Genomic DNA, 288,358 nt, shown 5'->3' with positions numbered 1-288,358 from the left:
TCTACGCTGCACCCCCTCCAAGGCAAGTACATCCTTCCTTAAATGAGGAGACCAAAACTGCACACAGTATTCCAGGTGTGGTCTCACCAGGGCCCTATACAGTTGCAGCAAGACTTCCCTACTCTTATACTCTAATCCTTTCATAATGAATGCTAACATACCGTTCGCCTTCCTAATTGCTGCTGCACCTGCAGACTAACTTTCTGTGATTGGTGTACAAGGACACCCAAGTCCCTCTGGACGCTAACACATTCCAATCTCTCTCCTTCTAAAAAATAACCCGCTCTACTGTTTTTGCTACCTAGGTGGATGACTTCGCACTTCCCTACATTATACTTCATCTGCCACCTACCTGCCCAATCACCTAACCTATCTATGTCTCGCTGCATTTTTTTAATGTCGTCCTCTGTGTTGACACTTCCTCCTAGTTTTGTGTCATCCGCGAATTTAGATATATTAACTTTGATGTCCTCATCTAGATCGTTGATGTAGATGGTAAATAGCTGAGGCCCAAGGACTGATCCTTGTGGCACTCCACTAGTCACATCCCGCCAATCTGAAAAGGACCCGTTTATCCCTATTCTTTATTTCCTACCCGTTAACCATTCCCCAATCCACGTTAATATGCTCCCCCCAATTCCATGGGCCCTTATCTTTTGGACTAACCTTTTATGCGGCACCTTATCGAATGCCTTCTGGAAGTCCAAATAGACCACATCCACTGATTCACCCTTATCTAGTTTACTCGAAATATCCTCAAAAAACTCTATGAGATTTGTCAAACATGACTTCCCTTTTGTAAAGCCATGTTGACTTGGCCTAATTATATTGTGCTCCCCTGAATACTGCACTACCATATCCTTAGTCAACGATTCTAAAATTTTTCCTATCACTGATGTGAGACTAACTGGCCTTTAATTCCCCATCTTTTCCTTTCCACCTTTTTTAAATAGTGGTGTGACATTTGCGATCTTCCAATCCATGGGGACTGTTCCAGAATCCAAGGAATTTTGGAAGATCAGACATAAGGCCTCCACTATCTCATAAGTTACCTCTTTTAAAACCCTGGGATGCAAGCCATCCGGACCAGGGGATTTGTCACTTTTTAGTGCTAACAGTTTCCCTAGCACCAATTCTCTACTAATGAAAATTTCCCTAAGTTGCTCCCTATCCTTATCCCTTTGGTGCATCTCTATTGTTGGCAGACTTGTTGTGTCTTCTAGGGTGAAGACAGATGCAAAGTACCCATTTAGGTACTCTGCCATGTCCTTATCCCCCATTACAACTTCTCCCGTCTCTGACTGAAGACTCTGACTGGTATATAACCAGTAATTAAAGTATCAGATGATCCATCAGAATAAATTTACCTGCATCTGTCAGCCAGCCACACTGTGTGTTGAGCGGCTCAGCGAACTCTGACATTGAGCGGCCTGGGACTCTGGGAAAAGGTTGCCCTCACCCTCAACCAGCCGTGAGGTAGCTGTTCTGACTCGTGACAAGATCTCTGTGAGTAGAAATGTTCAACCTTACATTCCCTTGTGAGGTTCACCCTGATTGTTAAATCAGTTTGTCAAAGTCTGAGTGATGGAGATTGTTAAAATGAACAAAATGAACAAAATGTTTTTTATAGACACATATGCCGAAACATAAAACTTCTGCTTTATACTGTTCTTAATATAAATGAGTTTTAACAAATAAACTGACAGTTGTGGGGGTTGTGGCCGCTTTGTTACATTGACAGCTGCTTGCTCTGCACAGGTGTGTTGGTGTATCTTTTTTGAAAAATACATTTATTTATAAATATATTTGATACAAAAAAATATTATGTTGTTATTGTACATTCCTTCTCCGCACATAGGTTGTGCACACATTTTCTGGGATGCTCCCTCTAACACAGTCGGGAGTAACTCCTGTGTACACCGCATTCATGTGCCCGCCCGCACAAACCCCGATAAGGTGTGTTGGTGTATATCATCCTGGGCACAGCACCCCTGGTGGCTCTGGAGGACTTATGCTTACATAGGACGCTGGATATAGAGTGACTGAGCTCTTTCCCCTTAGAGTAAGGAATATGTCAGTTTAATGTAATAATATTGGATCTTTCATGCCCATCTGAAAAGCAGAAGGTTAGACCTCAGTTTAACATTGTCTGAAACATGCACCTTATGAGGATGCAGCATTCTCACAACACTGCACTGGAGCTTCCACCTGACATATTCCTAATGTGAGACAGGAACCCACAACCTTCAGGTTAGAGATCAGATTCTAACTACCAACTCAGACAGATTGACAAATATGGGTAGTTGAAAGCCTTTTAAATTTATTACTAACATTTAAACATCCAGTCTGTTTCAATTGAGTGTTTAGAAGCATTTTTATTAGTATCTAAATAGTGAATGCTGACGGCATTGGAGAATTGGTTTGGAGGATTTACAGATCCCACAGAGACATGAATTAGCGTAGACAGGGGAAGATGAAGCGTGATGGCTTAATGGTTGTACCCGCTGATGTTAATTCAGCTCAGACTGAATCATTCCTCTAAGATTGCTATACTCAGTAACAGAAGTCAAAATTTGTGTTTAAAGAAAGATACAGAAATAAAACAAAAGAATGTTAATTATAATCATTTAAGGCCGATTGTTAAAAGGGGATTGATGCTGACATTTGCTCTTTCAGATCCAGTATTACAGAAAGAGCAGTACACACATTAACTCATCACAATGTTGGCAGAATAGATGAATTCATGATTTTTAGTGGCATCTATAACCATGGTGACACACTACACATCTAAAATATCACTAACCCAGTGATATTTTATTTAGCAACCATCTAACAATAACACTCACCAGTGAACAAATATTAATTTGCTATTCCAAATGAGTTTCCCACAATCTTTGTATCAAAGGACAAGCATTGTAACAAGGTAATAGGACAAAAACATCTATTTTTTAGATGAGTTCTTGAAGAACAAAAACATTTTGTTGTAAAAGAACTCTCCTGATTGATATGCTCATGTCCCTGACCATTAGGGAAACTGTGTTTCAGCTCCTTAACAGGAGCAAATACTTCACTGTCACGTTCATTTTAATTATAACAGCATTAATTCTATTTTTGGTAAAGTTATAGAAAGATCTTTAAAACAATGAGCCACTTGCAGCCCATTCTGAAGTGAAATATAAATTGGCACAGTGATTGAGGCACATGCAGCTCCTTAGATTGATCAAAACGTCAATTTTCTCTGCTTTCTCCTCAGCAACACACTGCAAATAGCATGCACCATGGCAAACACAAGAATGCAGAGGGCAGAATATGGTGTTTTATGTGAGCAGCACTAACAATGTTATAAAAGTGAAATGCTGTCCATATACAATATAACAAGCAGTTTGAAGCACTGGAATGGAACTGTTAACTGTTGAGTGACGTGCTTGAATCTCCCTTTAGCACCTTTAGCTTGGGGAAAAAAATATAGAAGGGTATGGAAGACAGCAGGCAGAAGAATGGGATTAGATTTTGTTTGGTAAATCAGGTGTCTGCCATGCATGGAAGCCCATCATCATTTTCAAGAACATCCAGACCAAATCACTGAGAGTTCTACATCTGCATTGGAAATTTCCATTTGTTTGGTATTGATTAGATTAGGAGGTGGAGTCATGATGGCCTGTTTCTCTGTAGTTACATTCTATGATTCTATATGAACAAAGTCAGCTGAGACTGTGTGAATAAGCATTTACAGGTCTCCTAAAGCTTGAGTTACTGGTCCAACATATTACATGCCATCCTAGTTCCATGTGTGGTGGAATTATTCCTACAGACTGCAGGCTCCAGATTGGCCAGCAGGTGGCACAAACAATCTGTCAGGAGGGATAACCAAGTAGATTTATTCAAGTGTTCGAAACTTTATAGCCTTTTTCTGCAATTCTCTGGCTGGCAATACCTGAAACCTCTGGTAAAACATCATAATCCCAAATGATACATTCTAGATGGCCTCATTCTGGGGACACGTTAGGAAAGGGATACAAGCAATGATAAAATGGAATCAAAATTATTTATTTTACAGAGATCAAAGAATTCAAACAAAAAGAACTGACATCTTCACAATGATGAAGCAGACCAAAGAAAAGTACAAGCCCATAAATCAAGTGAATATTAAAGTGTCTGTGGGACAGAACACAGTTGAAATAAATTAAATTAATTAGAAAAAAGTAATCAGCAGCTGCACAGAAGTGACACGTCCAAAATCCAACATAAGAGAAATTAAACTAACAATAACATTTAACATTGGGAGAGAATAATAACAAACGGATGTTGATTACACTTTAGTGATGATCTGGGGCTCTGGGATGCTACCCTGTGTGAGGGGCACTATATAAATGCAACTTGTTATGGTTGACCTCTCTGCTGCCTTTGACACTGTCAACCATTCTATCCTCCTACACTTCCTCTCTCAGCTCAATCTTCGCGGACCTGCCCTTGTCTGGTTCGAATCCTACCTCACCCATTGTCTCCACTTGGTTGCCGCTAACAGCTTCTCTTCCAGCCTCCACACCATCATGTTTGTTCCTCAGAGCTCTGTCTTGGTCCTCTCCTTTTCAATATCTATATGCTCCCTCGTCATCCCTCATCATCCGCAGACATGGGGTCAACTTCCACATCCGGATGACACCCAACTCTATCTCTCTGCCTCCATGCTCGATTCCAGGATCACTGCTGCCCTCACAGACTGGCTGTCGGACATCAAGTCCTGGATGAGAGCTAGCTTGCTGCAGTTTAATGTCAACAAGACAGAGGCCCTCCTGCTTGGCTCCTGTCAGTATCTCCCTCCGTGGATGTACTCTACATTTCACGGAGCCAATACAGAACCTCAGGGTCCTGTTCGACCCTCAACTGTTCTTCATATTCCACCTCAGTGTCATGACCTGCTCCATCAGCCAATCTGCCCCCACCCTCTGGAACTCCATCCCGCTGTTCCTCCGCCTCACCCCTCCCTTGCCTGCTTCAAGACCCAACTCAAGACCTTCCTCTTCGACCGTGCTATTGGTCACAATGCTTCCTCCCCTGCCCCCAACCTCCCCAACCCGACCCCCATCTCAGGTCCGAAGCACTGATTGTACAGCACCTTGTGACATCCTCCCAATGTGAAAGGCACTATACAAATTTTGTTGTTGTTGATGATGATGATACAAAGCAAATGTGTACTATGAACTCAATGATTTAAACACCAGACATCGAGTTCAACCCAGATCTTCACTATAGTGAGTGAAATGACAACCATAATCCCACCTGGTCTTAGCCTGGAGGATCATTTTGTTTCATTTGATATGGCGCCTTATCACATCTTCGAGTTATCTCAAAGTGCTTCACAGAATATATTCTAAAGTGAATTGAAGTATACTTTTTGGGTGAAACAGGGCAGCCAATTGTGCACAGCAGTGTCCCACAAACAGTCATGGATTGAATGACCAAGTTGTTATTTTTTTGAAGGGATCATTACCCCCAGAAAAGCGATCTTCCAACCGAGTAACAACTGGGTTCCTACTTACTGCTAGGTGAACAGAGGTGTGTGGAGTAAGGAAACTTGCCCAACGTTTTGCCCTGCCTAGGAATCGAACCCAGGTCCTATCGTTTGTAAGGTGCATGCTCTAACCACTGAGCTACAGCACTCCAGATCTCTAATTAGAGACTATTTTGCATTTCGGGCCGCAATTCTTTCAGCAGGGTCTTCCTAAGTTTGAAAAGCCTGGCAAAGTGAGCATGCAATCAAAAGATCACCTGGAGTTGTAAACATGTCCACAAACCAAAGCCCTAAAGCAAAGGGCGCTCCTTTCCAGAAAAGTACCATACTGCACAGTTACCCATTAACCAAAATCATTCTGCTGCTTTAGAAGAGACAAATGGAGATGAAAAATAAAGTGTTTGAATTGATGATTGACTGTAATTTGTACAATACAAGAGATAGAAGATTGTGAGTAAAAAGGGAAATAGAATGAAATGCTATGACTGTAAATGCAGTAAGGTTGGTCACTAACCGAACACACACAATGCCCCAAAATGATAACTGTGACAACTTGCATTTACTGTATATGTGGCAGCCTGTCTCAGTTGGTAGCAACATCAACATCAAAATTACATTTGTAAAGCGCCTTTCAATTCGAGAGGATGTCCCAAGGCCTGGAACAGTCAGGAATCAGGACCCAAGAGTGTGTGTGTGGGGGGGGGGGGGGGGCAGGGTTGAGATGAGGGAGGGCAGAGGAGGTAGGAGGGTGGCTGAAAAGAAGGGTCTTGAGTCGAGCCTTGAAGGAGGCAAGAGAGGGAGCAAGGCGAAGGGATTATGGGATGGAGTTCTAAAAGGTGGGAGCAGAGAGGCTGAAAGCTCAGCCGGTGATAGTAGGGCAGGTCAGATGGTAAACCTGGAGCAGGCCACAGCCACAGGAGGGAGTGGACAGGTTGATAGGGGGTCAGCAGGTTAGAGATGTAGACAGGGGCAAGGCCATGGAGGGCCTTGAAAATGAGGACAGGAATTTGGAATTCTATCCTCTGAGGGATGGGGAGCCAGTAGAGGTGGGTGAGGGTGGGGGTGATGGGGTCATGGAGCCCGGTGCAGGAGAGGACACGAGCTGCAGAGTTTGTGTCCTCTTCTGCAGCTTATGGAGGGACGAGTTGGGGAGGCCGACAAGAGGGAGTTTCTGTAGTTGATCCTTAAGATGAAGAATGTGTGTATGAGGGTTTCGGGGCCTGAGCGGTGAGGCAGTGGCAGAGTTGGGCAATGGTGCAGAGGTGGGGGGAGGCAGAGCGGGTCATGGCATGAATATGGGGGAGAAAGGACAGTTGAGGGTCGAACAAGGTTCCTGACTGGCTTGGTGAGTGGAATGGGCAACTGTGGATGCTGATGCTGCCAGTGCCTGAGGTGCTGACGCAAGTCAATCAGGAGGGCCTCAGTCTTGTTGACATTCAGCTGTAGAAAATTGTAAATTGGTTGCTGTGTTCCTACAAAATCAAAAGTCACTGCAGTTACACTGTGAGATGTTTTTGAGACATCCTTCTGATGTGAAAAGCACTGTATCAAATGTAAGGATCATCATTATTTGACATCTCCCTCATCTACGATAATATCTCAGAACACTTTACAGTGACTGGTTCGGATACTGAGCAGGAGAGAGGGGGAGAGGGGGAGGTTTTAAGGCACGATTTGAAGATAGATATAGAGATGGTAAGATAAAGGACTCGAGGGAGAGAGTTTCAGAGATTAGGGGCATAGAATCTGAAAGTTTGGCCATTGATTGTTGGCAGGGCACAATCAACAAGCCTTAGTTAGCCAAGTGGAGGAGCAAGCAGATGAATGGGATAAGAGGAGATCAGAAAGATAGGGTGGTGATAGGGTATGAATAAATAATAAATTACATAACAACATTATATAGAACAATATTTACTCCCTTACACACCAGAAGCCTACCTTGAAGATATGTCTCATTTTTAAAAATGCAAGCAGTGCAGTTTATTCATGTAAATAAGAATTCAAATGATTGATCAATGCAGATATATGATGGACATATATCATTCATCTGTACTATAGATGATATTATTATTATAGGATTATATAACTTATAGGATTGTGTAACAATCAAAAGCATTATCCCTTTTATGAATAATCACTACAGTTGATTAATTAGAGACCCGGGAATGTTACAAACACCAATTTAACTGAGAGATACAAATGATGAAATTAATTACAAACTGACTCTCAAGCAGATTATGACCATTGATTGATTCCCAAAAGTGTTTACACTCCTGAACGAGTGTTGTTCATTTTAAATATTGAAATGAAAATGAATACCTATGATGCGAAAATCAATATATCATTAAAAATGATACCATCAAAAGCTAAAAAGATTGACTAGCCTGCAGGTTTCCATCCTTCCCAACTCTGTCACAATGTTTGAGTTCAGAGCCACCCACTAAACTGTTGATTTATGGATCACAGCATTGGACTGCCAGTTAGGGGATATCAGCTGGTGTAACTTTGAATTTTCTTTAAATTAAGCCAATTTACCACTAACTGGCAATCCATTAATGTTGTAGTCTATAAACAGGCTTCAGACCAAACCATTGCACCAAAATCACCCTACAAACTAGTCAATGTCTTTTTCATCATTAGATGTTAAATGAATGCTTAATGATGTGTCAATTCACACATTACAAAGAGAGGGGGCAAGGGGTTGGTATGAATGAAAAGAGAATTTCTTAAAATTATTTGACAAACCAAATTTTTTGAGAGGTAGACAAGATAGAAGATTCACGCTTTTTTTCCCATTTTAAGTAGGGAACAAACAGTTACTTATCATTCACTAACAAAGGGTTAACAAAAGACCCCAGTGAGATGGTGACAAGTAATAATGAGGTTTTCATGCGTTACATCACATTGTGGATGAAACAAAGAAAGGTTTACCAAAAAGTATTCCACAAAGATTGGATCCCTTTACAATAATGTGTAAAGCAAAGTACTGCAGATCTTCCACTTACAGAAGAAAGTTAGTTAAAGAACACATTAAGTTCAACTGAGCTTAACCATCACAGGAAATGATGGATATCAGTGGAAAGCAATTAGATTTCTGAAGGTCAATATCTACTGTAAAGTAATACATTTTAGATTTTTTTATGAAACATTGGTATGTCAACAAGCTTTTTTCAGTGATGTAGTGTTTGAAGTCCTCTTATTGTTACGTTATCACATTACACTGATTTGGCTAAAGGCTGAGTGATAATTCTACCATCTGATAACTGGCAAAAGGCACTTTTTGCAACTTGTTGTTCTCATGGGCACTTGTGGCATTACTTTAAACATTACATCCTGCCACATCCACTCCACATTTCTCATTGCTACAGGAAGTATTTAACAGAATCTGTAATTGAATCATTGCTTCCCCTCCCTACCACCCGAGTCTGGCATTGTGCCACATCAGAGATTTTTATTATGGGAACTGAACTCAGCTCACTGTGATAACTTACTCCCTCTCTCAGCGCGACTTAAGTCCCTAGCAATTTGTTGTTAATCAGCTTTGCTAATGTTGAAGAGTACCTGCATACAACAGCAATTTGCACTTACATAGCAGCCTTCATGCAGGAGAATGTCTTACAAAGAGTGCGAGTCCAATCACGGTCCAACAGAGGGCTTTGGAAAGGGTTGGCCATAGAAAGGGCTGTACACCAGCCAGTTCCTATGTGCTCTCACTGCGAACTCCAGTATATAGAGGCTCCATCTCGCTTTGCAAGCGAGAGGACCTGGGAGATCAGGACAATACCTTAGGCAAGTTTCCTTACTCCACACACATGCCTCTGTTTACCCAGCAGTAAGTGAGGACCTGTTTGTTAAGTCGATTGTCGGATCGCTTTTCCGGGGGTAATAATCCCTCTGAATAAATAATAATTTGGTCACTAAATGCACAACTGTTTGTGGGGCACTTCTGTGTGCAATTGGCTGTTTCTGTGAAGTGTTTTGAGACGTCTCAATGACACGATAAGGTGCTATATCAAATCAAGTATTATTATTATTATGTCTATTTGCCTAGGCCACTCACATGAGTTGGATTGAACAGCTAGTGCTGAGTAAGCCCGTTACAAGCATTAGACTTAGACCTACCTCGAGAACATCAAGGTGGCTGGCACAAGCTGTCCTGTAAGGGTCCACCCACCACACTGAAGGCAGATATCTGTCAGATAGCTGATGAGAAATCTGAGACTTGGGGCAACAGCTGCTGGAAGGTATTATCTGGAGTCTGAGTTTGTGAACATGTATTCATACATTATGCATCCAGAATTAGGTAAGCAAGGAAAGAGTCCCATCCCTAGGGGCAGAATATGCACTCCAGCAGGAAATTTCCATGTAGAGGTGGCATACATACATGGAAATCTCAGTCTGGTCTGGATATTCTTAAGCATGATGATGAGTTTCAGCTTGTGTTAGACACCTGGTTCACAAACAAACAAATTTATTCTTTTCACAAGATCATACATAACAGAGATGAAGAATAAAGAAACCATTTGATCTCATCTTTACAGCATACCAAACTATTTTCCCTTCACAGCATCAAACTGCTTTTAAAAGGGTCCATTGTTTTGGCTTGATTGAATATTTCTGGTAACCTCTTTCACTTGTAAATTACCTTCTGAATGCATACATACATACATACATACATACATACATACATACATACATACATACATACATACATACATACATACATACATACATACATACATACATACATACATACATACATACATACATACATACATACATACATACATACATACATACATACATACATACATACATACATACATACATACATACATACCTACCCACCTACAAACATACAAACAAACTATCCTGAAATTGTCTTTGACAACTCTAAAACTGTTCTTGTTCTGCTGCCTTGGGAAATATGATAGTAAACCACAATGATTTGATTATCTAGTTGTTTTGACAGGTTGCTGTTTGGCAGTTTACAGCATTTTTCACAACAGTTTTGTCTTAATACATATTGTCCCTTCTGAGGCTTAACATGATTAACTGTGGTACAGAAACTGCTCTGCAGGGGCAGAGGCCTATTCCAGTGGGGAGAGATTAGAAAATAATTGGACACTAAATTTATTTTTAGCTAATTAGATTGGACAGAAAATTTGAATATTCTTCAGTTGTCTTTTTTCTAGAAACTGAAGTGGAGGAGTCCTGTAACTCAGCAGTTAGAGCACTCGCGTCGCAAGCGAGCGATTTGGGTTCAGTTCCCGGCAGCGTGAAACCTTGGGCAAGTTTCCTTACTCCACACGCCTGATAATAATCCCTCAAGGAAAAAAACAACAATAAAATTGGTCACTTCAATCCACAACTGTTTGTGGGACACTGCTGTGCACAATTGGCAGCCACGTTTTGCCCACAAATATAGTCATTTCACATTACAGTATATTCTGTGAAGCGCATTGAAACGTCTAGATATGAAAGTACTAAATCAAATGCAAGGATTATTAGATATAATTTATTATATATTAACTTTTAAAGCTAAAACGACACATTTTTGTTGGACATTGCAGATTTTTGCTGCAAGTAACCATTTTGTTAAAATTCAACCTTTCCTGTTGTCTGCACTTGTACAAACTTGCAAAATGAATGACTGGCACAGTTGTGTGTACTTGGACAATTTGCCCTCTGTAACCTTGATATTTTCCCCTATGTAATTTCAAAGGTGCTTCTGCAGTTGTTATATAATGATAGTTTGGGACCCATAGATGATATAGCAATAGGTGGCATAACACAGTGAATAGCCGGGGCCAAACTGCAACAATGACCGGTGAGGAATGAAATGTTCGCTTAAGCAATTGCAAACAGTTGCCATTTGGCTCTGGTGCGTGGGAAGAGATGCAGAACTTTGGAACTTGCTCCTGCTTGTGGAGAGAGAGGTGAATTTTGAACTCATGTTTCTGTGGATATTGTTGCTACAACAATGTAAATGAAAGTATCTTTCATCAGGAGTGGGATGAAAAAAAAGGTTGAAAGGAGTACTGAGTCTCAACAGTCCCACACACACACACAACACACAGACTAAATGCCGTAGTAATATTCCTTGCCGTTTTCTTATTGGATCCTAAGTTAATCTTCGGACCATGTTGACAGATACATGAAGATCTTAATGGGTGGAAATCGGGTTTATCAAGGAGACCAACTCTTTTGTAAGCACTTTATTGTGCTAATCAATCATAGTTAATCGGAAGTAATATCAATGAGTCACAGTACCAGTATGAAATTAATCCTGCAAGCGTCTGTTCAGGTTTCTGAGTCAGAGGTGGTATGAGCTGTCATAAAAATTGACTACAACTGATTTATAATGCACTTTATCGTTTGGGTACCAACAGAATTCAACTTTTTCCTTCCCACATGGATGTCAGATTTCACGAAGCATTCAAACTTCAGTCACATCTCGCTTTAAGACGTCTCGAAGACGTGATAAGGCACTATATCAAATGCAAGGATTATTATTGTTATTATCATCTCTTCCTCTGTCTAATAAAGGCCCCTCACAAGAATCTGTGAAGCATATGTTGGAATAAGCTCCATTTGGAATAGAACAAAATGGGCACGGCCCGAGGATAGATACTGGCCAATCAGCAGCTGCATTCTTTTATAAAGCGGTTTATGATTGGTTAGGAGCTCCTCGGGGCTACCTGTCATCTTTGCTTATTGGCCAATGCTGCTCAGCCAACCCAATCAATGTCTAATTAAGGGCTGTGTCAGCCTGACTCAATACCGCTGAACAACAACAGAGCTTGCATTTATATAGGGCCTTTCACGTCGGGAGGAAGTCTCTGAGTCAGAAAGTTGTGGGTTCAAGCCTCATGTTGTGTCTTTGAACTTATACAGTTGAAGCTGATACTCCAGAGCAGTGCTGGTGGTGTGCTGTATTATTGGAGATGCTGTCCTTTGAAAGAGCATTAAAACCAAGGCATTGTCTGCCTGTTCAGGTGGATGTTTAAGATCCCATTGCGCTATTCGAAAAGAGAAGGGAGTTTGTCCGAGTGTTCTGGCCAACAATTCCCCAAATAAAAATTAGTTCATTCACTTCATGGTTGTTTGTGGGAGATTGCTATGTGCAAATTGACTGCAGTGTTTGTCTACAAATACACAGAAACGACCCTCATATTATAAATCCTGTGAAGCCCTTTGAGATGTTTTGACAATGTGATAAGGCTCTATATCAAATGGAAGAATTATTATTATGATAGTGTGCTTATCAAAGTCATTTGTAAGGAGTTTTTCTAAGGAGCTTGTTTAAGAACTGTATGGTTAAAGTTGCAGAGGATGTGTTGCCAGAAACAAAAGATTTAGACCGTCTCGTAACACTGTGCCTGTTTGAATTGATGACCTACTGAAAATTTACAGGACAGCTAATGGTACAGCCCAGCAGTTTGTTGCTTACTCACTTACTATTGACAAAATACAAATTTGAAAGCTATCTCACAACTAGCTATATTTTTGGGAGGATGTGATGAGGATTTCTGAATCACAGAACAGCTGTTTGAAATTGCTAATGAACAGCACAACTGGAGCAAATGTCTTTTTGGAATTGGTTGAGTGAATAGATAGGACTGATCTGATATGGAGCAGATTAGCATATTTGGCTGCAAAACAAGCACCAGCAATGCTTGGCAAGAAGCAGTTACCATAGTGAAAGTTGATCTACACACTGAAAACTCACCAGTGGCATCCACGTCTTGCCACTGCATTTATCCACCAACAAAAAAAATCTTTGTTGGGAAAATAGCGAAGCTGGAATCTGTGATGGATGTCATCGTTCACACAGTACACTTCATCCGTGCTTGGAGATTCAAGCACTGTGTCAGTTTATCAGGCTTCTGGAAGAACTGGACAGTCGGTATGCTGAACTACTTTACCATTCAGAAGTTTACTGGTTGAGCTGTGGTGCAGTTTTGAAACGTTTCTACACACGGAAGGCAGAGATATATAAATTTATATGTCTATTCTACACATCATGATATATCCAAATTATCAAAAGAAAATTGGTTATACAGCCTAATATTTCTGATGTTGAATGACTGATCACTTGAATACCTGAACATGTATCTTTAAAGGCACAATCAACCTATCACACAGCTGAATGACCATATGCGTACATTGAATTGGTTTCACCTATGGGTGAGACAGCCACAAGAAAGCAGTTTATCCACTTTTCAATATTCACTACTTTCATCAATTAATTTCTTCTTCTGGATGGACTCTTCATTCATTCAGTGGAAACCAACCGGCCTGTGCTGATTTCTTCAGGCACTTACAATACAATTTACATTTATATAGTGCCTTTCACGTCAGGAGGATGTTTCAAAGAATTTAATAATGCTAGATCGGAAAAGACTGCTTTGCTCAATATTGCAAGATTTTAAAGCACAGAAAATAAAATTTGATTTGTTTGCTTCTCTCTTTACCATGGGTGCATTTGCCCACAAAATACACCGTTGCACCATTTTACATTATATCCTGTGAATCACTTTGAGATCAACGTTGTAATAAGTCACTATATCAAATGCAAGGATTATAAGATTATAAAGTGGACATTGCACCTGCTCACTTTTAAATGGAGTTCATAGAACTACAGTGCATTAAAAAACTAAAACTAAAAAACACATTCCCTGCCATACTATATCTCCATGTATGTTTCGCATACATGCACCAGAATACAGCATGAGTGGCATCCGTGTTTGGGAGCATGTACTTGTGTAAGGAATTGTTCTCTGTTATGAAATTTACAAAGTCTTCCTTCCAATCTGCAATGAAACAGAAGTAACCAAACTCAGAGCGTGTAATCAAACCTGAAATCAACTGCTCTTGTGGATTCAAAGAGATGTCAGATTCCTGGGCTTCAACTTCTAAATAAGTTGTTTCATCAATGGTAATTGTATTTTGAACTACACAGCAATATTTAATTTATTTATTAGTAAACACTGTTGTAAATTGAATGCTTGGTTAAGTTAACTGCACAATTGATGCAGCTGTTAGTGGAAATTTAAACCAGCCTACCCAGTTCATGCTTATCTGCCGAATGAGTTTGATACTTCTGGTCTAAGAGTCCACTTCTGCCTCTTAACCTGGGCCTCCTCCACTTCCTGTGACCTCTCAAAATATCCACAGTCAGGAAACAGAGACTATTTATTGCTGAAAGATTGCTTCACCCAAATCCCCATCACAAAGTTACCCGCAGCCAAACATACTAATCCCACTTTAGAACTCACAAAGTATCATTGAAGCGTACCATTTTCTTTAATTTTCTCAAATACATGGAGAGCCTAGCATAGTTGGACATTTCATTGAACTCAGCCTGGTTAGTTTTGGCTAAATATTTTTTATTGTTCAGCCTGGTGTCTGACACATGCTTTCACCAAGCTTAAGTTATGGGTTTCCACATGTGTCAGACACCCGGCTGACCAACAAGAATATGTATGTTGGCTAACACTAAATACCAAGTGTTAATCCAAAGTAATTAGATTGGATTGAAACTGTAACTCTGCCATGCCAAAGTGTGGTGTTGGGGTAAAATCTGCGGTATTTCTTTTGGCTTATCCTAAGTTATCTAAAAGTACTCTCCAGAACCCAAGCAGGTAGAACCACTCTCTAGGTAAGTAATCTGTTCCTCTCATTTTGTCTCCCTGAGGCGAGAACGACTTTATTTTGCAAATGTCCCTACATCATGCTACAGGTTTTTTTTTGTTTAAAATTGTTTTCCTACTACCTTCTAGTAGGGCTCAAATTTCATCTCTCATAGGCTGATATGCGGTTGGGCAGCTAGGCATGAAGCCTCCAGGACTGTTGATAAAAGGTAGTTTTTTGGCCTAGGAGAGCTGAATTGCAGCCTCTTCCCCCCAAACAGTACTAAATTAAAATGAACTAGAGACCAATATAGGACCTAACATTTACAAGATAAATTGCTCTCACCTACGAGTCACAAATATACGAACCCTGAGAGGAAAAAACCTGGAGAAGAGAACCACCTGCTAAGCAACGTTTTAATGACTTCCACAATTCTGCCTCATATGTCTGGATACAAATGCACTGTGCAGTATCAAACTTATCAGATCCTTCTGTTTGAGACTTTAAGCCAAAGTCTGGCTTTGGTCAAAGATCCCATTATTTGAAAAGACGAGGGAGTTTCTCCAGGTGTCCTGGCCAACAATCCCCTAAATTAAATTAATTCCACAGCTGTTTGTGGGATATTGCTGTGCATTAATTGGTTGCCGCCATCCATAAAATCATCCATAAAATACATAGACTTTACAGTATATCCTGTGAAGTGCTTTGAGATGTCTCAATTACATGATAAGGTGCTATAAGAAATGCAAGGATTATTATTATTGTACTGGATGAGAGGCAATTCTCCCTGGTTGGTGAATTTACTGTCTTTGGTTGGCAGTGTGAACTTATAATGAGAAAATCCCATGTGAGTTTTTAACCTTCTGACCTGTGTAACTTAGTGTATACTTGGTAATGCCTCGATAAACAAGTCCAGTGCTGGCCAAATTGTGGCCTGCATGGCCATCAAGAAGCACCCGCCCACCCCACCCAAAACAATCGCACTAGTCTAGGTAAGTCCATGTTCAGTTAGGAGTGTGTTACTAGGTTTTCTTGTTGGAATTTATGGCATAAATCAAGAATTATTCAATTTAGAAAATATCTTTTGTTAACTGCCGAAAAAGATTGGCCATCACTGCATTAGGCCATTAAAAAACCTAACAAATACAGTATATTGAGAAAAACTGAATCAAAGGTGGAAAGAAATCATGCATGATAACGTATCTTCTTTTTTGGAGCCCTGAGACATCAACACATTATGAATTGTGCTCCTTGTATTAAGTGAGTTATTTTCATCTCTTTCAAAAGAGTTACAAGAAAAAGCTGCAATTTTGGGGATACATTGAAAAAAATATGTTTAGGAATTTAAAACCACATTTATGAAAGGGTAGAAAGACTTAGCAGTGAACCAGTGGAGAGCAGTAAATCAGGACGGGGGATGGGTATCATATTCTCATCAACAACATTATAGAAGGACAGAACTGAGTGAAGCCCACAGTGTGTAGCCATGGAGAGTAGAAGTTACTACCTACATGTAGACACGTAGTATGTGCTATTATTGTACAAATACGCCAGTGTGGTCAGGAATAGAAATAGCTAACTGCATATACAATGTAAAAATCCAATTACAATGATTCATTTTGAAATATCAGTAAGTGAAAGTGTGAAAATGTGGCTCAGATTTAGGCTTCAATCATTGAGTGTGTGAAATTGAATTGTGAAACTGTATTTATATATACAAACCCATACTTTAGTTTTGATAAATAATTGCTTGTGCATGTTTCCAATACTGCACTGTCCATGTAAATTCCTCAAGTGTATAAAAGCAAATCACATTAAGAAAGCATTTCTCTTATTTAGATAATTCTAATGACTTTGATGTTTGATTTGCTGAACATTTTTCTCCTTTACCATTTCCAGTTGCTTGGACACATCCTATAAAACCTGAAAGGAAAGCTTACCATGACAACAGCAAACACATGCTGATAGAAACTGTGGAGATTCACAAATAAGATGCCATACTTTTAGCAAGCTGGTGAAGAATCATAAGAACATAAGAAAGCATGGAACAAGAAAAGATTATTCAGCCCAACATGCTTGCCTTCCACAAATTATATTAAATCTAGCATCTCCTGTATGCCACTCAGCTGGCTATCCTGTCACAGAAAGCTCTGTACAGCCAATATCCAAACATAAGCAAGTAAAGCATAAGGACACACCTCATCTCTAGAACTCTGTGCTTCTATCCCTTTGCCTTATCCTCTCTTTGTCTATCTCAAAAACCTACCAGAAAACATACCTTATCCTATATAATAATAATAATCCTTGCATTTGATATAGCACCTTATCACATCTTTGAGATGTCTCAAAGCTCTTCAAAGAATATACTGTAACGTGAATTGACTGTATGTTTTGTGGGCGAAATGCGACACCAATTGCGCGCAGCAGTGTCCCACAAACAGTCATGGATTGAGTGACCAAATTATTAGTTATTTTAAACAAAATTGAAGGGCTTATTACTCCCGGAAAAGCGATCCACAAATCAACTAACAACTTGGTTCCTACTTACTGCTAGATAAACAGAGGCGTGTGGAGTAAGGAATTGTGCCTAACATTTCGTGCTGCCCAGGAATCGAATCCAGGTCCTCTCATTTGCAAGGCAAGTGCTCTAACCACTAACCACAAGATTTCACTCTATGAATCGAGCATTATAAAGGCAAATTGTTGTAAAATATCCAAAAAAATTCATTCATCTCCAATATTCAACACTGATGGCCTATAGAGTATTAGTTGAATTCAGTCTGCACCCACCTCTCTATTCTTCAAGCAGATGTTTATCCAGTTCTCTTTTGGAGTAAACTTGTTCCACACTCTCTGAATCTTCTCCATTCTTTAATGTACTCTTGAAATAGGGTGCTCGAAAACATACAAACTATTATAAAATCTGGCATCACCATGATCTTCATGGCTTTCCCAATGCAATAACAACCTCTTTTGAGGCTACACCCAGAAAGAGTGAGCCTAATATAAGCATTTCTTTGCGCTCCCCCATCATTATTCACCCACAAAATATACAGTATATTCTGTGAAACACTTTGAGATGTCTTGAAGACATGATAAGGTGCTATATTAAATGCGAGGATTATTATTATTGCTATTGAAAGTAAGAGCTGCTACTGAGCACAGCATAAATACAGGTTTAACAGAATCTGAAATATTTATAAAGATTTAAAGATAGTTATGAGAATAAATCACAGCACATTTACATCACTACCTGCAGGAGCTGCTCACAATTTAGTCTCTTTGAATATAATTTATTTGGCTACTTTTCCTTTTGATTCATATAATGTCATAAATGTGCTCATCTTCAGTGTAGGCTAAATACTGATCAAATTCTGATGATCCAGTTTGCAATTCTGTGAGGAAGGCAGAGAACAAGCACCTTGGAAGAATTTTTTTAAAAAATTTTGTATAGGGACTAGACAAAATCTGAAAGCGCTGCATTTTTTTAGAGTCTAGTAGGATACTGTACATACAGTGTGAAATTAGACATAATTGGAAGATCATTTCCAAATTAATTCATTACAAAAATATAATAAAACACAGATAATTTAAAAAGAAAATATGGTTTCTTTCTTTGCATAGTATCTTTAATTTTTTTTATGATATTGCTCCCAGCATCTCAGTTGAGGGATAAAAGCACGACCTGATCTCATATTTCCTGGTTTGAAACTATAGAGATTTACAGCACAGAAGAAGGCCATTCACCCCAACATGTCTGTATTGGTTCTTTGAAAGAGCAATACATCCAGTCCCATTTACTTGCCTCTTTCCCATACCCCTGTAAACAAGTAAATTACCATTTTAGATATTTATCTACTTCCCTCTGAAAGATAATTGGATTACGTCTCGACCCCCTACCCAGAAGGGCAGTCCACATCCTAACATTTCTCAATGTAAAAAAAATCCTCCAAATCTTCCCTTTGCAACCTTGCTAATTATTTAACTTTAGGCCCTCTAGCAACTGACTCATTGACCAAGGAAAATAATTTGTCCCTATCTAATCTATCAAAATCTACCATAATTTTAAAGTACTTTACATTGATCTGTGCTGATTTAGCTGATATTAACTTGGGTAGCGGTAAAAGTGCTACAATTGGCTTCAGAGATCTCAGCTTTGATAGGGAAAAGATCAGTCAGGATTTATCCTTATAATAATAACAATGATTTTTGGGGGAATCTGATGTAGCTTCTTTCACATCAAGAGGATATCTCAAAGCTCTTCGCAGGACATACTGCAAGTGATTATATGTTTTATGGGCGAGTATTAGATTGTAGTGGAACATAATTTTTCAAGAGAATTAATTTTTTTTTAATAATAATCATGAGCTTTGTAATTTGGTATGCAGCTTTCGTATCAGGAAGATGTCTCAAAGCATGTCACAGAATTTACTGGAAAGTGAACTGTATTTCCTACACAAAAGCAGTAGCAAATTTGCACATAGCAATGTCCCACAAACAACCATTAAGTGAAAATCATTTTTTATCTGGAGGCTTGTAGGCCAATACGCCAGGAGAAACTCTTTTCGAAGAGTAGCAAAGGAACCTTAACAGATAGCAAAGACTTTGCTTTAACATCTCATCTGAAGGATAGCAACAATGCAGCAAACCCAGCACTGCATTGGAGTGTAAGTGTAGACTATGTGAACCTTGAAGCCATAATCTTCTGACTCTAAGATGCTACCAACTGAGCCAGGCTGACACCTAAGATTTAGATGTATTAAAATGTGTGAAATCATAAATCTATTAAACAATGTTGTGGGGGGGGTAACCTTGCCTATTCCCCCAAACCCCACTGTGAAACACTTTGAGACATTCTACTGACATGAAAGGCGTTATACCAAACGCAAGGATTATTATATCTCTGAACACTGACAAGTAAACATAAGAAAATGTCTTGAAAAGGCATGTCAGCTGATTCTTTCTCATCCACTGTTGAAACATTTTATTCTTTACCAAAATTTTGAATAACTTTCACTATTTATTCACCACATGAACTCAATTGGTTGGAAATTTTATATCATATATTATGATTGCTTAATTGATTAAATGTTCAAGAGAAAACACCCTTAAAATATACAGTCAATTCACTTTACAGTATGAAGTGCTTTGAGATGTCTCAAAGATGTGATAAGGCGCTGTATCAAATGCAAGGATTATTATAAAAGACAAAATTGCTCTTCATACAGAGCTGGGTGTCATGGATCCTTCGTTGCCACAAACATTCTATAGGTTATGAGTTTTTGGTTACAATAAATTGCTGTCAATTTGCCTCCTGCACAACAAAAGCTTTTCTAAAAAAAATCTACCTAATCTTCAATGAATGTGCTGACTAGTAGCACATAAACTCTGATCAACAATAAAAAAAAATCAGGTAATGGAAAGACACATGCAGCTTACCAAATTGTTTCACTGTTTTTACACCACTTTTAATACTTGCCGAGCTAAAAGCTGAGAGTAGACTTGTGTAATCATGTCTAATTGAGTAACCAGTTGAAATGGAGATTCTCGGACTCCCAAGTCCCGGAAGGGTTACTTTGTGCAGCATTTTTCAAAGTAGATGCTTTCCTTAAACATTACCAATTGACATTTTCAAGAAGGTTCAACATTGTTGAATAAGGGTTGCTTGAAGGAAGTAGAATCTTGGTGTCCATGTCATTTTGCAATTTGTTTTATTGAGTTTTCAAAGTAGGTTTAGTTCAAATGAAACATATCTTCTTAGTGATAAGGCCCTATATCAAATACAAGGATTATTATTATTTATTATTACTGTTCATGTATGAGTTATATTGCTTCAGTATAGAGCAGGGGTGGACAATTATTTTGGCTGGCGGGCCACTTCACGAGTTTTGGTAAGCTTCGCGGGCCACACACTTAATATAGATGCAAATGCTTAATAATAGCTCAAAATCAAGCCTTACACTTGTACATGTATACAATCTAGTCTGTATAACTGACATTCAATAAAATTAGGTTAAATAAAAACAACTGATTGAGCAGATATTTATTCAATATTTATTCATTTATTCACATATCGATGAGAATGTGAGAAGCTCACTCAATGGAAAGAATGAAAGTGCTGATGTGCGTTAACCAGACAATTGAAGTCAGGCATCGTCTCCGTTGTTGCAATGCGGAGTACTGCTGCAATGTGGTCATCAGTCATCATAGATCTATGTTCACAGAAAATGTCTCCTCGCAGATACATGTTAATCCAAACAACACAAGCATCCTCTGGGCATGAGCATTTAGTTTTGGAAAGGTATATTCATTAAGAGAGGTGTAAAAACTGGGAAGCGGCACTGATTTGAATTGCTCCGCAAGCAATGGATCAAATTGCAGGTCAATAACCTCGAGTTGGAGGTCAAGTGGGGCTTTGTCAACATCAAATGAGAATGGTGAAGAGACCAAAGACAATCAAATTGAAATTCTGGAATCGGCAAGAAAATTCAGCATGTAAGTCAAGTAGTGACGAAGTATACTTTTTAAGGCTTTGATCGCAAACAGTAATCTGCTGCAAAGTTGGAAAGTGGGCGAATAGCCTGTTTCCTATCCAACGCGATAAAATAAATAATTTGGTCATAAATGACTTGACACTGCAATACAAAGGCCGCCTTCCGTTGCAGTTTTGAATTCAGTTCATTCATGTACAATATAATTCATAATATCAATGACACATGTGAAATCAGAGAGCCAATTCACATCATTCAGGTGTGGGAAATCATGCCCAAAAATAAACCAATCTCTGTTCTCAGTTCCCACACTCTTTTCAAGACCTTTCCTAAACTAAGCCATCTTACATTCATGTGATACAGAATATCTGTGTGCTCAGATTCCAATTCCTCAAGCAAAGTTACAAATTGCCTGTGGTTTAATCCTTTTGCTCGAATATAGTTGACCACTTTCGTAATTGTGTCCACGATATTGCTTCGTTTTAGAACACTCTTACAGAGGACCTCTGGGTGGATAATGCTTTGTAGAAAAACAATATTCTGTTCTGGATTTGTTTCTTTGACCTGAACTTGAATTCTTTTCAGTAACCCATCATTTTTGCTAGTCAGATTTGGGCTTCCATCGGTGGTCACATTCACCAATTTTTTTCACTCCACTCCTAATTTTAAGATACACTTATTTACTGCCTCCAAAAAGTCTTCTCCAGCTGTCGTATCTTTCATTCACTGCATTGATGCCAATTCTTCTGTGAGCTCAAAATGTTTGGTGATACCTCAAATAAAAATTATCAACTGGTCTGTATATTTGACATCACAACTCTCATCAAGTACCAGTGAAAAACATGCAAAGTTGCTTACTTTATTTTGTAACTGCAGATATAGGTTCTCAGAGATATCTTCGACACATCTCACAATAATTCGCCTTGACAAGCTAATGTTCTCGAACTGTTTTTTCTTGTCTGGGCATAAAATCGAGGCAGAGTCACCATACATTCCTTTATAAATTCTCCTTCAGAAAACGGTTTGCTGTTCTTGGCGATTTTGTGTGCAATCACATAACTCACTCTTGTAATCTCATCCTGGGACGCAAATTGCTTTGTGAAAATGCTTTGCTCTTTTGCATTCGAACAACCATCTCATTAGCTTTCTTTTCTTTTTCTTCAGCAGGAACATTCTTATATTTGCATGCATGTTTACTCTCAAAATGGCAATTCAAGTTGTAGTCTTTGAGCACTGCCCACTTTCTTTGCAAATTAAGTACACAGCTTTTCCACCCACACTGGTAAAAAAAAATGTAGAAGTCCATTCTTTGTTGAATATTTGGTCTTCAGCGTCCACAATCTGCTTCTTTGATAAACTCATTTCGAATTAACATCCTCTTCATTGAAAACTATTGCCACGGTTGCTGCACGCGTGTTTGAAAATTTGCCATTCCATACATTTCTGGAGTCAGCCTGATTCAATACTTAAGGGAGCATGCGCACAACTAAGCAGTGTGATTGGCTGATGTTCCCGGTCTGATTCAAATGCGAAATTTGTGCGATTTTCTGGGACTGAACAAACTAGAATTTTTTCTATTGCTGGACACAATGACAGGCTGGATAGAATCATTTGGCGGGCCGGATATGGCCCGAGGACCATATTTTGCCCACCTCTGGTATAGAGTGATGCACCATAGTACAAGACTATCATAATCAGACAAAGACTGTGTTAAATGATGTATTGTGTTACTTACTTGAGCCTATTGATTTCTTGTTTTCATCTGCAAAATAAATAAAAAAAGCACCCTGATGCTCAGTGGGTAGATACTCTGGATGGATAAGATCAAATGGGCTGAAGGGACTTCCTCATTCAACACAATTTTGTGATCTTGTGACATGGGTTATTGGTTTTGAACCAGTTCCCTTGTGGGTAGCCCAGCATGTATAGTTTGAATGTGTTTTCTTTTTTGTAGTTTGCTAGCCTACCTCTCATCTGGTTGGCGTGCCCTTCCTGTCCTGTCCTGTGCGGCCCTTCTATTTTCCATTTTTTTTAAGGTGTCGATCTTAGTATGAACCTCGCTTAATGGATAGCACTGTTGTCTCTGGATTAGAATGTTGTGGGTTCAAGCTCCAAGTAAGGACTTCAGCTTATTGACTACAAACAGTCCATGCAACCCACACAGTTCATCATAATGATAAAGACACACCCTCAAGCACAATGAAAGTGGCAATACCTGCCAATGAATCCCATGTGCGTCATGTCAATTCATGCAAACTCAGATCTGAGCAGCTTGCAATATGCACCCTCCAGTAATTTCAGTTCCCCTTCCAGTAGTCTGCTGCAGGGGGAGATCCAGCTTATATTGATCTATTGCGCTATAGTTAGTTCCTCTTCTAAGCCTTTCTCCTAACTTTCCTGTATTGATGATATGAGGTCAGTGTTCCTTATTCTGAAATGGCTGAGGAAATGGGGAACTTGAGGCTCTTCTAACAAAATATTTTTTACCAAATGGATCACTTTGGTTGTACTTGGGGTGATGTTTTTTGTTATGATAAACTCTGTGAATAAGGTAGTGCATAACTTTCAGGCTTTCTGAGTCACCATATCTATTTTATGTTGGAGTATGAGGTTTGTCTGTTGTTCCATGAGGCTAGGGAGTCACCCAATTGTGGCGAGTGGGAATATTTTGTCCTTTTATTGCTTTTTGCTAACTGGGTTTGCTGTGAACTTTGCAAGAGGAAGTAACCATAACTTACATCAGAGGTGGGGGAGGGACTCCTCATGCTTGTTTCTGTAACTCTCCTCTTTTTTTTGGTCAGCCGGGTATCTGACTCATGTGGAAACCCATCTACATGCTTCAACATGTGCAGACCAGACTAAGAGTTCTACAATAAGAACATAAGAAATAGGAGCAGAAGTAGGTCATTCGGCCCCTCGAGCCTGCCCAGCCATTTAATAAGATCATGGCTGATCTTCTAACCTAATTCCAATTATCTGCCCTATACCCATATCCCTTAATCCCTTTAGTTTTTAAAAATCTATTGATCTCAGTCTTGAATATGTTCAATGACTGAGCATCCACAGCCTTCTGAGGTAGAGAATTCCACAAATTCACTACCCTCTGAGTGAAGAAATGTTTTCTCAACCCAGTTCTAAAGGACTGACCTTTAATCCAGAGACTATGACCCCTAGTTTTAGATTCTCCAACCAGGGGAAACAGTCTCACACTATCTACCCTGTCAAAACCCTTAAGAATCTTATAGGTTTCTATAAGATCACCTCTAATTCTTCTATATTCTAGAGAATATACGTTGAGTCTACTCAACCTTTCCTCATAGGTCAATCCCCTCATCCCAGGAACCAACCTAGTGAACCTTTGTTGCACCCCCTCTAAGGCGAGTATATCCTTTCTTAGATAAGGAGACCAAAACTGCACACAATATTCCAGGTGCAGTTTCACCAAGGCCCTATACAATTGCAGTAAGACTTCCCTACGCTTGTACTCTAACCCCTTTGCAATAAACGCTAACATGCTATTAGCCTTCCTAGTTGCTTGCTGTACCTACATACTAACTTTCTGTGATTGGTGTACAAGGACATCTAAATCCCTCTGAGTATTAACACTATTTAGTCTCTCCCCCTCTAGAAAATAATCTGCTTTTCTATTTTTTCTATCTAGGTGAATAACTTCACACTTCCCCACATTATACTCCATATGCCACCTTCTTGCCCACTCACTTATCCCTTTGCATCCTCCTTGTGTCATCCTCACAGCTTACTTTCCTACCTAGCTTTGTATCGTCTGTAAATTTAGATTCATTAAGCTCTATTTCCTCATCTAAGTCATTGACGTAGACTGTAAACAGTTGAGGCCCAAGCACTGATCCTTGTGGCATTCCACTAGTCACAACCTGCCAATCTTCGAAGGACCCGTTTATCCCTACTCTCTGTTTTCTGCCTGTTAACCACTCTTCGATCCATGCTAATATATTACCCTTAATTCCATGAGCCCTAATCTTATGTAACAACTTTTATGTGGCACCTTGTCGAATGCCTTCTGAAAATCCAGTGGATATCCTATATCCACTGGTTTCCCCCCATCTAACCTGCTAGTTATATCTTCAAAGACTCTGTTTAAAAAAAACTTTGTTAAACACGATTTCTCTTTCATAAAACCGTATTGACTCTGCCTAATCATATTATGACTTTCTAAGTGCCCCACAATGATATCCCTCGTTATAGACTCCAGAATTTTCCCTCCCACCGATGTCAGGCTAATTCCCCATAGTTCCCCATTTTTTTTCTCTCCCACCCTTCTTAAATAGCAGTGTTTCACATGTATGCCACCTATATAATTTTGCCTATGCCTGGAATGGAATGTCCCTGGAGGGACACACCTTGTCTACCTACTGCTAGAAAGTATCAGGCGCAGGTTGGCAAGAGCCAAAGACTGGGGACCCCAGAGTGTGCGTTGGATTATTGCTTGAGTCTAACCAGCTAAAACCGCATAGCTTGCCATTGAGAGCACTGCCTGGCAACCCTCTTACTGCTTGCCCATATAGGACCACCCTACCCATTAGGGCTTTAGCTTGCAGGCTTAACAGGAGCTGAGTGGGAAGAATCCCTGCTCCCAGTAACTGATCTGCATCTCCAAGTCCTGGAGATGCCAGGCTGGCTGTGCTATCATCAACAGTGGCTTGTGGAATTGTAGACCCCTCCTGTCTCAGGACCGGACAAGCCTACCACAGAGGTTTGGCTCAATTGATTGAATGCCACAAAGGATGTTCTCCACGCACACCCACCACCCCCCCACACACAGGATTGAACACAAACCAATTATATTTAGATTCATCTTAATACCACCCACCTGCCTTCCCATATATCCCTCAGTTTCCCTTGTGTAAAAATGTTCCACATGATTTCTCAACCAAACCACATGACTTCTTATTTCTATCTCCTAACTCCTGGTATTTTAGTCGTTGTATATAGGAATCAATTTGTTTGCTTATCACAGACATCGTCAACATCACAGACATCGTCAACATCACAGACATCGTCAACCTGTCCCTCTCCTCTGGCTCTATTCCCATTCCCTTAAAAACTGCCACCATCATTCCCACATCGCAGCTATCAAGCTACCGGCCCATCTCCAACCTCCCCTTCCTATCCAAGGTCCTGGAACGAGTTGTCGCCTCCCAGCTGCGCTCTTTCCTCTCCAACCATTCACTATTCGAACCCCTTCAATCGGGTTTCTGTGCTGCCCATAGCACAGAAACTGCCCTGGTCAAGGTCACCAATGCCATCCTGACCATCTGTGACCAGGGCTCCCTCTGCCTCCTCGTCCTCCTCGACCTATCGGCAGCATTCGATACGGTCGACCACGCTATCCTCCTCCACCGCCTGTCCTCCCACCTAAACCTTCAAGGAACTGTCCTTGAGTGGTTTAGGTCGTACCTCTCCCACCGTCTTCACTTTGTCTCCACAAATGGTTTTTCCTCCGGCCCCCGCACTGTCTTGTGCGGTGTCCCTCAGGGATCTGTCCTCGGTCCCCTCCTCTTCACCCTCTATATGCTCCCCCTTGGTGACGTCATCCGCAGACATGGGGTTAACTTTCACAGGTATGCGGATGACACCCAACTCTACATTTCCTCCTCTACCCTCAACTCCACGACCACCGATGTCCTGACAGCTGCCTGTCTGACATTGAGTCCTGGACGAGAGATAACTTTCTCCAGCTCAACGTGCGCAAAACTGAGGCCCTCCTGATTGGCTCACGTCAGCGCCTCCGCACCTCAGGCGCTGACAGCATCAGCATCCAAGGCTGCACTCTCCACCTCTCAAAGCCAATCAGGAACCTTGGTGTTCTGTTCGACCCTGAGCTGTCTTTTCACCCTCATATCCGCGCCACAACTGGCACCGCCTTCCATCACCTCCGGAATATCACCAGACTATGGCACTACCTCACCCCTCACGCTGCTGAAACTCTGGTCCACGCCTTTATCACCTCAAGGCTGGACTATGGTAACCCTCTCCTCGCCGGCCTTCCCGGCACCTCCCTCCACAAGCTGCAGGTCATTCAGAACTCTGCAGCTCGTGTACTGTCCCGCACCAGGCTTCGGGACCACATCACTCCCACCCTCGCTCGCCTCCACTGGCTCCCCATCCCCCAGAGGATCGAATTCAAGATCCTCATCCTCACCTACAAGGCCATTCACGGCCTTGCTCCCTCCTACCTCTCCGACCTACTATCCCCCTACCTACCTGCCCGTACCCTCCGTTCCTCTGGCTCCGGTCTGCTCCACATCCCCCGCCCCAACCGCCCTACCATCGGTGGCCGGGCCTTCAGCCTCTCAGCCCCTGGGCTCTGGAACTCTATCCCCCAGTGCCTTCTCCTTGCTTCCTCCCTTTCCTCCTTCAAGGCCGGTCTCAAGACCTTTCTCTTTGACCGTGCCTTCACCTCCCCTCTCGACTCTCTACCCCCTCCTCACTCCCTCCCTTCCCTCCCCTGACCATTTCCCTCCTGCTCGGGTCCTGACCCAACTGTACAGCGCCTTGGGACGTCCTCCCGATGTGAAAGGCGCTCAATAAATGGAATCTTGTTGTTGTTGTTGTGCATCAATCTCCTTCAGAATCGTGGAAACTTCAATTAAGTCACCTTGAAGTCCGCTGTTTCTAAAGGGAACAATATTAGCTGTCTTAAAGGAGATACTAAGTTTAAAGAGAATATTTTATTCCAGTTATTGAAAACTTGTAAAACAGTTAATAAAAGATTGTAAATTTTTCTTATAGCAGCAGGCAGTTCTGGTGATGTCTGTTACAAGAGGAGATGAAGCAGCTCCACTCACTATAGCAGGCAGGCAGGGAGCTTTGGTTTGGCCTGGTTGTCAATGCATTGATCATGGAGGACAACAACAACAACTTGCACTTACATAGCGCCCTCCACGTAGGGTAGCATCTCAGAGCACTTAACAGTGGCGGAGCCTGACTCCGAGCTGGGGGAATGGGGGAGGTGACCGTAAGCACGATCGAAGAGGAAAATTTTCAGGCAGAATTTGAAAGAGAGGAGAGAGGGAGTAAGGCGGAGGGATTGAGGGAGAGTGTTCCAGAGTTTTGGAGCATAGTGGCTGAAAGCGCAACCTCCGATGGTGGGGCGGAGGTTGCAAGGGGTAAGTAGGAGCCCGGTGACAGTCGAGCATAGGTGCCAGGTGGTGGATTGGGGAGTGAGGAGGTCGGAGAGGTAGGGAGGTGCCAGGGAGTGAATGGATTTGAACACGAGAGTGAGGATCTTGAAGTCGATCCGTTCGATGACAGGGTACCAGTGGAGCCTGGCCAGAACTGGGGAGCCAGTGGAGCCTAGCCAGAAGAGATGTTTATTACCAGCAGATATAGAGCAATATCTAGACAGGGATTATTATGTGTGGGGGGATGGGGGGTGGGGGAAAGAGGTTAAATCCTGTGGGTGATCCAAATACAACATTCTTAACGGAGCCGCAGATAGTGACTTCAAAGTCCCGCAATCCCACTTTGTGATTTGAGTTGGAGTCTTCTAGCTCAGTGGTTAGAGCACTCGCCTTGCAAACGAGATACCTGGGTTCAATTCCAGGCAGGACGAAACCTTGGGCAAGTTTCCTTACTCCACATGCCTAATAATAATCCCTCCAAAACCAAAAACAATAATAAATTGGTCATTTTCAATCCACAACTGTTTGTGGGACACTGCTGTGCGCAAGTGGCTGCTGCGTTTCGCCCACAAATATATGGTCAATTCACTTTACAGTCTATTCTGTGAAGCACTTTGAGACATCGAGAAGACGTGAAAAGCACTATATCAAATGCAAGGATTATTATTATTATTCGTGTCTGGCTATTAGCTTCCAGGCCAGTCCAAAGCACTCAATAATAACCCCAGGTTGCACACTGCTCATCCCAAGAACAGGAAGAAGAAAGTTTCAGGTAATTTATTAAAGAAAAGATTCCTTACTACAGTCAAAATCCTGTATCAGGTCAGTCTGTGTTTGTATGTGTGGAGGGGTAGGGGGGGAAAGAGGTTAAATTCTGTGGGTGATCCAAATACAACATTCTTAACGGAGCCGCAGACAGTGACTTCAAAGTCCCACAATCTCACTTTGTGATTTGAGGTAACAGTCTGGGCTGATAGTCCAATGCAGTGTTGCATTGTTGTCGATGTCTTTTCTTGGATGAGACGTTCCTGTATAGGTGGTTGTTAAAGATTCCATAGCACTATTGATGGGCCATCACTGAGTGCCATGTGCTGGATGTAAATTGACTGTCACTGATCTATGTACCTTCCCAAGTACAATAATAACCTTTCTATGATTAGACAACTATAACTAAAACTCTGACGAACAGCAATATCATTAGCTCTTTTGATTTTTAGTTTAATTTTTTGGCTACTGATAAACCTAGTAGTTTATCAGAATGATGGTTTTGTAAGCTTACCTCTTAGTTTGTGTACACTATGACTGCTTTATTTATATATATTTAATTTTTACTCTTAAACTTCATTTTACATTGAACTTGCCATTTGCTGGCCCAGTTTCTCAGACATTCCTTCTGGATCTGGTTGCATTGAAACTCATTGTCTACTCTATCTTTCTTCTGGTACAAACCGCAAACTTATTCATATTAAATCAGTTAAATTGATTTGGTTTGGTTGAGTTTAGTTTAAAAAAAAATTTATTGTTTTGCTTAAAACTTCCACTAGCATTTATATTTACATAAGAATATAAAAAAGCATGGAAGCAGAATCAAGCTCGCTCGTTCCATACACCATGCATAATCTACTGTACCATATACTTTACTGCACCCATTTAATGTCCTTGGAGAAACTTCTGCATCAATACCCCGATTCCCAAAGGTAATCAAGCTAACCTCCATAATATTCATCCATCTTCACAACAACAACAACAAAATTACATTTGTATAGCACCTTTCACATCGGGAGGACGTCCCAAGGCACTGGACAGACAGAATTTCGGACCCGAGCTGCGGGTTAGGATCAGGGAGGGTGGAGGGCAGAGGAGGAAGCAGGGAGATCGAAAGCATGGTCGAAGTGGAGGATCTTGAGATGGCTCTTGAAGGAAGCAAGGGAGGGGGTGAGGCGGTGGGACTGCAAGATGGAGTTCCAGAGGGTGGGGGCAGAATGGCAGAAGGCCTGCCCGCCAATAGTGTGGCGAGCAAGGTGGGGGGCATGAAGCAGGCCGGGGCCCACTGAGCAGAGAGAGCAAACAAGATGGTAGGGGGTTAGGAGGTTGCAGAGGTAAGACCTGTGGAACAACCTTACCTTGTCCTTCCAAAGAAAACATTTGCCACAATTTTTCAGTCATCATCAAGATGAATACATTTGATTCTGGCAGGACTATCAATGACTGCTGGAATCAAAATTCATATGATCTGGGTCAAATTAATGACAGATTAATATAGCGTCCTTCCCCCAGCCACCCAACTCAATGTCATTCTCAATGGTGGCGCATATGAAACTAAGCTTTTTAGAAAACAAAAAGCTCAAAAAGCCAGAATTCTGCTAACCAGAAGTCAAAGGTTCTGATCCGTGAGCAGGAGTTTCCTTGTCATCGGCTTAGCTTCATTAATGTCACCATTGAGAATGCCAATGATCTTTTGAGGTAACTCCCACCAGGTAGGCAGTAACCCAATTAGTTACTACTTCAATTGGATTTCTTAACTGAATCAAAGCATTATGTTGCTGGCATTAAGCCATAACTACTAAGGAGCATGAGTGGCAGTGGGTGAAGTAGAAGGAAAACATCTACAATTAGTGACTTCAGACCCAGTGCGGATGCTTCCTGTTGGTTTAACATTGCAATGCTTGAAGCAAACAACCAAATGTAGTATGCAATAAAGTGAACAGTGGTGCTAATCAAGCTTGTTGATTTATTTAGCTGCCAAGGCAAAAGTCAAATTTGTTTTTTGCCCATAGATCCAGACCTTTGACCTGATATGTGACCTGTATTAGCTTGGTTTAGTTGGTAGCATTCATTCTCTGAGTCTAAGTTTGTGGGTTCAAGTCCCATGTTGGGATTTATACTCATAATCTAAGCAGACAATCCAGTGCAGAACTACAGATTGTTGCGTTGTTAGAAATGCCGTCCTTCAGATGAGTTATTAAACCATGTTTCTGTCTGCTATTTATTCAGGTGAATATTAATGATCCCATAAGTTCTCGACAAATTGATAAGATGGTATATCAAATTCAAGCATTATTTCGCTACCTGAAGTTCTCAGGGTGTTCTGGGAAACACTCCTTCAGATTAATTGGTCATTCACTTCACAGCTGATTTGTGTGACATTTCTGTGAAAAAAATGTCTGCTGTATTTACCTACAAAATCACTCACAACTCTTAACACTAATTACTGTAAAGCACTTTGGATGTTCTGAAGTGATAAACCACTTACGTATAAAAATGCAAGTTCATTCTTTCTTCACTTTATCGATAATTGTGGCTCCTGGATTTACAATTCTGCCTTTTTGAGATTAATGTGAGCGGATGTGAGTCAAAAGCTCCTCTTAAAATTTTGAGTTGAATTGATCAATTGCCATGGCTACTGACCCATCCATCCCACACATGCCTAAGTGCTCACAATGATTATATTTTCCAAATTCTGTATATTTAGAGACCATCTACTTGTTCAAAATAGCTGAACCTCTTTTTCAGGATTGCACTTGAATTCCTTAGATCCAAGCTTTCTGAAAATGTTACGATATAAAATGAGAAAGCCTATTTTTACATGTATACTCTGAAATTTCTGTTTTTTTAAATTGCTAAACTGTTCTTTAAAAAAACACAACCAATTGCTATATTTGATATAATCTATTATTTTCCTAAGAATTTGTCCAACTTTAAAATATATGTTCTTACAGATAATTGCAGATCTTTTGTCAGTTTGTTAGATTTGTACGATATCATGTAAAACATTTCTAATTGCTCTGGAATTTTACTTGAATGTTATATTCTTGAATGTTCAATGTTCTGAACTCAACTACCTTTCTGGTATTCTATTCCAGCTGATATTACACTCTGTATAACTTCTTATATCTATCCCAAAGTCATCCTTCAGAGTACTGAGCCTGTAGCCTTTTGTTTCATGCAATGGAGTATCTAAAAGTGTTTACCTGGATTTAATTTTCCAACCCAATTCATCTTATTAATTCTTAACCTTCTTGCACCAGAGATCAGCATCATCTTCTGTCCTCTGCAATACCTCTATCATAGTGACCAGAAGTGTTTGAGGCAATCCAATCCTCCTTGGAGGAGGAAGATAAACGGGGTCTCCTTGGACCTGAACTGGCTCCAAGGCAATATGTTTGGCAACAGAATGTCAAAATCGAGCCAACCCTCTGTGGGGGTCTCTGTAGTCTGGTTCCTGAGCCAGACAGATCCACAGTACTCCAGGGCGCTGCTGATAACAGCACAGTCAACCTTACTCATCGGCAAGACTTGGAAGAGCAGACCAGTCACTGGGGCCAGGCAATCCCCCCACTTAGCTCCCGTTAACCCCTGCAAGCAAAAGCCCTAATGGGTAGGATGGTCCTAGCTTGACAAGAGGCAGGAAAGATTGCCAGACAGCTCTGTTTTTAAAACAATATCCCCTTGTTTCAGATTCCTCCATGAGAGAAAAGCCATCCCTTATCAAATTTCATTGTTTTAAATATCTCAATCACATCACCCCATTACCTTTTCACCTCTAGGGAATATAACTCGAGTTTGCTGAGCCTCTCATCATAAGTAAACCTCTTGCTCACAGCTATTTACCTGGTAAATTATCACTGAACTTTGAGAAATATGAGGCCGCAAGCTTTCAACTTGGCCATACTCGGATATAATTCTCCAATATCATTATTTAGTGATGATGATGATAGTGATAATAATAATCATTGAGTTTCATGGGTGTTTTATCATGTCAAAACATATCATAGTGCTTCACAGGATGTTATTGCAGAATACATTGATTATGTATTTGTAGGCAAACATGCACAGTTGCAATGTCCCACAAACATCTGTGAAGTGAATGACCAATTTAATTTGGGAGATTGTTGGCCAGGGCACCAAAACTTACTCCCTTATCTTTTCTAATATTGATCTTTAATGTCCACATGAATAGGCAGATGGGACCCCATCTGTTTCTGTCCCATCATTTAATGTCTCACCCAAATGACAGAATCTCCAACAACAATGCAGCACAACCCCTCCTCCTGCCCACCCACCAGTTGAAACATTTTTCAAGACAACATTTGTTTCCATTGTGGCTGGCAAAATTTGTCCTTGCTCGTTTAAGGCCCGATACTCAAATTCATTTCTGCATTGATTCCTAAAAAGTTCAGGCTCGCTTGTTAGATCAGCATTATCTTTGATGCTTTCCAAGTTCGTCTCAAATATCCCACAACAGGTACATTTTAAAATAAGTCTATTACTTATTTTGCCCACAAAACATCAAGTAAACGCATTTTACAGATGTGCATGTGAAGCACTTTGGGACATCATCCCGATGAAAGATTATAGCAAGTGTAAAGATTATTGAATCGTCAGCAGGTAAGCATGTGGCAGGTTTTTGATAATGAACTGAGTATCAATATAATGTGCACACTTAATACAGTACATTTGAAAGTAATTGGAAATAATGCAGTCAGGTTTCTAACTGGATCATATGTGATTGGATTTATGTACTAATTCAATTTTTAGTAACTGGCTGATATCTTGTTCACAGAACACATACTATAGTATTCAAGGCACTGTGACACATGACTAGTCCTACAGGATGTAGTGAGGGGGAAGCAGGAAATACTGACTCAATGTTTCATTCTATCTAGTTGGGTTTACAGTGACATTATCTTGAGATTCATCTCAGAAAACAGGACACACAATGTTTCAGTCACAGATTGGTGAACAGGGCCACTGCCACATAACCACTTAGTTCTTGATATTTTTCTATAAAAGGGATTTGTATTCATTTATTTATTAACTTCTCTGCAGCACTTCTGTGTTTTATTAATTTAATGGCATTCCAGTTACTCTAAAACCCTACATAATTGCAGCACCATTCTCGTCACCATCCCACAGCATTGGGGGAATACAGCGTAGATTTACCAGAATGGTACAGCTACTAAGAAAGATTAGTTAGGCTAGAGCTTTTTTCTCTGGAGATCAGCCAATTGAGAAGAGACCCTGTTAGAGTGTTTAAGATTATGAAAAGCTTTGATAAAATGGATGTTAATAGGTTGTTTCCATTTCTTGGTGAATCCAAATTAAGAGGGCATAAATATAAAATAGTCAGTGGCCAATAGCAGATATAAAAGGGAGATTTGGAGGATAGTGAGAATGCAAACTGACTGGCGGAAGCTATGGTTGGTTGAAGCAAAACATCAACATGTTTAAGAGGAGCCTTAATTCATACATGAGGAAGAAGGAAATAAAGGAGCATGTGAGAGGGGAATTGGCTTGGAGTCTCATGTGGTGTATTAAAAAACAATTGGGACTGATTGGAATGAATGCCTATTTCTTTGCCATAACGACTTATGTAAATTAGTTTGTCGCATTTTCCTGCTTTTTCCCACATGCCCTTTTATATTTCTCCATTTCAAACATTTATCTTATTCCCTCTTTAAAAGCTGGTATGGATTCTGTCTCAAACACAGTTCCAGGTCGAACATTCCATGTCCTAACAACCCTGTGAGATGAAAAGTGTGATGTTGCGCATTCTGGCACTGAGGCAGTAAGAAAGATTGTGCCAAATGTTTTTCAATAAGCAACATGACAAGTTCAAAGGGCCAAAAAGTTTAAAAGACACAGCAGCAGCCTGTGTAGTGCAGATGATGACGCCCTGGCACTTTACACAGAAAACATTTCGGGTTAGTCTGGCTCAGTTGGTGAACGACCTTGTGCATCAGACAGTTTGAGCCCACATCAATACTTGAGCTCATAATCATTCTCGGCCGTTCCTTTAGTGCAGTATTTAGAGTGCAACATTGTTGCTGAGGGTTAAATGGTTTGTTAGACTGTGGTTTCTCTGTGATAACAACAACAACAAGATTCCATTTATTGAGCGCCTTTCACGTCGGGAGGACGTCCCAAGGCGCTGTACAGTTGGGTCAGGACCCGAGCAGGGGGGAAATGGTCAGGGTGAGGGGAGGGAAGGGAGGGAGCGAGGAGGGGGTAGAGAGTCGAGAGGGGAGCTGAAGGCACGGTCAAAGAGAAAGGTCTTGAGACCGGCCTTGAAGGAGGAAAGGGAGGAGGTGGCGAAGGCACTGGGGGATGGAGTTCCAGAGCCTCGGGGCTGAGAGGCTGAAGGCCCGGCCACCGATGATAGGGCGGTTGGGGCGGGGGATGTGGAGCAGACCGGAGCCGGAGGAACGGAGGGTACGGGCAGGTAGGTAGGGGGATAGTAGGTTGGAGAGGTAGGAGGGAGCAAGGCCGTGGATGGCCTTGTAGGTGAGGATGAGGATCTTGAATTCGATCCTCTGGGGGATGGGGAGCCAGTGGAGGGGAGCGAGGGTGGGAGTGATGTGGTCCTCGTGCGGGACAGTACAGGAGCTGCAGAGTTCTGAATGACCTGCAGCTTGTGGAGGGAGGTGCCGGGAAGGCCGGCGAGGAGAGGGTTCCCATAGTCCAGCCTTGAGGTGATAAAGGTGTGGACCGGTGTTTCAGCAGCGTGAGGGGTGTGGTAGTGCCGTAGTCTGGCGATATTCCGGAGGTGATGGAAGGCGGTGCCAGTTGTGGCGCGGATATGAGGGAGAAAGGACAGCTCAGGGTCGAACAGAACTGTGCTGTATCAAATTCAAATATTATTATTTAAACAATATAGTAAATACAAGTATTAGATAATTATATTATGGATAAGTATGCTCTGTTACTCTCCTTGATTGAAGCGGTTCCTTATTTAGAATGTGTTACCTGCTTAATTTATGTGCCAGGAGGCAGTAATCTTATAAAGTTCTCTTATGATCTTGAAAGATGGTCTGATTTCTTTAAATATTTTAACTACTGCATCAAGGTAATTATTATGTAAGGGTCAAATAATAATAAATCTTGCATTTTATGTAACATCTTATCACGTCTTCGAGATGTCTAAAAGCTCTTCACAGAATATTCTGTAAAGTGGATTGACTGTATATTTTGTGGACGTAACATGGCTGCCAAATGCTGCCAATTGAAGAGATTTGACCTCCTGAACCTTTTAACATATCAATATGTGGTGTGTATCTATTGTTGCTTATATCCTGTTAGATGTGGAATATTGTTCACCAGAATTTCTGTTTGGGGAGTGGGAATTGACCACTACTGATGTGTTTGGTTTTCTGGACATGCCAGATATTCACCTCACTAAGTTTGGGAAATCCCATAATTGGTGACAATAGATACTGTATTCTTGCAGCTGTTATGTAATTTATTTTCAGGCTACATGAGACTTAAACAATGTTTCTTTCGGTGTGGCTGGCGCTCTCTATATTTGTTATAGTACAAACACAAAGATATTGAAGAGAAACATCTAACTTCCTTTGATACATAAACCTGAATATTCTTCCAGTGAAAGAGTTTTGGCATAAGTGTTTTTTGTTGAAGTGGTTACGTGAGTCACTTATGAATATGAAAGATCATGTAGCCTTACCTGAAGGGAAGTAGCAGATTGTGAAAATAGATTTGTTTTCCTCGAGTTGTACTAGGAGCATACAAACATTTTAATGAGAAGGATTAATTAGCGCCCAGAGAATTGTTGTATTTCAAGCCAATATTGAATTGTGCTCCTTAAAATTATGTTTGTGGTATTTGCTGCACTTGTATTTTTCATTGCAGTTGTAACTTACCTATTGTTGTATTTCTCATTTTCTTGTAAATAAAATGGTAGTAGCTGTTTTTAGTCTGAAAGGCTGCTGGACATTGTAGTAATATTCGCCTCTTCAGAACAACAACAATAAAATTAAGTTTGTATAGCGCCTTTCACGTTGTGAGGACGTCCCAAGGTGCTGGACAGACAGAGTTACGGACCCGAGCTGAGGGGCAGGGTGGGGGAGGGCGGCGGGGGGAAGCAGGGAGATTGAAAGCATGGTTGAAGAGGAGGGTCTTGAGGTGGGTCTTGAAGGTGGCAAGGGAGGGGTGAGATGGAGGGTCTGCGGGATGGAATTCCAGAGGGTGGGTGCAGAATGGTGGAATACCTGCCCGCCGATAGTGGAGCGAGCAAGGCGGGGGACGTGAAGCAGGCCGGAGCCCGCTGAGCGGAGGGAGCGAACAGGGTGGTGAGAGTTAGGAGGTCGGAGAGGTAGGGGGGAGCAAGACCATGGAGGGCTTTGAAGGTGAGGACCAGGATCTTGAACTGTATCCTCTGTATGATGGGAAGCCAGTGGAGTTGGGCGAGGATGGGGGTGATAGGGTCACGGAACCTGGTGCGGGAGAGAACATTGACTGAAGAGTTCTGGATGATCTGGAGCCTATGGAGGGAGGAGTTGTGGAGGTCGACAAGCAGTGAATTTGCATAGTTGGGCCTTGATGTAATGAAGGCGTGTATGAGGGTTTCGGTGGCCTGCGGTGTGAGGCAGTGTCGGAGCCGGGTGACAATGCGGAGGTGGGGGAAGGCAGAGCAGGTCATGGTGCAGATGTGGGGTAAAAAGTATAGTTGAGGGTCAAACAAGACCCCAAGGTTCCGGACTGGCTTAGCAAGGTGGAGTGTGCAACCATGGATGGTGATGCTGTCAGTGCCTGAGGTGAGGAGGTGCTGACGGGAGTCAATCAGGAGAGCCTCGGTCTTGTTGATATTCAACTGAAGAAAGTTAGCTCTCATCCAGAACTTGATGTCTGACAGACATTCTGTCAGGACAGCAGTGATCCTGGAGTCAAGGATGGAGGCAGAGAGGTAGAGTTGGGTGTGATCCGCATACATGTGGAAGTTGACCCCATGTCTGCGGATGATGTCACCAAGAGGGAGCATATAGATGTTGAAGAGGAGGGGACCAAGGACAGAGCCCTGAGGATCGCCGCACGAGATGGTCTGGGGCTAGAGAACAAGCCCTTTGAGGAGGTGAAGTGCAGGCAGTGAGAAGTACAATCTAAACCAATCAAGGACAGTGCCGTTGAGGTGCGATGCGGAGGTTGAGATAATAGGAGAGCTGGTGGATGAGGATAGAGTGGTCGACGTGTTGAAAGCAGCAGAGAGGTCAAGGAGGATGAGGAGGCAAAGGGAGCCCTGGTCGCAGATGGACAGAATGTCATTTGTCACTTTCACAAGGGCGGTTTCTGTGCTGTGGGTGGCAAGGAAGCCCGATTGGAGGGGTTTGAGAAGGGAGTGGCGGAAGAGGAAGGAGCGAAGTTGAGAAGCAACAACTCATTCCAGGGCCTTGGAGAGGAAGAGGAGGTTGGAGATGGGGTGGTAGTTAGGGAGTAGAGAAGGATCCAGGGAGGGTTTTTTCAGGATAGGAATGATGACAGCGGTTTTTAAAGGGGTGGGAACAGTACCAGAGGACAGGGAGAGGTTTACAATGTCAATAAGTAGAAGGGCAAGGAGGTGGAGTTTGGAGAGGAGCCTGGGGTTGTCCTTGGCCTCCAAGATTGTTTTGGCATAGAACAACGATTTAGCGGAGTCGAGGGCGGAGGATTTGACATGGTCTAGCCAAATCTCCGGTGGACAGTTAGGTTTGATTTAAGCCAAGTCCGCTCAGTGGAACGCGTCTGGGCTTTAAGGGAGCGGAGCTGGCTGGTGTACCAGCAGCAGTGTAACACAAGTGTGGAGATCCAGTGCCAGGATAATTGTTAGTCCACAGGTACGCAATGTAAGTGCATGTTGCTTTTAGAGTCCTATTTTGTAGAAGGAAAAGAGACCAAGAGATTTCCTCACAAGAACAGGTGTAATCATTAGCAAAAGCTCAAAAATATAAACTTGACACTGCAGTATAAATCTATATAAATGTAACAAAGAGTTACTGTGAGGAGCTGTACTTTAATAATATTGAACAAAATACCATGGGATACCGTCAAAGTTTGTCATCAGCTTATCGCCAGCAGCGACAGCATAATGCATAGTGAAGCATATCTTCTGCCAGCAGACCCCTTCACTTGCTCACTCACTGTTAGAGCAGTTGGTGAGCAAGCAATGGCAAACATCTTTGAAAATTAAGGTAATCACCATAAATGTTCCTTGTAATCCCTAAATATTATGGAATAAACTATCATGATATCTTTGAGACAGTTGTGACCCATAGAATTAAAGTCTTATTTCATGGTGCTAGTCAAGGTGGCTTTACACTGTTCAGATTGTTTAGTGACTATGCTCCTTGTGGTGAAGGTAACCAAGGTCTCCTTGGAGCTGAACTGGCTCCAAGGTGATATGTTTGGCAACAACAGAATGTCGGAATTGAGCCAAGTCTCTGTGGGGGTCTCGGTTATTTGGTTCCTGAGGCCAGGCGGGTCCGCCGTATTCCAGGGCACTGCTGATGAAAGCACAGCCAGCTTGGATCATCATCAGGACTTGGAAGGGCAGACCAGTCACTGGGGCCAGGAAATCGTACCACTCAGCTCCTGTTAACCCTTGCAAGCCAAAGCCCTAGCTTGCCCGCTAAGCCCTAGCTGCATAAGCAGTGGGAAAGCTTGCTGACAGTGTTATCAATGGCAAGCTATGCAGTTTTAGCTGGTTAGACTCCAACAGTATCCCAACCAACGCACCCTGTGGGGTCCCCCATGCCTTGACTCTTGCCAACCTGAGCCTAATATTTTCCAGAATTAGGTAAGCAGGAAGCATATTTCCAGGGAGAGAGTGCACATTCCATTCCAAAAAAATATCCCTGGAATTTCCATGTGTGAGTGGGATGCATGGAATTCTCAGTTTGGTTTGGATACTGTTTAGAATGGTGATGGGTTTCTGTGTGGTAGACGCCCGGCTGACCAAAAAAAAACATTGTTTGGCATTTATCTAAAAAATGGTCATTCACGCCATGGCTGTTTGTGGGACATTGATATATTCAAATTGGCTGCCATTTTCACCTACAAAATGCTATCATTGCACTTTGCAGTGTATCCTGTGAAGTACTTTGAAACATCCCCCTGATGTAAAATGTGCTAGTATATCAAATTAGAAAATAATTATTTATAATTAATTAATTATTTCAAGCTTTAACAAGAAAACAGGTTAAGGAACACATCAGAAGCAATATATATCTGCCATATAGCTTCTGATAATAGTAATAATAATGTATGTTATGTAAGCCAATATGCAGATATATGAGAGACAGACACTCGGTAAGTAAGAGATGTGGAAAATAAAGTAAGGAAAAAAAGTGGGAAAATTAATTAAATTAATTAAATATTTAATAATAATAATAAATAATAATCCTTGCATTTGATATAGCGCTTTTCACATCTTCTAGATATTTGAAAGCGCTTCACAGAATATGCTGTAAAGTGAATTGACTGTATATTTGTGGGCAAAACGCGGCAGCCAATTGCGCACAGCAGTGTCCCACAAACAGTCGTGGATGAAAATGACCAATTTATTATTGTTTTTTGTTTTGGAGGGATTATTATTAGGCATGTGGAGTAAGGAAACTTGCCCAAGGTTTCGCCCTGCCTGGAATAGTGAAACAGACTCAATGAATTGGAAGGTCCACTTTTTCAATATCCCTAAAATTCTGAATAAAAGCATTACTAGCCCAGGCCTGACATGAGTAGAACAAGATCTCAATGAAATATAAGAGGCTATAAAGGACAGCAAAATATTCTATGTTTAGTTGCATTTACATTTGGTTGGAATTTTGAGATGGTGGCAAGCAGTTATATGCTACAGAATTGAATAGTTCAATTAGTCTCCCAAAAGGCAGATTAATAGTAGATTATTTCATTCAATTGATTGAAACTCACATAACTGTTTTAGGGATGAAAATATTTTGTTGTGCTGTAACCAGCATTGTTTTTTGTTATTGCAAACTACCTGTAGTGTTACATATGTGTGGAATGAGAAATAAAATATTTGTGTCCATCAATCCTATTCCCTTCACAGAATGTGCACTATTTGCCTTATCTAAAGCTTTATCCAACCTGCTTAACCTCTCAAAGTAGGTACACAAACATAAGTAGGTAAAGATCACAGAATATAAAGCTCTGTGACATTTCTCTTCATCTCCAGTGGTAACTGAACACATCTCTGCAATAATTATCTATATAACTCACACTACTCAGAACACTGCACATTCTACAGAACACTGCACATATTGTTCATGGTTGTAGCAACAGAGGAAGCATTGCTTTCCATAGCAATTGGACAATTGCAAATTTGACAGTGTTGTAATTTTCAGTCCTGATCTTAAACAAAATTTTATCCAGATTTTTTCAAAAGACATTCTGCTGTGTGTGTGTCCAAACAAATTTTATCCTATTTTGTATTTGTGTCCTCCATTTATCACTGTATTTAATTTAAATCTGAATTTGCTTTAAAAACTACTTAATACTCAGCAAGAGAACTGTGGATCCTCAAATAATAGAGGATTACATTCTGAAATTCTTAGTTTGTTTCTGTGGGGTTTCACAGTAGCTAATCCAGTTATAAGGCTGAAAGCTGATCTGTTTCGGCTTTGGGACTTGATCTCACTCTTGCCCTCCCCACCTACTTCATTTGTCAACTTTCTGTGCTCCTATTTAGTTTCTCTATGTCTTCATTTCACTTCTGCTTTCCCAGTTTGAATGTTTTCTGCTGAAGCATTATAATTATCAAATACCAGGATTGTTTATATTGTTCACCAAAACTCATTTGAAAAATTATAGAAAAATCAGATTTTTTTTGCTGTAACTATGTGTTTCATTCATAAACACTGCTAATCGTTGATCTTTGATGCACTTAGTGCTGCCAGTTCCTTGCAAGATCTTATGAAACTTTTAAACAAGGAGAGAAAACGTTTTCACTTCTGCAGTGTTAACACCTTTCAGAAGAGTTATATATACAGTGCAGTATTGAGGCACAAATGAGAGAGAATATAAAAAAGTAAAGGGCAGCCACAGAATCACTTTGGGTAGAATTAATAGATGGGAACATGGCTAAACTATTATTGGGGGTTTACTATAGACCCCCAGGCCAGGGTGATAGCCTTGTTCTGGAACTGATGTAGATTATTCGAATTAAAATTTATACAATTTGATGAAAATGTCTCACTCTTTCTCTCTGCAAGCTGTAGAGGTCCTAAATCAAATGTGTACAGGGTAAGTACCAAGTAGACATAACATAATATAAATGGCTCACAAACTATTATTGAGGGATAGCATGTGGTTTAAATTTAGAAATTCGTAAGGTGGTAATTATGGATGAATTTGAATGTTCCAGAGCTGGGAATCCCACGCCTCAACACTGTTCTTAATGCAAGGTTCCTGCTAACCAACAGGCTGAATGCGCAAACCAGGTTCACAGACTTCAGTATCAGTGGATCTGCCTCCAAGATATTTGGGTAATTTCTAATCATATAGTAAATCCCTATTATAACACGGTAGTTGGGGGTTCATAAAATCCCAAATGGCTCTGGAACCATAAGGCCATAAGACAATAAGACGTAGGAGCAGGAGTAGGCCATTTGACCCCTCGAGCCTGCCCCCCCATTTAATCAGATCATGGCTGATCTTCTACCCTAATTCCATTTACCCGTCCTATCCCTATATCCCTTAATCCCTCTATCCTTTAGAAATCTATTAACCTCAGTCTTGAATATGTTCAAGGACTGAGCATCCACAGCCTTCCACAAGTATACAGTCAATTCATTTTACAGTATATTCTGTGAAGCGCTTTGGGACGTCTAGAAGACGTGAAAAGCGCTATATCAAATGCAAGGATTATTATTATTATGGGGTAGAGAATTCCACAAATTCACTACCCTCTGAATGAAGAAATGTTTCCTCAACTCAGTTCGAAAAGGCTGACCCTTAATCTTGAGACTATGATCCCTAGTTTTAGATTCTCCAACCAGGGGAAACAGTCTCACGGCATCTACCCTGTCAAGACCCTTAAGAATCTTATAGATTATCTAAATATTTAAGTATTTAAGTGCTCTGAGACGCTGCCCTGAGTGGAGGGTGCTATATAAGTGCAAGTTGTTGCTGTTAAACTGCTAGTCACCTTTTCCACATTCCACATGTACACACAGAAACAAACAAAATACCAGCCAGCACACATGAAGGCAAAGTGATGTCGGAGGCTACCTGAAGACGTGGAAGTTGGCTATGTTTTAGCACAGGAGATGCCAAATTATTAACTTCCGTATCACCAGGTCATCGATAATGACACTTGCTGTGTGTTGCATGAAGCACTGATGAAGTGCCAGCACATGCATTATAGGGTCCACACCCTAACTGTGCTATAAGTGAACCTGTGTTATAATGAAGCGCTGTATAATGGAGTTCTGCTGTATTATGTAAAGTTCCGAGCCGTTACCCCGTGTGAAGCATACTATATGATTGCAAGTTGTTGTTAATTGGCCTTAAATTGTCAGTCTTACTCAGAGAAGTCAAAACAATAATTGGTGTGAGAAGTAGAAAAACGTGGTAGAGTGGGAGGTACCCTTGTGAACTTGGAATCAATGTACATTCCTGAGGCAGCATGGAAGGAGCTTTATTTTGTAACAAGCCCATGTTATACTTGACCTGGGAGTGTTTGATGCTGATATTCCTCATATTCATGAAAAGAACAAAATAAACAATAATATACATTTGTAATCTGTTCACAACATAAATAATTGGAATTTTTGCTAGAGACAATTTAGGAACATTTTATCTATCACTAGAAACTAATACAAAATAATTATGTCTCAGTGTTGCTATAGAAACAGAATACTGTCTTTGTGTGTATATATCTACCAGTAATTGCTTATCCCTTTGAGAATATGTATAATAGTGCTCCTAATTAATTAGGAGTTTGTTGATTATGTATGACGATACACTGCATTCTTGTTGCATTTAGGTATGAGAAGGAATAAAACATGCTTTCGTTTTATCTTTATATGATAAAAAAACGTTATGTTTGCTCATATTCACTTCAGAATAAATTGGGACTGGGTAAAAAATAATAATTCTTGCATTTGATATAACACTTTATCACATTGTGAAAACCTCTCAAAGACCTTCACAGGATTCACCTTAAAATGTGGTAACTATATATTTTGTAGCTGATGTGGCAGCCAATTTGCACACAAAAATATACTACAAGCCACCATTTTGTGAAAGAGATCTTTAACATCCACCTGAACAGGAAGAGTAGACCTCGGTTTAATTTTCATCTGAAGGGTGGCACTTCCACCAATTCAACTTTCCCCCAGGACCACATTGGAGATTCAGCCAAGACTGTGAGCTCAAAATCACAAAATTGGCTTGGACGGCAGGGGGCTTGAAACCCACAATCTCTGACTCAGAGCTGAAGTGCTGCCAGCTGAGCCAGGTGGACACGCAGATCCTAATATATAGAGCTTTGGTAGTTCTGAGTTGGAATTCCAACCCAAATTGATAATGATTATATGCTCAGTGTTAATGGGTAAACTGATGCCAGTATTTAGCTGGCTTACATAGAAGAAAGTACTTGCCTTTTCGCATCAACACTTCTCAAAGTGCAGTATAGGTATTGAGAGGTGCAGTGACTGTTTCCTGTCACAGATTATAAGGTTTATGATCTAGAAATATTGTGCAGGAAGATGTGTGCAAGAAAACTCATCATTGAGATATCAGAAAGCGGTGCTCAAACTGTCCCCTACACAAGTAGCTGAAGAAGGAAATGTATGACAGGAATACCATATTTGGACCAGTGAGAGTGCAGAGGAAAGACAACCATTATTTTCCTTTGTATGTTTGTGATCATTTTGGATCATAGTTATATATCTGTGTATTTGACAATGTACACACTTTGTAAGTGTCATGGATATTGAGGTACATTGGTATTAATGGCATTATTTACTCTTTATTTTTAATTAGCTGTTTGATTGAACATTCATGTCATCATCAGTACCCTTTTGAAAACAAATTATAATGAATTACAAATAACATTAATATGCTCTTTAAACATATTTGTGTACAAAGAATGAATGCTGATCACATTATTGGGGATTGCCTGGGATTCTGAACTACCACTAGGGCCGGTCGTTAACTTGAAGCACTTGATTTTAGTTGCATAATGTTCTCAAGTTCAGTGTCTCCTGAGGGACGTAATTGTACTGAGTTGTTTCAATAAAAATATTCCTAAAAAGGAATACAATTAAGTTAACGGTAATTCTTTGTTATAGAAGCTCTTTCACGTTAGTTACCTTTTATTGTGGTAATATAATTGCTCACAGTCTGCCACCTAAATCAGTTTAAGACACAGACAACAGATGATTTATTTTGAATAAATGATGCTGACCTGAAGTTGACAGTGTGATCATGGAAAAGGGATACTGCAAAAAGGATACTCATGTCCATTTGTGACATGAGATTGAGAAGGGGGGCAACTGATTAAACAAAATGACATTCTTCCTTGCTCAGATATTTTGATTCCTTTCTCATGTGTTTTTTAACATTCATGTCAGCATCAATGCCTAGTGAAAACACTTTATGTTGTTTCTTTATGGGGACAAGAAAAATGGGGGATCAGTATTAAAGTAGATAGGTCCAGTAGAGGAGTTTTTGCACCAGCATAGAAACAATAGGTTGAATGGTTTCCATCTGCACTATAATTTAAATGATCCTATATTACAATGGCAAAAACTCCATAACAATGCTCTATGATTCTATAAATGGGATTAGAATAGATAGCAGGTTAGCCTGACACAGGCACAGGGAGCTGAATGGTTTCCTTTTGTGCTGCAAATTTTCTATTTTTTAATTGTGAAGTTTCTTCCAGGGAAGAGGGTAAAACAAATTGAATTCATATCTATCATACAGTATTCCCAAACTGATGCAGTAACAGTGGTACAGTTCCCATAAGCTTACTGTAATTCACTGAAACAAAATTAGCAAGGTATTAACACTTTAGCAACTTTCCCCATACGTTTCCTTTTTGTTGGTCAACATAATGTGATGGATTTAAAAACCTGATATTACAATCTGTCTATCAAAAACAAATTGGATTTGTGCCACTCCTTGGAGACACGTCAGTTGCTTCCATTTATTTTTGGTCTCTTTTTCTATGACTTTTTAATAACTAGAAAACCTACTCTAAAAATCTGTGCGTTTACCTTTGTTTTCTTTTATTTAATATATCTGTTTATCTTTCTCTTCTATGAATTTCTCTTCTCATCCCTTCTTATTTTATTATACTGACTCACTTTCTTACGTTTTATCATTGGAATTTGTACCTGCCTGGACAACCAGATGACATATTACCCCCAGGAAAGTGATCTGTCAATCAACTAACAACCGGATTCCTACTTACTGCTAGGTAAACAAAGGCATGTGGAATAAGAAAACTTGCCCAATGGTTCACCCAGCCGGGAATTGAGCCCAGGTCCTCTCACTTGCAAGGTAAGCCCTCTAACCACTAACCTACAGGACTTCATTTAATTATGTAATTAACAATGAAATACTGTACAGATTAGTTGGGCCGAATGGCACGTGTCTGGGCTGCATCATTCTATGTAATTCTATGTAATATAGAATCAGCTGTATTCTTTTTCATTAGTTGTAAACTATATAATTAACGGCTCCTGTAACTCACTTTGTAACCTGAAGTTGACAGTGTGATCATGGAAAAGGGATACTGCAAAAAGGATACTCATGTCCATTTGTGACATGAGATTGAGAAGGGGGGCAACTGATTAAACAAAATGACATTCTTCCTTGCTCAGATATTTTGATTCCTTTCTCATGTGTTTTTTAACATTCATGTCAGCATCAATGCCTAGTGAAAACACTTTATGTTGTTTCTTTATGGGGACAAGAAAAATGGGGGATCAGTATTAAAGTAGATAGGTCCAGTAGAGGAGTTCTTGCACCAGCATAGAAACAATAGGTTGAATGGTTTCCATCTGCACTATAATTTCAATGATCCTATATTACAATGGCAAAAACTCCATAACAATGCTCTATGATTCTACATTTATACATGGTCTTTCTAACCAGTACATGTTGTAGTACAATGGGGTCTAATTTGTGGGTTGTTAACCCATCCTCAAATTAGACCCCATTGTTTCCCGATTATGGTTCTTATTTTGTCTTCATCTTTCACTAGCTGCTAACCTGTTCTTTTTCACCTGCCTCTTTCTGGAGGATTCTTGATTTGATCATCTCTATTTTAAGCTTTAACATGGTAACCAATAGCTTTTTGGATTAATGCAGCACATTAAGCAGATTTATATGCACTGTTGCCACCATTTTGATATTAAAGCATCAACTTCAGCTCTCACTGTTATTCCTATGCAATTTTACATATATTTTTAGAAATCCTTTATAGATTTACCACAGTGTAAGTACATTGGATTGGATAAGTAATCACATTTTACTGCTTAATATCTTTTGACCATTTCAAGCTATTTTAAATTGGGTCTTATTTCTTCATATGCCCTTGCATCCATACCTCATTTTGGAGCTCTGAAGATTAGAAAGCAATCGGTTGACAGATTTCTGTCAATGCTGCGCAGCAATTAGAATTCCCCTTAATGTGAGTTCCCAGTTTTAGCCAATCCATGTAGGGGAAATAATGAGACTGAGAGCGGAAGCTTTCCTAAAATATATTCTGATGGATGTGGTTTGTTTTCAATGTCTCTAGTGGGACAAATAAAAACTGGTTGAAATTACCACCCAAATACTATTTACCGAGTTCCACTCAGAAAACAAAGCAATGCTTTTTTTCCATTTAATCTACAAAAAAGGATTATCAGTATTTTGTATTTGTAATCTGAGGAGAGCTCTAAAAATGAATGACTCATTTAACAGATGTACCAGCGGTAACTTCAAACCAATCACTTTAAGTCTCAATGGGATCTTTCTTAATAAATATATTTGCAGGATTTTGCATATACTGTGCACTCCCCATAATGACTTGATGTAAACTGGGTATATCCAAGGTATTGTATTCAGTCAGTCTTCACCAGATTGTCCATGGAATGCAAAGAAAACACTCAGATTCCAGCTAGACTTTCGCATGTTTGAAATTGATACTAAGTGCCAAAAATAAGAGTGAATTTATTCCTACCACAAAGTATAGCAAAGAATGTGCTGGATTGCTATCAAAAATGGAATAGCTACCAGTGTCCTGTTTTAGCACTATTTCAAATTAGGACATACTGAATGAATTGTCCTGCATGTTCTTGGCCAGAATGCTTATTGAGCATGTTTCCCAAGGACAAATAGAATTACAATACAATGTACTGTATATTAATATAGTGACTCTCACATTGGGAGGATGTCCTAAAGCGCTGAAAAATGGTACAATCACTGATTGGATAGGTCAGGCAGCATCTATGGAGAGAGGAAAGTGAGTTAATGTTGCAGGTTGATGACCTTTTGTCAGTTTTACCGAAAAGTCATCGACCTGAAACGTTAACTCACTTTCCTCTCTCCATAGATGTTGCCTAACTTGTTGAGGGTTCCCAGCGATGCTGGACCAAGAGTTGTTTTTAATTGTTTTCAAAGGCTCTCCAATAGTCTAGTGGTTAAGGCATCACCCAGTGTAATAATAAATCATAAAGATGGGAATGTTGCAGGTTAGATTGCTAATCTGTGCTGAATTGATTAGCTAATCTCAGATGGGATACCAGATGGAGTGCGAGGATCATCAGTGGCTCGGGGAAGGGGAAACTCAGCCAGATTGCTTGCTGAGTGACAAAAGTCCAGACATGTCAGTGGTGACCCTATGATTGAAGAACCTGTTAAAACTTAAAAATAACAAGTGAAGAAAATGGACTTCAGGGCAGATATGGGTTAATGGTGCCCATGAGAATACCCCAGAAGAGACAGTACCTACAGGGCACTCCCATGTTTCTCTCTGCTCTGTATAGTGTTGCACTGTAGGATATTCTCTGCAGTACTATATTCATTTATCTTTCCTGTATTTTGTTGTACCATCTTGTACCATGTTGCACTGTGTTATATTATAGTAGGTGATGCTGTCTTGTGGTGTGCTGTATACTATTCTGTGTTGTACTGCATTACATTTTCTTTTTGTAGAAATATGTAATCTAACTGTATATTGTATTGTGCTTTATTGTGCTATGCAGAGGAATTTGTGCCACATAAGTTGAATTGTATACTGTTCCATACTATATTGTCTTCCACTGGACAGTGGACTGTACTTTATGGTTTTACTTTGTTCTGTGCTACCAACATCTCCTCTCTTCCAGGTCTAACCTCCTGAACCTCCCTGACCTCTCTCTCAAACCCCACTCCGAAACGATGTGCAACCTAGTCAAACTTTGATCCCCAGCTTTCCTTTTTTCCTCACATCCAGTCCCTCATCAAGTCCACCTTCCTTCACAACCTCCTTCCTTCACAACTACCTTCATTAACCTTCCCTTGCTCATGTCCAACCTTGTCCCTGTGAAGCACTTTAGGACTTTACCCTAAGTGCAAGGTGCTATATAAATGCAAGTTGTTGTGTACTGTGAGGTACTGTATTGCATAGCACGGTACTGTATCATGCTTTATGCTACATTGCATTATATTTCTTCATGCTCTTTATGGTTCTATATTGACTTGCTTCCCTACAAAATTGTGATGACACTTTACAGAAAAACTCTGAAGTACTTTGAGATAATTAGACGTGATAAGGCACTATATCAAATGCAAAGATTATTATCATTATTGCATTGGTGTCTTGGGTTGTGTTATGTATTGCGATGTCCTACTTGGCATTGCGCCATTCTGTTCTGTACTGTGCTCAGCACTGCAAAATGTTGTATGTGCCCTGTACTGAGTTGCATTATACTGTATTATTTTGTTGCACTATTCTGTATTGGTGTATTGTAATATTATATGCTCTGTATCGGATTTTTTTGTGTTACTCTATGTTCTGAACTGAATTTTGTATTGGGTTTTTGTATTGTTCTTTGTCATGTTTTTAGTATTGCCATGTGCTGTATTATTGTGTTTGTTTGTACTTTATTTTACTGCACTGTATTGTCCTACCATGGGGTTTATTATATTGCTATCCACTGTATTAATCTGTTCTGTTACTATATGATGTGTCCTGTGATGTACTACTGTATTATGATTGATCTATGCATTATTGCACTGTGCATTGTTATTGTTGCTGCTCTGTTCCACCCTGTACTGCGTTATAACAAAATGTTAATGCTCTTTGCTTTATTAACGCATCCTGTATTATTATAGCAAATTGTGACTCTGGGCTGTATTAACCTATACTGCATTGTTAAAGCATGTTATTAATTTCTATTGCATTAATGCAAAACATGTTATTGAAGCTTGTTGTTACTCTTTCTATATAATCTACACTGTGCTGCATTAATGTGTGGGACACTTCTGTGCACAATTGGCTGTGGCGGTTCGTCCACAACAAAGTCAATCCAATTTACAATATATTCTGTGAAGCACTTTGAGACACCTGAATGACGAGATAAGGTACTAACAAATGTAAGGATTATTATTGAGTTGCTGTGTAATGCAATTATCTGTTCTGCGCTGAATTAACTTGTCATGTGCAACAGTGGGATTGTTGTATGATTTTTCAAATTGTACTTTGCACTAGCAGCGTTGCTGTGTGGTGTATCAATCCTGTATTGTATTACCCGTGTACAGTGCTGTAGTGGCGGTTCTGATTTCTACAAGGCTACAGAGACATCCCTGCATGCTGTTTTGAACCTGTGCAATGCTGCAGTGGTGTTGCTATGTGACACTGAGGCATGCTGCAGCAGTGTTGCTATGTGACACTGAGGCATGCTGCAGTGGTGTCGCTATGTGACACTGAGGCATGCTGCAGTGGTGTCGCTATGTGACACTGAGGCATGCTGCAGCGGTGTTGCTATGTGATGCTGAGGCATGCTGCAGCAGTGTTGCTATGTGACACTGAGGCATGCTGCAGTGGTGTTGCTATGTGACACTGAGGCATGCTGCAGCAGTGTTGCTATGTGATGCTGAGGCATGCTGCAGCAGTGTTGCTATGTGATGTTGAGGCATGCTGCAGTGGTGTTGCTATGTGATACTGTGGAATGCTGCAGCAGTGTTGCTATGTGATACTGTGGAATGCTGCAGCAGTGTTGCTATGTGACACTGAGGCATGCTGCAGTGGTGTTGCTATGTGACACTGAGGCATGCTGCAGCAGTGTTGCTATGTGATGCTGAGGCATGCTGCAGCAGTGTTGCTATGTGATGCTGAGGCATGCTGCAGCAGTGTTGCTATGTGATGCTGAGGCATGCTGCAGCAGTGTTGCTATGTGATGCTGAGGCATGCTGCAGCAGTGTTGCTATGTGATGCTGAGGCATGCTGCAGCAGTGTTGCTATGTGATGCTGAGGCATGCTGCAGCAGTGTTGCTATGTGATACTGAGGCATGCTGCAGCAGTGTTGCTATGTGACGCTGAGGCATGCTGCAGTGGTGTTGCTATGTGACGCTGAGGCATGCTGCAGTGGTGTTGCTGTGTGATACTGAGGCATGCTGCAGTGGTGTTGCTGTGTGATGCTGAGGCATGCTGCAGTGGTGTTGCTGTGTGATGCTGAGGCATGCTGCAGCAGTGTTGCTATGTGACACTGAGGCATGCTGCAGTGGTGTTGCTGTGTGATGCTGAGGCATGCTGCAGTGGTGTTGCTATGTGACACTGAGGCATGCTGCAGCAGTGTTGCTATGTGACACTGAGGCATGCTGCAGTGGTGTTGCTGTGTGATACTGAGGCATGCTGCAGTGGTGTTGCTCTGTGATACTGAGGCATGCTGCAGTGGTGTTGCTATGTGACGCTGAGGCATGCTGCAGTGGTGTTGCTGTGTGATGCTGAGGCATGCTGCAGCAGTGTTGCTATGTGATGCTGAGGCTGCAGTGGTGTTGCTATGTGACACTGAGGCTGCAGTGATGCCGCTGTGTGGGACCCGCTCCCGCTCTAAGCCCCGCCCTCTCGGAGGACGCGGTGACGTCAGCGTGTGCGGGCGGACGGGTGGGCGGGGCCGCGGGGCTGTGCGCTTGTCAGTCATTCCGGGGCTGTGAGCGCGAGCGGTGCTGGTGGTGGAGTAACGGCTGTGGCGCGAGAGTGGAGCGCGAGAGCCTGTGTGTCCCCCCCCCCCCCCCCCCTCAGTGCAGAGCCGCCCTCGCCATGGTATCGCCGAGTCGTGGAGGCCGCTGCGCTTCGCCCTCAGCGGCACCTGGACCCCAGTCCGCCCCACCCCCCGGCCTCAGGGCGCCAACGGCCGTTTGAGCGGCCACTGAGGTCCCCCCCACCACCCCCCTCCCCTCCAGTCCCTTTCCCGACATTTAATTATATTTAATCTCCGTTCATAGCGGGAGTGGGAGAGCCCCTCTCCCCCACACCCCCACACACACCCACTGCGCTCCCTCTCCTCCTCCCCCCCACACCCCCACCGCCCGAGTGTGTCCCTTCCTGTGCGCCGCCGCCGCCGCCGCTGCAGGTAAACATGATGAAGACCGAGGCTTCTTCAGGCGAGAGATCGACCCTCCGGAGCGCCTCTCCGCACCGCAACGCTTACAGGACCGAGTTTCAGGCTCTGAAGAGCACCTTCGACAAACCCACCGCCTCCTGCTCGGGCAGCGGTGCCGGCAGCTGCGGGGCAGGCCCGGACTGCAGGGGCAAAGGAGGGTCCGAGAAAGCGCCTCAGGAGCAGCAGCAGCAGCAGCAGCAACAGCAACAACAGACCCGGGGCAGGAAATATGGCTCCAATGTCAACCGAATCAAAAACATGCTCTTTATGCAGATGGGGATGGGGCCCGGCGATAACAACGGGGTCGCTCCGAAAACCAAAGCCCGAGGGGCTGCCGTCTCCCCGCAGAGGAGAGTCCGCTCCCGCGACTCTCTCGATGCTGCAGCAGCAGCAGCAGCAGCTCCGGTGAAGCCAGACTGCACCGTGACCGAACGGGTCGTCGCCCGCTTGGACTCGCCCGTCCAGGAGGGACAGTCCTACTCCAAATTTTCCGAGACTCGCAAAATGTTCGAGCAGAGCATCCGCGAGCCGCTGCCCCTGTCACACCAGCTTTCGCCCAGGAAGGAGAGGAAAGCGTCCCAGGAGCAGCTGCTGGAAGAGCTGAAGGGGATCGAGAGCTCCGGTTGCAGCAGAGGCAGCACCGAGTCCTTGGACAGCACCAGCCCCAGGACGGAGACCGTTTCTCCTACAGTCAGTCAGCTCAGCGCCGTGTTTGAAAACACCGAGCAGCAGAATCTGCTCATTGAAAAGGTTGGAGAGACTGAACAGTATTTTGTAACCGGTAATTTCCCCGTTACCCCGACCGTTTCACCTACCGCTGACCAAGAGCAGCAGCCCGACTCCAAAACCTCCTCTGTCCAAGATCGCTGCGGGATTTATTTTGAACAGCAGGAAGCGGCTTTTCTCGGGCTAAGTGACACCCAGCAAATAGTTGCAAATGACACGGCGGCAGTTCCTTCAGGAACCTTAGAGACATGTGTTCCTTCTACGTTAAACAGTCCTGTGGAGATCAGGCACATTAAGCCCATTGTCCACGAAGGGGCAGACGATCGAGACCAGACCGAACAAGGAGGGAGGAGGGAAGGAGGGACTGCAGAGGATCCGTGTGATACTGAACCTGCTGCATATGGCCAACCACCCGATACAGTTTCACATCATTCAAAAGGCAGTACTGCTTTAGCTGAAGTACTGTCCGGTAAGCGAGATTCAACAGCAAGTGAAAACTCCTCAGAGGAAAGCACCCCCGAGTATTCAGGGACTCCAGCGACAAATCTATCAGCTGCGAAAGACAACGAAAAGGAACCCAATAAGGAATATACAAAAACTGAAGCTAAAATTCTGAACGAGGATAATGAGGGCTACAGTGTTGAATCCGGGGTTGATGCTGGTTGGGAACAGACTTACGAGGACTCAGAAGAACAAGACGATAGCGATGATAATTTTTATGAACCAGTTGTGGAGTGTACAGAAGTAACAGGCTTGTCCGATGAAGAAAACATTCCTGTTAACAGGAAGATTAAATTCAGCACAGCCCCCATAAAAGTAAGTGAATCTTTAATTAATGCACTGGATGTGTTTACATGAAAATGTGGACATATAAGGTACAATTTACAACAGACAACATAAATTCATTTTCAGTAAATAGCTATACTGTATTTCCAAATAAACGCGCATCGCGAAGCCAAATAATATTATAGAAATGTGTCTTTGTAGCAGTAAAGCAACTGAACCTATTCTGGCCAGTATGGAAACGTTGGATTGAATCGACTGTAAAGAAAGATCCAGTTTGCCTGTTATTCAGTAGCAAAATTAACTCTGTTTCACAAGTGGCATGAGTGACAGTTTGTGCAACTTGCTCAATAGGTGTAAAAGGAAGTTACAATTGTTGCTGCCCTTTTTTAAAAAAAGGGCAACTTACTGTGTTTCTTGAAATGTAGCCACTGTTATCCATTTTATCACTGTTTTCCAATATTTGTGATTAAGACATTGTGATTTGTGATCAAAGCCTTTCCTTAGAGAATGCATCAAATTGTAAATTTTTTGGAAGGGTAAAGGAGGTAACATTTATTTTGTTACCTTTATATTCACAAATGTTTAGAATTTTTAAATAATTTTAACATCATTAAGGAACATTGAGGTAATAGTGATTTTGTTATGCGCCTGGAAAGATGACAATCATTACTATGTTTTTTTAGGAATCACAGAGACATGGTTAAAACAGAATGATGGAAGTGAATACAACTTGCAAGGTATTAGGTACAGGTTAATTAGGAAAGATAGGAAGGATGAGAAAGGTGAAAGAGTAGCTAGCTATATGTGATTGACAAATGGAAGGGTAAGGTAACATGATTAATAATGGAATGAAATCTCTGGGAACATGTACTGAATAAGAAAGGGATCAGACTGACATTTGGGATTTGCTTAAGACTGCTAGGCCAAAGTAGAGAGAATGACTTGCCGTTTTATAACATTAAGTTTACTTGAGCAGAACAGATGGGAACAACAACAAAATTACATTTATGGAACGCTCTTCACCTCGGGAGGACGACCCAAGGCGCTGTATTGAATATTGAATAAATTGGGAATACTCAATTGGGAAGGACTCTGACCTTGTGACTAGAGTGCATGACAACTGCCTGACTCAGTGTGTGTCAGGGAGCCCACAGGGACAGGTCTCTCCTTGGCTTAGTTCTCGTCAGTGATCCAGACGCTATTGAGGAAGTGACCACTGATTAATATTCAAGTTGACTTGGGAAATAGAAAAGCACACATCAAATTCTAGTATTCAACTTTAGACAGGCAAACCAGACGAATGAGGGTTGAGCTAAGTGACGTGGGCTGAATAAGCAATATTGAAGAACAAATAGGTTGAAGATAAATAGACATCCTCAAAAATTATTCTGCACAGCATGCCGGTCGACTACATAACCAAATCCAGCAGGAGCAAATTGAACAAAACCACACCAAAATAGATTAGTAGGAAATAAATAGATTAATACAAAAAGGAAGATTTACAAAGCTTGTAGAGTGAATGGCAAGGGCTGAATACAAGAATGTACAGAAAGTATTTTTTTTAAAAAAAGGAGTTAATAGCGAACTGGAAAGGGAATAGTAGTAAATGCAAAGTACAGTACCATTATTTCCAATATTGTAAGTGTTGAGACTCGAAGAGGGTTGGGAAAGAGAATGAACAAGAGAATAGAGAACATAATGAAGTACTTCCTGGAGTTCTTTTTTNAACCAAGCAGGAGATTTGTGTAGCACTGATGGATGTTATGAGAGAGTCATTTGCCAGTGGTGAAATTCCAACAGACTGGAAGAAAGCAAATATTGTTCACATATTCAAGAAAAGTGACAGAACCAAAGCTGTCAAATATAGACCAATTAACCTGACCTCATCAATTGGAAAAATGTTGCAGTAAATCATCAGAAAGTAAAAACAATCTAATAAAGCCTAGATAAATATAATAATCCTTGCATTTGATATAGCGCTTTTCACGTCTTCTAGATGTCTCAAAGCGCTTCACAGAATATACTGTAAAGGGAATTGACTGTATATTTGTGGGCGAAACGCGACAGCCATTTGTGCACAGCAATGTCCCACAAACAGTCGTGAATTGAAGCGACCGATTTATTATTGTTTTTTTNCTTGAGGGATTATCAGGCGTGTGGAGTAAGGAAACTTGCCCAAGGTTTCGACCTGCCGGGAATCAAATCCAGGTCTTGCGCTTGTGAGACGAGTGCTTTAACCACTGAGCTACAGGATTCCTGTATGGATTCAGAAGTGATCTTGATTAACCAAGCTCATAAATTTTTTTGAGGTGGTGACGGCCCAAATTAACTCTGGGAAGCCAGATGATTTATATTATCTAAACTTCTAAAACATGTTTGAAAAGTGAAAAGAACCATGAAAGACTTTCACAAACTCAAATCTCTGGGTACTAAGGGCAAGGAATAGACATGGATTCAAAATTGGCTGATGGAAATTGCTTTTAAGGTTGCTATACAATACATTTTACATTTATAAAGTGCTGGCAGCGCCTCCTCACCTCAGCTGCTGACATTATCACCATTCATGGCTACACTCTTCACCTCACCGAGACAATCCAAAACCTCAGTGTCCTTTTCGACCCTCAGCTGTCTTTCAAACCCCACATTCGTGCCATGACCCATTCTGGCTTTCCACACCTCCGCAGCATTGCCCACCTCAGCCACTGCCTCTCATCGCAGGCCGCTGAGACACTGATCCACGTTTTCATTATGTCCCGGTTTGACTACACCAACTATCTGCTCACTGGACTTCCCAACTCTTCCCACTACAAGCTGCAAATTATTCAGAACTCTGCAGTTTGTGTCCTATCCCGCACTAGGAACCTAATACCCCCATTTTCACCCGGGTTCACTGGCTCCCCATTCCTCAGGGAACATATATAAGAAATAGGAGCAGAAGTAGGCTATTCGGCTCCTCGAGCCTGCCCTGCCATTTGATAAGATCATTGCTGATATTCTAACCTAATTCCATTACCCGCCCTATCTCCATATCCCTTAATCCCTTTAGTTTTTAAAAATCTATTGATCTCAGTCTTGAATATGTTCAATGACTGAGTGTCCACAGTCTTCTGAGGTAGAGAATTCCATAACTTCACTACCCTCTGAGTGAAGAAACGTTTTCTCAACCCAGTTCTAAAGGGCTGACCTTTAATCTTGAGACTGACCCCTAGTTTTAGATTCTCCAACCAGGGGAAACAGTCTCACACTATCTACCCTGTCAAGATCCTTAAGAATCTTATAGGTTTCTATAAGATCATCTCTAATTCTTCTATATTCTAGAGAATATAGGCCTAGTCTACTCAACCTCTTCTCATAGGTCAACCCCCTCATCCCAGGAACCAACCTAGTGAACCTACGTTGCACCCCGTCTAAGGCGAGTATATCCTTTCTTAGATTAGGAGACCAAAACTACACACAATATTCCAGGTGCAGTTTCACCAAGGCCCTATACAATTGCAGTAAGACTTCCCTATGCTTGTACTCTAACCCCTTTGCAATAAACGCTAACATGCTATTAGCCTTCCTAGTTGCTTGCTATACCTATGTACTAACTTTCTGTGATTGATGTACAAGGACACCTAAATCCCTCTGAGTATTAACACTATTTAGTCTCTCCCCCTCTGGAAAATAATCTGCTTTTCTATTTTTTCTACCTAGGTGAGTAACTTCACGCTTGCCCACATTATACTCCATCTGCCATCTTCTTGCCCACTCACTTAACCTGTCTATATCCCTTTGCATCCTCCTTGTGTCCTCCTCACAGCTTTCTTTCCCACCTAGCTTTGTATCGTCCGTGAATTTAGATACATTAAGCTCCATTTCCTCATCTAAATCATTGATGTAGACTGTAAACAGTTGAGGCCCAAGCGCTGATCCTTGCGGCACTCCACTGGTCATAATCTGACTCTGCCTAATCATATTATGACTTTAAGTGCCTCATGACGTCGTCCCTAATTATAACCTCTGGAAATTTCCCTACTACCGATGTCAGGTTAACTGGTCTACAGTTCTCCATTTTTTTCTCTCCCATCCTTCTTAAATAGCGGTATTACATTTGCAATCTTCCAATCAAGAATCTTCAAGGCCCTCCACGGTCTTGTACCCTTCAACCTCATAACCCCATATCAGCCTGTCCACTCCCTCTGCTTGTTGGACACCGGCCTGCTTCAGGTCCCTTGCAATTCCCGCCCCACCACTGGCAGTCAGGCATTCAGCTTCTCTGCCCCCACTCTCTGGAACTATCCTGCAATCCCTTAGCCTCACCCCCCTCTCTTGCCTCCTTCAAGTCCCATCTGAAGACCTTTCTCTTCGACGATTCCTGTTCAGCTGGAGGTCAAAAATCCCATGACACTATTTGAAAAAAGAAGGGTGTTTGTTCTGTTATCCAATAGACAAAATTGGTCATTCACTTCATGGCTGTTTATGGGATATTACTGTGCCAAATTGAATGCTGTGGTTTGCCTAAAAAGTAGTCACTATACTTTACAGTGAATCCTGTGAAGTGCTTTGAAATGTACTCCTGATGAGAATGTTGCTATATCAAATGCAATTTTTTTTATTATTGCTTTCTTTAAATTAGATCAGCTATAAATAGACCGTATAAAACACACCAAAATACTGTACTTCACTGGATTGTGAAGAAACCATTAAGTTCAATTAAAGGAGTGGAAGATAATGTTGACAATCTTCATAAGGAGAATAGAAAATTACTGTTACACATACACTTTGGTTGTTTATCTTGAACTGTATTTTGAAAATGAACAGCACAAATCAGCATAAAATGTGTCATAAAAATTAGTGGATATTGCAATGGTGGCAGTGCATTGTTGGATTTATTCCATGAAGGATTCCTGCTGTTTGATGGGAAACAACAAGAAGATTCCATTTATAGAGCGCCTTTCACGTCAGGAGGATGTCCCAAGGCGCTGTACAGTTGGGTCAGGACCCGAGCAGGGGGGAAATGGTCAGGGTGAGGGGAGGGAAGGGAGGGAGCGAGGAGGGGGTAGAGAGTCGAGAGGGGAGCTGAAGGCACGGTCAAAGAGAAAGGTCTTGAGACCGGCCTTGAAGGAGGAAAGGGAGGAGGCGAAGGCACTGGGGGATAGAGTTCCAGAGCCTCGGGGCTGAGAGGCTGAAGGCTCGGCCACCGATGGTAGGGCGGTTGGGGCGGGGGATGTGGAGCAGACCGGAGCCAGAGGAACGGAGGGTACGGGCAGGTAGTAGGGGGATAGTAGGTCAGAGAGGTAGGAGGGAGCGAGGCCGTGAATGGCCTTGTAGGTGAGGATGAGGATCTTGAAATCGATCCTCTGGGGGATGGGGAGCCAGTGGAGGTGAGCGAGGGTGGGAGTGATGTGGCCCCGAAGCCTGGTGCGGGACAGTACACGAGCTGCAGAGTTCTGAATGACCTGCAGCTTGTGGAGGGAGGTGCCGGGAAGGCCGGCGAGGAGAGAGTTCCCATAGTCCAGCCTTGAGGTGATAAAGGCGTGGACCAGAGTTTCAGCAGCGTGAGGGGTGAGGTAGTGCCATAGTCTGGCGATGTTTCGGAGGTGATGGAAGGCGGTGCCAGTTGTGGCGCGGATATGAGGAGAAAGGACAGCTCAGGGTCGAACAAAACGCCGAGGTTCCTGACTGGCTTTGAGAGGTGGAGAGTGCAGCCTTGGATGCTGATGGTGTCAGCGCCTGAGGTGCGGAGGCGCTGACGTGAGCCAATCAGGAGGGCCTCAGTTTTGCGTACGTTGAGCTGAAGAAAGTTGTCTCTCGTCCAGGACTCGATGTCGGACAGGCAGCTGTCAGGACATCGGTGGTCGTGGAGTTGAGGGTAGAGGAGGAAAGGTAGAGTTGGGTGTCATCCACATACATGTGGAAGTTAACCCCATGTCTGCGGATGATGTCACCAAGGGGGAGCATATAGAGGGTGAGAGGCGGAAAGAAACAAGATATATAAAATATATATATATACACACACACAAACATATACAAACACGCATATATATATATACAAACAAACATATATACACACACGCACTCTTTGTGAAATAGCTCAACAACATTTTTATAGTACTATTCTCATTGGAAGGCCATCTCAAACGGTATTACACAGCTGACTGGGCACCTGAGTTGGGGAGGATCCACAATTTGCACTACTATAGCACCTTTTATGTGGAGTGATCTTTCAAAGTGCTATTTTAGAGATGATGTGGATTACTGAGCGTGTCAAAGGGATTATGAAGATGTTGACAGAAATCATACGGATAGTTTCTAAAAATTATGAAATAGTTTGTTGGAAGATATGCTGCACTCCAATGAGTGCGTTACTTATATTTGTTGCCCCCATTTCGGCTGTACGTTATAAATGAAGGAAATATGAATCATTTCTATACTCTAGACCGGAGTAGACCAACCTTTTGACTGCTTAGTGCCGGATGCCCTATTGGAGAAACATCCACAGGGCGGACAAGCAATGTTTTTATGTATCCCTTCCAGAAACATAACATTACATTTTCAGGTTATGGAGGGAGCAAGTGGGCCAGATGAAATAGAAGGAGGGGGGCAGATGAAATTGGCTCGCGGCCGACCGCCCTACTCTAGATGGCGCCAAGTATTTTTTATCATGTTTTTTACTATGTATGTGTATAATATATATGGTATTTTTATACAAGATTGAATGCTTGAAAATAGTTGCATGGTTCATTCGTCCTACAGTTCTAACTAAAGGGGGAAATGAAGTATAATCTGACATGAGAAACATTAATATGATTCTTAACCTTGGATTCATTAGAAATGTTTTTCATTTGTAAGCATCAGAAGACTACAGCACAGCAGCTGGAGTATCTGTACAACAACAGATTTTTGTTTGGCTGCAAAAGTTATGTCTGATATCAACATATTTTGTCAGCAGTTGGATTTTCAAGATAATTCCTCAACCCACATAGCTGTCACGTTTTCTCCAAATATCTCTGCTTTAATCAGTCTTGTGGCAATTCGGCCCACATTTAGATCTCTAGGATGGGCAAATTAATAGCTTCTTACATTGCTTACTCCAGAACTTAAGAGGAAACCTAATTCTTCTGCATTTATATCATAATTAGTCTGGAACTACATATGTAAAGAAGATCGTTGCTGGTGTGTTGATTGGTCCTTGAGCGAGCAAACCACTTGGCATGACGTAGACTATTGTCTTCAATAGCCCTGGTCCACAGTAGCAATGGTAGAACAGAGAAGAGAACATAGAGAGGGAAGAGTAACTGAAGCTCACTACAGTATCTGAACAAATTCAAGTATGATGGTGGTGCCTGTTTTAAGATTAGTATTTTGCCAGTTTGCTAAATAGTTATTTAGAACTAGAAAATGTATAGCGTAGAAGAAGACTAATCAGCCCATTGTGTCTGGTGGTTCTTTCAGAGCAATTCTTTCAGTTCCATTTACCCACCTTTTCCCCATACCCTTGTTGTTTACCTTTAAGTATCTTACCGAGTTCCCTTTTGCAAGCTAGTATAGATTTTGCCTCAACCACTACTCCTGGCAGGGTGTTTCATATCCTAACGACTGTCTGTGTGGAAAAAAAATCACCTGATCTCCCCATTTGCTCGTTTGCTTGCTACCTAAAATTTATGCAAACAAATCACTGACTCACCGACCAGTGGAAATAATTTCTCCATATTGATCAAAATCCATCACGATTTTAAAAAGCTCTGTCAGGTTTCTCTCACTTAAGTCCTTGCCATCAGCCAAATTCAACATGGATAACAGTAAAAGAACAAATGGGTCTGATGTAAAGTGTGGTTCGTAGGCAGCCACAACTGAAAGTTTGTTTTCATTAATGCAGGTGGACACTCCATTGAATGTAGATTTAAAATAAATGACTTGCTTCTAAATTTCAAATTTGGCATAGGCTTATCTAGAATAAAATACTGTTTTTTGAGGTAGTGAAAAGGCAACTAAACTAAACTCCTGTATTTTTGCAGTAATGAAAAAGGATGGATGTGCATTAGCCTTTTTATTCCATTTAAGTGTGAATAAACGACGAGGATACAATTTAAATATGAACTCTGTTTAGAACATTTAGAGGGTTAAATTTGCCATATGTTTTGTCGTCAGTGCATAATTGCTCCAATTCAAATCTGTAGTAGTTATCCGTTGTGCTTGGGCTTAACTCTCTTGATATTCTTGGGCTCTCATTTGATCCTAAAAGCCTTTATTGTAAGGTTTATAATATATAGAACACTTCAACCAATCTAATTCCTATCATAGTTTCCAATTGGTTGGAGCATTTTTCTGCAGCAATTGTAGTACTTATTATTTGTAGGAAGAAAACTAAGTGAGAACAATCCTAATAGGTATCAATCACTTCAAAATAAGGTTTACAAAATTAATTATCAGCCATTCATTTACTGGCAATAATTAATGTGGGTGGATTATTCTCTATTCTCTATCCTTGATCACTGGACATTTTAATGCTATGAGTCACGTAAGGTTTCTCGCCAAATTCTTCAGGACTCCAGTAGTGAGCACTTGCTGATAAAAAGATCAAAACTGTTCACACATTTGTATGTATGTTATATGACTCAAGTTAAGAATTACACCATATAATGGGGTTGGGCATGGCAGGAGGCCTGTGCATGTTTTGTGCTATTAAGAGCCAGATTTAAATGAAGCCCGATTACCATGGTACAGTATGTGTTGTTTATTTCAAATTATTACTCATATTTTGATTGTCACTTATGCTCGGCAGCAATTTTTTTCTTATTGTATTGACATTGGATTCTGTATGGATTTTTTAAAATTCCTTTTCCCCTAGTGCTCATTTTTGCTGATAGCAATTTCACAGAGAGTGGGTAATGGTAACAGTTCAATATTGTACCCAAGTTGCTTTTCTTCATCAAAAACAGTAGTTGCTGGGAACACTCAGCAGGTCAGGCAGCATCTATGGAGAAAGGAAAGTGAGTCAACATTTCGGGAAACATCCACTTGGCTGCATCATCCTCCCCCCATCCCCCCCATGTCCCTTTCCACCCCGCCCAGACCATCCACACCGCTTTTCCCTCGGCCACAGCTCCTGCCACTCCCCCCTAATTACACTCCTTTGGCCCCATTTCTCCCTCTTCCCTCTCAACCACAATAACCCGGATGAAGTTCATCACCTGTTCTATTGACCCCCACCCAGCTGCTGGCCACTCAACTCCCTCTCCTTTCCCCCCTGCTGGCCAACAGGGTCAACCAGTCTCTCTCCTCAGGTTCAGTTCCTCTCCCCCTGTAAACCGCTGGTATCAGACCTCTCCCCAAAAAATCTACCCTCGATCCCTCTAATCTCTCACACTACTGTCCCAATTCTAACCTACCCTTCCTTGCCAAAGTCCTGGAACGCATTGTTGCAGGTCAACTTGGGTTTCACCTCTCCCTCCATTTCCTCCTTGAGCTCCTCCCCTGCAGTCTGTTTTTTGTCCTGACCACAGCACAGAGACAGCGCTTGTCAAAGTTACAAAAGACGCCCTCTCTATCTGTGACCAGGGCTCCCTCTGCCTCCTTGTCCTCCTGGATCTCTCTGCTGCGTTCGACACAGTCGACCACTCATCTCGGCAAATGGTTTCTCCTCCTGCCCCTGCCTGGTCACCTGCAGCGTACCCCAGGGCTCCATTCTTGGCCCTCTTCTTTTCCTTATTTTTATGCTCCCTCTGGGTGATGTCATCCGCAGACACGGGGTAAACTTCCACATGTATACAGATGACGCACAAATCTACTTTACCTCCTCCAGTACCAACTCCAGATCTGCCAATGTTCTATCAGCTTGTCTGGCAGACATCAGGGCCTGGATGAATGCAGACTTCCTGCAGCTGAATGTTCCTTGGCTCCCGTCAACGTCTTCACTCTTGCGGATCTGAACTCCTCAACCTCCACTGGGCTCTCCCTTACACTCACCGAATCAGTGCGCCATCTACCCCCAGCAGTCCTTCGTCTCCCACATCTGGTCTCTGACCAGGACTGCCTTCTTTTACCTCTGCCACATTTCCGTCTCCGACCGTATCTTACCCCAAATGCAGCTGAAACCCTTGTGCATGTGTTTGTCATCTCCCGCCTGGCTTACTCAAACACACTCCTTGCTGATCTCCCCAGCTCCACTATTTAGAAGATCCAGCTCATTCAGAATTTTGCTGCCTGCATATTTACCAGGATCAAACTCTACCCACACCTCACCAATTCTGGCCATCTGTCCACTGGCTCCCATCACCGAACGGATCGACTTCAAGATCGACTCCTCACACTCCTTCAATGCCTCTGCCTTGCCCTCTCTCTCCCCCTTTTCAAGTCCCACCTAAAAACCTTCCTCTTCAACTGTGCTTACTGCCATCTTACCCCCCCCCCTTCCCCCCCAGCTTGGTGTCAGGCTCCAAGACTGTTAAGCACTCTGAGACACTGCCCTGCATGGAGGGCATTATATAACTGCAAGTTGTTGAATGTTTCAACATTGGTAAGTGAGTAGAAATTTGGTTAACGTTTAGAGCAAGGGGGGATTGCGAGGGCATGGGTCTGTAAGGGGTGGGCACCGATCAAAAGCCCACCCTTTCATGGTGAGAGCACTAATCAAAAGCCTGCATCCTTCCACGGTGATTGTGTTGCTGTTATAGGTTCCCCCACCTCCGAAATTAAACCTGTGTTGTAGTTGAGAGTCTCTGTATCTGCCTGTATCTGGGGGGGGTATGGTGTCCTTGCTACAGTATGAGCCTTAAACAACCATGAAGTGAATGACCAATTTTACTTGGGGCTATTGATCAGGACACTGAGAGAAACTCCTTTTTTTTTAAGTAATGCAGTGGGATCTTTGTTGTTCACCTGAACAGGCATATGGAACCTTAGTTTAACGTCTCACCTGAAGGATAGCACCTCCAAAAATGCAGCACTACCCCAGCACTGCATTGGCATGTCAGACTCACTTCAGTTTCCTTGCTTTCAATTTAGCCACCTGAGTAGGATCTATTTGTAAAAGTACAATCCAACCTGGCACAGTGGTAGCACTCTTGCCTCTTAGACAGGAGGTTATGCATCATGTTGGGACTTGAAATTACATCGTCTTAAGATGCAGTGTTTGATCTCTCTATCACCTTCGACACTGTTAACCATTCTATGCTCCTCATCCGCCTCTCCTCTCAGCTCAATCTTCATGATCCTGACCTAACCTGGTTCAAATCTATCTTTCCCACCATCTCCATGAACGGCTTTTCCTCCAGCCCCTGTATCGTCACTTTCGGTGTTCCTCAGGGCCCGGTCCTTGGTTCTCTTCAATGTCTACCTGCTGCCTTTTGGGCATCATCCACAGACATGGGGTCAACCTCCACATATATGTGGATGATACCCAACTCTATAATAATAATAATAATAATCTTTGCATTTGATATAGCGCTTTTTACGTCGGGAGGACGTCCCAAAGCGCTTCACAGAACACACTGTAAAGTGAATTGACTGTATATTTGTGGGCGAAAGTGGCAGCCATTGCGCACAGCAATGTCCCACAAACAGTCGTAGATAGAAAATGACCAATTTATTATTGTTTTTTTTTTTGGTTTTGGAGGGATTATTATTAGGCGTGTGGAGTAAGGAAACTTGCCCAAGATTTCGCCCTGACCTGCCTGGGATTGAACTCAGGTCTCTCGCTTGCAAAGCGAGTGCTCTAACCACTGAGCTACAGGACTCCACTCTATCTCTCTGCCTCCACCCTTGACTCCAGAACCACTGCTGTCCTGACAGATTGTCTGTCAGACATCAAATCCTGGATGAAAGCTAACTTTCTCTATTTGAATATCAACAAGACTGAGGCCCTCTTGATTGGCTCACATCAGTGCCTCCACACTTCAGGCGCTGGCGGCATCACCATCCGTGGATGCACTCTACACCTCACTGAGCCAGTCCAGAATCTTGGCATTTTGTTTGACACTCAACTGTTCTTTTTACCCCATGTCCGTGCCATGACCTGTTCTGCGTTCCTCCACTTCCACAGCATCATCCAGATCTGCCACTGCCTCACCCCTCAGGCTACCGAAACTCTCATCCATGCATTCATCACATCCAGGCTTGACTACGCCAACTCCCTGTTTGTTGGTCTTCTCAACTCTTCCCTCCATACGCTGCAGATCATTCAGAATTCTTCAGCTCATGTCCTCTCCTGCACCAAGTTCTGTGACCCTATTACCCCCATCCTCGCCCAGCTCCACTGGCTCCGCATCCCTCAGAGGATAGAGTTCAAAGTCCTTGTCTTCAAAGCTCTCCACAGCTTTGCTCCTCCCTACCTCTGTGACCTGCTAACTCCATATAGACTTGGCCGCTCCCTCTGCTCAGCAGACTCCGGCCTGCTCCACGTCCCCTAACCTGCCCACCCTACCATTGGCAGTTGGACCTTCAGCCTCTTTATCCCCACCCTTTGGAATACCATCCCACTGTCTCTTTGCCTTGCGCTCTCTCTTGCCTGCTTCAAGACCTATCCCTTCAACCGTCCCTTCCGTCACCCTCCTACCCCTACCCTCCCTGCCCTCCACCCTTCCTGATCCTAAATCCCAGCTCGGGTCCAAATCCTTGACTGTCCAGCGCCTTGGGACAACCTCCTGATGTGATAGGCACTATACAAATGTAATTTGTGGTTTGTTATTGTTACTGGGAGTGTATTGCATTGTCAGAGGTACCGTCCTTTGGAGGAGATGTTAAACTTGTTAGTTGGACGTTAAAAGATCCTATGACATTATTTGAAAAGAGAAGGAAGTTCTCCCGGAGTCCTAGCCAACAATTCTCCAAATAAAATTGATCACTCACTCCATGGCTGTTTGTGGGACATGGCTGCTGCGTTTCGCTCATAAATTACTAGTCAATCCACTTTACAATACATCCTGTGAACCGCTTTTATATTCCATGAGTCTCCACGGACTCCTTACTCCGTTCCATATCCTGTTCCATATTCCATGCTCCCTTGTTTATATCTAGCTTCCTTTCAATGCATCTATATTATTTGATTCTACCAATGCTTTGGGCGAGAGATCCACATTCTCATTGTCCTTGACTTTAAAGTAGTGCCTCCTAAATTTTCTTTTAGATCTCCTAGTCACTATCTTATACTTGCGTCTCTTGGTTAGACTGTACAACAAGCCTAACCTTATTGAACCCTTTCACAATATTAAAATTAGATTCCCCTCTTAAACATCTTATATACAGATGCAAAAATAAATGCACTTTTTGTCAAAATATTGGAAGGGCTGGAAAGAAGTATTTGATAAAGCAATTCTGCATGCCACCTGACATCATTAATGTTTGACGTTCTAGATATTGCCTTGTTAGTGGTGCTTACTGTCTATCAGATAAATAACTTAACGCTGTTTTAAAACCACTGCTCCAGCAGTTTGTTGATTTGGCTGAGCAATTATTAGCATCAGGGTTGTGCACTAGCACTAGTAATACTTACGTTTGATATGGTGCTTTATCATATATTCAAGATATCTTAAAGTATTTCACAAGGTTCCACCATGAAGTTTAACAATACTACTAATAATAATCCTTGTATTTGATATAACCCCTTGTCTCGTCATTGAGATGTCTCAAAACGCTTCACAGAATATATTGTAAAGTCGATTGACTGTAATTTGTGGGTGAAATGCAGCTGCCAATTGCACACAGCAGTGTCCCACAAACAGTCATGGATTGAGTGACCAGCAGCGGGAGGGATTATTACCCCTGGAAAGCAATCTGTCAATTGACTAACAACCAGGTTCCTACTTGCTGCTAGATAAACAGAGGCATAAGGAAACCTGACTAAGGTTTCGTCCCACTCAGGAATCAAATCTGGTTCTCTCACCTGCAAGGCGAGCGCACCAAGTACTATGCAATGGGACTCCACGTAGTTTAGTGACTGTATTCGTTGGCAAGAGGCAGCTGATTTTTGCACAGCAATGTCTCACAAACATGGCATGAGAAGAATGAACAATTTTATTTGGGAGGATTGTTGGCCAGGCGCTGGGAGAAATCCCTTGGCTTTTTGAAATAAACTGGCAAGTAGTAAACATGAATTCTGCATTTGTGTGAAAAAAANTTTAACCTATGTTTTCTCAGGCAAGCTCACTGTTTTGAAATTTGGCTGGTGTGGCTGTGCATTTCACTCTCTTCTGATTTTATGATGCTTGACCTAATTTTTCTGTTATGTATTGTGCTGAAATTTTACACCATCTAATCAAGCACAATTTGGAAGCTTTTTGAGAGTCTGTTACCCTAAGCCTTAGGGGATAAGGTACAGTTTTCTTTCTTTGTATAAAAATGATTTTGCCTTGTCCCAGTTTCCAGATGACCTAGTACCAGGTCAGTGCCACCCTGGAGCTAACTGGTAGGTGATGCTTGAATGGCTGGCTTAGCAATTGTTCCTTTGTCCAACTGGGGAAAAAAATCCAAGCTTTGCTTGGTGTAACTATATTCATTTTATAAAGCAAAACTGATCTGGAATGCATTAAATGAATCACCCGCAGACAGGTTGATAAAGTTTAGTTACTTCCAAATGTTAAAACAAAGATTTCTGTATATCCAAGTGTTTACATTATGACAAGTATTCAATCAGGTTAATTTGTGCAAAGATGAAATTTGGTCTTTGTTTTAAATGGTAACCCTTTAGTGATAACCAGTGGTATAATCTATTGGATAAAATGGCAAAATCTTGGGCAAGAATTATGAAAGTGCACCAACCCTCTTGTTTAAGTAATAATAATAATTGTGGAGTCGCCTCAGAAGCGAGAAGACCCGAGTTTGATTCCCAAGCAGGGCAAAACCTTGGACTAGTTTCCTTATTCCACCTGACTCTGCAGTAAGTAGGAACCCAGTTGTTAGTCGATTGGCGGATTGCTTTCTGGGGCAATTGTACCCCCGCCCCCCAAGCAAATGATCACTCATTTCATGGCTGTATGTGCTACACTGCTGTGTGCAACTGGCTGGCGTAATTCACCAACAACATAGACAGTCAATCCACTTTACAATATATTTTGTGAAGCACTTTGGGACCTTATAAGGTGCTATATCAAATGCAAGGATTATTATTATTATAAAATGGCAAAACCTTATGAATGTGCACCAACCCATTTGTTAACATGTTAATTATATTGCTCTCAGAGCACTGAAGTGATAAGTGTCGAGTCTAGAATTTAAATTAATACCAAAATGGAGCTCGACTGTGGTATATCATGTGTAAATATGTTATTTTACTGCATGGTTCCACTGTAAGTAAAGGTGTATTTTAGTTCCACTTGCCTCTCAAGGATATTCCGTTTATGATTTCCAGGAAATTATGAATCCTTTGCGCTGGCCTTTATTTAAAACTTTTCAGTTCATACTTGTCATAATTCAGAATTGTCAAATACACTATTGCAGTGATAATACCATTGAGAGTTCTGGAATACTTATCACTATGAAATTTTTTAAATCTGTAATTGTATGTTAAGAAAATAATTTTATAGGCTTACGTTTTCTTCCATAATCTCTTATTTCTTCATTTTGTTTGACCTGATTGTGTCACTAGTTTTATAGGTCAACCTTTTGATTCAAGAGGTTAGAGTGTTACCAACTGAACTAGATTAAAACCTCAAACATTGTACGCAAGAGAATTTTCTGCAATCTGAAAAGTTATGCTAGTTGGAAAACATCGAGGGTACATAATAATGTTGAAAATAATGTACATGTTTCATTTTGAATAATTAACGGTAAGAGCCTTTCAAGATCACAGCTCTGTCTGTAAATTAAAACAGAATAATGCCATGGATATGTTGACCTGTTTCTTAGATTCAGTCAATGCTAACTACAATCATTTACGCAGAAATCACTGACTTGCCACACAAGTGTGACACCATTTTAGCCAATTTTAGTAGAAAACTGCTTACATACACGACACAGGAAAATGAACTTCACCTGCATGTTTACATATATATTTACTTAACAAACATCTAATTAAAAAATCATTAGCACCATTCAGTGCAAACCTTTGCAGTCTTTTTCTTTCACGAGACGCGCCAGACCTGCTTCTGCTCTCCAACCAAAATGCGGTGGGACGCTGCTTGCCCTTTGCCATGCTGTGCCATGTTGGAGCTGCCCTTTATTGGCTGGACTTGCTTCCTTCTGCTTGCCTTGAGTGGTTATTCCATTTGGTTGAGCTGACCATGATTGACAGCTCCTCTCTCCAATCATTATTGCTTGTATTTCGATGGTACTGAAATCCGGTGTTTGTACCCATGTTACACACCATTTTAGCAGATAACCAATAAGCAGTAACCAAGGAAGTAAAGCACACACAACGATCAAAAATACTCTGCTTTTAATCATTTTAACAACAAATGGCCACAAAAAGGTCAAAGTACACAGGCATATGCCATGAGAATATGGGTATTGAGATCAAATGCCCACCAACAGTGTATATTCCTCATTTTCTATTTGTTAATCAAAAATGCAATTTAGCCACATCTGGACTGTCAATTTGCCTCTTGCGGCTAGTGACTAATGTATTGGACAACCCTGATCTATACTAGCTTTTAGATTTATTGGCTTATATCATCCGATATACTCCTACGGCGATGCTTGTGGAAAGATTCACACAACAAACCACGCAGCAAAAGCTTTTACAATTCAGCCTTTAAATGCAATGATGTACATACCAATGATTGTTCACTGAATAGTTGTTCAAATTTGATTTTTTTAAAAACAATGTGAATTTAAAAAATGATGATAATTTGGTATTTTGAATTGTTGCATGCCGTATTACTAGATGCCAGGAATACCATTTATTAACTTTATGTAAATCTCAAGGCTCAACAATATTCTCTTTCAAAAGGCCCAGCTGTATGCAAACAAAATGAACAGCAAACTATTTAAAAGATTCATAATGATGACCTGTATCAATTTTAATGTGCTAGACCTTCTGCCTACATTACAGCCCACAGATGGGGAAATGCTACTTGGGATTTAGTCCAACATTCTGGCCACATCCCCAGAGAATACCATAATCCGGACATCATTGTTTCTGCAAACATCACATGTTCGGGGACCTAATTTCTTTCATTGCATTTCATTTGAGCAGTCCATAAAATATATTAACAAAAACCAATTGAAGACTTTTAGATATTTAGTACTATAATAAATTATATTTAAAAAAAAATTGTAATCTGTAGAACAACTATATAGTAATTGGTGCTGAAATTATTCACAATTGGTATACTGTGCATGAACATCGTCTGGTGATTTACTGCATATCAAAGGAGATCATTAATTCTCATTTGACAGAACCACAATTAAGATTTTTCACTTAAATATTCAAAGAATCTTGCCATACCAGTCGTTGCTTTTAAAATTGGCTACAATAAACCTTTCCTCTAATAATTTACTAGAATAACCAACAAACTTCTTTAAAATTAAATTTTCTTTAAAATTAAATTTGCAAATTCTTCCAGTTTTATATGATTGCCTAGGTATTGACATTATGTGATGTTACAATAAGAAATGTTGTCTTGCATTTGACATCACCACCGTGCAATATTTATCACATTTTAAGGAAACATCAAAATGAAAAGCTGATGTCACTGTGAACAATTGTTCAAATCACAACCACCACTCTGTGATCCATACTGAAACATAATTTTCATTCAAACTATTTCTGTACTTTTTCTATTTTAAACTTCTCGTCTCTAAACATTGCTGAAAGAAAATCCAGCTCCAGTCCAAGTAAATGATTGTATTGAAGGCAAGTTCGGGTCAAGCACATCTCACTTCCTCAACTGTAAGGAGAAAAGAGAGGGTGACAGCATAAATACAAGACTGTACAGAAAAGTTTTAAAAAATACAGAAACTAAAAGAGAACAGGAAAGGGACATAACAACAAATGCAAAACATAATGCCAAAAAATCTTTCAATATTATAACTGTAAGAGGATGGACATGGAAAAAGTTAACCTGCATAAAGGACCCAAAGGGTGCTAAACAAGAAATTTATTTTTAGGCAGTTGGATGTCTGATACATTTGGAAATCCATGAGATTGGTCTTAAGGCAGAATTTGAAGACAGGAAAGGAAGAGGAACTCTGGGATGGAGAGCATAGTTGGATCCAATGAGGTGTTTGGGGGGGGTGAGAGTGATGATGGTGGGTTTGAAAGAGTAGCTATTATGCCACAGGAGTGGGAGAGGTTGATGATATCAATTTATTATTTTTAAAACAATCAATTATGGGGGGATTGTGAGAGAAATTGCATCAAGATTGATGATGCTGACAACTATTGATGTATCCTGTTAATTTTAATCTGCTAGCCATTTCAAATTCAATTTTATTTATTAAATTTAAAAATCTAGTCTATTTCAAGAATAAAATCGAACATTTACTGTAAAATTCTCAATTTCTGATGGGAATAAAATGATAATGGGGAGGGAAGATAATAATTTGTGGGTGTTTTAATAATTTCCTGAACATGTTGATAAAATAATTGGTTATCTGAACTCTCAAAAAAACAGACTACTGTAGCCTTTAGATATCATTTGTTATATTCTATATATTAAAATTGCTTATAATAAAACTGATAAAGAAAAACAATCACAAAGTAATATTTTAAATATAGTATAAAACATTTCCCCAAGGCCCAAACTAAGAGTTTGAGCGAGTATTGACTGTTAAAAGGGTGAGCAAGATTCAATGCTCATCCAGCATGCCAGAACACGTTATCCTTTTCACCTGAGGCAAGTTGTCATCTTATACAGTATGTGTCATTCTGACTTGGCACTGCATGACTGAATGAAGTTAAAATTCCAATAACTGCATGCATTCTGCTTAGGTGCATACGTGCAAATAAAATGATCGCATATGTGTAGTGTTTTATTTAAAAATGCCTTTCAGCTTTGTTCAAGAGAGTTTTAGATCGCTTCAACCAGTCGCAAACAAATGTCAAGATGTGGGAAAACAGGAGTAAATTGCTGTGGGGGCATGGGAGGGAAGAAATAGACTTAGAATGTAGAACTGAGCTACATATGTTTTTTTTGTAGCCAATTGACATGAGAGTTTTGAAATTCAAAAACAATTTGGATATCTAGATTAAGTAAGACTTTTATTTTTCGTTAGCAATTTTAGGTTTGTGTCTGAACATGCAGCATTGATTATAGTGTACAACATATATTATACGTGGAACAACTTAGCACATGGTATACATTTGCGAGTGACGTGGAGATTACTCTGGCAATTTATGTTAGTATTTATGTTTTGCTTTGTAGGGAAAAGAGAAGAGAAAATTTTAACAAGCATCCTTATGTAGTTTGCTTGGTCTTTTTGCCACATCTCTGTACCTGTCTTCTTCCGGGGTGGCTTACAATACATCCTTTTGCTTTGTGTGTTACTCATGTAGTGAGTGTTGCTGTCATAATCATCAGTCATCAGAATAAGCCCAGACTACATTCTGAACAGCATATTTTGGTTCAGCTTTATTGAGTACCTGAGTCTTTTCCAGAAAAGGCTGCTTTAAGAACACCCCAAACATTTCCAGATAAGGGCTGTTTCCATAATGTTCCAAACATTTCTGAGAAGAATTAACAGTGCAGTACACTGGAGGGTTGCGGAACAGAGTAGGCCCAAAAAGTTTACCTTTATTAATAATAATAATCCTTGCATTTGATATAGCGCTTTTCACGTCGGGAGGACATCCCAAAGCGCTTCACAGAACACACTGTAAAGTGAATTGACTGTATATTTGTGGGCGAACGCGGCAGCCAATTGCGCACAGCAATGTCCCACAAACAGTCGTAGATTGAAAATGAACAATTTATTATTGTTTTTGGTTTTGGAGGGATTATTATTAGGTGTGTGGAGTAAGGAAACTTGCCCAAGGTTTCGCCCTGTCTGGAATTGAACTCAGGTCTCTCGCTTGCAAAGCGAGTGCTCTAACCACTGAGCTACAGGACTCTATTGCGGTTTAGCATGATCATTGTGGACCTGCAAATGGTGTGTTGGATAAGTGAGTGGCATAATTCTTTGTTGGCATATTATTCCAGGAGTGTTGAATGATTTGGCGTGCTGAGAGGATGCGTAAGGTAATACAGTCTTCACTACAGCCTCTCCAACACTCTCTTGCCACTCCAGTGTTTCAAGAGGGAATGTGGTAACTAGAGTGATTTATCTAATGTATTTATAGTGCACATTTCACCTTACGTCACTACTATTATTTCTGACAAGAAACTCCTGATTTCAGGTATGGACTTGTGTGATTTATTTAGGAGCTCAACTCCAGAGGAAGTTATTTCAGAAGCAGAAACATTTCCGTTTGCACCCCGGTTCAGTGAATGCACAAGAACTTTCAAGAGTCTTTTTAAAAATATATATATTTTTTATTTAATAAAAATAAAGAACTAGTGTTTTTGTAATTTCTCATATGTGCTACCATTGCAATATTCTGGTTATGGCAAATAAGCGATGCCATTGAGCCCAATAGATTGTGAAAATTGGACATGTTTTCATGTTGCACAGACTGGCCCACATAGTTTTACATTAAGGATATTTTGTTGGTTGAAATATAGGTTAGATATGCAATTTGGATTAATAGGTAGCTGACTTATTCCAGCTTTTGGCATGAGTGATTTATGTGTGGCAATGACCCAAATCACTTCTATTTGGATTTGTTCCATTCAATACCAGTGGCAGCTTGGGAGGTTGAGGCTTGCTTTTTTCTTGTAGTTTTAACTTTTGAAGCTATTTCTTGGTCTTTTGTCATTTGTGGACCAATCTGATGATCTGTTCATCTTCCATTGAAAAGGTTTCCCAAAATTAAACCATCTAGAGTAGGAATAATAATAGGTTGTGCAGATTTCTTCTTACTAGGACAATTGAACCTGTCAATTGTGAACCTGTCCCCTGAATGGTTTTAAATATACCTGGCTTTTTTTTTCTATATCTTTGTAAGTAGGAGTGAATCCCATTGGGAATCATTTTGAAGAGATGTGTGTGTTTAATGCTGAAAGCACTGTACATCCATGTGCATCACTTCCATCTTTGCAAAGTTTAGTTTGTAACCTACAAGGTTACCATACATTCTAGTGTAGCTTGAGATGTATTGTGAAAGGTATAGAAACATATTGTCTACGTACAGGGAAACTGCTTTTGTTTGGTGCGGCACTTCCAAATTAGCTGGAAAAATGTGAGCAGGGAGAGATGAAGAATGAACATAATTCCTGGGCACCTCAGTGACGGTGGAAGTATAGTGGTTACCCATTGACTACCGTGAATGAGTGGTTTGAATGACAGTAAGGTTATGAAGTTCATAAACATGTCTCAAATTTCATCTGCTCCAGCAGTCTTTTCTGGATGCCCAATTGATTGTCAAATGTCATCTTCTCTGCATTGTAAGAGAGCACCAGTGCTGGGTCAAAATGACTTGTCTTGGTATAGTGTAGGTTATTGAGGCAATAAATATTCCTGTCAATATACCCTTTTTGATCATTCTTGATCAGATATTTAGCTGCTGAGGTAGTGATATTTTTAATGTTTGAGAGGAGAGAGAGAACTCTTTGCAAGCTTCTCGTCATTCAGTTGGAAATCTGTCTTGCCCAGAATTTTGCATGGCTTGGATTAATAATAACAATCATAATAATCAATAAATCCTTACATTTGATATCAAGGACGTCTCAGAGCCCTTCAGTGGATATACTGCAAAGTGTAGTGACTCTATTTTCTAGGTGTATGCAGCAGCCAATTGCACACCACGTGTTCCACAAACAGGTATAAAGTGAATGACCGATTTTTATTTGAGGGAGTCATTGGTCTGCAGGACCCAAGGTCAATTGTCCAAATAGAAATTGTTCCTCCAAAAATCATGAACATGGGTACAATGTTGCTCTTTGGTCAGCTGGGTGTCTGATGCTTGTCCCGTGAGCACCACCGAGCTTAATACCAAGGATAACTTCAAGGTTCCCTCTGGAGCAGTACAAAGTCACTTTTTAGATCTTGTTTTTTAGGCACTCTTTTATTAAGTTTTCAAAGACCGATATTTCAATTGCTAGGAATGCTATTGATAGTGGTACTGTATGTCAAAGCATTTCAAAACAGATTTTTTGACATTGTTCAGAGTAGGATTAGCCCTGACGCTGCTCCAGTTTGTAAAGAATCACTTGGGTCTTGGGGGTACTTGTGTATCAGTCAACTTTTGTCAGCCTGACTCATTTGGTAGCGCTCACCTCTGAGTCAAAAGGGTGTGAGTTCAAGCTCTAAATTTAGACTTGAACTCACAGTTAGGCTCATATTTCATGCAGTTTAGGTGGGGGGTGGGATGTTGCATTGTCGGGGGTGCTTTCCTTCAGATGAGATGTTAAACCGAGGTCCCATCTGCCCATTCAGGTGAACGTTAAAGATCCCATGGCACTATGTGAAAAGAAAAGGGAGTTTTTCCTGATGTTCTGGTCCACAATCCCAAAATAAAATTAATCATTTGTTTCAAAGCTGTTGCGGAACATTGCTGTGTGCAAACTGCATCCGTCCACTAATAGTCACTCCACAATTAACTCCTGTGAAGCACATTGAGACGTCCTCCAAACATGAAAAGAGCTATAGCAAATGCAGGGACTATTATTACTCCCTGAAACAATCAGCATGATGTCCAGTGAAAGTGAAGAAGCCAAACAGGATAAAATTAACTAGTTGAATGTGGTTGAAAAAATTGTTAAAATTGCTTGAGTTCATTTATATCAAATCACTGTACAAACAATTTAAACATGGTTTAATTTAACACTACTTGCCAGTAGTTACTAATATGTTTATGTTGCAGAATACTTCAGAACTGGCTCTGAAATAATCTGTGGAGTGACAACATTAAAGGAACTGGGCATGCACCAACTTGTTTGTTTTCCAGTGCCTGCATACTTTGTCCTGACATTCATTTTTCTATGGCACTACTAGATTATAAAGGCATATACTTGTTGCTACTTTTCTGGTTGCTGTTTTGCCTTTGGGAATGGGCGGTAGACCCAACTTGGGATGTACTTTTTTTTATCAGCACTGCTCCCTTTTTATGATAGCATCCTTTACTTCGACAGCAGGGCTGCAGGCTGCTAGAAACATAGTTGAAGGCTTAAAAATCAATTCCGTCATGGTTGTATTTTGAGTAACTATTCTTGTCTTTATAAAGATATATGTATAGCATTGTGAATTCCCAAACTATATTTATACACTGATTAATTTGAGAAAAGAAAATAGATTTTTTAAATTACATATTTGTAGGTGTGACCAACCAGCACTAGAATTTTTGTTTGACCAATCTCAGGGGCTAGCAATTTTGGTTGAGGATATGAGCTCATTTCCAGTTGTGTTGGTTGGACCTTGAACAAAGTTAATGATTTCCTGGCCACGCTAATTGCTTACGCTTTGAAATCTCACGCTGAACACACCCATGTGCAAACTGCTATATTCAGCAGCTTTTGTGATAATGATAAATACTGTGATGGATTATATCGTACATCATTCACCAACAAAGTATACTGTCACTATACTTCACACTAAATCCTGTAAATCGGTCTGAGATGTCCTCCCAACTTAAAGGCACTATATCAAGAGCAAGGATTATTTTATCTTTCATTTCAAACAATTATGTACATATGAATCAGTCTGACTCAGTTGGTAGCAATCTAACCTCTAGGTTGCAATGACGCCCCAGTGTAGTGCTGGGAGTGTGTTGTATTGCTTGGGGTGTTGTTCTTCAAATGTGATGTTAAACCATCTACCTGATCTTGACTTGGAAGATTCCATGGCACTGCTCAAAAATAGAAGGGAGTTTCTCCAGGTGTCCTGGCTAACAATCTCCAAATAAAATTGGTTATTGATTTCATGGCTGTTTGTGGAACATTGCTGTACATAAATAGGCTGCTACATTTGCCTACAAATAAGACAGTCACTCCACTTCACAATAAATCTTGAGACATTTGAGGCGCCTCCTGAAATGAAACGCACTACACCAACAGCAAGGATTACTATGATTATAATGGAATTCTATATAAATTCAGCCATGTTTGTTCTTATAAAGCTAAGAACTAAGTAATTATTGCAAACTGATAACTCAACCCTGACTTAACTTGTCACTACTACTGAAGTCACCATGCTGCATATTCTGGCTGCATTTATGCATTTATACATATGCCTAACTTGGAACTCTGGATAATTCTCAAATGAGCCAGTTTCCCTTGGAGTGACGAATTTAGTTTATTTTTATTATAAGTTAATTTTGTGACAAGGTTACTTGGTAAGAACTTTTTTTCATACGAGGGCGGCCCTTGGAGAAGGGGAGGAAAATAAAATACACTGGTTCATCCTGATCCCTCTGCTTCAAATATTGGTTGCTTATCATCCCTGGGACAAGAGACCAAGGGAGGATGAGCACGGAGCTCCCAAGGAGCATGTGAACATAACATGATCTAGAAAGACAGTAGCATGCATAGGACATTAATGTCCAAAGGGGACACAGCACAAAAAGGTATGGGAAACGCTGCTCTAGAGTTATAGTGTTTTATTGTTCAGCTTTCTTATACTATCTTTGTTTTATTGCAAGACTTCGGTGTCAGGATAGAAAAGGATTGATTTAAAATTCCTCAACCTCTCGTACAAATTCCTTCAGGCTCTCCACCTCTGACCTGCTTGTACCCCACTTCTCTGTCTGCCTTCTTTGTTCAGTTGTCACAGGCCTGCCGCGCATCTCACAATTCATCCACAATACCATCAGTGGCTATATTTTTGTCACAACAACAACTTGCATTTATATAGTGGCCTTCTTGTGAGCTTGCATCTTGAAGAGCTTAACAGGCACTATGCCTCTAATTTCTGAATACTCCCTGTCTCAGTCCCTCTGACTTGGCCGCTTCCTTATTTTTAAAACCGAAGATCTACCTCTTCCACCAGGCCTATGGTCACCTTCCCCTTCTCCCCTATCCAGTGTCTAACCATTGTTAAGCCCTCCGAGACTCTATCCTGCATGATAGGAACTATAATATTATTGTTATTACATAAGGATATTGTTTCCTATTACAACACCACAGATAATGGATCATGTCAGACCAAACTAAGGATGCTAAATGTACAGAATAAGCATCGCTAAAGAAACCTGTTCTTTCTCTGTTTGTTTGCCTCTTTTTCTGCTTTCATGTATTTTTGTATATAATAATAATCCTTACATTTGATATAGTGCTTTTCATGTCTTCTAGATGTCTCAAAGCGCTTCACAGAAATACTGTAAAGTGAATTGACTGTATGTTTGTGGGCGAAACGCGACAGCCATTTGTGCACAGCAGTGTCTCAAAGTCGTGGAATTAAGTGACCAATTTATTATTTTTTTTCTTGAGGGATTATTATCAGGCGTGTGGAGTCAGGAAACTTGCCCAAGGTTTTGCCCTAACGGGATTCAAACCCAGATCTCTCGCTTGCGAGGCGAGTGCTCTAACCACTGAGCTACAGGACTCCACACTTGCATACCTTTCTTTTTGTAACATGGCTGCTGTCCTGCTGTGTTTTTTTCATGTTAAACATTGCTCACGCCACACTGACCTTGTTCACTTGACCTATTCATCCATTGCTATTAAACAAGAAACTCGTCACATTAATGACCCTCTGTATAAATGGAACACACCTGCATGATATGACCTCTACTGAACCAATGAGAATACCACTTGTGCTTTTTTTTGTCACTTCCATGTTGCATGGTTGGCTGTAGGCTTTGTTTTAAAACATTATCACATCAGGTCTAATGTGAGGCTTTCTATTTGACTTATGTCATAATGATTTATATCTTTCTGACCCATAATCAAATGTCGATAGAATAGTTGAATGAGGAAAGTTGAATGGTTGTTGATTAGTAATCATAATACTAATCAAAATCAACAGAAATAATGTGATTCGTGACCACATCACTCCCACCCTCGCTCGCCTCCACTGGCTCCCCATCCCCCAGAGGATTGATTTCAAGATCCTCATCCTCACCTACAAGGCCATTCACGGCCTCGCTCCCTCCTACCTCTCCAACCAACTATCCCCCTACCTACCTGCCCGTACCCTCCGTTCCTCTGGCTCCGGTCTGCTCCACGTCCCCCGCCCCAATCGCCCTACCATCGGTGGTCGGGCCTTCAGCCTCTCAGCCCCGAGGCTCTGGAACTCTATCCCCCAGTGCCTTCGCCGCCTCCTCCCTTTCCTCCTTCAAGGCCGGTCTCAAAACCTTTCTCTTTGACCGTGCCTTCAGCTCCCCTCTCGACTCTCTTCCCCCTTCTCGCTCCCTCCCTTCCCTCCCCTCACCCTGACCATTTCCCCCCTGCTCGGGTCATGACCCAACTGTGCAGCGCCTTGGGACGTCCTCCTGACGTGAAAGGCGCTTTATAAATGGAATCTTGTTGTTGTTGTGATATTTGATAGGAGCTATATTACTATAATATAGCACAAGACTGTTTTAGCTGAAGAAATCTTTGGATCATTAAATTAACAATTTTCTTTTAAGAGGATCCAATAAATCATAACTTAATTTTATTAAATACTTTAAGTAAAATGTATGCTTTCATTACCAAGGGTACTGGTCAGCAGGAGTTCTGATTCCAAATGACAGCCATGAGAAAGTGGGATTTGTTTTTTTAAGATGACCATCCAGAGTATTCTATGATTTGTCAGTATGCAGAATAATTACAAAACGTTTTAATTTCTTACCTAAATGATGGCTTAGATTTCCATCGAACTGTTGAACTGCCGATTTAACTGTCAAGCTATGAAAGGAACAGTGGGAAAGTGGTCTGTTAGGGACAGAAGTGTACACTCAGTTAATTGACCCCGTTTGATGAGGAGTGCATTTCTGCATTGCAGCTCCTAAGCTTGAAAAATGGAGTGCTCCACTCAATTACATCACCTTTTTTTAAACTTGGGCTAAATAGCTCTTTATGAATAGCACACATCATGATTTCTCACATTGTAATTACAATGGAATCCTCACAACAAAGCCAACACCAGGAAAAAGGTTTCCCTGCACACAATTGAAGTTCTGAAATCCCACATTTATAATTTAGCAATGCTATTGATAGGAACCCAACCTTTGATGCCCAGCTGTTGGGTACAAATGATGTGGCCAACAATGTAACTAGCCACTCTGTATTAGTCAGGGAATCAGCCATCAATGGAATTAACCATTCTGTATTAGCTTGTCAACAAGGTACAGCCATTCAATTAAAGCAACATTTTATAATCAAAATTGTAAGGTCAGCTAACAAGCACAAGCAAATTTAGCTAAAACATGTTTTTAATAATTCACTTCCAATCATGATCAGAAGCGAATTATCAAAGTGTGTTCAAACTCAGCTATTGCCTCTAGAGACTAGGACTAACTCATCCCCAGGTAGGGTAAATATAGACAATTGAAGTGCAGTTTGTGACTTGGAACCAGACATCCAGTTTATATAAACACAGAAGTTGTTGGGAGCACTCAGCAGGTCAGGCAGCATCTACTCTGCAGCTCGTATCCTTTCCCACCAAACTCCGTGACCCCATCTCCCCCATTCTCGCCCGACTCCATTGGCTCCCTATCCTTCAGAGGATCCAGTTCAAGATCCTGGTCCTCACCTACAAAGCCCTCCGTGGCCTCGCCCCACCCTACCGCGGAGACCTCCTAACCCCCTACCAACCTGCCCGGTCCCTCCGCTCAGCCGGCTCCGGGCTGCTCCGTGTCCCCCGACCCACACGCCCCACCATTGGCGGGAGAGCCTTCAGCCACTCTGCTCCCAACCTCTAGAATTCCATCCCCCAATCACTCTGCCTCGGCCCCTCCTTAGCCTCCTTCAAGTCCCGCCTCAAGACCCTCCTCTTAGACCATGCCATCGGTCACCCCCCTTCCCCTCCCTTCTTCCCCCCNGACCCCAGCTCTGGTCTGAAATGCTGTACTCTGTCCAGCGCCTTGGGACATCCTCCCAATTCGAAAAGCGCTATATAAATGTAATGTTGTTGTTGTATGGAGAGAGGAAAGTAGTTTAATGTTTCAGGTCAATGACCTTTGTCAGAACATTTTATAGAGATGAACATCCAGTTTACAGAGATGAATTTAAAATCCAAGCTGACTGTACCCACTGTTAGAGTCACATCTTATTGAGTCAACAAAATCTATTTTTGTACCCACAGGTGCTCTGCAGTTATTAACCAGTTGTTTCACTGTAAGATTAAGGTTAAAGTCCGTTTTGACAGTCGAAGGGTTCATTATGTGAGCAACAGATTAACACTACGAAAACAGAGAATATTCAAGTCATGTTGCTGTTTACTGTAGCCTTATTTTTAACCAATAAATTTAACTGTTTCTTACCTAGACAGTGTTTACAACTAGACTCCAAATTGTTCTCACATTATTCAAAATAGTTGAGCAACTATTCCATATTTGTTATTGGTGCCTGAATGTGCCACAAAATCAGGTTTGTGGACATCTATTACTAAACAATCAATGTACTTAGATGACTGGAAATGTAAGAGCAACTACGGAGCTACTATGTATTAGCTACTTGATGAAAGTGTGCATGCCATTGGGAATTTACATTTGGTACTTAATTACTTCAAGGTAAGACAAAACATGGGTCCCAGCATACCATTATATCAACGTGAACTTGTTATAAAATTTCCAATTTGATAGTATTCAGATGCTTTTCAAAACAAATACTTTCCAGTAGCGGCTCTGGAAAGTAATTAAGAGCAGGAAGTATTCTTAGTAATAATTAACTCTTCAGTAAAACAAAATGGTTTTCTGTCATGTGACTTAGAAATTGGTAATTCACTTGTATGCTTCTGCTCAGCCCATTAGTTTTTTTCTCTGATCGTCTTTTGTTAATCTTTCCTTCAAACATCTGTGCAATGCACCAATACTGAACTTCTCTTGATAACTTACAAATATTTTAGCATTCAAAATCAAATGCTTGATTTTGTTGAGACCATTAATCCATTATTAAAGGTGCTATATCAATTGTAAGGAGTATTATTTGATAAGTTATTGCAGTACAAAGAATTTCTCTTGATTCAATGTGGATGTTTATTTTACGGTGCAATGTGAAATAAACTTCTTAAAGTTCCGTGTACTCTGTATTTGTGATCAGTTAGCTGATGAGTGGCAATATTAATTGCGTGTCTGAATCAAATAAAGTATAATTGAATGCAAGCAGCTGACTTGGAAATAGAGGACTTGGATAGAGAGAAACTACTTCTAATTAGGAGGAGGGGGAAATAATAATAATCCTTGCATTAGATATAGTTCCTTATGTCTTCGAGACGTCTCAATGCGCTTCACAGCATATACTGTAAAGAGAATTGACCATATATTTTATGGATGAAACATGGCAGCCAATTGCGCACAGCAGTGTCCCACAAACAGTCGTGGATTCAGTGATCAAATTATTATTTAATTTTTTTTTATGTTTTAAGGGATTATTACCCCCAGAAAAGTGATCTGTCAATCGAGTAACAACCAGGTTCCTACTTACTGCTAGGTGAACGGAGGCGTGTGGAGTAAGGAAACTTGCCCAATATTTCGCACTGCCCGAGAATCAAATCCAGGCCCTCTTGCCTGCGAGGCAAGTGCTTTAACCACTAAGCTACGGGACTCCACACGTCCACAAATTATATCTTTATAAGAAAAAGCTGCAATACAAAAGGTGACCGTTGAAGGTAAATAAAGCTTTCTGCAGTGGTTTCTTTTAAACCTTTGTTATTGTCATGCAGCATGTAAAACCATACCTGCCATAATTATGGTATTTATTTGTGCACATGTACCCTATAACAACCACAGGGTAATAATTGGAGGCTGATAAATATAAAATAAACACAACTTAGGCCTTTACCCACAATTGATTATTTTTACATTAGAATATTCAAATCATAAAAATTGGTTATGACCTTATAATCACAAAATTATGCTCTTTTATGGTTCCATATGTGGTCAACTCTTTTTACATCACCTATTTTAGGGAATGAAGCATAACCATAGACATCAGGTTGGCTCAGTCGTAGTGCTCTTGCCTCTGAGTCAGAAGGTTTTGGGTTCAAACCTCACACTGAATTCATATAGTCTAGGCTGACATCTATACAATGCTGGAGATGAGTGCTCCCTGTAAAGGTGCTAAATAAATACAAGTTGTTATTGTATGCTGCACTGTTGGCATTGCTGTCGTTCGGATAAAACGACAAAACTAAACCTGGCAACTAGAGATCTATCAGCCTGACCTCAATAATGGGAAAAATTATGGCGTCAATTATTAGAAGGGAAGTGGAAAATTGCCTGTATAAAAATAATCTAATAATTAAGAGCCACCATGGGTTCAGAAAAGGTATATCTTGTCTAACCAATCTCATAGATTTTTTTTTGAGGAGGTGACAGCCCTCGAGCCTGTTCCGCCATTTTATAAGCTCATCTGTACCTCAAGTCCAGTTACCGCCCTTGCCCCATATCCTTTAATATCCGGACTTTGGGAAGACATATGATCTAATACATTTGGACTTCCAAAAGGTGTTTGACAAAGTACCACATGAAAGACTCCTTCTCAAACTGTGATCTCTGGGTATCAAGGGTAAGATAAAACATGAATTTAGAATTGGCTGAAGGGAAGCAACTAGAGGGTTTTTGTTAGGGGAGCTAGGTCAAAATGAGGAGGTATTAAATGGGGTGTCAGAGGGATCTCCACTGGGACTCTTCCTGTTCCGCTTGTATGTAAATGACTTGGATTCAAAAACCCAGTGTAGGATAGTTGGATTTGCATATGACACCAAGGTTATTAGAGGAGGGAGTAAAGACCTTCAAGAAAGCTTATTGGGGATACATATGAGCTGATAACTGGCAGATGAAGTTTAGTACTGATGAATACAAGGTACTACATATAGAATCAAAAAATAGGAAACGCACGTACTTCATGGATGAGATTGAACTTGCCAAGGGGGAGACTGAAAGAGCGACATTAGTTGTCTCGTCGCTCACTATGTCAAAACAGTGTGAGGCAGCATTAAACAAGGTAAATAGGATACTAGGCTGAATTGCTAAATCAGCTGATTTGAGATTCCCAACCTTCATTCTCAGGTTGCACAATGCTCTGGTCAGACCGACCACACCTTCAAAACTGCATACGCCACAACATAAGGGCAGTTCAAGGTCTAGAGGTAGTGCAGAGGAGAGAAAAGAGGATGATCCCCAGTGGTAGAGGAATGAGTTATGAGCAATGATTACACAGGCTAGACCTCATGGAAATGTACAACATTTTAGAAGATTGAAAAAATGAACCCAAATCAATATTTTACGATGTATCAAGACAGTAGAACAAAATGACATAGGTTAAGAGTTGTAAAGGGCAATTTCAGAAAACTTTTTTTTACACAAAGTGTAATCAACAACTAGAATGAATTGCCAGGAAAGCTAATAGAGGCCAGGGCATGAGACTCATTTAAAAAGCAATGCAGTTGTGAGAGGATAAAAGGGTAGGTGCTCTGGAGAGATGTGATCAGATGGGCTGAAGAGCCTTCTTCATCCAGACCAAACTTGTGATCTTGAGAGACATTAAACTGAGGTCCTGTCTGCCTGTTCAGGTGAATGTTAAAGACCCCATGGCACAACTCGAAAAGAGAAGGGTGTTTCTCCTGGTGTCCTAGCTAACAATCCCCCAAATAAAATTGATGATTTACTTCATGGCTGTTTGTGAGACCTTGCTGTGGGCAAAATGACTACTGGGTTCACCAGCAAATGCACAGTCAATACGCTTCACAGTAAAGTGTGAGATCGATAATATTTTAAAAAACTAAAGGGATTAAGGGATATGGGGATAGGGCAGGTAAATAGAATTAGGTTAGAAGATCAGCCATGACATTATTAAATGGCAGGTCAGGCTCGAGGGGTCGAATGGCCTACTCCTCCTATTTCTTATGTTCTTAAGATTGTGTGAAGTGCTTTGAAACATCTCGACAATGCGATAAGGCACTATATCAACTGTAAAGGGTTTTATTGTAACTTATTTGAATTGTCTATTTTCAGCTCATACACGTTTATGTACATGAACAAATTCTGTTTAGGCTCTATTAACCTAAATGAATTTGAATTTGCAATTGTACAGTCAGTGGCAATTGTACAAACATGGTATCACAATTATATTTGTATACCACCTTTCACATCAGGAGGACCTCCCAAGGTGCTGGACAGTCGGGGATCCGCACCCAAGCTGGTGTTTGGGATCAGGAGGGATGGAGGGCGGCGGGTATAGGGCTAGGAGTGTGACCAAAGGCATGGTTGAAGAGGAGGATCTTGAGACGGCTCTTGAAAGAGGCAAGGGAGAGGCGAGGCTGAGGGGCGGTGGGATGGAGTTCCAGAGGCAGGGTACATGAAGCATGTCGGAGCCCATTGAGCGGAAGGAGCGGACAGGTTGGTAAGGGGTTATGAGGTCACAGATGTTGTTGTTTGATGTATTGACTAAAGGGTCCTCATATCCAACATGAAACTCACCACCTGATAAGTTGCCGATCTGAAATGAGCTATTTAGTAAAAGTGATGCAGTAATGTGAAAGTAACTCGTCAGGCTGTGGTTTGAATTTACTCGTGAGTGATTACAGCAAGGCTTAAATATGTGCAGGATATCACACTTGTTCCTCTGATCATTTAGCTGCTAATTATTTTTTAAATAATGTGGGAGGAGTCTCTTAAGCATGATTTGTTATGACAGTGAAGGTGGTATTGTGAAGAGTTGCGGACGGGCCAGCCTTTTGCCACTGTATCCCCACGCTCTGGAACTCCATCCCGCAGATCCTCTGCCTCGCCCCCGCCCCCCGCCTCCTTCAAGACCATCTCAAGACTCTCCTCTTCGACCGTGCTTTCGATCACCCTGCTTTCCCCTGCCCTCCACCCTCCCCAATCCCGGCCCCCAGCTCAGGTCTAAAACACTGAGTGTCCAGCGCTTTGGGACATCCTCCCGACGTGAACGGCGCTATACAAATGTAATTTTGTTGATGTTGTTGAGTTGGGGAAAGAACATAATGTAGGAGTATGGTCGTCTGGGATCTGGTACCAATCAAACTAATCCTAGTTCTGTAGGACTTTTCAGATCTCAGAATCTTTGATCTTATCTTTATTTCAACATTCACATAAGGCAGTACATGTAAATAAACAGTTACTTCCCTGAGAAAGTTACATTTCAAAGATAAATCTGATAGTACTGTTGGATATTTGTCAGATTAGATTACTGAAAGTGACATTTGGACTTAATTGGAGAAAAGCTTCTATTCTTTCTTTAGTTAATTTTTTAAAAAAAGGTTTAAGGCAATTTATCTGAGATTCTAGGAGGGGTAAACACTCTTCACCTTCTTTGACCACTCTCTAACCCCACCTCCAACTCCATGTGCAAGTCCATAGATGATGGACGTCCTCATGTCAAATCAGATTGAATCGCTCAACTGCCTCTGCCACCTTGCTCCTGGCTTCCATTTACTCCTTCTTCCACATCTTTGACTCTGTGTTCCCATCATCTTCTTTCTTCCTCATTTCCAACATAAAACCCACCACATATTCTCTTGATCACCATCTCACACCACTCCTGTCCACCCAGGTTCCGCTTCTCTGTCAACTGACATCATCCTCTCCCACTACACCGGCACAGTATATCTCCCCATTCAAACCCCTCAAGGACCCTTTTTGGAGACTCCACACTCACCAGCTACTGCCCTTTCCAGTGTGCAAGAATGCATCATTGCTTCCCAGGTTTGTTCTTTCTTCTCCTACCAATTCCTTTACAGGCCCCTCCAATCTGGCTTCTGATCTCCCCACATAATCAAGACTGCCCTGATCAAAGTTACCAACAGTGTTCTCTCCATCTACAACTAGGGCCCCTCACCCTTCTTGTTCTCTATCTCAGTGCCACCTTTGATACCATCAAGTATTCCACCCTCCAAAACATTTACCAGCCAACTACTCCATCTCCATTCTGTTGTTTTTTGATTTCACTTTACTTATCCCAGTGACTTCATTTTGCCTCCTTTGATGGCTTCTTCTCCTTTCCTGCATTGTCACATGTAGCATCTTTCAGAGCTGTATACTTGGTACTCTCCTTTTCATCATCTCTTTGCTCCTCTTTAATGACATCATCTGCAGGCATGGAGTCCACTTCATTATGTACGCAGATGACACCAAACTCTTTCTCTTTGCCTCTACCCTTGATTCCAGAGGCACTGCTCTTCTGACTGATTGCTTGTCAGATGTGAGGTCTTGGAAGTGTTCTAGATTTCTGCAGCTCAGTAGCGACAAAAGTTTAGGCAGTCCTGCTCACAGCAACTCTTCACCTCGATACTGACAATGTTGATCCTCATCTCATCTGCATTGATTACTGCACCTCACAATACCTCCCCAACTATCCTTGAATTCTCACAGCTCTCACTGACTACTTTCCTGCACCACCACCACATTGACCCCCTCGATATCTATTTCTCCTCAGATCACAATTGTTGTTGATCTGTCTAGTTCAGCCTGTTGTGCTTGCAGTAGAAAAATTGTTTTTGAACAAACCACATGAAACTGATTTTCAAAAATGCTCAGCAGTTAAATTCCAGGAATGTGGCTAATTTAAAGTGTTTTTCAGAGAGGAAATTGTAAAGCTGCATACTGTATTTGTAATCTGGCTGCTGATTTATCTCCATTTGCTACAGATGAAATAAAACTCAATGCAGCTGCTTCAAGCTTTTGAGACAAAAGCTATGTGTGCAGTCATACATTGAGGCTCTCCAACCCATTTGGAACTCATCAAAAGATATTGTCATATTAATCAAAATAAAGACTTCTAGAAATTACTCTATCTGACACAAGTAGAGTTTTTTTATAATCCTTAGGGAACACTGTTCCTTGCAGCTGTCATCGACCACACTGGTTCACATTTTCCCACAATTTGAGATGCCAAACAATTTTTAAAAATGTAACTTTCTAAGTTGCTTAAGTTCCACCATGTTAGTTTATAAATATGGAATTCCTAATTGAAATAACCAATAACCATGGAAATGTCTTGATTTGATTTATTGAATTTGATAATATAAATCTTTGCATTTGATATAAAACCTGCAATAATGAATGTCTCATAGTTGTCTGCGCAGTTTCAATGAAGTGTAGTGGCTATGTTTATAAACAAATGGGATAGCTAATTTGTAAACTAGGCAATCAACTTGTGCACAATAGTGCCTCACAAAAATCCATGTACAGAATGATTAATTTTATCTGGAGGATTGTTGGCCAGTAGACTGGAGGAACTCCCTTTTCTTTTCAATTAGTACCATGGGATCTTTTGTTCATTTGAACAAGCCCAAGGGACCTCGGTTTAACGTCTCATTTGAAGTATAGCACCTCTGATAATGCAGTGCTCCCCAAACACTGTATGGCAACCTAGACCGTGAGCTCAATGTCCTGATGTGGGATTTTAACCCAAACCTTTCTGACCCAGAGATGAGCATGCTACCTAATAGAATCCACACTGTATATATTTATAGCTCATTTAAATAAAAGATGACTGCTATGGTTAAACAACAGTTTCCGTTTCTATATGGTATGGACTCCGGTTAGCCAGAGTTCAAACCTAGCCGGACCGGGCCTGCAACCGGAAAATTAAAAACAAAATTTCTACAGGTCCAAAATTTCCGTGGGCCTCCATGTAGACTCCTGCATCCCAATTCTCCTTGCGTGTGGGATGCCCACAGTTTCCTTCATAGTGGCCAGCCTTCACAGTATCCCCATGTAGGCCTGCTTTGGTGAGTGAACAGAAGATAGCTAACTTTAACATACAATACCCTCGCATATAAAAAACGTGCAGTGCCAATGAATATATTACCATTAGTAATTATATGTAGTGCGAAATTGTGGCTCGCTGGATTAGATCTCCCCTCTACAACACACACATTATTCTGGCCAGCTGGGGTTTTAGTGTAATGCCTTTCATGTTGGGAGACCGTTTTAAAGTGCTTCTTACACTGGGAGCAGCACTTGGGTGGGTGGGTGAGGTGGGGTGGGGGGTGGTGGTGGGTAAGGAAGGCGGCCAAAAGCATGATCAAAGCTTGGTATTCGGATGGATTTTAAAGATCTGTATTTTGTATGTCTCGGGCATCAGTAGGAATGTATGACAAGAGCTAAGCAGAAGAGCCTTGGTTTTTTTACATTTAGCTGTAGAAGGTTAAAACTCATCCTGGAGGATAATGTTTCTCTCTAACACCTTCATTAATTGGTCATATATCACGGCAGCATAAGCCAAACATAAACGTAACGATAAATTTTGTGGTTAATTGAACTAGTGTGCTGTTTGCATTGCATATTCTAAACCCACAACTTGTCTGCATCTAACCACAGTCTGCTTTAACCAAATAAGTGTCTTGGCTATTTTATATATAGATTTCAGTAGACTAAAAAGAGATCTTCATTTTTTAGTTGAATGTTAACTGTTTGAGTGATGAAAGAAATAGCCCTATTACATTAAGTATTACTATATTCCTACTTCATTATTTTTTAATTTGTAAGGTGCTGACTTATTTTGAACATTATCTATCAAAATACCTGGATTTAGTTTATTCTCAGTTTTTTTCTGAAGTGAATGTTGCTTAAAAAATGCTTTATTAAATCAGTATCAATGTTTTTACACCTCAAGCTAGCTTTGAATGGGTGTTTTGTATTGGTTATATATTATTAAAATATGGAGTTAACTTGGAAACCAAAATACCAAACTTTATTGTATTTGTTTTTCTGCATAAAGTATCCATTCTATTATAGCAATCTTAAATTTGTCGTTTCCTTAATGTTATGGGTTAAAATTCCCTTGCTACATCTTCTTGAATTAATTGAATAAGTGCTCTGAGACGCTGCCCTGCCCGGAGGGTGCTGTATACATGCAAGTTGTTGTTGAATTATTTTTGACATTCTAGCTGTCCATTTCCCAACCTTATTCTTCCCCAAATAAACTAGCCCAGAGGAGATATGTGATTTTTTACATAAGGCCTACTGCTATTTTTCAAGTGACATGAATGTACTTGTTTTTCTCATTCTGTGGGCTTGCTATAGCATGCTTTAGATGAGTCTTGTGACTCAGCTCTTGCCATTGTGAGTGAATGGAGACTTTACTTGAATGATTGATGAAAAAGGTGCAGTATGAAATGGGGCACCAATATTAAGTCAACTACTGATAAACCAATCAAAAACAACTGAATAAGTTACCACAACATAGGGTGAGACACAAAAATATGAAATTTGCAGTGGTTATGCTGTAGGGTGTCAATTAAGATTGTCAATTTATATTGCGGATGGTTCAAGTTTAGTTGCTTCCTGAGACTAGATCCGACTGCAGTTATAATATGATGCTTCACTCATTTATAGCTGGTAAGTAATTTAGGCAGAAGAAGGAAATTAACTCATCCTGGATTTGATGCAAAATGAGTACTTTGTTTTTCTTAAATTTCTTAAGAGAATTGATATAAATCTCAAGATGACAAAGAAGGTTTTTTGGCCAATGCGTTCATAGCCTTTCAGAATATCCACCATGCAATCTTCCCAGTACACATCGAGTTGTCCACGGCCTTGCTCCTCTCTACCTTGGTGACCTCCTTCATATCTCCCACCTTGCCCGCCCCACCATTGGTGGACGGGCCTTCAGCCTTTTTGCCCCCACCCTCTGGAACTCCATCCCACAGTCCCTCCCCCTCGCCCCCTCCCTTGCCTCCTTCAAGACTCATCTCAAGACTCTTCTCTTCAACTGTGTCTTCGGTCACCCTCCTACCATTACCCTCGCCACTCCACCACTTCTGATCTCAAACACCAGCTTGGGTGCGATCCCTGACTGTCCAGCGCCTTGAAAGTTCTCCTGACGTGAAAGGCGCTATACAAATGTAATTTGTTATCGTTTCTAAATTAGGTGTCCTGGCCTTAATCATTCTTTCTATTATCCTGTTTTAACTGTTGACTACTTTCTGTAAACTTAATATTGTCTTTCTTATATTCTTCAGAGAAGATGACTCAGCAGGGACATCATAGAAATCTGACTTCATAGACTTTTTTTAAATGGGATTCAAAAAGTAAACTCAGATCGATATTTTAGGATGCATCAACACAGTAGAACAAGAGGGCATGGTTGTAGAGTTATAAAAGGCAATTTCAGGAGAGGTACAGGAAATTCATCTTTACTCAGGGGATAATCTGGACTGGAACAGGTAGCTAGGAAGGATGGTTGAGGTCAGGAAACTTGACGTATTTAAAGTGTTAGGGTGTTAAATGTTCCAAAGAGAGCAAATATTGGAAACATTGGGATCTATTAATTTCAATTGTAAAGTTAATCCTTTCTATTTCTTAAACTTGTAATTGGCTAATAAAATTCAACCCCTCCAATCAATTTGTCAAGAAGAAATAACAATGAAAGTTTTTTCTAAACTAATAGCCATCTAGAAGTAGTGTTGAGGCATGATGATTGTCAGAAGGTGGGAAATAAAGAAAAACGAGTGCTCAAAATAGTGCTGACTGCCATCAAAATGGCATTGACTAAGTTGCTATTAGCCAGTAATATATTTGGCAAAGATAAATTAAGTATTCCGGTGATTATATAGTGCTATAATCTCTCCGTCGCTCCAAGATGCTACCTGCATGAAGGATGCTATATAAATGCAAGTTGTTGTTTTAGTGATCAAATACCGTCGATTGGATGTGCAGAATAATACATTGCAGTGGCTACCTGGTAGCAATCATTTAGAGGCAGATGTAGAATTTCTGTTGACCATCTGAAGCCAGAGTTCAGGTTGGTTTGTAAACTTCCCTGTGAGATGGCTGATACCAAAAAGTTATACAGAACAACCATTATGACATAATAATCTGAGTCTATTAATTTAGACTGTGACCGCTTTTTGTTTTCAATGTTTCTTGTAACTACCTTAAAGTGATTGAAGCTTTAACAATCTTGGCCTGCATCAGAAAACTGTAGACTAATTGGTGCTTGCTTTTACCTTCAGCATCAGCTATACTGTACTTAGTTCTCTGCACATGTCCATTTCCACCTGTGACCTCCACAATTTGTAGTCGTATGTAATAATAATCCCTGTATTTGATATAGCGTCTTTTACTTCGGGAGTATGTCTCAAAACCATTCACAGCATTTACTATAATGTATGGCACTGTGTATTTTGTATGTGAACACAATAGCCACATATATAATGCATTTTTTCAAAAAAAAGTATATACTGTTGTTTTCCTGCTTCATGTAGGATGACCTGTATTATCCCATGGGTCTTATCGTGTTCCACTCCATTCCTCCTCAAGCGCCTGTCCTCGCACCTGAACCTTCAAGGTTCTGTCCTTGAATGGTTCAGGTCTTATTTCTCAACACTGTCTCCAATTTACAGTCTATTCTGGGAAGTGCTTTGAGACGTCGATAAAACATGAAAAGCGCTATATCAAATGCAAGGATTATTATTATTAATTTGTCTCCGCCAACAGTTTCTTTTCCAGCCCCTGCACAGTCTCGTGCGGTGTTCCTCGGGGCTCTGTCTCGGTCCCCTCCTCTTCAACCGCTACACGCTCCCCCTTGCTGACGTCCTCCCGACGTGAAAGGCACTCAATAAATGGAATCTTGTTGTTGTTGCTGACATCATCTGCAAACATGGGGTCAACTTCCATATGTATGCAGATGACACCAAACTCTTTTCCCTCTGCCTCCACCTTTGATTCCAGGACAACTGACGTCCTGACAGACTGTCTTATCAGATACCAAGTCCTGAATGAGAGCCAACTTTCTACAGCTGAGTGTCAGCAAGACCGAGTCCCTCCTGATTGGCTCGCGGCAGCGCCTCCGTACCTCAGGCACTGGCAGCATCAGCATCCACAGATGCATATTCCACCTCACCAAGCCAGTTAGGAACCTGGGGGTCTTGTTTGACCGTCAACTGTCCATATCCATGCTATGACCTGCTCTGCCATCCCCCACCTCTCCAACATTGCCTGACTCCGCCACCACCTCACCATTCAGGCCACCAAAACCCTCATAAACACATTCGTTACCTCAAGGCTCGATTACGGAAACTCCCTCCTTATCGACCTCTCCAACTCTTCCTTCCATAAACTGCAGATCATCCAGAACTCTACAGCTCGTGTTCTCTCCCGCACCAGGCTGCTTGACCCTATTACCCCCACCCTTGCCTGGCTACACTGGCTCCCGATCCCTCAGAGGATAGAATTCAAAATGCTCGTCCCCACTTTCAAGGCCCTTTACTGCCTTGCCCCCTCCTACCTCTCTGACCTGCTAAACTCCTCTCAACCTGTCCGTTCCCTACGTTCAGGAGGCTCCGGCCTGCTCCACGTCTCCTTCCCGACCTGCCCTACCATCGGCAGCCAGGCTTTCAGCCTTTCTGCCCCCATACCATTTGGAACTCCATCCCACAATTCCTTCGCCTTGCTCCCTCCCTTGCCTCCTTCAAGGCACAACTCAAGACCCTCCTTTTGGACCGTGCCTTCAGCCACCCTCCTACCCTCTTTGCCCTCCCTCTTCCCAACCCTGCCCCCCACGCTCAGGTCCTGATCCCCGACTGTTCAGCACCTTGGGACGTCCTCCCGACGTGAAAGGCGCTTTACAAATGTAAATTTGTTGTTGTTTTTATTGCTACCCCTACCACGTATGACAGCATGATATAAATTTTGTTTCTTCAAAACTTATTTGCACAATATATTCAGGTTTGTGGACTGGGACTGATTTGCTACAATGCATTCAGACCTCAGAATAATGCATTCAGACCAACTCTCATGAGCAGATTTCATGAGAATATCATTTTAGTAAATTTAAAACTAGTTTTTTTTAACTCTTATCAATGTACATACAATTCTAACCAGCTTTTATTATTACAGGCTGACACCATTTTAATGTGATGATTTGGGTCCATAAACTGACACCCTACATTATAAGGAGGTATGCTAAAAACAAGCTATAGGTCAGCTGCTCCAGGTTCATGAGGTCATCGCTGATGTCAGTGGGCCTTCCTGTAGATATGTACGTCAAGTAGGAAGTGATGGCATTGGTGAATTGTTGACAAGAGGAGCACTGATGCCAACCTATTTTTAAAATGCATTGGAAGCGTCTTGTTCTTTCAGTATAGCATAGGTTCACAGTACATGAGGAAACATGTACTAAACCAGGATGCTTTAATGGGGTCGCATTGTATTATTATTTATCATAACTTTTATGATAAATAATAATTTATCATATCATATCATTTATCTGTGCTGACAGGTCTTAATAGATTTTCATTTCAAAGTCACTTGTAGGATAAATTCCTTATTCACTATCTTGCAATATATTACCTGAGTTTGTTGGGATTTTTAATTTTTACTTGGGAAGCATGGTAAGTTAGTTATACTATTGGAAGAGAATTTTGCAATGGTATATTTTTTGGAGGAGCACATTGCTTTCCACAACAACTCTCAAACCCTTGAAGCTTAAACTTTTTAAAATTACTTTTCTTTCTCTTCTCTTTCTCCTTTTCTCTGAATAATGGTAATGCTTAAGCTTGGCTGAAAAACCTTTCTTGGATTCATCCTTTTGGCATTTGTTCAGACCAGCCTAACTCAATATTTAGAAACCGGCAGTTTTTCATAGTCATAAATGACAATACAATACAATTTACAGTTATATAGCACCTTTCACGTCTGGAGGATAGATCAAAATATAAGACAACTTTGCAAATCTTGAGGCCTGGCTGAGCCCAGCTTATAGATTTCTGCGGCCCAGTTGCAGTTTACGAACATGCAAAACAGCCTTTCAGGTCTTCATAGTATATTTTCATAACTCAGATTAAATATGATTAGAAGAAACATTTCGATGGTCAAAAGTGCTCCTCACAAAGTCGAAATTCAAGATGGAAGCACATAGGGCTTTTAGCCCATTTGAGTGCTATCACTATTCAGAAGTTGTGGGGGAATTTCAAAACTCAACACAAAACTGAATGTGTTTAGGAATACTGCACATTTGACCTTAATAATAATTGGCTTTGTCTTGGCTTGTCACATCAAAACATCTCAAAGCTTCATAGACTGACAATGGTTGAATTGAGAGCATTAGCAAAATGTACGATCACATGAATTGCATTGTTCAGTCCTCCATTGCAATGCATATCTATTCCTAAGCAACTAACCGCCAGATTTAGGGAAGCGTACTATAAATCTTCCTTCAAACAGCATAACTGCATTGTAGGGACGAGTAAGGTGTTTTACTTAAAGTGTTTAAATGTGCTCCTTAAGCCTTTGCCAGCTGCTTTGTACAGTATTTGGTAGTTGGGAGGTGCATGACAAAATTGACCCTCTAATTTTTTTATTTTATCCCCTTTGGAAAAAGCTTGGAAACATCATTAAAATTTGTTTGGTATCATGCTGTTAAACCTATTGCCCTATCACTCATGGAACAGTGCAGTAGAGAAGACCTTTCTCTTCGACGCGCCTAAGGTCACCTTCCCACTCCCTCTGGCTCAGCCTCGGGCTCCGCCATTGTTAAGCACTCTTAGATGCCGCCTGGTGTGGAGGGCACTATATAAATGCAAGTTGTTGTTGTTAGAGTACAAGCATGCTATGCCTGCGCAACTCGCGCACCTGTGATTACTTTTAAATGGATTCTGACATTTTAGTCATGCAATTATGATCAGGATATGAATGAACTGTTTTCATCACAGAAGAATTGTTATTCCTACTACAATGATGCACTAAATTTTATATAAACAACTGAAAATATGAAGTGTATTCAAAATTTGAAATGGGAAATATCTGTGAATTTTTGTAAATCTATCACCTATCAGCTATATGCAGTATATGCAGCAGGATGAAGTTGTTAACCTATAATTATGCAATTCCTCAGCCCACAAATTATTTTAACATTGTCCTCCTTTGTTTAGCTTGCGATAACGTACAATGTAAATGTTTCTGCTTTTTAGCTGGCATAAAATAACTAATTCTTTCAAGTTTCCTTCAGTGGTATTCACTTGATTTGGATACTCTTAAGCATGGTGATGGGTTTCTACATGTGCCAGACACCCAGTTCACCCTCCAAAAATTACTTTTTTATTGTCTTTATTAGGATTGGTCACAAAATGTGAGTGTACCAAAATTTAGTAATTTTTCTTAGGGTTGTATCCAAGAATCTGTTAAACAGGGCATAACAATGTACAAAAAAAGTCTGTCCAAATTGTAAGCAATTGATTCATACTTGTTTCACAAGAATACAAAAAGCTATTGTGGATTCGAGCTTTACATTATCCTTTTGGGTGGGTGGTACGTTTTGTACTCTTGTGAAAAAGATGGAGCACTATGCTGACCTATGTGTGTATAATGTTTTGGTTTATATGAACTTTTTATTCCCAGGAGCTTTATGCAACAAGGCCACACAAGCAGAATGCTGATAACATTCTCATGGAATGAGTTCTTCCAAATTCATATGTATTGTATACTTTGGTTTTATAAATAAGTAATAAATATTGTATTTGATATAGAGCCTTATCATGTAGTCAAATGTATTTTGTAGGAAAATGAAGCAGCCAATTTGTGCTGAGCTAATTTGCGTACACAGTAATGTCACAACAACCGTGGAGTCAATGACAGATTTTATGTGTTAGCTGAACTGTAAAAGTGTTAGCTTGTACTGTAGATTCAAAGAAAGCTGTCGTATAAGGTAACGTCTCTCATGGAATCAACAACAACAACAACTTGGATTTATATTGCACCCTCCACGCTGGATGGCGTCTCAGAGCGCTTCACAATAACGGATCCCGGGGCCGAGCCAGGGGGGTGGGGAGGAAGGTGACCAAAGGTGCGGTTAAAAAGAAAGGTCCTCAGCAGGGACCTGAAAATAGGAAGAAAGGAGGTGAGGCTAAGGGAGTGAGGAAGGGAACTCCAGAGCCTCGGGGCATAGTGGCTGAAGGCACGGCTGCCGAGGGTGGAGTGGAGGATTCGGGCGACGAGGAGGAGGCCATACCTGGAGGAACAAAGGCAATGGGTACTGTTTTGAGGAAAGAGGAGGTCAGAGAGGTAGGGGCCTCAGGAGGAGCGGAGGGATTTGAATACAAGGGTGAGGATCTTGTAATCAGATAAATGAAGATATTTGAAATGCATTTTTAAATGGTGCAGTTGGAAAGTAACAATACTTTAAAAAAAAGATTTAAAGGTGCAGTTAGAGCTAACCTGGGTATATTTGTGAGTGTTGGGAGTGGTGGAGATCAGCAACTAAGGTGGGGGGGGAAGATTTTAAAGGACGGCAAACTTCTCTTATCCCTGGCCTACAAGAGCATCCTCTTCCGTTTGTATGTATGTGTATTTAAATGCAGCCCCTTACCGTGGCTACTTAATCTCTGAAGCTGTCTTCTTTAACCACATGGATGCAAAAAATGTCATGAAAAACAAAAATATCACAGTTCCTTAGCAACAAAGCTTCCATGTGTAAAAATAGAGCGCAACTGACTAACACTAAGAAATGGCTTAATGCTCTTAATGAGAGGACTGCAGGGTGGATATTCCGAAAGAATTATATCAAATAGGGCCAATGGGCTTTTTTCATCCAAACCATTCTTGTGAAATCAAAATGTCGCTGCATTAATGACTATGATGAAAAGAAAAATGATGATGCTTTGACTTCATGACATTGCTGTCTGTTGCAAAGAGTAGGTATTCTGATGTATTTTAATAATAAGCCTTACATTTGATATAGAATAGGGAAAATGAGACAAATCTTATTAATTCCACCAAGCCCAGATGAGATAGCTCCAATCTGGGTTTGAATCTGGAACCTTTCTGTTCTTTATGGCTCAAAAACCATTCCAATATTGTGTATTTATCCAGTACAGCATCAGGAGGTTTTTAATTTTTGTTTATGTGCAGAAAACAGAAAGCATATGTTAACAGTTGGGTCTGATATTATCTCAGCACACCAAATTTCACTCACAGCTTTGCTTATACTGTACATTACGTAGTTGATTCTGCTCATTGGATAAATATTGTATCTAGAATTGTTCTGAGATGCTACTCAGTTTGAAAGTTACTATTTAAATGCACATTGTTGGTGTAATGGGCATGCATGCAAGTTGCAGAAAATGACATTTCAGCAGGTACACGGTCACCCAGAAGGGATCTATTTTTTTTAGTGCTGGAAGCTTCCCAGTCAGCGCTGGAAGCCGGGAGTTCTGGTCAGCACGCGTCTACAGGACACAAGCATTAAAAGTGAACCTATGCTAATCAATAGTTTTAGCTGTTTAACTCCATTTCTGTTCAAGTGTGGAAGATGCAAATCTGTTTCCTTGTGAATAGTTTCTTCATTACAAACCAGTTGTACCAGTTTCAAGGTTGGAGATTTGTGAACCTTTACAGATTATATGATTCATGTGGTACATTATTTTGTGGATCACTTTCAACCCCTTGTACCTCAGCAACCTGGAAATCACAACAGAAATAGGGATGATTCCGTCTGTGGGAATCATGGCCTAAAATGAAACCTGTTACAGCACAGAATTACTGCCATAATACTGTGTTTAAGTTTGTCATTTAATCTGAAAACGAACATTTAAACAAAACTTAATTCCTTAATTTACATGAATTTTAATTCCACCATTGCATGTTTGAACTTCTATTTTCTTAAATTATATGCAACAATGTGCATTAAAACTAAACTTTAGTTCTACAATTCATACAGTAATTATCTTTTCATTTAAAACAGACTTCATTTTAAAATCATAAAATCGCTTTTCCTATTTGGGCCTTTTTCACTGGAGCCTTGTCTCATTCCACAATTCATTATTGAGCAAGCTCTCAAAAGCTAGGCCATTTCATTAATTTTGATCAGTGAAAAGCCCATAGGATTCTGGACATATCTTTTGGCATGGAGCCACCAAAGATTAAATACTGTGCTTCGGATTATTTTAATTCCCAAGAGGATTTTCCCTTCACTGATGTAAATGGTAACTAGAGACTCGAATTGATAATATTTTTGTTTCTGTGCTGTGTTCTGGTGTGTTCTGTTTGCATTAAACTGTCAACCAACTGCTCCTGTTAAAGCAGAACTCCCAAACCTGTTGTAATATTGTGATATTCCAGGACAGTGATTATCTTTGCAAGGATGAAGGATTGCAAATGTTGTAATATATTATGTATTAGATTTATGGGTTTGGTGGATGGATTATCATTGGCTAGTTACTAAATTGGATATTATGTGTATCATAACTTATAGTGTTTGGATTGTAATATTGTTAGGTAATTCCCACAGTACAGTGTTGTGAATACTGCTTACTACCCACCATTACTCCCACACTTACCGGCTGCCTTGAATCATGGGAGATGACGTCCTGACCAGTCGATGTAGTCTTGATCCGTCGACACATTGCAGAACTTAATTTCCCACGATTCACTGTGATTTCAACGCTTGCCAGTAAGTGTGCATGCGGCGATGGGTCAAGATGTATTGAACCACGGGAAATGTGATCTTGACCCATAGTCTTGACCCGTCATCGCATACCCTCTTACTGGCTGCAGTGACAAACTTACCATCTATATTAAATGCCTGTGCACTTACCAGCTATATTAAATTTTGCATGCCCCGTGTAGATTATTGATTTAGTTATGACAGTATTTGCTTGAGAAATGCAAAGCGAGGTTGTGAGTTCAATTCTCACCTATAGCAGCGCATTTCATTAGATACGATGGGCTGAATATCCTTCACTTGTGCTGTAAAAAAAATTCTGAGGATAGTGATTCATTGTACAGTCATCAAGAGTGATAATCTGGAGCCATTCTTGTAGTCTCTAATTTAGGGAGACACTATTTTAGCACGCCCACTTCTGCTGTCTCTTGCTGGGAATGGTGAACCCAACATAGACTGAAAGACCTATTTTTCTACTTTCTGAATTAGAATTGAAGAAAATAGGATTCTGCCCATCTGGCCCACTCTGGAACCTCCATTCGGGATTCCCTTCAACTTGCTGTCTCCCTCAACTCTTTCAAGGTCCCTCTCAAGACCTTCCTCTAATCACGCCATTGGTTATCTTTCCCCTCCCTACCCCTCTCAGACCTTACCTATGGCTTGGGGGTCAGGTCAGGACTGCCAGGTGCCTTAGGATGTCCTCCTGAAGTGAAAGGTGCTACCTACATAAATGTCAATTTGCAATGTATTATATTGTATCAATCCTGATACCAAGTTCAGGTCTGAATTGGAGTTGAGGTGCATTTACTTGATCTTGCTATATCTGGCATGGTTTATTTTCCTCTTAACATCCTTTATGAATAGAAACATCCCCCACCCCCCACCAAAAAAAGAGAAATATTTACGAGAGTCTCGCATGAAGATGGTCCTTCAACTATTTCAGCTCATCTTTCCAGAAAACCTACTTGTCCACCCATTGCAGCATCAGGCCATTTCTTAAGTAAGCTCAGTATCCTGCCCTTCACCGTCCTTTCTGATAGCCTATTTCAACTCTTAATTACTCCCTATGAAAAGAAATGCTTTCTGTGGTAAAATTGACATTCACAATCCTGAACTTCTGCCCTCTTGTCCTTGGCAAATCCCAAAAAATGATTCTGTATTTACTCTTAAGCATCTTGTCTATACACCCACACAGTACTCCAAGATCCCAACCTGTATGAAAGATGCTGTGTAAACACAAGTTGTTGTATATATAAGGTCCCATTTCAGTTTTATTTTATTTTCAAGGTGTGCAATATTGTCCAGCTGTTCTTCATTGTTAAAGAACAGTGAAGAACAGCTAGACAATATCTCTCCACAAGGAGGCTGTAAAATATTCTTTGATTATAAAACTATTAAATAAATAAATGAACAAACACACAACCAAATAAAAAATGTGCTGGCAAAACTTTTAATTGTTGATTCTAAGCAGAATATACTCCTTAAACACAAATATATTCAGCATAAAAAGGGTATAGATCTGATCCTAAATATAATGGCCAATTTTCCCCAGCATTTACTGTGTTTCGTCTTTACGGTGAAGTTGTTGAGATTAAAAATTGGAAAACTCCATTCTGTACTGTAGCCAAGTGACACTGATGCTGTAGGTACACTTCAATGATTTTCTGCCAGAGCAGGTTAGCGGATTCAGGAAAACAGGATACAACCACAATGTCTGTATTGTACTGTACTGACGCAGAATTTCCATTAAGGGAAGTTGCCTGATGTAGGTAGTTGAATATTTTACTCTTACATAGATCACAAATGAAACTGTGACCTCTGATCCTTTCATTTAAATAAAAAACAGCGAATAAATTGAATGGATGTTGCTGATTCCTTCAGATGTAATTTAATCACATCATGTTTGACAGGAGCGCATACAATGCAGGGAAAAGCATTTTCATTTATTGAAGTTCCTTTTTAATATCTTAAACATGATTTTTTTTGCTGGAGGTAAATATAGTATATTTGTGAGTACATCTGATTTAAATAAAATTATAAGTGTGGGGGTTTATGCAGCTTCAAATACCATTTTGATCTAGTTATATTTTTACAGCCAGTATACTGAGGAACTCTGATAAATAAAACCGGTTGCTGGATGTAATGGTATCTGTCTGTTATGAGACCATTCTGTTTATGTAATCATTTGAGTTATTTTTTCCCATTTTGCCCGGCCTATTAATTGTCCCAGTATTTTCATTTATAAGTAGGATTTCCTACTTATTGTGTATACTTATTGTGGAGTCCTGTAGCTCAGTGGTTAGAGCACTCGCTTTGCAAGCGAGAGACCTGAGTTCAATTCCAGGCAGAGGGCGAAACCTTGGGCAAGTTTCCTTACTCCACACAGAGCCTAATAATAATCCCTCCAAAACCCAAAACAATAATAAATTGGTCATTTTCAATCTACGACTGTTTGTGGGACATTGCTGTGCGCAATTGGCTGCCGCGTTCGCCCACAAAAAATACAGTCAATTCACTTTACAGTGTGTTCTGTGAAGCGCTTTGGGACGTCCTCCCGACGTGAAAAGCGCTATATCAAATGCAAGGATTATTATTATTATTATACTCTTGTGCCATCAACTTTCCTCAGCAAAACACATGATGTTTTAATCTTTCTCTGTATAAGAGAAACTAGTTTTCACACTTTCTTTTTTTTTACTTACATATTATTTTAAAAAATACAACTACTATGTGTAGCCCTCTTCAATCTTTACTTGGCATTTATTCATTTATTGTACTTTGCCTTTAACAAAAAAATAAACCTAATTCCTAAAGGTTCAAGATTAACTTACATGTTGTGGAACAACAACCTCTTTTGATTTTTTTNATAACCTCTAATCATCCTTCTATCCTTGCATTTGATATAGCACTTTATCAAGTCTTCCATATGTCTCAAAGCGCTTCTTCTGCTAAGAGAATTTTTAAGTAAACCTCTTTTTTCTGGTTAAAACAAGTTACTTAACCACAATTCACTCAGTAAAATGCTATATCTAATCCAAGGATTATTATATTATAAAGATCTTGTCAAAGATAATATTTTTTAAACATGCAGAATATAATTTACATCATATTTTGATATTTTTTCATTCCTTATTTAGTAATAGAGGAGCAATATTAGAGCTAAATCTAGACAAAACAAGAAAACCCCTGACTGCTGGTGACGTTGTTGAGATTAAAGTTTGCAGATCTCCATTCTGTACTGTAGCCAAGTGGCCCATATGCTTCTTATTCAAGTGGACATTAAAGACCACATGACACTATTTGAAAAAAAACGAGTTTCTCCGCATTATTCTCGGCCAACAATCATAATAAATTGGTCATTAACCGAATGGCTGTTTATGGTTTGCTGTTGGTGCAAAATGGCTGCCACAGTAGGTTATAAATATTAACTGTATATGACAGTAATTAACTGAAACACTTTTAGATGTTACTTTGATAAAAATGCATGTTTTTTTGTGCTCTGTTATATTATAGAAAATTATAGATTCTTATCATTGATTCGTGTATACTAATTGTCGACTTTCGTGAATAGTCTATTTGGATAACGTTACATTTATTTTTACAGGTATTCCACACATACTCTAATGAAGCCTATGATAGGAGAAATGATGAAGTGGATCCGGTTGCAGCGTCTGCAGAATATGAACTGGAAAAACGTGTAGAAAGGCTGGACCTTTTTCCTGTTGACCTCGAGAAAGGTATGGGTAGGAAAATGGTAGATAAAGGGGGATGGGTCGGAAAAGAATTAGATACAACACAAGACATTTTTGTTATGGCAAGATAATTGTATTTGAAGATTTAATGAAGCTCCAATTAATTTATACTGAACAATACAACCGAATGAGAAACAGACATTGATATAGGCACCAGTTTCCCTCCAGTACTTCATCCAAGTAGCTAGAGCTGACCTCTGCTACCTCACCCAAGTAACTAGATCTGCTGTCTGGTCAATCACGCAAGAGCTATTAATTAAATATTTATCAAATATTTGAGTGACAAGAGACTATTCAACCATGAGGGCATCAAAATAAGACTTATTCTGTCCTTACCTGACATCTATATATGTATATTTTCCAACCAGGTTGAATATCAGCAGTCAGAAGTGGGAAGCCTTTCTTATTGGAAAAGGGTGCTAAATAAACTTTTAATAAAATAAACTGTAATAAACTAACTCAGCATGCAATGGGAATACACTAAATCAGCAAACACCTTATCTGGTCTTGGCATTGCCTTCGCTAATTGAACATAGGAACAGGAGTAGGCCATTTAGCCCCTCGACCTGATTTGATTCGATTTGATCATGACTGATCTGTACATCAACTCCAATTACCTCTTTTGCCCCATATCTCTTGATACACTTACCGAACAAAAATCTATCCACCTTAGTCTTGAAAATTTTAATGGATCTTAAAATTTTAATAGAAATGCAAGAAAATGTCTTTGTAAATACAGTTCTGCAATGAAAATCTGTTTTGTGTAACTTCAAGGGGGTGAAATCAATTTTGCTGCTTTGATGAGGTACACTTAGAGCAGAATTTTTCCAGCAAAATTGAAATAATTGAAGCCTGTACATTTAGCAGCAACAGCATTTTTCACTTTTATTTGCTCATCTGCAGTCTCTTAAAAACTTGTCTTGTCAGTTCTGAAAGAAAAAAAAATTCCTTTCCGAAGTGCGAGCACTTAAATTTAAAGGAAAAGAAAAGTTGTCAATAACCTCCCCCCACCCAAAATTATAGTATATTTTAAAACGTCACCTTACACTATAAATGATTAAAGCCTGTTAAAATTGATATTTATCCACAAAATAAAAGCCTAGGTAATTTTCTTTCTTTAGGATCTATTTTTTGTGAATCACAGAAGGAAAAATAGAGGCAAAGAATTTGACAAAAAAAATTATAAATTCGGTGAATTATTGGTACAGGGGAGAACTGATTATCGGTATTATTTGGGACTTGCCCATTGAGGATAAGCAAACAATGGGCGTAGTTGAACATCCTAAATAGAATCCTGCAAAATACAAATTAGCTACAGCGTTAACTTAAAAAAAAGTTTCATTGGGATATTTATTGTCACGGTAGTGCCAGCGTTTCCTCTCTTTGCCTCTCTCCCTTCCATCTCCCCTCTCTCTCTGCCCACCTACCACGTTCTTATAGATTTTTAAATCTGCCATCTGTTCTGTGAACTTCTGACAAAAAACAATAACCACCACTTGCAGCCTGTTGATCCTCTGTATCTTTGACAGAAACCTAAACATTTCAAATGCATTGTTGATAGCTGCTATTATTTCCTAGTTATTGGGTGATGTGCAGTATTTGGAGTACCAGGCGATGCCAGGATTAATTGAGAGAAAGGGAATCTTTCCAATCAATGTGGTATGGATAGGGTGGGGGACATGAAGCAGTTTAAGCAGAAGTGAGCAGTATTCCAGTATAAGCAGACGTATAGTGGTGGGCAACACTAGCATGATAGAACAGACTGACTGAAGAACTGCTGATGTTTTCACCTCAATCAATGGACGACTCCTGGAATTCCTGTTTACTCCAAATTTTCCTCAGTAAAACCTGCTCTTGACAATCATTTTCGATATTCTCAAGTCATTTGTTCAGCAAGTTCAAATACATTTCATTGTAGGATCATTTAAAAAGTTGATTGACTCATCAGATATTATAACCAGATATGAGGGAGGAAAAATAAAACAGTAGTACAGTACGATAGAGCTACTTCTCGCATCCACTCCAGGAATAGACAAAACTCAATTTGTTGTGGTTGATGCATTTCATATTTTAGCTTCAATGACGTTTGATCAATGTTCACTTGCAAATTATTGTTATGGTTCTGCCTTGCACAAAGTTAAACAAGGGAGATACTTTGCTTGTCTGATTTTTAAATCTGTATGTTGTTATACCCATTCAAGCAAGAGATCATAGCCATAATAATCAATTTGTCTGAACTATGTGTGTTAGTATTTAAATTGCTTAAAGTTTGTATTGCATTTGCTTGTGTGCTTGTCCTAGAGCTCACTGGTTATTACAAGGAATACTGCAACTATGTATATTCAGTTACATTAATATTAATAAATAATCCTTGAATTTGATACACAATACAATTTACATTTACATAGTGCCATTCACATCGAACAGATGCCTCAAGGACTTAGCACTGCTATACAAGTCTTTTATTAAAAGGCTGATTATATTCCACTACAAAACTGCATAGCAATTATGGTTCTGATAAATATCAAGGGCAGTATGTTTAGCAAACATGAAGATCTTTCTGCAGTACTATAAGAACTGATGTTTCTATTTCTTTTCTTCAGCTCCTTCAACACTCCCGATATGAAGTCTATAATGCTTTGATTTGGAGCAGAACTTTGAAATAATTACATTAATGCTATTGACTGGATGATACTAATGGTTGTAGACAAGCACCACAAAACGCAGCAATCAGAAGCTGATGTATATCTACAGGGGGCGGGTGCAATTGTAGTTGATTTTTACTATTTCTTTTCTGCTTAGCATGTTATGCACATGCAGTACTTTTATGTTCAAGTTTTACAAAGTGTGTTACAAAAAAAGGTCAACAATTGCAAATATGAAACTATCTATTTGTCAGAGGGTGGTGCGCAGGAGTGTATTGTAGAGCCTCACTGCAGCGATTGACAAAATAATTATGTAGCAATTGTCTGGAATCCCAAATAGTTTCTGGAACGGTGTCAGTTTGTCTTAAATATATGGGAAGCGGGTGGGGAGGACGTTACTGTGATGTTTGACATATACACCAGCTTGCACACTCTTGTGTTTGAGCAGTCATGTTCAGAATTCAGATTTAGTTAATACTTATGGCCCAATCAACTTAATAAAGCAGGTGCGAATAAATCTGCTTGAATTGCATTAGATCTGATTCAGTGCTGAGCGTCATTAGATATGCTTTGTGATCGGTTAGAGTTTTTTGAGACCATCTCATTAATAGGTAGAAGCAAGCATGGACAGTGAAATAATATTTGAAAGGAAGTCATAAACAGACAGAGGAAACAGACAAACATTCTTGTAGCGCACAAAGATGATGAATAGACATTCAAAAATCCAATTCTTGAAGATGTTCAGCAACAGATTACAAAATAAGGGGTGTTTTCTTAATTCATGATTTTTCCTTTTTTTCCCCCTACTGTTGATGGATTGTCGCAGTAGTATTACTGGTATAATTTAAGTTGTTTCCTTTGTATTTATTTTTAAAACAGTACTATCCATAGCTAGTTTTATGCTTCTACTCTGCAACAACTCTCAAATCTAGGAGCACAACGTTTTCCTTTTGTACTTGGTTGACAATAGGTTGTGAACCAAATTCCTAATGGAGGCCCTGTTTTTGCACCTTTCAAAAGAGACCACAGGGTGACAAAGTGACAGTGATCTGTGACCTGACTCAAATATTATTGAATAGAATAACCACTGAGGTCCACTCTTCAGCTCTCTGGCAACGGACTGGAATTTTTTCCCTTTGGTGCAGCAGTGCAAACATGGCTTCACATCTCAAATAATCTTTTGTGTTTCCTCTAGCATAAGAGCCTTGAATCTGACTACTGAAGCTTTTTTTCTCTCCATCCATCTCTCCCAAAAGAACAATAATTTTTCAGGAAGAATGACAGTTAAGGGTAATAAATTCACAATTGATTGGCATAATAAAGAAGCCCAACTTTCTAATTCTGAGGATATTCTAAAACCAATCGTCTGAGTTAGAACAGAAGAGAATTGTTGTCTTGCTTGTGATAAAGTGTTTATAGATTGAATTGAACCATTGATATTTTGATACTGAAAATGGTTCCTACCTTGGGTTGGGTACTTCTTGTGATAAATCTCATGGGATACAAACTCCTAAAATGGCTACACAGGAAACTCCAGGTAAAGAACAAAAATACTTTGCTCACTATTGCCTTTGGAGCAAAACTTGTGTTGGTGCCACAAAATGTGCCTGTTTGCTCCAGTTAGTTTTTGTTGACTGCTGAAATTCATAGGTCATCTGCACTGCTTTGAACTAGCATCATAACTAACCATCCAATATTTTCCACTGTTCTATGATATTTTAATCCCATTTTCTACCTAACTCCCTTAATACACCCATTCCCAATGTTTGATTGTGCAAAACTAATGTATAGGTCTTCTCACATTAGTTTTTTTAACATAATTTTTAAATTAGGCGAAGCAGCATTTCCTGCTGTCTCTACATTTCAACTTCGGTATCAATTTAGCTTACTTACTTTGGAGTCCTGTAGCTCAGTGGTTAAAGCTCTCGCCTTGCAAGCGAGACACCTGGGTTCAATTCCAGGCAGGGCGAAACCTTGGGCAAGTTTCCTTACTCCACACGCCTAGTAATAATCCCTCCAAAAAAACAAAACAATAATAAATTGGTCATTTTCAATCCACGACTGTTGTAGGACTCTGATGTACGCAATTGGCTGCCACGTTTCGCCCACAAATATACGGTCAATTCACTGTACAGCATATTATGTGTAGCGCTTTGAGATGCTGAGAAGACGTGAAAAGCGCTATATCAAATGCAAGGATTATTTATTACTTGGTAGCACTCATGCCTCTGGTTACCCTTAACTGGACTTTCCTATGCTCTCCTCACTGGTCTCCCCAGCTCCACAATACACAAAATCCAATTAATTAAAAACTCCGCCCCACAAAACTCTGTACCCTCATCACACAGTCCTTGCCAGGCTCCACTGGCTAGCAATCAACAATCAAGATCCTCTCACTCGTTTTCAAATCACTTAATTCCTTCGCACCTCCCTACCTATCTGACCTGCTTACCCCCCACTCCACCACAGGGTGCCTCCGCTCGGCTGGTTCCGGTCGCCTATTTGTCCATTGTGCCCTCCATTCCATCACTGGTGGCTGTGCCTTCACCCACTATGCCCGAAACTCTGAAACTCTCCCTCAATCCTTCTGCCTTGACTCCTTCCTTCCCACCTTCAAATTCCACCTAAAGACCTTCTTTTTTGATCGTGCTTACGGTCACTTTCCTCTCCCCCTGGCTCGTTGTCAGACTTAACCACTGTGAAGCATTCCAGGACGCTACCCCGCATGAAGGCTGCTATATAAATGCAAGTTGTTGTTGTTGATTTCATAATCTAGGCTGAAACAACAACAAATGGCATTTGTATAATGCCTTTCATATCAGCTGGACAGTCAAGGATTCGCACCCGAGCTGGTGGTTGGGATCAAGATGGGTGGAGTGCGGGGAGGGTAGGTTTAGGAGGGTGACCAAAGGCACGGTCGAAGAAGAGGGTCTTGAGATGGGTTTTGAAGGAGGCAAGGGAAGGGGCGAGGTGGAGGGACTGTGGGATGGAATTCCAGAGTGTGGGGGCAGAGTGCCTGAAGGGGTGGGCAAGGCGGGGGAACATGAAGCAAGACAGAGCCTGCTTATTACTACAGTGCAGTACTGAGACAGTCATTCCTCAGTTCCTTCAAATCGTAAGACAATAAACTGTGGTGTCATCTGTCCGTTTAGATGGCTGTTAAAGATGTTATGGCATAATTTTGAAGAAGAGCATAGAGTACTCTCAGTAGCCCAGTATATCTCCTTCATCAAAATCTCCAAAAACATAGTTATTCATTTTATTATTGTCTATGGGACATTGCTGTAGAGATCAGGTCCTGTATTTACCTCTTATTGATGATTTTATGAAGTGCTTTGAGACCCATTTGCCTGATGAAACATTGCATAAAAAGAAAATATTATAGATGTTGACAGCTCCATTCCTTCTTATTCCCAGTTAACTCTCTACTTTCTTACTCCTGCAGATGAGGATGGTCTCGGCATCAGTATTATAGGAATGGGAGTTGGAGCAGATGCAGGACTAGAAAAACTCGGAATTTTTGTCAAGACTGTTACTGAGGGAGGAGCTGCTCAGAGGGATGGAAGGTATCTGTTCAGTCTTAAAAGAACACTGTTGTCTATTACAGGATTTTTTCTTTTCTGCAGATTTATTATTATTTGCTAGGTCTAAAAGTAATATATAGGCGTGTATTGTGAAAAGATTAGCTGATCTGTCACTTCAGATTTATACTGCAGAATGCCTACCACTTGGGCTGTCCACCAATCTACAATGCCCAGTAGTGATGCAGTCAAGCAGACAGTAGTCAGGTGAGTTTAAAATACATGCTGATTAGGAAAATTCTGTCTGCTTATCGTTTTGCTTAATACAAAATCACAAGAGCAAAACATGAAGCAAGTTGTTTTATTAAATTTAATTGAATTTCATTCTTCCACAATGACCCACCCTACTGTCTTCCCATTACAGCATTATCCTCCTTTTGGGAGGTGGGGGAAAGGTAAGTGAGGTTTCCTTGGAGCTGAACTGGCTCTAAGGTAATGTGCTCGGCAACAGAATATTGGAATCGAGTCAATTGTCTTTGGCGGGCTCAGTAGTCCTGATACAGGCAGTTCTGCAGAACTCCAAAGCACTGCTGATGATAGGCCAGAAAGCTGATGATAGATCATTCAGTGGTTCTTCCCACTCAATTCCTGTTAACCCTGCCAGTCAAAGCCCTAATGGATAGAGTGATCATACCTGGACAAACAGTGGGAAATTTGCCAGAATTGCTTTCAAGACAAGCTATGTGGTTTTAGCTGGTTAAGTTCCAGCAGTACTCCCAAAGAACACTCTGATGACTATAAGCCTTCGCTCTTGCCAACTCACACCTAATATTCTCTGGAATTAGGTAAGAAGGGTGTTTTCCTCCTGTGAGAGAGTGCTCATTCCAAGTGTAGGTGGCATACGCATGTGACATCTATGTGGTTTGGACATTTTAAAGAATTCTTATGGGTCTCTTCATGTGTCAGACACCCAGTTGACCAAAAATAATGAGTTTCAGTCTGTTTCATAAATGAGTTCAGCATCTTGATCTTGACCACGTTTCCTGATAACCTGCTCTAGACATTAATTAGGAAATATGTAGAAAAGGTAAAGCGATAATAGTGGGTGATTTCAATCTCCACATAGATTGAGAAAACCAAATTGGCCAACGTAGGTCAGAAGAAGAGTTCATTGAGTGTATGAGAGATAACTTTCTAGAGCAGCATGCCGAGGAACCAACTAGGGGACAGGCCATCCTAGACCTTGTTTTGTGTAACGAAACAGAGCTAGTTGGCAGTGTAGGTATTAAGAATCCTCTAGGGCAGAGTGATCACAATATGATTGAATTCTGCATTAAGTTAGAGAGGGATATAGTTAAATCCGAGGCAAGTATTCTGAATTTAAATAGGGCTAATGTTGTAGTTATGAGGAAAGATTTAGGTAAAATAGACTGGAGAGTAAGATTAAGAGGTAAAAATGTAGACCAACAGTGGCAAATATTTAAGGATGAAGTGCATAATTCTCAGCAGTCGCATATTCCCTTGCGGAATAAGAGTACCACAGGGAAAGCAATTCATCCGTGGCTAACTAGAGCAGTTAGGGAAAGCATCAAATTAAAAGAAAAGGCTTATAAAACTGCCAAGAAAAGCAGCAAATCTGAAGATTGGGAGAGTTTTAGAAACCAGCAAAATAAAACTAAAAAACTCATTAAGAGCGAGAAAAAGGAGTATGAGGGTAAGCTAGCTAGGAACATTAAGTCTGATTGTAAAAGTTTTTACAAATATATTAAGAGGAATAGGCTAGTGAGGGTAAATGTAGGTCCACTTCAGTCAGAGACAGGAGAAGTTGTAATGGGGGACAATGACATGGCAGAGCCCCAAAATGGGTACTTTGCATCTGTCTTCACCCTAGAAGACACAACAATAGAGATGCACCAAAGGGATAAGGATAGGGAGCAACTTAGGGAAATTTTCATTAGTAGAGAATTGGTGCTAGGGAAACTGTTAGCACTAAAAAGTGACAAATCCCCTGGTCCGGATGGCTTGCATCCCAGGGTTTTAAAAGAGGTAGCTTATGAGATAGTGGAGGCCTTATGTCTGATCTTCCAAAATTCCTTGGATTCTGGAACAGTCCCCATGGATTGGAAGATCGCAAATGTCACACCACTATTTAAAAAAGGTGGAAAGGAAAAGATGGGGAATTAAAGGCCAGTTAGTCTCACATCAGTGATAGGAAAAATTTTAGAATCATTGATTAAGGATGTGGTAGTGCAGTATTTAGGGGAGCACAATATAATTAGGCCAAGTCAACATGGCTTTACAAAAGGGAAGTCATGTTTGACAAATCTCATAGAATTTTTTGAGGATATTTCGAGTAAACTAGATAAGGGTGAATCAGTGGATGTGGTCTATTTGGACTTCCAGAAGGCATTCGATAAGGTGCCGCATAAAAGGTTAGTCCAAAAGATAAGGGCCCATGGAATTGGGGGAAGCATATTAACGTGGATTGGGGAATGGTTAACGGGTAAGAAATAAAGAATAGGGATAAACGGGTCCTTTTCAGATTGGCGGGATGGGACTAGTGGAGTGCCACAAGGATCAGTCCTTGGCCTCAGCTATTTACCATCTACATCAACGATCTAGATGAGGACATCAAAGTTAATATATCTAAATTCGCGGATGACACAAAACTAGGAGGAAGTGTCAACACAGAGGATGACATTAAAAAAATGCAGCGAGACATATATAGGTTAGGTGATTGGACAAGTAGGTGGCAGATGAAGTATAATGTAGGGAAGTGCGAAGTCATCCACCGAGGTAGCAAAAACAGTACAGTGGGTTATTTTTTAGAAGGAGAGAGATTGGAATGTGTTACCGTCCAGAGGGACTTGGGTGTCCTTGTACACCAATCACAGAAAGTTAGTCTGCAGGTACAGCAGCAATTAGGAAGGCGAACGGTATGTTTGCATTCATTATGAAAGGATTAGAGTATAAGAGTAGGGAAGTCTTGCTGCAACTGTATAGGGCCCTGGTGAGACCACACCTGGAATACTGTGTCCAGTTTTGGTCTCCTCATTTAAGGAAGGATGTACTTGCCTTGGAGGGGGTGCAGCGTAGATTTACTAGGTTAGATTTGCATCCCAGTGATTTTTCTATTGCTAAGATGGTAATGATTGTCAGCTATGCCACCATAAGAAGTCATCAAGCACCAGCTACTTTCCCACAGAGAGCGAATTTGTATTTCCGAGTGGTCAGTTTCAGATTGTCAAATGACTGGGCTCAGATCGTTTATCATGCAGAGACCAAGAAGAAATGAAGACAAACATTTTTTTGGCAACTGGTTGTCTGACACATGCAGACATTTAGTATCACGCTTAAGAGTATACAAACCAAACAGAGTTCCACAAATGTATGCCGCCTGTGCATGGAAATTTACCTGTGTCTGGAATGGAATGTACATTCTCTCTGGAGGATGTACCCTGCTAACCTAATTATAGGCTGGTGAGAATTGAGACTTGGGGACCTGAGAGTTTTGGTACTACTGGAGTTTAACCAGCTAAAACCACGTAACTTGCAGTTGAGAGCACTGTCTGGCAAGCTTCCTGCTGCTTATGGGTATACAACAACAACTTGTATTTACATAGCGCTCTTCACACCGGACGGCGTTTCAGAGCGCTTAACAATGGCAGAGGCCGAGCCAGGAGGAGGGGGAAGGTGACCGTACATGCGGTCGAAGAGGAAGCTATTCAGGCGCGACCTGAAGATGGGGAAGGAGGGAGTGAGACAAAGGTGTTGAGGGAGGGAGTTCCAAAGTTTTGGGGCGTAGTGGCTGAAGGCACGGCTCCTGATGGTGGAGCGGAGGATTCGGGCACGCAGAGGAGGCCGGACCCAGCAAAGTGGAGGCAGCCGGTACAACTGTGGGGTGAGAGGAGATTAAAGAGATAGGGAGCTGCCAAGGAATGGAGGGATTTAAACACTAGAGTGAGGATCTTGAAGTCAATCCGCTCTGTGAAAGGGAGCCAGTGGAGTTTGGCAAGGACTGGAATAATCGGGGTATGAAGTTTGGTGCGGGTGAGAATGCGGGTGGTAGAGTTTTGAATGAGCTGATTTTTGTGAATAGTGGAGGAAGGGAGACTGGCGAGGAGGGCGTAAGAGGAGTCCAGCTGAGAGGTGACAATGGCATGGACAAGGATTTTGGCGGCTTTTGGGGTAAGGTATTGTCGGAGACGGGCAATGTGTGGAGGTGGAAGAAAGCGGTGCTGGTCAGGGACCGGATGTGGGGGAGGAAGGATAACTGGGGATCGAACTGGGGATATAAGAATGCCTTACCCATTAGGGCTTTTGCTTGTAGAATTAACAGGAACCACATGGGAAGAATCCCTACCCTTAGTGACCAATTGTTCCCTCCAAATCCTGCCAGTAGGCCAGTTCTGTGATCAGCAGTGCCTTGGAGGACTGAAAACCATTCCGGTTTGGAAACTGGACAACTGAAACTTTCGCTGAGGATAACTTGATTTCAAATTCTGTTACAAAGTATATCTGCTTGGTGCCAGCTCAACCCCAAGGAGGCCATGCTTACCTCTCCCCCTACACACCCTGCACATAGGAGTCACTAGTTAGTCAACAACAGGTTTGAGCCCTTACTAGATCGATGACAGGTATTAGGAACTGCCTGCGAGTTGCATTGGTGAGTAATACAGCTGGGCATGAAATGTATAAGCAATGTCAGCATCCGCCTATCCACAGCTCAAACATCCAGCTCTATGCATTGATCAGTGGTTCACCCAGTAGGAAGTGGAGACCTTGACTAGCAGCTACTTACCCCTCTAGTAACAATCAAGGTGGATTATAAGCCCTGGATATATCGTGTATGTTCACAATCCCAGACTCCAGGTTACACCTTCAACCGCTGTCATCCTAATTCTCTTGATATCGGCACAAATAGTCAGAGATAGCTTTTTATGCTATAAAATATATTTTTTTAATTCTATGGAATAGAGATTAAAATTTCCCATTCCATTTCAATCAAATAAAAAGAAGTACTAAAACCAAATGTAGAGTTCCTGAACTTCATCCATGACTGCAGTTTTTTGACATTTCTGGTGCCAATTGTTAAGGTATTTTTAGTTGGGAGTGGCTTTGGGAAGTGTAGCGTTACAATAAATGGAAGCTGATGTAGCTTGAGGAAGGATAGTTATGATAACCTCAGAGATAGAAAGTGGAGGATGATAGCTGCAGGGAGTGAGTTCACAGTGTGAAGGATAGAAATAAAAATGAGGGAACTTGCAGATACTGCTGTCTGATTTGATTAAGGTCAGTTGTCATCGCTGGTTTTCTTCATAGAACTGATATGTGGGCGATTTAATAATTAGCCTAGTTTAGAAAATCGAATATGTTTTTAAGTGACAGGAATGGGTATAAGTTTAAAGGCTGAAAGATTTTAAATTTACATGATTTGTTAAATTGTGCTGCTGTGATTGATAAGGTTTTGAATTACAATTTTTTCCATAACTAAAAAAAGTAGGGTAGTCTTATATCCATAAAACTTCTTCAACTTCCTTCCAGCCTTCTTTCCTCCCATGCCTTTATTCTTGTTCCTTCCCTCCCCCGCCAATCGTTTTCTCTTGAGTATGTTCTTTAGTTGAAGATCATCCACTAGTATTTTGCTCAAGTGCATATTATTCATGTCTGAGCTTAGACAATGCTGTCCAATTTGCGATGCTGTGTTCAAAAACTAGAACTGATGCACTAATTGCAACTTGTACATGTATATGCACTTTCCCATAAGACTCATTACTTAATGATCATGATTTGAGAAATCGTATCCAAAACGAACAGCCCCACAAGCAATGTCCGTTGGTGTTTTGGCGAATCAATTCTGTGTATCCCTCAATAGGAATTAGATGTTTGATCGTGACATAGAATTAATAGATAATAGTTGATAGATTTCTAAAGGATAGAGGGATTAAAGGATGTGGGGATGGGCAGGGTAAATGGAATTAGGGTAGAAGATCATCAGCCATGATTTTATTAAACAGCGGGGCTGGCTCGAGGGGCCAAATGGCCTACTCCTGCTCCTACTTCTTATGGTCTTATGGTCTTATTCTGCGCAGTTTTCAAGCTGTGTTATCAGCAGTACAATGCCTTGCCTCCTGTGGTTATTAACATAATGTTTCTCTGTAAACCGACACATAGTAGTGTTACAGAGAAGGTTATAGAGAGGAATATCTTAATTTTTGTTTGTGCTAAAATTCAGTGGTTTTATTTTGAGGCTATATTTCAAATCCTTACTTTAGTTAATGCACAAATATGTACTTTTCGCAGCATATTTAAATTGATGGTCCTGTGATTTTTTAAAAAAATGCATAATTCATCTTCCAGTCTCAGAGAGGAATAGCTTTCTTGCTCTGAGACCTCTGCCAATATGCTGATTTGCCTGCTGCTAGAAGCGAGTTGAACATTTTTCATCTGATTTTTCTCTTATTCCAGTTCCCTAGCCAGTGAAAATTAGTGTTTTTATTAGTCTGATATAAAAAGCAATATGTTCTATCCTTGTGCAATATGCTTTTGCATCAACTGTCAGACATATTTTTATGACATATGGATGTTTAATATTCATTCATTTCAATTGCTGACTTGGACAACCTTTCAACAGACTTTTGTTTAAAATGTTGACTGTGGTTCAGTGATCACTATATACTGTTCACAAACAGACTTTGTAAAGCAGAATTGCCAGTAAATCATGACATTTGAACAAAAATGTTTGACTAAAATTTAGAAATTCAAATTAATACAGAATGTTTGTCTACTTTTGGTAGGCAAACGTAGCAGCCATTTTAAAACAATAGAGATTTACAGCATGTGCATCCTATACAGGGCACTCAATGAATATTAGTTGTTCTAGATTTTAACAATAGAATACTGGATAGTACGCTTTAAATGATGATTTTGGAATTCAACGTGATAAACTGTATAGACATTGTGAAAAATAAGGTTCTGTGGAGGCACATGTCATTTATGTGGTAAAGTAGTTACTGTGCGATAATTAGATCAATCTCATAGTATATATGTATAGACATAAGGATGATCCTCAAGGACTATATATGGTATATATAACTTTGCTAATTCCAGACATGGTCATGTGCCTGTGGGTCTTACAGTTCATATTTGATCTAATGACAATAATGAGCAGAATCAGAGATATTTTGTTCTTGTTTGGGAAAGGGTAATTCGAGGGAGTTTAACATCAAACTGGCACATAAAAATTAAAAAGACATTAAATTTTAGATTCAGATTACATTGACAGTTGTAGCAGTGCAGGGAGAATCTTCATGCAGGTGGCACGATTAAAATTCTAAAATTAACCTTCTGCATTAGTTATTACATTATTGTGATGACCAGTCACGTCTCTAATTCCGAATTCAGAGTTATCTAGTCTGATAAATACAAGTTATTGTGATTCCTTTGGTTTAATAAAAAAGAAAGAACTTGCATTATTATAGTGCATTCTATATTGAGTCTCAAAGTGCTCTAAGTAATTATTGCAAAATGATATGACTACTTTTGATAGGTAAACATAGCAGCCATTTTAAAAGAATTTACAGCATGTGCATCCTGTACAGGTCACTCGTATCCCGGAAATTATACCAATGTCCAAGGAACCTGTCTGGCTTTTTGCACAAATTAAGGCTCGACAAATAGCTGTGAGGTGAAAAAACAGTTGATGAAGGTTGCAAGGAATTGGGAGAAATTCCCTTTGATTAATGTTGTGGGATCTTTAACATTCAACTGACACATAGTTTACTATCTTGTCTAAAGGACAGTACCTCTGATAGTACAGCACTGGACTGAAGTATCAGCCCAGATTCTGCTATAACACACAACTTTCTGTCACAGAAGTCTGCCAACTGAACCAAGCTACCATTAATGTCAGTCCTATGACCAGACTTAGAAAAGGTAGTATTTTGTGAATAATGTTTATCCTTGCATTTGATATAGTGCTGTTCACATTTGGTATAGCGCTGTCAGAATGAAGTCTGAGTTTCACCGGATATACTGTAATATATATATGTAGGGTCTGATCCCCAGCAGGGCAAAATGAAATGTTGGGCAAGTTTCCTTACTCCACACGCCTCTATTTACCTAGCAATAAGTAAGAACCCGGTTGTTAGTTGATTGGTGGATCCTTTTCCGGGGGTAATAATTCCTTCAAAAAAAAATTAACAATAAATTCCTCACTTCAATCCACGACTGTTTATGGTTGAAGCCAGGACATTGGACTTGCTTAAAACAAAGCTTGTTGCTATGATGCGAGGATGTAGGGTGGGTATTCTGGAAGAGTGGAATCAAATGGCCCCAAGGGCCTTCTTCATCCCTGTAGCTCAGTGGTTAGAGCACTCGCTTTGCAAGCGAGAGACCTGAGTTCAATTCCAGGCAGAGGGCGAAACCTTGGGCAAGTTTCCTTACTCCACACGCCTAATAATAATCCCTCCAAAACCAAAAACAATAATAAATTGGTCATTTTCAATCTACGACTGTTTGTGGGACATTGCTGTGCGCAATTGGCTGCCGCGTTCGCCCACAAATATACAGTCAATTCACTTTAATTCAATTCACAGTGTGTTCTGTGAAGCGCTTTGGGACGTCCTCCCGACGTGAAAAGCGCTATATCAAATGCAAGGATTATTATTATTATTATCCCAAACTCTCTTGTGACCTTGTGAACATTGGATTAAGGGAACGTTTCTTTGTGGGTTGAAAGATCTGTGCAGTACATTGCTGAAGGATTGACTGAAGCCCTTAACAACAACAACTTGGATTTATATAGCACTCTCCATGCCGGACGGCATCTCAGAGCGCTTTACAGTAACGGATCCCGGGACTGAGCCAGGGGGAGGGGGAGGAAGGTGACCAAAGGCGCGGTTGAAAAGAAAGGTCTTCAGCAGAGACCTGAAAATGGGAAGGGAGGGAGCGAGACGAAGGGAGTGAGGAAGGCAGTTCCAGAGCCTCGGGGCATAATAGCTGAAGGCACGGCCGCCGAGGGTGGAGCGGAGGACTCGGGGGACGAGGAGGAGGCCAGAGCCGGAGGAACGAAGGCAATGGGTACTGTGCTGAGGAGAGAGGAGGTCTGAGAGGTAGGGGGGTACAGAGGAGTGCAGGGACTTGAATATGAGGGTGAGGATCTTGAAGTCGATCCTCTCTGGGACAGGCAGCCAGTGCAGTCTGGCAAGGACTGGAGTGATCGGGGAGCGGAGTTTCGTGCGGGTGAGAATGCGGGCGGCAGAGTTCTGAATGAGTTGGATTTTATGGATGGTAGTGGATGGGAGGCCGGCGAGGAGGGCGTTTGAATAGTCCAGGTGACAAAGGCATGGACCAGGGTTTCAGCGGCTTTTGGGAAGAGGTATTGGTGGAGACGGGCAATTCGTCGGAGGTGGAAGAAAACGGTGCTGGTGAGGGATCGGATTGTGGGGGAGGAAGGATAATTGGGGGTCGAACCTGACGCCTACGTTGTGTACGGGTTCGGAGAGTTTTAGGGGGAGGTCGGGCAGGTGGAGGAGGTGAGAACCGCGAGATATTAGACGTTGACGAGAGCCGAAGAGTATGGCTTCCGTCTTGTCAACGATCAGCTGAAGGAAGTTTGCGCTCATCCAGCCCCTGAGTTCTGACAGGCAGACTGACAGAATATCATGGGACTGGGGGTCACAGAGAGGTGGAAAAGTAGAGTTGGGTGTCATCTGCATATATGTGGAAATGTACCCCATGTCTGCGGATGACATCCCCAAGAGGGAGCATATAGATCAGAAAGAGGAGAGGGCCAAGGATGGATCCTTGGGGTACCTGCAGGTGACCGGGTGAGAATGGGAGGAGAAGCCGTTTGTGCAAATGTACTGCTGGCAGTTTGTGAGGTAGGACTCGAACCAGGCGAGTGCGGTCCCACTGAGGTGGATGATGGAGGAAAGGCGGTGGAGGAGGATGGCGTGATTGACTGTGTCGAACGTGGCGGAGAGGTCCAGGAGGACAAGGAGGCAGAGGGAGCCCTGGTCACAGATAGAGAGGATATTATTTGTGACTTTCACAAGCGCAGTCTCTGTACTGTGGGCGGAAACCGGACTGGAGGGGTTCGAAGAGGGAGTGGGAGGAGGTGTGCGCGGAGTTGGTTTGCAACAACGCGTTCTAGAACATTTGAGAGGAAGGGCGGGTTAGAAATAGGGCGGTAATGGCTGGGGTTTGAGGGATCCAGGGAGGGTTTTTTCAGGAGAGTGGTGATGACAACAGTTTTGAGGGGGGCAGGGACTGATCCAGAGGAGAGGGACTGGTTGATGATGTCAGCCAGTAGTGGGCAGAGGAGGGGGAGCTCTGTGATCAGTAAGTTGGTGGGGAGGGGTCGAGGCAGCAGGTGGTGGGTTTCATGGAGGTGATGGTGGGTGAGAGAGAGGAGGGAGAGCTGGGGAGGAAGGAATGTAGAAAGGGGGTGGTGGTAGGAGCAGATGATAAGGAAGGTGAGGAGGGCAGAGAGGGCGAGGTGGTGGGTGACAAGGGGCAGGTGGATGAGGCTGCCTGACGGATGTTAAGTATTTTAGTTGAAAAGAAGTCCATGACCTCCTCGCACTTGGCATTTGACGTGCGAAAAACAGCTACAAATAATGATATGTTTAATAAGAAAAAAAATCCTAGCTGCTTGCAACTGAACTTATTGTAAAGTGAACCACTAAACCAGTAGCAATCGTGTAACCAAAGTAGTAATAACTTCTATTTACGTTTATATTTCACCTCAACATCTCGAAGAGCTGTATAAAATGTAATTGATTAGAAATGAAAGGGAATGTTATATAGGCAAAGATGATCATTTATGATCATTAATGCACATTTTTCCTTTGCTGAAGCGACAATGAATTATTAGAACACTGAAGCTTAATGGTACCTTTCCTAGTTTATAGATTGCGTATAATTTTACTGGCTGTATAACAGCAGCATGATAGTACCACTTGATAACTGCAGATTGTTAAACTCTGAGTATCAAAATATTCTTTGTTAAATCAGCCTTGGAGATTAGAACCGTAGAAATTTACAGCACAAAAGACCATTGCGTCTCTGCTGGCTCTTCTAAAGAGCAACCCATTCATTTCCAACGGACCTGTTCTTTCCCGATACGCCTGTATGTATCCTTTTTCAGATATCTATCAGGTTCCCTCTTGAAAGCTAATAGGGATCCTGAATCGACCTACACTGGGAATGGCATTCCAAATTCTAACAATTTGTGCAAAAAAACATTCCTCCTACTCTCTTTATTACCTTAATTTTCAAGTACTGTTTAATGGTAGAAAGGTAGGAAGATAGTAACAATTTGAACAAATTGTATTGCAGTATCCAATTAAATAAATGTTTCATAACTTGTAACATTTTATTCATATTTGTCCTATACTTCCACTGTCAACAGAAGATACCAATATGAAGAACAAATTCTACCACCAATTGGCAAATTCTTAGAACATGCATGAACATGCATCTGGATTGAGTGCATGTTTGGTTAGAACACAGATCTACAGTGGATCCAAGTTATACTGAAAGCTTGGCACACCTGGCTTTTGGCGCAAATTAACCAGCTTCCTACGAGCAAAACAAATCTGACTGCTGGGTTGTCAGGTTGCTACTACTGTCACTTTTTGCTTATCAACACTGTTTACAGGAAGTCTCGTTAATGTTACATCCTGTGTGCTACAGATGCACGCTGTTTGCAGGAAACACTGCTGACATCGCTTTGCAAAGGTGGCGTTTCTTAGGCATAGTGGAGTCCTGTAGCTCAGTGGTTAGACCACTTGCCTCGCAAGCAAGAGACGTGGATTCTATTCCTGGCAGGGAATGTTGGGCAGGTTTCCTTAATCCACACGCCTCTGTTTTCCTAGGAGTAGGAATCTGATTGTTAGTTGATTGACGGATCGCTTTTCCGGGGATAGGATTCCCTTAAAAAAAAGTAACGATTTGGTTACTCAATTCTTGATTGTTTGTGGGACACTGCTGTGGGCAATTGGCTGCCGTGTTTCGCCCACAAATATACAGTCAATTCACTTTACAGTATATTCGCTAAAGTGCATTGAGACGTCTAGAAGACGTGAAAAGCGCTATATCAAATGCAAGGATTATTATTACTATTATTATAGTGTGCATATGCACAACACATCAGAAGAGACATCAGTGGCGACCTAACAACCATTTTTCTTCTCTCTCTGTTATAGTATGGCCTCTGAGATTTTGGACCTGGGCAGCTATGTTAGAACAAGTTATTTATAAATAAATGTTCCACTTTTTGCAGTATTAGACATTGCTAACCTCACTTTGAGCCTCTTGATAAACCCACTGAAGTTCCAATCTTCCAACTGGTTTAACCATTAGCCAATGGGTGTATGACTGAGCTGTGGCCAGGGTGATGATGCAGCAATCTCAGGCATTTCAAGCTCACCAAGAAGCTCGCAAATTGTGCAGTTCCTGGTACCGAGTGATAGCTCATTGTGGTTTTCAGCTGTCGAATTTGTGACTACTGTATAGGAAGGGGAATGTGGGAAAGACGGTAAGTGAGGCTGAGCTGGTTCCAAAGAGACATGTCAGAATCAAGTCAATCTTCTGTGGTAGGTACTGACAGGACAGTCTGCAGTACTCCATCAACAATAACAAAAGAGCAACTTTCACGTCGGGACGACATCCAAAAGCGCTGAACAGTCAGGTGTTGGGACCCGAGCATGGGGGAGAGGGGGGTGGTGTTGGGGTGAGGGAAGGCAGAGAGGTGGGAGGGAGACCAAAGGCACGGTCGAAGAGAAAGGTCTTGAGACCGACCTTGAAGGAGGCAAGGGAGGAAGCGATCCGAAGGGACCGTTGGATGGAGTTCCAGAGTGTGGGGGCAGAGAGGCTGAAAGTCCAGCCACCGATGGAAGGGCGGGTCGGGCGGGAGACATGGAGCAGGTTGGATCCCGATGAACGGAGGGAGCGGGCAGGCTCGTAGGGAGTCAGCAGATCAGAAAGATAAGAGGGAGCAAGGCCATGGATGGCCTTAAAGGTGAGGACGAGGATCTTGAACTCGATCCTTTGGGGGATGGGGAGCCAATGGAGTCAGGCGAGGGTGGGAGTGATGGGGTCACGGAGCCTGGTGCATGAGAGTACGAGCAGCAGAGTTTTGGATGATCTGCAGCTTGTGAAGGGAAGAGTTAGGAAGGACGATGAGGAGGGAGTTCCCATAATCAAGCCTTGAGGTGATGAATGCATGGGTGAGGGGTTCAGCAGCCTGAGGGGTGAGGAAGTGGCGGAGTCTCCAAGGCACTAATGATGACAAACAACCCAGTGTGGCTCATCAATGAGACTTGGAGGGGCAGACTGGTCACTGGGGGCAACAATTGTTTCCATTCAGCTTCCTATTAACTGTAAAACCTTTATTCATAGGTATTGAAATATTTTTTAACTTCTGATCGAAACTGAGTTGGAACTTTGTAACTCACAGGCTGTGAAGTTCATTTTACAATAGAGTATCTTCTTGTTTTCTATAACTAGGGACTTAGCTAATGATTATGTTTTAAATATAAACAGGAATAACCAAATGGCATTCAAGGAGCAAATGTCACTGTACTCATTTTGTGAACAGAGGAATGGACAAATGTGCTAGGAGAGTTGTCTGTGTAAGCAGGCTTCAGCATTTATTTCTCGGTGCCAATATAACAGGTGTCACTTGTCATCTGTCAACTTTTCATAACTAATTTATAGAAATGGTTGCATTTTATCACTATCTGCCATAAGGGAGATATTCCTCTTTTGAAAACTTATGGCATACATATTGAATAGAATATCTTCTAAACATTTGTTTCAAAATTATACTTAGTACAGTATTATTTGTCGGTTAGAAAAGCAAATTTTGAAAAATAAATGTTCTAATTTAACATGAATTTAACACATTTGATTTAAAATGCAATATTTGACAAATGATCTTAGTAATTAGATTATTCTTTTTAAAAAACAACAAAATAGCTTTAGGTACCCCATTGTGTACGTTCCATATATGTTCCATGTATGAGTAAACTAGGCCTATATTCTCTAGAATATAGAAGAATTAGAGGTGATCTTATACAAACCTATAAGATTCTTAAGGGTCTTGACAGAGTAGATGCCGTGAGACTGTTTCCCCTGGTTGGAGAATCTAAAACTAGGAGTCATAGTCTCAAGATTAAGGGTCAGCCCTTTCGAACTGAGTTGAAACATTTCTTCACTCAGAGGGTAGTGAATTTATGGAATTCTCTACCCCAGAAGGCTGTGGATGCTCAGTCCTTGAACATATTCAAGACTGAGGTTGATAGATATCTAAAGGATAAAGGGATTAAGGGATATGGGGATGGGGCAGGTAAATGGAATTAGGTTAGAAGATCAGCCATGATTTGATTAAATGGCAGGGCAGGCTCGAGGGGTCAAATGGCCCACTCCTGCTTCTATGTCTTATAGTCTTATGGTTCCATCTCTGTGAAGAATTTCAAGACATTATCCTGCATGTAAGGTGTAAGTTGTAATTGTTGCTGTGTGACTTAAGTGGTTTAATGGCAAGTAGTGCTAAAAACACAATACAGAAGTAATTGTTAAATAAGATTTATTTTCAGTATATATTGTAATTTGTAATAACCACCTTTGTTTTTGAACTTTCTTTCACAAAGGATAATAGTGAATGACCAGATTGTGGAAGTGGACGGAATCAGTCTGGTGGGAGTGACCCAAAGCTTCGCTGCCACTGTCCTGAGAACAACCAAAGGCAAAGTTAGGTAAGAAAAAAATGAAGACTTTTAATTATTTGCTGTGCTGTACTGCAGCGGACAAGGTTGTAATATAATTAAACTTGTAAGGATTTCAGTCTCGCATCATATTATATATCACAGTGCATTAGAATACTCAGCATATTTTGGACCTTGTGAACTGAAAGGATTTTATATGAAAATAGTTTGTGGTGTATCCTGAATTGGTCATTTTTAACTTTTTTAAACATATAGTCAAGTTTTAACTTCCATATTGACACCTGTCATCTTATTTAGTACTGTCATATAAAAATCTTCACCAAAAATGCACAAAATATTTAGAATTTTTAAGGGGGGTGGGCAGAATATGTTTATTTTGAAACAGTTGCTCTTTAAATTGTTTATGGGTTTGCTATTGCCATACACACATTCAGTCAATTTGTCAGCCCCTCTCTGATGTTCTCTTGCCTGCAGAAGATGCATTCTGATTATTAATCATTGTAGAAGAGATCCTATTTATGTACTGTAAGAATTAGATCCTGCAGTTGATGGTGAGTTATTGAAACATCCAAATAATTGTTTTTAAAAGACCCACAGGGAGTAGGAATAGAGATGAGACAGATTTATAAGAGCTTAGAAGTGGGCATTAAATCTGTTTGAGAATTTATACTGAGGTTTCTGAAGCAATTCATGTTTTTCAACTTTCTGTTTTTCAACTTTTCAACTTTCTTCACACTGTTTTGTCAATGGCTTGTTCCTCTTCTTGAAACATTTGTGTCCAGTATTATTTTTTCTTTGTAATTACAAATTGGCGTGTAAGTTTTAGAATTATATTATTTTCAATAATAATAGTTCCAATAAATGAAATATTGCAAACAGGTCAACTCTCTGTGGCCGTATTGGTAGTCCAGTTCCTGAACCAATACCCAAGGCACTGCTGATAACAGATAGGCCATCCTGGCTCAATTGGCAGGATTTGGAGATTGATCACTCATGGCAGGGATTCTTCTCACTTAGCTCCTGCAACTGCCCTAATGGTGGATTTATTCTAGCTGGACAGGCAACAGGAAATTTGCCAGACAGTGCTTTCATTGGCAGGTTGTGCAGTTTTAGCAGGTAACACCAGCAGTTCACCAACACTCACTGCCCAAGCCTTGCCTCTCGCCATCCTCTGCCTCATACTGTCCAGAACAGTGATTCTCCAATAATCTTTTTGGTGGCCTCAGTGTGACATTTCATGATCTGCTTTACTCTCCTTCCTCCCGGACCAGAGACTGCTGTGGCCTCACAAAATCACACTGGTGGCCACATTTGAGAAATGCTGATCTTGAATTGGGTTAGCAAGGTGCATCCCTCCAAGGAAAGGGTACACATTCATTGAAGATGCATGGACATTTCACTTCAAAGCAATGGCTGGCTTCTTGTGTGCTAAAAAATGGGTGATGTCTGTGTCATCACTGATTTAAATTTATATGCAATATGCAACAACTGTGAATGGTCAATACTGATGACCCAAAGTCCAGTCCAACATTGTTTAGAGCAGGAAACTGGCTGGCTTTCTGCGCTTATGTGCAGCAAATGCAGAAATGTTCTCTGCCGATCACACACAGTTATAAAGTGGGTTGAGATTTTACGGATCTCAACTACCACCTTTTAAGAAGTATTCCAGGTTTATTTTGTGCTACTTATTGGATAAATATATCAGTACTGCAGTATTTTTTCCCCAAATGCTCCACTACATTTATGTGATAATGTTTATCTTTATCATGTGGTCCAGACATGAGTTATGCATGGTGGGACCTGTAAAATATTGGATTAAAACAACCCTAAACCATTTTCTGATTCTGGTTTTGGTCCCATCTGGATACTTTCAGATTCTCTCACCATTGATTGAATCCATTATTAGTATACATTATTACAACAGTTGTCTATGTATAAATTCTTTTTATCTCTTTGTATGGTTCTCATTTATTTCCTGGGGGAGGTGTAGCAGACACCTATTGTGAACACTATCCTCCATCTGCTAAACACTAGCCAGATTGTTTTGATTGTTGTCTTTCCCATTGAAATCAAATCTGCTTCATTGATCTCCAGATTATTCTGAACATGTATTGCTCCTACTTTTTTCCCCTCTATCTCCTCTCCATTATTGTCTTTCCTGAATTCTTAATTACGTTGAATATGCAATTTATTATTGTCAGCTGGTGTGAGCCATGTTCAAATAATTCCGGTTATGTTATAGTTGTCCTCAGATATATAAGCTTCCAATTCTAGCATTTTCCTATATTGCTTCAGGCATTGCAACCTTAAATACTTTTTTTGTTAACTTAACCTTGTATCTATTTTATCTGAATTTACTTTCTGCTTTTTTATTGTTATCTTTGTTGCAATTTTTTTCACTGGTTGGTCTCCTTGGGATTTATATTGTCATGCTGTCAGCTGTTTGAATAACATAAAAATGATTTTTGTCGAACATCATAAGTCATTCCCTGTTAGCAGGCAATGATTTGTTTCCACTATTATTTACTATGTATTCTATCAAATTCCCAACAAAAACAATGTTATCCACTGAAATTTAAAGTTATCCGATAATTGCACCAATTTGCCCATCTAAATTTCCTTGATTTTTTAAGAATTTCTATTAGTTCCTTCATTTGAATAAATGAGTTTTGAATAAATCTCGTTACTTTAAAAACAAGACACCTAATGGGTAGTGATAATAATACTAAACGTTGCATTTGATATAGCTTGTTTCTAGAATGTCTCAAAGCACTTCACAGGATTGCTTTAAAGTGTCGTGACTATGAATTTGGAGGCAAACATGGCAGCCAATTTGAAAACAACAAAGCCCCATAAATAGCCATGCAGTGAATGAGCAGTTTTATCTGGGGCATTGTTAGCTAGGATAATGGGGGAAATTCCCTTCTCTTTTCGAATAATGCCATGGGATCTTAAAATTATCCTCCTCAACAGACAGATGGACATCTGTTTAACATCTCATCCGAAGACCAGTACCTCCAACAGTATAATGCTCTCTCAGAACTGCACTGGGGTGTCACCCTAGACTGTGAGCTCAAATTTTCAACTTGTGGCTTGAACCCACAATCTTCTGAAGCAGAGGCAAGACTGCTGTTAACTGAGCCAAGCAAGCTCTAAGGTGATGACAAGAGAATGAACTGGAAAAAGCTAACTACAATAGAATGAGGAATGAACTAGCGGAGGTAAACTGGAGTGAAAAACAGCCAAATAATGACATTGAGCAACAATGGAAGCAATGTAAACATGAGTTAGAAAAGCTACAGGAGAAATATATTCTATTGAGAAATAAAGAAAAAATATCAAATAATGAGAAGACATGGATGGTTAAGCAGGTTAGCATAGAATTGAATCTGGGGAAAGAAATAAAAATTACAAAATGAAGAAAACACAAATGAATGGAAGTTTAGGAAAGAGGTTAAAAAGATGATTAGGGTGAAAAAGCAAAATTATTAATTGAAAATTACACAAAAAGAAACAGTAAGGTGATTTGTAGGCACATTACGTAATAAAAGAATAGATAAATACATTGAGATGATAAAGAAATGGCTGGAATGCTAAATGAATGCTTTTCACAATTTTCACAAAGTAGAGTGATAAAGAAGATATTATAGGAATAATAGATGGTGCAAGGAATGAAATCACAGCAGTCAAGATAAGGAGAAGGAGATACTAAATAAACTTAGAGGACAAAGCAACATGCACAGATGGATTCTACCCAAGGATTCATGAAGAAACTGTGAAATAGATGGCTAAAGCTATTAGTGTGTATATAAAACAAACTCTATAAAGAAAAGTGAGGAACAGGAGAGGTCCCGGTGCAGACCCCTGAGGCACCCCCTTTAATACCTCTCCCTATTTTGGCCTAGCTCCCCTAACACACTGACAACTGCATTCAGCTTTGCAGATACTAAAGTGCACGAATATTCATCTTTGCCCAGCTGCATTTTAAGAACGTGCATTTCCTCAGGCCCTAGCTCCCTCTGATGGTAAATGATGGTTTCTATATACAATAATGACTCCACATTTTAGTATTTATTCATCTGAAATTTAATTGGCAATTTTGAATTGTACATCACTGGAACAGGTTTATAAATGTATTAGTTTAGAGACAATACAGTACAATGAAAGAAGTATGCTAAAATAGGTTTGACCAGCATTGTATGTATTATCCAGGCTAACATTCATCCTTTCCAAATATAGCTTCTAGCATCCTGTATTGTTTTGCAAGTAGGTCAATTTGAACTCAGCAAAGAAACTTGCAGCTAGGGCGGTCCTTTCACTTTGCTGCTGGACATAACTCATGAATATATAACTCAAGGCAACCATGTGATCAAAAACATTGCAGGTCTTTTATTTTGTATTGAAAATGTACTAAGGTCTCAAGTTGGTAAGATGCTTCCAGGTAAAAAAANCATTGGAAGATATTAAATATAAGAATATCTAATAACATTTACATAGAGCTATATTAAAGAATTGTGGCAGTTACCTGAAGATGAAGTAAACTACATACTCAGTACACAATGATATTTCAAAAGATTTTTTGAATGAATTATCTATTTTGACATAATTATCTACAGATTGTTCTTATATATTAACAATTTTTAAAAATGTAATTTAGATTACATTTAGATTACTATTATTAGATTACTAGATTTAGATTACTATTATTTTTTCGATGTGAGGTGGGGAATTCGAAAATAGTTTTTCCAAAGCAGGTGATAAAAATATGGCAATATCTAGTCAAGATGCTCATATTTCTATTCTGGAAAGAGTATAAGGGTCTTGCTTCATTATGTATGCACAGGCTTTTAAAAATATAAATTAGTTTTAATTCTTTCATACCATAGCTTTGAGTGGAAAAAGTTACCCAACAATTACTTAGTCCTTTTACAAAGGTGAGAGATTTATGGTTTCTTTTTCTGAACAACTTATTATGACTTGCAAACCATTTTTAAAAAAAGGAACTGACTCATATTTAGTACAGCACCATTATAAAATGCCTCACTGTATGATGCGTTTGCTTATAATGTGGTTGCACTGTGAACCCAGTTCACTGTGTATGCGTACAGCTAGCCTGCATTTTGCGCTAAAATGGCAGACTTCTGAGATATTAGGTTTCCTCTGACATAATTTCTTGCTTAGCTGTACATGTGCAAAGCAAGAAGTAACATTGAACTGGGTCCTCGTGACCCAGATGTTGGCCATTTTAGCTTTCTATGTTTAAAAAAAATCAACTTCTGTAGGGTTTTTATGGATTCCAAACATCACTATTTATGCATTGTATACAGTGGTGTACATAAATAAAGCATGTTTTTTGGTCTACCGGTGTCTGATTCTTGCGGAAACCCATCACTGCACTTAAGAGTATCCAAACCGGACAGAGTTCCACATATGCATGATATCATGAAAATTGCACTGTCTGGAATGGAATGCACATTCTCTCCCTTGATAGTTGCACTTTGTATAACTATTTCCAGAAAGTAACAGGCATTGGATGACAAGAGCAAAGGTTGGGGACCAGTGTGTTGGGGTATCCTAAAGTTTAACCAACTAAAATCGCATATCGTTAATTTGCCAAGCAATTACATGAATACCAGTGTTCAAACATTCCAAAATTCCTTTCTCCTAGGAGTAGTTGTAAAATAGGAGACTTACATTAGCTTAAAACCATGATGAACAAAGCATTATAAATAGCAATTGCCTCGACAATCTGGTGCTCTGTACCAAAACCATTTTCACTGGACCAATCTGCCTTAACACTAAAACAAACTGGTACTCAATACACATAAATCAAGATCACTCATAAATCAAGATCTTTAAATCACAGCAAGGTTAAAGGCAATCTATTTTGATTCAAATGTATAAAAGAAAATGTAGACCCCTGGGAGCAGTCCAATTTAAGGTTTTGACAAATTAACACGTTTGCTATTCAGTCTCATCCCAGATCTAATTTGTAACCAAGCAGTTACACCCTGCAAAACTGCTGACCACATATTCTAAAATCAATACCATATAAAAGCACAAACATTAACCATCTGGTGTTCCCTTATTGCAGGAATATCCTGATGTAAATGCACAAAGAAAATATTTTTGTTTTGCTGAAAAGAAACAGCACGCCTGATTTTTTTGATGAAGTAACAGAGAAGGTAGATGAAAGTAGTGCAGTTGATGTAGTTTATATGGATTTTCAAAAGGCGTTTGATAAAGTGCCACATAAGAGATTTGTAATCAAGATAGAAGCCCACGGTATTAAAGGGACAGTGACAGCACGGAGACGCAACTGGCTGGGAGACAGAAAGCAATGAGTGGTGGTGAATGGTTGTTTTTCTGACTGGAGGGAAGTGTGCAGTGGTGTCCCCCAGGGGTCAGTATTGGGACCACTGCTGTGTTTGATTTATAGAAATGACCTGAACTTGGGTATAGGGAGTACAATTTCCAAGTTTGCAGATGAATCTAAGCTAGAAAAAGTAGTAAACAGTGAGGAGGATAGAAGCAAATGGACATAGACAGACTCATAAAATGGGTAGACATGTGGAAAGTGAAGTTTAATGTGGAGAAATGCGAAGTGATGCATTTTGAAAGGAAGAATGAGGCCATATAAGCTGATGGTACAGTCTTAAAGGGGGTGAAGGAACAGAGAGAACTGGGGGTTCATATAAGTAAACCTTTGAAGGTGGCAGGACAGGTAGATAAAGATGTTAAAAAAGCAAACGGGTTATTAGGCTTTATAAATAGGTGTATAGAACACACAAGTCAGGAAATTATGATAAACCTTTATAAAACACTAGTTAGGCCTCAGCTAAAGTACTGTGTTCAGTTCTGGGCCCACACTTTAGGAAGAATGTCAAGGCATTGGAGAGGGTGCAAAGGAGATTTACCAGGATGGTATCAGGAATGAGGGACTTCAGTATCAGGAGAGGCTAGAGAAGCTAGGATTATTCTCCTTGGGGCAGAAAAGGTTAAGAGGAGACTTAATAGAAGTTTTCAATATATGAGGGGATTTGATAGGATGAACAAGGGGAAATTATTTCCACTGATGGGTGGGTCAGTAACCTGAGGATAGTTGTTAAAAGAAACAGAGGGGAAGTGAGGATAAATTTTTCACACAGTGAGTTGTTTGGATCTGGAATGCATTGCCTGAAAGGATGGTGGAAGCCGATTCGATAACAACTTTCTAAGAGAGAAGTAAATAATTATTTGGATAGGACAAGTTTGCAGGGCTATGGGAAGAGAGTAGGGGAGTGGGATTGAATTGAATAGCTCTTTTCAAAGAGCCGGCACAGACACGATTGGCCGAATGGCCTCCTTCTGTGCTGGAAAATTCTATGATTCTATGATCAAATGCAAGGAATTTTCATTTATATTTCATTTATATTTAATTTACATTTATACTGAGAACTGTGATACAGATTAAGCCGTTTAGTCAAGGACCCTCTACCCTCTGGAGCTCTCTCCCAAATACTCTTTGCCTCTCCCCCCCTCCCCCTTCTCTCTCTTAAAGGCCTTTTGAAAACCTTCCTCTTTGGCTCTGGTCATCTTTCTCTACCTACCTCCTCTATCCTCCCTGATCAGTGACCAGCACCATCACTGCTAAGTGTTTTGAGATATTACCCTACGTGAAAGGTGCAATATAAAGCCAAGTTGTTGTTCTGAAATAAAATAATTCTATTTAATGTTTTTTTTAGTAATGCTTTAGTCAAGGACTAAACAGCTGTAAAAGTAATCTAAACTATGTTTTTGCATTTTGGTTCTATGGAGCTGCTCTGGGGCAAACATGGCTGCTCCCTCCAACATACATCTCTAAATTGGCCCAGGAATGGAGACACCAGATCCCAGTTAATGTAGAAAAGCAAGTATTCCTTGCTACTTTTATAAATGTACTTTTTCCCTCTATATCTTGGAAAGTGTTTTGAACAGAATGTACTCCCTCTAGACTTTTATTTCTATTTCAGTTTGGTTTAGCTTTAAGATTGTGATTTGTTTGAAACCAAAAAAGGTGTCTGCCCAAACTGTGAAATGATTTAGTGTGCCATTATTTTTGTTCCCCTGGTGTTGATCTTCATTTGCCAGTAATCTACTGTATCTACAGTCTTATCACATTCATCAAAAGCATACATGATTCTAAACTCTATTAGGTGGCATTCATTATTGGAAGCAAATGTTTATATAAAAACATAAAACTTTTCTTTGTAATTTTGTAATTCTGTGTTTAAGAAAGCATTTGACATGTATAGAGTGTATTCAGCATTATTGGTTGGCTGTCTATGGCAATCATAGGCCGATGCTTTTGTACCCTTCTGTGCTAAATGTATAATCATCTGGCTTATCTTTATCGCGTGCCTTCTCAGGGGCCCCTTTCTGAGTTACTACAGATCTTAGCTACATCCGTCTTTGCTCCTTCTGAGTTTATTCTACGGTTTGGATGCACTCATTACGCAGGTGCAAACAATCACACTCGGACTAACCCGAGCCAACAATAAACACCAGTAAATTGCTCTTTACTCCACAATAAAAGGATGGAAATATATCAGCCACCACACCAGCTCATTTTCCAATTAACAAATTCGTTTTAATTCCAAATGCTTTACAAATCTTATAAATTTAAGTATATATATATATTGTAGTGGGCACAATGACTTCAGGGCAGGCAGGTTTGAGGGGTGGAGCCCATGCCTTTTTCAGAAGGTGCGACACCCCCATCTCTCTCTTTCTCTCTCTTGCTGGTGCTGGGCTGAGAAAGGTGGAGACCGTAGCCTCGGCCAGGTAGCATGAGGATTAGGCCACATGGCTAACCCGAGGTTGGTTAATTGTTAGAAGAGGGAGGATTGTGAGTGCACGGATCTGTAAGAACTGTGGCAGGTGCCCAGGTACCTGCATGTCTCTGCAATTGCTGTTTTGCTGTTGTTGTTCCAGGTTTTCCCTCACCTGTGATTAAACCTGTATTATAATGAAGGCCTCCATGTTTATCTGCCTGGCTCAGTGGTCCGTGCTACATTATGTACAAACACAGACTTTTAAAGTAACAAGTAAAAGCATTAAACAAAATAGCAAAAATGGAAAGTTTTACCTGCAATTCTGTTTTATTTTGCAAATGGTACTTTTCTTCACAGACAGAAAAACAATTTCAAACGATCAGGTCGGGTCTCCCGTTTCTCTCTCTCTATACTGTCCTTTCTCATATCTGCTCTATTCCCAAGTCCCAAAGAACTGTTCAGCTTTGGTAGTCTCCCCACACCTGGTAAAACAATGTTTTCCAAACTTCTCCCAGACATAGAGGGACCACCGTTGTCTGCATGTGACATTAGTTTTTGATAAACTCACAACAGGCTTGGCAGATTTTTTTCTTTTTTAAAATATTGTCACACCTTCTGATGAAAACCTTATTTGATTTTCAAAAGAATTCCTTTGTTGTGATGTGAACATTTGGAGTCTTTGATTCTAAAGGAGACTAGAGCAGATATGTGTAAATTGTTAGCCAGTCTTTTGAGTTTCTGTTTAACTTCACCACCAAAGAGTTTCTTCACTATCAAGCAGGATCTCAAGCACAGGATCTCAAGCACAAACGTCTATGTATCAGAAGGCAATATTTTTATTCTTAGCCAAATAACACAATATCATAAAATGGAGCTTGGAATGCATTTTATGCTCCTTTCCAAAGCATCAGATTATGCCAATAGCTGGAGGCTGCTTAATAATAACCACTGTGTACATGTAGGACTTTGTGATGTTCTGAAGTTGATATATTTTCCAGTGCTCAAACGTTTCACAATGACTTTGTTGCTCCAAAGCATGATTGCAATGCAGCTTCATGATACTGATATTGCATCAAGTTTCTTGGGCTCTTTTGGTGAACTAGGTTCCTGGTAGGTTGGTGTTGATCATTCTTTTTGAAACCGACAATGAAATGATGAGTCTGACATGTAAATAGGAGGAAAGAGATTAGAAAAATCAAGCTTGCTGAACAGTTTATCCATGCTTCATAGGACAACCTTTGATCCTTGTTTTAAAGGATTTTCACTCTTGGAGGTGTTTCGGAAGTCCAATAAAGGGAAATGATTCACAGTAAAATTTATGATTAGTCAGATTGTCATGGTCTTCAATTCTATGTTTCAAATCAGCCAGTTTGGAAAACTAAAATCTGGAATTCACTGCACGTCAAATTATATCTTAGTAATTGAAAGATCTAAGTAATGGTAATCGGATGAAAGCCCAGTAGAATTTCAAAAGTTTTATGTAATATTTTAAACTGGACTGCAGGCATGTTAGCAGTCGATGTGCTTTTTCTTAGGATTTAATCCATGTTGGTATAAATATTTTTTGCCTCCTAATGTCTAGCCTGAAGGTAGCAAAGTCCAAAACACTATTCAAGAATAAATCTGTTTTATTTGATGTCGCAAAACTCTTGTGTAAAAAAAACAATAAAGAACATTACTTGTTTTGTTCCCTTGTAGGAAGAATGTTTGAAGCTTTATAATTTTACCACGTGTAGCAATGGAAAAGAAACAAGCCTCCTTTTTTACGTGCAGGTTCTTGATTGGACGAGAGAAACCTGGCCAGAGCAGTGAAGTCGCTCAATTGATCAGTCAGACTCTAGAGCAGGAGCGACGTCAAAGAGAGCTACTAGAACAGCACTACGCTCAGTACGACGCAGATGATGATGAGGTAAAATGAATATCACAAAATATATTATTATTTGATCTAAAGTTCCTTCTCTTTTCCCTAACAATGTTTGTACATTTTATTTATCTTATAATTGGATGATTATAGCTTTCGCCATGATTCCTAAAGTCATGCTCAGGTATATAGTTTTTAGATGTAAAGGATCATAAAACAATTTCCTTGGAAGGCTGTTTCACAGTTCCTTAGTATAATTGCAGGGAATTGTTTTGAGCTGGTTCGATTCTGCAGGAATTTAGATGAATTATTAATCCAATGTTCTATTCACACCTTCACAGAATCTCTGCTCTTGGATTTTATAGCCTGATGTTGAGGTTGCTGAGAAAGCTAACAACAGATGTTTTTCATTTTGCAATTCCAGATTTAAAGAATTTTAAATCTTATTATTTTAAAATTTCAAACTTGTACTTATTTAGTACTACCTGTACCCATTGCAGCTACGTTTGCAACCAAAGGATCCAATATGGAATGTAGATTGACAGACAGATAGACATTTCATCTTTATCTATACTCATCTGGGAGGACTCCTTTTAGGAGGACTCAATGGGAGGACTCGGTGCTTTAAAAATGTAATTGTGTTGTCGTTGCCAGGACTTAGCTTTGTCTGTGTGCTTTATTTTTTTCACGCCGCTTGGCTACGTGCGTGTTCTGTGACAAGATACCATAGTGCCATGGTCAGCCGGTACGGCCACCAGATGTAACTGCAGTGCGTGCGTACATACGTAGGTGCTCTGCGACGCACGATGCCACAGCGCCACTTTGACTCGGCAGCCACAAGGTGTAACTGCAGCCAAAAACTGAAAATAACTCATGAATGATAGGAGATATCCGAAAACAAATATGCCTATGTCACTCCCAGGCGCAAGACCTTTCAGATGAAGTATAAATCGCGTGTTTACTTCAATCGCTTATTGAGATCTTTCTTGAAGCAATATAAAAAANTGGATGCTGCTTCTAAATCCCCTCAATTGCTGTATGTTACAGATTAAACTTGTGTATATTAAATTAACCTGTGATATATAAGTAACACTGATGGACATTTAAGGAAAAATAGAAGTGTGAGGTATGAATATTTTTGTTACTACTGTGAATTCCAATAATAGAGTGCAGTCATACCTGCAAACAATCAAATGGTTGCAATCTATTATTTCAACTAAATAATGGTAATAATCTCTCCATCCCAACATTTCTCCCTCTTTTAAGCATTTTGGGAGCACATTCTATTTCAATAAATATCTTGTGAATTTCCACATATACATGGGATGCAAGGAACTCTGGTTTGGATACTTTTAAGCATGGTGATGAATTTCTGCACCCAGCTAACCAAAAAAAAATAAGCATATTTACCCATTCACTAAACGTGTAATGTTTTATTTTTAAAGAAGTACTATTTTTAAAATTTTATTTGGTTTAGTTTTGGTTCAATTTAGGGCAGCCACTCTACTGAAAATGTGACTTGAAGTAAGCAATTAATATGGTGTCTAGAATAAACTAACAAGCAAAATTTGTATTTCTGTCTAAAATTAACCAATATTAACATCAAAAAGCAATTTCAATTACATTCTATCTTTGGGAAACAGCTTTAATATTACAATATCCACCAATGATTGGGTCACTGGCTGGGCAAAGTTAGGTTATATTGTATTTCCTAGAGTTTAGGAGGTTAGGGGGCAAGCTACTTTTGTACCTCAAGGTATTTTTTGAAGGGGATCGTGAGGTTTAATTTTTAGCTCATTTTCATTGGCTTATCTCTATTCAGAACTCCAAGGAGGGAGAAATTGTGCATCTTGCCATTTCATAGTCTGTATTGAATTGCTTCAGAAATCATTTTTCTCCACGAAATACCCAGTCAATACACTTTACAGTAAATCCTGTGACGCACTTTGAGGCGTCCGCCCGACATGAAAGGCACTATATCAAAAATGAAAAGATTATTGCATGTGTCTGACCTATGCTCTTTGTAGTACGCGTCCTATGGAGTATAAATACTTTGTAGTGCTACACCTATTTGCTTGTTCGCTCATTCATAGCAATTTACTCCAATATGGTTTTGTTTGATTTTATTTATTATCAAAATGTGTAACTTGTTCTAAATTAAGCTCCAGCTTATCATAAGTACAACAATTTTGACAAGATTACTAAGTAAGGTCTTTGAGATTTGTATTTAATACAGCAAAGCTTTCAACAACAACAACAACTTGCATGTATATCGTGCCCTTCACACGGTGTAGCGTCCCAGAGCACTTCATCAGACAAATAAGATTATGCCTAATTGAGCTGAATTTGGTCTTCGGAATGGTCATCCATGTTCCAACTCATAGCGAACTATCAGTTCAAGCTTTCAAATTCTGATCATAAAATATAACTGAATATTCTGAAGGGGATCCAACTCCAGCAGGATATCCCCACATCTTTCCTTTGCACAGATGCTTCCCTTTAGAATGAGAGGCTTATCTGAGGGGAAAACGGTTCATAGATTCAAAACACAGGAGGCAAACTGGCATGTAACCAGACAAGGTTCAAATATTGTTTAGCTATATCTTCAACACTGTAAATAATATTTAAAGGTAATTTGGATCTAAAATCACAGCAATGATAAGGTACATTAATTGTGGGGAACACCTGAGTCCTGGCCTATGATTAGCTTTGCAGTTCCATTGTTTCTCTGATTCTAATGTTTCTCTTTTTTAAAAAAAAATCAAGTGCAACAAGATGCTCGTACTTCTCCCTTTCCTTAAATGATTTTCCCTGGTGAGGTCGCAGACTCTTCTAGCTTTGCTTGGCTACTTGCCTTTATATTGTTTCTTTGTCCTAAATTTTTAGTGGATTAGTGTTCCATATGTGAGAGATGACAGTGCCATGAATGATGAATTTCCTGCATTGTTTCACCTTCAGCATCATTTCTGAGTTACAGCTTTTTTTTCTAACCTCACAAGTGACAAGTGGAGCAGTTTTTTGTGGAATGGTGATGGGAGGTGAAATTGACCTGTAAGTGCAGGCTTATAAAATATTGAAATCTGTACCTGTGAGCTTCTGCTGTATTTGTTAGAATATAAGAAAACATTGAATGAGAATAGACTGTTCAGCTTGTTCTTTCCATATTTTATGCAAAACTTATGCTGGACTTAACATCTTTCCCCACTTTTTCCTGATGTAAGTTCTATATACAATAGAACTTCTAACATAGTATTGGGCTCCATAAAATCCCAGGCAACAGTGTAACGGAGCACAACTGCGGTCAGTGTTTTTGCATTGTGCCGTCACTGACCATGTAACTTGTGATGCCGCAGGGCAGGAAACTGCATCGGGACGGGTTGTGTTTGAAATTTGTATGATCTCGTGATTTGAAGTGAGATGAACATCCATGAAGTCGGAGCTTTCTGTGCACATTATGTGCCCGCAAAATATACAGTCAATTCATTTTAGAGTATATTATGTGAAGTGCTTTGAGACGTCTCAAAGACTTGGTAAGGCACTAAATCAAATGCAAGGATTATTTATATATTTTTTCTGAAGTACTGTAAATTGTCGGTAACACCCCAATCCCGAACCCAAATGTAAATCGACATTATAACAAAGAGCATTATAATTGGGTTTTACTGCAGATATTCTCTGAATCCTTACTTAAACAGAAACTCCAAAATATTCAAACTCAAGCTTCCTTCCTTGACAATAGACAATATTCCCTTTCCCTATGGTCCCAGCAGCACAGAAAATCTTGTGTTCTATTCAGTATTTATTCATTTCATTCTGTATTTTATAGCCTTCAAACAGGTATTTATCCAATTTGTGTCTGAAGAAGACAATTAATATATCACCAGATGCTTTTGTTGGGCTTTGTTACACATATCCACTACTTTTGGAAGCAGAAAGCCCAAACTAGGATATGAACTATGGACCTTCAAATTAAATGGTTGATGCTCTTCTGAGTAAGTTATCCAAGCTGACGTTATTCATAAATCCCTTTATAAATCCCTTTTTCAAAATTACCCTAAAATGTAGCAAATCTTTGGTGATTTATGTTTTTATTCATATTCTCCATTTTATCTGGGGCAAGTTCAGTTTAAAGCTATCTTGGATTTCCTTTCTAGAAGATCCTTTCAAGCTCCTAAGAGGATTATACTAGCATTGCTCAAAGCTGTGTGTGTCTAGTTGCATTCAGAAGATTTTTTTGAGACTTTATAGGCATTCTTCACATTTATTTTTTTAAAAAATGATCCATACTGGTTAAACTGGCAGCACTTTTAAACCATACCAGATTTTCATAAATTGCAAGATGTGCTGAAATTTATGCATGTGAACATTAACTCTCCTCCACTCTTCATCAAACCTAAGGAATTTTGCTCAGTCAACATGCATATGGTCTATGATCCACAGAATTTTGTTCTGCTCATCAGGGCAGGATTGCTTGGATCTATACAGGTTCATCGGTGTAGAGCACAACTTCAGGACTGCCACCAGGAGAAATTTCTATATACAGAGGCTAGTAACTGTTGGAACAGGTTACAAGGATGAATGGTAGAGACTAGGATAACACACTCTTTTAAGAAACACGTGATTCTGTAATGAAGACAGTAGAGAAGAATGAGATCACATGAGCCAAAGACCTTCTTTATCTGAGCCTTGTCTTGTGATCTTAATGCACAATCTCAATGTGTAATTTGAAGAAACCATTATATTAAAGAGTGTGTAAAAAGTGCACCGGATTAGAATGAATGGCTCTCGTGGGACAGCTAGCATTGGTGGTGACACAGATAATCAAATGACCTACTTACAGGCTCGAAATTCTGTGCAATTCTCTATCAACAAAATACAACAACAAAATTACATTTATAGAGCGCGATTCACGTCGGGAGGACGTACCAAAGCTCTGAACAGTCAGGTATCGGGGCCCGAGCATGGGGGAGGGGTGGTGTAGGTGTGAGGGAAGGCAGAGAGGTGGGAGGGAGACCAAAGGCACGGTCGAAGAGAAGGGTCTTGAGACCGGCCTTGAAGGAGGCAAGGGAAGAAGTGCGGCGAAGGGACCGAGGGATCGAGTTCCAGAGTGTGGGGGCACTAACAACAACAAAATTACATTTATAGAGCGCCTTTCACGTCTTGAAAGCCCGGCCACCGATGGTACGGCGGGTCGGGCGGGAGACATGGAGCAGGCTGGAGCCCGCTGAATGGAGGGAGCGGGCAAGTTGGTAGGGAGTCAGCAGGTCAGAGAAGTAGGAGGGGGCAAGGCCATGGATGGCCTTAAAGGTGAGGACGAGGATCTTGAACTCGATCTTCTGGGGCATGAGGAGCCAGTGGAGCTGGGCGAGGGTGGGATTGATGGGGGTCACGGAGCCTGGTGCGCGAGAGTACATGAGCTGCAGAGTTCTGGATGATCTGCAGCTTGTGAAAGGAAGAATTGGAAGGCCGATGAGGAGGGAGTTCCCGTAATCGAGCCTTGATATAACGAATGCATGGGTGAGGGTTTCGGCAGCCTGAGCGGTAATAATACCAAATAACAGAGCTAGGATACTCACCCTGACTCGAGCGGGTTATTGGAGACCGATAGTCCTACGTCGGACACTTCCATATGCATCTTGATGTTTGGCTTGGGGTAGAATTTGGAATTTGCTGCATTCTAGCTATGGCAAGTGGCTCTGCACAAGCCACGTCTCCTTCATGGCCACATCCTGGGCCTGTTAGACTCTGGCCAATATTGTGACTTGTGCTTTAACTACAGCACTAAGACAACAACAAAAGTACATTTGTATAGCGCCTTTCACGTCGGGAGGATGTCCCAAGGCACTGGACTGACAGAGTTACGGACCCAAGCTGGGGGTCGGGGTGTGGGAGGGTTCAGGGCAGGAAGCAGGGAAATCGAAAGCACGGTCGAAGAGGAGGGTCTTGAGATGGGTAGGCCCATCGGAAGGCCCGCCCGTCGGAAGGCCCGCCCGCCAATAGTGGGGCGAGCAAGGCGGGCGATGTGAAGCGTCGGACGGAGGGAGCAAACAGAATAGTAGGGGATTAGGAGGTCGGAAAGGTAGAGGGGAGCAAGACCCTGGAGGGCTTTGAAGGTGAAGACCAGGATCTTGAACTGTATCCTCTGTGTTATGGGAAGCCAGTGAAGTTGGGCAAGGATGGGGGTGATAGGGTTGCGGAGTCTGGCACGGGAGAAGACACGAGCTGCAGAGTTCTGGATGATCTGCAGCCTGTGGAGGGAGGAGTTGGGATGGGGAAGCCGACACGCAATGAGTTTGCATAGTCGAGCCTCGATGTAATGAAAGCATGTATGAGGGTTTCAGCGGCCTGTGGTGTGAGACAGTGTTGGAGCTGGGCGACATTGCAGAGGTGCGGGAAGGCAGAGAGGATCATGGCGCAGATGTGGGGTAGAAAGGATAGATGAGGGTCATACAAGACCCCAAGGTTCCAAACTGGCTTAGTAAAGTGGAGTGTGCAACCATGGATGGTGATGCTGTCAACGCCTGAGGTGAGGAGGTGCTGACGGGAGCCGATCTCAGTCTTGTTGATGTTCAACTGAAGAAAGTTAGCTCTCATCCAGGACTTGATATCTGACGCACATTCTGTCAGCACAGCAATGGTCCTGGAGTCAAGGGTGGAGGTAGAGAGGTAGAGTTGGGTGTGGAACTTGACCGCATGTTTGTGGATGATGCCACCAAGAGGGACCATATAGATGATGAAGAGGACCAAGGAAAGCACCCCGGGGAATGCCGCATGAGACGGTGCGGGGGCTGAGGAGAAGGCGTTTGAGGAGATGAAGTGCAGGCGGTGTGAGAGGTACGATCTGAACCAGTCAAGGACAGCACCGTGGAGGTTGAGGTGAGAGGAGAGGCAGTGGATGCGGATAGAGCGGTCAACGGTGTCGAAAGCAGCAGAGAGGTCAAGGAGGCAGAAGAAGCCCTGGTCGCAGATGGAAAGAATGTCATTTGTCACTTTGACCAGGGCTGTTTCTGTGCTGTGGTTGACACAGAATCTGATTGGAGGGGTTCAAGAAGGGAGTGGCGGGAGAGGAAGGAGCGAAGCTGAGAGGCAACAATTCATTCCAGGACCTTGGAGAGGAAGGGGAGGTTGGAGATGGGTCGGTAGTTAGGGAGTAGGGTCCAGGGAGGGTTTTTTAAGGATAAGAATGATGACAGCGGTTTTTAAAGGGGTGCAAACAATACCAGAGGACGGGGAGCGGTTTACGATGTCAATGAGTAGAGGGGTAAGGACACTACAGAATTCTCCAACCGCATGTTTGTCGACTCTAAAGTGAGACATTGTACACATTGTCCCTTGATTCTGCATGAAGTTCACCATCAATCAAATGTGTCCAAATGTTTTTTTGTTGACCTGCTCTTCTTACTAACCAAACTCCTCACCTCTGCAGTGCTTTTTGTTCACCATACATGGGCTGGAGGTGAGCCCTCCATTCTGCTGGCGTGTTTCCTTGTTGTTGGCTTGGTGTGGCAATATTGGTGAATGTGGACAACTTCTCTGATTCTGGAGGAACTGGTACTGAGTGGTGTGGGCTGGGTGGGACCCAATAATAACTGAGAACAACAACAACAAGAAGATTTCATTTATAGAGCGCCTTTCACGTCGGGAGGACGTCCCAAGGCGCTGGACAATTGGGTCGGGACCCGAGCAGGGGGGAAATGGTCAGGGTGAGGGGAGGGAAGGGAGGGAGCGAGGAGGGGGTAGAGAATCGAGAGGGGAGCTGAAGGCACGGTCAAAGAGAAAGGTCTTGAGACCGGCCTTGAAGGAGGAAAGGGAGGAGGCGGCGAAGGCACTGGGGGATGGAGTTCCAGAGCCTAGGGGCTGAGAGGCTAAAGGTCCGGCCACCGATGGTAGGGCGGTTGGGGCGGGGGATGTGGAGCAGACCGGAGCCAGAGGAACGGAGGGTACGGGCAGGTAAGTAGGGGGATAGTAGGTCAGAGAGGTAGGAGAGAGCGAGGCCGTGAATGGCCTTGTAGGTGAGGATGAGGATCTTGAATTCGATCCTCTTGGGGATGGGGAGCCAGTGGAGGGGAGCGAGGGTGGGAGTGATGTGGTCCCGAAGCTTGGTACGGGACAGTACACGAGCTGCAGAGTTCTGAATGACCTGCAGCTTGTGGAGAGAGGTGCCGGGAAGGCCGGCGAGGAGAGGGTTCCCATAGTCCAGCCTTGAGGTGATAAAGGTGTGGACCAGAGTTTCAGCAGCGTGAGGGGTGAGGTAGTGCCGTAGTCTGGCGATATTCCGGAGGTGATGGAAGGCGGTGCCAGTTGTGGCGCGGATATGAGGAAGAAAGGACAGCTCAGGGTCGAACAGAACCCGAGGTTCCTGACTGGCTTTGAGAGGTGGAGAGTGCAGCCTTGGATGCTGATGGTGTCAGCGCCTGAGGTGCGGAGGCGCTGACGTGAGCCAATCAGGAGGGCCTCAGTTTTGCGTATGTTGAGCTGAAGAAAGTTGTCTCTCGTCCAGGACTCGATGTCGGACAGGCAGCTGTCAGGACATCGGTGGTCGTGGAGTTGAGGGTAGAGGAGGAAAGGTAGAGTTGGGTGTCATCCGCATACATGTGGAAGTTAACCCCATGTCTGCGGATGATGTCGCCAAGGGGGAGCATATAGAGGGTGAAGAGGAGGGGACCGAGGACAGACCCCTAAGGGACACCGCACAAGACAGTGAGGGGGCTGGAGGGGAAGCCGTTTGTGGAAACAAAATGAAGACGGTGGGAGAGGTAGGACCAAAGTGGTTGTTAAAGAGAAGTGGTTGCTAAAGAAAAAACAAGAACATTCATGATGCAGATGCTATCATCGAATGAGACACAAGCTTCATGTACAATGTATAGATGCATCATTTGTTTTAATTGTTGAACCAACTGTGTTACTGCACCAGGATGAGATTTGTCCACTTTTTCCTCTAGAATTTCCATAGTCTTCTTATGGATCAGGGGAAAAAATATTTCCTCAGGCTTAGTGATTCTGCCTCTCCTCAAAGTCGCCACCACTACTTGTCCGGCAAGACACATTATTGTTAATCTACATTCTGAAAGAATGAATAAAGTAGTCTGCAACACATAAATTTGATTAATGCCGTACGCACCTGCTGCCTTGCATTAATAAGTGCGGAGTCCACCTCCTCCCAACAGATTGGGTCATTAAGGCCTTCAGTCTGTTCCATACCTCCCGCCAACTCTTCCATCCTCCATGCCATCCACCTAGCTGAAACCCACACATGTCAGATATCAAATAACTAACTAGTGACTATCCTCCTTGGTGGGCAGGTAAGCAGGTATCCTTGGAGCTGAACTGGCTCCAAGGTGACTTGGTTGGACAACAGAATGTTAGAATCGAGCTAACTGCGGCAGTCTCAGTTGTCCAGTTCCTCAGTCACAGTACGCCAAGAGGCCTGCTGATAACAGCCCAGTCAGCCTGGCTCATTGGTAGGACCTGGAGGGACAGTTCAGTCTCTGGGGGCTGAGATGCTTCCCACTCAGTCCCTGTTATCCCTGCAAGCCAAAGCCCTAAGAGGTAGGGTAGTCCTCGCTGGACAAGGAGCAGGAAACCTTGCCACATAGCAATAGTAATGGCAAGCTATGCGGTTTTACTGATTAGACTCCAGCATTCCCCCAGCGCACATGCCAGGGATCTCCAATCCTTGGCTCTTTCCAACCTGCACCTATGCTTTCCGGAATTAGGTAAGCAAGATGCATCCCTCCAGGGAGAGATTGCATATTCCATTCCAATAAATATCTCTGGAATTTCCGTGTATAGGTGGGATACATGGAACTGCGTTTAGTTGAATAGTGTTTTTGTACGTGTCAAATGCATGGCTGACCAAAAAAAAAATTGATTGGAAAGAGGACTCAGTAGGAATGAAGCATTAAGTGAAAGTTGTATTCAGTGCAGAAGGATTATGTTTCAAATTGACCTTCCATGGCGGTTAAAGATGCATCATGGTCTTGCCCCACCCTACTTCTGCAACGTACTTCAAACCTACCGACCACGCCACTCCCTTTGCTCAGCCGCTACAACTCCCATGCCCTGTATGCCCCACCATCGGCAGACAGGTTTTCAGCCATTCTGCCCCTGCTCTCTGGAATTACATCCCTGAATCCTTTTGAATCACCCCCTCCCCTCTTTCAAGGCGTGTTGTCTTAAAGTGTACTTCTTTAACCACCCCTCCCTTCCCTCCCCTCACCCTGACCATGTCCCCCTGCTTGGGTCCTGACCCAACTGTACAGCGCCTTGGGACGTCCTCCCGACGTGAAAGGCGCTCAATAAATGGAATCTTGTGTTGTTGTAGGTCATCTTTCCCCTCCCCAACGTCCTCAGCTCCCACTCCCAGCTCAGCTGCTCATCCAGCACTATGAATGTTTTTGGGACATCTTCCCAAGACGAAAAGCACTATATAAATGTAAATTGTATTGTTAAGTAATGGTACATAATGATTAATCTTTGGAGTTCTGATTCAGGGCAAAATCTATGACTTTTGCAAGCTATTTTTTTATTTGGAGAATAAGGTTTGCTACACTTTGTGTAAGCAATCTACTTTTTCACTGTTTTCTTTCTGTTCTGAGTGCGAAGGTAAGACATTTCTACAATAAGAATAGTCTGGAGGAAAGTTCAATTGCTAAAATAGCTGCCTATCGAAGAAAGGTCCTTGTGCATTTTAAAATTTTGATTTTAAGACAAAGGAAAAATTACACTAAAAGTATTAAAATCACTTACAATATATGAATTATCACTCAGATTGCAGAAATCTGTTTTAAGAGCCTACTTTTCCAAACAAATACAATTAAGATGTTAGTTGTGTTTTGGCAACCGCACAAATTTAGTTTGTGTCTATATCTGTAGACAACTAACCAATCTATTATGTCAATTTAAGAAAGAATATCATGTTTAGCTGCAATTTTTATATCATCTGTTGTCAACCATTTTATAGAACACTGAGCATGATTTTCGTGGAGCAACAAACAACAGCAACAATAACAACAATTGTTCCTTTAAGGTTTGTTATTTTGCAGCAAATCTGATTTGTCTGTCTGTGCTGCTTGCTGAGCGGCTAATTAAACTACTCACCAGCATGTACTTTGTTGCAGCAATGTCTAACATTTCATTGTGAGCTTGGGAATCTCTCTGTATGGGCTACTAGTAAAATACTATTATGGACCCTTTTGTGTCCAGGTGATATAAATATAGTTTACTTAATTTCTTTCCTGCGGGAACATTTCTTGGTAGTAGGAATTCTTAGGATATCAGCAATTGTGTTTTTTTAATGTAAACATTAATTGGAAATGCTCCTTATAATATTACATTATTTAAATGTGCAAACTTACTCAAGTCAAATCTTCCAATGTGTTTAATTCTTTGAGTGTAAGAATGCTTTGGGAGCTGTCAAAATATGATTTTTTTCTGTTCAAAACATCATTTTTTTCTTCCTCTGCTGACCATGGTTAAGTATAGCATGCCAATGGTAAATGTCTTGGATATTTGCTTGTCCCTTTAAGATATTTTTAGCTGAAACCGTGTGACTGTCCCTTTTGACTCCCTCGTGCTCCCTTATTGATATCTCAGTTCTGTTTTTTCTTGTGGCCTATATGACTCACATTATAATGCTTAAATGAAATTTGTGAGATGTCAAATTATTACCTCGTCACAAGGACCATCTTCCATCAAAAAATATTTTGCTCACATTTATCAACATTTTCTGAATGGCTTAAAAAAGGAGGATCAAAAAGCTTGAATATTTGATCTAATATTAGAATGCTTGAATAGTTCCTACCATGAATGCAAAAATAAGTTTGCCCATTTCCAATATAAACTGTGCATCAATGCATCAGATTTCTGGAGTCCTGTAGCTCAGAGGTAAGAGTAAGCGAGAGACCTGGGTTTGATTCCCGGCAGGGAGAAATGTTTGGCAAGTTTCTTTATTCCACACGCCTCTGTTTACATAGCGGTAAGTACGAACCCAGTTGTTAGTCGATTGGCGAATCGATTTTCCGGGGATAATAATCCCTCAAATAATGTTTTTTTTTAAAAACTAATAATTTGGTCACTCAATCCACAACTGTTTGTGGGACACTGCTGTGCGCAGCTGGCTGCCGCATTTTGCCCACAAATATACAGTCAATTCACTTTACAGTATATTCTGTGAAGCGCTTTGAGACGTCTAGAAGATGTGAAAAATACTATATGAAATGCAAGGATTATTATTATCAAACAAATTGCTGACAAGTCAAGATTTGTGGAAAAAAAGGAAAATATTTACAAAATGTCTTCTGGTACCATGTAGAAGGAAATGGTCTCAATCTATGTTAAAGGCCTATTTTGAATGATTTCATGGAGTAGAAGTGATTGCCACGAGGTACAAAACAATATTTGAAAGTGTAGCAATGGCAAATTTGATCTAAGATAAAGCTGCACATCTAATTGAGAAAACTACCCATTTGGCCATTCCCAATCAAATCTATGGAAGGAGTTTAAATTGAGCCAGCAAGGCTATGTTTTGAGTCTTAGTCTATAACAATGGAGCTAACATGGTTAAACAGATTTTTTCTGAACTGCAATCAGAATTAGGGATTTATGCAGAATCAACATAAATTAGCTGCCTGCAATATATGCTTTCACAGTCCAGGAACTACAGCAGAAGTTATTTTAAATGGATCTTGTTGTCTGAATGACTGCTGACAGTCTAAAATCTTATAACTTGTCAGAACTTGTATGCCTCTGCCACTTGCAATGTAAATGGAGTATTACTGTAACAACAGTCACTTACTCCATTTATTTGTACAATATTCTCTTTATTCCCTTTGATGAGCAAACAAATATATTTTCGGATTTCAAAAATGTATGTTCTGTTTCATACATGTTTTCAGAATTTAATTTAATCCGGTTCAATTGCTGAATATTCTGATGTGGTTTGGAAAATTAAATGCAAACTCAAACCCACCACCTACTCCCTCGAGCCCATCCCCACCTCTCTCCTTATCTCCCAGCTCCACCTCCTGGCCCCTCTCCTGTCCGAAGTCATCAACCTCTCCTTCCCCATCAGTTCAGTTTTCCGCCCCCCTCCCCCCCCCCCCCAAACACAACCGTCATCACCCCAATCCTGAAAAAACCTTCCCTGGACCCATCCCACCTCTCCAGCTACGGCCCCATCCCTAACCTCCCATTCCTCTCCAAGGTCCTGGAACGAGTTGTCGCGTCCCAGCTCCGCTCCTTTCGTTCTCGCCATTCCCTCTTTGAACCTCTCCAATCCGGCTTCCGCGCTGCCCACAGCACGGAAACAGCTCTGGTCAAAGTCACTAATGACATTCTGAACATCTGTGATCAGGGCTTCCTCTGCCTCCTTGTCCTCCTCGACCTCTCTGGCGCCTTCGACACTGTCGACCACTCCATCCTCATACAACGCTTCTCCGCTTTACTCAATCTTCGCGGACCTGCTCTTGCCTGGATCAATCCTATCTCTCTCACCATCTTCACTTTGTTGCCATCTAACGGTTTATCCTCCAGCCCCCGCACTGTCATGTCTGGCGTCCCCCAGGGCTCTGTCCTTGGCCCTCTCTTTAATATCTACATGCTCCCCCTTGGTGACATCATCCGCAGACATGGGGTCAACTTCCATATGTATGTGGATGACACCCAACTCTATCTTTCCGCCTCCACCCTCAACTCCAGGACCACTGCTGTCCTGACAGACTGCCTGTCGGACATCAAGTCCTGGAAGAGGGCAAATTTCCTACAAATGAATGTGAACAAGACTGAGGCCCTCCTGATTAGCTCACGGTTTGCATGGTTGCACACTACAACTCACCAAGCCAGTTAGGAACCTAGGTGTCTTGTTCGACCCTCAACTGTCCTTTCTTCCCCACATCCAAGCCGTGACCTGCTCTGTCTTCCCTCACCTCTGTAACATCGCCTGACTTCGCCACTACCTCACCCCTCAGGCTGCTGAAACTTGTTCATGTGACATCACCTTCAGGCTCGACTATGCAAACGCCCTGCTTGTCGGTCTTCCCAACTCCTCCCTCCAGATAATCGAGAACTCTGCAGCCCATGTCATCTCTCACATCAAACTCCGTGATCCCATCTCTCCCATTCTCGCCCGACTCCAATAGCTCCCTATCCATCAGAGGATCCAGTTCAAGATCCTGGTCCTACAAAACCCTCCATGGCCTCACCACCCTACCTCTGCAATCTCCTAACCCCCTACCAACCCGCCCGCTCTGCTCCGCTCAGCCGGCTCTGGCCTACTCCACGCCCCCCGACCCACCCGCCCCACCATTGGTGGGAGAGCCTTCAGCCACTCTGCCCCCAACCTCCGGAACTCCATCCCCCAATCACTCCGCCACACCCCCTCCTTAGCCTCCTTCAAGTCCCGCCTCAAAAACACTCCTCTTCGACTATGCCATCGGTCACCCTCCCTTCTCCCTCCCTGACCCCAGCTCGGGTCTGAAATGCTGTACACTGTCCAGCGCCTTGGGACGTCCTCCCGACATGAAAGGCGCTATACAAATGTAATCTTGTTGTTCTACAAGTTATAACATTTCTCAATATTCCTGCAATAATCAATTATAATTTGTTCAATGTGCAGTGTGCTTCAGCAGCATTTAAACATTTCCTGCCTATTTTCTCAATGATTTATTTTCTGGTGTGACCTGCCATTGCAATTCGTATTTCTGCTGTTTCAAATGTCTTGCTAGAAGAGCTGCAGGTGATGGTTGTAATCTTGTTTTCTGCTGTTGTTGAAATCCTCCATTAATCAGTATTTAAACCTTTGAGAAGTAGATCTGTGTGTCTGAGAGGATGATTTGTAATGTATTTTGTTCTTGCAATAGTTTTATCACAGTAAAAAGCAAATGTAAACAATTTCCATTTGTTAAATAGCTCAAAGACATTCTTCTTTTTGGATGTTAAATCTCCCCACCCATTCCCTCCATTTTTTAACTAGCCTGGTTCATGGCCCCCACGCCCCCTTCCCCCTTCCAGAGAGGACAAACTTTCAGAAACTTTGCCCCTACTCTCTTGAACTCTCTAAATCTCAGCACTTTGCTTCCCTCTGCTTCTGTACCTTTCATTGATGAGCAGAAAATTTGAAAGCATCGGGTGATGTAGCGGCACAGGATATAGTTTGAGATGAGATTTTTTCACCCCTCAGCAATAAAGCCCAAATTCCTCCCCAAACAACCTTTCCAATTCCAACAACACAATTCCACATTGCATTCCTGATCCATATTCATTATTTGAGCATTAGAGATTAATTAAATTTGATCGATGCATTTAATTCATGGGGCACATTGTGCCATAGTTAGATACACGTATGCAGACATTGCTGCGAGCAGAACTTCAGAGAACGTACCTCTATAACTCCAGTCTGTTCTAGAGTATGTTCCAGAACCAGTTTGTAAACTACTCTTTTAGTTATTAAGACGATTGTGGATAATACTATTTTTAATTTGTCACAGGTGGGTAAGCATCTGCTTTACAAAACCATTTGCAGCTATAGTAATGCATACAGATTGAAGAGTAAATCGACGCAATGATTTCTGTATTTGAATAGTTGAGATAAGAGGATGGAGAATAACCTGGAGTCATTACTTAACTGCATTTGGGATTCAGAGAGAGTTCTATGTAAAGTAGATAATGGACGATCCATCATTTTGCATGATCCTTGGAGGGAGTAGGTGTGATGAACAAAATAGGCCATGGATTCTCCTGGAGGGGTGTGCGGGGGAAGGGGAGATAAATGGGATCTCCTTCGAGCTGAATTGGTTCCAAGGTGACATTTTTGACAACGGCATATCGGAATTGAGACAACCCTCTGTGGCGGTCTTGCTTGTGCGGTTCCTAAGCCAGGTGGATCTGCAGTTCACTAGCCCACTGATGATGACAGCACAGCCAGTGCGGCTCATCAGCAGGACTTGGAACGGCAGACCAGTTACTGGAGGCAGGGAATCTTCCCGCTCGGTTCCTGTTAACCCAGCAAGCCAAATCCCTAATGGGTAGGGTGGTCCTAACTGGATAAGCAGCGGGAAAGCTTGCCAGATAGTGCTAACGATCGCAAGCAATGCAGTTTTAGCTGGTTAGACTCCAGCAGTATCCCACCGCACACTCTGGATTCCCCAAGCCTTGGCTCCTGCCAACCTGCACCTAACATATGTAAGCAGGATGTGTCCCTCCAGGGAGAGAGTGCGCATTCCATACCAACAATTTATTTCTGGAATTTCCATGTGAGGTAGGAAGCATGGAATTCTCAGTTTGGTTTGGATACTCTTAAGCATGGGGATGGGTTTCTGCATGTGTCAGTCATCTGGCTGACCCCCCACCCCCCAAAAAATGAGCCAAATAGCATTTTCACCTTTTTTATGCTATCTTCTGTTTTTGTAAAATTATTAAAAATTGAAACTGAAAAAAGGTAATTTATGCCTTACTTGTAAAATCTATCAGTAATATAGAATATTTGGCCTTACAAATCTATCCCCTTGGGTGTATTAGAGATTTGTATTTCATATTTAACAATATTCATGTAGACATTTTTTTTTAAAAAGCAAATGTCAGATCTTGAGAATCAGGCTTCGGGTAGTTGTCCTTTTATGTATTTTTTCAAAGATGTTGCTTTGCTTCTGGGTTATATGTGTGAAATAACGCATTGCTTGGAAAAAATTGCAGTCTGCATGACAAGCTTTTGTTCTGTCTTCTTGTTGCAGTATAGTGCACAGGCTATTTAGCTATTTTAGTGAAATTTGGAAGAAAGATAAATAGTTATTGAGCATTGTACTCAACAAGCATCTATCTCATTCATGTTTCAGCTACGTTTTTTGTAGTACTACTATTATTCTGCAATCATTATATTCCTTGGTACAGCACTTCAACCCCTAACATTGCGAAATTTGTTGGGGGAAGAGAGACACTGATGGAATAATGTTTGAACACAATTCCACATTATAATTACACAAGCTAGACACTATAATTATTGCATTTTCATGAATGGACATATGTGCCCTTTTATTTATTGCCATTCTGTTGTCTTAAAAACAAATTATACATGTTTAACTTAAGTATTCATTCTTGCAAAAATGTAATTTGATGTTAAGACAGGAGAATATGCCACTGATGAGGAAGAAGAAGAAATTGGTCCAGTTCTCACAGGTGGTGAAATGGCGATTGAAGTGTTTGACCTGCCTGAAACCGATGACATGTTTTCTCCTACAGAGGTGGACACCAACAAGATTGCTCACAAATTCAAAGAGGTAACCAGGAATACAGTCAATAGACCAAAATATGGTCAAACATGAAGACATTGAGTGTAGACAGTAGTCTTTTTTGAAATACCAAGAGCTTGAAGTAATTCCCTGGACAAAGGCATTCTGAAAAGTATGATTATATTTTTCAAAAGGTAGTTGTTTTTAAAATTCCAAAAGAGGCTGCTTACATGCAACAGGTCAGTACAGACAAAAAGACTGCATACAGAAGAGTTGGCTATATTTTTTGATTCAAGAATTGGGTCATGGGAAACATTTATATGCAGTGAACATTAATGTAAGTTTGCGTGTGCTTGTTTGTATTTCAAAGTGTTTCTTGTATTGCATCTTTCCTTTTAAATGCTAGTTTCTGTTACTTAATACACATGATTTTTTCTGATAATTGCATGTTGCAGGATTTATGAAAAGAATGCAGGAGGTCTGCCTGGAAATGCTTGCTTGGCATCTCAATAACTCAAGCATATTTGCGAGATTTGGAGTTCTACATTAAACCTCATTTCAAAAATGGGCATGCATTTCTTTTGGGGCTGATCTATAAGCCCCCAGCTTGCTATGACCTTAAATGTTTTACCAGTGAATCATGGGATCAAGCATGTATGCTACATGTTTCTTATCTAGGAATACAATTTGGAATCGGCTGAATATACTTGCTTTTGGCACAAGATCATATTTTACTTCTCCCGGGCAGCTTACTTGGGTTCTTGGTTTATTTCCTACTGGGTTCACTCAGCTCTTTCGCCATTTGGGGTCGAAAAATTATACCATATCTAAAAATATCTGGGAGGGGGGAAACAAAGATAAATGGATTCTCCCTATAGGTGAATTGGTCTGCATTAATCCACAACATTATTGATGCTTGACTAGCTTGTCTGGTTCAGTAATGAGACTTATCACCTCCTCAAACCTCCAAGTAGAGCAGTTCCACCTGGAAAAATACTGCTTTGAGTCTGTAGAGTTTCTTGTGTGTCAGCCGGGCTCGGTCGGTAGCACTCTCGCCTGAGTCAGAAAGTTGCTGATTCAAGACCTATGTCTGGACTTGGACCTCTTACAGTCTATGCTGACACTCAACGCAGTGTTGGGGCATGCTTCATCTATCCTTTGGGAGTTTCTTTAATCCCCGAAGGAAATTTGATTATTCACTGCATGTTTGTGGGACATTACTGTGTTTGCCTACAAAACACACAGTTGCTATACTTTACAGTGTGTCCTGTAAAGCACTTTGAGACATCCTTCCACTGTGAAAACTACTACAGCAAAAGTAAGAATTATTTGTTAATGTTATATTTAGTGCCCATAACAAAAACAACCTCCATGACCAAGCTGTTTAAAACTTTAGAATCAAATCCCACTGCTTCCTGGTGCTTTTGCTCACAGACAGTGTGTTCAAATTGCTATCCACATTAATCTGTTTTAGTGCTCGCTCCCTACCCCTTCAATCTAGCTTTTAGCTGCCAGTGTGTCTGTCCTCTGGAACTTTTTTTCAAAACCTCTTGCCTTGCTATCTTTCTCCCTGCTGTTGAAAACTTCCTAAAAGCATCTCTTTGACCATGCCTTTGGTCAGCATCTTTAATTCACCAGCTCACTGTGCACGATTAATGCTAAATGCAAGTTGTATTAAATATTATAGCTCCGTAGTAATATGGATATACACTTTTGACTCATGCTTTCAGAACAAATAATGCTACATCCACTGCTCATTTTGCATTATTATCTTTTTGTAGAAACATTTATATGAATACAAGCAATTCAGAAGTAATTTAATTTTTTTTTTGCCAAATTATGATTATTTTATATTCCACATACCACACAGATGGTAAGTTGTTCAACTGAAGAAATAGAGGGATGAGTGCCCCTCTAAGAGACTTTTCAGTTGGAACCCATGTGACCTTATTTTACCATTCCTTTAAGAATGTTCAGGTGGTTATCTTTAGTTCTTTAGTCCTAAAAGTTAACAGTAATCACATTGCATGCTCTTTAATCACAAGAAAAAGTAAGCTTTGCAGTCAGGGCAAGTCTTAATTAATCTTGTTTATTTAAGTCTGGAGATTGTGGTCTCTTTATGCCAGCTTCAAATTTTAAATTTGGCATAAAGTTGCATGAAGTGTTTGCCTCTTGCTAAATCAGATCTTCTTTGCCTTCAGATCATTTTTCTATTAAATGTTTTTGACGCATTTTATAATTTTAAATAAAAGAAGCAACACTGAAGACTGCAAATTCTATCAGCATTTCTGGGGCGGGGTGGGTGGGGGCGGGTTAAATAGTTGTAGAGGCTCAATGACATTCAAGGTGATGGAATTCAGATATACAGATTGAGTCAAAGTATCAAGGAGAACTATTTAGGCTTCAGGTTTTCAATGTCAATTTTTTATGTTTAATATCCACAATCCACATTGTCGTTTATTGTTAAATTTGGCCGTTTCTTTTTCATAATAAATTATTCAATGGAATAAAAACACTGCAAAAATGACATCCTCAGAAAACTGTCATGGTCATATGGTCAAATTGTCAACCTTTTCCCTTTCATATTCTAGGTAAATCCAACCACATCTATGGAACTCTGTCCCACTGTAATACTCTGATGTGGTTGTCTTTGAAACTATAGTAATATGGTGAAAATCTATTTTTTAAGATGTTTATACATGAAAACCAATTTGCCTGAACCACTGATGAATAATTAATTTTAAATGCCAAGTAATTAAAGCAACTATGGAGTTCAATACTTGCCCATCTAGGATTGCTTCTATCCTCTGGCTTTGGCTTACAGGATAGAGAGTACAGGGCGAAACGTTGGGCAAATTTCCTTACTCCACACGCCTCTGTTTATCTAGCAGTAAGTAGGAACCTGGTTGTTAGTCGATTGCTGAATTATTTTTCCTGGGTAATAATCCCTTCAAAAATAAAATAAAAAATATAATAATTTGGTCACTCGTGCGCATTTGGCTGCCACATTTCACCTACAAAATATACAGTCCATTCACTTCGCAGTATATTCTGTGAAGTGCTTTGAGACGTCTCAAAGACATGATAAGATGCTATATCCCCAATGCTATATCAAATACAAAGATTATTATTAATGTGCCATACCTGATTTTGCCAAATGCCACCTTGAGTTCTTTCAGCCCACGTATCTTCTCTTTCCTCTGTTCCCCTCCTCAAGATATTTTCCACACACAGTATCCTTATTATCGACCTTAGGGCAAGAGCTGAGTGAAACCACTAATCCTAAATCCAGTGCACAACCAACTGAGCTATCAAGTTCTTATATTGAGGCACCTGATCAGATGTGGCTTGAGGATAAAGCAGATCCTTGCCCTCTTGTAACATTTCTGCTGAATTTAATTTGATTCAGGAAGTTATGGTATCCTGCTTTTTACCATAAATCTGAAATGATCAACGGTTACCATTTATCATTTAAATTAGGAGGTTACAATCCCTCCAAATCTTTTTATACTGTGGAAATAAAGTTCTAGTCCAAAACATTTGGATTATGGGGTGGTTCATTGCATCCTTTCTTACTGTCAACAAAGTCAGAATTCCCTGACAGTGGTGTGTAATAAGCACTTTAATGTTCTAAACACTGTTTGGTCACTAACAGTTAGTTTGTTGTAAATCATGTAGTTCGCACTGAGATCTCATTAAAAAAATGTCTGTGTGAGAGATAGGGGATTCTCTAGAGAAAATGCCTTTCACAACATAGTCATTTGCCATTCACCACACAGTGGTTGCTCTCCAGTTGTCATTTTTATACCTATATCAGAGAGAATCTCTGTTTGAGTACCAGCTATTGAGGTTTAGTCAAGAGGCAGCTTGAAGATATTCTGGAAAACCTTATACACCTTTAAACAGTATTCATTGCAAAGAAATGCCAGTTCTTCCTGTAATACAGTCTACTTTACTCCATTATAAAGTACTGTGGTGGAACATAAAGCATCTAAAGAATAAAGAAGATATGGAGATTATGCACCTTTAGTCATCAACATTTTTCACATGAAGTTGTGCCTCACGTGTGTTTTTCACATTTTCAGAATCTGCAGTGATCTTAACTGGATTTTTCAGGTGTGCTTGTCTCTGTTACCAGATGATCAAACGTATACTGAAGGGGATTTGATATGTTTTCATGTCTAAATGTTCAGAATTATTGATATTCACATTCTTTAAACCTAAACCATTTGTTTTTAATGTACTGTTTAAAACAGTTTGTGCCCATCTAGGTATGCCCTACAGTTTGTTATATGCTGCTAGTTTGGGCTTTGTATTTTCATTGGTTCTTAGAAGGTTTGATTTTGCAAATTCTGTTTTTTAAAAGGAATTTTTGAATATGTACTCTATTGTACTGTAATTATTACAAACTAAGATATGGCATTTTCAGCATTTAAAGTAGCTCTAATATTTATATGACTTGGCAAGCAGTTTACAGTGAGAATGTTTTATGGTGTATTCAGTCAAGTTACTAACAATACAGAGAAGGGGTCCCAGGCTTTTGTTATGCTAATCATGTTTCAATTATATTTCTGTTCACATCTGATTGAAATCATCATTTACTGAAATGACTGCTACTTTGGACTTCATAGGATTTATTTAAGGAACAATTTGGAAAGGACTAAGCCCTATTCCTAAGTATTTATTATACGGTAAAACTGATTTTATTCTAAATGTTACATTGTTATTCCTTCTCTATTAAAAAAAGAACTGAAGTTGAGAGCACATTCTTATTCAATATGGTAAAAGCAAAGGTCACATTGGTTTTGGTGGACAAATCTTTCAAAGAGTCAGACAACAATCTAGACTTTTCTGTTGTACAATTTGATTTATCCATGGTATGTGGAGTATAGCTTTGATTTGTAGAAAGCTGACTTCTCGACCGCACTGTGAGCTTTCAATCTTCAATGTTTTTGTTAATTTGTTTAAAATTTAAAAATATGGTATAGTTTAACATATTTTATATGAGTCACAACATAATATAAACTGATTGTACAGATCAAATATGCAGTTTTCTTTAAAGGCTAGCTGGAAGAAATATTGGATTCTCCCAGGAAAAAGTTAATCTTGTCTGCATAACTAGAAATCAATCATGGAAGCCCAAAATATAAATGACTTTATGAACTTGGAACATATTAACAAAATCCTTCATTTGGATGAGACGTTCAGGTAGATGTTAAAAATCCCATCATATTATTCAAAAAGAGAAGAGAGTTTCTCCCAGTGTTTCTGAATTCTGGCCAACAAGTCCCCAGGTAAAATTGGTCACTCACTCTGTAGCTGATTGTTGTGCGCAATTGGCTGCTGCATTTCACACACAAAATACAATCAATTCACTTTACAGTACGTAATGCTTTGAGATATCTTGACGTGATAAGGAGCTATATCAAATGCAAGGATTTTTATTATTAACAAATTGCTACGCAAGGTGCAAGAATAGTTTGTATGACAAAGTTGCCGTTGTTGTGCAGTAGATGGCTTTAGATTTGGGGGCTAAGGAATGATTCACTTATTTGGAAGCCAAATCTTTACAACAAGTGCGGAAAACTGTTTTCCAAGTCTAGACCAAATTTTAGAATTTTTCACAATTCTGTGTGACCTTAAATATGGTGTTACAGACTAAAACGAGGTAGAATTTAATTTTGATGTGACAACAACTTGCATTAATATAGAGCCTGTTTCACGGGATAGTGTCTTGAAGCACTGAACTACAGTCAGAGAAAAGTGGTGAAGTTGGCCTTATTCTCCTTCTAGCTGTGTTACACACATCAAAAGAGTTTGATCTTAATCGTAGGTATTTAAGATAGAAACTTTACATTCCTCACCACTAAAGTGCCTCTTCCCTTTTCAAACCACAGAAAGATTACTTACAAATTGTGCCTGCCTAATTTATGTCTCTTCATTTTACATTGAATTCTTTTTAAACAAAACTCCCTTAAAAATAAAACATATTTTTCTTTCAGATTCAATTTAAAACATGAGGAACTATTATTACTCGGTTTTTGATTGACTCAATTTTTTCAAAGCTAATAAAGTGACCTTACTAATAGAACTATATACAAAATATGAATGGCTGACAGTTGCAACTATTCAAAAACATGTTGAAGTAGCTCGTAATAGGAAATCATCCAGTCCCAGCATACTGCAGAATTTATTTTGACTACTTTGCCACAGTAACTCAGTCCCAGTTTTTTTGAATGTAGACCAGTTTAAATTTGTGAAGGGTAAGCAATATTAGATACAGTATGGCTTTAATCAGACTCTATATGAGTCATCACACAAGCTACCATTTAATTTACAGTGCACTGCACTGCAGTAGTATGAGAATGGCTTTAACTGGTGAATAAGGTTTTTTTTTCCGGGTGCTGTTGGGGCTTTGTAGAATACCACCTGACAGCATTATTATTTTGTGTCCATCCAGCTACAGATCAAACATGCTGTCACTGAAGCAGAAATTCAAAAATTGAAAACTAAGGTAGGAAACTATAAAATAAATTTGAACAATAACTTGTTTACATCCTCTTTAGCTGTGAGTATAAAAAACAACCGTAATTTCTGTATCTGAATCTTTTTTGTATCTTTTAATTTCACAATGTAATATTTGCATTTTAATAATATAAAGTAGACTGAAAAGCAGAATGCAAGCTAATTTTGTTCAAGACTGTAAATGAATAATCTGCAATATTTAGCATTATTTTGTGAAATTTTATGGTTTTGAATTTAAAACTGTTTTTGTATGAATTGGCTTCAACAATTATTTATCTGTGTTTTTGTGTGATTGACAATGATGTACCAGGAATTATTTAGTTAATGAAATGATTAGAATTAAAAAATAATGTGCATAATTAGAGTGGAGGTTTTGTATTATGTTAACTGTGTTGAGACTTATTCCAGGGTGTAAAGTTAAATGTTAAACAGTTTGATCTTGTACAGAGATTCTAAAATATATAACACCAGGGTCTCCTCCAACCATGCTTCTAAAATTATCATAAATCAATACAAAATGTATGTATTGTTTTTAAAAATTACTGTGTAATGATTTGTTTTGAGAGTGCTCAGCAGTAATTTGGGGCTAGTTTGTATTTGTCATTTCGTCCATAAACTGCAGTACTTTATTTCAGTTATAACAAATAAGACTTCAACAGCTCAAACAACAGTTTTGATCATTTTATTAGTATCTGGGTATGACATAACTGATGTATATTCAGAAATGCAATCAAACAGTTTAACCAAGAAAATTGATAAACAAATTGTGTATCAATTAGATAGGAACAGCAAGCATGAGGTTGGGGGGAATTGATTTTTTTAATTTTCTTGACTTAATCATCATAAATGATGCATATTACTACATCCAAAAGCAACTGACTTTGCTACTAATAATGTAACGAGTATTAAAAACAGGCATGATCACTATTTGTCCTTCAATCACTATCTCAGACTCCATCAAGCTCCCTGGCGACTTGCTCAGACTCAAGCAGCTGGTGTGCAACCTTACTGTTCTGATCCCTCAGCTGTGTGTCATCTGACACTTTATCAAAATAAAGACCATTCATTGATCTTCAAAATTTTGCCACTTATGGAATTGCCTCTACTTAACTGCTGCCAAAATCCTTATCCATATCTGTGTCATTTTAATTTTTCCAATGCCCTCCTATTTTTTCATTAGGCGGGTAACTGACACATGTGGAAACCCATCGCCATGCTTAAGAGTATCCAGACCAAACTAAGAGTTCCATGCATCCCACCTCCATGGAAATTCCTATGTATTTGAATTTACTGTGCATTTTCTACTTGGAGGGTTGCAGCTGCTTGTTTAATTCCAGAGAGATTCAGACTTGGGCTGGCAGGAACCAAGGTTTAGGGACCCTGTAGTATCCATTGGGGTACTGCTGGAGTTTAGCCAGCTGTACCACAAAGCTTACCATTGAAAGCACTGTCTGGCAAGCGTTCCCTCTGTTTGCCCACCTAAGACCTCCCTACCTGTTAGGGTCATGGCTTGCAGGGTTAACAGGAGCTGAGTTAACAAGAATCCCTGACCCAGTAACTGGTCTGCCCTTCCAAGTCCTACTGATGAGCCTGGCTGGCTGGGTTGTCATCAATAATGCCCTGGAGTTCTGCAGACCTGCCTGGCTAACAGGATTTCCACAGAGGGTTCACTCGATTCTGAGTCTTTTCCAGCCCTATTCTCTGGCTTGTACCCTTCACAATTGATCTATTATTTGCTCTACCTTCTCTGACCCATTATTAGTGATTATGCCTTCAGCTAATGTGCCGTATCCTCAAATTTGTTTCCAAAACCACTTTGCTTTGATGCGTCTTTGCCTCCCTTTAAAACCCTTTCAGAATGTATCTCTTGAGCGTTTGCTCAAAACCTTTAAATCTCCATCTCCTGTTTGGTGCTTGCCATCATATCTTTCTAAGCTTCAAGATAATTGTGTGATAAATGCTGTGCAAGTGCAAGTTATTGCAGGTATCAAAACATATTGTTTCCAAATTCTCAAACTGTTGCTATTTCTTCACCCCTTGAAATTAAAAGTCAAGAGAATTTCATTTCAACAAAATGTTTGACTTATCCTTGAGTTCCTAATTATATTTTTGAAATATGATGTTTTTAACATCTACTTTATACTGTTCACATTGATTCAGTTTAATTTGGTTTTGAGTTGTGAAGCCATTTGCACTGGAGCCTACTTGCCAAGGCCACATAGAAGAAGGTGATTTCACCCAAAATTAGTATAAATGCAGGTAGTGCAAATTAACTTATCCTCTGCTGATCATGGATCTTGACAGGTTTTGGCTGAACTGTTACGGGTATTAGTTATTAAATATTTTGTTTATTATTCATACAAAGATATACGCTGGAATATAGATAATTCCACTAACTCTTTCAGAATTTGTACCTAATAACTTGAATTTAAAATACATAATTAAGGGGATTGGTTAGCATGTGATCATTTCATCTTTGAGATCCGGATTTGAAGGTTGGAATCCCACTCAGAACTGGTGGAACAAAGGACTTTCTTTGTTTGCTGTGAGGATACCGCTTAAAATGAAATTGGACAATCTAAATCTAATTACTATAACACAAAGCTTCCCTGAATTCAGAAACAGTTACATTTATTTAGAGAAAGTAGAAATATTATATTGTTATTAGAGGAGTGGGGAGAGAATGTGGTGAGATTAATGGTTATGATACATTTTTGGAGCAAAGTAGTTTATCTTCCAGTTGGCCTTGTTACACATTGACAGAGTGCCTGAAATGGCAATGAGCTCCATTCCCCAGTGCCAATATCACGGTTTGATTTTTGTAAAACATTAAATATTATTCTTTAATGTTACCATCCCTCTTGTCTTCCCATAAGAAATTTCCATTCACATGCAGACTGCAATCAATATTGTGTCAAACAGCCATTTCCACAATTTTCTCCTACGTTGCTTTTGTGCAGACTACTTGCTGTGAAATATCTTGTGTTTATTTACCTTTTGACATGTAACAAATGTCTTTAAAATTGAAGATGGAAATAAAATGTAGCAATGGATTTGACAAGTTGAATTGTATTTGACTTAAATTATTTATTTGCCTGTGTTTATCAGCTCCAATTAACAGAGAATGAGAGGAGTCAGTGGGAACTGGAAAAGACGCAACTCCAACAGAACATTGAAGAAAACAAAGAAAGAATGCTAAAATTGGAAAGCTATTGGATTGAGGCGCAGACACTATGTCACACTGTCAATGAACATCTGAAAGAGACACAGAGTCAGTACCAAACCTTGGAGAAGAAATACAACAAAGCCAAGAAATTGATTAAAGATTATCAGCAGAAGTATGTCATCTTTTTAAAAAATAATGAACAGAAAACTGAGAATGACCACCTTAACCTGAAAAGCTTTATTGTTTTTTTCCAGGGAAATTGAATTTGTCAAGCGCCAGGATACTGACAGAAAGAAATTTGAAGAAATTGAAAATGTTCATGCAGCAGAAGTTAAGAAACTTCAAAGCAGGGTAATAAACTCATTTTAGCAGTTATTTCTTCATATGATTTGTTGGAAAATAGCTCCCTAATGGTTGTATGAAATTAAAATTAGCTGGTGGACATTGGTAAATGCTCCTAATTTGAAATGATGTTTGTTTGTTCAACAATAATGTTATATTCTGATTTACCAAACTTCTACATTTTGTTCAAGATCTTATTTTTATTACCTGATGAATATAATTGTTATTGTTTGGTCAGCTGGTTGTCTGACACATGTGGAAACTCCTCACCCTGCTTAAGAGTACCAAACTAAACTACTGGGAGTTCCACATATATATGGAAATTTACGTGGAATTATATAAAACGATAAGGCACAGAAACAGGCCATTCATCCCAGCTAGTCTATTTTGTTGTTTATACTCCATACAAACCTGCACCCTTTCTATAATCCTCTATTCCTTTCTCCCTCATGTATGCATCATTTTCTCTTTAATACGTTGATGATTTTTGCTTCAACATTCTCACCATCCTCTGCGTAAAGAAGTTCCTTCTAAACTGCCTCTTAGGTGTATACTAGCTATCTTATATTTATTCCCTCTCATTTCAGAGTTAACAACAAGTAGAAACTGCCCACATTACTGAATCCTTTTATAATCTTAAGCACCTCTATCAAATCTGTTTCTGGATGTCTGGTATGGAGTGCATACTCTCTGATGGACGTAGCTTGCTTAACTAATCCCAGAGAGTTTAGGTGCAGGTTGGCAAGAGCTAAGGTTTAGGGACACCACTGTGAACAGTTAAGGCACTGTTGGAGTTTAGCCAGATAAAACTTGTCATTGTGAACATTGACTTGTGAGCTTCCTGCTTGTCCAGCTCAGACCACCGTAGAGCCGAGTGGAAAGAATCTCTTTCCCCAGTTACTGGTCTGCTCTTCCTCCAGTTCGCTAGGCTGGCAAGTCCATCTTTGGCAGTGTTTAAACCAGTTGAATTGTGGATTTGCTTGGCTAAGGAACTGGACTAATGACACTGCCACAGAGGATTGGCTGGATTCCAATATTCCATTGTCAAACATGTCACCGTGGAGCCAGTGCAATCCCAGGCATACACTTTGTTATCCCTAAAATAAAATACAGTGGAAGTCACTTAAGATGTCCTTTCTAAAAACAATAGAATTAATTGGGACTAAGCAGTGCAGGAACTCTAATAATATAATTTCATCTCTTGGATAGCACTATAGGTCCATATAACAATAAAACTGCATTGATATACAGTGCAACCCTATTCTAATGCTTCATTTTAATGTAAATTCACTTTTACGTGGGTTGCACTGTGAACTCATTTATTGTGCAAGCATTTGCTTCTGGCTTTTCTTGCTCAAATCACCAACTTCTGGGTTCATTAGGTTGCCATTAACATCACTTCCTGCTTTGTAAAATAAATGCCTCAAAGTGCTTTACAAAGTATAGTTGATTAGAAATGAAAAGAATCTTATATAGGAAAACACAGAAGCAAATCTGCATTGGCAATCCCATAAACAATAAGCTGAGCAACCAATTAATATGAAAAAAATAATTTGAAGGTAAATTTGGCTTAAGACTGGATTTACGTCACATTGGGGCATTGCAGAAGGAATTGTGTTGGTTCAAAATTGTTGGCTGGGTTATTGGATGGGGTCAAGACAATATCTGACATTATAATTGCCAGTCCAAAGCATTACAATTACTCAGTCTACTGTGTTCTGGAGTCTTTTCGAACTCATACATGAGCGGCAATTGATTTCATTTCTTCTCTCTCAATTCCCCCTTCCCCTGCCAATGGATTATCAACACCTTGCATCTTCCATTACTGTTTTCAAAATCTTCTAAAGACCTATCGTTTTCACTATTTCTTCAGTCACCTTACTCCCAACACCGCTCCATCCCTTTTCCCCATCACACTCATAGTCCCACTCCAGCTCTATTGGGCATTTTTTGACACATTATCCTAGGTGAAACGGTATATTTTTATCGTACCACATTTTGCCCCCACCAAGAATTCATAAAATTAATTTCCTACAGTGCTAAGTAGACTTGTGAATCAATTAAGCAAAGGCTAGTTTGGAGAATACCAACAAACTGGGTTGTACATTCCAAATGGATGTTTACTTTGAAAGTTAATGGAATACCTTAATTTAGATCATTTTGCCTTTAGTAATATGACTCTTCTTTTTCTAGGTTGCAGAACTGGAAATTGAACTCCAAAAACTAACTAGGACTAATGGGACTCAGATGAATAACAACAACAACATCTTTGGAGGGGAGCAGGACAGGAGATCATCCTTCGTGGATACAAAGAGAGGAGCCCCGTCTGAAGCAATCGATGGCTTGCCGAGAATGCAGCAGACTTACCTAGATGGTTCGGTTCAAGGTGGGGGGAGGGGTCTGATATAAATTGATTGTTTTTCACTTATTTATTCCTTTCCTAAGCTGATTGAAGTTGGTCAGATTGCCCATTACTTTTCAGGGTCCACTTAAGATTATTAGTAGCAACAGAGCTAGAATATAAAGTGAGGATAATTTTCCAGTTGTACAATTATATTCCTGCATTAGACATGAAATTACCTCTAAAATAGGGACTTTTCAGTCTCTACATTGAAAGCTTAAAGCTAAGGGCAAGAAATTCCTCAAATTTGTAAAGTTAACAATTTTGGCTGCTATAAAACTGAATCCCCTGTTAGTGTATATCATCCATGTCATACAAATTTCTCACCCTGAATGTTCTCTTTAATCTTTGCTGCTTTCAAATTATGCATTTATCTATGATTTAGATCAGATATCATAAACCATGTGAACTGTACCTGGTTAAACTCACCAATAAAATAGATAAACCGTATAAGTTTGTTTGTGTGTTAAAAACAATTACAGTTGATTATATGGAATATGGCATGTTGATATTAACTAAAGAGAGTGAGTTGAAAAGGTGTAAAATGATAAATACTTTGTTTATATATAGGAGGCAAGAGAGAAATTAAGAGATGTCAACTTGGCTTAGTTGGCACTGGTCAAAAGGCTGTGGGTTCAAGCTGAACTTTGAGCTCATAGTTTAGGCTGACATTCCAGTGCAGTGCTGATGTTATGTCCATTGTCAATTAGCTGTCCTTCAGATGAAATGTTAAATTGTCTGTTCAGTTAAATGTTAAAAATCCCATCAAACAATTTTGGGGGAAAAAATTAGTTTTTCCCTACTTCCTGACTGGCAATGCACCAGATAAATTGGTTATTCAGTTCATGGCTGTTCGCAAATTGACTGCAATGTTTTCCAATGAAAAACAGGCTCTACAGCACTACTCCCTGTAAAGTGTTTCAAGATATTTCACTCTACAGGCACTATATCAAAATCAAGGATTATTATTCGATGTGGAGAAATTCTCACATATTGGATAGAAGGACAGTTGAAAATTGCTGATGGAAAAAATAAGATTTTTTTAAAGAAAGAGGGAGTTTCTTGGAAACAGGTTTAGCAATGGAAATATGCATTGTATTTGAGGTTACAGGAAAAAGTGATGCCAAGAATGTTGATAGATATGAAAGGCTTGAAATTGGGGCAGTCATATGTAAGGCGGAAGCTATTGTATAGACGTGTATATATTAAAACAAATCGAAGAAACTTTTTTTTACACTTGAAAATAAGATTCTACTATCTCACTGAAAGAGATTAAAGTTTAATGGTAAAGCCACTGGAATATAAGAGGAACAAAGGTTGTGTCCACTGAGAGTGTGTGATCTAAAGGAAGTTAAGCAAGTGAAATAACCATGAAGTTGCATAATGAGTGGAGAAAAGGTAGTAGAGAAAACATTGCCTGGTTAATTCTTGAGCTGATATAAAAAGAGTTTTGAGAGTTTTAATTAACAGTATGAGAAAATTAGAGAGAAATCTAGATAACCATCAATTAATGATGGAAAAACATAAGATGGGAACTTCTCCAGAAATAAGTGGTGCGAAATCCTGTTAAACACTTCGTAAATGTGCAGAAACATGATCGATATTTGCACACAGCAAGGTCCCATGAACAACCATGGCAATTTTATTAGGAGTGCTGTTGGCCTTCTGTTTTTCAATAGTATCAAGGAAACTCTAGAATCCCCCCCGAGGACAGATAGACGATGCCTCGGTTTAACGTTTCATCTGAAGGACGGCACCTCTGACAATACAAACCTTCTCCAGTACTGTTCCTTAGTGTCCAACCAGGAGCTTGAATGATGGGGCTAGTATTTAAGCCAAGCTAATATCCTTAACACAAAATTTTCTTTTCCTAAGTCAACCCTGATTTTGTTTTGTATTTTTTATAGTTTCGTGATTATTAAATTGTTGTTCACTGACTTTATTTTGATTGTATAGCTAATGTTATTTTTGTTTGAAAAGTGTGGAACTACAGCATTCCAATGATACTGCACGCACATTGTTTTCCTAGGTGTTTCTGGCCATGTTATTTATAATCCAGAATTATGTGTTGAGCTTGGTAACTATCCTCTATGGAACAAAAAAGCACAGTGCTACAATATTAAATTATACATTTCATTGAATGGTTAAAGATTAAAAAAGGCTACTTTCAGTCCTTTCTAAAACTGGCAACAACCTAAGAAATTAGCAGGACAGAAATAAACCACAATAGCTCCACACTATTTCTGCTTTATAAAGAAATGGAAAACAATATGTTGTTGTTCAAAGGATACCAGGAGCTTCCGAATGTTCTTTGTATTCCTTCAAATTCATAGTGTGATAATCAGCATTGCCGTTAAGAAATAAGCCCTATAATTTTTTTTAGGATTTAATAAAACGATTGTTATAGGCAGGTACAATTTCATATGGTTTGTAGGATCTGAACTGTACTGTAAAAAAGCTTATTTGTGTGTCTGTCTATCTCCGTGTGTAGATATGTTAACACAAAGAACACCAGGAATTAGCTTCAGAATACATAAATACTGTAAGAAACTTCAGTGCAATGTAAAGAGAAACAAAAGAAAACAATTGTTAATCTAAAGATTTAAAAGGAAGGGAAGCATGGAACACCCAAAGATTGAAGAGCTGACAACTTCATGCACCAAAGAAGACTTTAAAAATAGGCCTACTGATATTTATCCCCTATGGTAATTCAATATTTGGGTTAACATCACTGATACCTGTAAAACAAATCCAGCAGAATGAATTGTGCTATGAGATTAAGATTTACCCATCTCACAAGATAACTGCAAAATGTGCAGTGGTGGTTGCTGCACACATCTCCCTTCCCTTTGCTAATTTTATTATTCAGTTTCATTGTAAGACTCATGTAATGTGAATTTATGTGACTTTAATTAGTTTGTGGCTCAGTTGCAACTTTCTTTACTTTTTGCCAAATTGCAATAAATGCATTAGATTTATGATCGATGGAGATTACCTGGAGCTAATCTGAGTGGGCAACTGGGTGTTATGGTCCTGACGCATACCTGTCATGGAAATTTTAACATTCTGCTGAATTAAATACAAACCTTCTGAAACATAGTTCCTGAAAAATATCAGTTGTAGATGCAAAAGAAAAGGTTCTGTTACCCGACCTCTGAAACCAAGAGTTAAACAGGGAACAGGTTCTGGCAAGCAGTGATTTAAAAAAAGTTAAATATGATTGAGTGATAATGATGTGGCAACCAGTACAGGCTTGAGTGACCTTTTTGCTCTTCTATTACATTGCTTCCACCACTGGGGATGTCTGCATATTAGATATGTCAACCCAACGTTTTGTTCCCATTTTTCTTTTCAGTCACAGAAAGCCACAAAAATTGAGCTAAAAATGAAAGAACAGAATAAAGCACCAAATAAATGATAAAAAGATGAATGTAATAACCTGTCTTAATCTTAAAATATATACACAGAATAGATTTTAAAAAATGGAGTTTGATTATTAAAACAAGGGAACTTGTCTCTTTGTTTTTGAGTACCCAACATGCTCGTTGGTCTATTAAAGATTTGGGTTGTACTGCGCTCACTATCCACACCTTTGCTCATCACCAGGCCAGGTTTTACAAGCAAAACCTGTTTTCTGTTTACAAACACTATTTTAAAAATTAAATCTGGAAAAAGCCAAAAGTTGTTGGCCAACAGTTTATTTTTACCTGAAGTTCACAAAGCCTTTTCATAAAGAGCGCTGATGGCTATATGAGCACAACAATGAAATCAAACATCAAGGTTTTTAATATTACAAAAATAATAATAATAATTCTTGCATTTGATATAGTCTTTGAGACATCTCAAAGCGCTTTACAGTATATACTGTAAAGGGATTTGACTGTATATTTTGTGGGCGAAACGTGGCAGCCAATTGCACATAGCAGTGTCCCACAAACAGTCGTGGATTGAAGTGACCAATTTTTTTTAAGGAATTAATACCCGCAGAAAAGCGATCCGCCAATCGACTAACAGCCGGGTTCCTACTTATTGCTAGGTAAACAGGCATGTGGAGTAAGGAAACTTGCCCAACATTACACCCTGCCAGGAATCGAATCCAGGTTTCTCGCTTGCGAGGCGAGTGCTCTAACCACTGACCTACATGACTCCACAAATACTTAGGTTCATAGAGAGAAAGAGACTTCTGGATATCATTAACATCCAGAATCTTTGCAATTTCTGATGGCACAGAGGTCATATTTCAGAACAAATTCAATCTTTTTGGGTCAATAAAATTGGACACTTGTAGCTCAGTGGTTAGAGCATTTGCCTCGCAAGCAAGAGACCTGAGTTTGATTCCCGGCAGGGCGAAACATTGGGAAAGTTTCCTTACCCCTCACATCTCTGTTTACCTAGTAGGAACCTGGTTGTTAGTCAATTAGCGGATAGCTTTTCTGGGGATAATTCCTTAAAATAAATAAAATTGGTCATTTCAATCCACGACTGTTTGTGGGACACTGCTGTGCGCAATTGGCTACCACGTTTCGCCCACAAAATATAGTCAATTCCCTTTACAGTATATACTGTGAAGCGTTTTGAGATGTCTCGAAGACATGATAAGGCATTATATCAAATGCAAGGATTATTATAATGAATAAATATGACTATTTTTAAAGTTTGTGACCAGTCTGGAACAGATCATGCCAGGCAGTATTTGTTGCAGATTCAGTAATACCTGTTGGTATAATCTATAGAAACACTGGAAAGGCACAATAAAATTAAGTGAGGGAAAATAACCATAAATAGAGCTGCAACAAATTTAAATCTGGATTCTAACAATCATGACAGTAAAAGTTTTTTTTAAAAAAATGTTATTTTGTACTGTATTTGAGTACATTATCTTTTGAAAATTTACTGAGGGAAATATTCTTCCTATGAGTGTTGACATCTCACCATTTTTAAGTCAGGAGCAGAAAGAATATGTGTTTATCATTCATCACAATGTCCATTCCAACAGTACCTTTGAGGCTAAACACTAATACGTTGCCTTTCCTGGAAAGATAACGTGACAAATGCTAAGCAGGAAGCGGCCAACATGGGAGGCTTGTATTTTGGAACAAATTCAATCTTTTTGATTCAATAAAATTGGAGTCCTGTAGCTCAGTGGTTAGAGCACTCGCCTCGCAAGTAAGAGACCTGGGTTTGATTCCTGGCAGGGCGAAACGTTGGGCAAGTTTCGTTACTCCACACACCTCTGTTCACCTAGCAGTAAGTAATCGTGTGAGATTTTTATTTTTAAAATTAAATTTGAGATGAGTGCCTCAAATTGTAGGTTCTTATCTTAAATTATTACTTCTATTCAACTGGCAACAGGATTGAAACTCAAAGGAAGAAATAAGATGAAATCAAACAACATTGAAGAATTGTTTGACAGGAGTAAAGTACTGGACAGGAAAATCCAACGTATTATGGATAATACTAAATGTTCTGAGAAACTGATATAAAATGTATATTATCACTGAATATAGCAGTGTTCAGTGTGAACTAACATTTCTAGTTTCACATAACACTTCTTAATATACTGAATGGTGACTTGGTGACAACAGCCCACATACCTTCTCTTCTGACATTGATTATGAAATATAATTTTCTGAGAACTCTTAAGATTTAAACCAGAAAATAATTATTAAAGGAAAAATATGTACTTACCAAACTGCCTAAGGACCAAAGAAACCACTTGCTTACTGCTTCATATATGAAAATTCAACATGGCAGCAGATTGTATCTGAAGTTCAGAGCAAGCACTTGGGAAAGGGTTTGGGGATGGGTAAAAGAGAGAGAGAGAGAGACACCCTGTCAATTATTCTTGTGGCTAGTCATTGTATCATCAGGTTTCATATGAAGTTAGGATTGTTAATTTGCCACTAATGGTGATTATTATTGCAGGCTTTAACATTAAATTATCTCACACAATAAATTTCACTCTATGTCTTATTTGTAAGCAGATTTTTTGAATGATTTCTGTTCTGGGAATATTGATGGTTAGGTTGTATTTCAAATGCAAATATGCAGAATAAGTGAATTTCTCCTAAATTGGTGGAAGGCGCCTTATTACAATTGAATTAGTAAAAGTGGAAATAAATCACAGCATTTCCATCTGGTGTAGGAAATTTCAGTAACTTAGTTTAGTGCCAATTCCAATTTATACTTAAAAATATTTTATGAACAGAGCTTGAGAAATGCTCACGTAAAATGTATCATACACCTGCACTCGGTAATCAAGGGATTAACTTCTCAGCAATGTAATTAAGTATAAATAGGTACTATAGTGTTAAGTGATTGAACTTTGCTCGAGTGGATAAAAGTCAAAGATATATAATAAAAGCATAAATATTTGAGCCATCAAGGTCCATAAAATGCTAAAGGGTAGGTGATAGCAGATTTATAAATGGTTTCTTAATATATTATCAGTGATTAATTCTCAATGTTGCTATGGATTGTTAGTAAAACTGAAGGGGGAAGTGATGTTTTACATGGTAGTACAGTATTTTTTAGTGCACTTTGGCAATGATTGTGCATAATGGGGTGTGAAATTCTAGTTGTAGGATAGTGGAGCCTTGCTATCCACATATCAGATTATCTACCACAATTTCTAACTGCAGGGAGGCAGCACAGGGTGAGCACAGGAAGCTCGGAGTGGATGTGGTGGGGCTGCAACATGAACGGGCCAAGCTGGAGATCATGCAAGAGGTGGTGTTGAGACTTGCTCCCAAGCTTAGATTCATGTGAGTGCAGCCTGGGGGCTACAGTCGCTCTGTTTGATAGATCCTCAAAATTGCTCCATAGTCAATTAAACTAGGAATTCAGATCTGTTAAACTTACAAAATGCACTTTTTCTAACAAAATATTGTCAAATATATTCGAAAATGAGTTCACAATGATTGATTCACAAAAGTGCAGGCAAAGCATAATATATTTCTTGGATATCATAAGTCTTTCAGTAGATCCTAAGGAATAAATGGCAGGATTGTAAATGGCATGGTTAAATAGTGAGGAGACGTTTCCTGTGTTCTTAGAAAGACGATCAACTACAGAAATATGTGCTCTTCAGATGCACTAAGATTACACTGGCAACTTCTCTATAGTGTAAAATCTCAATATTTACAATAAGTAGATTATTTCAGCTTGCCATCTCCTTTTCTGATAGCTATTACAAGGATCCATATTGTACTTCAACAACAACAACTTGCATTTATATAGCACCCCTCATGCAGGATAGGGTCAGACACTCAATAAGCAGCAATTGTAGGTCTATGTAACCTAAGTTTAGATTAAATTGAATCAATTGTAGAATTCAACATTACAGTAGTTATTCATCCAGGAAGTTTCACTTTGTTTTCACAAAGATAAAATGTTTATATGTTGCCAGGAAAGTAGTTTGTTGATAACGACTATCTTTTAATTATCTACAGAAGGTGTTGAAACATCAGCCATGAAGACAGGCGACGCAGATGAGGTTTTTGGTAAGTTTCTTGTTCTTCCAGTAGACATATCCAAGCAGCTCTCAACAGGAACACCTGCCCCCTTTCCATACTCTGCGTCTTTTTATAAAATGCATAATTTCTTGCATTTGCAAGATTAATCTGCAGAATGTTGAAACCTACATTCCTATAGTAAACGTCCTTCAAAACTAATGAAAACAAATGACAACCTCCTCCTATGGCTTAGTGCCACCGAAAACCTCATTCACACCTATGTTAGCTTCTCTCTAAACACCCTCCTCGCTAGTCTCCCTAGTTCCACATCCATAAGCCCCAGCTAATCCAATATTCCTCCAACCTACATCCCCACCCACACCAAACTCTGCATGCCCAAAGCCCCAGTCCTTGCGAGGCTGCACTGCCGCTCTTCCGCCCAACAGATCGACTTCATAGTCTTCACCCTCACTTATAAATCCCTTCATGCCCTTCAACTCCCTATCTCTTATCCCACTCAGCCTACTCCACTCAGCTAATTCAGGCCTCGCACGAATACCTCTTAGCTGCATTGTGCCACCTACAGAGGCCGAGCCTTGAACTACTACATCCCTAATCTCTGGAACTCCTTCCCTTTATCCCTCTCTTGCCTTTTCCATCTATCTTTAAATCCCATCTAAAAAACTACCTCACAGCCTAATAAAATGGATGGGGGTTAGGGACCAAAACTGAGTTTCTTTGAGTTTGGAGCAGCTAGGAGACTGACCTCTCTGAAATTTGTTATTGCTGCATGTGTTAATTATTTATTAAATTATTGTTAATCTTTTACAATGACTGGTTATTGATGCCATACCAAATCCCATGACAATATTTGATTTATCTTGCAATGAGACATAGATTTACAGTTCTATATTTTCAATTACCTTTGTTTTATATTGAACAGGAACATTGAACATTCATTTACATTAAAAACGTATCAATTTTATTTTCAGATTTTAATGAGGCAGTGCCTGAGACAGAAAGACTGGACAGCAAAGTGCTGAAGGCTCGAGTTCAGCTCTCAGGCAAATCGAAGAGACATCGGCCCTCCAGGTCAAGGCTGCACGACAGTGTTAGTTCAACGGATGGGGATGACAGTCTTGAGCGCAAGGTAAAAGACCATAACTTTTAAGAAGTATTTATATTGTGTATGAAGTTTTGAACTGTACTTAAGGAAAAGGAAACTTGTGTCCACACGTTTACAACATGTTAGATTTTTCAATCCACATTTTAAAACTTTATTAATATTATGTTTGAAAGAACCCTGTAGCTGTCCTGTAGCTCAGTGGTTAGAGCACTCGCCTCACAAGCGAGATACCTGGGTTTGATTCCCGGCAGGGCAAAACCTTGGGCAAGTTTCTTTACTCCCTCAAGAAAATAATAATAATAATTTGGTCACTCAATCAATGACTGTTTGTGGAACATTGCTGTGCGCAATTGGCTGCTGCGTTTCGCCCACAAATATACAGTCAATTCACTTTACAGTATATTCTGTTAGGCACTTTGAGACATCTAGAAGATGTGAAAAGCGTTATATAAAATGCAAGGATTATTATTATTACTGTTATAACCCTGATATCATAGTTGCTGATCCTGATCACGTGCCTGTAAGGTACCAAACAATAAATTTAGATAGGTCAAGGCATCAGGGCGAGACTGGAACAGCTTACCAGACAGCATCTCTGAGGGCTTTGATATTGTACTGATTTCAGAAACCGCTAGATGCTATAATAGAAAAACTGTAGGATTGGTGTTATGGAAGCATGAGATAATATGGTACTAAATGTCTTTATGTGAACATTGAGACGTCTCGAAGATGTGATAAGGCGCTATATCAATGCAAGGATTATTATTATTATCTTTTAGATGCCACTCAGTGGCCAATTTTAGTAAATACAACTTCAGGTGCAAATTGCTTTGTGGGTTTCTTACCTCCCTTCCCACTCCCAATGTGTAAGTTCAAATCGCCTGAAGTTGCACTGAAGAAAGATTATAGGAAAAATCTGTGCTTAAAATCTAAATTTGTTTATCAATGCTTATTTGACACCTCAACTGAAAATGAAGGCATTATGGAGTGGCACTATCTATACAAAGAAGTTAACTCCCTTTTTGTCCATACATGCAGAAATACAGAAAAGTTCCATGCCCCTGGTGGGATAGCTTTAATACAGAGAAAATGTAATTTTACTTAAATGTGTGTGATTTTAAGAAATTAGATACAAAGTGTCATATTGTGTCCAATATTTCTGTACTATGATGAACATTAGTTCTCTGAGGAAATTGGAGCAGTTCAGGAAGGTTGATTTAAATTCTAGAATTGCTTTGCCAACCAAATATTACCAGATACAAAAGAATTTTAATCATAATTATTTTTTGAAAAGCGGTAAATTTAAGTTGGTTTTAAAAACGGTGGACCAATAAATACCATTGCCTTTTCCAGGAATATTGTATTTTACAGGATTTTACCGGCCCCTCTCAAACCTCCCTTACCTATCCAAGGTCCTTGAGAGAGCTGTTGCCTCCCAGCTTCACTCTTTCCTCTTCTCCCACTCCCTCCATGAATCCCTCCAATCAGGTTCTGGTCAAGGTCACAAACGACATTCTGACCATGTGTGACCAGGGCTCCCTCCTCCTCCTCGTCCTTCTCAACCTCTTTGCCGCCTTTGACACTGTGGACCATTCAATCCTCCTCCACCGCCTCTCCTCCCACCTCAACCTTCAAGGTTCTGTCCTTGACTGGTTCAGGTCCAACCTTTCACACCACCTCCACTTCGTCGCAGCAAACGGTTTCTCCTCCAGCCCCCACACCATCTCGTGCAGTGTCCCTCAGGGCTCTGTCCTCGGTCCCCTCCTCTTCACCCTCTACACGCTCCCCCTTGGTGACATCATCTGCAGAAATGGGGTAAATTTCCACATGTATGTGGATGACACCCAACTCTACCTCTCTGCCTCCACCCTCAACTCCAGGACTACTGGTGTCCTGACCGACTGCCTGTCTGACATCAAGTCCTGGATGAGGGACAACTTTCTGCAGCTGAACCAAAGCTTTCCTGATTGGCTCGCACCAGCGCCTCCGCACCTCGGGCGTTGGCAGCATCAGCCTCCACGGCTGCACACTCAATCTAAGCCAGTCAGGAACCTGAATGTCTTGTTTGACCCTGAATTGTTCTTTCTCCCCCACATCCGCGCCATGACTGGCACTGCCTACCACCACCTCCGCAACATTGCCAGACTCCGCCACTGCCTCACCCCTCAGGCTGCCGAAACCCTCACCCACGCACTCGACACATCAAGGCTCGATTATAGGAACTCCCTCCTCATCGGCCTTCCCAGCTCTTCCCTTCACAAGCTGCAGATCATCCAAAACTCTGCAGCTCGTGTACTCTCACGCACCAGGCTCCATGACCCCATCACTCCCACCCTCGCCCGACTCTACTGGCTCCCCATCCCTCAGAGGATCGAATTCAAGATCCTCGTCCTCACTTTTAAGGCCATGCATTGGCCTTGTCCCCTCCTACCTCTCTGACCTGCTGACTCCCTCCCTCCGTTCAACGGGCTCCGGTCTGCTCAATGTCTCCCGCCCGACCCGCCCTACCATCGGTGGCCGGGCTTTCAGCCTCTCTGCCCCCACACTCTGGAACTCCATCCCTCGGTCCCCTCGCCTCGCTTCCTCCCTTGCCTCTTTCAGGGTGGTCTCAAGACCCTTCTCTTCGATTGTGCCTTTGGTCTCCCTCCCACCTCTCTGCCTTCCCTCACCACCCTCCCCCATGCTCGGGCCCCAACACCTGACTGTTCAGCGCTTTGGGACGTCCTCCCAACGTGAAAGGCGCTCTGTAAATGTAATTTTGTTGTTTTTTCTGTAAATTGCCTGCTGTGGCCAGTAATATTTCTCATCTAAGCTCAAAGCATTATCACTGACATTCATATCAATATTTGATATTCTTTATTATTCAGGAACTCACCTGACTTTTTTCATTATTTCTCCACTGCTTAAAGGCTTCAGACAGTTATGGAAGTCCCGTGCAAATTGCCAGATCTCCCCTCCCATTGTCACTGAGAACATGCTCACCAGCGTCCGATTCTGGGGCCTCTTCATTATCTCCAGTTGCTAGCAATACAGTCTTCACGTTTGATAATGCCGTGGGAAGCCGGGAAGAAGCTGCCCAGCATGTCTTGAGAGGAAAAGAGCAGTCTTCTCAAACCCCAACCTCATCACCTTCAAAATCTTGCAAGGATGCTGAAATCTCTCCACTGCATCAAGTAGACAAACAATTTAAAGCAAAAAGTCCTCAAGGTAAAAGTCATGGGTTCTTCCTACATGTTATTTTATTAGTTATTGTAATAGTAGTTAACAGTTACATTAATTGTTCATGAATATCTCAATGTCTGTTTTGCAGCAGAGTTTAAAATGAAGTAGATCTTTCTTTCACATCTGCTTGGTATGAACTCGTAATTTTTATTACCGTTGTCTGATAACCATGACTTAATAGAATGGTTAGATTTGTTTTTTTATTTTAAAATTAACTAATTGTCAGACCAAAAAAAACAATCTTTGAACCTAGAGTAGTGCCAAAGAGGTAGAGTTAGAGTAGAGGTACAGCATACATACGGAAACTAATCCCCCATTTGCAGATGACTTTACCAAGTAGCAGCATGTAGTTGGTGAATAGGAGAGAACCAAGCAGAAATAGGAGAAGATAGAGCCCTGGGCTACACCTGAGATGTCTGTACCATAATAGGTTTGTTTAACGAATGTAACAAGAATACAACTAATTATAATATGATAAATGATCAGTTTGGGAAGTTTAGAAAACAATGTTCTCAATGCACTACATTCATAATGACGTTTGCTTCTATTGAGTCACAGCAGTTGTATTTAGTCTATTGCTATTGCAATATCTGTGAAGAGCAGCATGGCAACATAATACTGGTAGGAACTTTTGTTCCACCCCCCATATTATTACCCTAAGTTCTGTGGGAGGAAATTAAATATGAAAGATGATGAATTCAAGTGCTACAAATGTCAGATCATGTACTTGAAATGCAAGAATGAATGATTGCAGATAATATTGTTGTGTTGGTAAATTACCAAAGAATTACTATTCTGAAATATAAACCACTTCTACATTGCATAATTTTTGTTGTTGTTTCCAGAAGATAGCAAAAGTGTCAATTCTCCAAAGGAAACCAGTCCTCCTCTCCAGAAAGAAAACATAAAGCGAAAATTTGATGATTTGGGGTAAGCTGCTCTTTATAACTCCCTTAGTTCATGAAAATATAGAATTGCATAATCTATTGGGTATTATGTGTCAAACTATGTCTATATCTTGTGTAATTTTTTTAAAGCATCATTTGGCTACTAAGCCACAGTAACTAAACAATTTCACTAGATTATGTTTTCAGAGAGTAAAAACCTTGTTTTTGATGGGAGAATATTATTTGTAAGCTATTTTTGTATCTCTATACAGATGGTTCTGTGAAGTTAATATTTTAAGTTTTCAAGGAATTCATATGGGAATTGGATAACCCTAAACCAATTTCTGTTTGGTAAATTGACTGAACATTTATGGAGTCCTGTAGCTCAGTGGTTAGAGCGCTTGCTTTGCAAGCAAGAGACCTGAGTTCAATTCCAGGCAGGGCGAAACCTTGGGTAAGTTTCCTTACTCCACACGCCTAATAATAATCCCTCCAAAACCAAAAACAATAATAAAATGGTTATTTTCAATCTACCACTGTTTGTGGGACATTGCTGTGCGCAATAGGCTGCCGCATTCGCCCACAAATATATAGTCAATTCACTTTACAGTGTGTTCTGTGAAGCGCTTTGGGACGTCCTCCTGACGTGAAAAGCGCTATATCAAATGCAAGGATTATTATTATTATTATTATTTAAAATATCATGAAATGTAATGTGAAATAAAAATTTACACTAGAGATTGGGCCATTCAACCCATTGTACAAGTAAATTATTGCACAAAGAAATCACTGTTCCATATCCGTTAGGTAAATCTTTACAGATAGCTATTTTGATCATTGGACATTGTGCCATAAATTTATTGCTACCTGACATGGGGCAAAGAAATGAAAAAATAGTTCCTGTATATTGTTTACATCTAGCAAGCACATAACGTGTGCCCAAATCAATTTATAGTCAAGATAAAAATGCAGGAGAAAGAAGGTTGGAATAACTTGATACATTATGCCTACACAATTTACACTGTAAGACCTCTTTACCATCATGAAATTCCAGGAATATCGTCTTGACGTATTTCCTTCGATCAATATATGAAAAATTCAAAAAGATCAAATACTGTATTCATCTGAATTTGGCATTTATGGACAAATACTGAAATAGTAGTGGAAAAACATGAATTTACATAGATTTATGAAGCTAGCATTAATGCAGATTACTTGCTTGTAATTCATCATAGAGTTACCCCACGAAGAACATCCAGTAAAGGAAAAAAAGAAAAGGAGAAAGAAAAAGAAACAAATAGGCTCTCCTCAGGAAGCAGGTATACTGAAGTGCTACAGGAAGGCAATACAATTCACCAAAGTTTGGCTTACAGATTTAATAAAATGTGGGGACAAAAATAGAAAAGTGTGCATTATCAATAAATTATTTTATATGTTTTACATTTTTACGTTCTATGATGTGATAGCTGTCTATATACTAAGTATTGCTGTCACATCATAGAAAATTCTGCCTTTGTTTGTCACGATGACTGAGCTCAAAAGTAGGCCCACCCGGTGCCATTTTTCTCCCCAACCTACGAATTGTGATATAGAATTGCTATTTTACAGGATACCAGCTTAATTATTTTTTCATCTGGTGAATTAACTTTGTATCCTGCTAACCTGAAGGCCACAAGTCAGAAAGTCTAACGTATTATATTGATAAATTATGGGCTTGCTTCAAACTTGGCCATTGTGATGAGAGATAAGAGGCACTCATGAACAATCAATACATTTTCTATGATGTGCTGATTATCACAAGCAAAGTTAGCAAATCACATGTTGCATTTTTTACTTCTATATTTTTAAAATAAGATCTTGGTCGACGAGCGACATCATTTTTAAAGGTATTTTTTGTGCCCCTCAATTTGATGGACAGGGTAGATTGATGAAGTGGAGGACTTGCAAAACAATTTGGAAGGATTCAAAAAGAATCAAAGATATATTTCTACTAGCTATCACTTTTTGTGTTATAAACATTCCAAGAAGCACAAATATCACTGAAGCCTACAGTTAGAATCACTCTTGAGTGTGTTTGTCCTTATTGGTTAAAATATCCAGGACATGCAAAACATCAGCAAAATATATAAACAAGAATAATAATAATAATCCTAGCATTTGATACAGTGTCTTATCACGTCTTTGAGCATCTCAAAGCACTTCACAGAACATACTGTAAAGTGAATTGAATGTATATTTTCAGAAAGGAAGAACTTGCATTTTTAACATGTTACAGGAATATTGAATTTGAGAAAGGCGTGTGAAGGCTTGCAAACTAATAATTGCAATACAAATTTACATTTATACAATGCCTTTCATGCTGGGAGGACGTCCCAAGGTACTGGGCAGTCCAGGGTTTGCACGCAAGCTAGTGGTAGGGGCCGAGGTGGTGGGAGCCCAGGGTCGGGGAGAATGATGGCCAAAAGAGGAAGGTCTTGAGGCAGACCTTAAAGGAGGTGAGGGAAGGAGTAAATCTAAGGGATTCTGGGATGGAATTCCAAAGAGTACCACCATCAGCAGTTTGGCTTTCAAAAGCTTTGAAATTGCTAATGGTGAGGCGGGTATGGTGGAGGACAAGAAGCAGGCCAGTGCCTGCTCAGCGGAGGGAATGGCCAGATTGGTAGGATTTGAGGAGGTCGAGAGGTATTGTGGGGCAAGATCATGGAGGTTGGACAGGGATCTTGAACATGATCCGCTGGGGGAGTGAAGCCAGGCGAAAATGGGGATGATAGACTTGTTGAGTCAATCTAAAATTGTTATATTTTTAAAAGTCAGAACCATTTTAACCAAGGTGTCAGCCAAGCTCATTTGATAACACGCTTGCCTCTGGGTCTGAAGGCTGTGGGATCAACTACCTGGGCACTCTAAAACAATGCTGGGGAAGTGTTGCATTGTTAGAAGTGCCACCCTTCAGCTAAGACATCCTCCTGAGGTGAAACGCGCTATATGAATGTAAACTTGTATTGTAAAACCAAGGTCCTAATTGCCTATTCCAGAGGATGTTAAAGATCACATGGCACCATGTCAACAACATGCACTTATATAGCGCCCTCCCCGCAGAGCACTTAACAATGACGAAGCCTGATTCCGAGCCGAGGGGTGGAGGGAGGTGGCCGTAAGCACGGTCGAAGAGGAAGGTGTTCAGGCAGGACTTGAAAAAGGGGAGAGTGGGGACAAGTTGGAGGGATTGAGGGATAGTGTTTTGGGGCATATTGGCTGAAAACGTGACCTCTGATGGTGGGGAGAAGGGTGCAAGGGACGAGCAGGAGGCCGGTGCCAGTCGAACAGAGGCGCCGGGTAGTGGATTGGGGAGTGAGGGGGTCGGAGAGGAAGGGAGGTACCAGAGCGTGAAGGATTTGAACACAAGTGTGAGGATCTTGAAGTCAATCCGTTTGGTGATGGGAAGCCAGTGGAGCCTGGCCAGAACAACAACAAAATTACATTTGTATAGCACCTTTCATGTCGGGAGGATGTCCCAAGACACTGACTGGTGAGATGTGGGGACGCGTTGGGTCCAGGTAAGTATTACAGGCGACAGAGTTCTGAATGAGCTGGATTTTTTGAATAGTGGAGCTAGGGAGACCGGCGAGGAGTGCGTTTTGATTTATCCAGGCGGGAGGTGACAAACGCATGCACGAGGGTTTTGGCTGCATTTTGGGGTAAGGTACGGTCAGAAGCGGGCAATGTGGCGGAGGTGGAAGAAGGTGATCCTGATGTGGGGGAGGAAGCACAGCTGGGGGTTGAACTGGATGCCTAGATTGCGCACTGGTTTGGTGAGTGTGATGGAGAGTCCAAGGAGGTTGAGGAGTTCAGATCCACAGGAGTGAAGACGTTGACGGGAGCCAAGGAGTATGGCTTCCACTTGTCCACATTCAGCTGCAGGAAGTTTGCACTCATCCAGGCCTTGATGTCTGCCAGACAAGCTGATAGGACATCAGTGGACCTGGACTTGGTACTGGAGGAGGCAAAGTAGATTTGTGTGTCATCCACATACATGTGGAAGTTTACCCCGTGTCTGTGGATGACATCGCCCAATGGGAGTATATAGATAAGGAAAAGAAGAGGGCCAAGGATGGAGCCCTGGGGTACCCTACAAGTGACTGGGCGGGGGCAAGAGGAGAAATCATTGGCCGAGATAAGTATTCAAAAAGAGAACCGAGTTTCTCCCAGTTTCCTTCCCAACAAATCTGAAAGACACAAAAACTTTGGTTCTTCTATTCATGACTGGTGCATGACATTGCTGTGTGCAAATTGGCCTCTACATTTTCCTACAAATACAGTCACTACACTTCACAGTTAAAATCCTGTGAAGTGCTTTGAAACATTTTCAATGACATCAAAAGCAAAGTTTATTATTATTTCAATTAAAATTTAAATTAAAATTGAAATATGGTTGACTTTCTTGTAAAACTAAAACCGATATTTTATATTCGCTGGATTCTTTCAAAGGTTTCCTGATTGGAATTCTATTTTCAGTAGTACACTGCCTGTTTTTGCCAGATTTGTATTCTATTGCACCACTGGAAGATGCTGCTTCATACCTCCTTCCAAGGAGGCTATCTTTTAGACACTGTGCTGCACTATTTATTGACCTCACAAAGATGAAAAGATTTGAACTTCTAAACTTTTGACCAAAGCTCATTTAACCGAGTGACCTGGAATATTGAGAAAAGTGAAGCATGTTTTATTGATCCTTCGAAGGGCACTGTTTTCATAAACATTTTACTTGTATATTAAGCAGGATCTCCAAGGAAACACTGGAAAGCTCAGCCAGCAACACCTCCATAGAAGCATCTTCATCCATCCCACCCTGTGTACCTTTTTCCTGGTTTGGAGAAAGCACTAAAGGATCCAACTCTTCTAGTAATCTGCCATCTCCCTGTAGCTCAACTGAACCTTCTTCGGAGAGCCTAAGTCCAGACAAACTAAGGTCGAAGGTAAATTGCATCATCTTGTATGAGTGTGAAGCATCTTTGTTATGACAGTTATCATTGGCAGTTTTCCAGCACACTAGAACATACCAGAGTTTAAATTGTAAAATATACAGGTACATTTGATGTGTAACTTAGAATGCATAGTTTCTTCAGACAAAATGGTGTATGTAAAATATAATATTTAATCAGTTTTGATCTTCTCAATCGGTTTAATTTTCAAAGGGGGTAAATTTTCACTGGTGGGCCATTCTATTGATGAATAGTGTATAAATTTTGCATATGACTGCACTAGAATCCAAATATTTTCTTGCATCCCTGTTAGAAAACTGCAAAACATACTTCATAAAGCTCTGAATTTGAATCTGTGAATTGATATCTAAACTAAACTGATATATTCCAGTGTGCTGTAAAACTGACAATGATATTTATCATAATTGGCCCAACAAATAAAAAACATTGAATTCTTAAGGCCACAGTTTCCCCATGTTTTTTCTAGACATGCACCTATGGTTATATATGCTTACTGTGGTTTTTCTTAACTCTTGTTCAAGTTTCTGGAGCAGAAGTACATATGAGGGAAAAGGAGTAGAGTGCTATAGCGGGAAACTAGGGAGGGGGATTAAGAATGGTATGGAAATATCGGCACAGACAAGTTGAGCTGAATGTCCTGTTTTAATGTTTTCGAATCTGTGTGTGGTCTTAGCACATTACCATTTCCTTTTTTATTGTGACTGGATTCCGTCTCTTTTACTTGGAAAAGCATTGAGTTGAAGAACCAGATGAGATCTGTGCCGGTTATTTTCCACTTGTTGATAAAATACCCAATTTTGTCCACAAGAGTCAGTGAAATTCTCCACTTGTCGATAATTTTACCAGCCTCAGGCAATGTGGCTTTATAATGGGATAAGTTCAAGACAGATGTTGAATCATGGGCTTTATTATTGCTCCTTTTCTCTGATGGAAAATTTGATTCTAAATATAAACTGGTAAAGGTCAGTAAATGTACAAATGGGAAGAATAATATACAGTATTTGATTGTGTATGTTTTTGCCATTTATGCCTTCCCTAAAAGCTTAAAACTGGATAACAGATATATGTTTATTGAACAGGTCATTTTTATCTAGCTTCTACCATGGACAACTGTAATTACAGGTTCATTTTACAGTCTTTGGACTGGAAAGGACAATGGAATACAACAGTGACCTTTGTTATTCTGTTTAGATTCAAATCCAAACTAAAGGAGAAAAACATCATCGTCTCTAATTGTTATTTGTCCTAATTTCAGTTGCCTGCATTCACTAGTTCACAACACAAAAATGTGCTACCTGGTGTAGAATTAGTAGAAACATTCAAAACATGTTGAAAGTCACCGGAGCATGAGCTTTATTATGGTTTCTTTTGTCTGATTTTTTTTAATCAAAGAAGGAAAAAAAATAGAATCACATAAATGAGTTTTTAAATATTATTTAAAATTGACTGTAATCAGCATTCAAGGTAATATGGCTGCGCTGTTGAGTAGTATATTCTGTCAGCAATATTTTCCATCCAGTGATGAAGGGCACTATTACCCATTTGGAACATTCCTTCCATCTTAGCAGGAATAGTGCTACCAGTGCTGGGAGGAGCAGGTGAATCTATGCAGAAAGGATTACGTCTCCAGTCGAAGCTGCTTTTTCCTTATTTATCTGGCTCCAGACCAGTTGCAGAAATTTAATACAGTATATGGAGAATCTTGAGTATGAACCCATGCCAAACAATGTTTTATACAGTCCATTGATTATTGATTTTGCATTCCCATCGGCCTGACTTGGGAAGTGTGCTTTTTTAAAATGTATGTACTGTCGTGAGCTATTGTTGATGGGAAATACAGTAAAATAGCAATACTAGTTGAAGTAAAATCACATACAGTATCAGATTATACTGCATGAGGGATGTTCGCTACTAATAATGTTTTCTGCCCCCCCCCAACGCCATGTTTTGTTTGTGCTATTAACATATGTCCCCTGTTTTTGTTTCATTGCTTGTGTTTTTAATAAACCTTATTGTACAAGTGCATGTAGTAATACTTATGGCTGAACTCATTCCATCCTTCTGCTGTTTCTTTTTAACAGACCCATTTGTCCTGGCCATCATTCTTCCATTATTCTTATAATGTGGTATGATATTTAGTTTATGTTCAACTGTATTGTATTGATTGTCAATCATTACTAATACTAAAACTTGTGGTGGGATACTCTTTGATCTGCTTTAATTAGTTGATTTGAATTCTAGAAGCTGTTACTATTAAAAATATGTTTTTGGCTTTATAACCTCTTCGGCTTTATAACCGCTTCCATAAATAATTTCTGTAACTGTTTGAGGTTTGGAATCATACTAGAATAGTTATGTAATCATGTTGTTTAGTGTTTGTATTGTGGCAAAAATGATTTGTTTTTCAAGAAGCGTTATTGAACTGCGGCTTCCAACAATTATAAACTGAACCACACTCACGGAAACAGACAACTGGATAAAAGTCTTACTATTTTCAAATTATCAAAACCTGCAAAACACGTCACAGAGCTGACAGGTTACCATTGACCAATTTAGTAGAAGAAAGGGAGGCCTGTCCCTGGAAGAAAAACAAAGCTAATGTTTTTGTATATATTTAAATTTGAGTTTGAAGTACGAGAATGTACAGTTGTGCTGTTTAGATGTTGGATTGGAAGACAGAACTGGTTGATCACAGAAACAGCTTGACACAGTTTAGAACATTAGCAGATAGCCTGAACCTACTATGTTGAGATTTTAAAAAATGTAGTTAGTAAGCTATCCTTCACAAGTATTGTTTTCCAATTTCTTAATGAGTAAACATGAATGATTTTATTTATATTCAAAGCTAATGTAGTTGTAGTCTCTGACTTTTTTTCATTGATTGACAACATTACACACAAGTGGCTTATTCCCAAGCAATTACTAAAAATAGCTGTTTGTAGTAAAAACTATAGGATGTATGACTAATAATTTCTAAATGACCTAAATGTTTCTCGCAAACAATCTAAATAGTCTCTCGCAAACAATCTAGTTACCACTAGATATGCATGATATAGCGAATCATGAATTCAAGGCTACATACTATGGATTGATCTGCTGCACCACCAATCTATGATCAAAATATTAGACTGCTAGGTATTTCTGAAGATTGATAGTGAACCTGTTATGAGTATTTATAAACTGTGGATATAAAGAATGTTTATGTAATCAAATTTCACCCACAACATATACAGTCAATTCACTTTACAGTATCTTCTGAGAAGCGCTTTGATACGTCCCAAAGACGTGATAAGACGCTATATCAAATGCAGGGATTATTATTATTTATTAGAATCATATTCCTGTAGGTAGTCTCTAATAACACAATTGTACCCAATGATATAATAATAAACTTGGTATTTCATGGAGTGCCTTATCATGTTGTCAAAAATCTCAACCTGTTGAATTACTGCATAGTGTAGAGATTGTATATTGGTAGGCCAACAAGGCAATCTTTTGCATCTAAAAATGGCCCACAAACAGCCATGAAGAAAATGACCCTCTTTTTAAATATATGGGGACTTGCTGGTCAGCTCACTGGAAGAAACTGCCTTCTCTTTTTAAACAAATCTAAGGGTTCTCTCATGTCCACCTAAATAGACAGGTGGAACCTTGATTTTAACATCTGAATGATGGCACTTCAAATATGTGTTAATGTTTAATTCATATATGACTCTTGAGATACTCAAATTAAAATCATTAATAATTTGTGGGCTATTTTACTAAACTCTGCAATAATCTAATAAAGTAAATCTAAGCATAGCATGTTATCAGTCTACGTTTCCTTTAAAACCATATAAAGGTTTTAACACAGTGTTTTGGGTCGATAAAATTAGACACTGTTATGATGGGTCCATTAGAAAAAAAGGCTGCCTGTCCCTCTTCTGGGTTGTCAGGTTACCACTGACGTCACTTCAGGGTGGACAGGGCGACTTCCTGCTTACATTCGCAGGACAGCCATGTTATAAACAGACACAAAGTGAAGTTATCTTGCCCACAGCAGATGAATCTAAATCAAGAATTCTGATTCAGGTATCCATTTTCATTCAATTTCAGGCTTTAAGTTGTTAGGCCTGTTCTTAAAACAAACGTCATGTGAAGGTTTCATTCAAAATGGGAGGGAAAAATACCAGAATGGATTTCAAGTCATTTGAATTCTGAACTCACTTGACCCAGTTAGAGATAGTATACGATTTTTGAAATTAAAGCTGCACCAGATGGTACTGAGGATTATATCCACACTGGTAAGGAAAGTGTGAATTCATTAATGTTGCATCAGTTCTCCCATTTACTCTGTTAGGATGGGTTTTCCAGAAGATTGAGATCAAATGGGCTGAAGGGCCTTCTTCATCCGATCGAATCTTGTGAGCCTGCAAAGTAATCAGTCTAAACAGCTCAAAGAGACTATCAGCATGAAGATTTCAGTTTACTGAAAATATACTGGGACTGACTATATCAGGAGAAGTTGCACATCTGTTTTGCTTATCTATTTTATAGATTATTACTAGCGGGCATGAGCTGATATCACAAAACTGATTACACTATATCATAGAATCAAATTATACAGCACAGAAGGAGGCCATTCGGCCCATTGTGTCTGTGCCAGCTCTTTGAAAAGAGCTGTCCAGTTCAATCCCACTCCCCCAGTCTCTCCCCACAGCCCTGCAAACATGTCCTCCTCAAATAATTATCTACTTCTCTCTTAAAAGTTGTTATCGAATCGGCTTCCACCACCCTTTCAGGCAATGCATTCCAGGTTCCAACAACTCGCTGTGTGAACAAATTTCTCCTCACCTCCCCTTTGTTTCTTCTAACAACTATTTTAAATCAGTGTCCTCGGGTTACCGACCCACCCGCCAGTGAAAATAATTTCTACTTGTTCACCCTATCAAATCCCCTCATAATTTTGAAAACTCCTCTTAACCTTTTCTACAAGTTAGTATTTACCAAATCTGCTATTTGCCTAGTTAAATATTTTTAAAATACTATCAAATAGTTATAATTAAAGGATATTTCTCGAACCTTTGACACATATTTTAGAAATAAAGGTATCTCTAAAAAAAAATTGTTAATTGTAAGAGAATCAAAACTACAGAAACATATATTGCCCTTCGTGCAGGATAGCAAAGATTGAGGTTATGGCCATGCTGTGAAAACACCTATTTTCCAGGGGATTGGTATAATCTCCCATGTTTCACAAGAGGTTTAGATGAAGAAGGCTCCTCAAACCATTTGATATCATCCTTCCTGAACCAGGAAATTGTCAAATAAATTGCTAGACCCAAATCCACTGATAAGTAGAGGATTAATTTACAAAGAAGCAAGGTTATATAATATAGATCTCTAAACTTAATGTGAATCTGGTTATTTAACATTTTTATCATAACATGTAGCCTATTTGCACTGACTTGACTTAATAAGCTGTAGTCTGCTTGTCATTCGAAAGTACATTCTGAGCACTGAACATTTATTTAACCCCACAGTTCCAGCTTTCCTTGTTGTTGAAGAGTTGCTTTAAAATTTGCAGCCTACGCATAATAACACTGTCAGGAATGGCTGAAATTTCTTTTACTCAGCATACCTTTCCACTGTATACATATCTCTTTCCCCTCTCCCAATGTTTTTTTTCCTGCAAGAGAAATTTCATACTCAAATCAATGTTACAAAGTGGAGCAGATTTGTCGTTTTGAAATCCAGATGACACATTCAGGAACTAATTGGCATTATAGTTTGCTCATTTGAAGGTGAACTATGCTATGTGTCAGCCTAAGCATGTGAAACAAAAATGGTGGAATTACTGTCAAATTGAAAGCAACATTAATGATATATAAAGATGTTACTCCCTATTAGGCTATCCCTAAAGAAATCAGCTAGATATTCTGCGAATTCTTCAAAATATACTAATCAGATTTATTAATTAACTTAAACTTCAAGCTGCTGTAGTAAAATCTGGTTGGAATCTTGCGAGTGTTGGTGCAGCTAATCTGCAAATTTGTGCTGTTCTAGAACAGAAGGCCAAGGGGTTAATTGGATTAATCTCCGATTATAGAACACCATTAACATCAACCATAGACATGCCTTCCTCTACTGTTACCTCATTTGAGATCAGGTGACTCAGGACAAACCAGAGATTGCAAATATCACCTTCTGGATTTCTAACGCTCAGTTCTGCAATAGGCAGTGACTTGACCAGCTGAACTGGGCTGACAATTTAGTCTTTTTTAAAAAAAAACAGGCTTGCATTTTATCAAATTGGGTAGTCGTAATATGTAGTTCTACAGTGTAGGAGGAGGTGTATTTGAATTCCAGTTTGCTGACACAGTCCCCCACCTGATATCATGGTGATAGAAGCCAAATAAATGATAAGTGAACTGCTCACTGTCTTGAACAAAAGATGAACAGGGGGAAATTAAAATGACAGTCCATCATGAATTCTGCTCCAGTGACCTCACCAACAAGGACAGAGACAGCACTTTCCTAGAGCACTAAGATGTCATTAAAGAGGGGATCCTACACAAATATTCCTTTTTGAGATTATTTTAACCTATAAAACCTCACATTACAATAAGAAAGGCACTCCAATTACATAAATATCTAATTTTATAGTCATAGGAATATACATCCATAAGATGATTTTTCCTTTATGAAAATACCCAAATAAAGCACTACAATGGAATTTCCTTTTAGAAAATAAATTAAGCGAAATACAGACTAGTAACTAGTCTTGACAAAGAAATATCCTCACCTCCAGACGAGGCTATGCTTCTGAAGCTCATTCCTGAAACATAATTGCTTGTTTCAGGTCCACACCCCTCCTACTGCTTTAAGCAAGTTTTAAAGGAGGGGAAATTGGGAGACAAATAATATGCTTGAGTTTAAATTTAAATCAAATGCAAGGCTCCTCCAATAAAGATCATGTTACCATCCAGAATCTTTGATTTGCAGAACTTCACCAACATTGATGACTTTAGCCCCAGTAGCACAAGTTCTGCTGACCTGAGTGGATTGGTTGTAGAACCAAAATCTACAGGGCGCTCCCACATGTTGGTACTCTCCTCTGACGAGGTAAGTAAATATGTCTACCAAAAAATTTTGTTTTATTTTACTGGCAAACTCTTTCAACTTCATTCTTAATTGAAGAGCGTGAGAGTTCCTATTTTTCAGAAGGGTATTTCTCCCTTCTACATCCTGGCTTCCACGATTATCCCATTGCTGTACTGAAATCATGGGCAGTTTGGTTTGCCTCTCAGGGATTTTCCTTCCCTCTCAGTCAGAAGTGTCTGGCCTCTTCAATAACTGCCCACAAAAAATGTGTCTGAAATCAGTATCTCCCTACATACACAACTCACTGGAGCTTCAACATCCTTTGCACCCATGCTGCCTAGGGTCAGCTTTAGTCTTGAAAACTGTATGAATGTTTTTCAGGCCTTTTTTCAATGCAGTTAAATATTACTGAGCCGATTGAACAGATTCCCAGCATACTTCCACACCAGAACAAGGAATTGCAAAGGGTCCTCAAGGTGGAAATGTTTAATGGAAATGGATGTTGTGGCATTTAGCTTTCTACAGACCAAAATAGTGTTTGTCTTAAAAAACTAAAAGGACATTTGACTCTTTGAGGCCAAATTTAACTGCAGTATTGGATGATCCAGTCTACGAGAACACTATCCCATCATCTATGGATCTGAGTCTGAGTTGGAAAAAGCTGCTAAGGTTGACTGATGTGATAAATAGGAACATCGGTCCAACAGGAGGTGCTTTCAAGGCAGTTTGTTAGGAAATGCAGCTTTTCTCCATATTTGACTTGTTCTATAATAGATCTTGAGGCTGATTGATGGTGGTACTGCCTTTAAAAGGTGGAAAAGGGTTCCATTCCAGTAATGAAAATTGTCATCTAGGCTATTCATAAACGTTGTATTAACCTAGTTTTTATAATTCTCATTGTGGAAATAGGAGGGTATGAATAAGTAAAATTACTTCATGAGGTGCAACGTGATCAGAATTTTGATATAAAAATATAGTCAGTTTTGTTTTCCATTTTCCAGAAGGTGTTTGATTTTTTAAAAAACTTTTACTAACAGTAGGATATGTTTTCATGAGTGTCAAGTATCCTCTTTGCCATTATTCAAATGGGAGCCTTTGCATGGTTTGTTGTGGTCAGACTTATCCAAACCGGATTGAGTTCCACATATGTTTGTCACCTTTACATAGAAATTTCCTTGTGTCTGGAATGGAGTGCATACTCTCGGCTTGGAGGAACACCTCCCCTGCTTACCTAATTCCAGAGAGTTTTCGGCATAGGTTGGCAAGAGCCAAGACTTGGCAATCCTTAGACTGTGCCCTAGGGTACAGCTAAAGCCAGATAGCTTGCTATTGAAAGTAATGTCTGGCAACTTTCTGCTGCTAGTCCAATTTGGATCGCATTAAAGTTTTGACTTACATGGTTAATATGAATTGAGTGGGAAGATACCTGCTCCAGGAAGCTTTGCAAGGAGGGAGTGGGAGCCTTTGCAGTTACTGTTAGCAGCTATTTGACAATTTGAGCATGAAAGCTGAGTCTAATCTTGTCCTTCCCTAACATTCATGAAGTACATCCCCAAATGATCACTAACTCAGCACAAACCCAGGATTTGAATTTACAGCCTTCTGGGCAATTGAAAGAGTACTGATTTTTTTTAGAAAAAAAACCTAACCAGAAAAAGAATCAAGCTTTCTTAATTTTATTTGAGAACTAATGATGTCTGGTAATTGATGTACCTGCTTATATTATTTTGGTTCTGAAATACTGTTCCTTTCATTTTCCTTGTTGCTATCTTGGCCAGAGCCTGGATATGATAGATGATGAGGTGAGATGCTTGAAAACATGTCCCGCATGTTACATTTTCATTTTCCTCTCTTACCATTAAGCATTTTGTGTGTTTTCGCCCATCAAGACGTAATCTGATATTGCCAGTTGTTCTGTATAACTTATAGCTCATATGCTTTTACTCCTAGCACATCCTATGCATATGTGAGCTGGGTTATAAAATTGGCAGACACAAATGTAAATTTTTGAGCTCAAACGCCTTAATTAACAGGAAGTTTTGCCCACAAAATACAGTCATTACACTTTACATATATCCTGTGAACCGCTTTGAGTCGTCTGAACAACGAGATAAGGTGCTAGATTATTTATTATTGTAAGTTGTAGAATAGCTTGAAATTTAAATAGTGTACGTGCCAGACTTTTGAGTATAGGATATGTTACAGAAGACAAGCATAAATATTCTGTATTCAAGGATAGATAACCTAACCATAAGAAACAAGACTGCAAGCACAGCTATAGATTCCAGGGAAGATCTATTGAAATTCTAACCCTCGCAGTATAAAAAAAAGATACATTGTAGTTCAAATTTTTCACATTGATTTTCAAAGTTTCTTTTACTGATCATAATAATCCTCTATCTGGTTTAGCACCTATTCACATTGGGAGACATCCTGTAGCACTTCACTGTATATACAGGAAAGTACAGCAGTTGTGTTTTGTGGGCGAATGCGGAAGGTATACAGAAGTAGGAGTTTTGTTTAGAAGTGTTATTTTTCACATAACAGCCTGTAGTAAACTTCCTGCCTGAAATCAACAAAACATGCATTGTTAATTTTACAAAGAAAGCAAAGGAAATAGTTGTAGGAAGAAGGAGAAATCAAAACCAAGACACTAGAAGGTTCAAAAATGGCTTAAAATCAAGTGGGAATTGTTATTGACTTCACTCTCAGCCCAGTTTGAAATCATGTTCAGCTTTGCATGTAGCTAAAGCTTGGCCCATCCTATTGAAATGGTACGTGAGCATATAGCAATAAAAATGCCTGGAAACACTTTCTGTTTGTAAGGAAAATTTTATTCCTGCTCAAACCTTTTTTTAAAATGTTTTTACCCACCACCAGCAACCCCAACTAAAAGTGCAGTGACCTACTCGCAAGCTTTTCAATAACATTGTTTATGCAGTTAGAGAAACTACAGAAAATGGTCACGCATACGGGTAACCTTAGGGGTGATTGAGCTGGAAGACTTGGAGTTAATTCACAGAGCTAACTGCAGCAAGAATAAATAGGTGAAACTAGGTTGAAAATTATAACGATAAATATGATTGTGATCAGAAGCTTAATGTCTTAATAGAAAACAGTTGACTAAGGTGAAACATAATAATAATAATCATCCTTGCATTTGATATAGCGCTTTTCACGTCGGGAGGAAGTCCGAAAGCGCTTCACAGAACACACTGTAAAGTGAATTGACTGTATATTTGTGGGCGAATGCGGCAGCCAATTGCGCACAGCAATGTCCCACAAACAGTCTTGGATTGAAAATGACAAATTTATTATTGTTTTGGTTTTGGAGGGATTATTATTAGGCTCTGTGTGGAGTAAGGAAACTTGCCCAAGGTTTCGCCCTGCCTGGAATTGAACTCAGGTCTCTCGCTTGCAAAGCAAGTGCTCTAACCACTGAGCTACAGGACTCCACATAAACTATGTATTGAAATTTGATAAATATTCTTGAACATAAGAATTAGGAGCAGGAGTAGGCATTCAGCCCCTCGAGCCTGCCCCACCATTCGATAAGATCATGGCTGATCTTCAGACCTAACTCTAATTACCTGCCCTATCCCCATATCCCCTAATCCCTCTATTTTTTAAAAAATCTATCAGTCTCAGCCTTGAAGATGTTCAAGGACTGAGCATCTACAGCCTTCTGGGGTAGTGAATTCCATAAATTCACTACCCTCTGAGTGAAGAAATGTTTCCTCAACTCTGTTCTAAAAGGCTGACCCTTAATTTTAAGACTGTGACCCCTGGTTATAGATTCTCCTACCAGGGGAAACAGTCCCTCAGTGTCTGCTTTATCCAGCCCTTTAAGAATTTTATATGTTTCAATAAGATCTCCCCTAATTCTTCTGTACTCTAGAGAATATAGCCCAGTTTATTCAGCCTATCCTCATAGGTCAGTCCCCTCATCCCAGGAACTAACCGAGTGAATCTACGCTGCACCCCCTCTAGGGCAAGTATGTCCTTTTTTAAATAAGGAGACCAAAACTGCACACAATACTCTAGGTGCGGTCTCACCAAGGCCCTATACAGAAGCAGCAAGACTTCCCTACTCTTGTACTCTAAACCTTTTGCAATGAACGCTAACATGCCGTTCGCCTTCTTAGTTGCTTGCTGAACCTGCAAACTAACTTTTTGAGACTGGTGTACAAAGACACCCAAATCCCTCTGAACACTAACACTATCTAATCTCTTCCCCTCTAGAAAATAATCTGTTTTTCTATTTTTTCTACCTAGGTGAATAACTTCACATTAAATTCCATCTGCCACCTACTCGCCCACTCCCCTAGCCTATCTATATCCCGTTGCAATCTTTTTGCATCATCCTCAGAGCTTACTCTCCCACCTGGTTTAGTGTCATCCACGAATTTAGATACGTTACATTCAATGTCCTCGTCTAGATCATTGATGTAAATTGTAAATAGCTGAGGCCCAAGCACTGATCCTTGTGGCACTCCACTAGTCACATTCTGCCAATTTGAGAATGACCCGTTTAGCCCTACTCTCTGTTTTCTACCCGTTAGCCACTCTTCAATCCATGCTAATATGTTCCCATTAATCCCGTGGGCCCTAACCTTGTGCAATAGCCTTTTGTGTGGCACTTTGTCAAATGCCTTTTAAACAACAAGAACAACAAGATTCCATTTATAAAGCGCCTTTCACGTCAGGAGGACGTCCCAAGGCGCTGCACAGTTGGGTCAGGACCCGAGCAGGGGGGAAATGGTCAGGGTGAGGGGAGGGAAGGGAGGGAGCGAGGAGGGGGAAGAGAGTCGAGAGGGGATTTTAAAAATCTAAATATACAACATCTACTGGTTCCCCCCTATCTAACCTGCTAGATACATCTCCAAAAAACTCTAAAAGATTAGTTAAGCATAACTTCCCTTTTGTAAAGCCATGTTTATTATTATTATTAAAGCCATGTTGACTCTGCCTCATCTTGTTATGGTCTTCCAGGAATCCCATAACGACATCTTTATTTAAGGACTCAAGAATTTTCCCTACACTGATGTCAGACTAACTGGTCTATAGTTCCCCATCTTTTCTCTCCCACTCTTCTTAAATAGTGGTGTTACGTTTGCAATCTTCCAATCAATGAGAACCGTTCCAGAATCCAGAGAATTTTGGAAGATCAAGGACAAGCCATCCACTATCTCAGTAGCCACCTCTTTTAAAACGCTAGGATGTAGGCCATCAGGTTCAGGAGATTTATCAGTTTTAAGATCTGACAATTTACCTAAAACCATTTCTTTACTAATATTAATTCCCCCAAGTTGCTCGCTAACATTGTTTTCTTGGTTCCCCTCTATTTTTGGTAGGTTTTCAGTGTCTTCTAAGGTGAAGACAGTAGCAAAGTACTTGTTTAATGAGTTTTGCTTGATTACTTTTTTGTGAGAAAGTTTGGAAAAACTTCCTCAGGAGATTCAATAAATTGGCTCCTCCTAGGTGGATCTGATTTATACATAATCTGTAGAATCTAAATGATCTTTTCTCATTTCACACAATCTTGTTATGAGCTGGAGGGGCATCTAATTTCCCATTACTTCAAAAATCCTGGGGCCTTTTGAAGGAACTTTTTTTATCATATAGCAGGATGGAACTGACTCATCATGTGTAGAACTGTTCGGCTGTCTACCACTGTTAAAATGCTTAAACTCTCCTTGGATTATCTCTAGTCTAATATTTATCTTCATTAGTTACCTGTCAATTACCAATATATAATACCAGTTGGTTCAGGAGATCCTCAAGACATCAGTTGTTTAGGATGTACATTAAGTTGAGGATATTTTCCATTTTTATGTCTCTGAACAACATGGAAATTATATAAATCACTGTAATTGCTAGGTTCTATTCCATCTTGTTTGTAGCTGAATTCAAAATAATTTTCTTCAATCAAATGTTTTATCCGTAAACAAATGTGTGGTTACAATAAGACTTTGCATTTTAAACATAATTTTCACAAGTGACCCATTTAGCAATACAATTTGCTTGACACTGGACCTTCAGATATGTAGTGCAGAGGGAGAGAGTATAGATAAGAGTGCTTGCTTTTAAGTAATGGAAAATGTCCAAAAAATTTAATATTTTGTAGATCTTCGAGACAAAATTAAAATTCTATAGGTGACTCAATAACAAAACAAACAAGAATCTTACAGCATCTTGGATCTAGTTTTGTCATTTATTTTTACATTTCTGAAAGATCCTTGATGAAGGGCAGTCGCCTAAACACAATCAGTGGCAGAATCGTGCTGTTCTGGAGTGGAGCCCTCAGCAGGTTTCTCACTGGCTGATGGGACTAAACATGGAACAGTATATTCCAGAATTTGCTGCCAAAAACATTGATGGAGAACAGTTGCTGCAGCTGGATGGAAGCAAACTGAAGGTAACAAAATATTTGTTTTACAATTGAGACTTCATTGGCTGAATGTATATTAAAACCTACCTGTGCCAAGATAAATCACTGACAACCAATGCCCCACAATCCAAACATGGAAATTTTGGAGTTTGAATAGTTTAGACTGATTTTAGTGAAACAGTTCACATGGTTGAATGAAAATTAAAACAATTGGATTATGTCACTTGTCAGATTATTTTACGTGTGAAAATAACTTTCAGAATCTAAAGGAGGATGAAGTCCAAAAAACATAGGACGCTTTCATACCTTGAATTACCTAGCTGAACAATAATGTTAAATTTAATCATGAACTGTTTCATAAGTCCAAACCAAGCAATAATATTTTAGCTTAAATGGAGGGAAAAGCCATGGTTTTGCAGAACCTCCAAATGGATCCTTATTTTGATCTGAAATCATAAAATTATTTTGTGTTTAGATTAATGTTATATAATGTTCTATTACAAATATTGCAGTGGAAATATGAATATAAAAATAAATTATTTTGAAAATGAAATTCCAATTATCACTTTTTAGATTGATTGCTAAACTCATTTAAGTAAATATGCTTGCCAATGTTCTGAAATTGTTGCTAGTGAGAGAATGGGAGACACAAGGATTCACAACTGAGGCATCCTGGCACTGGGTTGATAATCCCCACCCTCCACAATCCCATGGTGAGGCACCAGTGAGCACCAGCAACACTGCATTTTATGCAAATGAACCCATCTCTTACAGCTGCACTTACAAACATGAAGTCCACCTTGTGCTGAGGTCAATATGAATGGCTTTTTAATTACGTTCTTCACTACAGGCTTTGGGAGTTATTGTGTCTCAGGATCGAGCTGCCATAAAAAAGAGACTGAAGGACCTGAAGGCATCAATTGAGAAAGCACGTAAAGTTCAAGAGAAGCTAGAGAAACAAAAGGAAAAGCTGAAAAAGAAGGAACAGGAACAACTTGTGAAACAGAATAGAAAACCAAGCAAGACATTTGCAGCTGCAGAGCCAGAGACCGAATAAGACTGGTGGAAATTCTGCATTATTAAAGAGGAATAAGAGCATTTTAATATTAAAAAAAATGCAGTGTCCTCTGTTACTAGGTTCTATTAAATTGTACTGGTCTTGAGAAAGAAGCACCTCAAATCTCAAATGCTCCAAAAATCTCATAATTAGTGGTGTTCCTCAGATAGTCAATCAGCAAAGGTTAGCTAGTTAGTACTAGCTAACATCAGTGGCATTTCTATACTACTGTTTGTTTACCATTATATATACAATGTCATCTGCGGAAGACTCATTTTATGTTGCTCTTGTAACTCTCTGTTCATTAGCACCAAGCTGAGTGAAGCCTAGTAGAAGGGTCTTCAAATGTTTGAATAGGTCAGAAATCATGAACTGTTTTCTGATCATTTAAAGAGTGAAGGAGCTACAGTTGTCTGTCTTAAAAGAAACAAAGTACAGTCATCTTTCTGCTCAAATTTTTAGTAAAAATAAAATTTAAAGTCAACTATCAAGGCCAAACAAATTTAACGTCCATTTTGAATTCCTTTTCTAAAATAAGCATTAGGGGTGTAGTTACCCTTTGCCACTTTTTTCCAGAATCTTTTTGTACAAAAATCTTTTCCAGCGTAAATGTAAATATTGTTGGGTTTGGGGGATATTTCATGTTAGAAACACACAAGACTACTGTTCAAAGGTCATTTTGTTTGAGAATTTAAATTTTATGATTTCACTGGAATGTAGCATTTCTTTATTTTATGATAAAATGCACATGTCTGCATCAATCATTTCATTATAGGCACATTTTGCAAATCAAAAGCTATAAAATATAATTAAAAGGACCTAAAATAAGCAACTGTCAAGCCCTCCCTGTTGCACTAACTTGGACTAAACTCCTGAACAACTTCCTGGCAGGAAGCAGTTTCCGAGTAATAGTTCTTGCAATACGACTATGGCAAATAGAGGATGTACAATACCTAAGAGAGAATATACAGTTTATTCCACAAGTGAGAAAACTTTCTGAATTATATAAAGGTAATCTCACAAGGACAGACTGTCCTGCACTCACACGGTATTGTGCTGCAGAATTGAATATATATTTTCAAGTATTCTTATTGGATTTCACTGGAAGTTAGTATGAAGGAGTTTTACTGCTCCCTATGAAGTCATGTGACATAACTCATCTTTTCATGAGTATTTGACTGCCATAATGGAAATTCCCCGAATCAGGGAATTAGGTTTAAAAATTAAATATATTAGGCTATTACAGGCCAATTTTTTTTTATAACTTGTTAAAGGTTCAAACTGAGTGACAAACTATAAAAAAAAATTCACAATATTTTATATTACTCAGGGTCTAAGTGTGGATTGATCTGGGATTAGAAGAGAGTGATAAACTGAACTGGAGCCAGATTTAAAATAAAGCAATCCTGATAATCTGTTGGTTGGTGGTTATAGAATAATTTTTACCGGATATTACGGTTTCTATTCCACACAAATGGTGTAAATTTAGTAATGTTCCCATTCAGCAAAACAAATAGGAAAAGAAATTATTGAAAAAATTGGTTAATCAATTGAGGAAAAAGCAAACATGTTTTCTGTTGTCCATAATAACAGCTACTGTACATTTGGTGTGGAAAATAGTATGAACTCTTAAAATAACTAAAATGATTTGAGCCCTAATACAATGATAAGCTCTAACATCACATTTCAATTTATCGTATAGGTAGTTCAATTGCATATAATGTAAGATATTCTCACTCCTCAATGGAGAACACTGAATTTATGCCCTATCTTCAAGTTTCAAGTAGGCTTTATTTTGATCCCTCAACATAAAAAAGAAAACATTGGTATTTTATAGATAAATGACTCTGTTTTCAGCATGACTATATATTTGTACTTCAATTATTCTTGGTTTTGCAACGTTGACCCAAGGAAAAGTGAAAATCTATAACAGGTCAATCAACATTTGAAATATGCATCTTTACTAATTGATTCACAAGGTAAATGATTGTTGGGATACTGAACTCGTTCAGATTTTGCAACATTGATACTTAAATTCAGATATATTAGAAGGTGTCCATGCGTGTAAGAAATATAGTTGAAGAACAGATCTGTGCACCAAATAAGTGTGGTCTTTATTTTTTTAAATCCTTATCCAGTTGCACACATTCTTTCTGTTTCTGTGCCCTGAACTATCGGCTTAAAATAGTTTGGGGCATGTATGTTGAACAATGTAGGATGTAAGAAGCAAAGAAATGCTGAGAATTGAATATAAGTAGCTTTGCTATGAATGACTGGTGACTTCTTACCTGTGTTCTGTGTGCTCCATCACTGCATTTATAATTGCTTTAGTTATCAACTGAAAATAGGGTGTCCTTAATATTTTAATGAAAGCAATTAAAAACTGCATACCAGCAGAAAGTTTGATATATTTTCATATCGGAAATGTTAACAATAGAATACACTCCTCAACATGCAGCATTAAGCACTTTCACCATAGCTTTGGTGTTTTTTCTAAAAGTTCCTTTTTACAGCTTTGAAAGTAGTGTTGGTTGGTATGGGCAGTTATTTGAACAAGCCCATTGGGATGGTAATTGATCACTTGTTCTGTTCAAGAAATTTGTAATGCAATTCTATTTGTAGATCAGTTCCTTCAAACCTGTGCTTTATTTACTCACCAGTGGTGAGTGGTAATAATTTTGATTAGAAGTGTGCTAAGACTATAAACTGTCCGTTAATCCAACAGTTCATCGGGATATCTTTAAAACAAATAAGAATTTTTTTTAAATAGATCCCATTTTGGTCGAAGATATGGCCACTCTTTTTCCAATTGGCTCAAATTATACAATTAACAATTGTATAAACCTGACTTGCAAGTTTGTTTCTTAAATACAGGAATACACATTTCCATTAACAATATGTTTGTTGTGCTTCATTTACAGTGTGTTGCCATGTATATCCATATTGAGAAACCAAATTCAAAGTGTAGTGGCCAGTATTGCATTTTGTGGATAACTTGTTTACTGTTGGGGTGGGTTTGTGGGTGAGGGGGATTTGTAGCAAGCTTCCTAAATCAATTTTACTGCAATAGTGAAAAAAACAACTGCTATAGGGTATAAAATTATCCAGATTGTTGGATTAACCATTTACCAGTTAGCTAAATCAGTCGGCCCGGTACATGATTGTTCAAGAAGTTTGCTTTCTGATAACTGGAATCTTTCAGTTGGAATGGTTCAGACTTTTTCTGATTATAGAAAGTTGTAGTCTGTCAAACCTACAAAGCTGTGAGACAGTGGGAAAACTGATAATTGGCTTTTATTGTTTAATTTATAAAATACTCTGAACAGTGGAACAAAATTTAACAACTGTAGTATACAATGGAGATGATGATCTGTGGTAGGAAGGTATGATGCTTGGCCTGAACAGAATGAGGATTTTTTGTATTTAACATAAACTGTATTAAAGGATAGTGCATTAGTGTTTTGCCTTTTTCTGAATTGTGTAACATTTAATTCATTTCTTAGTAACACAATTACATGTAGCTCAAGAATGACAAGGCAGCTAACAAAGAAATGCACTGAAGGGGATGAGATTGTTTTAAATTGCTCGGGTTTACCTTTCTATTTGTATTACATAAGCACCATATGGAGGAAGTTATTTACCTTTGAGTAAAATGTGTACAAATAGCATGGCTTGGTATCTGATTTGAACACTTAATCCTTCGTAAATTTTTCAATGTTTCTCTGACTGCATGTTAATTAAAACCTAGTGCCATGCCTGTACCTAGTCCTCTGTGCTTGGTGATGTACTGTAATCCTATGTTGTTTACAAAATGACATTCCTCAATGTTTTATTTCTATGTTCATGACTGATGGGAGCTTTATCTTGGCTAGTTTTAGTGTTTTTTTCCCCTTGGTTTTAAAATGCTTGTGATGAACTAATTTTTGTTATCACTGTAAATAAACAATTTGTCAACGAGTAGCATTGTTATCAGACAACAAATGCAATAAAAATAACAAATGTTGGAAAATTGTTTTTTTTGTCATTTTTAAAGATGTTTCTTTTGTACTTGGTTGATATAAATGAGAATACTGTGAACAACTAAATTCAGTTCCATCTCTCTTTAGATAGATAGTCACGATTAAGCGCTCCATGATTCGATCCGCATAATCATACTATATAAGTGCAAATTGTTGTATTTGTCATTATAATTTCAGGACACTGACTTTCCATGTATTCATCTTTTGACAACCAGTAAAAGGGCACTGCACTTAATGAAATCATTACCCAGCAGTAAAATGTCGAATGACATTGGAATGGTATTTCTCCTCTCATTGGGAGGGAATTCATTCCATTCTTAAATAATGTCTAATTTTACACCAATCATTAGACTACTTCTTTTCCCTTATTTTGTTCCCTCTATGCAGATCCCTTTAACTCCACAGCTCTATAATAATAATAATAATAATCCTTGCATTTGATATAGCGCTTTTCACATCGGGAGGACGTCCCAAAGCGCTTTACAGAATATACTGTAAAGTGAATTGACTATATTTGTGGGCGAACACGGCAGCCAATTGCACACAGCAATGTCCCACAAACAGTCGTAGATTGAAAATGACCAATTTATTATTGGTTTTGGTTTTGGAGGGATTATTATTAGGCTCTGTGTGGAGTAAGGAAACTTGCCCAAGGTTTCGCCCTCTGCCTGGAATTGAACTCAGGTCTCTCGCTTGCAAAGCGAGTGCTCTAACCACTGAGCTAGAGGACTGGGGATGCAACACAGTTTATTCACCCATCATAGATTTTTGTTTGGTGATGTGTTAAATGGATTAATTCCTGGTGTCATCTTATGCCTCGTGTTCAGTTTGAAGGTTATTCTTCACCAGGTTTGGATTCAGCACCAAAAACATCTTGTGTCGGTCCAATCATTTCTACATGTGCTGATTTTGTTCGACATGTTTGTTGGTAAATTAGATGTGAAAGGCTCTTCTTACTAATTGGAGCAAAATTGTGACCAAGGAAAGGTTAAAACCTTTAGGTATTATATAATTTAGTTATTTTAGTTAGCCAGTTATTCCCTCTGGCAGAACTTGTCTAGCAAGTCTATTTACAATCCTTACCAGTGAGGAGAAAGCAACACCTGATTACCAAACAAGTGCTTGTCACAAAGTTAACTGAGAAAATCAATGATATTTATTCCTTTTGGCTGAACTCTGATCGTCACCCTTTTTTGACAGAAAAGGTTTACCGGAACAGCCATCCTCAGTTTTTTCTTGTATATATCACGCCCTGCTTCTGAATAGAAATCCTTTCAACTTTTTTTCTTGCAGTAAATATAATTCAATTCCACGACCAAATCTGACTCAAAACGTCACCTAGCCAGTGAGACCATTCTGTCTTAAAATTGAACATTGCATGGAAACCTGGAAAGTTAACTTATTTTGGAAGACACTTCTTTTTAGGAACTACCAAAGAAAAACAGCTTCCACATTTCTGCACAATCTTGAACTTCAAGACAAATGGTCTTATAGGCTAGGGCTAAGTTGAGTTTCAAGCTTCTGGTATTTTGCTAATTCCACTTTGTGGAAGCCCTTTATTTAAACACAATTGCTTCTAGTGTTTTTTCATAACTGACGAAGGTCTATATTTAAGTAAAATGTTATATCAAGCTTTACCTTTCATTAATTAGTTCAGGAATGGCTTCTTAAAGCTGACAATATACGAGATAGAAATTTGCCAAAATGCCCTCATTAAAAGCCTTTCAGCAACCATTGATTTCATCAATTATCAATTTGTGTTGGGTTTGAAACTGGTTACAGACTGCGTGGATAAGAAAAAACACAAGGCATTAGGGTCAAGTTTTCCTTTATTTCTATATTTTGAAAAAAATCAATAAACATTAAGGTAGATAGACTAATGTTATTCATCAGATCATCAAAACATTCTGTACTGTGCTCCTCATGCCACAACGATCACTGAAATGTTGAGTATGGAGAGAATGTTGTGCAGATGAAAACAATAACACTTCTTGGATCCACGCAAGGAAGAACTTGCCAAACTTTTGTGTGACAGTGCCCCTTTAAAATTCAAGACAAACAGCGACAGAAGAAAATTCAGAAATAAAGTTCACAAAAGGTACTCCAAGGCAAATAAACCTCGAAAGTATTGAGTGATAACTTTCTGTTACAATGGGATTTGCTGAGACCATAATCATCTCTATGTAAAAATACTGTATTTAAAGTCTAGCTGTTTAAAACTGTTATAGAATCACACAGCACTTTACAATGTTTACACAATCGAGATAGACAAATGCTATTACAGTAGTTATGGCATCAAAGTGGTGAATGTCTTCATCTAATAGATTATAAAAATTGTGCAGGTTTTTTTTTGTCGGGTAACAGCACAAACAATATTCATACAATGCTCAGCAATAACACCCCAGACAAGGACTTATTATTATTATTAGTTATACTTTTCATTGAGTTACTAATTAAGACACAATTATTGATCTGAATATAACCCTGAGATCAAATGGGACAAAGGGCCTTCTTCATCCGAACCCATCTTCTGATCATGTGAATGATTCTACTCTCACGATGCACCTGAAATAGTGAGTTTCTGAGTTTTTCAAATTACTGTTAAAAGATTTTTTTTTAATTTGCACTGAGTACATAAAATTATCCTCATTATCCCCACACCACCATTAAACTATTATATTATGGGGGAACCTTGTTATAGCCGGCACCAGTGTCTCACTGATATTGCTTTAACAATTGTTACAAGTGACATTGTTATAAGTGAGCCACAAAAAATGTTCTTCCAATTAACCTGGGTCCACTCGAGGCAGCACTCAATTAAAGAGTGTTAAAGCAGGATTCCCCTGTACTAAATTCAATAACAAAGTTACCAAAGAACAATTATCAAGAATTACAAAACTCATTATTCATTCACCATTGCTGCAATTTGAATTACAGGAAATAACATTGAGTTCCCAGTCATCAAAGGACAAATGAGAAAGATCTACAATACAATAGTAATATTTCACTTCACAGGGATTTAGTTACTTTGCCCAGATCAGCATGCCTTTCCCCTGGTCACTAGAAATGAATTCCCCTATCCCTGAGCTCACAGTAAACAGCTTTATGGAAAATGGTTCCAATGAGCAGTTTGTCTTCATAAACCGTGGCAACGGACGAGCCTTGAAGAACCGAGCCATTGTTCACATACACCTGGGTCACTTTTGGTTCATTGGAAAGAATGTTTTGCACTCTGATTACCTGTATGTGTGGAGCGAAATAAAAGAAGTTTAATAATTGTTTACATATTAATAATACTAACGTATAATTATTGTATTTGACATAGTGTAATTTTGCCTTTCCTGTTAAAATATTAGTCTAAAATGTAATGAATGCATTACATTAATAAAGCAGGTGAGTAGCAGATGAGTTGTACCATTTATTAATTACAATTTAAGCAACAAACCTCAGATAATGCAGGCTTTTCAGGATTGTAGGAAATAAGTTTCCAAGCAACAGGATGACAGCCAACCCAAACATCTCCAGTCTTGCTGTCCACCTCAATATTGTCCACCCCAGTTCCTACATTCAAGACCTTCAAGCAAGCAATGTTAGAATTGACAGTATGTATTCCTGGGTACAAGACGTCAAACTATTTTGCTCTATTTGAATTTAATATGCAAATATGAAATGTTTTTTAAAAAAATATTGAAAATGTTCTCCTAAACCTCCAGTGCTAATATAATATTCCTTGCATTTAATATAGCGCTTTTCACATCTTCTGGACATCTCAAAGTGCTTCACAGTATATACTGTAATGTGAATTGACTGCATATTTGTGGGCGAAACGCAGCAGTCAATTGCGCAAAGCAGTGTCCCACAAATAGTTGTGGATTGAGTGGCCAAATTATTTTTTTGTTCGTGTTTTTGAAGGATTATTATCTCCAAAAAAGCAATTCGCCAATCGACTAACAACCGGGTTCCTACTTATTGCTAGGTAAACAGAGGCATATGAATGGCATTGAATCCCATATCAAGGAACAAGAAATATCCCCTGAAAAAGTCAAGAGATCAATAACTGTGAAAGAAAATCTAGTGTTTCCAATGACATAAACATGGAGTACGAGAAAACTATCCCGAGGTTTTCGCCTGATCTAATACTTGTTGACCTTGTAGTGCTCAGATTGCACGTTATTTTACAATGATCTTTTACTGTCACGTCAAGTTTGTCTCTTGTGTCTCCACTGAATGTTTTCATAATCAAATTCGTAATCTCTTTCTTTCAAATTTAGTGAATCCAATTATTTTTTCCAATTTTCTCCCAATTGGCATATGCTTCTCTGTTCTTAGCCTGGCCTCCACTTGCTGAGGTGCGGCTCTGTGGACACTGGTTGCCTCCGATCCTCTGCCTATGTGCATTGTTCATTTGTGAGCCTTGGCAGTGAGTGTTGACAAGACCACTCAACTGTTGAGGACATGACAACCCACCCTCCCCGGCCGCCACACTCATAGACAACCAGCAGAGGGTGCTGTGAGAGGGAGCAGAATAGCAAAATAAATGTGTGTTGACAATCTAAGAATCATATTTGTTGACAAACTAAGTGTTACGTTTGCTGACAGTCCAAGGATTAGAACACACCTCTCCAAGGAGGAGAGCAGATTCTAAGTGACAATCGTACCTTCACTCGAGTCAATGTCTTGTTGGGATTTACTTGCATGACGTGGATGCTCTGATCCATAACATCTGCAACAAAGACGTGCCTGAAATGTAAAACCACCAATTAATTTCCAGTTAATTGTAATCTAATAAAGCACATTGAAATGCACTGACCTCTTGAAGTAAAATATCTTTGTAATCGTGACTAACTGAAAGATCAAATGGCATTAAACAGCAGAACAATGGTAGAGATTTTGCAATTATTTTACTGTCCAGGATATAAAGTGTGTTTTTTGTAGTGTCCAGCAAGACTTGTGATTAGAAGAAAGTTCTTTTACCACAGAAGCCCTCTTTTGTACAATAAACATCCAACTTAATGAGTTCACACCAATATCTTTAAAATAAACAGGTGGATGACCATCTGAGGAAATGTTCTTTATAATCTAGTAAGAATCAAAAAGAATAAGCACAGTTACAGACAACCTAAATGGCAGATAGATCAAGAGATTCCAGACCTGCTTCGTCAAGTTATAGAAGATCTAGGATACAAAATAGAGCCAAGCTACAGTTCAGATCCATAAAATCCCAACCGACCTTTCAGAACATAAGAATTAGGAGCAGGAGTAGGCCATTCGGTCCCTCTAGCCTGCCCTGCCATTCAATAAGATTATGGCTGATCTATTCTAACTCCATTTACCTGCCTTATCCCCATATCCCTTAATCCATTTATTCACAAGAAATCTATCAATCTCAGTCTTGAATTTGTTCAAGGACTGAGCATTCACAACCCTTTGGGGTAGAGAATTCCATAAATTCACTGCCCTCTGATTGAAGAAGTTTTTCCTCAACTCAGTGCAAAAGGGCTTACCCCTAATTTTAAGACTGTGACCCCTGGTTATAATTTCTCCAACCAGGGGAAAAAGTCTCCCACTATCTATTCTGTCGTGCCCCTTAATAATCTTATAGGTTTCTATAAGATCATCTCTCATTCTTCTATATTCTAGAGAATATAGGCCTAAATTGCTCAACCTATCCTCATAACTAATCCCCCTCATCCCTGGTACCAACCTAGTGAATCTAAATTGTACCCCCTCCAAGGCGAATATATCCTTTCTTAAATAAGGAGACCAAAACAGCACACAATACTCCAGGTGCGGTCTCAACGGGGCCTTATACAGTTGCAGCAAGACTTCCCTACTCTTATATTCTAACCTTTTTGTAACAAATGCCAACATACCATTAGCCTTCTGTTAGAATGCATATATGTCTTACAAGTAACACAGACTGCAGTGGTCGGCAGAGGTTACCAGAGGTTAACTCCAAGGGAGCCAAATGCCAGATAAACTGGTTTAAACCAGGAGATGTTGTATGCCCTGATTGGCCTCCTCTTTCTGTACTTTTAGATAAGAAAGTGTTCTGATTAAGCACTAGAATAGTGAGAAACAAGCCCAAATAAGGCAGACAAAGAAAAGAAAAAGATATATAAGCTTGGGTAAAGAGGTGGTCTTTAGAGATCTCTCCAGGGCAGACTGCAGAAGGACTGGTAGTATTGCTCTATTATTTTATATTGCATTAATTCTGTATAACCAACATTATTTGTATGCTTAATAAACTGTTAAAATCCGCCGTTTTGGTTTGTCAAGATCAAACTTATTTTCTGGGTGCAGGATCGGTTGCAAACAAGTCCGATACCCTAACACTTTCTAACTGCTTGCTGTATCTGCAAACTAACTTTTTGTGACTGGTGTACAAGGACACCCAAGTCCCTCTGAACGCTAGCACTATCTAGTCTCTTCCCTTCTAAAAAATAATCTGCTCTACTGTTTTTGCCACCTAGGTGGATGACTTCACACTTCCCTACATTATACTACATCTGCCACCTATTTGCCCACTCACCTAGCCTATCTATATCTTGTTGCATTTTTTTAATGTCATCCTCAGTGTTCACTCTCTCTCCTAATTTAGGATCATCCCCGAATTTGGATATATTAATTCGATGTCCTCATCTAGATTGTTGATGCAGATTGTAAATAGTTGAGGCCCAAGCACTGATCCTTATGGCAGTCCAATTGGATAGCACCAATTACTAGATCTTTAATTTGCATTTTAGAATGGGAACTTTCCCGCCAAATTGTTGTAACCGATGCCTTAGAAGACCTGCTGGCGACATAAGTATCAAAAACAACGTTAAATATATAAAACTTGTATTAAAGGGCTACTCAATATATTTATAATGCGCATGAGCTAGTTCTACTGAACTTCGACACTTTACAAGGTTCCTCGAGCGCAATCGGTAATTACTAATCGCACTCACACTGGCTAATGCTTTTAGCGAACACATAAACTTTGCAGAACATATTTTAAACAACAGACAGGCATAGAAAATAAAGGGGTGAACATGACATTGGATGGAATCTGTGATCGATGTATGTAAACACTTTGTGAGGGGAGAGAGCTGAAAGTATCCTTCGTGGTCAGATCCTGAAGGGTGCACAGCCATAGAACAACATTGACAATCTTAATTTAACCTTAAGTCATCTTCTGCAATTAAAAGGAAGGTGGGTACATAAAACTGCAGTCGCACTGGTTCAGTAAAGGCTGTTATTGTGGGATATGACTGAAGGGGCTTTATCTCAGTACAGTGCAATGATTTTCACTTATGGTCCTCAAAATCTATGGCAAATGTAGAAGACTATGTACAAATGTATCATTCCCCAATATGAACATCTTCAATAAAAACTCATTTATTGGTGAAGAATCCATAAAAGCATTTCCAGATAAATTAACATTTACAACACTCATTAACAATGAGAAGACTGACAAAGAAAACTCACTTTCCATCAGGAGACAGGTTAATTCCATTGGCGAAATTAAATCCTGTTGCCACTTCTTTTACCTCTGCTGGACTGTAGTAGATGACATTGCACCAATACAAGTCCAAAGTCAACTCCACGAAGGTCAGGGAGTCATGACTGAAATAATGGTCATTGGTGGCATAGAAACTGTCAGGTCCTAGCGCCACAATATCATTCACACTGTAAGAGATAAAAGAACAGACTGAAAAAACTGGGAAGAAAGCCATCATACATTCAGGTATTTCTTGGGTTTGTAAATTCTCTTTGAGGCTAACATACAAAACAGGAAAGTCTTTGTGAAAAGTCCTAACTGGATAGAATTTGTGATCAGAATATGCAAATTTGTTGAGGGGAGAAATATAGAGATTAACAGAGAAACGGGATTTGGGGGAGGTTGCTAATTTTCTCCCTTCCTGAAGACTGACAGTGTGTTGGGAGTTCAATGCCACAGGTGCCAGGTGCCCTCCAATACCTGAGCCAAACGACCATTCTTTACTGTAAGCCACGAAGGTTGGTGTCACTCACTACAGTGAGCCAAAACTCTGGGCAATGTTCTGGCCACCGTTTTTCGGAACAATGCATCCTCATTCTCAACGTTTAAACCGTTGTCAGATACATTCTGGACCAGTACATTTCCTGGGAAACTAATTCTGCCCTACTTTTCTGAAATGACCACCTCTGAAAATTCTATTTGTATTCACCACACAGAAGCCAGGAGAAAGCTTCACCTGTGCCAGTTGTAATATCTGCTCTGTCTGGACCTTATTACATTCTAGTTTATGCAACCCTGCATTTAACGCTTATATCATCCAGCACTCACATAAGGTCCTCATTGAATCAAAATCTGGTGAAGTAATGCCCTTATCATTATCATGCTTATCATGCCCCCTTTCCCTTTAACTGTACAAAACTCCAGATTAGTGAGTAATCTTGCTCCGCTTCTGTTATTAATTCAGTGCTTTTCTTTATGTAGCAAACAAGCTTTCATCACCAGCTTATAATAATACTAATAATCATTGCATTTGATATAGCGCTTTTCACGTCTTTGAGATGCCTCAAAGCACTTTAAAAGTTTCAGAAAAGGCAGGGACTGTTGATCATTGGTCTCTCCTGAAAGTTTCCCCAAAGACCAATGTAATGCTGTCCATCATTGTGAAGCAATCAGTCAATTTCAAAGTACAACACTCAGACTTTCCACTGGCATAAACAAGTTAAACAGGACGCTGGCCTAAATTGCTTGTCAGTTGAGTTTAGATCGCTAGACGTCATTCTCAGGCTTTACAGTGCTCTGGTCTGACTGCATCTAGAATACTGCATGCAGTTCTGCTATAAAAGGGAACTACTCAGGCCCTTGGAACAGTGCAGAGGAGAGAATGAGGAAAATCTCCATCAACCTGTCCGCCTTCAAGGCACGACTCAAGACCCTCCTTTTCGACCGTGCCTTCAGCCATCCTCCTACCCCCAAACACCAGTGTGAATCGGTTTGAGGAATGTGCTATGAGCAACCATTAGACAAGCTACAGCTTGTCGATATCAAGAGAAGACTCAAAGAGGCGTATAAACATTTTAAATGGGATTGAAAAGGTAAACCCAGAAGCAACTTTAGGATGCACCAAGACAGTAGAACAACAACAACAACAAAATTACATCTCATGTCAGGCGAACGTCCCAAGGCACTGAACAGTTGGGCAACAGGACCCTAGCAAGGGGGGGATAGGTTTGGGATGAGGGAGGGCAGAGGGGGTATGAGGGTGGTTGAAGGCATGGTCGAAAAGGAGGGTCTTGAGTTGTGCCTTGAAGGAGGAAAGAGAGGGAACAAGGCAAAGGGATTGTGGGATGGAGTTTCAAAGATTGGCTGAAAGCCCGGCCACCGATGATAGGGTGGATTGGGAGGGAAACATGGAGCAGACTGGAGCCTCCTGAATGGAGGGAGCGGACAGGTTGATAGGGGGTCAGCAGGTCAGAGAGGTAGGAGGGGGCAAGGCCGTGGAGGGCCTTGAAAGTGAGGACAAGGTTTTTGAATTCTATCCTCTGCGGGATAGGGAGCCAGTGGAGCCAGGCGAGGTGGGGGTGATGGGATCATGGAGCCTGGTGCTGAAGAGGACACGAGCTGTAGAGTTCTGGATGATCTGCAGCTTGTGGAGGGACGAATTGGGGAGGCCGACAAAGAGGGAGTTTCCATAGTGGAGCCTTGAGGTGACGAATACGTGTATGAGGGGTTTGTTGGCCTGAGGCGTGAGGCAGTGGCAGAGTTGGGCAATATTCTGGAGGTGGGGGAAGGCAGAGCAGGTCATGACATGGATATGGGGGGAAAAAAGACAGTTGAGGGTTGAACAAGATGCCCAGGTTCCTGACTGGCTTGGTGAGGTGGAATGTGCATCTGTGGATGCTGATGCTGCCAGTGCCTGAGGTGCTGGCGTGAGCCAATCAGGAGAGCCTCGGTCTTGCTGACGTTCAGCTGTAGAAAATTGGCTCTCGTCCAGGACTTGATGTCCGTCGCTAACTGGTCCCCTTCCAATGGAAACAGCAATGGGAGGGAGATGTGCTGCCACTCCTCTGCTGGGTGGGTAAGAGACATCCAGGTAACCTCAGACGCCTCTTAAACTGACAGAACAGCCGTCCCAGATGTGTCTGGTTTAACAGGCTTCCACTGTAGCTGTTGATTCTTCCATTCTTCTGTTTTTGTTTTGTATCCCCCTGCCCCAAACACTTCTCACAAAGACACCGATTCACACTGGTGTTTGATTCAACAGCTAGCACCCTCCACTACCTCACCCAAGTGGACATTCATTATGTGTGAGTCTGGACACCTACTGCTGGTGGTAACACAGAGGAAGAGAGGTTATCACAACCGAGCCTATTCCTGTCTTCACCCACCCTCCACCCACAGAAGGCACTGACAGCAATCAGAAGGAGGAACACTGTCTAATTTTATCCACTGTAGCCCTGAGTTACTGAGAGCAATTGTTGGTGCCCATGGCTGTTGACCAACTAACAGCACAGACCAAGGCCTTTCTTTGTCTACAAGGTTCACAATCACACTGGAATGTATCTTAAATTTCATATCGAACAGGAGCAGCTGCTCAGGTTTTGTGTGCCGTACCTGTGGAGGAGTTCATGTCGGATAGTCTTTAAATGAGTCAAACTATTTTGTTCCTCTTCGAATTTAAAAATCTCCACTGTGCTGGTATGCTGTGGGTGATTGACCACAAAAAGGTACACCGTATTGTCTAAAAATCAAGCAAAAGCAGAAAATAAGTCCTCTCTAGTGAGAACAGAAGGGTATGCAGCTCAATATCTGTCATATCTAAGTAACTAAGTGAAGATTGGTTGTTATCAAAGGTTTGGCATGTAAGATCATGATTAGAGAATTGTACAAAGTTTTAGCGAGCCTCAAGTAAGATTAAAGATTACAAAAATCCCCCCTCACCCCTCCCCTAATAAGCACTCCTTGCCTCCTCCCTGACAGACAGGAATGGATAAGTGAAATTAATAATCTGTAAAAGCAGGTAATGAATGGTATGTCGACTAACTTATTTTTTAAAAGAAAGAGCAAGCAGGTTTGAAGATGCCTGAAGATTGTGAGCATAAGACAAGATGACTGATTGTTATAAACCCACATTAGTTACACTGAACTGTATCTGTAGAGTACAAGTGCCTGGAGCTGTAAGCCTGCAAGGCTGGATTAATATTCTGGAGTTTTTTCTTAGTTTCTCTGCAGGTTCCAGTAGAAACTATATTGACCTTTACCTTCTTGAACGGTTGCCTGTGTTTTGTTGCCTCTCTCAGGAGTGGGTTAGATAGAATTCAATTTCCCGCCCCCTCCCCAACATCCCCAGATCAAGATGAACCATTTCCCACAATAGAAGTTAAAATGACAACAAATCTACATTAAAAATGACCCTGTAACTGTTAAGACACTTTGGACAGGAGAACCTTGAGCTAAAATTCCTATTCATATAGCAGTTATGATTGATGGGTTTTCACATGCTTCAAGATACTTGACCGAGCAAAAAGAAACAAATGAGCCATTGGGCCTTCTTCATCCAAGCTTCTCTTTTGTGCCTGCAGATTTACTATTCCACTTCTATCAGCTTTCAGAAGCACTGATTTGAATCACAAATTCTCTCTGGTTGCCGAAATACAGTAGAATACATCTTACCTTTGTGGATGTACGTGCTTATCCCATGTGGATTGAAGGAATCCACATCAAAACCACGGCTCAGTCTCAGCTCAATGGCTCTCAGCACCGGCTCATTCAGATTCACAAGTAGAATTTGCCCTGGCTTATCAGGAGCAAAGCTGTGTATGTGTGGATATTTCAGACCCTTGAAATCACAGAGAATTAAACGAAATATTAAGAATAATTCTTGAATTTGATACAGTGTCTGATCACATCATTGAAATATCGCAAAGCACATCACAGTAGTAGCACTATACTTTACTGTAGAGTAAAGTTTGTTGAGTATTGTAGAGTAAATGCTGTGTATTTTGTAGCTAAATATGGCAGCCAATTTGCACATGGCAATGCCCCATAAACAAACATAAGTACACAACACAGGGGAAGGGAACAGCTCTTTCGGAGAGAGATAGTGCAGACACAATGGGCCAAATGGCCTCCTTCTTTGCTTTTCTTACAATTTCTGACAATATTGTACATGAGTTTTTAATAATCATTGCATTTTGGTATAGTGCTGTACCACATCAGAAGAGTATCTCAAAGTGTTCCACAGAATTTCACTGTACTGTGAAATGAAGTGACTTGTATTCGTAGGCAAATGTGGCAGCACAATTGCGCACAGCAATATCCCACAAACAGCTATGAATTGAGTGACCAATTTTATTTGGGGGATTGTTGGCCAGGACACTGGGAAAAACTCCTTTCTCTTTTCGAATAGTGCCATGAGATGTTTAACATCTACCTGAATAGGCAGACAGGACCTTGGTTTAACATCTCATCCGAAGAACGGCACCTCCAATAATGCAACATACTCCCAAGTGCTGCATTTGAGTATGTGAGCTTAGACTATGTGAGTTCAAGTCTTGATGTGGGACTTAATGCAAGAGCAGCTAAGGAAAACAAAACAAAATAATAATAAAATAATAATAATTCTTGCATTTGATATAATGCCTTATCACATTGTTACACGTCTCAAGTGGATTCACAGGATTTACTATAGAATGGTGTGACTGTGTGTATTTTGTGGACAAAACATCTGATGCACTACATCCCCAGTGCAGGCTTGTAAAAAAATAAACACACTACTGATTCTATTAAACCCTGAACAATTTTTTTTATTTATATATATAACTATGTGTCTTCTGAAGCTTCATGATGCTTTTAACATATGATAAAGTTATTCATGTGGAAAATATTAGATAGCAACTCACCGAGCTAACAAGAGCCAGCCCTCCAGGGAGGACAGTGATATCTTCAGAGCCATAGTCTACAACAGGAAATCAGCCAGTTCAGTGTCAACAAAAAAATCCATCAAGACCCCAACTAATGCTACATTAGTAGCATACCAGGGTTTATTTTTCTTCTCTACTTCTTGACCAGGCTTTCTTCTGGACAACAAGAACTTGCATTTATATAGCGCCCTTCACACGGGGCAGCATCTTGGAGGGATTAAGGACAGTAAATATTCAGACAATAATCATGGGCTGTGGTCATGACAAGTGCAGGTTGAGCAGAAACTGTTCAACTGATCAGCTGAACACTCTGCATAAACACTGGCTATCCCTGTTCTTATGAATATCTGAAGATTGTGGAGGGATAAAACACAATTACGAAGCAAAAATGCAACAGGAACGTGCAAGGAGAATGTCTGCTGTTTAGCAGATCAGCCACACTGCATTCTATTGAGTAGAATTGTAAAAAGGGCGAATTGTTGAATCATGTAGTTCATGCCCCAGCAGGTGAGGATTCCACAGGGTTTTTCACTCCAAGAACTTTACAAAATAGGACCCTTTTCCACCCAAGTAGCCATTGTTAACGTGGGAGACATATGATCAAGAGCTGTTACCTTAGTTTTGAACCAGTCCCTGACAGGTTCTGTTGCAATCCTGCATTTATGCTTAATAAGTTGGGCAAGTTCAAAAGACTAAAGATTTGTACCATATTGGGATCCATTTTTCTTCTTTACATCTTGGCTTGTATTCGATATAATACCTTTCATAGGGGTATCTCAAAGTGCTTCACAGGATTTAATGTAAAATATATTGTATGTGTATTGTTTGTCTGGAATCATTCACTCGGTCACCTGTGGGGTACCCCAAGGATCCATCCTTGGCCCCCTCCTCTTTCTGATCTACATGCTCCCTCTTGGGGATGTCATCTGTAGACATGGGGTACACTTCCACATGTATGCAGATGACACCCAACTCTAGTTTTCCACCTCACTTTGCGACCCCCAGTCCCTTGATGATCTGTCAGCCTAACCCTAAGATCTTAGGGGTTGGATGAGCGCAAACTTCCTTCAGCTGAACGTTCACAAGATAGAAGCCATACTCTTTGGCTCTCGTCAATGTCTAAAATCTCATGGCTCTCACATCCTCCACCTACTCGACCTCCCACTAAAACTCTCCGACAAAAGGCGCGGTCGAAGAGAAAGGTCTTCAGCAGAGACCTGAAAATGGGAAGGGAGGGAGCGAGACGAAGGGAATGAGGAAGGCAGTTCCAGAACCTCGGGGCACAGTGGCTGAAGGCACGGCCACCGAGGGTGCAGCGGAGGTCTCGGGGGACGAGGAGGAGGCCAGACCCAGAGGAACGAAGTCAACGGGTAGGCGTCAGGTTCGACCCCCAATTATCCTTCCTCCCCCACATCCGGTCCCTCACCAGCACTGCCTTCTACCACCTCCGACGACATCGCCCGTCTCCGCCAATACCTCTCCCCAAAAACTGCTGAAACCCTGGTCCATACCTGTGTCACCTCTCGGACTACTCTAACACCCTCCTCGCCGGTCTCCCATCCACTACCATCCATAAAATCCAAATCATTCAAAACTCTGCCACCTGCATTCTCACCGGCACGAAACTCCACTCCCCGATCACCCCAGTCCTTGCCAGACTGCACTGACTGCCTGTCCCAGAGAGAATCGATTTCAAGATCCTCACCCTTGTATTCAAGTCCCTGCACTCCTCTGTACCCCCCTACCTCTCTGACCTCCTCTCTCCTCAAAGCAGTACCCGTTGACTTCGTTCCTTCGGGTCTGGCCTCCTCCTCGTCCCCCGAGTCCTCCGCTCCACCCTGGGCGGCCGTGCCTTCAGCCACTATGCCCCGAGGTTCTGGAACTGCCTTCCTCACTGCCTTTATCTCGCTTCCTCCCTTCCCATTTTCAGGTCTCTGCTGAAGACCTTTTTTTTCTACCGTGCCTTTGGTCACCTTCCTCCCCCTCCCCCTGGCTCAGCCCCGGGATCCGTTACTGTAAAGTGCTCTGAGACGCCGTCCAGCGTGGAGGGGGCCATATAAATCCAAGTTGTTGTTGTTGTTGTAAGCAGATTTGATAGTAGCTTTCAAAAGGGAATTGGATAGGTACTTGAAAAGGAAAAAATTGCAGGGCCATGGGGTAAGAGCAGGAGATGAATTGGATAGGTCTTTCAAAGAGCCAGCATGGGCACGATAGTCCAAATGGCCTCCTTCTGTGCTGTAAAATTCCATGATTCTATTTTGTAGGGCAACACAGCACAGCATGCATAGCAATGTCCCACAAATTTTATTCAGGTTCATTGTTGGACAAGTCATTGGGAGAAAGTCCCTTCTCTTTTTTTGACTAGTGCCATGGTGTTCATCCATTTCAACATGTAGATTAACAACAGACATTGGATTAACATCTCAGCCAATGGATGGTACCTCCATCATTGCAGTGCTCCTCGAATACTGTGCTGAAGTGACAATCTAGACAGCATATTTTAATTTACACCACACAAATCAGAGCAACTATATTTATTGACTGAAACACTCTTCATAGGGATGAATTACAGTGAATAATGAAATTTCCTTACGTACTAATTCCTTCAATCAGATGGCAGCTGCCAGGCTCAATTTGATCCACTTCTTTGAACACACCCATCTTGTTGCTGCAAAACAAGGAAATTGACATTAGCAGTTTAACTGTGAAACCTACCACATCAGATGAGCATCCTTTCCAGCCCAGTCTCACTGGACAAATGAAGAGACAAAAGCAGCTGCATTTCCTTACAGTGACAGAGAAAGTGATAAGATCAATAATGTGTGACTCTCATCTATTTCCTCACCATTAAACTGGGCATGGCTATATTAATAATAATCCTTGCATTTGATACAGCGCCTTATAATGTCATTAAGACGTCTCAAAGTGCTTCACAGAGTATACTGTAAAGTGAATTGACTGTACATTTTATGGGTGAAACCTGGCAACCGATTGCACACAGCAATGTTTCACCAATAGTCATGGATTGAGTGACCAAATTTCTTAAAAACTTTTGAAGGGATTATTATGCTCTGAAAGCAATCCGCCAATCGGCTAACAATCCTACTTACTGCTAAGTAAATAGGCTTGTAGAGTAAGGAAACTTGCCTAAAGTGTCACCCCGCCTGGTTATAGATAAGATTATGCAGCTAAGTGAACCTTAAAAATGACTTTGAAAGATGTGAGGAAGGGGGTGAAATTCCATAAAGTGGGCAGAAAGGTTGAAAGTCAAACTGTCGATGGTGGGGCTGGCAGGGAGGGGCATGAAGTAAGGCCAGAGTCCACTGAGTGAAAGGAATGGCCGGGTTGGTATGGTTTGTGTTATATGAATGATACAACACAGAAACAAGCCCAACTAGTCCATGCTAGTGTTAATGCTCCACACGAGCCTTCACCCCTTAATATTAATTCCTTTTTATGTCTGTTACTGGCTTTTTTTATATTTACATCCCCTCATTTTGTTTTAATAAAAGAACAAGTTTTTGAAACCTAATTAAAACAAGACAGATGTTTTTCTGCGCATGTGAATCCTGTAGTGCATCAATTGTGTCCCATTGTACAGGGATCTTCTGTAAAGTATAGTGACTGAGGTTATAAGCAAACACAGCAGCCAATTTGTACACAGCAAATTCAACAAACGGGAAGCACCTTAATTTAATGCCTTATCTGAAACACAGCACCTCCACCAATGCAGCATTCCTCCAGCATTGCATTGGAGTAACAGACTAGATCAGGGATGGTCAACTTGCAGCCCACATGCCACATGTGTAAAATTGTCACATGGCCCGGATTCGGGCCGCGAGCGCCAGGTTGGCCATACCTGGTCTCGACTATGAGTTCAAAGTACCAACATGGGGCTTGAACTTACAACCTTTTGATTCAGATGCAAGAGCACAATCAATTGAGCTAGACTGACACCTACTTTTAATACTGTAATATTCCTACTTTAGATATCAGATTAAAATAATGTACCAAAGTAAAACTGTTATGGATGATGAAAGGTGTTGAAATATACCAACTATCACCTCAGAGTGCCTTGGTATATTTCAAACAGCAACCGAATGTTCCAGAAGGTTTGATAGTTAAATGGTTAAAGGTAGCTTTGCTGGACGGGCTGAGGTTAGCATCTGATTACATTTCATATTTTTCTGGGAAGATGTTCACTCCTCTGAGATAATGAGCAATGGGTCCTTGAGCACAGATGCAAGATCAATGGACCACAGAAAGAAAAGGCTGCAGCCTCAGACACCTGCCTATCTCAAGGCTGAGAAGTACGTTGTCCATATCTCTCTGTGCAAAGCAGCCTGCGAAGGGTGGGGGCTATCTCTGTGACAAGGAGAGATGGAGTTAGAAACACCTAAAAGAAAGATGTAACTTTGAAATAGTTGGAGTTGTGTAGAGGGTCAGTGTACTTCCCAGTGGAATCGATATTGATTCTACTGTATCTATGTATATGTACAGGGGTGAGGGAATTTACCTCCAGTGAGAAAGTGACCATTAAAAGTGAAAGAGAAGGAACGATCAGCAGCACAAGTGAGGTGCTGGGCTAAGATCTGATTGTTTCTGTTGAGTTATAGGAGCCAATCTCTGTGATAGTTCTGTGATCTCTCCAGTGTATATCAAGTTGTGATCCCAGGTCTGCTGTTTAGTCTGTCGAAACAGTGCCTGGATACATGTTGTCATCCCTGAATCGTCAGTACTACTGTTGTTGTGTACGACTGGTTTGGTCCAAGGGTTTACCGGACGCTAGTTCCTGTTAAGTATTGGTTATGGAAACGAGTGCCAGGTCTGAGACTCAGTAGATAGGCTAGAAAGCAGGAGAGAGATGCTGGTGTATGCTGCATATCCTGATGAAGATAGGGCCACGCTCTGTGACTTTGAGAATTCAGTGTTAAGGACTGTAAGGTACTGTGAGGATCAGCTATATCTGAAGGGCGATTCCAGAGGCTGAACTCTGCGCTGGTGCCGGTTAAAAAACAGTATTGGGGATTGTCTGTCTTCCGAAGTTTTGTGTTACAGAATCAGTTGTTCCAGGGATTTCCAGTGGCTGATCTCTGCTGTGTGTTTTGAGGTGTGTTGTTTGTTTGGAGTACTGAGCAACCCCTGAGTGCATGCTGTGTGATAAATGTTTTTCTCACATAGATGTGTTGTACTGTCATTTTGTCATTATATGTAGCATAATTTGATTACAGATTGTTAAAACTTATGAATCACTTTATACAATAAACATTATACCATCGTGGATTGTATTATTTACAAAGGGGTAAATTTACAAACTGGCTACAAAGTTCAACAATAACTTGTTCAATCAATAAACCAATTATCAAAAGCCTATCTATATCTCCTTTTCTCCTACAGTCAAGCCTAATACATTTGATAATGCGCCTTATCACGTCATTGAGATATCTCCAAGTGCTTCACAGAATATATTGTAAAGTTTAGTGAATGTGTATTTTGTGGGTGAAACGTGGCAGCCATTTTGTGCACAGCAATTTAATAATGTAGCATTGCACCATACAGTTGAAAGAATATCGCATTTGGCAGTAGGATTAATTCAAATGTGTTACAACATGGAGTCAACAATAAAATCAGGCGGTTCAAAGGTAACAAACTAAATCAACAAAATTCTACAAATCAAAATGAAAGGAATGCAGTGCCTCTCCAGATGCAATGCACAATTCAGCTTTTTATTTGATCAATTGGATATCTGCTGCTGACACCTATCATCCTGCTTATGAATATCCAAACCAGACTGAGAATTCTATATATAATAATAATCCTTGCATTTGATATAGTGCCTTATCACGTCTTCTAGACATCTCAAAACGCTTCACAGAATATACTGTAAAATGAATTGACTGTATATTTTGTGCATGAAATCCAGCACAGCAATGTTCCTCAAACAGTCGTGAATTGAGTGACAAATTTATTATTATTATTTTTTGAAGGAATTATTACCCCCGGAAAAGTGACCCACCAATCGACTAACAACCAGGTTCCTACTAGGTAAACAGAGGCTTGTGAGTAAGGAAACTTGCCTAACATTTCGCCCTGCCGGGAATTGAACTCAGGTCTCTCACTTGCAAAGCGAGTGCTCTAACCACTGAGCTACAGGACTCCACATGCAGCCTGCTGAGAGGAGGGAGCAGACAGGTTGATAAGGAGTTAGCAGGTCAGAGAGGTAGGAAGGGGCAAGGCCATGGAGGGTCTTGAAGGTGAGAACCAGAATTTTGAACCTTATCCTCTGAGGGATGGGATTAGGGTTAGGTGAGGGTGGGTATGATGAGGTCACGGAAGCTGGTGTGGGAGAGGACAGGAGATGCAGAGTTCTGGATGATCTGCAGCTTGTGGAGAAAAGAGTTGGGGAGGCCGACAAGCAGGGTGTTGAAATAACTAAGCCTGGTTGTAATGAAGTAATGTATAAGGGTTTCGATGGCCTGAGAGGTGAGGCAGTGTTGGGCAATGTTGCAGAGTTGGGGGAAGGCAGAGCGGGTCATGGCATGGGTGTGTTGGAGGAAGGACAGTTGAGGGTCAAACAAGATGCCCAGGTTCCTGACTGGCTTGGTGAGGTGGTGTGGGCAACTGTGGATGCTGATGCTGCCAGTGCCTGAGGTGCTGAGGCGCTGGAATGAGCCAGTCAGGGGGGCCTGGATCTTCTGCTGATGTTCAATTGTAGAAAGTTGGCTCTCATCCAGGACTTGATGTTTTTACAGACATTCAGGACCTAGCAGTTGTCCTGGAGTCGAGAATGGAGACAGAGAGGTAGAGTTTGGTGTCATCCGCATACATATGGAAGTTGACCCCATGTTTGCAGATGATGACACCAAGAGGGAGGATGTACAGGTTGAAGAGGTGAGGACCGAGGACAGAGCCCTGAGGAACACCGCACAAGCTGGTGCGGGGACTGGAGGAGAAGCCATTTGTGGAGACCAAGTGGAATTGGTGTGAGAGATAGGATCTGAACCATTTAAGGACTGAGCCTTGAAGGTTGAAGGTTGAGGACGTGGAGTCCTGTAGCTCAGTGAGTGGAGTCCTGTAGCTCAGTGATTAGAGCACTCGCTTTGCAAGCGAGAGACCTGAGTTCAATTCCAGGCAGAGGGCGAAACCTTGGGCAAGTATCCTTACTCCACACGTCTAATAATATTCCCTCCAAAAACCAAAAAACAATAATAAATTGGTCATTTTCAATCTATGACTGTTTGTGGGACATTGCTGTGCGCAATTGGCTGCCGCGTTCGCCCACAAATATACAGTCAATTCACTTTACAGTGTGTTCTGTGAAGCGCTTTGGGACGTCCTCCAGACGTGAAAAGCGCTATATCAAATGCAAGGATTATTATTATTATTATTATTGAGATGAGAGGAGAGGCGGTGGAGGAGGATAGAGTGGTCCACAGTGTCAAAGGCAGCAGAGTGGTCAAGGAGGATGAGGAGCTGAGGGAGCCCTGATCACAGATGAACAGAATGTCATTTGTCACCTTGACCAGGGCTCTTTCCATGCTATGGCAGCAGGGAAGCCTGATTGAAGAGGTTCAAGGATTTTGAAAAGGAAAGGGAGTTTGGAGATGGGGCGGTAGTTGGTGAGTAGGGATGGGTCCAGTTTTTTTTAGGATAGGGGCTAGGCCAGGGGTGAGACAGCTGTTTTTAGGGGGATGAGAACAGTGCCATTTGGCAGGGAGAGGTTGATGAGGTGAGAGAGTAACGGAGCGAGGAGCTGGAGCTGGGAGGTAAGGAGAGGGGTAGGGATGAGGTCAAGGGAGCAGGTGGTGGGCTACATGCAAGTTATACTGTTGGTGAAAGAGGAGGGGGAGACAGGTTCAAAGTTGTGGAGGGAGGGATGAGTAAGGGCCAGAGTGTGAGGGAAGGATGGGGAGGGTGTGGTGGTTTTTTGAGCGCGGAGGTGGCAGAATGGATCCCCTCGATTTTGGTCTCAGGGAAATCCAGCATCTCCTCGCAGTTGGAGTTGGAGGAGAGGATGGGCAAGGCATGAGAGGGTGGATGGAAGAATGTGGTCCAGCCAGATATGCCAGTGAACCAATAAATCAGATTTGAGCTGGGTGCGTTCAGTGACATTAAACATGTCACCTGAGCATCAGCTGGTCTGAAATGATTTACGAATATTTCAATCCAGGTGAAATTTACCCAAAGACAAAGGAAAACTAATGCAGAGCTGCTGAAAAAAAAGCCATTAAACAATAACTACATTGGGATTGTTCCAACTAACCACTGTAAACACTTCAAACCACTGAACAAACATAGCAAATGGATAAGCAAGGCAGCACATTGCTCTGCCCTCTCTCAAAAGTAAAGCGCAACAATTACAAAATGGACCATTAACCCATTAAACCATCTGCACATGATCAATGAGGAAGATTTCAAGCTAAAACTTCCGCAAACTTTCCACGTTCAAGTGTAGTATTATTATAAACTCTAGACTACACACACCTTGTCTTCTGGATGTTAACCTATTTGGATAGTCACTCTCACTCTTTTCACAGTTCAGTGTGTTCAATCATTAATCTCTAGATCTTTTAGATCTCACTCGTAAAATGTCCCCGATGTTGATGGTTCCAATGTATTAAAATTCCAAAAAAGGTTCAAACCCTCAAGCGCATATTAAACATAATCCCATTGCCCTCAACAAGGTAAACAGAATCCCTCTGAGTGTCTGGTGTAGGTCAGGAATCCTGTCTCTGGTCTCTTAAAGTAGGTGAGCATACATACTCTTTGACAGTGCTTACGGTCACCTCCCCATATCGTGCTCTGCCACTGTCAAGCACTCCAGGAGTCTGCCCTGCGTGAGGAGTGCTATATAGATGCAAGTTGTTGTATTGTGTCACTGGCCAAATTTGGCTCAGCAACAATCTGTCTTGGGCTCAGCAACAAACTGAGCAAAAACAATAACAACCTAAAACAGATAATAATAATAATCCTTGCATTTGATATAGAGCTTTTCACGTCTTCTCACGTCTCAAAGCGCTTCACAGAATATACTGTAAAGTGAATTGACTGTATATTTGTGGGCGAAACGCAGCAGCCAATTGTGCACAGCAGTGCCCCACAGACAGTCGTAGATTGAAAATGACCAACGTATTATTGTTTTGGGTTTTGGAGGGATTATTATTACGTGTGTGGAGTAAGGAAACTTGCCCAAGGTTTCGCGCTGCCTGGAATTGAACCCAGGTGTCTCGCTTGCAAGGCGAGTGCTCTAACCACTGAGCTACAGGACTCAGCAGATACACTCAGCAGAAACACAGCCATGAATCCCACAAGCTACTCCAGTACTGCCAGCATCAGCAATTGTGGTGAGTTCAATTTTTATATACGTGTCCCCGGATTTGGTTTACAAAGTATGGTCACCTTAACATAGAGCTAACATTCCTCAACAGGGGAGAAAGGGCAGGAATGAGATTTATGATCAGATTGAATAACACAGGTTACAAGAGCAGAAACAGATCAAGAGTTTACAACACAATAACTTGTTATCACTGTTATCCCCATGTGGCCAATCTGGCACTATCTGCCCCAGGACTGAGCATCACCTGAAGTTGGGGAACCCAAGTTGGCAAAGTCGGGTACACAATGAGTCCTCATCTCAGTCCTTCAACAAACTCTGCAGATCCGGGTTTCTCCCCCAAAGTGAGGTCAGAACTTTGTTGATGTCGGGTAAAGTGGGTTTGAACTCACCAGAGGCTGATCAGTCTGTAGGTCAGCAATGCCAGAAGAAGTGCGCTGAACGCCAGACTCCCCACTAAAGCCATTGCTCACCGCCTGTGCTCGTTCTGCTCTCTGGCACTCTCCCCAGAGGGAGGTCTGCAGCTCAGCTCAGCTCAGTGCGGATCACAACAGATTTATAGCCCGAACTCACCAAAAACTACCCCCAAAGTAGCCCCCAAATCACGGTACTCTGATCACTTCGCTTTGATCAATTTGCTTTTCAAATTTCTCATTTTTTTCCCTCTCATTTCACTGATTTTCTTTGTCCTGCAATGTTTTCCAGAATAGTGTAATTTTGTGCACGACCTCTGCAGGGGTTGTCCCAGGATTACACCATAACTCCAAACCTCCACGCAACCACTGGGATAAATTTCCAGTTCATATTTTGACCGCTGAGTTTGCTGCTGACAGATTTTTATGGTTTAAGGTTTCTCACTCCCTCTGAATAATACTGATCCACAGCTGTATGTATACATTTGAGTGACCCCCTGACTACTGTTTGCATTCTGCTAACCTTGTGAAAAATAACTTTCTCTTTTACTCTTGTTACCAGTTCTTTTATTAAAATCAAAGATTCCCCAAATACCCCAAAGAGATTCAAAATCAAGTTTGTCAGTAGCTGCAGAAACATAGTTTGACTTTATATGTCTGTGAAAACCACAGGGTTAATTTTCTCTGAGCTGCTTTTGTTGGTTTGCACAATTGACAGTGTGACTCAGGTTACACAAACAAACAGTGCTCCCAGTTAATGGTTTTAAATCCAGCCCTAGTCGCTCTGGGAGGTGTTTATGAAACAAACATATTCCACTGCCTGCAAACATACAATTTCAGAGTGAAAATGAATAAACATTAAATAACTTTATTGTTCAAGCAAAGGGAAGTTGAGGATACAGAACATATATATATATACATATATCAGTTACCCCATCACAGACCCAAGAGTGGTTTAAAAATAAAATAAGGGCCCAAACGAAAAAGAATAGAGTTTAACAAAATCAAACCAAATCCTGTTTATGGCTTTCCGTAGAGTAAACTCTGGAACTGTTGGTAAAATTCTGCATACAAATCTGAGATGTTAAACTCAAGGGGACGGGGAGGAAAGAGAGGGTGAAGCAGGGAAAGGAGAGTAAAGTTCCATGTAGAATAAAAGGTTTCAGCACAAGGCTGTGTCAATTATTCACAGCAGAACATTATAAATCACTCTTTAAATAACCTGTTGTCATTGGTTCTCTTTATTGCCAGTTTGCTACTGAATTAACTCCTCCTACTTTCAGTTTAATATTTAAATTAACTCCCCCCACCCCCCCACTCCCTTTTCTTCTCAACTTGTCACATTTTCTGCTGCATAGCCTTCCCTTTCTTTCTCCGATCTTTACTTTGCCTTTACTCAGATTTATCACGTTCCAGTACTTGAAACTGACATGAAAGGCACTCTATAAATGTAATTTTGTTGTTGTTGTTCAGAGACATATGGAACATAGATAAGAACTGTCTTGTATTCTGCATCCAGAGCAAAGTCAGACCTACCATGTTTCCTTTACCCACCCATAAACACATAACACATCACATAAAATACATACACAACATTACTGGCCGTTTGTACCTGTAAAATTTATTTTATAACCCAATATTCTTTTCAACAATTCCCCCCAGACATTCTTTGCCCTAGAAGCTTATTTTTTACTTCAATCTGTTTCCTGTGTTCATTTAATCCAGCCACGCCTTTTTTTTTTGTCTGCCGCGTGTTTGACACATGTGGAAACCCATCCCCATGCTTAAGATTATCCAAATCAAACTGAGAATTCCATGCATCCCACCTACACATGGAAATCCCAGAGATAGATGATTGCAATGGAATGGTAATGGACTGTGGGGCAAGACGTTTAAGTCAGCTACAGACAATTGTCAGTAGTCCCCTGCATATCGATACTGAAATGTATAGGCTCTGTCAGTTGAGTATTACTATCCACCCGAGTAATTGCTACAATCCTCACACCTCTACAAGTTTCACTTTTATCTGGGTCATCCTAGCCTCACGACGCTCATGAGAGACATCACTCTTCTCCTGTGCTGGGTCATTTGCTCTGCTAAATAATTATACGCTGCCTTGAGGTCATCTCATTGCTACATCGACTAATATATCTAACCTCAGCGTTCCTAATTAACCTCAAGACATTGTTCTGCTTCGTTATTCACTGCGCACATCACATTCATATAAAACTGAACGGAGACTTCCAAACAATGAACCCATTCTTGACTGTCTTAAGCTGCTCTGGATTCATCTGAGCCCTCTAATTCCTTCACTAATTCTTCATTCTCCGCCTTTTTCAGTTTCACTCTCGCAGCCATTTAAGGACACAAGTCTTCATAACTCAATCCACGACTATTTGTGGGAAACTGCTGTGTGGCAATTGGCTGCCATGTTTCGCCCACAAGATATATAAAGTCAATTCACTTTACAGTATATTCTGCGAAGCGCTTTGAGACATCTCGAAGACCTATATCAAGTGCAAGCATTATTATTAGTAATAGTATAAATCTGCTTAGAAACAACAACAACAACAAGATTACCTTTGTATAGCACCTTTCACGTCGGGAAGACGTCCCAAGGTGCTGGACAGAGTACAGCATTTCAGACCCGAGCTGGGGTTGAAAAAAAGAAATCTATGATGCCTGCAGTACAGCAGCTTTCCATCTGGCATTTGCTAATTTCTTTTCTTTAACCAGCTGGTTATATGTCTCATTACAACTATTCCATAGAATTACACTTGTCAATGAGTCTGTAACTATTCCTGTTAGCTTATGCTTAGTTTTATCCTTTTCTACTAGTGCCTCCATTGGGTCCAATACTAAGAAGCTCGCGACCGGAGTGTCCCGTCTAAGGATCACGCAAGCCCTTACACTTTGCCTTACCACTGGCGTGGGTCGCAATCCCTCGCCCACAGTGTACTATAGTTGGCAGAATTTATAGAAATTGAGAACAATTTAGTTTTCAAAAGATTATTACCTTACAAGTTCAATCTCTTTCAAATGCAAGGTTCCATCTGGGGTGCCAAATAGGAATTATTTACGAGCCAACAAACCACTCGAGTTATGGTTTCAATCATATTTGTCTTTAGCAAAAATAAATGCAAACAAACAAAGTCTCAATTGAAGTTCAATCAAGTATAGTAGCGATAATTCTATATTATGATAACATAATAAAGTAGCAATTTTTTTTGGTCAGCAAGGTGTCTGACACATGTGGAAACCCATCACTATGCTAAAGACTATCCAAACCAAGCTGAGAATTCCAAGCATCCGACCTACACATGGAAATCACAGAGATAGATTGTTGGAATGGTATGCGCACTCTTTCCCTGGAAGGGCGCATCCTGCTTACCGGAAAGTATTAGGCGCAGGTTGGCAAGAGCCAAGGTTTGGGGACCCCAGAGTATGGGTTGGGGTACTGCTGGAGTCTAACCAGCTACAACCGCATAGATTGCCATTGATATTGCTGTCTGGCAAGCTTTCTCACTGCTTGTTCAGCTACGACCACCGTTAGGGCTTTGGCTTGCAGGGTTAACAGGAACTGAGTGGCATGATTCCCTGTCCCCAGTGACTTGGTCTGCCCTTCCAGGTTCTGCCAATGTGCTGTGATCAGTAGTGCCTGAAATACTGCGGAGCTGCCTGGCTCATGAACTGGACTACCAAGACCGCCACAGAGGGCTGGCTCGATTACGACATTCATTCGCCAGGCATGTCACTTTGGAGCCAGTTCAGCTCCAAGAAGCCCCCTCTTGCTTCCCCTCCTGGAAGACAGTCATAAAGTAGCAAACAACACAAAGGATGGGACTGATCAATTATCTCCTTTGGGAGATTTGGCAATAAATCTGATCTTGCTAGCTTTCCCTCAGACTCTTTTACTTCAATGAATTTCAGCTAAACTTCCATCTCTTCTACCCCAACTGTTAGTCCATGTGACTCTTGCAGGCAAAAGCAGAATTCAAAGGTTGTTTTGCCCAATCACAGTTTGATTAGCCGATCACTTTCTGGAACTGGATCATTCAATCGCCTTTCCGCACACAGAATACACCCCCTAGGTTATCATATCTTGACTTTACAGGCATTTAAGGTTCCTTGATGTTTTACCAGATGGTAGTTTAAGAAGGTCATCTTAACACTTTATTGTCTTATCTTGACACCTTTCGCCCACAAAATACACATTCACTCCACTTTAAAATATATTCTGTGAAGTGCTTTGAGACATGTCAACAACAATACAATAACATTTGTGTAGCGCCTTTCGCATCGGGTGGACGTCCCAAGGCCCTGGACAGACAGAGTTGTGAACCTGAGCTGAGAGTTGGGATTGCGGAGGGTGGAGGGTGGTGGGGGGTGGGAAGCAGGGTGATCGAAAGCACAGTGGAAGAGGGGTTCTTGAGATGGGTCTTGAAGGAGGCAAAGGAGAGGGCAAAGCGCAGGGACTGCAGGATGGAGAGTGGGGGCAGAGTGGTAGAAGGCTCGCCTGCTGATAGTGGGGCGAGTAAGGCGGGGACGTGAAGCAGGCCAGAGCCCGCTAAGCGGAGGGAGACAGCAGGATGGTAGGGGTTAGGGGGTTGCAGAGGTAGTGGGGAGCAAGACCATGGAGGCTTTGAAGGTGAGGACCAGGATCTTGAACTGTATCCTCTGTGTGATGGGAATGTGAATGGGGGTGATAGGGTCACAGAGCCTGGTGCGGGAGAGGACCCGGGCTGCAGAGTTCTGGACAATATGGAGTCTCAATGACGTGATAAGGCACTATATCAAATGCAAGGATTATTATTATATTATTATTAAATCATAAAATCCTGGGTAGGCTTGCTGCATCCAGACTTTTAGGCACCAACGATTATATCAATCAAAGACATTGTCAGCTTCCTGAGCGAACTGCTCATTTGTTCATCATTAAAAGATGTTGAATCCGAAGAATAACAAACTAAGAAAGAAGCAATTTCTTAATTACCAACATGTGGTATATGCCTTAGTGAACTTTTAGTCACCCCACGATCAGCATAGTGTTCCTTTATTTCAATTCTTCCTTTTACAGTTCTTAATATTGATTCTTCCTTTTAAACTTTTCTTACAAAGGATGGAGCATCAAAGTCCTTTGTGCCCTGTATAAATTCTACCAAAAGTTAAGTTTCCGAAATCAATTCCTTTAATTTGGATATTTTCAGTCTCGGTTTGTTTTAGTAATAAGTATTTTTTTCCACTTAAGAATTTAATTTGACCATTTTCTGCAACTTTGGCTTTTTATTCCTAAACCTGACAACCTCCCAGCAGATTTACAACAACAACATAAACTTGCAATTATATAGCGCCCCTCACACAGGATAGTGTCCCAGAGCACTACAAATCTACAGCACTGTTCAGTGCAAAAAGTCTGCACTGATCTTTCTTCATTCCACCAACTCCTATTTTTGAAAATGGGAGCACCTTTTTTTTAAAAAAAACAAGTTCCTTTCATTGCCTTTACTGGGCGGTTTTGCAACTAATGAAAAACTGAGACATTGAAGACTGCAGTGCCTGATTTATAAGTGAGACCAGGTCAACAATGCAATTTGTGTGTGAAAGCTAGGAAGTAGGAAGCATGAATCAGTAAGTGATTACTGATTCCCACTGAACAGAAAAGCTCTTTAAGAGGGTTTTTCAGTGCAGAGACTGACTTGTACACCTATGGGAACAAAATGCTATTGCAGTATTTTAAGAGTATTATGTTATGTTTTTATGAATAATTGATGCTCCATTTAGACTGTGGAACCAGCATCAAATTAACTGATCTTATGTTTATAAAATATTTATAAATATATTTTCTGTGTTTTCCCCATAAATTATACAGTTAATTCACTTTACAGTATGTGAAGCGCTTTGAGACGTCTTGCAGGTGTGATAAGGCGCTAGATCAAATACAAAGATTATTATTATTTAACTGCTGTTAAAATTGTCTGTTGTCTTTCATCCACGGTACAATAATCCACTTTACAATATATTCAGTGAAGCACGTTGAGACAACTTAACGACGTGATAAGGCGCTCTATAAAACGCAAGGATTATTGTTATCATGTTTAATTTATTTTTATAAATTTAGTGTGTCCAATTATGTTTCTAATATTTTTCCCTTTGGTATCTGCTTCGCAGTCCCTCCGCCTCGTCCCCTCCCTCGGCACCTTCGAGAACCACCTCAAGACCCTCCTCTTCGACCGTGCTTTCGATTTCCCTGCTTCCCCCACTGCCCTCCACCCTCCGCCACCCCAACCCCCAGCTCGGGTCTGAAACTCTGTCTGTCCAGCGCCTTGGGATGTCCTCCCGCCGTGAAAGGGGCTTTACAAATGTAATTTTGTGTTGCTTGTTGTTTGTTGCTGCTCTTGGTCCTGGTCTGACGTCTTGCTGGCGTGCCGTTTCCCTGCACCTGTTCACACATGAACCTTGGCAGTGAGCGTCTGCAAGCCGCTCCATTTAGAGCAGGGTGGCCCAACCTTTTGGCTGCCGCGGGCCGGATGCCCTATTTGAGAAACGTCCGTGGGCAGCACAAGCAACAATTTTTGTGTTTCCCTTCCAGAAACATAACAACATTTACACATTGCCTTTTTCATGTGAGAAGGACGTCTCAAAGCACTTGACACTTCTGGCTGGGCACCTGAGCTGGGCGTGGGAGCGGAGGGGATGGGGAGGGGAAAAGATGACTGAAAGCGCAGTCGAAGAGTCTTGATGTGCCTTGAAAAAGTGGGGAAGGGACTCAGGAATAGAGCTCCAGAAAGCAAGGGCAAAATGGCAATGGTGGAGCAGATGGGGTGGGGGGGATAGTGTTTGCTGAGCAAAGGGAATGGCCGAGGCGGAAGATCGCACAGGCAGGGTGGGGAGAAGGGAATGAATGAAGGACGTTGAGGAGTTTCTCACTGGGGAAAGAGAGAGCTTTCTGTGAGGAAACTGCACTTCATGGCGCTCGGTGTCTCCTCGATTCCCCCCCCTCAGCAGACAACGGAAGCTCTGATCGTCCGTCCTGACAGTGAACCACAAAACGCTGCCCTCAATTCTCTTCTTTCTCTGCTCTCTCTCGTTCTCTTTATTTCTCTCTTTCCTCTTCTCCCTCATGCTCTCTCTCTCAATCACTCTCTCCTCCCTCCCTCACACACTCTCTCACTCCCACTCTCTCATGTCTGACTGACTCACATACACACATTCCTATCACATTCTCTCCCCCTCTTTCTCTCAATCAGCTGCGCAGCTCACTATCTTCAGCGCAGGATCTTGCGATTGGTAAGGATGTGGTGGATAAGGAGACCTGCGTCCTTCCCCTCAGCTCAGGAGTGACTTTCTGATTGAAACGGCGGCATTACTTCCACTATCTGCGCTGCGACCTCCCAACTGCCGGCTCCTGCTACTGCCATGAGAGGATGGTTCATGGGGGGAGGGAGGGAGTGGGCGACCCAAAGTTGGAAATGGTCTCGGGTCAGATGAAATTACCCGCTGGGCTGGATGCGACCCTCAGGACGTCTGTTGGACCACCCTCTGAGTTAGAGGCTGTCACAGCCAAGCCTGATAATTTAATTGTGTAACTACATAACATGCATATTCAGTTACCGTCTCCTTGATTCAGCTATTTGACAATGACTTAAATCTGATTCTTTCGAAGAATCAGTTTTCCCAGAAAAATAAAAACTCGGGTTAAAAATAGAAATAGAAAACGGTAAAGAATCTACATAAATTCAAATAAATTCAACAAGCCAGCACTCTTGATGACCTTTTAGAATTTCAGCCTATAAATAGAAGAGTTCACATGACCAACTTATAAATTTACACCCATCCCTGCTGCAGATTCGTCACACTGTGTTACCAGTGGCCTCAAGTTAACTTTCTCTTCGTGAGAATTAATCTGAGCAAGTTGTTTTGAAGCATGCATCTGGTTGGTGTAAAGTTTGAGTAACAATGGAAGAAAACAATTTCCAAAGTAAAAATGTCAAAACGTTGAAAAAGATGTACTTACAAGCTGTTTATCAAAATGACTGTGAGACGCTAAACCAAATACTGAGCAAAACGAAGATAGATGTTGACACGATTTTTGAAATTGCGGATGACCACATGGTTATGGCATCTTATAAACAAGGTAAAACTTTATCAGACTGAAAGATGATTTAAATGAAAAGGCAAGCCAATTGTTCGTGAGTTGTGTGCAAATCAAGCTGCAAGTCTGTATGTACTTTAACTGTAAAATTACCATGAGAATTTGATTTTACAATAATGAATGATCCTGTTTGAATTTGGAGTTTCATTTTTGGATGTTACCAACCATAATTAACAATTGCTTTTAATTAAATGATTAAAGCAGCTTTTAATAAATGATCTTAATAAGCTACGCTGAGAAACCACTTGTCAAATTCGCAAATGACGTCCTCCCCCTCTCTCTGGGACCAGGACTCCCTCTACCTATTTGTCCTCCTGGAACTCTCCACTGCCTTCGACCCAGTCGATCATGCCATCCTCCTCCACTGCCTTTCCTCCCTCTTCCAACTTAGCGGGCTCACATTCTCCTAAGTCAAGTCCTACTTGACCCACATCTCTGCAAGTATTTTCTCCTCCCATTCCCACACGGTTACCTGCAGCATATCCCAAGGCTCTATTCTTTGACCCCTTATTTTCCTTATTTAGATGCTCCCTCTCAGCGATATCATCTGTAGACATGAGGTGGCACCTACCTACTTTTCTTCTTTTGACCGTGATCCCATGTCCACCGATGTTCTGTTCCACTTACTTATCAGATATCAAGCCCCAGATGAGCACTAACAATTTCTGCAGCTGAATATTGAGAAGATGAAAAACATTGTTCTCACAATGTCTTCTCGCCTGTGGCTCTGACTTCCTTAACCTCCCTAGCCTGTTCCTCAGACTCACTCACCCTGGTTCACAACTTAGGCGTCAGATTTGATCGCTAGATGTCCTTCCTACCCCATAGACCCTGACCAAATTGTTTTCCTCCACCTCCTCTATATCACCCACTTCTGACCATACCTCACACCTTTAACCATGCATCTCCTAAATTCACCACACCCCCACCCCACCTGACTCAGCATCAAGCTCTCGAGACACTACCCCATGTGAAGGGTACCATATATTTTAAAATACTAAATTGCCTTTCGTGCTTATCAATATTTGCTTGATGCTTGTTTTACAATCTTATTAAAACTGGCAAATAACACACTGTAATTAGCCTCAGCTACAAATCTGGGTACTGCTGGTAATATTAATAATAATAATCCTTGCATTTGATATAGCGCTTTTCACTTCTTCTCGACGTCTCAAAGCGCATCACAAAATATACTGTAAAGTGAATTGACTGTATATTTGTGGGTGAAACACAGCAACCAATTATGCACAGCAGTGTCCCATAAACAGTCGTGGATATTGAAGTGACCAATTTATTATTGTTTTTTTCTTGAGGGATTATTATCAATTATTATCAATATTCTCCGCCTTTTACAGTAGAATGGTATTGTGACAGCAGACCATGCTTAGTCTAGCAGTATCTAGGACCGCCTTCCTTCACCTCAGCCACATTGCCCGCCTCCGACCATACCTTACCCCAAATGCAGTCGAAATCCTCGTGCATTCATTTGTCACCTCCCGCCTGGATTACTCCAACGCACTCATCACCAATCTCCCCAGCTCTACTATTCAAAAGATCCACCTCATTCATAACTCTGTTGCCGTCATAATGACCCGGACCAAACTCCATACCCACATCTCACCAATTCTGCCCAGACTCCACTGGCTCCCCATCACTGAATGGATCGACTTCAAGATCCTCACACTCATGTTCAAATCCATTCACTCCCTGGCACCTCCCTACCTCTCCGACCTCCTCACTCCCCAATCCACCACTCGGCGCCTCCACCTCGACTGGCACCGGCCTCCACTCTACTATCACCATCCGCCCCACCATCAGAGGTCGCGCTTTCAGCCACTATGCCCCGAAACTCTGGAACACTCTCCCTCAATCCCTCCACCTTGCCCCTTCTCTCCTGTTTTTCAAGTCCCGCCTGAAAACCTTCCTTTTCGACCGTGCTTAGGGCCACCTCTCCCACTACCCCCCAGCTTGGAGTCAGGCTCCGCCACCATTAAGCGCTCTGACATGCTACCCTGCATGGAGGGCACTATATAAGTGCAAGTTGTTGTTATTATTGTTATCTGTCTGCTCAAAGTGTTAACCCTAACAACTAATAGGAAAAGGCAGTTTCCTTTATCATTGGAGAAGTGATTTGTTTACAGGAAATGTGGTTAAGCTGGTATCCATTGCAAACAAGCCTAAATTTATAACAATTCTAACAAATGTAAAACATCTCCAAGATATTTCCTGAGATGACTAAGAGAGACATCACTATGAAGGTCCTCAAGGGTCTCAGCCTCTGAGAGAAGTGACACATCAGTCATGTGGAATTTAAGGCTGGACTAACAATTGTATCAGGGTAGCTGTCAAAGGATTTCAGGGATGTCTGACAACCTTGAGCCAACCCAGAGGAGAGTTGAATGCTCAGCAGACTCATACTCAGCAGATTGATGAGAGAGCTGACATGCTTATTTCAGCTTGCAGAATGATGCAAGATACAAATATCCTTCTGCACTTCATTTTTGGGGGTCAGCCAGCTGTCACACATGCAGGAACCCATCTGTACTTGACAGAAAGCTGTTAACGTGACACCTGAACCGTTTTTGTTGCTATGAGCCCCACTATGATATCCTGGTGCACGCTAAGACTGACCTCATACTTTTCCATTACAGGACACAGGCACCGCTTGCCTGGTATCTCCATTTCTTGTAGAATAGCATTTTGCAATGTCAGAAGATTTTACATCTTTCTTGCTCTTCAGTCATGTCAATAATTCCCCCAGTAGCCCACCAGGTGAAGGTACTGCCTAGTACACCACTGGGTTTGTGCTCATGTGCTGAGTTTATTGATTTCATCCAAGGCAGCTGTTTGGATGCTACAATTGGCTTCCATATTTCACGGGAGAGGGAGGGGAAAAATCAGCTAGGGTTCTTACCACTGTAAACCCAACAGTCCACTCCTACCCAAAATTCATAATGTTGATTCTGATGCTGATGAATGTTCCAAGGATAAAATAAGCCAGACAACAGAAAGTATAATAATTCAAATTGAGCACCTGAACAAGCAGCATTAACCCACTCTGCTAAAGACTGGGATATGTTTTCTGTTGTCAGGAACTCTTTTTAAAACAATGAATTATATTTTTGCTAATACAAACCATGGATCGCAGAGTGGAAGAAATTGAGCTTCATAAGTGCTTTTTATACAATATGACATATTACCAATATATGACATTTTGAAAGCTTTTTTATTATGAATTATTCTTTTTTTCCATTTCAAATCTTTGTTATAGGGTACGTTTTAGAGGCTATGAAGTATTTTTCCTCCATTGCTCTAATTCTCTCTTTATATAGTTTATTTCATTCATCAAATTAGGTAATTTTAGCTCCATCTATTTAACACCTTCAAGCTGGAGGTGACTGTCTTTTGATGTCTATATTTTTCTCTTCCATCTTTATTAATTATCGCCAGAATACATAACTCAAACTCCTTGAAACCTGGCTATTGCCTCTGGAGGATTTTGTGCACCATATTACTTCAGTTACTGCCAACAGCTAACATATCTCAATGCTTAGCAGAGTTGAAGTTGTTCAATGCTGGTGGTTAAGCTCCAACTCAAATTGAACACCTCATGTTTCATTTTATTCCTTATCTATTGATGAAAATGCAAGTAAGCCCATTTTGATTCCAACTTGGCAAACAGTGAATGTTTGCTCTGTTTATCATCCGAATTTGTTCATCAACTGATAATGACACCTGACTTGATATTAATACATTCAAGTCAGCCCTTGAATCAACCGAGTAAAGGTCAAATTTACCCAGATTTTTAATTCATTTCTAATTGCACTTTTACTTTTATATTTTTAAATTTTCTGCTCTCCTCTCTCGGAAGACTCAGGGCTGAAAGAGTGTTCACTAGACAAAGCGTAAATGCTGCCTTGCACCCCAAATCTTGACTCTGAATGTAGCGGCTTCTGTGGGAATTCTGTATGTATTACACTGACCGACGAGAACCAGTAAATGTTGACATTTTCCTAATGATCCTTTTTTTCAACCATGACTGGTTATTTATTTCATGTGCTCTATACTGCCTCTTAGAGGATATTATTCAAGTGTGAGATAGCCAGTGAGTATGAGCAGGCTAATCAACAGGCATCTAAACCAAGCTTAAAACTTCCGTAACATAAATGCAATTTCCAAGAATCCTACCAACCAGTGACCAAGTACAGGAACCAGGACTAATCTTTTCTCTAATCTTTTCCCTCCTTATCTCAATGGTACTGAGATCCACAATAACATTATCACCACTGCCCTGACTGACGTTAGCTAACTCAGCAAAGAACAAACCTGGTTCTGTAGAGATCAAGACCACACGACAAAGGCATTTACTCATTGAGCCATTAGCGGAACTGAGGTCTGTGGCAGTGAGGTCTGTGCCCCTTTTGATCCTTCAAGAAGCCCTATGATTAATGTTGTTTGCATCTTTCCAGGTTACTGGCTACCAGGTTATAAAATGGGGACGTCTTGGGCAACAGCACTGCACCTATCGGTAATGCTCGGACACCTGGAGATCATTTCAGTGCTGCTAGACCATAAGGCTGCTATAAACTATCAACCAAATGGAAAAGCACCTTTACATATCGCCTGTGATCTGAGAAATGTGGATTGTTTATCTGTGCTCATACACCGAGGAGCTAACGTCAACATATTTTCAATGAGTGGACTCACACCATTACATTTTTGTACAAACCGGGATTCAGTTTCCTGTGCAAAACGACTGGTCTGGAATGGTGAGCTGCACAAAGTATGCGGGTAAAGCTTGAGACCTCGTCTTAAGGGTGGTTGATGCCAAGACACTGGATTAATTTAAAATTGATGATGTGATGGGAGGATAGTAGGGTGGGTGTCCTGGAAGGATGAGATCCAATGGGCTGAAGGGCCTTCTTCATCCGAACAAATCTTGTGATCTTGTGAACACCGGCGGTTGTTATAATTAACACAAAGCCAGAGTGAGCGTTTTAGTGTGTAACACCAAATGACCGTTATGTAGCAACACACCCCTTCCAGTTCAGTGAACGCTCCTTCAGAACTCAAAGAAGGGTACAAAGAAATTATATTGTATGTGAAAGGTTGCAATAGGATACAGTATCTTCTCAAGTTGTGTGTATGTTGTGTCAACAGCTCCATGACTCTATAAAGATAGGAATCAGGCCTGGCTAAATGGGTAACAATCCTGCTTCTAAGTCAGAAGGTTGTGGGTTCACAACTTTGAGCTCACAGTCTAGGCTGAAACTCTAATGCAATGTTGGGGGAGTGCCTAATTACGGGGATGCTGTTGTTCAGATGAGACATTAAACTGAGGTCTTCAGGTAGACATTAGAGATTCCATGGAAATGAAAAGGGAATATCTCTCATTATGGTTGGCCAACAAAATGCATTGAATATTTCTTGATCTATACCATAAATCAAGAAATATTCAATCAAGAAAAAAATGAATATGTACGAATCCTCAAACACGGATTTACCTATACTCGTACAAATGTTCAGGGGATTGCGTTTTGATGGCCCTAAGGACCACTTCCGGATCACAGGTTCACCACCACTGACCTGAATAATAGACAGATGGGACCTCAATTTAACATCCCATCTAAAGGAGGTCACCTCCAACAAACTGCAGTGCTCTCCTAGTACAACTGGAACATCAGGCTAGACTGTGAGCTCAAATCCCAGATGGGGCTTGAAACATCAATTGTCATCCCAAAGGAGAGAGTGCTTCCAACTGAACCGAAATTATGTAAATTATATAGGCTTAAAATAACCCATTTTGATTTATAATTAGATGCCCTTGAAATGCTTCCTAGCCCTTGATCAACCTTGCTGCTAACAGCTGTACATGAACTAGATACTCTCAGTGAATATTATACTGGGATATAAGGCAGTTCTAGGCAGGGAAACAATATTTCTGTTTGGAGGGGAGTGAAGCTGGTGCTCATCACTGAAGCTAACTACTCTAATCCCAATTGCCTGCTTTTTCTTTGTACTTTGTTAAATTCTTCATTTTCTAACATTTATCCAATTATTTTTAAATGTTGTTATCTTCTATCATAATAATATTAGAATCTTCCATTTGATTTACCACTCATAACATCTCAATAAAGTGCTTCGTAGGAAAATTCTATAAAGTGTAGTGATTGTGCATCAGCAAGAAGCTCTGGAAGCCTATTTGTACACAACAATGACCCCAAAACAGCCAATGAAGTGAATGACCAATTTTGTTTTGAGGGATTGTTGGTCAGGAAATCAGGTGAAATCGTTTATCTTTATCATCCACCTGAACAGGCAGACATGACTTTAGTTTTACATTTCATCTAAAGGTCAACACCGTCAGCAATGCAGCATCCCCCACCACAATAGTGGAGTATCAGACGATGAACTCAAAGTCCTAACATGGGATCTGAAGTCATAACTTTCTGACTTAAAGGCAATATTGCTACCTTCTGAGCCAGATTGATACCTGGCTCATCTGACAATGTAGTTGGAAGCTCAGTTGGCTTTAATGCAACTTACATCATCAAATACATCCTACACTAAGATGCAGTGAGGGTGCCTCTTCTCTTCCCCCATCACTGTTGGTGCTATCATAGAACTGAAGAAATGGATCTCACATTTGTTTTTTTTTGGCAGGTGCAAAAGTTAACCTGCATAGTAAAGATGACTTTGAAGCTACTCCACTTCACGTAGCTGCACGCTTTGGCATACCTGAGCTTGTGGAACTTTATATCAAGCAGGGAGCAGCTGTGGACAGTCTTAACATTTATTTGGAAACACCTCTTATTACTGCGATTTACTGGGCCCTTAACATGAAAGATCAGGTATACAGCACAGACCATCATCTGGTGTGTAGGATGCTGTTAGACCATGGAGCATGTGTAAATGCTCGAGATGAGGATTACAAGAGCCCGCTTCATAAGGCTGCGTGGAATAGTGATGACTTGCTGATACAAATGCTGTTGGAAGCAGGTGGTGAGGTTCAACGTATGGATGTTAATGGCTGTGCTCCTCTTCAATACCTTCTGAAAGTTACACCTGTTCGTCCTGCGGCACGACCAGAGATCTGCTATCAGCTGTTGTTGAACCATGGAGCTGCAAGAATTTTCCCTCCACATTTTCATAAGGTAGTGTAGTTTATGAGCGCTCTGAGGCACTATCCTGCATGGAGGGGGCTATATATGTGCAAGTTGTTGTTTTTGTAGCACCAGTGTAGATACTGAATGCACAGGGACAGCCATGGCTTATGAGTAGATGAGGAGGAAGACCTTGGTGCATCCCTGGAAGAGACATATGAGAGTCACTATCTCCAATAAGCCCAGGGGTGTGGGTGGCTGGAGTTGCAAATGGTCTTCGGCTTCAACTCTATACCACCTGCTCTTATTCATGGTTTCCTACCCTCTCACTGTACCCAGGCCTAGTAATAATAATAACAATCCTTGTATTTGATATAGCACTTTATCACATCTTTGAGACGTCTCAAAGCGCTTCACAGAATATACTGTAAAATGAATTGACTGTATATTTTGTGGGTGAAATGCGGTAGCCAATTGCACACAGCAGTGTCCCACAAACAGTTGTGGAATGAGTGACCTTTTTTTAAGGGTTTATTACCCCCAGAACAGCGATCCACCAATTGACTAACAACTGGGTTCCTATGTACTGCTAGGTAAACAGAGGCCTGTGGAGTAAGGAAACTTGTCCAAAGTTTTGCCTTGCCAGGAATCAAACCCAGGTCTCTCGCTTGCGAGATGAGTGCTCTAACCATTAAGCTACAAGACTCCATAGCAGGTTTGTGCACTTTGAAGAGAGCTTGCACATGATGACAGGCTGCAGGTCACAGAATCTGTGGCCAGACAGCTTTAACTGGTTTATTTTTAAAAATAGTTTGATTCTGCAATTGGAGGTGAGTGCTACAGAAAGTGATCCAATTGGCCTTATTCCTCCAAACCTTTCCCATGATGTTCTTAATACTCTAGGATCAGGTTGAGGTATTATATCAATATGTTCTTAGGTATTGTAATCATGTCATTACTGTCCAATGGCTGTTGAAATTGTAGTCTGCTTGTCGGCCTTCCCAACTACTCCCTCCACAAGCTGCAGATAATCCAGAACTCTGCAGCCCGTGTCCTCTCCTGCACCAAACTCTGTGACCCCATCTCCCCCATTCTCTCCCGACTTCTTTGGCTCCCTATCCTTCAGAGGACCGAGTTCAAAATCCTGGTCCTCACCTACAAAATCTTCAATGGCCTCACCCCACCCTATCTCTGTAACCTCCTAACCCCCTACCAACCCGTCCGCTCTCACCGCTCAGCCAGCTCCGGCCTGCTCCACGTCCCTTGACCCACCCGACCCATCATTGTCAGGAGAGCCTTCAGCCACTCTGCCCCCAACTTCTGGAACCATCCCCCATTCACTCCGCCTCACCCCCTCCTTAGCCTCCTTCAAGTCCCGCCTCAAAACCCTCCTCTTCGACCATACCATCGGCCACCCCCCTTCCCCTCCCCTCCCTTCTCCCCCCTGACCCCAGCTTGAGTCTGAAATATTGTACACTGTCCAGCACCTTGGGACGTTCTCCCGACGTGAAAAGCACTGTACAAATGTAATCTTGTTGTTGTTGTAGTCAATTCACATATATATATTAAATCCACCATAAGGGGAGAAAATAAATGCTTAGAATAATCCTACAACATATAGGTACATAATGCACTTCTTTATAGTCATTCTTGCTACAGTATTTGATATATCCACAAAGCTATATACATATTCAGCATATGAGAACCATAAACTAATCTTGTACAAAGATCAAAACAATAATTTGAACAATCACAACTTTCATTGTCTTTGTTTCATGCTTCATTAAATTACACAGAAAAAGCTTAGTAGTAAAATATTCTTTTGTGTATTCATTTTCAACTTAGGTACTGCAATCATGTTGTTCCTATCCAAAGGCTGTTGAAGTTATGGTCAATTCATATGAATATATTGAATCCAACTCGAAGTGGAGAAAAGCAATCCCAGATGATGTCTTGGAGGTAATTCTCTAGGACTTGTTATTCCTTCTATCTCTAAAAGAACATAATGATCCTAAAACATATTGGTAACCAAATAAAGGTCTTCTTTATAATCATTCTTGCTATTGTGTGTGAATTCAATGTGGTATATGACGTGGTGTTTAATATTAATTAATTTTGTTTTTAAGTCGTTTTAAGAACATAGGAATCTAAAGGATCAAAGGAGATCATTACAGTCTGTCAGCCTCATCTCATTTTCAAAGAAACATCTCTCCCTGTCTGATTTCCAATCCCTTTTGCTTAATAAAAAAAATCCAATACTCTTTTAACTGCCTGTTTATTCACCCTTGCCGTTCTGTATTTGAGACTCTGAGCTCTTCTTGTGGCTTTCTGGATCATATTAAAGTTCAGTTTGTCCACACCCTTCAGAATACAGAATATATCGCTAAGATAATCCATCAATTGTTTCTTCTCTAATGTAAAAATCTCCATCTTCTGAGATCTCTCCTCATAGTTCAGATGTCCAAGAATGTTTTTATTGTAGTATGAACCCGAAAAACATTCACAATATTCCAATTGAGAGCATACTGATGTTTATTGATTATGTCCCATGATTTATGATGTCCTCCTGTCGTGAAAGACACATCAGGACAATTTTGTTGTGGTTGTGCTCTAACCCTTCAAGCTGCAAATAATCTGAGTTTTGTTTCTTGCCACTGATACTCAATGCTAAAGATTTCTAAGAATTATTAACCGGCAGCACCAGCTGTTTCTTTGCTATGTATTATGTGCATTTACCATTTAGCTTTTATCCCTAATGCTTATTGCACCATCCCAGAATATCTGAAAATGTGTTTTTGCAGCCTATTAAATATGGCAAGTCAGAATTGTTATACTTTATTAAATTATTTAAAGTGACCGATAAAATTAAACACTAGTTAATCAACTTATCTCCAGATTTTATTACTGTTTTACCCAATGTCTGCCACCAGCCTTTGTTGATATCTATAAATGTCCTTTGATTAAATAACAGGGTAATATTTGTTTAGATGTCTGAGATTATGGTTTTGGCATTTCAGCTATATGAAGGTGATTTAAAATAAACTATTATGAGTTTATGAAATGTCTAAAATTCTGCTTGTTGTGAATTTACTTACTAAAAATGTACTTTGAGCAATGAATATTTAAGTGAATCAGTTTTTACTTTACCATTGCAGAGATCACAAATTAATGATGATATTTATTTGCCTTTGCAGCAACATTGGGATTTTTATGAATCTCTGTTTGATGTCTGTGGAAGATCACCTCGCTCCCTGCTGCACCTAACAAGATGTGCCATTCGGGCAATATTAAAGAAAAGGTGCTACAATGCAGTGCCTAAGCTATGTCTACCACGCCGCCTTAAACAATATATTCTGTTAGAGGCAGTAGGTCAAATTTATTGAACAGCACAATTTCAGTGTTAATCACGTTAAGTGTGTTTATTGAATTTCATACAGCCATAGAACTTTTACACTATTTGACTAATTATGTCTGTGCTGATACAATCTTCCTTCAATGGAACCATATACTCTTATCCCAGTCCCCTGTTTTCTAGGTATCCAGTAACATTATTATTCTGCGAGTATTTATCCAATTGGCCTTTAATTCCTGTAATAAACTCTGCTTTAGCAGTCCTTTATGATAAAGCATTCCACATTCTAACAACCCTCTAGGTCAATAGTTTTACTTTCCAATTTTTCTTCTTATGATGATCAACTTATGCCCTCTTCTTTAGGGCATACATTCATAGGGGAGTCAGTCATATGACGTTCCAGAGCAAATCACGACGTGCTCTGGAGCCGATCACAGAGTGCTCCGGGAAATTTTCTGAGTAGCCAATCCACCACTGCTGTTGCTTAAAATATACTGATTGGTGTCCATCAATTATAGTTTAATCCTTATCCTGGCAGCGCCACACAATTCTGTAATCAATCTGGGCGATCACTGGCAAATTTCTTCAAATAAATCCCAAGATACTATTTGTAGGAAATAAATATAAGATATGCATGTTCTCCATGGATAGGGTTGAACCAAGGGAGATATTAAGAAACCTTGGAGTGTTTATTTAACTGGTTACTCACCATGTCCAAATACTGTGAAACAGCAATAAATAAGGGTTAACAGGATTCTGAACTATATTGCCAAATCAGCAGAATTTAGTGGAGATATCATTACTGATGCTTCGGTAGACTGTGCAAACATATATTCTGTTATAAATGCTGTGGGTATTGTGGGTGAATATTAAAATACAAATTTACGTTTATATAGCATCCTTCTCAGGCGCTGACAGCATCAGCATCCAAGGCTGCACTCTCCACCTCTCAAAGCCAGTCAGGAACCTCGGTGTTCTGTTCGACCCTGAGCTGTCCTTTCTTCCTCATATCCGCGCCACAACTGGCACAGCCTTCCATCACCTCCGGAATATCGCCAGACTACGGCACTACCTCACCCCTCACGCTGCTGAAACTCTGGTCCACGCCTTTATCATCTCAAGGCTGGACTATGGGAACCCTCTCCTCGCCGCCTTCCCGGCACCTCCCTCCACAAGCTGCAGGTCATTCAGAACTCTGCAGCTCGTGTACTGTCCCGCACCAGGCTTCGGGACCACATCACTCCCACCCTCGCTCCCCTCCACCGGCTCCCCATCCCCCAGAGGATCGATTTCAAGATCCTCATCCTCATCTACAAGGCCATTCACGGCCTCGCTCCCTCCTACCTCTCCGACCTACTACCCCCTACTTACCTGCCCGTATCCTCCGTTCCTCTGGCTCCGTCTGCTCCACATCCCCCGCCCCAACTGCCCAACCATCGGTGGCCGGGCCTTCAGCCTCTCAGGCCCTAGGCTCTGGAACTCCATCCCCCAGTGCCTTCGCCGCCTCCTCCCTTTCCTCCTTCAAGGCCAGTCTCAAGACCTTTCTCTTTGACCGTGCCTTCAGCTCCCCTCTCAACTCTCTACCCTCTCCTCGCTCCCTCCCTTCCCTCCCCTCACCCTGACCATTTGCCCCTGCTCGGGTCCTGACCCAACTGTCCAGCGTCTTGGGACGTCCTCCCGACGTGAAAGGCGCTCTATAAATGGAATCGTGTTGTTGTTGTTTCTCATCGGGATGAAGTCCCAAGGTGCTCGACAATCCTGGCTTAGCACTTAAACTATGGGTGGGAGCCAAAGGACATGGGAAGAGGAATTTTTATTTTGATCAGCCGGGTGTAGGGCACATGTGGAAACCCATTACTATGCTTAAGAGTATCCAAACCAAACTGAAAATTCCAATGTATCCCACCTACACGTGGAAATCCCAGAGATAGATTGTTGGAATGGAATGCACACTCTCTTTCTGGAGGGATGCATCCTGCTTACCTAACTTCAGAAAGTACTATCCAATTGACCTGAGCGACTGGTTCTGCCCTTCCAAGTCAATGAGCCAGGTTGACTGTGTTGTCACCAGAGGTACCCTGGAGAACTGCGGACCCACCAGGCTCAGGAACCAGCCTGTTGAGACTGCCACAGAGGGCTGACTCGATTCCGACATCCTATTGCCAAGCATGTCACCTTGGAGCTAGTTCAGCTCCAAGTAGATCCCACTTGCCTTTCGCCAAAAAGAAGATAATCACTAGTTGGTCATTTGTCATCCACCAAGCGGGGGTTTGAGCCCTCACTAGGTGGATGGTAGGTACTCCCGGCAAGCTTCCATGAAATGAGTGAGAGCATTCCCACCATCTTTCTGTCTGTAGCTCGGGCACATGTCCCTTTCCATTGGCCAATGGTTCCACCAGTTGGAGGTGCGGAGTTTAAGCAACAGCTGCTTACCTCTTTGCAAACCAACCAAGGTGGATTTCCAGGCTCTGGATGTACCAACAGCAACATCCCGGGGGCTGGGCGGGGGGAGGGAGGGGGAGCGAGAATTCTTCCATCCAGCTCCTATAAGCCTTTCCATTTGATATAGCACCTTATCACGTCTTTGAGATGGCTTAAAGTGCTTCACAGAATATATTGTAAATTGGATTGACTGTATTTTATGGGCCAGTTGCGCACAACAGTGTCCCACGATCAGTCATGGATTGAATTATGAAGACTTGTGTCCTTAAATGGCTGAATTTAAATGTAATAATAATCCTTGCATTTGATATAACGCTTTATCACGCCTTTGAGAAGTCTCAAAGAGCTTCACAGAATACACTGTAAAGTGAATTAATTGTATATTTTGTGGACGAAATCCGGCAGTGCATTGTGCACAGCAGTGTTCCACAAACAGTTGTGGATGGAGTGACCAAATTAGTATTTTTTTTAAAGGATTATTAAAATAATTATTAAAATGATGCCCATTTTCCCTCCGAAGTAACATGTAGATGCATCCCACCAACACATGCAAGTTCTGTCTCTAGAATTTGCATGTGTAGGTGGGATACATGGAATTCTCAGTTTGATTTTGATACCCTTGAGCATGGTGATGGGTTTCCGCATGAGTCAAACACCCGGCTGACCTAAAAAAAACTTGGTAAATTCAAACGCGCTTTATCCAACATCAGCAAACATAAACCACAAAAAGTTTGAACGAAAAACACAAGTCTTGAACTAACTTTTTGGAGGAACGCAAAGTTTGCTGAAAGACTGAGATGAGGATTCATTGGATGAGACTTTTTATATGCTGAATTTTCCATTCTATGCTGCAGATGGCAGCAAACCTCTATTATTTTACTGATGCTGTAATATGTTTGAATGTTGAATATTAAAATTTGTTTAATATATCCTAGAACCTCAATTAATTTGTGTGAAAAAATTCAGAACATAAGACATAGTAGAATACTGTGTCAATCATTGCTTTGGCATATATCATGTTATACCACTCTGGCTCAGTGGTTAGAGCACTCGCTTCGCAAGCAAGAGACCTGGGTTCAATTCCCAGTAGGGTGAAACCTTGGGCAAGTTTCCATACTCCACACCTCAGGCGCTGACAGCATCACCATCCATGGATGCACAATCCACCTTACTAAGCCAGTCCAGAACCTTGGCATGTTGTTTGACCCTCAACTATCCTTTCTACCCAACATCTGTACCATGACCCGCTCTGCCTTCCCGCACCTCTGCAACATTGCACTATCTCATCCCTCAGGCCGCCGAAACCCTCATTCATGCATTAATAACAGGCTTCACTATGCAAATTCCTTGCTTGTCAGCCTCCCCAACTTCTCCTTCCACAGGCAGCAGATCATCCAGAACTCTGCAGCCATGTGTCATCTCTCACACCAGACTCCGTGACCCTATCACCCCCCTCCTCACCCAACTCAACTAGCTTCCCATCACACAGAGGATACAGTTCAAGATGCTGGTCCTCACCTTCAAAGCCCTCCATGGTCTTGCTCCCCCCTACTTCTGCGACCGCCTAATCTCTACCATCCCTCCGCTCAGCGTGCTCTGGCCTGTTTCACGTCCCCCGCCTCGCCCGCTCCACCATTGCCAGGTGGCCCTTCTGCCACTCTGCACCCACCCTCTGGAACTCCATCCTCCAGTCCCTCCACCTCGCCCCCTCCCTTGCCACCTTCAAGATCCATTTCAAGACCCTCCTCTACAACTATGTTTCGATCTCCTTGCTTCCCCACCCCCTGCCCTCCACCCTCGGCAATCGTGACCCCCAGCTCGGATCCAAAAAACTGACTGTCCAGTACCTTGGAACATCCCCCCAAAGTGAAAGGTGCTACACAAATGTAATTTTGTTGTTGTGAATGTGTGTGTCTCTCTCTGTGTCTCTGAGTATGTTTGACTGTGTGTCTCTCTGTGTATGTGTGTGTCTGAGTGTGTGTCTCTGTGTGTCTGAGTGTGTGTGTCTCTATGTGTCTGAGATGTGTGTCTCTCTGTGTCTGTGTGTGTCTCTCTGTATCTATGAGTGCGTGTGTCTGTCTGTCAGTGTGTGTCTCTCTGTGTCTGAGTGCGTGTTTCTCTGTGTGTCTGAGTGTGTGTCTCGCTGTGTCTGAGTGCGTGTCACTCTGTGTGTCTGAGTGAGTGTGTATCTCTCTGTGTCACGTGTGTGGTGCTGGCCCTGAGAGGCAGGAGGTGGTGAGCTCTTCTAGCCTCACTGGTGTCCCCCCTCACCCCTCAAAAAAAATGGTCACCCAGTTTTTGTTAAAGAAGCAATTAATATTTTTTTTGCCACAATCTAATATGTGTTTCCTTATGTTTAGTTTTTATCAATAAAGTGAAAAAATATACCTCAATAGCACCACTTAACTCCCGCAATCCCCATGCACAATTTACCAAAGCCCTCCGCAGTTTCCCGCAAGATTCGTAAAGTGCTCCGCAACTTTCTGAAAATATGTCCATACTTTTCTATTGACCCAGGTCATCAGACACTTTTCCCCTCCGAGAGAAGAGGATTAATACAAATAATAATCTGTGCATTTGGTAATGCACCTTATCAAGTCGGAAGGACTTCTCATTAAGTACTTCACAGGATTTACTGTGAAATGGAGCAATTGTGTATTCATTGACAAATATGGCAGTACAATTGTGCAAAGCAATGTCCCACAAACAGCCATGGAGCAAGTGATCAATTGTTTATTTTGGGAGATTGTTGGCCTGGATACCGGGAGAAACATCCTTCTCTTTTTGAACAGTGCTATGTGATCTTTAACATCCACCTGAATAGGCAGACGGGACCTCAGTTTAACGTCTCATTGAAAGGATGGGATCTCTGGCAATGCAACACAGCCACAGCACTGCTTTGGAATATCATCGTAGATTGTGAATTCCAAGTCCCAACATGGGACTTAAATCCACAACCTTCTGACTCAAGAGGTGAGAGTACTACCATTGAGCCAAGCTGACACACAAATTTAAGCTATGTAATCTTCACGCCTCTGAACTTAAGCCTGCTGTGTCCTGTTGCTGTGACCATGGCCATTAACCAAGCTTTCGTCAGCTTTTATTTCTGCTTTTCTTTAGTTGGACAGTTTTGCTAGCTCTCAATGTGGCCCGGTTTTCTAATTAATATTAATGTTTCGTGCTTTCATTTTCTCATAGCAATGGTCTGTTTGATAGATCTTGTGACAATATCCTTTATTAATGCATATTGATCTCAATCTAAGGAACAATTTAAAAACATGGTTTTAAGTAGTAACTTACCCCATACTTTAATGCTGATTAGTCCAGATGTGCTCCACGTATTTTAAGTTTTGAACTCTCATTTAACCCCTGTGTTGGTAATTGGTTTGGATTTTTTCCCTGGATTGCTTGCATATACCCGTTTTTTTTTCTCAGGACTTGCACGACAGTGCAGGTTGAAGTGTTGACCACCTGCGAAATGCCTCATTGCGAAAAAAGGTATGGCTCAAAAAAGCACAAAGACAGTATTACTTTAGAAAAGTAATATGGTGCTATAACCATGATATTATCTAGCTTGTCAGACATTAGGGAAAGGATCATCTACCTTGTAGGCTCCTTCCTTTCCACTTGAAATAGGTTACAGTCTAGCAGAAGATCCATCAGCAGACAGCAAAGTCCCACAAACAATCATAAACTGAGTAAGCAATTTATCTGGATGATCATTGCCCAGGACACCAGAGAAACTCCCTTCTCTTTTTGAAATAGTCTTGTGGGATCTTTAATGTCTACCTGAGCCATCCTTTGCTCCTCTCTCAGTACACGATCAATATAGCCATACATTGCCATACACCACCTCGGATCAATCTCTGATTAAAGATCTCCAACAAAGCAACTTTTCCCCAATGAAATTGCATTGGGAGTGTCAGCCTATGAGCCTCCAATTGAAACATGGAGCTTGAATCCATAAACTTCTTCCGAGAATGTTACAAACTGTATAATCCACAATTATGTGCATAATTTGGCATTAGCTTTTCATGTATACATATAATATTCAACCTAACTATTTCGGGTACACTTTGTCAAATTACAATGGTTAATGTAACATTAGTTCAGCTACTTTGGTGCCCTCTATCTTGCTTTGTATACTGATTGGCCCTTTAGACCTTGGTGGCCTGATTGATGGAAAGATAATTCTCGTCAGCTTGTTGCTGCTAGTTTTTGCTCCTCCTGTTGCCTCATATAAAAAACAATATTAAGCTTGGAAGTTGCTCCATCAGTTACAAGTTATAATTGCACGCATCCTGGAAACCTGGGCCACTGGTCAGCCTTTTGTTCCTTGGTGGTCTATTTGGTAAAAAAGTAATAGTTGTCAGCTGATCACTCTTAAAGATGGCAATAATCTACTTGCTCACCAGGAGTCAGTTGCTAACTCTCAGTGGCACAATCAGCTGTTAATTATCAATGCTGAGTTCTCTTCGGATCGTGGAACTCTCGAAGAGGCTACACTAGGGAAAGAGTACTGGAAGTTAAACAGAGGGTTAATGCAGGATGAGAAATCAAGAGAATTATATAGGCAAAGATTAGAGGAACAGAAGTCTTTAAAGATATTTTATGAAAGTAGAAATGGATGGTGGGAAATGGCAAAGGAGAGATATTTTATTGGAGCAGGAAGGAGTAAAGCAAGAGAAAAAGAGAGATATGATAGATGGGAAAAAAATTGCAAAACATATATAAGCATCAGAAGATATGGATGTGGTGTCAGAAATTGCAAAAGTGCAGAAGCAGATGCAAGAAGAATTGGGGAAACAACAAAAGAAAATAATGTCACATGCTAGAACACAATAATAAATGAAAGTATAGAAGCTATTTCTTCAGAAAGGCGAAATGGAAAGGGAATATTGAATAAACTGAACGATGGAGAACAAGGATAAGAGGAAGAAAGAGGTTTTCAATTATGCAAGAGATTATTTTGGAAAGTTATGAGTCAAAATGAGGATATAATAGTTTGGAGGGTTTGGTGGATAAATTGGAGAGAACAATCATAACTGAGGATAGTAGAGAAATGGATGAGGCAATAAAAAGAGAAGAAATTGAAGAGGCATTAAAATCCTAAGGAAGGCTAAGACTCCGTAGACAGATAGTTGGCCAAAATAATTTTATGAACGTTTTTGGGAAGAGATCAGAAGAATTGGAGGAACTGTACCAAATGCAAGGATAATTATTATTTTTTTATTATAGAAGACATGTGTCAGGGCTTTTTCCATTCATGCATCAGAAGCCTTGCTATTCATCTGTAGAAGACTACATTGTATGACGACCAGCTTTTGGCCAATAAATAGAGCAGGAAGAGAACCAAGGCAACTGGAAATATAAAAACAGTTCAAGAAGAGTCATTATATCAAAGAAGGAATGTATGACTGATGCAAAAACTGGTTAGTGATGCTCCTTCCACTTTCTTTCAAATGAATCCAATATAATTTAGTTAGCAGCAAAGATATATCTGGATTGGGATCACAAGGTACTGTATTCATAAAACAATGGATACAATTGTAACAAAAACAAATGTTATTGATCAAAATTAACTGGAATTTTAATCATCACATTGAAAATTAATACACTGCTTTAGATAGAAATTCCAAAAACAATTTTGCTACATCCCTATACATAAAAGTATTGGACTGCAGTCAACATAATAACTGAGCACTTGATGTACTATTTAAAAAAAAACTCACAACCACAGATGTCACATCATGACTCCTCAGTAAATTTAGTGAATTTCGTATTGCATCAATATGAAATGCAAGTACTATTGTTGAAGGGTTAAATATTGCTAGTTGTGATTTAATATTCAAACAAAATTTGAATACTTAATATTTTAAACTGCATTGATTAACCCCCAGTACTAAAATCACTTTACTGTCATAATTATGCCAAATGTTAATTAAAGTTTTTATATATCAAAGCAGTCCAACTGCATCATGATAATTAGATCGGGTCCAAATATATTGATGTAACAGTTTCTAAATTCTGCATTCCACTGTGTACAAACCGTATTTGCAAATGCATCACAAATAAGGCTCAATTTCCACAACAGCATAAAGATCACCATAATTTTTCTACCAAAACACCATCCAAAATATTTTAATGTTAAGCAGTTAAGCAAAAGAATCCAGCCTTTCTACTTTACAGTGCCATTTATACAATTGAATTGAAAACTGGATTGTAAGCACAGTGTAAAAGTCAAGTTGATAACATTCCTAATTTGCAATATATCATAACCCCGAGTATTGAGTGAGAACACCCTGCAGTCGTTTGCCTCTGGACACTATCAATGTAATGGGTCGTACATGAAAAAAGGTCAAGGTACCAAGATGGAACTGCACACATAGAAGCAAATAAAAACAGAAGCAAACACCTTTAGGAGGGGCAGGAAAGAATTGGTGCAAACAAACCTTTGATCAAGTAGATACTGTATTCGTCAATGATAGTAATTATAGTTCATTTTTTCTTTAAGGTGAGATCTGAATTTTGGATTATACATCAGTCTCATATTTTAAAATACAATAAAGTACAAAATCTTATTTTGTGAACCATTTTTCTAAAACTTGGAATAACATATCACAAAATCCCTTGGTCTCTTATTCAGAAATGTAGATGTTGTTTCTATGTCTTAAACTAACTGATGGCAACAATGATGACTCCATTCAACATGGTGAATACTGCATACAATCGCACTGCAAGTTTTGGAACAGTACATTATGATTCATTTATACCATCACCAGCCCAGAGTGGGTGATTTTCTTTGGCAGTCTGTTTCTGTAAAGACCATGGTCCACGGATGAACACAGCCATATTCTCTTCTGAGTTCTTTCATTCAGAATATCTTGCTTCAAATGTGACGATCAAACTTGGCCAGGTTTTTGGGCTCACTGCTGGGGATGCACCAATCATCTGCTTCATTGCTGGTTTGGTAATGTCTCCAAGCAGATTTATTGAAAACAGGTAATCTCTCTACTGAATCAGTAGATAAAGCCTTTAAAATTCAAAAAGAATGAAGTTTTAAATATTTATTTTTCTCTCACTTCAAAAGAAAAATATAACCTTTCTCTGTCCAAATTGATCCCATAAAAAAGGCACAATGACATTATTTGGAAAAAATGTTTCTCCCATTCTCCTCTCTCCTTAGTAGTTGCTTATTTCTCTCATAGCAGCTTGTGGTACCTTGCAGGCCTAAATGCCTGCTGCGCTAGTCAACAAAGCAGTCATAGAAATTTCCTGCAAACCTGTGAATTTTGACATAAGGTGCTATGCTATTTGTAACTTATGTCAAAAGGTTGTCATTCTCTTTTAAATCCACACTGCATTTTCCAATTTTTAAATAACTAAATCTTTGGGCATGTTTTTAAAAGTAAAACACAGATCATGGCTAATAATAATTGGTTCTCTCATGACTATGGATTATAGAATGAATTCCATTGAAGCAAATGAATCTGTCGGGAGAAGTTTTTCCTACAGGCGTCCAGCAATTGGGAAACACCAAACAGCATCAGCAAATCCAAGCTTTGAAAAAAGATCTCCATTCTTAAAACATTTCTTGAACAAAATTCAACCACATTCGTAATATAAATAGAATAATTCATGAGAAGCTAGTCAATAAGGTGTTTATTCCATTCATCAAATACTGTATAAAACTCACTCATGGAATATTAAATACTAAAAGGAAAAATAATTCCCTATATGATTGTGAATTTTTTATAGGATATTATAGCAATTCTTAACTCTCCTAAAGCTTAGATATTTTATTTATTGCAGGATTTCACATTACCTTTAAATAAATAACAGCATCTGTACCATAACTTTCCATAGAGAAAAGGTTTAGATCACCCTGAAAATACTTGGCATAGAGGCGGGAAATGGGAAGACCATAGCCAAAACCAGCCTGAAAAGAAAAAAACATTATTTTTTGCTGCATTCAACAGTCTTCCAGTAACTTTTTGGAAAGTCACACTGATTGATAAAACAAATACTCCCAGGTTAAAATTTATCAATAAACCAGAGATTTTATTGCTGAATTATAAAAAAAACTTGCAGAAAAATATTAAGACTATTGACTGCGAAGTCATTTTGGACAGTTTTCTGGCATTAAGAATACACATTTACAGCTCAGCAAAGTTCCTGTTGTTCAACTGTTGCTCAACTATAATGCTCCCTACAGGTGAACAGTCTGCAAACACTCACTGTCCAGGCTCAGATATTAAGAATATGCCATGTGGAAATTGGAAGAATGGCTGGTGCTCATGAAACTACGCCCAAGCAGCCAGTCCCTTCAAGACACGAGAACAGTGCAGTCCCATTATAACACATTTCCTGGGTTAATTCCTTTATAACAACAAAATTACATTTATAGAGCGCCTTTCACGTCGGGAGGACATGCTAAAGCACTGAGCCATAACCCAGTTGTAGTGTGGATTCTTATTCATTGCACATATGTAGTTGATTTGCTCGCTCACTTCTCGAGAGCCAGCTAGCAATTGCACTAAAACGGTTGTTAGTCAATTGGCAGATTGCTTTCTAGTAGTAATAATCCCTTCAAAAAATTATAATAATATGGTCACTCAATCTATCACTCTTTGCAGGACATTGATGTATGAATTGGCTGACACGTTTTACTGACAAAATAATACAGTCAATTCACTTTACAGAATATTCTGTGAAGCACTTTGAGAAGTCTCAACGTGATAAGGTGCTATACCAAATGCAAGGATTATTAAAACAACCAAATTCCAGGTCATTAGATTGTCAGTGGGAACCCAGTCCAACCAGTCTAGTTATGTTCTGGATTTCATGGACCCAATCCTTACAACAAGGCATCAATGTACAAAATTCACAACTGAATGCATCTTTATTAATGACTGGTAAAATGCAATCATGCTCTATCAATTTCATATGTTAACTCTTTTCAAATCATTTTAAACAGATTTTCACCATAAATACTTGAATGAAAGACGATCAGTAACAATATGTCTTTAGTAATACCCCTGCCCCCGGGATTCACACACATCAGACTGGCTAATTTCATAGAGCTTTGAACCCTGCGAATCTGTAAAAACAACCTCATCGCAACATACTTCAGGACATGCTCTTGGCACTAAATTAGGTGACCAATCATCAGAATCACTTGCATTTGTTAGCTGATATCTAATAATGAAGGATCAGTTTAGGTTTTCCCCCGAGAAACATTCATGGTCTTCTCTGCCTACCCCTTTTACTGATTTTCTACAAATTTACCCGGAGAGGAGTTGCTTCAATTCTCTTCGCCCTTGCCATTTTTTGGCAAATAGTACCTGACTCTTCCCCCGCACCCCCAACCCCTACAAAAAACAGAAACGGAATAAAATTATGTATAAAATATTTGGGTATTTATTTTGTGGACTTTGAAGGTCATTATTCATTTGCCAACTATTGTAAAACAAACTGGACACCGGAGAAACACATATTCGTCATTTTAAGCATTTGCATGCTTCACCTCCAAAGTGCCACAATATTATTTAGTTTCAAACAGATGTATCCTTCAGTGTTTTTTGATTCTATATACAAAACCAATCTCCTTACCAGAGGAGTAGTGCGGGAATTCTTCACCATTGGTTTAGGGGCTGTAGAATACATATAACTGAAAAGTCGATCGATTTTCCGCAGGGGAACACCACCACCTCGGTCAGACATCTAAAAGAAAGGGGTCCATTTGTTATCAAACTTACTGTTTGTACAATATCAAAGAAAAGATAAATACTAAAGAAAAAATTGTTAGCAAACTCGATTTCATTCAAATTAGAGTACAAATGAAACACACCTTTGAGGAATAGCTAGAGTTATGAGACAAAGTACCTGAAAAGAATTCATTGAACATTAACAACAACTTGCATTTATATAGCGCCCTCCATCATGGGCGACGCCTCAGAGCGTTTAACAATGGTGGAGCCTAAGGCTGAGTCTGGGGGAGGGGGACGGTGACTGTAAGCACCGAAAAGGAAGGTTTTCAAGCACGACCTGAAGATGGGGAAGGAGGGGGGGGGGCGAGGCGAAGGGTTTGAGGGAGGGAGTTCCAAAGTTTTGGGACATAGTGGATGAAGGCACAGCTGCCGATGGTGGAGCGAAGAATTTGGGGACGTGGAGGAGGCCGGACCCAGTAGGGTCGAGGTAATGGGTACTGCTGTGGGGCGTCTAAGGAATGGAGGAATTTAAACACTACAGTAAGTTCTTGACAGGGAGCCAGTGGAGTTTGGCAAGGACTGGAGTAATCGGGGTACGAAGTTTGGTGCGGGTGAGAATGCGAATGGCGGAGTTTTGAATGAGTTGGATTTTGTGAATAGTGGAGGAGAGACTGGCGAGGCGGATGTTAGAGGAATCCAGCTGAGAGGTGAAAAAGGCATGGATAAGGGTTTCGGCAGCTTGTGGGGTGAGGTATTGTCGGAGACAGTAGGTTGGCAACAACGCGTTCCAGAGCTTGGCAAGGAAGGTTCGGTTTGAGATAGGGCGGTAGTGGCCGAGGTTGGAGGGATCGAAGGTAGGGTTTTTTTTTAAATAAAGAGGGGGAGGGGGTGATGACCGCGGCTTTGAGGGTGAGTGGGACTGATCCTGAGGAGAGAGACTGGTTAATAGTGTCATTACCTTAATTGTAAGGTCTTCATTACCTAAAGCAACGGTCACTTCAATAGGAGGGAGAGAAAGACTGGATTGGCGATACTCCACTGTCGCTCGCATTGCATTCTGAAGATAAGAGAGCAAGAAACAGACGGATCAGACAAAATAGTGAATTGGTCTCAGCTCAGAAAAAAATAAAGCTAGCTGTGATAACACTACATTTATTGATAGATAAACAGTTACTTTACTTTGAATGAAGCAGAGAACCAAAAATGACCAAAGTTAAAGTCTCACTTTGATGATTAAAGACCTCCCTCTTTTTTTGTAGGGGGGGGAATGGAGGTGGAGAAGGAGATAAACTGTTGGTTATGTAAAACGTGTTGAATAGTGGATATATAAGAATGGATTCTTATGGAGTTATATGTAATAATGTTTGGGAAACAGGAAGCATAGATGCAGAACTTTCCTTCAGGAGATTATATGGGTTGGATAAGTTCAAGATCTGGAGAAGTAAGTTTGTTGACTTCATGACATTTTCTCTTTCCGTGTTATTTTATCTGAGTGGGTAAAGTACTGCTCAACATTCAGACTTCACATTAGAACTCTTAACCCCTACCGATTATTACAATGAGGTCAGCTGATAAAAGTGAGCTAATCAACAGTTTAAATAGAAATTTCCGTAAGTAACATAGGAAAGAAACCGACAACAATCCCGTTAAGGCACCAGGTGAACATACAATTGTGTTTTATTAGTGCATTGTAATAGCTTGCATCACAGTTTTGATTTAAATGTGATACTGTACAATTTCTATTGGCTTGCTTGTCATACTTGATACAAGAATGTTCGACAAAGTTGGTAAATCTGGAGCCATTCCACAACAACAAAAGTGAATACAAATGCCTTCTTGGTGAACGTTACATTTATAGGCATAAACTTACAATCCCCACACCACAAACATGCAGAGTTGCCACCAATATAACTTCTGTGTGAATTATCTAGAAATTTCTAAAAGAAACCTATCAAGAGTTGAGTTTTAAAATGAACATCCATTTTCTCAGAATCAAATAAAGGTTACAGAACAGAAACAATTTGGCCTATTCACTCCTTCACTAGAGCTATCTAATTCTATTGAATTGCTCTTTCCCCCCTCTTCCCAAGCAATTATCATATTGCATTTTATTAATAATAACAATTCTTGCATTTGATACCACACCTTAACATGTTGTCGAGACATCTCAAAGGGTCTCACAGGATCTACTGTAAGGTGGTATAATTACATATTTTGTGGGCAAACTCAGCAGCCAATTTGCAGTTATGGATTTGGGACTTGCTTCTCCTAGGTTTCAATTTACTAAAGTGGCAAACCTAAGAGATGGTCTAGTTGCAATACAAGTGGATATATTTTTGATTTTAACGTTCATGGTCATTAATGCAATACCACTTTACTGTCTTCACAATGTTTGGCCACTAAATCACAGTATTTTAACAGAGACACTGAATTAATATATTGAGTTTGATGATGAAACATGCTAAACTCTCAATGTACCATTCCGCTAAATGAGACAATACATGTTCAGAGGCACTATGTTCAGTTCCCTTTGGCACAGAAGGAAATGCCAAGCAATCTGGTCGGCATTTTTCCACTGGGATACTCATCCCACACTGTTCTTACACAATTTCTACTGAAAACTATACCCGGATTTGAATCAGATATAATGATTAATAGGGAACTTTCACAGGTTCTACTGCAGTAAAGATGCTCAGGTTCAGAAAAAAACAAGAAAATTATTTCATCAACATTCACTTTAAATTCAATTTCAAATAGCTTGAACAAGCAAGATGAAGAAATAAATATACTTAAATTAGCCTACAAATAGAAACAGGGAAAATCAGCCGACAAGGGGTGAATATCCGAACCGCACTGTAGACCTCTGTAGATTAAGATGGTGCCAATCTAGATTGATATATATACACCTGATTGATTGCTAAAATTTACAAATAGCAATAATAAGAAATCCTTACCTTAAAAAGTTCAAACAGCATGTGGTACAGATGTGAAGGAACATATACAATTTGGATAGAGCACCCTGGTGCCTTTCCTTTGGAAGGGGGAGGAAGAAAATTATGTCAAACATATAGGTAGAGAATTTTTCCTCTGCAAATAAAGATTATACAATCTAATATTTAGCTTCCTTGAAATGGCTCAATATAATATTTTTACTTCTAATCCTTTCCACAGCATAACAGAAAAAGCACAATTAAGCCATTTTAAGCAAGTCCTCTAGCCAAATTACTCTTTTGACACATGAATTTCTTTTAAACACCTCACTTGTACATAAAAATTATTCCAGAGGTACAAGCCAAAATCAAAACATCAAAGCTTTCAGTGAAGGGAAAAAAACTAAAATAAATAGATAATAGTAAAAATTATTGAACATTGGGAAAAAAAGGAAAGAAATCCCCAGGCAATGTTCAAAATATTTTATTTTAGTTAGTAAGCAGTGATTATGCAATAATAAGATTTTCACGTTTCAGCACCTTTCGTTTTTATTAAGTATCACAGCAGGTGAGCTGAAAATGGGACAAAAAGTCAGTCTAAGAGATGATAATCCTTGCATTTGATATAGTGTCTTAACAAGTTGTTGAAACACCTCAAAGCGCTTCACAGACTATACTGCAAAGTGAATTGAATGTAATATTTTGTGGGCAAAACGTGGCGCAGTGTCCCACAAACAGTCATGGATTGAGTGACCAAATTATTATTATTAAGTGCTTCTTTGGACATGTAAGAGTTAAATTAGAGCAGTTCTTGAACTAGAAGATAATGGATATTCTATTTTAAACAGTCGTCAAAACATCGAAACTAAAGGTATCCCAACTCAAGTCTAGTGAGAATATTGGGATCAGTTCTTGTGTTCTGGTTGAAAATCTGAAGTTACTGAAAATGGGAAGTTGTTATACTGATAAATAGAACTAAAAGGGTGGCCGAAGAGGAAGGTCTTTAGATGGAACTTGGAGGCAAGAGAGGATGCAAGGCGGAGGGATTGCGGGATAGAGGTCCAGAGTGTGGGGGCAGAGGTGCTGAATGCCCAATTATCTATGGTGGGACAGGAAGTGCGAGGGACCTGAAGCAGGCCGGTGTCCGCCGAGCAGAGGGAGTGGACAGGCTGATATTGGATTAGGAGGTTGGAGAGCTAGGGGAGAGCAAGACCAAGGAGGGCTTTGAAGGTGAGAACGAGAGTTTTGTACTCTATTCTCTGAGGGATGGGGAGCTAGTGAAACCAGGTAAGAATGGGGGCGATTGGTTCACGGGGCCTGGTGTGGGAAATGACATGAGCTGCAATTTTGAATCCTCTGTAGTTTGTGGAGGGAAGAGTTGGGAAATCCAGTGAGCAGGCAGTTGGCGTAGTCAAGCCAGGGATGAAAGCATGGATCAGGGTCTTAGCCATCTACGATGAGAGGCAGTGGCGGAGGCGGGCAATGTTGCAGAGGTGAGGAAAGGGGGAATGCATCACAGCACGAATGTGGGGTTTGAAGGATACCTGGGGGTCGAAAAGGAACATATTGGCATGGTGATGTGAAGAGTTCAGTCATGAATAATGATAATGTCAGCAGCTGAGGAGGTGCTGCTGGGAACCAAGCAGTAGGGCCCCAGTCTTGCCAACATTGAGCTGGAGGAAGTTGGCTCTCGTCCAGGACTTGATTTAACTAATATGAGCATGGCATTGAGTTCATAAATGGATTAAACTATGTATCATAATAAAATTGTATGAAACAAGACACCAGCCCTCTGTAAAACAAAATGCATATTACTAATCCATATTTTGAGGTGGTAAGATGGATATACAGTAAAACTCAGAGAAGTTGTATCAGCCGGACAATAACTTTTAACATGACTTACGCAAAGTGCATCTAGGCTCGACTAATGCCCTGCTTGTCGGCCTTCCCAACTCTTCCTTCCACAAGCTGCAGTTCATCCAGAACTCTGCAGCTCGTGTCCTCTCCAGCACACCCACCCTCGTCCGACTCCACTGACTCCCCATCCCTCAGAGGATCAAGTTAAAAATCCTCGTCCTCACCTTCAAGGCCTCCATGGCCTTGCCCCCTCCTACCTCACCGTTCTGCTAATCCCTTATCAACCTGTCTGCCACTCCGCTCAACAGGCTCCGGCCTGCTCCATGTCCCCCATCCAGCCCACCATCAGTGGTCAGGCCTTCAGCCTCTCTGCCGCCACCCTCTGGATCCATCCAACATTCCCTTCACCTCGCTCCCTCTCTTCAAGGCACACCTTAAAACCCTACTCTTTAATCATGCTTCAGCCACCCCCCACCCTCTCTGTCCTCCACCCTCCCTGATCCCAAACACCCCGCTCGAGTCTTAATCCCTGACTGCCTTGGAACACCCTCCCAACGTGAAAGGCACTTTACAAATGTAATTTTTTTGTTATACAAGTTGCAGGCAAACTTCCAATGTAATCAATAATCTATACCACACATTAATATGTCAGTACAGCAGGTAAGTGCGCATGCATTGACAGGTCAGACCATTTTCCGCATTTCAATGTAGCCTAATGTGTCTTTAATGTGCTGCAACGTTATGACTTAGATGATTTGCATTATGACTTAAGAGAAATCTAAATGATTTTTGATAGGAACTGTATGACTTGGGCGATTATACAACAACAAAATTACATTTGTATAGCGCCTTTCACTTTGGGAGGATGTCCCAAGGTGCTGGACAATCACTGTTTCTGGGGGTCAGGATCGGGAGAATGTAGGGCGGGGGGGGGAGCGCAGGAAGGAGTGTGTTCAATGGCACGATCGAAGAGGAGGGTCTTGAGATGAGTCTTGAAGGAGCAAGGGGAGGGCGAGGCGGAGGGACTGCGGAATGGAGTTCCAGAGGGTGGTGGCAGAAGGCCCACCCGCCAATGGTGGGGCAGGCGAGGGATGTGCAGCAGGCCAGAGCCTTCTGAGTAGAGGGAGCGGGCAGGTTGGTAGGGGGTTAGACGGTTGCAGAGGTAGGGGGAGCAAGGCCATGGAGGGCTTTCAGGGCGAGGACCAGGATCTTGATCTGTATCCTCTGCTTGATGGTAAGCCAGTGGAGTCGGGCAAGGTTGGGGGTGATAGGGTCATGGAGCTTGGTGCAGGGGAGGACATGGGCTGCAAAGTTCTGGATGATCTGCGACCTCTGGAGGGAGTTGGGGAGGCCGACAAGCAGGGAGTTTGCATAGTCAAGCCTGGATGTTATGAATGCGTGTATGAGGGTCTCAGCGGCCTGCGGTGTGACAGTGGTGGAGCCGGGTGATGTTGTGAGGTGGGCAGAGCGGGTCATGGTACGGATGTGGGGTAGAAAGGATAGTCGAGGGTCAAACAAAACCCCAAGGTTCTGGACTGGCTCAGTGAGGTGGAGTGCGCAACCATGGATATTGATACTGTCAGCGCCTGAGGTGTGGAGGCGCTGGCGGGAGCTAATCAGGAGAGCCTCGGTCTTATTGACGTTCAACTTAGAAAGTTAGCTCTCATCCAGGACTTGATGTCTGGCAGACATTCTGTCAGGACAGCAGTGTTCCTGGAGTCATGGGTGCAGGCACAGAGATAGAGTTGGGTGTCATCCGCATACATGTGGAAGTTGACCCCATGTCTGTAGATGATGTCACCAAGAGGGAGCATATAGATACTGAAGAGGAGGAGACCAAGGACAGAGCCCTGAGGAACGCTGCATGAGACGGTATGGGGGCTAGAGGAGAAACAGTTTGTGGAAATGAAGTGGAGATGGTGTGAGAGGTATGATATGAACCAGTCAAGACCAGAACCATGAAGGTTGAGGTGAGAAGAGAGGAAGTGGAGGAGGATAAGGTGGTCAATGGTATCTAAGGCAGCAGAGAGGTCAAGGAGGACGAGAATGCAGAGGGAACCCTGGTAGCTGATGAACAAAATGTAATTTGTTACTTTCACCAAAACAGTTAACAATTCATAAAGTTAAGACTATCTTCTAGTTTTCAGCAAGTCTTACTGAAACTGTCACTCTGGTTATTTGGGCTATTACCTTAAGTATGTCTCAAATTGCTACACCTTTTTCCTCTTCCTCTACACTTTTTTCACTTAGGTACCTGGCTGTGTGTGAGCCAAGAGGTGTGAAGGACCCACCATATTTTTCTTTTCAGCCATTTTAACTTGGTAGTAACAATTTGTTTAAAAATGCAAATCATGAGCAGGAAAACGGCAGGTCTTAAATCTTTGCAACAGAATGTTTATCCATCACCATGACAACTTGCCTTTAAAAAGTTCTGTTACAGATAATGCAAAAGATGGAAATATAATTCAGAGAAATTTGTTCCCCCATTATTCTTTTCAGTGCAGGTTTGACAAGACATATTAGGTTACAGTTTTCTCCTATTCAGGAAGGTATAAAATCAAGATGAATACTATATACCATTTTATTTTCAAGCAGTAAAAGATACAATTCAAACTTACCATTGAGTTGACAAATCAGCACCTCAGGAGAAATCAAGTAATATTGGTCACAAAGCATTTTTGCACTCTCACAAGCATCTGCAAATCCACCAGATAAAAGAACACGTTACTCTGTGATTTGATGAACTATATAAAAATCAGAATTAAAACTTATCTAATAATTTCCATGTCATTATAACATCTTTCTAATTGTCAAATCTATTAACAACTTTCAGTAATGAAGCTATAAAATGTTTATCAGAAAATCATTCGAATATTTTTCTGACATTGGTCATTTGCACCGTGGATACAATCCCCCATTTTTCAGCATTAGCTAAACCAGGGTGGTGCAATCTTTTGGCTGCTGAGGGCCAGATGCCAGATTTGAGATACGTCCGTGGGCAACATCAACAATATTTTTGTGTTTTTCTTCCAGAAACACAACCCGTACGAAGAATCATATAGAAATCTTATGTTTTAAATTGTGTAACTGTATTACCTAATTTCACAATATTTGTTATAAATAATTATCATAAAGTTTGCATTGTAACAAATATTGTGAAATTAGGTAATAGTTACACAATTTAAAACATAGGATTTCTATATGATTTTAAATAAATTCAACTTTAAATAGGCAATGTAAAAATTCATACACAATTTAAAATAATACAGCCATGGCTGAGGTATCCGTTTCTCTCTCAACCTGCATGTATCTCTCTCTGTATGTCTCTCTCTCAGTCTGTGTGTCTCTGTATCTGTCTTTCACTCACTCTGTCTGTGTCTCTATATCTCTCTCTGTTACTTACCTGTATCTCTTGTTCTCTCTGCATCTCTGTTTGAAAGTGATTGGTAGGTTCTGCTGCTAACAGCTGACTTGTGCCGCTGTTTTTCCCGCGACTGGGTTCACGCTGGATGAAATCATCCCCTGGGCCGAATGTGGCTCGAGAGCTGCCAGTTGGACCAACCGGAGCTAAATTAAATTTCATTTGGTTCTAATTTTAATCACACTTTTAAAAATGAGGCTAGTGAACCTTCAGAACTTATCCTGAAGATGCTCATGTATCCACTGCTGCCATAAAGAGACATATATAAAAACAAGGAACGGGTTTTTCCAATCAGATTCTATAAGAAGTAAATGGGTTCATGGAATTGAGGGGGTTGGGGGGGGGGGGGGGGGGGGGAAAGGTGACCAAAAGCACAGTCAAAAAGAAGTTTTATTCACAAATTTCAACTGATTTGAGAACTTCGCCACCCATATCCTCATCCATACTAAACTCGGCACCTTCATCACCCCAGTCCTTGCCAGGCTCCATAGTCTCCCTGTTGCAGAATGGATTGATTTTAAGATCCACACACTCATCTAGAAATCACTTTATGCCGCTCAGCTTCAGACCTTCTGCACATCCCCCAACTCCTCTGCTCCAACACCAGCAGCCATGCCTTCAGCCACTAAGTCTCGAACCTTTGGAACCCCCTCCACCTTGCCCCCTATTTACCTATCTTCAAATCGCACCCGAAGACTTTCCTCTTCGACCGTCCCTATGGTCATCCCTTTTTCTTGTGAAGAGTGCTACATAAATACAAGTTGTTTTTTAAGAAGAGATTTAAGGGTGGGGAGGGAGGTGGTCAGGTGGAGGAACTGAGGGATGGATTTCCAGCAAGCGGTGGCAGAATAACTGAAAGCTCTAGGGTAGAGGGTATAAGAGGGAGAGTTGGTTGTCAACCACATACATGTGGAAATGAATGCCCACATAAATGGATGATGTCAGCAAGGGAGAGCATATAGTTGATAAAAAGTAGAAGACCAAGTATACAGCCCCGAGGAACGCCATAGAGACAATTCGGAGACAAGAGGAGAAACGGTTAGAAGAGACAAAGCGAAGACCCTGAGATAGGTAAAAATGAAACCAGGAAAGGACAGAAACATAAAGGTGCAATAAAGAAAATCATGGAGATCTAGCTTAAAAAAAAAAGTAATCTTTGTGGCAGCACTCAATTGATAGTGGCACACCAACTGCTTCATTAAACAGCCCACCAAATCAGTAATTTGCAGATCTGCAAATCTGATCATTGAACTGATTGAATGCAGATCACCAGATTCTAAAAGCACAAATGTGACCACAATTTTGATAGGTGTCACTAGGCACATCTGTATAAAACACAGCACACCACTCACTTACCTTTCACTACTTCCAGCACGTCACAGTTAGGGTCAATGCCACCGATGTGTTTGGGATGGGCTGGGTTACTGCCATCGAAAACAAGAGCTGATAAAATAAAAAATTGTTACCTCTGATGCCTTTGTAATACAACCATTTCATATAAAGTTTCTCATATTTAAAACACAGGCCCCAAATAATCAAAGTTACTAAATTACATATAAAGCATTCAAATGTCATGATTTTTGTACATTATACACAAAGCATCTATTCAAATTAATGAAAATATTACTTAAAATAATAATGATTAGGAGAAAAAAATCACTTTTATTCCCAAACAAGTAGATTAGATAATAATAATCCTTGCATTTGATATAGTGCCTTTCACATCAGGAAGGCGTGCCAAAGTGCTTCACAGGATTTATAATAATAATAATAATCCTTGCATTTGATATAGCGCTTTTCACGTCGGGAAGACGTCCCAAAGCGCTTCACAGAACACACTGTAAAGTGAATTGACTGTACATTTGTGGGCGAACGCGGCAGCCAATTGCGCACAGCAATGTCCCACAAACAGTCGTAGATTGAAAATGACCAATTTAATTATTGTTTTTGGTTTTGGAGGGATTATTATTAGGCTCTGTGTGGAGTAAGGAAACTTGCCCAAGGTTTCGCCCTGCCTGGAATTGAACTCAGGTCTCTCACTTGCAAAGCGAGTGCTCTAACCACTGAGCTACAGGACTCCACTGTAAAGTGTACACCTTAAAGTGTTGTAATCTCTTGAGACTAAAGAGCCCTACCTTATCTAATCATTACTCATAGCTCATTCCTCTAACACTGGAATGTATAAAATGTTAAATGGAATTGAAAAAGTAAGCCCAGATCAATACCTTAGGATGTATTAGGAGTGTAGAACAAGATGACATAGGTTTAGAGTTATAAGGGGCAATTTCAGGAGAGATACCTGGTCATTTTCACCCACAAAATATACAGTCAATTCACTTTACTGCATATTCTGTGAACCACTTTGAGACATCTCGAAGACATGGTAAGGCGCTATATCAACTGCAAGGATTATTATTATTTTTCTTTAAGCAAAGGTTAATCAATGACGAGTTGCCAGGAAAAGTGGTCAAGGTTAGGACACTACTCATTTTAAAAAAAAACAGCTTGATGCAGTAATGAGGGGATGGAATTCTGAGGGTTGAGACAAGATGAGCAGAATCATCCTTGCTCTCTCCAGCATTGCCTCCAGGGCATGGACAGCCCACGTACTTTGCAACACCTCTGTTCTCTAGGTGCATTAATATTGTGCTATATTGACCAGAACACTATATAGCTGAAGTATGATGTCTGGGGGTCTGAACTCAACTGATTTAGTAATATAGCTCTGCATCCTTTTGCCTGGTTTATTGCTGCCTCATATTATTTTGACATGGTGAATGATGAGTCAAGATCCTATCACGAACTGGCTCCTCCGCCCACCCTCTCACACCTCACCCATCCTCACCTCAAATGCCAACTGCAAGACAATGCTGGACTTCCTCGAATCCAAAGTCGAGGTAATCGCTGAGCTGCCTCTGCATCTGCTATCCCCTCCCCATCTCCTCCTCCCACCCCAGCCCCTACCCATCCCTCCCTCCACACCTTTGAACCTGTCTCCCCCTCCTCTCGCATCACCACCATAACCCGTATGAAACCCACCACCTGCTCCCTCGACCCCATCCCTAAACCCTCCTTACCTCCAAGCTCCACCTCCTTGCTCCTCTACTCACTGATATCGTCAACCTCTCCCTGTCCTCTGGTACTGTTCCCACCCCTTTAAAAACCGCTGTCATCACTCCTATCCTTAAAAAACCCTCCCTGGACCCTTTCTACTCCCTAACTACCGACCCATCTCCAACCTCACCTTCCTCTCCAAAGTCCTGCAAGGAGTTGTTGCTTCTCAGCTTCGCTCCTTCCTCTCGAACCCCTCCAACCGGGCTTCCTTGCCGCTCACAGCAGAGAAACCGCCCTGGTCAAAATGACAAATGACATTCTTTCCATCTGCGACCAGGGCTCCCTCTGCCTCCTCGTATTCCTTGACCTCTCTGCTGCTTTCGACACTGTTGACCACTCTATCCCCATCCACCACCTATCTTCTCACCTCAATGACGCTGTCCTTGACTGGCTCAGATTGTACCTCTCACACTGCCTGCACTTCATCTCCTCAAACGGCTTCTCCTCGAGCCCTTGCACCGTCTCGTGTGGCGTTCCTCAGGGATCTGTCCTTGGTCCCCTCCTCTTCAATATCTATATGCTTCCTCTTGGTGACATCATCCACAGACATGGGGTCAACTTCCACATGTGTACAGATGACATCCAACTCTACCTCTCTGCCTCCACCCTTGACTCCAGGACCACTGCTATCCTGACAGAATCTCTGTCAGATATCAAGTCCTGGATGAGAGCAAACTTTCTTCAGTTGAACGTCAACAAGACCGAGGCTCTCCTGATTGGCTCAGGCGCTGACAGGATCACCATCCATGGTTGCACACTCCACCTTGCTAAGCCAGTCCAGAACCTTGGAGTCTTGTTTGACCCCCAATAATAATCCTTGCATTTGATATAGCACTTTTCACATCTTCTAGACCCTCAACTATCCTTTCTACCCCACATCTGCGCCATGACCTGCTCGGCCTTCTCCCACCTCCCCAGCGTCTCCCAGCTCCACCACTGTCTCACACTGCAGGCCGCTGAAACCCTCATGCATGCTTTCATTACATTGAGGCTCGACTATGCAAACTCATTGCTTGTCGACCTCCCCAACTCCTCCTTCCACAGGCTGCAGATCATCCAGAACTCTGCAGCCCGTGTCCTCTCCCACACTGGGCTCTGCAACCCTATCACCCCCATCCTTGCCGAACTCCACTGGCTTCCCATCACACAGAGGATACAGTTCAAGAATCTGGTCCTCGCCTTCAAAGCCCTCCACGGTCTTGCTCCCCTCTACCTCTCCGACCTCCTAAGCCCCTACCATCCTGTTCGCTCCCTCCACTCAGCGGGCTCCGGCCTGCTTCAAGTTCCCCACCCTGCTCGCCCCACTACTGGCAGGTGGGCCTTCCGCCACTCTGCACCCACCCTCTGCAACTCTAACCCGCAGTCCCTCCATCTCACCCCCTCCCTCAAGACCCTCCTCTTCGACCATGTTTTGATCTCCCTACATACCCCCCTGCCCTTCAGCCTTCCCGACCCCCAGCTCAGGTCCGTATTTCTGTCTGTCCAGTGCCTTGGGACATCTCCCTATGTGAAAGGCTCTGCATAAGTGTAATTTGGTTGCTGTTGTTGGAGATCTCTTTCAGTTTCCTCTTTGGCAAGTTCCAATTCATCCATAGAGTGCTTGCATTTCCTATTCCAATATTTTTCCTACAGGTAGTACCTTGCATTTATCTGCATTAAACCTCATTTAACAGTAAATATGTGCATATTAAATCTTGTAGTGTTTTCAACTTGGAACAGTCAATTTTCAAAGTTCTAGTTTAATATTTAATGATTCAAGCCTGAACACCTTTTTGTTGGAATCACAAAGACAATCACAAAGTTTTTTCAAAAATACAAATAAATATAGGAGACCTTAAACCAAAGTATTGTCTGCCTGTTCAAATGGGCTTTACAAATTCCACTGCTCAAAAAGTGAAGGGAATTCTCCTGGTGTTAAAGCCCCAAATCCTCTGAATTAATTAGTCATTCATTTTGTGGCAGCTTGTTTGGCCTCAGTGAGCAAATTGATTGCTGCATTTAGCTACAAATACACAGTCCTAAGTTTGATAGCAATTATACAATAATAATATATAGCACCTGTCACTCCGGAAGGGTCTCGCAAAGTTATTGTGAAGTGTGATAACTCAGTTACTAATTTGGACACAGCAATGTTCCAAAAACTGCCATGAAGTGAATGACTAATTTTATCTGGGGGATTGTTGTCCAGGACACTGGGAGAATCTCCCTCCAGTTTTCGAATAGTGCTACGGATCCTTAACAGCCACCTGAACAAACAAAATGAACTTTAACGTTTCATCCAAAAGACAACACCTTCGATACTGCAATGCTCCCACACCACTGCAGTGAGTGTCAGCCGACACTGTATTCAAAATCCCAAAGTATTTTGAATAAAATCACAATCACATAAAATCACTAATTTATGTGTTTGGAATAAAGCAAAAAACAAAAATATTTGTACAAGCAACCTTCTGACTCAGCCAGGCTACCAACTGAGCCCAATGTGAAGCATTTGAGACACTGCACTAATATTATAAGTGCTATATGAAATGAAAGGTTTAACTATTTTGTTTACAGAAATTATTGAACTTGGTAATAAAAGTGTAAACAAAGTGGCTGAAGCAAATTTAACTTTGAAAGCAGATAATAAACATTATGTCCAGTCTTGACAAATAGTTTATACATCGTCCCGGTTTCATCTGCCTTAAATAATAATTGATTAACTGGTGAAATGACTGATTATCAACCCTTTCAATTCAGTTTTTACAAGATAAAAGATTTAGAATCCCTAGATAAAGAAAACTAGAGTAAGTCATCAGCTTCCAGTAAAGAAATCATACTTACTATGCTGGTTAATGAGCATTCGGATAGAGATTCGGCTCAGGTAGAATCGATCTAGGAAGTACTGTACATTCTGATTAGCAACAGGATCAATACCAAACGCTTCCTTATACTCGACGACTCCCTGTGCCATTGTTGGAACCACGTTATTGTGCCTGTTCCGAATATTGATGAGGGCATCTGAAAAGCTATAACACGCATTATCATTAATCCTTCTGCTTGCAGCATCAACTTGCACGGATGCATACTCCAACTTACAGAGCCAGGGCTGAACCTCAGCGTCCTGTTTGTCTCCCAACTGTCTTTCAAACCCTACATCCATGCTCTGACCCACTCAGCTTACCCTCACCTCTAAAACATGGCTTGCCTCTCCTCTCAGACCACTCAGGCCTTCTTCCACGTTCAGGCTTGACTATGCCAAAGCTCTGCTCACTGAACTCTACAGCTCTTCTCTACACAAGCTGCAGACTATCCAGAACCCTGCATCCCATGTCCTCTTCCACACCAGGCTCTGCGTCAACCCCATCCTTGCTCAGCTCCATTGGCTCACCATCCCCCCTGTAAATGAAATTGAAGATCCTCATCCTCACCTTGAAAACCTTCCATGGTTTTGCCCCACCCTACCTCTGTGACCTCAACAACAAATTACATTTATATAGCACCTTTCAAGGCAGGATAATTCCCAAGGTGCTGGATAGCCAGGGGATTTGGACCTCCTTTAACCCTCCCAACCCAACTGCTCAGTGAGCATCGGCCACCTTCATGTCCCCCGCCCTATCCACCCCATTGGCAGGCAGGTTTTCAACCATTCTGCCCTGGCTCTTCGGAAATCCATCCCAGAATCCCTGACTCCCTTACCTCGTTCAAGATCCATCTCATAACGCACTTCTTTTTGATTGATGCTTTCAGTCCTCTTTCCCTTCCCTCCCCACTTGGCTCCCAACTCTAGCTCAGGTACCCAGCCAATCCCTTTGGGACATCCTCCCGATGTGAAAGGCATTATATAAATATAAAATTTTATTGAAATAGTTTCTGCCATTAGAAAACATTCATGTTAACTGATGCCAACAATAATTAAGACGGATAGAGCACAACGTACCACATATCGTAGTGTGTTTGGGGAGTGTGTTGTGGAGGGGGAAGGGGCGGCCGAGGCTGACCTACGCCATTCTGAAACAAAGGCAGGCAAACAGCACACAAGAGGCACAAGTCGTAGGCAATCAGACATGATCTTATTGCACAGTCAGGTGAGCGAGAAATGGGAGTCCCAAGAGGGTTCCTGCAGGTACATTGACTGTCAGGAGTAATGAGGGAATTTGAATCTCCAGCTACATTGCCAACTAATAGAAATGAAAAAACCTCCTTCATCCTTTTAGTCCAGAGAGATTCACTGCTAACAGCAAGATTGACAGTTCCATAGGCAGAGATATATTCCCATATAAAAGGGCATAGTGTCCCACAAATATTAGAGAGAATCAGCTGAGGTCTTTAGGATTTGTTGCTTCACCACTGATAAAGCTTAAGAGCCTTTGTTGTTAAACACTGGTAAGACCTTTCATGCCAATTGGTGCTGCAGTGGCATCAGGAGAAGACCCCTCCAAGAAGCACAACTGCAAGACAAGATGTCACCTTGGCTCAGCTGATAGTATTCTCACCTCCAAGCCAGAAGGTTGTGAATTCGAACCCCACATTGGAACTTCTGAGTGCACATTCAAGGCTGATACTCCAGTGCTGTGCTGGGGAAGGGCTAGATTGCCAGAGGTGCCAAACTTTGAATGAGAAGTTAAACAGAGGCCCCATCTACCTGCAAAGCCGAGAAACCCAGGGAATGCAAAAAAACAGCCATGTACCAGCCATGGAAACGGGTTCCCTTATACAATATTACCATTCACTAGGAGACATACCGTCTCTGTTCAAAGTAATCTTCAACAAAAATGGATGGACGGATTATCAGCGTTTATCCTACCTAGCAGTAATCCTGGAAGGAGAGACAGTAGGCATATTAGACAGCCTGGTCTAAGAAAGGATTACCTAGTTTTTAAATTGACCTTGACTACTTGATTCAGAGGTGTCCTCAAAACGTAAGGCACCAAGAAGTAGCTGTGTCACTTGAGACGTAAAGCAGGCAAGAACCCCAAGGCCTTAGCAAACAATGCGGAGAAGCTCAACTTGTCTTCTCAACAGTGGACCAACAACTTTCAAGGTCTTCATGGTTGACCACTTTCTGATAGCCCTTGAACCCCAGCAGCTCTAAGTGCAAGTGCAAATTCAAAAAGCTTTCAATGGTTTATGTACTGGATTTCAGAAAGGAGCAGCTGAAAGAAAATGGTTCTTCACTGAGATCAACTCGCACCCTATCAGCCACAGGATGGATCGAGAGAGGCTGACAATAGGAGATTGGCATGGGTCAACAGCATCTCCATCTTCAGAGTTATCAGAAAGGGACAGAGCTGATGGGCTTAAGACATAACAGACTTCAACATGAGAATCAAGATAAATGAGGCTGGACGCAACAGGGGGGGACCACCAAAACAACATCAGCCAAACAAAGACTCATTATTATAATAATCCTTGTATTTGATATAGCGCATTATCACATCTCAAAGCGTCTCATTATCTGGGTTTATAATAATCCTGCCTTTACACCTTAGGTCGTCAAAATATCTCAAACGCTTCACAGAACTTAGTGTACAGTATAGTGACTCCAAGTGTGTAGACAAAGGCAGCAGCCAATTTGCGCAAAGCAATGTCCCACAAACATCCATGCAATTAACATCAATTTTATCTGGGGGATTATTGGCCAGGACACTGGGAGAAACTCACTTCTCTTTCTGAATAGTGCCACGGCATCATTAATGTCCACCTGAACAAGCAGAAGGGATCTCAGTCCAAAGGCTGGCAACTTCAGCACTGGAGTGGAGTGTCAGACTATGAGTCAAAGTCCTGATGAGGGGCTTGAACTCACAGTCTTCTGACTCAGAGGCAGAGGGCTACCAATTAAAACAGGCTAACATCCTGGGTTGTACAAAAACAATTCTAGTGATCTTCACCTTAATATCAGATCATCTGATTTTGACCTCAGGGACAAGACTGTAAATTGGGACGAAGTATCATGAACCATGCCGGACAAAAGTATTACGGGGGGGGCGCGGGGGGGGGGAGAGAGAAGAGTTTACAAGTCTCCTATAGATCTCTAGAAAAAGACAGCGATTTATACAGTAATAAATGTATATTATATATACATACACACATACAAACACACACACACTAAAGTACAATATTTTGAACTTACTCTGATAAAACTCTGTGATCTTCAGGATTTTTGTCTAAGAACTCTAAAATGTCCATTAGACTTTGTACATACCTAAAGAGAAACAAAATATTCAGATGTTAGGTGACTTCTTTTTTAAAAAAACTATTATTCATTTTCCAAAACAGTTGAAAACTGAATTTTTGTGCAAAGAAATACAAGGTATGTAGGATTGGATTATTGCTGAGAGAGCTGGAGCAAAAAAAAACATCACAGACCTCTGAGTCAAAGGATTTGGGTTCCCACATCAGGATTTTAAACTCAGTCTTGACTGATGCTCCAGTGCGGTGCTAAGGGGTGCAATGCATTGTCAGTTGCTACACTTTAGATGAAACACAGTCTGCTTGTTCAAGTGGACCTTAAAGATCCTATGGCACTATTCGAAAAGGGAGCTCAATGACGCAATGAGATGCTATATCAAATGCAAGAATTATTATAATAAGAGGAAAACGTAATATTGTCCCAGAGTGCATAGTGGCTGGTGTGTCATGTGGGGTGAAGTAAAGGAGGTGGGGTGGAGTAGAGGATAAAGTTGGTTGATAAAGTAACTGAGCAGCAATGGAAGGACTGGGACTCATTACATATTATCTGACCTCCAATTAATCCAATGACATGAAAACTAAACACAAGAACTGACAGAGAATTCTAGAGTTAACAAGACAAGCAGATTGTTTTGAATTGTGTAATTTAACAAAATAATTCCCGCTGAGACTGCACTACACTGTGCAGCAACAAAGCACATTCGGAGGTAAACATTGGTTTCTAGAAATTAGTTTACAAGAAATAAAACAGTGAACCCTGGATAAAGATGACAATGACCCATTGTTATTTCCCAAAATAGTTTCAGCAGCACTAGGCAATGAGGTAAACCCTTCAACAATAGTGATGTTATCCTAGAACAACCAGTTTATGATTAGAACATTAACTGATGTGCAACTGTACCTCTCTCTGCGAGTCTCACATGATCCATCTTGACCTACTGTTATTTTTAGTTTATACTGTTATTTTAAGCTAATGCTGGAAAAAATCAGGCTAAACATACCCTATAAATCATGTCTGTATTGTGATGAGCCACACTGGAGTTTACGCATTGAGACATCAATTTGCTTTAGAGAAAAAAGGCTCAGATGTAAACAATTATCAAATGCCTTCTAAAACTCTAAGTAAGCATTATATATCCACTGGATGCACTCATATCGTTTCTTAATTTACTACTCAAGAAGTCTAGCAAATTTGTGAAGTTTGTATTTTTGCTTCTAAATCCACTACTTATGCTCTCTATGTTCTTTAGACAAGTACTACAGTAAAACTCGCATACGTCTTCGCTTTATAAATCATATAATTGCATAGATGTGCATTAACCCATGTACCTTCCAGTTTCCTACCATAACCACTTAGATTTCTTTGTACTATTGTATTAATCACCTCCTAACTCGTAACACAGCTCCCTTATCCTCCATTACTTTCTTAGCAAGAAATGCGAGAACTGACATCCTAACCCGCTGACACACCGCACTTACCGTCCAGTTGCATTGAATCACGGGAGACAGAATCTTGATCCATCGACGCATGTGCAGAAGAACTTCATTTCTCAATGCGATTCCAATGCTTACTGGTAAGTGCACAAGTGGCAACCAGTCAAGACATATTGAATTACAGGAAATGTAGTCGTGACTGACGAAATTCCCTGCGAGTAACAGCTCAGAATGCAATGCGTGAGAGCATTGTCACCATCTTCCTGCCACAGCTCAGACACACATCCCTTCCCATTGAGCGATGGTCCCACCAATTCCCAAGATACCAATATGTTATATATATATGATATATACTAATTTTGCATAATATATTACTTTACAAGTAAAGGTGTTAAAATTAAAACAGTTTCTCTATATTGTATTGCATATACCACTCACCAGCTCTGAACCAGTTTCACAGAAGGAGTGCTTAACAAGTTGTCCGGAAGTAGATTAATTTCTTTCATGATATTTGAAAGTCGTACTGGAAGTTCTTGTCGTAGAAATGCAAAGGAGGTCTTCTCACAGCCATTTGTGGAACCTTAGAAATAGCAATTTTACCAAATTTATGGCAAAATATAATTCAATCTTCATAAATTCTATATACTTAAAAATTCTAAAAATTGCTCTTAAAATTATAGGGGAAAAAAGGGACAATTTCTCAGTGAATTTGACAGGAACTGTGTTGGACTCCGTGCAAAGAGGTGGGGTGGGGGGGAAGGTGGCCATAGGGGTAAGATGCAGAATTTTAGGCAAGACTTAAAAGTCCCCCATGAAACGAATGGTGGAGGGGAGGGAGTTCCAGAGGTTCAGGGAACAAATAGCAAGCCTGAGTTAGCTGAGCCGAAGGGGCAAGGGGAGAAATAGGGTAGAAGATCAGAGATGAGAAGGTACCAGAAAGTGGATGGCTTTATAGGGGAGAATGAGGACTTTGAAATGAATCCTCTGGGAGATAGTGAGTGAGTGGAAACTGTCAAGGACCAGATAGGTTTGCAAAGTTTGGTACAGGTGAGAATGTTTTGGAATGAGTTCCAGCTTGTGAATGGTAGTGATGGGAAGACTGGAGAAGACTGCATTGAAAATTCTAGACAGGATGTAACAAAGGCGTGAATTATTGTTTCAGCGACAGTAGGTGTGAGATAGGGGCGAAGGAGGAAGATGTGGCAGCAGGAAAGCAGTCCTGGTGAGGGACCAGATTCCATGGTGCATGTACATCTTGATCCATAAAGTGATTAAAAGCATCGAATCATTTGCATAATGCAACAAACTGATTCATGGCAGCAACTAATTCAGGCTTAGCATACAATACCCATCCACAGCAAACCAAGCACACAGAAAAGACCAAACTCTCGCCTGGAGGTTGTCCTATTTATGCTGTTTCTCTTCCCGTAAGACGAATGAAAGCTGCAAAAATAAATGCTTGAAGTACAAACATGGTACATAAATCAGCATCTGAAAAGGGCAGATTAACATTTGGGATTCTTAAAGAGATGGGGTTGAAAAACTCTTTCAGATGCGAAGAGGATAATAAGACAAGAACAATAAACACTGCCCTTTGAGAGGAATAAAAAAACCACCAAGAACACAAAGGTATCCCATGGGATGGAGATTGCAGGCAGGAACCCTCTGAGGTGGTGGTGGGGAGGGAGGGAGTTACACACCGGGAGACCCGGGGGAGGGGGGGCAGGACGTCGACAGTTATACTGGAGACGGGGGGGGAGGACAATTGCACATGGGGAGGCGGGGGGGGGCAGTTACACCTGGGGAGTCGGGGGGGGGGGGGGCAGTTACACCTGGGGAGTCGGGGGGGGGGCAGTTACACCTGGGGAGTCGGGGGGGGGGCAGTTACACCTGGGGAGTCGGGGGGGGGGGGGGGCAGTTACACCTGGGGAGTCGGGGGGGGGGGCAGTTACACCTGGGGAGTCGGGGGGGGGGGCAGTTACACCTGGGGAGTCGGGGGGGGGGGGGGGCAGTTACACCTGGGGAGTCGGGGGGGGGGGGGGCAGTTACACCTGGGGAGTCGGGGGGGGGGGGAGTTACACCTGGGAAGTCGGGGGGGGGGGGCAGTTACACCTGGGGAGTCGGGGGGGGGGGGCAGTTACACCTGGGAAGTCGGGGGGGGGGGCAGTTACACCTGGGGAAGTCGGGGGGGGGGCAGTTACACCTGGGGAGTCGGGGGGGGGGGGGCAGTTACACCTGGGGAGTCGGGGGGGGGGGGGCAGTTACACCTGGGGAGTCGGGGGGGGGGCAGTTACACCTGGGGAGTCGGGGGGGGGGGGCAGTTACACCTGGGAGTCGGGTGGGGGGCAGTTACACCTGGGGAGTCGGGGGGGGGGGCAGTTACACCTGGGGAGTCGGGGTTGGGGGGCAGTTACACCTGGGGAGTCGGGGGGGGGGGGGGGGGGGCAGTTACACCTGGGGAGTCGGGGGGGGGCAGTTACACCTGGGGAGTCGGGGGGGGGGGCAGTTACACCTGGGGAGTCGGGGTTGGGGGGCAGTTACACCTGGGGAGTCGGGGGGGGGGGCAGTTACACCTGGGGAGTCGGGGGGGGGGGGGGGGGGGCAGTTACACCTGGGGAGTCGGGGGGGGGGGGCAGTTACACCTGGGGAGTCGGGGGGGGGGGGGGCAGTTACACATATGGGGAGACCTCTGGGGGACACATACACACACGATGACAACAGTTACACACGGGGATCCGGGGAGGGGGGCTACACGGGGAGGGGGGGCTACACGGGGAGGGCTACACGGGGGGGGGGGCTACACGGGGGGGGGGGGCTACACGGGGGGGGGGGGGCTACACGGGGGGGGGGGGCTACACGGGGGGGGGGGCTACACGGGGGGGGGGGGCTACACGGGGGGGGGGCTACACGGGGGGGGGGCTACACGGGGGGGGGGGCTACACGGGGGGGGGGCTACACGGGGGGGGGGCTACACGGGGGGGGGGCTACACGGGGGGGGGGGCTACACGGGGGGGGGGGCTACACGGGGGGGGGCTACACGGGGGGGGGGCTACACGGGGGGGGGGCTACACGGGGGGGGGGGCTACACGGGGGGGGGGGCTACACGGGGGGGGGGCTACACGGGGGGGGGGCTACACGGGGGGGGGGCTACACGGGGGGGGGCTACACGGGGAGGGGGGCTACACGGGAGGGGCGGGTTACACGGGGAGGGGCGGGTTACACGGGAGGGCGGGTTACACGGGGAGGGGCGGGTTACACGGGGAGGGGCGGGTTACACGGGAGGGGCGGGTTACACGGGGGGGGGGTTACACGGGGGGGGGGTTACACGGGGGGGGGGGGGTTACACGGGGGGGGGGGGTTACACGGGGGGGGGGGGTTACACGGGGGGGGGGGGGTTACACGGGGGGGGGGGTTACACGGGGGGGGGTTACACGGGGGGGGGTTACACGGGGGGGGGGGTTACACGGGGGGGGGGGGTTACACGGGGGGGGGGGTTACACGGGGGGGGGGGGGTTACACGGGGGGGGGGGTTACACGGGGGGGGGGGGTTACACGGGGGGGGGGTTACACGGGGGGGGGGGTTACACGGGGGGGGGGGGTTACACGGGGGGGGGGTTACACGGGGGGGGGGTTACACGGGGGGGGGGTTACACGGGGGGGGGGGTTACACGGGGGGGGGTTACACGGGGGGGGGGGTTACACGGGGGGGGGGGGGCTACACGGGGGGGGGGGCTACACGGGGGGGGGGGCTACACGGGGGGGGGGGCTACACGGGGAGGGGGGGCTACACGGGGAGGGGGGCTACACGGGGAGGGGGGCTACACGGGAGGGGGGGTTACACGGGAGGGGCGGGTTACACGGGGGGGGCGGGTTACACGGGGGGGGGGGGTTACACGGGGGGGGGGGGTTACACGGGGGGGGGGGGTTACACGGGGGGGGGGGGTTACACGGGGGGGGGGGTTACACGGGGGGGGGGGTTACACGGGGGGGGGGGTTACACGGGGGGGGGGGTTACACGGGGGGGGGGTTACACGGGGGGGGGGGCTACACGGGGGGGGGGGGCTACACGGGGGGGGGGTTACACGGGGGGGGCGTTACACGGGGGGGGGGTTACACGGGGGGGGCTACACGGGGGGGGGCTACACGGGGGGGGGCTACACGGGGGAGGGGGGCTACACGGGGGGGGGGGGGGCTACACGGGGGGGGGGGGCTACACGGGGGGGGGGGTTACCCGGGGGGGGTTACCCGGGGGGGGGTTACCCGGGGGGGGGGGGTTACCCGGGGGGGGGGGTTACCCGGGGGGGGGGTTACCCGGGGGTACCGGGGAGGGAGGGGGCTACACCGGGAGTCTGATCTCTTTCTTACCGAAGTCCAGGAACTGTTTCATGGAGAGCGGAGATGGTGAGAACTTGGAGAAGTGCTCGAGCTGTCCGGCCAGTGCCGCGCTCTTCATCAGCCACCGCACCAGCCTCATGGCAGCGGCAGCGGCAGCGGCGAGAGGGACAGCCCGGGGAGAGGGAGTCGCTCCGGCCGGGTGTGTCTCGGGAGGGGTGGGGGGGGCTGCCCTGGTGCGGGGAGCCGGGGGGGGCCCCTCGGTGTCGGTCTGTGATTGAACCACGTTAGTAGCCCAAAATCAACCAAACACGAGCCCAAAAGTAGCCCAATGTCATCGGCCGCCTCCTGTCGGTGCGGCAGAGACGCCCCCACCGAGGTCAGTGAGTTCGCGAGCGGGTCACAGGAGGTCTGTGAAGGGCGGAATAAAACCCCAAAGGTTCACAGCTGTAAATTAAACATTGAAGCCCTCCGCTCCCCCCGATGTGATGTGATGTGAAAGCCGCGGTACAAAGGTGATTTTTATTCTCAGTTGTTATTCACGCGCAGCAGAACAGACACGTGACCCCGCTCGCCCCCTCCCCTCCCGGGGGGGGGCCCCTTCACGGTGATTGACGGTGGATTAGATCCAATGACAATTGCGGCTCCGCACCGATTGGTCCGCTTCGGAGGTAAGGGCGGGACATCCGTCCACGCGGCTCGGCATGTACACAGTGAGGTAGGGGCGGGGCTTGTCAATGACGCGGTGAGCAGTGGTCAGTGCTGCTGCCCTGGCAGCTGGTCTCAGGCTTATGCTATGGGCAGGAGCAGCACAGTCAGAGCTCACAAACAGCTTATACATATAATCATCGAAAGAAATGTTGCATTATACAGTAAACTGCTCACTGGGGGAGGCAAATTACTGCAGCTGCTGGAAATCTGAAATAAAACCAGAAGTCGCTGGGAACACTCAGCAGGACAGGCAGCATCTGTGGGGAAGAGGAAAGTGGGTTAACTCTTCAGGTCGATGACTTTTTGTCAGAACTGACCTTTTGTCACTACCACTTAAGTCATCGTGCTTTCAATACCCCAGCCACATTCATTTATGCAATTACGTATTTATTTATCTCTATGCCTAACTCGCCACAGCTGATAGCTCGTCACTGAGCCCTTTTCCCTCCCTTGGAGTGACGAGGTACCAGGCGTTTACTGTAATAATAATAATCCTTACATTTGATATAGCACCTTACCACGTCTTTGAGACGTCTCAAAGCGCTTCACAATAAATTTAATTGATTATGTTTTTGTGGGCGGAACGTGGCAGCCAATTGTGCACTATAATCTGCCTGTAACATTGAAACGCTTCAGTGCTTCATAGGAAATTGTCGCCAATTGCAATGACTGCATACTTATAGACAAACACGGCACAGCAATATCCCAAAGACAGCCATGAATGACCAAATTATCTGAAGGATTGTTGGTCAGAACATTGAGATAAAGTCTTTTTCTCTTTTGGTCAGCTGGGTGTCTTGACACATGCAGAAAACAATCACAATGATTAGGGGTATCAAAACCACGTCTGCCTCTACACATGGTAATTTCCTTGTGTCTCTGAAGGAATGTGCCCGCTCTCTGGAGGGACGCACTCTGCTTACCTGACAAAAAAATGTGCCTTTTCAGTTTTAGCCACGCCAGTACGTGGAGGTTTCGTACCTCCCCACAGGCAAAAGTAGAAACTGGAGGAAGGGTTGAAACTGCCAGACTTCGAACTGCAATCATGTCCTCAACTTTATAAAACAGTCCTGTCTAGACAAGTACTGTGCAGTTACTCCCTTTTTGTTTTTGTTAGTCAGCCCATCGAGGGAAAGTACCAGAGGGATGCATTCTGCTTACCTAGATCTGGAGAGTATTAGGCGCAGGTTGGCGAGAGCCAATGCTTGGGGTCCTCAGAGTGCCCACTGGAGTCTAAATCAGCCCAAATCATATTACTTTCCTTTAAGAGCAATGTCTGGTAAGCTTTCCCACTGCTTCTCCAGCCAGGACTATCCTATCTGTATGGGCTTGCAAGGTTAACAACAACAATTTTACTTTTATATAGTGCCATGTTGGGACTTCGGTTTCATGTCTCATCAAAAGGATGGCACCTCCGATAGTGCAGTGTTACCCATACTGCCCTGGAATGTCAGTCAAGACCATGAGCCATGAAGTGTATGACAATCTTGGCTGGAGGATTATTGGCCAGGGCACCACCAACAAAAACAATTTATATTTATATAGCGCCCTTCACACGGGGCACACGTGGAGTCCTGTAGCTCAGTGGTGAGAGCACTCGCTTTGCAAGTGAGAGACCTGAGTTCAATTCCAGGCAGAGGGCGAAACCTTGGGCAAGTTTCCTTACTCCACACGCCTAATAATAATCCCTCCAAAAACCCAAAAAACAATAATAAATTGGTCATTTTCAATCTACGACTGTTTGTGGGACATTGCTGTGCGCAATTGGCTGCCGCGTTCGCCCACAAATATACAGTCAATTCACTTTACAGTGTGTTCTGTGAAGCGCTTTGGGACGTCCTCCCGACGTGAAAAGCGCTATATCAAATGCAAGGATTATTATTATTATTATTATTATTATTATTATTATCATCTTGGAGGGCTTAACAGTGGTGGGAGTCTCACGCTGAGCCGGAGAAGGAGGTGACGTGAGCATGGTCGAAGAGGAAGGTCTTCAGCCGTGATCTGAAAGCCATCAGCACCCAAGGCTGCACTCTCCACCTCTCAAAGCCAGTCAGGAACCTCGGCGTTTTGTTCGACCCTGAGCTGTCCTTTCTCCCTCACATCCGCACCACAACTGGCACCGCCTTCCATCACCTCCGGAACATCGCCAGACTACGGCACTACCTCACCCCTCACGCTGCTGAAACCCTGGTTCACGCCTTTGTCACCTCAAGGCTGCACTACGGGAACTCTCTCCTCGCCGGCCTTCCCGCCACCTCCCTCCACAAGCTGCAGGTCATTCAGAACTCTGCAGCTCGTGTACTGTCCCGCACCAGGCTCCGGGACCACATCACTCCCACCCTCGCTCGCCTCCACTGGCTCCCCATCCCCCAGAGGATTGATTTCAAGATCCTCATCCTCACCTACAAGGCCATTCACGGCCTCGCTCCCTCCTACCTCTCCAACCTACTATCCCCCTACCTACCTGCCCGTACCCTCCGTTCCTCTGCCTCCGGTCTGCTCCACGTCCCCCGCCCCAACCGCCCTACCATCGGTGGTCGGGCCTTCAGCCTCTCAGCCCCCAGGCTCTGGAACTCCATCCCCCAGTGCCTTTGCCGCTTCCTCCCTTTCCTCCTTCAAGGCCGGTCTCAAAACCTTTCTCTTTGACCGAGCCTTCAGCTCCCCTCTCGACTCTCTTCCCCCTCCTCGCTCCCTCCCTTTCCTCCCTCACCCTGACCATTTCCCCCTCCTTGCTCCCTCCTTTCCCTCCCCTCACCCTGACCATTTCCCCCCTCCTCGCTCCCTCCCTTCCCTCCCCTCACCCTGACCATTTCCCCCCTGCTCGGGTCATGACCCAACTGTGCAGCGCCTTGGGACGTCCTCCTGACGTGAAAGGCACTTTATAAATGGAATCTTGTTGTTGTTGTTGTTGAAAGAGGGGACAAGGTGGAGTGATTGAGGGTGAGAGTTCCAAAGTTTCGGGGCGTAATGGCTGAAACCCAGCAACCGATGGTGGAGCATAGGGGATGAACAGGACTCCAGAGCCAGCCGAGCGGAGGCAGCAGGTAGTGGAGTGGGGAGAAAGAGAGTCGGAAAGGTAGGGAGGTGTCAGGGAGTGAAGAAGTGCTTTGAATAGTATTATGGGATCTTTAATGTATGAGCAGATGGCAAACACCTTGGTTTAACATGTATGCCATTCGATGGATAAAATGTCCAATTAGTGGCTGAACTACCCAATGAATGGGGTCTCTGACAGTGCAGAGCTCCCCAATATTGCACTGGAAAATAAGTCTGGAATATGAACTCAAGTCCTGATATAGGCTGGAACCCACAATTTTGTGACCCAGAGGTGAGAGTGTCAGCAACCGTGTCAAGCTTACGCTATGTTATTTTATACATTAACCATAACTTAAATCTACCTCTCCTCAACAAATAATCCATCAAATTGCGATGTACACTGATTGTTTTTGACATTGCAGGCTGAATTTATAGAGTTTTGAGCTGCCAAGCCTTAGGGATATCGAGATTTGTCCACCCTCCCCCACGGCTGGCTGAAGTGAAGCAGGAGTACATGTTATAACATGTTCTTCCCAGTGCCATAAAAGATTACTATCTCCAGCTCTGATAAAATACAGACGTGTAGGTTTGTGGTAGAGCCAGGGAATGGAGTGGAGCCAGAAGTAGAGCCGGAGGTCTCTGGCAGAGGTCCTCCCTTTAGTGATTGTTGCCTTCTTCTCTAGGCACAAGCTCCCTCTTTCTTTGCACACTTTAGCCATGGAGTCCTGTAGCTCAGTGGTTAGAGTGCTCGCCTTGCAAGCAAGAGATCTGGGTTCAATTCCCATAAGGTGAAACCTTGGGCAAGTTTCCTTACTCCACACAACTGATAATAATCCCTCAAGAAAAAACAACAATAATAAATTGGTCATTTTCAATCCACAACTGTTTGTGGGACATTGCTGTGCGTAATTGGCTGCCACGTTTCGCCCATAAATATACAGTCAATTCACTTTACAGTATATTCTATGAAGTGCTTTGAGACGCTTAGAAGATTGTGAAAAGCGCTATATCAAATGCAAGGATTATTGTTATTATTTTTCCCCTTACATCTACCTTTTCCGTTTGCCAGTTTGTTAAACTCTCAATCATTATCCTTCTCATTCTCACTCGCCCACCCTTACCTCATTTTCCATTGTTTCACCAACCACATTTTCCATACAGTCAGTGTATAACATTCATATGTCATACATTTCCTATTTGTAAATAATATTATGCCTAATGTCATTGCTTTCCTCTTCAAAAGTCTGCAGCTATAATGCATTACAAACTCTTGCCTGAAGAATTCTACAATTAACTCTTAATGTGGGATAATATACTGTTTAATGTCTGGATAACCACCTCCCGATTCTCACAGTATATTTCAGGGTGCTTGAACTTTACCTTTTGAAGAAAGGAACAGTGGTCATCGAGATATAGATTTACTCCACCACCATGGTATATTCATAGTAATTTACATAACCTTATATTTCCACACGTGCTAAATTAGTATTAATATTTCTCTGTTGTACAAAGTTTTATTACTTATTAACTAGAACTTCAGCTTTCTCAAAGACATACGTCTTACAGCCCTGCCATACTCCAATATTGATATGTTACCTTGGTGCATTTCTTCAAGTTCATTTTTCCCACACCACTTCCAGGTTCTCTGCATCAATAAGACAACATTTTTATTGTCATTGTATTTTCTTCATTTTTCAGCTGGATTGAGAACCAGCTATCTCTGCTGTGAAGTGTACATGTGAGCAAACTGGAGGAAGCCTTCTCTGCACAATATCCCGTGGTCAATAGCTGCTGATACTGAAGTTACTATTTAGGTTGACACATAAAGAATGTCCACTATTTGAGGTACTGGTGAACCATCAGCATTCCTGTCTTCGTATCAGCTTTGGAAGAAGTGGGGAGAAATACAATAGTGATCATTTGAAGAAGGACCAAGTTAGTTCAATTTACTAGAACAGCCGTCATAACACCTATCCTCAAAAAAATCCTCCCTGGACCCATCCCTGCTCTCAAACCACCATCCCATTTCTGACCTCCCTTTCCCCTTTCCCCTGTCGCCTCCCAGCTTTGCTCCTTCCTCTATCACCACTCCTTGTACAAACCCTTCCAATCGGGTTTCCGTGTTGCTCACAGAACAGAAACAACCCTGGTCAAAGTGACAAATGCCACTTAGTCAATCTGCGACCGGGCTCTCTCTGTCTCCTCCGTCCTCCTTGACCGCTCTGTTGCCTTTGACATCGTGATCACACTATCCTCCTTCGCCGCCTCTCCTCTCACTTCAACTTTCATGGTTTTGTGTTTGACTGGTTCAGATCATACATTTCACAATGTTTCCATTTTGTCTTCACAAACGGTTTCTCCTCGACCTCCCGCACCATCTTGTGCGGTGTTCCTCAGGGCTCTGTCCTTGGTTTCCTCTTCAACGTGTACATGCTCCCTCTTGGTGACATCATCCGTAGACATGGGGTCTTCCCCGTGTATGCAGATGATACCCAACTCTATCTCTGCCTCCACCCTTGACTCCAGGACCACTGCTGTTCTGACAGACTATATGTCATATTTCAAGTCCTAGATGAGAGCTAACTTTCTCAAGTTGAATATCAACAAGACCGAGGCTCTTCTGATTGACTCCCATCAGTGCCTCCACATCGCAGGCACTGACAGCATCACCATCCGTGGTGCACACTCCACCTTGCTAAGCCAGTCCAGAACCTTGGCGTCTTGTTTGACCCTCAATTATCCTTTCTACCCCACATCCGTGCCATAACCCGCTCTGCCTTCTCCCACCCCCACAACATTGCCCAGCTCTACCACTGCCTCTTCCTTCAGGCCACTGAAACTCTCATCCACTCATTGTCTTTCCCATTCCCTTGTCTCCTTCAAAGCGTGTCTCGAGACCCTCCTCTTCAACTGCACGTTCAGCCACTCTCCTACCCCTACCCTCCTGCCCTCCACGCCCCCTGATCCCGAACTCCTACTCGGGTCCAAGTCCTGACCTGTCCAGTACCTTGGGACATCCTCCCGACATCAAAGGGGCTATACAAATGTAATTTGTTGTTGTTGTTGATACTGGTACTCAGTTGATCTTTGGTGTTTACACTGAAATCTTGACAATTGTACAATTGAAATATTAATTTCAACAACGACCACTTGCATTTATATAGCGCCCTTCACGCATGGCAGCATCTTGTAGCGCTTAAAATGTTACACCTGTGTGGCATCTGTAATTTAAATGGAACTTCAAGTCTTCCTTTTACCATCGGAGAATTATATCAAACATAATGTTTTGAGTGACATAAATAGAGTTTGCCATCTGATGTTGAGAAAGGGCTGTAACACTGGCTATATACAGTTTACATATAGTATGCAGATATATATATATTACCATATAGAAGAAAAACTATGGTACACTCAAAAATTCCTTACGAAATATTTCTCTGAAATCTCTAAGACTTTCATTGCTTGCAGTGTTTTAATCAATATAGGTCTTGATTTATAAGTTCTCCCAGATGTACAAACCAAGAGAAGGCTGTGACCCAGAACCTCTGAATTTTGTTCGGATCACTGATACTCATACGTCATAGATGCAATAAACTTCACTAATTTGTTAACATATGTGTACATGCACAATGGCTCATTTACAGCTGCTTAGAAACACTAACTATTAAATAATCCTCTCCGTTTTTCTTTGCTCTTTTTCTGAGGCCTGCCATTTCGCTCATGTGTAACATTGAGTGCATTACAGAGAGATTTAATGTTCCTTAGTTGTACTCTATTTGTTTAATAGGTAAAATGTGTCACATTTGTGACACTACTAAATGGCTTTCGACCTATGATGATATGAAAGTGTGATTTCATGGCATATTAAAATAAATATTTGTTCCTCCAATTAGGTGATATTGTTTTTTTCAACCGCTTCTTGGAGAAATACAAGGCAACTGTTATTAAGCATCTCACTAGTACGCGAGTTCAATTGAATGTGGGTTTCCTTGAACCTACAGTTACTGGAAGTGCGGTACACTTCTGGCTTCCAGTGTTGATTTGTCAACTTCCAGCACCAGGATGTCTAGCGACAGAAACAACTGGAATGCTCACAAGAGGGGTTGCGGCTAAGCAAGCGGCTTCCTGCGTGCTGTGTACGTGTGCAGAAGCCAGACTGTGTGCTGAAAGCTAAATGTGATGTCAATAACAATCTGATGGGCCACAAGTGGGATTGGTAGTGCTTTTGTTTTGGTGGATCCATTATAACACAGTCACACTTTTTGGATCCAAGATAAAGGGTTGCCCTGCAGCAAGGGAAGGGAGATTCTTTAAACAATAAAAGCCCAAATGCTGGAAATCCACAGTTAAGTAAATCAAATCTGCAAAAATTAGAAAAATAGGTTAAAAATCCCCAAATAGGTAACCGCTTTGGGTCAGACCCTTCATCAGAACATTGTTTTTATTTTTCAGCATTCTTCCTATTCCTTTTTTTTCCAAGACATACCTAACAGAGTTGTTGGCCCACTGTAATCCAAGACATATGGGTATCCAGACAGTTCAACACTGCAAGCCAAAGCACTGGTAGTGGAGGTGAGAGAGAAGATACATGGTGAAGCACTATTTAATTCTCCAGATAGCTTAGATTGGAATTGGCAGTAAATTTGTGTGCTTCAGTTTCCTACAAAACAGCCTACAAAACAAGTGAATGATAATAATACTTGCATTTGGTATAGTGCTTTTCATATCAGGAGGACATCTCAAAGCGTTTCACAGGATATACTGTGAAGTGACTGCATTTGTAGGCAAATAGGATAGCTTATTTGCGCACAGCACTGTCCCACAAACAGCCACGAAGTGAATGTCCAATTTTATTTGAGGGACTGTTGGTCAGGATACTGGGAGAAACTTTCTTTTTTCAAGTGGTGTCATGAGATCTTTAACATTCACCTGAATAGTCAGCATTTCATCAGAAGAATAGCCATCTCTGATAAGACAACACATCCTCAATATTGCACTGGAGTCACCTTACATGAGTTCAAAGTGCCAATATGGAGCTTGAACCCACAAACTGACTCAAAGGCGAGACTGTTACTAGCTGAGTCAGGATGGCCACAAATTATGAATTTATCTGGGGGGATTGCTAGCCAGGATGTCAAAAGAAACTTCCTCTTATTTTTGAATAGTGTCATATTTAGTAGCAGTATAAAACATTGTGGGGATGACTATTTAAAAGATCTGCTAAGATCTAATAAACTGGTGCAGCAGGTTTGATTTTCCGAATCCTGTTCCAGTTTTCTTATGATTCCTTTTCATTAACATCCACCTGAACAGGCAGCAAGAAACTTCTGCAGAAGACGTTTAGCCTTTTGCAGGAACAAATGCCGTTACACAAAAGCAGGATTGCTGGAGTGGTGTGCCAAGTCACTGTTCTCTGTGAACATGCCTACTGAAGTCTTGAAGAAGTAACCTGTGTTCAGAAGGCCTGATATTCAGCTTAATTAACTTCCAACATAACTAACTACCTTAATTATTTTTTTAACGATGTGTTCAGAAACTACTATTAGCCACTTAAGCTGCAGGCCGGAAATATGTAACTTCCCTTTTTAATGCACGGACACTCCTTGACTGTA

At 41.0% G+C, this 288,358-nt stretch overlaps 4 protein-coding genes across 9 annotated transcripts; 2 read left to right on the top strand and 2 right to left on the bottom strand.

Annotated features, from left to right (window-relative positions):
- The first annotated feature begins 53,117 nt into the window (after positions 1-53,117).
- On the top strand, positions 53,118-199,307 carry ppp1r9a (protein phosphatase 1, regulatory subunit 9A). 4 transcript variants are annotated; one of them, XM_042332618.1, is made up of 21 exons: positions 53,118-54,712; positions 104,729-104,861; positions 110,967-111,087; positions 125,703-125,807; positions 136,343-136,478; positions 147,394-147,459; positions 153,545-153,700; positions 160,113-160,166; positions 163,286-163,515; positions 163,598-163,694; positions 165,879-166,071; positions 173,538-173,588; positions 174,533-174,690; positions 177,576-177,873; positions 178,734-178,818; positions 180,011-180,094; positions 183,556-183,751; positions 190,763-190,882; positions 192,640-192,663; positions 197,097-197,279; positions 198,103-199,307. In XM_042332618.1, the coding sequence occupies exons 1-21, from the start codon at positions 53,147-53,149 to the stop codon at positions 198,307-198,309; spliced, it is 4,263 nt and encodes a 1,420-aa protein (XP_042188552.1). In that variant the 5' UTR covers positions 53,118-53,146; the 3' UTR covers positions 198,310-199,307. The 4 variants fall into 4 exon arrangements, with proteins under 4 accessions (XP_042188552.1, XP_042188553.1, XP_042188555.1 ...); XM_042332619.1 differs by lacking the exon at positions 192,640-192,663 and having other exon boundaries at positions 183,553-183,751; XM_042332620.1 differs by lacking the exon at positions 147,394-147,459 and having other exon boundaries at positions 53,119-54,712; positions 183,553-183,751.
- A 4,832-nt stretch (positions 199,308-204,139) lies between these two features.
- LOC103176917 (serum paraoxonase/arylesterase 2) lies at positions 204,140-225,428 on the bottom strand. 3 transcript variants are annotated; one of them, XM_007890801.2, is made up of 9 exons: positions 225,139-225,428; positions 217,829-217,899; positions 215,211-215,266; positions 213,982-214,147; positions 212,923-213,049; positions 209,799-209,999; positions 206,987-207,068; positions 205,774-205,902; positions 204,140-205,568 (listed from the first exon to the last, which is right to left on the bottom strand). In XM_007890801.2, the coding sequence occupies exons 2-9, from the start codon at positions 217,890-217,892 to the stop codon at positions 205,389-205,391; spliced, it is 1,005 nt and encodes a 334-aa protein (XP_007888992.1). In that variant the 5' UTR covers positions 217,893-217,899; positions 225,139-225,428; the 3' UTR covers positions 204,140-205,388. The 3 variants fall into 3 exon arrangements, with proteins under 3 accessions (XP_007888992.1, XP_007888990.1, XP_007888991.1); XM_007890799.2 differs by having other exon boundaries at positions 224,958-225,425; XM_007890800.2 differs by lacking the exon at positions 225,139-225,428 and adding an exon at positions 224,813-224,935.
- Positions 225,429-232,820: 7,392 nt separating this feature from the next.
- Positions 232,821-244,500, top strand: asb4 (ankyrin repeat and SOCS box containing 4). Its single transcript, XM_007890797.2, has 5 exons — positions 232,821-233,112; positions 237,600-237,899; positions 239,794-240,284; positions 242,079-242,192; positions 243,428-244,500. The coding sequence occupies exons 1-5, from the start codon at positions 232,935-232,937 to the stop codon at positions 243,614-243,616; spliced, it is 1,272 nt and encodes a 423-aa protein (XP_007888988.1). The 5' UTR covers positions 232,821-232,934; the 3' UTR covers positions 243,617-244,500.
- Positions 244,501-251,595: 7,095 nt separating this feature from the next.
- Positions 251,596-279,293, bottom strand: pdk4 (pyruvate dehydrogenase kinase, isozyme 4). Its single transcript, XM_042332174.1, has 11 exons — positions 279,030-279,293; positions 275,103-275,244; positions 273,172-273,243; positions 269,883-270,067; positions 265,302-265,388; positions 263,143-263,220; positions 258,692-258,768; positions 256,696-256,794; positions 255,640-255,750; positions 253,853-253,966; positions 251,596-253,060 (listed from the first exon to the last, which is right to left on the bottom strand). The coding sequence occupies exons 1-11, from the start codon at positions 279,136-279,138 to the stop codon at positions 252,917-252,919; spliced, it is 1,218 nt and encodes a 405-aa protein (XP_042188108.1). The 5' UTR covers positions 279,139-279,293; the 3' UTR covers positions 251,596-252,916.
- Between the last annotated feature and the right edge of the window lie 9,065 nt (positions 279,294-288,358).

Source organism: Callorhinchus milii, unplaced genomic scaffold (assembly GCF_018977255.1).
Source record: "Callorhinchus milii isolate IMCB2004 unplaced genomic scaffold, IMCB_Cmil_1.0 Scaffold2, whole genome shotgun sequence".
NCBI classification, from domain to species: Eukaryota; Metazoa; Chordata; class Chondrichthyes; order Chimaeriformes; family Callorhinchidae; genus Callorhinchus; species Callorhinchus milii.
This window is presented reverse-complemented; position numbering and strand designations above follow the sequence as displayed.

Bases quoted from the DNA above. Each gene is read 5' to 3' on its own strand.
- ppp1r9a (XM_042332618.1), top strand. From the start codon at position 53,147: ATGATGAAGACCGAGGCTTCTTCAGGCGAGAGATCGACCCTCCGGAGC. The intron at 104,862-110,966 runs GTATGGGTAGGA...TTACTCCTGCAG, and splicing joins TCCTGTTGACCTCGAGAAAG to ATGAGGATGGTCTCGGCATC. The intron at 177,874-178,733 runs GTAAAAGTCATG...TGTTGTTTCCAG, and splicing joins TAAAGCAAAAAGTCCTCAAG to AAGATAGCAAAAGTGTCAAT.
- LOC103176917 (XM_007890799.2), bottom strand. From the start codon at position 225,031: ATGGCTTTAGTGGGGAGTCTGGCGTTCAGCGCACTTCTTCTGGCATTG. The intron at 217,900-224,957 runs GTGAGTTCAAAC...CTTGTTTTGCAG, and splicing joins TACAGACTGATCAGCCTCTG to CAACAAGATGGGTGTGTTCA. The intron at 215,267-217,828 runs GTACGTAAGGAA...TTCCTGTTGTAG, and splicing joins CCATCTGATTGAAGGAATTA to ACTATGGCTCTGAAGATATC.
- asb4 (XM_007890797.2), top strand. From the start codon at position 232,935: ATGGAAGAAAACAATTTCCAAAGTAAAAATGTCAAAACGTTGAAAAAG. The intron at 233,113-237,599 runs GTAAAACTTTAT...GCATCTTTCCAG, and splicing joins TATGGCATCTTATAAACAAG to GTTACTGGCTACCAGGTTAT. The intron at 242,193-243,427 runs GTAATTCTCTAG...TTGCCTTTGCAG, and splicing joins TCCCAGATGATGTCTTGGAG to CAACATTGGGATTTTTATGA.
- pdk4 (XM_042332174.1), bottom strand. From the start codon at position 279,138: ATGAGGCTGGTGCGGTGGCTGATGAAGAGCGCGGCACTGGCCGGACAG. The intron at 255,751-256,695 runs GTAATGACACTA...CCTTTCTTTTAG, and splicing joins ATGAAGACCTTACAATTAAG to ATGTCTGACCGAGGTGGTGG. The intron at 253,967-255,639 runs GTAAGGAGATTG...TTTTCTTTTCAG, and splicing joins ATTCCCGCACTACTCCTCTG to GCTGGTTTTGGCTATGGTCT.